We start from the raw sequence: 286,352 nt of genomic DNA, 5'->3' as shown, positions 1-286,352 counted from the left end.
CCACAGTTGCCTGAGGTGGTACTATCGGTCTGGGAGGTATCCTGATCCCTTCGGAATTTCAGCAGGGGGCCAGCCACTACGGGCCACAGGCCCTGGACACGTACAATGGCCTTTCCCCAGACAAAGAAAAATCACCAGGCCAGGTTCCTGATGTCAGTTTGCAGGAGGCACTTGGCACTGTCAAACCAGCCACAGTTGCCTGGGCGGGCACCTTCCATCTGGGAGGTATCCTGATCTGTGCGGAATTTTAGCAGGTATCCGCCCACTCGAGCCACCGGGCCCTGGAGAGGAACGATGGCCTTTCCCCAGAGAAACAAAAGTCACCAGGCCAGGTTCCTGATGTCAGTTTGCAGGAGGCACTTGGCACTGTCAAACCAGCCACAGTTGCCGGTGGGGGCAACTTGCATCAGGGAGGTATCCGGATCCGTGTGGAATTTCAGCAGGCAGCAGGCAACTGCGAGCCACCGGGCCCTGGACATGAACCATGGCCTTTCCCCTGGGAAAGAAAATCACCAGGCCAGGTTTCTGATGTCAGTTTGCAGGAAGCACTTGGCACTGTCAAACCAGCCACAGTTGCCTCTGGGGGCACCTTGCATCTTGGCGGCATCCTGGTCCGTCCAGAATTTTAGCAGGCAGACGGCCACTCCAGGACACCAGGCTCAGGATACCAACCATGGCCTTTCCCCAGAGAAACAAAAGTCACCAGGCCAGGTTCCTGATGTCAGTTTGCAGGAGGCACTTGGCACTGTCAATACTGCCGCAGTTGCCTGTGGCGGCACCTTGAATCTGGGAGCTATCCTGATCCGTGCGGAAATTCAGCAGGCAGCCGGCCACTCTGGGCCACTGGGCTCTGAACAAGAATGATGGCCTTTCCCCAGAGAAACAAAACTCACAAGGCCAGGTTCCTGATGTCAGTTGGCAGGAGGCACTTGGCACTGTCAAACCAGCCACATTTGCCTGTGGTGGCACCTTACATCTGGGAGGTATCCTGATCCGTGTGGAATTTCAGAAGGCAGCAGGCAAGTAGGGGCCACCGGGCCCTGGACATGAACCATGGCCTTTCCCCAGAGAAACAAAAGTCACCAGGCCAGGTTTCTGATGTCAGTTTGCAGGAAGCACTTGGCACTGTCAAACCAGCCACAGTTGCCTGTGGGGCACCTTGCATCTCGGCGGCATCCTGATCCATGCAGAATTTCAGCAGGCAGCCGGCCACTCCGGGCTGGCGGGCTCCGGACAAGAACCATGGCCTTTCCCCAGAGAAACAAAACTTACCAGGCCAGGTTCCTGATGTCAGTTTGCTGGAGGCACTTGGCACTGTCAAACCAGCCACAGTTGCCTATGGTTTTAGTTTCGGTCTGGGAGGTATCCTGATCCGTGCGGAATTTCAGCAGGCAGCGGGCCACTCCGGGCCGCAAGGCCCTGGACATGAATCGTGGCCTTTCCCCAGAGAAACCAAAGTGACCAGCCCAGCTTTCCGATGTCAGTTTGCAGGAGGCACATGGCACTCTCAAACCAGACACAATTACCTGTGGCGACACCTTGCATCTGGGAGGCATCCTGGTGCTTTCGGAATTTCAGCAAGCAGCCGTTCCCTGCGGTCCTACGTATCCAGGATACGAACCATGGCCTTTCCCCAGAGAAACAAAAGTCACCAGGCCAGGTTCCTGATGTCAGTTTGCAGGAGGCACATGGCACTGTCAAACCAGCCACAGCTGCCTGTGGGGGCGCCTTGCATCTGGGAGGTAGCCTTAACCCTGTGGAATTTCAGCAGACAGCCAGCCACTCCGGGCCGGCGGCCCCGGACAAGAACGATGGCCTTTCCCCAGAGAAACAAAACTTACCAGGCCAGGTTCCTGATGTCAGTTTGCAGGAGGCACTTGGCACTGTCAAACCAGCCACAGTTGCCTGTGGGGGCACTTTTCATCTGGGAGGCATTCTGATCCATGCGGAATTTCAGCAGGCAGCCGGACACTCCGGGCCACCAGGCCGTGGACAAGAACCATGGCCTTTCCCCAGAGAAACAAAAGTTACCAGGCCAGGTTCCTGATGTCAGTTTGCAGGAGGCACTTGGCACTGTCAAACCAGCCACAGTTGCCTGTGGGGCCACCTTGCATCTAGGAGGTATCCTCAACCGTGTGGAATTTCAGAAGGCAGCCGGCCACTCCGGGCCAGCGGGCCCCGGACAGGAACGATGGCCTTTCCCCAGAGAAACAAAAGTTACCAGGCCAGGTTCCTGATGTCAGTTTGCAGGAGGCACTTGGCACTGTCAAACCTGCCACAGTTTCCTGTGGTGGTACCTTGCATCAGGGCGGCATCCTAATCCGTTCAGAATTTCAGCAGGCAGCCGGCCACTCCTGGACTACGGGTCCAGGATATGAACCATGACCTTTCCCCAGAGAAACAAAACTCACCAGGCCAGGTTCCTGATGTCAGTTTGCAGGAGGCACTTGGCACTGTCAAACAAGCCACAGTTGCCTGTGGGGGCACCTTGCATCTGGGAGGTATCCTGATCCGTGCGGAATTTCAGCAGGCAGTCGGCCACTCCGGGCCAGGGGGCACTGGACATCATCTATGGCCTTTCCCCAGACAAGCGAAAGTCACCAGGTCAGGTTCCTGATGTCAGTTTGCAGGAGGCACATGGCACTGTCAAACCAGCCACAGTTGCCTGTGGGGGCGCCTTGCATCTGGGAGGTAGCCTCAACCGTGTGGAATTTCAGCAGACAGCCGGCGACTCCAGGCCGGCGGAACCCGGACAAGAACGATGGCCTTTCCCCAGAGAAACAAAACTTACCAGGCCAGGTTCCTGATGTCTGTTTGGAGGAGGCACTTGGCACTGTCAAACCAGCCACAGTTGCCTATGGGGGCACTTTTCATCCTGGAGGCATTCTGATCCATGCGGAATTTCAGGAGGCAGCCGGACACTCCGGGCCACCAGGCCGTGGACAAGAACCATGGCCTTTCCCCAGAGAAACAAAAGTCACCAGGCCAGGTTCCTGATGTCAGTTTGCAGGAGGCACTTGGCACTGTCAAACCAGCCACAGTTGCCTGTGGGTCCACCTTGCATCTGGGAGGTATCCTCAACCGTGTGGAATTTCAGAAGGCAGCCGGCCACTCCGGGCCGGCGGGCCCCGGAAAAGAATGATGGCCTTTCCCCAGAGAAACAACAGTCACCAGGCCAGGTTCCTGATGTCAGTTTGCAGGAGGCACTTGGCACTCTCAAGCCAGCCACAGTTGCCTGTGGCGGCACCTTGAATCTGGGAGGTATCCTGATCCGTGCGGAATTTCAGCAGGCAGCCGGCCACTCCGGGCCACTGGGCTCTGAACAAGAATGATGGCCTTTCCCCAGAGAAACAAAACTCACAAGGCCAGGTTCCTGATGTCAGTTTGCAGGAGGCACTTGGCACTGTCAAACCAGCCACAGTTGCCTGTGGTGGCACCTTACATCTGGGAGGTATCCTGATCCGTGTGGAATTTCAGCAGGCAGCAGGCAAGTAGGGGCCACCGGGCCCTGGACATGAGCCATGGCCTTTCCCCTGAGAAAGAAAATCACCAGGCCAGGTTTCTGATGTCAGTTTGCAGGAAGCACTTGGCACTGTCAAACCAGCCACAGTTGCCTGTGGTGGTACTTTCCATCTGGGAGGTATCTTCAACCGTGCGGAATTTCAGCAGACAGCCAGCCACTATTGGCCAGCCGTCCATGGATAGGAACGAAAGCCTTTCCCCTGAGAAACAAAAGACACCAGGCCAGGCTCCTGATGTCAGTTTGCAGGAGGCACTTGGCACTGTCAAACCAGCCACAGTTTTCTGTGGTGGTACTTTCCATCTGGGAGGTATCCTGATCCGTGCGGAATTTGAGCAGGCACCCGTCCACTCCGGGCCAACGGGCACTGGAGAAGAATGATGGCTTTTCCCCAGAGAAACAAAAGTCACCAGGCCAGGTTCCTGATGTCAGTTTGCAGGAGGCACTTGGCACTGTCAAACCAGCCACAGTTGCCTGTGGGGCCACTTTCCATCTGGGAGGTATCCTGATCCGTGCGGAATTTCAGCAGGCAGCCGGCCACTCAGGACACCCGGCCCTGTACATTAACCACGGCCTTTCCCCAGAGAAACAAAAGTCACCCGGCCAGGTTCCTGATGTCAGTTTGCAGGAGGCACATGGCACTGTCAAACCAGCCACAGTTGCCTGAGGTGGTACTATCGGTCTGGGAGGTATCCTGATCTGTTCGGAATTTCAGCAGGCAGCCAGCCACTACGGGCCACAGGCCCTGGACACGTACAATGGCCTTTCCCCAGACAAAGAAAAATCACCAGGCCAGGTTCCTGATGTCAGTTTGCAGGAGGCACTTGGCACTGTCAAACCAGCCACAGTTGCCTGGGCGGGCACCTTCCATCTGGGAGGTATCCTGATCTGTGCGGAATTTTAGCAGGTATCCGCCCACTCGAGCCACCGGGCCCTGGACACGTACAATGGCCTTTCCCCAGAGAAACAAAAGTCACCAGGCCAGGTTCCTGATGTCAGTTTGCAGGAGGCACTTGGCACTGTCAAACCAGCCACAGGTGCCTGTGGGGGCACCTTGCATCTGGGAGGTATCCTGATCCGTGCGGAATTTCAGCAGGCAGTCGGCCACTCCAGGCCAGGGGGCACTGGACATCATCTATGGCCTTTCCCCAGGGAAACAAAAGTCACCAGGCCAGGTTCCTGATGTCAGTTTGCAGGAGGCACATGGCACTGTCAAACCAGCCACAGTTGCCGGTGGGGGCAACTTGCATCAGGGAGGTATCCGGATCCGTGTGGAATTTCAGCAGGCAGCAGGCAACTGCGAGCCACCGGGCCCTGGACATGAACCATGGCCTTTCCCCTGGGAAAGAAAATCACCAGGCCAGGTTTCTGATGTCAGTTTGCAGGAAGCACTTGGCACTGTCAAACCAGCCACAGTTGCCTCTGGGGGCACCTTGCATCTTGGCGGCATCCTGGTCCGTCCAGAATTTTAGCAGGCAGACGGCCACTCCAGGACACCAGGCTCAGGATACCAACCATGGCCTTTCCCCAGCGAAACAAAAGTCACCAGGCCAGGTTCTTGATGTCAGTTGGCAGGAGGCACTTGGCACTGTCAAACCAGCCACAGTTTCCCGTGGGGCACTTTGCATCTGGGAGGTATCCTGATCCGTGTGGAATTTCAGCAGGCAGCCGGCCACTCTGGGCCACAGTTTGTAGGATATGAACGATGGCCTTTCCCCAGAGAAACAAAAGTCACCGGGCCAGGTTCCTGATGTCAGTTTGCAGGAGGCACTTGGCACTGTCAAACCAGCCACAGTTGCCTGTGGTGGCACCTTACATCTGGGAGGTATCCTGATCCGTGTGGAATTTCAGCAGGCAGCAGGCAAGTACGGGCCACCAAGCCCTGGACATGAACCATGGCCTTTCCCCGGAGAAAGAAAATCACCAGGCCAGGTTTCTGATGTCAGTTTGCAGGAAGCACTTGGCACTGTCAAACCAGCCACAGGTGCCTGTGGGGCACCTTGCATCTCGGCGGCATCCTGATCCATGCAGAATTTCAGCAGGCAGTCGGCCACTCCAGGCCAGAAGGCACTGGACATCATCTATGGCCTTTCCCCAGAGAAACAAAAGTCACCAGGCCAGGTTCCTGATGTCAGTTTGCAGGAGGCACATGGCACTGTCAAACCAGCCACAGTTGCCGGTGGGGGCAACTTGCATCTGGGAGGTATCCGGATCCGGGTGGAATTTCAGCAGGCAGCAGGAAACTGCGAGCCACCGGGCCCTGGACATGAACCATGGCCTTTCCCCTGGGAAAGAAAATCACCAGGCCAGGTTTCTGATGTCAGTTTGCAGGAAGCACTTGGCACTGTCAAACCAGCCACAGTTGCATCTGGGGGCACCTTGCATCTTGGCGGCATCCTGGTCCGTCCAGAATTTTAGCAGGCAGACGGCCACTCCAGGACACGAGGCTCAGGATACCAACCATGGCCTTTCCCCAGAGAAACAAAAGTCACCAGGCCAGGTTCTTGATGTCAGTTGGCAGGAGGCACTTGGCACTGTCAAACAAGCCACAGGTGCCTGTGGGGGCACCTTGCATCTTGGCGGCATCCTGATCCGTGCAGAAGTCCAGCAAGCAGCCGGCCACTCCGGGCCACTAGGCCCTGGACACGTACAATGGCCTTTCCCCAGAGAAATAAATGTCACCAGGCCAGGTTCCTGATGTCAGTTTGCAGGAGGCACTTGGCACTGTCAAACCAGCCACAATTGCCTCTGGGGGCACCTTGCATCTGGGAGGCATCCTGATCCGTTCGGAATTTCAGCAGGCAGCCGGCCACTCCTGGCCTACGGGTCCAGGATATGAACCATGGCCTTTCCCCAGAGAAACAAAAGTCACCAGGCCAGGTTCCTGATGTCAGTTGGCAGGAGGCACTTGGCACTGTCGAAGCAGCCACAGTTGCCTGTGGGGGCATCTTGCATCTCGGCGGCATCCTGATCCGTGAGGAATTTCAACAGGCAGCCGGCCTCTCCGGTCCTACGTATCCAGGATACGAACCATGGCCTTTCCCCAGAGAAACAAAAGTCACCAGGCCAGGTTCCTGATGTCAGTTTGCAGGAGGCACATGGCACTGTCAAACCAGCCACAGTTGCCTGTGGGGGCGCCTTGTATCTGGGAGGTAGCCTTAACCCTGTGGAATTTCAGCAGACAGCCAGCCACTCCGGGCCGGCGGCCCCGGACAAGAACGATGGCCTTTCCCCAGAGAAACAAAACTTACCAGGCCAGGTTCCTGATGTCAGTTTGCAGGAGGCACTTGGCACTGTCAAACCTGCCACAGTTTCCTGTGGTGGTACCTTGCATCAGGGCGGCATCCTAATCCGTTCAGAATTTCAGCAGGCAGCCGGCCACTCCTGGACTACGGGTCCAGGATATGAACCATGACCTTTCCCCAGAGAAACAAAACTCACCAGGCCAGGTTCCTGATGTCAGTTTGCAGGAGGCACTTGGCACTGTCAAACAAGCCACAGTTGCCTGTGGGGGCACCTTGCATCTGGGAGGTATCCTGATCCGTGCGGAATTTCAGCAGGCAGTCGGCCACTCCGGGCCAGGGGGCACTGGACATCATCTATGGCCTTTCCCCAGACAAGCGAAAGTCACCAGGTCAGGTTCCTGATGTCAGTTTGCAGGAGGCACTTGGCACTGTCAAACCAGCCACAGTTGCCTATGGGGGCACCTTTCATCCTGGAGGCATTCTGATCCATGCGGAATTTCAGGAGGCAGCCGGACACTCCGGGCCACCAGGCCGTGGACAAGAACCATGGTCTTTCCCCAGAGAAACAAAAGTTACCAGGCCAGGTTCCTGATGTCAGTTTGCAGGAGGCACTTGGCACTGTCAAACCAGCCACAGTTGTCTGTGGGTCCACCTTGCATCTGGGAGGTATCCTCAACCGTGTGGAATTTCAGAAGGCAGCCGGCCACTCCGGGCCGGCGGGCCCCGGAAAAGAATGATGGCCTTTCCCCAGAGAAACAACAGTCACCAGGCCAGGTTCCTGATGTCAGTTTGCAGGAGGCACTTGGCACTCTCAAGCCAGCCACAGTTGCCTGTGGCGGCACCTTGAATCTGGGAGGTATCCTGATCCGTGCGGAATTTCAGCAGGCAGCCGGCCACTCCGGGCCACTGGGCTCTGAACAAGAATGATGGCCTTTCCCCAGAGAAACAAAACTCACAAGGCCAGGTTCCTGATGTCAGTTTGCAGGAGGCACTTGGCACTGTCAAACCAGCCACAGTTGCCTGTGGTGGCACCTTACATCTGGGAGGTATCCTGATCCGTGTGGAATTTCAGCAGGCAGCAGGCAAGTAGGGGCCACCGGGCCCTGGACATGAGCCATGGCCTTTCCCCTGAGAAAGAAAATCACCAGGCCAGGTTTCTGATGTCAGTTTGCAGGAAGCACTTGGCACTGTCAAACCAGCCACAGTTGCCTGTGGTGGTACTTTCCATCTGGGAGGTATCTTCAACCGTGCGGAATTTCAGCAGACAGCCAGCCACTATTGGCCAGCCGTCCATGGATAGGAACGAAAGCCTTTCCCCTGAGAAACAAAAGACACCAGGCCAGGCTCCTGATGTCAGTTTGCAGGAGGCACTTGGCACTGTCAAACCAGCCACAGTTGCCTGTGGTGGTACTTTCCATCTGGGAGGTATCCTGATCCGTGCGGAATTTGAGCAGGCACCCGTCCACTCCGGGCCAACGGGCACTGGAGAAGAATGATGGCTTTTCCCCAGAGAAACAAAAGTCACCAGGCCAGGTTCCTGATGTCAGTTTGCAGGAGGCACTTGGCACTGTCAAACCAGCCACAGTTGCCTGTGGGGCCACTTTCCATCTGGGAGGTATCCTGATCCGTGCGGAATTTCAGCAGGCAGCCGGCCACTCAGGACACCCGGCCCTGTACATTAACCACGGCCTTTCCCCAGAGAAACAAAAGTCACCCGGCCAGGTTCCTGATGTCAGTTTGCAGGAGGCACTTGGCACTGTCAAACCAGCCACAGTTGCCTGAGGTGGTACTATCGGTCTGGGAGGTATCCTGATCCCTTCGGAATTTCAGCAGGGGGCCAGCCACTACGGGCCACAGGCCCTGGACACGTACAATGGCCTTTCCCCAGACAAAGAAAAATCACCAGGCCAGGTTCCTGATGTCAGTTTGCAGGAGGCACTTGGCACTGTCAAACCAGCCACAGTTGCCTGGGCGGGCACCTTCCATCTGGGAGGTATCCTGATCTGTGCGGAATTTTAGCAGGTATCCGCCCACTCGAGCCACCGGGCCCTGGAGAGGAACGATGGCCTTTCCCCAGAGAAACAAAAGTCACCAGGCCAGGTTCCTGATGTCAGTTTGCAGGAGGCACTTGGCACTGTCAAACCAGCCACAGTTGCCGGTGGGGGCAACTTGCATCAGGGAGGTATCCGGATCCGTGTGGAATTTCAGCAGGCAGCAGGCAACTGCGAGCCACCGGGCCCTGGACATGAACCATGGCCTTTCCCCTGGGAAAGAAAATCACCAGGCCAGGTTTCTGATGTCAGTTTGCAGGAAGCACTTGGCACTGTCAAACCAGCCACAGTTGCCTCTGGGGGCACCTTGCATCTTGGCGGCATCCTGGTCCGTCCAGAATTTTAGCAGGCAGACGGCCACTCCAGGACACCAGGCTCAGGATACCAACCATGGCCTTTCCCCAGAGAAACAAAAGTCACCAGGCCAGGTTCCTGATGTCAGTTTGCAGGAGGCACTTGGCACTGTCAATACTGCCGCAGTTGCCTGTGGCGGCACCTTGAATCTGGGAGCTATCCTGATCCGTGCGGAAATTCAGCAGGCAGCCGGCCACTCTGGGCCACTGGGCTCTGAACAAGAATGATGGCCTTTCCCCAGAGAAACAAAACTCACAAGGCCAGGTTCCTGATGTCAGTTGGCAGGAGGCACTTGGCACTGTCAAACCAGCCACATTTGCCTGTGGTGGCACCTTACATCTGGGAGGTATCCTGATCCGTGTGGAATTTCAGAAGGCAGCAGGCAAGTAGGGGCCACCAGGCCCTGGACATGAACCATGGCCTTTCCCCAGAGAAACAAAAGTCACCAGGCCAGGTTTCTGATGTCAGTTGGCAGGAGGCACTTGGCACTGTCAAACCAGCCACAGTTTCCCGTGGGGCACTTTGCATCTGGGAGGTATCCTGATCCGTGTGGAATTTCAGCAGGCAGCCGGCCACTCTGGGCCACAGTTTGTAGGATATGAACGATGGCCTTTCCCCAGAGAAACAAAAGTCACCGGGCCAGGTTCCTGATGTCAGTTTGCAGGAGGCACTTGGCACTGTCAAACCAGCCACAGTTGCCTGTGGTGGCACCTTACATCTGGGAGGTATCCTGATCCGTGTGGAATTTCAGCAGGCAGCAGGCAAGTACGGGCCACCAAGCCCTGGACATGAACCATGGCCTTTCCCCGGAGAAAGAAAATCACCAGGCCAGGTTTCTGATGTCAGTTTGCAGGAAGCACTTGGCACTGTCAAACCAGCCACAGGTGCCTGTGGGGCACCTTGCATCTCGGCGGCATCCTGATCCATGCAGAATTTCAGCAGGCAGTCGGCCACTCCAGGCCAGAAGGCACTGGACATCATCTATGGCCTTTCCCCAGAGAAACAAAAGTCACCAGGCCAGGTTCCTGATGTCAGTTTGCAGGAGGCACATGGCACTGTCAAACCAGCCACAGTTGCCGGTGGGGGCAACTTGCATCTGGGAGGTATCCGGATCCGGGTGGAATTTCAGCAGGCAGCAGGAAACTGCGAGCCACCGGGCCCTGGACATGAACCATGGCCTTTCCCCTGGGAAAGAAAATCACCAGGCCAGGTTTCTGATGTCAGTTTGCAGGAAGCACTTGGCACTGTCAAACCAGCCACAGTTGCATCTGGGGGCACCTTGCATCTTGGCGGCATCCTGGTCCGTCCAGAATTTTAGCAGGCAGACGGCCACTCCAGGACACGAGGCTCAGGATACCAACCATGGCCTTTCCCCAGAGAAACAAAAGTCACCAGGCCAGGTTCTTGATGTCAGTTGGCAGGAGGCACTTGGCACTGTCAAACAAGCCACAGGTGCCTGTGGGGGCACCTTGCATCTTGGCGGCATCCTGATCCGTGCAGAAGTCCAGCAAGCAGCCGGCCACTCCGGGCCACTAGGCCCTGGACACGTACAATGGCCTTTCCCCAGAGAAATAAATGTCACCAGGCCAGGTTCCTGATGTCAGTTTGCAGGAGGCACATGGCACTGTCAAACCAGCCACAGTTGCCTGTGGCGGCACCTTGAATCTGGGAGGTATCCTGATCCGTGCGGAATTTCAGCAGGCAGCCGGCCACTCCGGGCCACTGGGCTCTGAACAAGAATGATGGCCTTTCCCCAGAGAAACAAAACTCACAAGGCCAGGTTCCTGATGTCAGTTTGCAGGAGGCACTTGGCACTGTCAAACCAGCCACAGTTGCCTGTGGTGGCACCTTACATCTGGGAGGTATCCTGATCCGTGTGGAATTTCAGCAGGCAGCAGGCAAGTAGGGGCCACCGGGCCCTGGACATGAGCCATGGCCTTTCCCCTGAGAAAGAAAATCACCAGGCCAGGTTTCTGATGTCAGTTTGCAGGAAGCACTTGGCACTGTCAAACCAGCCACAGTTGCCTGTGGTGGTACTTTCCATCTGGGAGGTATCTTCAACCGTGCGGAATTTCAGCAGACAGCCAGCCACTATTGGCCAGCCGTCCATGGATAGGAACGAAAGCCTTTCCCCTGAGAAACAAAAGACACCAGGCCAGGCTCCTGATGTCAGTTTGCAGGAGGCACTTGGCACTGTCAAACCAGCCACAGTTGCCTGTGGTGGTACTTTCCATCTGGGAGGTATCCTGATCCGTGCGGAATTTGAGCAGGCACCCGTCCACTCCGGGCCAACGGGCACTGGAGAAGAATGATGGCTTTTCCCCAGAGAAACAAAAGTCACCAGGCCAGGTTCCTGATGTCAGTTTGCAGGAGGCACTTGGCACTGTCAAACCAGCCACAGTTGCCTGTGGGGCCACTTTCCATCTGGGAGGTATCCTGATCCGTGCGGAATTTCAGCAGGCAGCCGGCCACTCAGGACACCCGGCCCTGTACATTAACCACGGCCTTTCCCCAGAGAAACAAAAGTCACCCGGCCAGGTTCCTGATGTCAGTTTGCAGGAGGCACTTGGCACTGTCAAACCAGCCACAGTTGCCTGAGGTGGTACTATCGGTCTGGGAGGTATCCTGATCCCTTCGGAATTTCAGCAGGGGGCCAGCCACTACGGGCCACAGGCCCTGGACACGTACAATGGCCTTTCCCCAGACAAAGAAAAATCACCAGGCCAGGTTCCTGATGTCAGTTTGCAGGAGGCACTTGGCACTGTCAAACCAGCCACAGTTGCCTGGGCGGGCACCTTCCATCTGGGAGGTATCCTGATCTGTGCGGAATTTTAGCAGGTATCCGCCCACTCGAGCCACCGGGCCCTGGAGAGGAACGATGGCCTTTCCCCAGAGAAACAAAAGTCACCAGGCCAGGTTCCTGATGTCAGTTTGCAGGAGGCACTTGGCACTGTCAAACCAGCCACAGTTGCCGGTGGGGGCAACTTGCATCAGGGAGGTATCCGGATCCGTGTGGAATTTCAGCAGGCAGCAGGCAACTGCGAGCCACCGGGCCCTGGACATGAACCATGGCCTTTCCCCTGGGAAAGAAAATCACCAGGCCAGGTTTCTGATGTCAGTTTGCAGGAAGCACTTGGCACTGTCAAACCAGCCACAGTTGCCTCTGGGGGCACCTTGCATCTTGGCGGCATCCTGGTCCGTCCAGAATTTTAGCAGGCAGACGGCCACTCCAGGACACCAGGCTCAGGATACCAACCATGGCCTTTCCCCAGAGAAACAAAAGTCACCAGGCCAGGTTCCTGATGTCAGTTTGCAGGAGGCACTTGGCACTGTCAATACTGCCGCAGTTGCCTGTGGCGGCACCTTGAATCTGGGAGCTATCCTGATCCGTGCGGAAATTCAGCAGGCAGCCGGCCACTCTGGGCCACTGGGCTCTGAACAAGAATGATGGCCTTTCCCCAGAGAAACAAAACTCACAAGGCCAGGTTCCTGATGTCAGTTGGCAGGAGGCACTTGGCACTGTCAAACCAGCCACATTTGCCTGTGGTGGCACCTTACATCTGGGAGGTATCCTGATCCGTGTGGAATTTCAGAAGGCAGCAGGCAAGTAGGGGCCACCAGGCCCTGGACATGAACCATGGCCTTTCCCCAGAGAAACAAAAGTCACCAGGCCAGGTTTCTGATGTCAGTTGGCAGGAGGCACTTGGCACTGTCAAACCAGCCACAGTTTCCCGTGGGGCACTTTGCATCTGGGAGGTATCCTGATCCGTGTGGAATTTCAGCAGGCAGCCGGCCACTCTGGGCCACAGTTTGTAGGATATGAACGATGGCCTTTCCCCAGAGAAACAAAAGTCACCGGGCCAGGTTCCTGATGTCAGTTTGCAGGAGGCACTTGGCACTGTCAAACCAGCCACAGTTGCCTGTGGTGGCACCTTACATCTGGGAGGTATCCTGATCCGTGTGGAATTTCAGCAGGCAGCAGGCAAGTACGGGCCACCAAGCCCTGGACATGAACCATGGCCTTTCCCCGGAGAAAGAAAATCACCAGGCCAGGTTTCTGATGTCAGTTTGCAGGAAGCACTTGGCACTGTCAAACCAGCCACAGGTGCCTGTGGGGCACCTTGCATCTCGGCGGCATCCTGATCCATGCAGAATTTCAGCAGGCAGTCGGCCACTCCAGGCCAGAAGGCACTGGACATCATCTATGGCCTTTCCCCAGAGAAACAAAAGTCACCAGGCCAGGTTCCTGATGTCAGTTTGCAGGAGGCACATGGCACTGTCAAACCAGCCACAGTTGCCGGTGGGGGCAACTTGCATCTGGGAGGTATCCGGATCCGGGTGGAATTTCAGCAGGCAGCAGGAAACTGCGAGCCACCGGGCCCTGGACATGAACCATGGCCTTTCCCCTGGGAAAGAAAATCACCAGGCCAGGTTTCTGATGTCAGTTTGCAGGAAGCACTTGGCACTGTCAAACCAGCCACAGTTGCATCTGGGGGCACCTTGCATCTTGGCGGCATCCTGGTCCGTCCAGAATTTTAGCAGGCAGACGGCCACTCCAGGACACGAGGCTCAGGATACCAACCATGGCCTTTCCCCAGAGAAACAAAAGTCACCAGGCCAGGTTCTTGATGTCAGTTGGCAGGAGGCACTTGGCACTGTCAAACAAGCCACAGGTGCCTGTGGGGGCACCTTGCATCTTGGCGGCATCCTGATCCGTGCAGAAGTCCAGCAAGCAGCCGGCCACTCCGGGCCACTAGGCCCTGGACACGTACAATGGCCTTTCCCCAGAGAAATAAATGTCACCAGGCCAGGTTCCTGATGTCAGTTTGCAGGAGGCACTTGGCACTGTCAAACCAGCCACAATTGCCTCTGGGGGCACCTTGCATCTGGGAGGCATCCTGATCCGTTCGGAATTTCAGCAGGCAGCCGGCCACTCCTGGCCTACGGGTCCAGGATATGAACCATGGCCTTTCCCCAGAGAAACAAAAGTCACCAGGCCAGGTTCCTGATGTCAGTTTGCAGGAGGCACTTGGCACTGTCGAAGCAGCCACAGTTGCCTGTGGGGGCATCTTGCATCTCGGCGGCATCCTGATCCGTGAGGAATTTCAACAGGCAGCCGGCCTCTCCGGTCCTACGTATCCAGGATACGAACCATGGCCTTTCCCCAGAGAAACAAAAGTCACCAGGCCAGGTTCCTGATGTCAGTTTGCAGGAGGCACATGGCACTGTCAAACCAGCCACAGTTGCCTGTGGGGGCGCCTTGTATCTGGGAGGTAGCCTTAACCCTGTGGAATTTCAGCAGACAGCCAGCCACTCCGGGCCGGCGGCCCCGGACAAGAACGATGGCCTTTCCCCAGAGAAACAAAACTTACCAGGCCAGGTTCCTGATGTCAGTTTGCAGGAGGCACTTGGCACTGTCAAACCTGCCACAGTTTCCTGTGGTGGTACCTTGCATCAGGGCGGCATCCTAATCCGTTCAGAATTTCAGCAGGCAGCCGGCCACTCCTGGACTACGGGTCCAGGATATGAACCATGACCTTTCCCCAGAGAAACAAAACTCACCAGGCCAGGTTCCTGATGTCAGTTTGCAGGAGGCACTTGGCACTGTCAAACAAGCCACAGTTGCCTGTGGGGGCACCTTGCATCTGGGAGGTATCCTGATCCGTGCGGAATTTCAGCAGGCAGTCGGCCACTCCGGGCCAGGGGGCACTGGACATCATCTATGGCCTTTCCCCAGACAAGCGAAAGTCACCAGGTCAGGTTCCTGATGTCAGTTTGCAGGAGGCACTTGGCACTGTCAAACCAGCCACAGTTGCCTATGGGGGCACCTTTCATCCTGGAGGCATTCTGATCCATGCGGAATTTCAGGAGGCAGCCGGACACTCCGGGCCACCAGGCCGTGGACAAGAACCATGGTCTTTCCCCAGAGAAACAAAAGTTACCAGGCCAGGTTCCTGATGTCAGTTTGCAGGAGGCACTTGGCACTGTCAAACCAGCCACAGTTGTCTGTGGGTCCACCTTGCATCTGGGAGGTATCCTCAACCGTGTGGAATTTCAGAAGGCAGCCGGCCACTCCGGGCCGGCGGGCCCCGGAAAAGAATGATGGCCTTTCCCCAGAGAAACAACAGTCACCAGGCCAGGTTCCTGATGTCAGTTTGCAGGAGGCACTTGGCACTCTCAAGCCAGCCACAGTTGCCTGTGGCGGCACCTTGAATCTGGGAGGTATCCTGATCCGTGCGGAATTTCAGCAGGCAGCCGGCCACTCCGGGCCACTGGGCTCTGAACAAGAATGATGGCCTTTCCCCAGAGAAACAAAACTCACAAGGCCAGGTTCCTGATGTCAGTTTGCAGGAGGCACTTGGCACTGTCAAACCAGCCACAGTTGCCTGTGGTGGCACCTTACATCTGGGAGGTATCCTGATCCGTGTGGAATTTCAGCAGGCAGCAGGCAAGTAGGGGCCACCGGGCCCTGGACATGAGCCATGGCCTTTCCCCTGAGAAAGAAAATCACCAGGCCAGGTTTCTGATGTCAGTTTGCAGGAAGCACTTGGCACTGTCAAACCAGCCACAGTTGCCTGTGGTGGTACTTTCCATCTGGGAGGTATCTTCAACCGTGCGGAATTTCAGCAGACAGCCAGCCACTATTGGCCAGCCGTCCATGGATAGGAACGAAAGCCTTTCCCCTGAGAAACAAAAGACACCAGGCCAGGCTCCTGATGTCAGTTTGCAGGAGGCACTTGGCACTGTCAAACCAGCCACAGTTGCCTGTGGTGGTACTTTCCATCTGGGAGGTATCCTGATCCGTGCGGAATTTGAGCAGGCACCCGTCCACTCCGGGCCAACGGGCACTGGAGAAGAATGATGGCTTTTCCCCAGAGAAACAAAAGTCACCAGGCCAGGTTCCTGATGTCAGTTTGCAGGAGGCACTTGGCACTGTCAAACCAGCCACAGTTGCCTGTGGGGCCACTTTCCATCTGGGAGGTATCCTGATCCGTGCGGAATTTCAGCAGGCAGCCGGCCACTCAGGACACCCGGCCCTGTACATTAACCACGGCCTTTCCCCAGAGAAACAAAAGTCACCCGGCCAGGTTCCTGATGTCAGTTTGCAGGAGGCACTTGGCACTGTCAAACCAGCCACAGTTGCCTGAGGTGGTACTATCGGTCTGGGAGGTATCCTGATCCCTTCGGAATTTCAGCAGGGGGCCAGCCACTACGGGCCACAGGCCCTGGACACGTACAATGGCCTTTCCCCAGACAAAGAAAAATCACCAGGCCAGGTTCCTGATGTCAGTTTGCAGGAGGCACTTGGCACTGTCAAACCAGCCACAGTTGCCTGGGCGGGCACCTTCCATCTGGGAGGTATCCTGATCTGTGCGGAATTTTAGCAGGTATCCGCCCACTCGAGCCACCGGGCCCTGGAGAGGAACGATGGCCTTTCCCCAGAGAAACAAAAGTCACCAGGCCAGGTTCCTGATGTCAGTTTGCAGGAGGCACTTGGCACTGTCAAACCAGCCACAGTTGCCGGTGGGGGCAACTTGCATCAGGGAGGTATCCGGATCCGTGTGGAATTTCAGCAGGCAGCAGGCAACTGCGAGCCACCGGGCCCTGGACATGAACCATGGCCTTTCCCCTGGGAAAGAAAATCACCAGGCCAGGTTTCTGATGTCAGTTTGCAGGAAGCACTTGGCACTGTCAAACCAGCCACAGTTGCCTCTGGGGGCACCTTGCATCTTGGCGGCATCCTGGTCCGTCCAGAATTTTAGCAGGCAGACGGCCACTCCAGGACACCAGGCTCAGGATACCAACCATGGCCTTTCCCCAGAGAAACAAAAGTCACCAGGCCAGGTTCCTGATGTCAGTTTGCAGGAGGCACTTGGCACTGTCAATACTGCCGCAGTTGCCTGTGGCGGCACCTTGAATCTGGGAGCTATCCTGATCCGTGCGGAAATTCAGCAGGCAGCCGGCCACTCTGGGCCACTGGGCTCTGAACAAGAATGATGGCCTTTCCCCAGAGAAACAAAACTCACAAGGCCAGGTTCCTGATGTCAGTTGGCAGGAGGCACTTGGCACTGTCAAACCAGCCACAGTTTGCCTGTGGTGGCACCTTACATCTGGGAGGTATCCTGATCCGTGTGGAATTTCAGAAGGCAGCAGGCAAGTAGGGGCCACCAGGCCCTGGACATGAACCATGGCCTTTCCCCAGAGAAACAAAAGTCACCAGGCCAGGTTTCTGATGTCAGTTTGCAGGAAGCACTTGGCACTGTCAAACCAGCCACAGTTGCCTGTGGGGCACCTTGCATCTCGGCGGCATCCTGATCCATGCAGAATTTCAGCAGGCAGCCGGCCACTCCGGGCTGGCGGGCTCCGGACAAGAACCATGGCCTTTCCCCAGAGAAACAAAACTTACCAGGCCAGGTTCCTGATGTCAGTTTGCTGGAGGCACTTGGCACTGTCAAACCAGCCACAGTTGCCTATGGTTTTAGTTTCGGTCTGGGAGGTATCCTGATCCGTGCGGAATTTCAGCAGGCAGCGGGCCACTCCGGGCCGCAAGGCCCTGGACATGAATCGTGGCCTTTCCCCAGAGAAACCAAAGTGACCAGCCCAGCTTTCCGATGTCAGTTTGCAGGAGGCACATGGCACTCTCAAACCAGACACAATTACCTGTGGCGACACCTTGCATCTGGGAGGCATCCTGGTGCTTTCGGAATTTCAGCAAGCAGCCGGTCCCTGCGGTCCAACTGGTCCAGGATATAAACCATGGACTTTCCCCTGAGAAACAAAAGTCACCAGGCCAGGTTCCTGATGTCAGTTTGCAGGAGGCACTTGGCACTGTCAAACCAGCCACAGTTGCCTGTGGGAGCACATTGCATCTGGGCAGTATCCTGATCCGTGTGGAATTTCAGCAGGCAGCCGGACACCCAGGGACACCTGGCCCTGGACACGAACGATGGCCTTTCCCCAGAGAACCAAAAGTCACCTGGCAAGTTTGCTGATGTCAGTTGGCAGGAGGCACTTGGCACTGTCAAACAAGCCACAGTTGCCTGTGGTGGTACTTTCGCTCTGGGAGGAATCGTGATCCGTTTGGAATTTCAGCAGGCAGTCGGCCACTCCGGGCCAGGGGGCACTGGACATCATCTATGGCCTTTCCCCAGACAAGCGAAAGTCACCAGGTCAGGTTCCTGATGTCAGTTTGCAGGAGGCACATGGCACTGTCAAACCAGCCACAGTTGCCTGTGGGGGCGCCTTGCATCTGGGAGGTAGCCTCAACCATGTGGAATTTCAGCAGACAGCCGGCGACTCCGGGCCGGCGGAACCCGGACAAGAACGATGGCCTTTCCCCAGAGAAACAAAACTTACCAGGCCAGGTTCCTGATGTCTGTTTGGAGGAGGCACTTGGCACTGTCAAACCAGCCACAGTTGCCTATGGGGGCACCTTTCATCCTGGAGGCATTCTGATCCATGCGGAATTTCAGGAGGCAGCCGGACACTCCGGGCCACCATGCCGTGGACAAGAACCATGGCCTTTCCCCAGAGAAACAAAAGTCACCAGGCCAGGTTCCTGATGTCAGTTTGCAGGAGGCACTTGGCACTGTCAAACCAGCCACAGTTGTCTGTGGGGCCACCTTGCATCTGGGAGGTATCCTCAACCGTGTGGAATTTCAGAAGGCAGCCGGCCACTCCGGGCCGGCGGGCCCCGGAAAAGAATGATGGCCTTTCCCCAGAGAAACAACAGTCACCAGGCCAGGTTCCTGATGTCAGTTTGCAGGAGGCACTTGGCACTCTCAAGCCAGCCACAGTTGCCTGTGGCGGCACCTTGAATCTGGGAGGTATCCTGATCCGTGCGGAATTTCAGCAGGCAGCCGGCCACTCCGGGCCACTGGGCTCTGAACAAGAATGATGGCCTTTCCCCAGAGAAACAAAACTCACAAGGCCAGGTTCCTGATGTCAGTTTGCAGGAGGCACTTGGCACTGTCAAACCAGCCACAGTTGCCTGTGGTGGCACCTTACATCTGGGAGGTATCCTGATCCGTGTGGAATTTCAGCAGGCAGCAGGCAAGTAGGGGCCACCGGGCCCTGGACATGAGCCATGGCCTTTCCCCTGAGAAAGAAAATCACCAGGCCAGGTTTCTGATGTCAGTTTGCAGGAAGCACTTGGCACTGTCAAACCAGCCACAGTTGCCTGTGGTGGTACTTTCCATCTGGGAGGTATCTTCAACCGTGCGGAATTTCAGCAGACAGCCAGCCACTATTGGCCAGCCGTCCATGGATAGGAACGAAAGCCTTTCCCCTGAGAAACAAAAGACACCAGGCCAGGCTCCTGATGTCAGTTTGCAGGAGGCACTTGGCACTGTCAAACCAGCCACAGTTGCCTGTGGTGGTACTTTCCATCTGGGAGGTATCCTGATCCGTGCGGAATTTGAGCAGGCACCCGTCCACTCCGGGCCAACGGGCACTGGAGAAGAATGATGGCTTTTCCCCAGAGAAACAAAAGTCACCAGGCCAGGTTCCTGATGTCAGTTTGCAGGAGGCACTTGGCACTGTCAAACCAGCCACAGTTGCCTGTGGGGCCACTTTCCATCTGGGAGGTATCCTGATCCGTGCGGAATTTCAGCAGGCAGCCGGCCACTCAGGACACCCGGCCCTGTACATTAACCACGGCCTTTCCCCAGAGAAACAAAAGTCACCCGGCCAGGTTCCTGATGTCAGTTTGCAGGAGGCACTTGGCACTGTCAAACCAGCCACAGTTGCCTGAGGTGGTACTATCGGTCTGGGAGGTATCCTGATCTGTTCGGAATTTCAGCAGGGGGCCAGCCACTACGGGCCACAGGCCCTGGACACGTACAATGGCCTTTCCCCAGACAAAGAAAAATCACCAGGCCAGGTTCCTGATGTCAGTTTGCAGGAGGCACTTGGCACTGTCAAACCAGCCACAGTTGCCTGGGCGGGCACCTTCCATCTGGGAGGTATCCTGATCTGTGCGGAATTTTAGCAGGTATCCGCCCACTCGAGCCACCGGGCCCTGGACACGTACAATGGCCTTTCCCCAGAGAAACAAAAGTCACCAGGCCAGGTTCCTGATGTCAGTTTGCAGGAGGCACTTGGCACTGTCAAACCAGCCACAGGTGCCTGTGGGGGCACCTTGCATCTGGGAGGTATCCTGATCCGTGCGGAATTTCAGCAGGCAGTCGGCCACTCCAGGCCAGGGGGCACTGGACATCATCTATGGCCTTTCCCCAGGGAAACAAAAGTCACCAGGCCAGGTTCCTGATGTCAGTTTGCAGGAGGCACATGGCACTGTCAAACCAGCCACAGTTGCCGGTGGGGGCAACTTGCATCAGGGAGGTATCCGGATCCGTGTGGAATTTCAGCAGGCAGCAGGCAACTGCGAGCCACCGGGCCCTGGACATGAACCATGGCCTTTCCCCTGGGAAAGAAAATCACCAGGCCAGGTTTCTGATGTCAGTTTGCAGGAAGCACTTGGCACTGTCAAACCAGCCACAGTTGCCTCTGGGGGCACCTTGCATCTTGGCGGCATCCTGGTCCGTCCAGAATTTTAGCAGGCAGACGGCCACTCCAGGACACCAGGCTCAGGATACCAACCATGGCCTTTCCCCAGAGAAACAAAAGTCACCAGGCCAGGTTCTTGATGTCAGTTGGCAGGAGGCACTTGGCACTGTCAAACCAGCCACAGTTTCCCGTGGGGCACTTTGCATCTGGGAGGTATCCTGATCCGTGTGGAATTTCAGCAGGCAGCCGGCCACTCTGGGCCACAGTTTGTAGGATATGAACGATGGCCTTTCCCCAGAGAAACAAAAGTCACCGGGCCAGGTTCCTGATGTCAGTTTGCAGGAGGCACTTGGCACTGTCAAACCAGCCACAGTTGCCTGTGGTGGCACCTTACATCTGGGAGGTATCCTGATCCGTGTGGAATTTCAGCAGGCATCAGGCAAGTACGGGCCACCAAGCCCTGGACATGAACCATGGCCTTTCCCCGGAGAAAGAAAATCACCAGGCCAGGTTTCTGATGTCAGTTTGCAGGAAGCACTTGGCACTGTCAAACCAGCCACAGGTGCCTGTGGGGCACCTTGCATCTCGGCGGCATCCTGATCCATGCAGAATTTCAGCAGGCAGTCGGCCACTCCAGGCCAGAAGGCACTGGACATCATCTATGGCCTTTCCCCAGAGAAACAAAAGTCACCAGGCCAGGTTCCTGATGTCAGTTTGCAGGAGGCACATGGCACTGTCAAACCAGCCACAGTTGCCGGTGGGGGCAACTTGCATCTGGGAGGTATCCGGATCCGTGTGGAATTTCAGCAGGCAGCAGGAAACTGCGAGCCACCGGGCCCTGGACATGAACCATGGCCTTTCCCCTGGGAAAGAAAATCACCAGGCCAGGTTTCTGATGTCAGTTTGCAGGAAGCACTTGGCACTGTCAAACCAGCCACAGTTGCCTCTGGGGGCACCTTGCATCTTGGCGGCATCCTGGTCCGTCCAGAATTTTAGCAGGCAGACGGCCACTCCAGGACACGAGGCTCAGGATACCAACCATGGCCTTTCCCCAGAGAAACAAAAGTCACCAGGCCAGGTTCCTGATGTCAGTTGGCAGGAGGCACTTGGCACTGTCAAACAAGCCACAGGTGCCTGTGGGGGCACCTTGCATCTTGGCGGCATCCTGATCCGTGCAGAAGTCCAGCAAGCAGCCGGCCACTCCAGGCCACTAGGCCCTGGACACGTACAATGGCCTTTCCCCAGAGAAATAAATGTCACCAGGCCAGGTTCCTGATGTCAGTTTGCAGGAGGCACTTGGCACTGTCAAACCAGCCACAATTGCCTCTGGGGGCACCTTGCATCTGGGAGGCATCCTGATCCGTTCGGAATTTCAGCAGGCAGCCGGCCACTCCTGGCCTACGGGTCCAGGATATGAACCATGGCCTTTCCCCAGAGAAACAAAAGTCACCAGGCCAGGTTCCTGATGTCAGTTTGCAGGAGGCACTTGGCACTGTCGAAGCAGCCACAGTTGCCTGTGGGGGCATCTTGCATCTCGGCGGCATCCTGATCCGTGAGGAATTTCAACAGGCAGCCGGCCTCTCCGGTCCTACGTATCCAGGATACGAACCATGGCCTTTCCCCAGAGAAACAAAAGTCACCAGGCCAGGTTCCTGATGTCAGTTTGCAGGAGGCACATGGCACTGTCAAACCAGCCACAGTTGCCTGTGGGGGCGCCTTGTATCTGGGAGGTAGCCTTAACCCTGTGGAATTTCAGCAGACAGCCAGCCACTCCGGGCCGGCGGCCCCGGACAAGAACGATGGCCTTTCCCCAGAGAAACAAAACTTACCAGGCCAGGTTCCTGATGTCAGTTTGCAGGAGGCACTTGGCACTGTCAAACCTGCCACAGTTTCCTGTGGTGGTACCTTGCATCAGGGCGGCATCCTAATCCGTTCAGAATTTCAGCAGGCAGCCGGCCACTCCTGGACTACGGGTCCAGGATATGAACCATGACCTTTCCCCAGAGAAACAAAACTCACCAGGCCAGGTTCCTGATGTCAGTTTGCAGGAGGCACTTGGCACTGTCAAACAAGCCACAGTTGCCTGTGGGGGCACCTTGCATCTGGGAGGTATCCTGATCCGTGCGGAATTTCAGCAGGCAGTCGGCCACTCCGGGCCAGGGGGCACTGGACATCATCTATGGCCTTTCCCCAGACAAGCGAAAGTCACCAGGTCAGGTTCCTGATGTCAGTTTGCAGGAGGCACTTGGCACTGTCAAACCAGCCACAGTTGCCTATGGGGGCACCTTTCATCCTGGAGGCATTCTGATCCATGCGGAATTTCAGGAGGCAGCCGGACACTCCGGGCCACCAGGCCGTGGACAAGAACCATGGTCTTTCCCCAGAGAAACAAAAGTTACCAGGCCAGGTTCCTGATGTCAGTTTGCAGGAGGCACTTGGCACTGTCAAACCAGCCACAGTTGTCTGTGGGTCCACCTTGCATCTGGGAGGTATCCTCAACCGTGTGGAATTTCAGAAGGCAGCCGGCCACTCCGGGCCGGCGGGCCCCGGAAAAGAATGATGGCCTTTCCCCAGAGAAACAACAGTCACCAGGCCAGGTTCCTGATGTCAGTTTGCAGGAGGCACTTGGCACTCTCAAGCCAGCCACAGTTGCCTGTGGCGGCACCTTGAATCTGGGAGGTATCCTGATCCGTGCGGAATTTCAGCAGGCAGCCGGCCACTCCGGGCCACTGGGCTCTGAACAAGAATGATGGCCTTTCCCCAGAGAAACAAAACTCACAAGGCCAGGTTCCTGATGTCAGTTTGCAGGAGGCACTTGGCACTGTCAAACCAGCCACAGTTGCCTGTGGTGGCACCTTACATCTGGGAGGTATCCTGATCCGTGTGGAATTTCAGCAGGCAGCAGGCAAGTAGGGGCCACCGGGCCCTGGACATGAGCCATGGCCTTTCCCCTGAGAAAGAAAATCACCAGGCCAGGTTTCTGATGTCAGTTTGCAGGAAGCACTTGGCACTGTCAAACCAGCCACAGTTGCCTGTGGTGGTACTTTCCATCTGGGAGGTATCTTCAACCGTGCGGAATTTCAGCAGACAGCCAGCCACTATTGGCCAGCCGTCCATGGATAGGAACGAAAGCCTTTCCCCTGAGAAACAAAAGACACCAGGCCAGGCTCCTGATGTCAGTTTGCAGGAGGCACTTGGCACTGTCAAACCAGCCACAGTTGCCTGTGGTGGTACTTTCCATCTGGGAGGTATCCTGATCCGTGCGGAATTTGAGCAGGCACCCGTCCACTCCGGGCCAACGGGCACTGGAGAAGAATGATGGCTTTTCCCCAGAGAAACAAAAGTCACCAGGCCAGGTTCCTGATGTCAGTTTGCAGGAGGCACTTGGCACTGTCAAACCAGCCACAGTTGCCTGTGGGGCCACTTTCCATCTGGGAGGTATCCTGATCCGTGCGGAATTTCAGCAGGCAGCCGGCCACTCAGGACACCCGGCCCTGTACATTAACCACGGCCTTTCCCCAGAGAAACAAAAGTCACCCGGCCAGGTTCCTGATGTCAGTTTGCAGGAGGCACTTGGCACTGTCAAACCAGCCACAGTTGCCTGAGGTGGTACTATCGGTCTGGGAGGTATCCTGATCCCTTCGGAATTTCAGCAGGGGGCCAGCCACTACGGGCCACAGGCCCTGGACACGTACAATGGCCTTTCCCCAGACAAAGAAAAATCACCAGGCCAGGTTCCTGATGTCAGTTTGCAGGAGGCACTTGGCACTGTCAAACCAGCCACAGTTGCCTGGGCGGGCACCTTCCATCTGGGAGGTATCCTGATCTGTGCGGAATTTTAGCAGGTATCCGCCCACTCGAGCCACCGGGCCCTGGAGAGGAACGATGGCCTTTCCCCAGAGAAACAAAAGTCACCAGGCCAGGTTCCTGATGTCAGTTTGCAGGAGGCACTTGGCACTGTCAAACCAGCCACAGTTGCCGGTGGGGGCAACTTGCATCAGGGAGGTATCCGGATCCGTGTGGAATTTCAGCAGGCAGCAGGCAACTGCGAGCCACCGGGCCCTGGACATGAACCATGGCCTTTCCCCTGGGAAAGAAAATCACCAGGCCAGGTTTCTGATGTCAGTTTGCAGGAAGCACTTGGCACTGTCAAACCAGCCACAGTTGCCTCTGGGGGCACCTTGCATCTTGGCGGCATCCTGGTCCGTCCAGAATTTTAGCAGGCAGACGGCCACTCCAGGACACCAGGCTCAGGATACCAACCATGGCCTTTCCCCAGAGAAACAAAAGTCACCAGGCCAGGTTCCTGATGTCAGTTTGCAGGAGGCACTTGGCACTGTCAATACTGCCGCAGTTGCCTGTGGCGGCACCTTGAATCTGGGAGCTATCCTGATCCGTGCGGAAATTCAGCAGGCAGCCGGCCACTCTGGGCCACTGGGCTCTGAACAAGAATGATGGCCTTTCCCCAGAGAAACAAAACTCACAAGGCCAGGTTCCTGATGTCAGTTGGCAGGAGGCACTTGGCACTGTCAAACCAGCCACATTTGCCTGTGGTGGCACCTTACATCTGGGAGGTATCCTGATCCGTGTGGAATTTCAGAAGGCAGCAGGCAAGTAGGGGCCACCGGGCCCTGGACATGAACCATGGCCTTTCCCCAGAGAAACAAAAGTCACCAGGCCAGGTTTCTGATGTCAGTTTGCAGGAAGCACTTGGCACTGTCAAACCAGCCACAGTTGCCTGTGGGGCACCTTGCATCTCGGCGGCATCCTGATCCATGCAGAATTTCAGCAGGCAGCCGGCCACTCCGGGCTGGCGGGCTCCGGACAAGAACCATGGCCTTTCCCCAGAGAAACAAAACTTACCAGGCCAGGTTCCTGATGTCAGTTTGCTGGAGGCACTTGGCACTGTCAAACCAGCCACAGTTGCCTATGGTTTTAGTTTCGGTCTGGGAGGTATCCTGATCCGTGCGGAATTTCAGCAGGCAGCGGGCCACTCCGGGCCGCAAGGCCCTGGACATGAATCGTGGCCTTTCCCCAGAGAAACCAAAGTGACCAGCCCAGCTTTCCGATGTCAGTTTGCAGGAGGCACATGGCACTCTCAAACCAGACACAATTACCTGTGGCGACACCTTGCATCTGGGAGGCATCCTGGTGCTTTCGGAATTTCAGCAAGCAGCCGGTCCCTGCGGTCCAACTGGTCCAGGATATAAACCATGGACTTTCCCCTGAGAAACAAAAGTCACCAGGCCAGGTTCCTGATGTCAGTTTGCAGGAGGCACTTGGCACTGTCAAACCAGCCACAGTTGCCTGTGGGAGCACATTGCATCTGGGCAGTATCCTGATCCGTTCGGAATTTCAGCAGGCAGCCGGACACCCAGGGACACCTGGCCCTGGACACGAACGATGGCCTTTCCCCAGAGAACCAAAAGTCACCTGGCAAGTTTGCTGATGTCAGTTGGCAGGAGGCACTTGGCACTGTCAAACAAGCCACAGTTGCCTGTGGTGGTACTTTCGCTCTGGGAGGAATCGTGATCCGTTTGGAATTTCAGCAGGCAGTCGGCCACTCCGGGCCAGGGGGCACTGGACATCATCTATGGCCTTTCCCCAGACAAGCGAAAGTCACCAGGTCAGGTTCCTGATGTCAGTTTGCAGGAGGCACATGGCACTGTCAAACCAGCCACAGTTGCCGGTGGGGGCAACTTGCATCAGGGAGGTATCCGGATCCGTGTGGAATTTCAGCAGGCAGCAGGCAACTGCGAGCCACCGGGCCCTGGACATGAACCATGGCCTTTCCCCTGGGAAAGAAAATCACCAGGCCAGGTTTCTGATGTCAGTTTGCAGGAAGCACTTGGCACTGTCAAACCAGCCACAGTTGCCTCTGGGGGCACCTTGCATCTTGGCGGCATCCTGGTCCGTCCAGAATTTTAGCAGGCAGACGGCCACTCCAGGACACCAGGCTCAGGATACCAACCATGGCCTTTCCCCAGAGAAACAAAAGTCACCAGGCCAGGTTCTTGATGTCAGTTGGCAGGAGGCACTTGGCACTGTCAAACCAGCCACAGTTTCCCGTGGGGCACTTTGCATCTGGGAGGTATCCTGATCCGTGTGGAATTTCAGCAGGCAGCCGGCCACTCTGGGCCACAGTTTGTAGGATATGAACGATGGCCTTTCCCCAGAGAAACAAAAGTCACCGGGCCAGGTTCCTGATGTCAGTTTGCAGGAGGCACTTGGCACTGTCAAACCAGCCACAGTTGCCTGTGGTGGCACCTTACATCTGGGAGGTATCCTGATCCGTGTGGAATTTCAGCAGGCAGCAGGCAAGTACGGGCCACCAAGCCCTGGACATGAACCATGGCCTTTCCCCGGAGAAAGAAAATCACCAGGCCAGGTTTGTGATGTCAGTTTGCAGGAAGCACTTGGCACTGTCAAACCAGCCACAGGTGCCTGTGGGGCACCTTGCATCTCGGCGGCATCCTGATCCATGCAGAATTTCAGCAGGCAGTCGGCCACTCCAGGCCAGAAGGCACTGGACATCATCTATGGCCTTTCCCCAGAGAAACAAAAGTCACCAGGCCAGGTTCCTGATGTCAGTTTGCAGGAGGCACATGGCACTGTCAAACCAGCCACAGTTGCCGGTGGGGGCAACTTGCATCTGGGAGGTATCCGGATCCGTGTGGAATTTCAGCAGGCAGCAGGAAACTGCGAGCCACCGGGCCCTGGACATGAACCATGGCCTTTCCCCTGGGAAAGAAAATCACCAGGCCAGGTTTCTGATGTCAGTTTGCAGGAAGCACTTGGCACTGTCAAACCAGCCACAGTTGCCTCTGGGGGCACCTTGCATCTTGGCGGCATCCTGGTCCGTCCAGAATTTTAGCAGGCAGACGGCCACTCCAGGACACGAGGCTCAGGATACCAACCATGGCCTTTCCCCAGAGAAACAAAAGTCACCAGGCCAGGTTCTTGATGTCAGTTGGCAGGAGGCACTTGGCACTGTCAAACAAGCCACAGGTGCCTGTGGGGGCACCTTGCATCTTGGCGGCATCCTGATCCGTGCAGAAGTCCAGCAAGCAGCCGGCCACTCCGGGCCACTAGGCCCTGGACACGTACAATGGCCTTTCCCCAGAGAAATAAATGTCACCAGGCCAGGTTCCTGATGTCAGTTTGCAGGAGGCACTTGGCACTGTCAAACCAGCCACAATTGCCTCTGGGGGCACCTTGCATCTGGGAGGCATCCTGATCCGTTCGGAATTTCAGCAGGCAGCCGGCCACTCCTGGCCTACGGGTCCAGGATATGAACCATGGCCTTTCCCCAGAGAAACAAAAGTCACCAGGCCAGGTTCCTGATGTCAGTTTGCAGGAGGCACTTGGCACTGTCGAAGCAGCCACAGTTGCCTGTGGGGGCATCTTGCATCTCGGCGGCATCCTGATCCGTGAGGAATTTCAACAGGCAGCCGGCCTCTCCGGTCCTACGTATCCAGGATACGAACCATGGCCTTTCCCCAGAGAAACAAAAGTCACCAGGCCAGGTTCCTGATGTCAGTTTGCAGGAGGCACATGGCACTGTCAAACCAGCCACAGTTGCCTGTGGGGGCGCCTTGTATCTGGGAGGTAGCCTTAACCCTGTGGAATTTCAGCAGACAGCCAGCCACTCCGGGCCGGCGGCCCCGGACAAGAACGATGGCCTTTCCCCAGAGAAACAAAACTTACCAGGCCAGGTTCCTGATGTCAGTTTGCAGGAGGCACTTGGCACTGTCAAACCTGCCACAGTTTCCTGTGGTGGTACCTTGCATCAGGGCGGCATCCTAATCCGTTCAGAATTTCAGCAGGCAGCCGGCCACTCCTGGACTACGGGTCCAGGATATGAACCATGACCTTTCCCCAGAGAAACAAAACTCACCAGGCCAGGTTCCTGATGTCAGTTTGCAGGAGGCACTTGGCACTGTCAAACAAGCCACAGTTGCCTGTGGGGGCACCTTGCATCTGGGAGGTATCCTGATCCGTGCGGAATTTCAGCAGGCAGTCGGCCACTCCGGGCCAGGGGGCACTGGACATCATCTATGGCCTTTCCCCAGACAAGCGAAAGTCACCAGGTCAGGTTCCTGATGTCAGTTTGCAGGAGGCACTTGGCACTGTCAAACCAGCCACAGTTGCCTATGGGGGCACCTTTCATCCTGGAGGCATTCTGATCCATGCGGAATTTCAGGAGGCAGCCGGACACTCCGGGCCACCAGGCCGTGGACAAGAACCATGGTCTTTCCCCAGAGAAACAAAAGTTACCAGGCCAGGTTCCTGATGTCAGTTTGCAGGAGGCACTTGGCACTGTCAAACCAGCCACAGTTGTCTGTGGGGCCACCTTGCATCTGGGAGGTATCCTCAACCGTGTGGAATTTCAGAAGGCAGCCGGCCACTCCGGGCCGGCGGGCCCCGGAAAAGAATGATGGCCTTTCCCCAGAGAAACAACAGTCACCAGGCCAGGTTCCTGATGTCAGTTTGCAGGAGGCACTTGGCACTCTCAAGCCAGCCACAGTTGCCTGTGGCGGCACCTTGAATCTGGGAGGTATCCTGATCCGTGCGGAATTTGAGCAGGCACCCGTCCACTCCGGGCCAACGGGCACTGGAGAAGAATGATGGCTTTTCCCCAGAGAAACAAAAGTCACCAGGCCAGGTTCCTGATGTCAGTTTGCAGGAGGCACTTGGCACTGTCAAACCAGCCACAGTTGCCTGTGGGGCCACTTTCCATCTGGGAGGTATCCTGATCCGTGCGGAATTTCAGCAGGCAGCCGGCCACTCAGGACACCCGGCCCTGTACATTAACCACGGCCTTTCCCCAGAGAAACAAAAGTCACCCGGCCAGGTTCCTGATGTCAGTTTGCAGGAGGCACTTGGCACTGTCAAACCAGCCACAGTTGCCTGAGGTGGTACTATCGGTCTGGGAGGTATCCTGATCCCTTCGGAATTTCAGCAGGGGGCCAGCCACTACGGGCCACAGGCCCTGGACACGTACAATGGCCTTTCCCCAGACAAAGAAAAATCACCAGGCCAGGTTCCTGATGTCAGTTTGCAGGAGGCACTTGGCACTGTCAAACCAGCCACAGTTGCCTGGGCGGGCACCTTCCATCTGGGAGGTATCCTGATCTGTGCGGAATTTTAGCAGGTATCCGCCCACTCGAGCCACCGGGCCCTGGAGAGGAACGATGGCCTTTCCCCAGAGAAACAAAAGTCACCAGGCCAGGTTCCTGATGTCAGTTTGCAGGAGGCACTTGGCACTGTCAAACCAGCCACAGTTGCCGGTGGGGGCAACTTGCATCAGGGAGGTATCCGGATCCGTGTGGAATTTCAGCAGGCAGCAGGCAACTGCGAGCCACCGGGCCCTGGACATGAACCATGGCCTTTCCCCTGGGAAAGAAAATCACCAGGCCAGGTTTCTGATGTCAGTTTGCAGGAAGCACTTGGCACTGTCAAACCAGCCACAGTTGCCTCTGGGGGCACCTTGCATCTTGGCGGCATCCTGGTCCGTCCAGAATTTTAGCAGGCAGACGGCCACTCCAGGACACCAGGCTCAGGATACCAACCATGGCCTTTCCCCAGAGAAACAAAAGTCACCAGGCCAGGTTCCTGATGTCAGTTTGCAGGAGGCACTTGGCACTGTCAATACTGCCGCAGTTGCCTGTGGCGGCACCTTGAATCTGGGAGCTATCCTGATCCGTGCGGAAATTCAGCAGGCAGCCGGCCACTCTGGGCCACTGGGCTCTGAACAAGAATGATGGCCTTTCCCCAGAGAAACAAAACTCACAAGGCCAGGTTCCTGATGTCAGTTGGCAGGAGGCACTTGGCACTGTCAAACCAGCCACATTTGCCTGTGGTGGCACCTTACATCTGGGAGGTATCCTGATCCGTGTGGAATTTCAGAAGGCAGCAGGCAAGTAGGGGCCACCGGGCCCTGGACATGAACCATGGCCTTTCCCCAGAGAAACAAAAGTCACCAGGCCAGGTTTCTGATGTCAGTTTGCAGGAAGCACTTGGCACTGTCAAACCAGCCACAGTTGCCTGTGGGGCACCTTGCATCTCGGCGGCATCCTGATCCATGCAGAATTTCAGCAGGCAGCCGGCCACTCCGGGCTGGCGGGCTCCGGACAAGAACCATGGCCTTTCCCCAGAGAAACAAAACTTACCAGGCCAGGTTCCTGATGTCAGTTTGCTGGAGGCACTTGGCACTGTCAAACCAGCCACAGTTGCCTATGGTTTTAGTTTCAGTCTGGGAGGTATCCTGATCCGTGCGGAATTTCAGCAGGCAGCGGGCCACTCCGGGCCGCAAGGCCCTGGACATGAATCGTGGCCTTTCCCCAGAGAAACCAAAGTGACCAGCCCAGCTTTCCGATGTCAGTTTGCAGGAGGCACATGGCACTCTCAAACCAGACACAATTACCTGTGGCGACACCTTGCATCTGGGAGGCATCCTGGTGCTTTCGGAATTTCAGCAAGCAGCCGGTCCCTGCGGTCCAACTGGTCCAGGATATAAACCATGGACTTTCCCCTGAGAAACAAAAGTCACCAGGCCAGGTTCCTGATGTCAGTTTGCAGGAGGCACTTGGCACTGTCAAACCAGCCACAGTTGCCTGTGGGAGCACATTGCATCTGGGCAGTATCCTGATCCGTTCGGAATTTCAGCAGGCAGCCGGACACCCAGGGACACCTGGCCCTGGACACGAACGATGGCCTTTCCCCAGAGAACCAAAAGTCACCTGGCAAGTTTGCTGATGTCAGTTGGCAGGAGGCACTTGGCACTGTCAAACAAGCCACAGTTGCCTGTGGTGGTACTTTCGCTCTGGGAGGAATCGTGATCCGTTTGGAATTTCAGCAGGCAGTCGGCCACTCCGGGCCAGGGGGCACTGGACATCATCTATGGCCTTTCCCCAGACAAGCGAAAGTCACCAGGTCAGGTTCCTGATGTCAGTTTGCAGGAGGCACATGGCACTGTCAAACCAGCCACAGTTGCCTGTGGGGGCGCCTTGCATCTGGGAGGTAGCCTCAACCATGTGGAATTTCAGCAGACAGCCGGCGACTCCGGGCCGGCGGAACCCGGACAAGAACGATGGCCTTTCCCCAGAGAAACAAAACTTACCAGGCCAGGTTCCTGATGTCTGTTTGGAGGAGGCACTTGGCACTGTCAAACCAGCCACAGTTGCCTATGGGGGCACCTTTCATCCTGGAGGCATTCTGATCCATGCGGAATTTCAGGAGGCAGCCGGACACTCCGGGCCACCATGCCGTGGACAAGAACCATGGCCTTTCCCCAGAGAAACAAAAGTCACCAGGCCAGGTTCCTGATGTCAGTTTGCAGGAGGCACTTGGCACTGTCAAACCAGCCACAGTTGTCTGTGGGTCCACCTTGCATCTGGGAGGTATCCTCAACCGTGTGGAATTTCAGAAGGCAGCCGGCCACTCCGGGCCGGCGGGCCCCGGAAAAGAATGATGGCCTTTCCCCAGAGAAACAACAGTCACCAGGCCAGGTTCCTGATGTCAGTTTGCAGGAGGCACTTGGCACTCTCAAGCCAGCCACAGTTGCCTGTGGCGGCACCTTGAATCTGGGAGGTATCCTGATCCGTGCGGAATTTCAGCAGGCAGCCGGCCACTCCGGGCCACTGGGCTCTGAACAAGAATGATGGCCTTTCCCCAGAGAAACAAAACTCACAAGGCCAGGTTCCTGATGTCAGTTTGCAGGAGGCACTTGGCACTGTCAAACCAGCCACAGTTGCCTGTGGTGGCACCTTACATCTGGGAGGTATCCTGATCCGTGTGGAATTTCAGCAGGCAGCAGGCAAGTAGGGGCCACCGGGCCCTGGACATGAGCCATGGCCTTTCCCCTGAGAAAGAAAATCACCAGGCCAGGTTTCTGATGTCAGTTTGCAGGAAGCACTTGGCACTGTCAAACCAGCCACAGTTGCCTGTGGTGGTACTTTCCATCTGGGAGGTATCTTCAACCGTGCGGAATTTCAGCAGACAGCCAGCCACTATTGGCCAGCCGTCCATGGATAGGAACGAAAGCCTTTCCCCTGAGAAACAAAAGACACCAGGCCAGGCTCCTGATGTCAGTTTGCAGGAGGCACTTGGCACTGTCAAACCAGCCACAGTTGCCTGTGGTGGTACTTTCCATCTGGGAGGTATCCTGATCCGTGCGGAATTTGAGCAGGCACCCGTCCACTCCGGGCCAACGGGCACTGGAGAAGAATGATGGCTTTTCCCCAGAGAAACAAAAGTCACCAGGCCAGGTTCCTGATGTCAGTTTGCAGGAGGCACTTGGCACTGTCAAACCAGCCACAGTTGCCTGTGGGGCCACTTTCCATCTGGGAGGTATCCTGATCCGTGCGGAATTTCAGCAGGCAGCCGGCCACTCAGGACACCCGGCCCTGTACATTAACCACGGCCTTTCCCCAGAGAAACAAAAGTCACCCGGCCAGGTTCCTGATGTCAGTTTGCAGGAGGCACTTGGCACTGTCAAACCAGCCACAGGTGCCTGTGGGGGCACCTTGCATCTGGGAGATATCCTGATCCGTGCGGAATTTCAGCAGGCAGTCGGCCACTCCAGGCCAGGGGGCACTGGACATCATCTATGGCCTTTCCCCAGGGAAACAAAAGTCACCAGGCCAGGTTCCTGATGTCAGTTTGCAGGAGGCACATGGCACTGTCAAACCAGCCACAGTTGCCGGTGGGGGCAACTTGCATCAGGGAGGTATCCGGATCCGTGTGGAATTTCAGGAGGCAGCAGGCAACTGCGAGCCACCGGGCCCTGGACATGAACCATGGCCTTTCCCCTGGGAAAGAAAATCACCAGGCCAGGTTTCTGATGTCAGTTTGCAGGAAGCACTTGGCACTGTCAAACCAGCCACAGTTGCCTCTGGGGGCACCTTGCATCTTGGCGGCATCCTGGTCCGTCCAGAATTTTAGCAGGCAGACGGCCACTCCAGGACACCAGGCTCAGGATACCAACCATGGCCTTTCCCCAGAGAAACAAAAGTCACCAGGCCAGGTTCTTGATGTCAGTTGGCAGGAGGCACTTGGCACTGTCAAACCAGCCACAGTTTCCCGTGGGGCACCTTGCATCTGGGAGGTATCCTGATCCGTGCGGAATTTCAGCAGGCAGCCGGCCACTCTGGGCCACAGTTTGTAGGATATGAACGATGGCCTTTCCCCAGAGAAACAAAAGTCACCAGGCCAGGTTCCTGATGTCAGTTTGCAGGAGGCACTTGGCACTGTCAAACCAGCCACAGGTGCCTGTGGGGGCACCTTGCATCTCTGCGGCATCCTGATCCATGCAGAATTCCAGCAAGCAGCCGGCCACTCTGGGCCACTAGGCCTTGGACACGTACAATGGCCTTTCCCCAGAGAAATAAATGTCACCAGGCCAGGTTCCTGATGTCAGTTTGCAGGAGGCACTTGGCACTGTCAAACCTGCCGCAGTTGCCTGTGGCGGCACCTTGAATCTGGGAGCTATCCTGATCCGTGCGGAAATTCAGCAGGCAGCCGGCCACTCTGGGCCACTGGGCTCTGAACAAGAATGATGGCCTTTCCCCAGAGAAACAAAACTCACAAGGCCAGGTTCCTGATGTCAGTTGGCAGGAGGCACTTGGCACTGTCAAACCAGCCACATTTGCCTGTGGTGGCACCTTACATCTGGGAGGTATCCTGATCCGTGTGGAATTTCAGAAGGCAGCAGGCAAGTAGGGGCCACCGGGCCCTGGACATGAACCATGGCCTTTCCCCAGAGAAAGAAAATCACCAGGCCAGGTTTCTGATGTCAGTTTGCAGGAAGCACTTGGCACTGTCAAACCAGCCACAGTTGCCTGTGGGGCACCTTGCATCTCGGCGGCATCCTGATCCATGCAGAATTTCAGCAGGCAGCCGGCCACTCCGGGCCACTGGGCTCTGAACAAGAACGATGGCCTTTCCCCAGAGAAACAAAACTTACCAGGCCAGGTTCCTGATGTCAGTTTGCTGGAGGCACTTGGCACTGTCAAACCAGCCACAGTTGCCTATGGTTTTAGTTTCGGTCTGGGAGGTATCCTGATCCGTGCGGAATTTCAGCAGGCAGCGGGCCACTCCGGGCCGCAAGGCCCTGGACATGAATCGTGGCCTTTCCCCAGAGAAACCAAAGTGACCAGCCCAGCTTTCCGATGTCAGTTTGCAGGAGGCACATGGCACTCTCAAACCAGACACAATTACCTGTGGCGACACCTTGCATCTGGGAGGCATCCTGGTGCTTTCGGAATTTCAGCAAGCAGCCGGTCCCTGCGGTCCAACTGGTCCAGGATATAAACCATGGACTTTCCCCTGAGAAACAAAAGTCACCAGGCCAGGTTCCTGATGTCAGTTTGCAGGAGGCACTTGGCACTGTCAAACCAGCCACAGTTGCCTGTGGGGGCACATTGCATCTGGGCGGTATCCTGATCCGTTCGGAATTTCAGCAGGCAGCCGGACACCCAGGGACACCCGGCCCTGGACACGAACGATGGCCTTTCCCCAGAGAAACAAAAGTCACCTGGCAAGGTTGCTGATGTCAGTTGGCAGGAGGCACTTGGCACTGTCAAACCAGCCACAGGTGCCTGTGGGGGCATCTTGCATCTCGGCGGCATCCTGATCCGTGAGGAATTTCAACAGGCAGCCGGCCTCTCCGGTCCTACGTATCCAGGATACGAACCATGGCCTTTCCCCAGAGAAACAAAAGTCACCAGGCCAGGTTCCTGATGTCAGTTTGCAGGAGGCACATGGCACTGTCAAACCAGCCACAGTTGCCTGTGGGGGCGCCTTGCATCTGGGAGGTAGCCTTAACCCTGTGGAATTTCAGCAGACAGCCAGCCACTCCGGGCCGGCGGCCCCGGAGAAGAACGATGGCCTTTCCCCAGAGAAACAAAACTTACCAGGCCAGGTTCCTGATGTCAGTTTGCAGGAGGCACTTGGCACTGTCAAACCAGCCACAGTTGCCTATGGGGGCACTTTTCATCTGGGAGGCATTCTGATCCATGCGGAATTTCAGGAGGCAGCCGGACACTCCGGGCCACCAGGCCGTGGACAAGAACCATGGCCTTTCCCCAGAGAAACAAAAGTCACCAGGCCAGGTTCCTGATGTCAGTTTGCAGGAGGCACTTGGCACTGTCAAACCAGCCACAGTTGTCTGTGGGTCCACCTTGCATCTGGGAGGTATCCTCAACCGTGTGGAATTTCAGAAGGCAGCCGGCCACTCCGGGCAGGCGGGCCCCGGAAAAGAATGATGGCCTTTCCCCAGAGAAACAACAGTCACCAGGCCAGGTTCCTGATGTCAGTTTGCAGGAGGCACTTGGCACTCTCAAGCCAGCCACAGTTGCCTGTGGCGGCACCTTGAATCTGGGAGGTATCCTGATCCGTGCGGAATTTCAGCAGGCAGCCGGCCACTCCGGGCCACTGGGCTCTGAACAAGAATGATGGCCTTTCCCCAGAGAAACAAAACTCACAAGGCCAGGTTCCTGATGTCAGTTTGCAGGAGGCACTTGGCACTGTCAAACCAGCCACAGTTGCCTGTGGTGGCACCTTACATCTGGGAGGTATCCTGATCCGTGTGGAATTTCAGCAGGCAGCAGGCAAGTAGGGGCCACCGGGCCCTGGACATGAGCCATGGCCTTTCCCCTGAGAAAGAAAATCACCAGGCCAGGTTTCTGATGTCAGTTTGCAGGAAGCACTTGGCACTGTCAAACCAGCCACAGTTGCCTGTGGTGGTACTTTCCATCTGGGAGGTATCTTCAACCGTGCGGAATTTCCGCAGACAGCCAGCCACTATTGGCCAGCCGTCCATGGATAGGAACGAAAGCCTTTCCCCTGAGAAACAAAAGACACCAGGCCAGGCTCCTGATGTCAGTTTGCAGGAGGCACTTGGCACTGTCAAACCAGCCACAGTTGCCTGTGGTGGTACTTTCCATTTGGGAGGTATCTTCAACCTTGCGGAATTTCAGCAGGCAGCCAGCCACTATTGGCCACCCGTCCATGGATAGGAGCGAAAGCCTTTCCCCTGAGAAACAAAAGACACCAGGCCAGGCTCCGGATGTCAGTTTGCAGGAGGCACTTGGCACTGTCAAACCAGCCACAGTTGCCTGTGGTGGTACATTCCATCTGGGAGGTATCCTGATCCGTGCGGAATTTGAGCAGGCACCCGTCCACTCCGGGCCAACGGGCACTGGAGAAGAATGATGGCTTTTCCCCAGAGAAACAAAAGTCACCAGGCCAGGTTCCTGATGTCAGTTTGCAGGAGGCACTTGGCACTGTCAAACCAGCCACAGTTGCCTGTGGGGCCACTTTCCATCAGGGAGGTATCCTGATCCGTGCGGAATTTGAGCAGGCACCCGTCCACTCCGGGCCAACTGGCTCCGGACAAGAACGATGGCCTTTCCCCAGAGAAACAAAACTTACCAGGCCAGGTTCCTGATGTCAGTTTGCTGGAGGCACTTGGCACTGTCAAACCAGCCACAGTTGCCTATGGTTTTAGTTTCGGTCTGGGAGGTATCCTGATCCGTGCGGAATTTCAGCAGGCAGCGGGCCACTCCGGGCCGCAAGGCCCTGGACATGAATCGTGGCCTTTCCCCAGAGAAACCAAAGTGACCAGCCCAGCTTTCCGATGTCAGTTTGCAGGAGGCACATGGCACTCTCAAACCAGACACAATTACCTGTGGCGACACCTTGCATCTGGGAGGCATCCTGGTGCTTTCGGAATTTCAGCAAGCAGCCGGTCCCTGCGGTCCAACTGGTCCAGGATATAAACCATGGACTTTCCCCTGAGAAACAAAAGTCACCAGGCCAGGTTCCTGATGTCAGTTTGCAGGAGGCACTTGGCACTGTCAAACCAGCCACAGTTGCCTGTGGGAGCACATTGCATCTGGGCAGTATCCTGATCCGTTCGGAATTTCAGCAGGCAGCCGGCCACTCCTGGCCTCCGGGTACGGGACACGAACGATGGCACTTCCCATGAGAAACAAAAGTCACCAGGCCAGGTTCCTGATGTCAGTTGGCAGGAGGCGCTTGGCACTGTCAAACCAGCCACAGTTGCCTGTGGCGGCACCTTGAACCTGGGAGGTATCCTGATCCATGCGGAATTTCAGCAGGCAGCTGGCCACTCCGAGCCACCGGGCTCTGAACAAGAATAATAGCCTTTCCCCAGAGAAACAAAACTCACCAGGCCAGGTTCCTGATGTCAATTTGCAGGACGCACTTGGCACTGTCAAACCAGCCAAAGTTGCCTGTGGGGGCACCTTGCATCTGGGAGGTATCCGGATCCGTGAGGAATTTCAGCAGGCAGCAGGCATCTGCGAGCCACCGGGCCCTGGACATGAACCATGGCCTTTCCCCTGGGAAAGAAAATCACCAGGCCAGGTTTCTGATGTCAGTTTGCAGGAAGCACTTGGCACTGTCAAACCAGCCACAGTTGCCTCTGGGGGCACCTTGCATCTTGGCGGCATCCTGGTCCGTCCAGAATTTTAGCAGGCAGACGGCCACTCCAGGACACCAGGCTCATCATACCAACCATGGCCTTTCCCCAGAGAAACAAAAGTCACCAGGCCAGGTTCTTGATGTCAGTTGGCAGGAGGCACTTTGCACTGTCAAACCAGCCACAGTTTCCCGTGGGGCACCTTGCATCTGGGAGGTATCCTGATCCGTGCGGAATTTCAGCAGGCAGCCGGCCACTCTGGGCCACAGTTTGTAGGATATGAACGATGGCCTTTCCCCAGAGAAACAAAAGTCACCAGGCCAGGTTCCTGATGTCAGTTTGCAGGAGGCACTTGGCACTGTCAAACCAGCCACAGTTGCCTGTGGTGGTACTTTCCATCTGGGAGGTATCCTGATCCGTGCGGAATTTCAGCAGGCACCCGTCCACTCCGGGCCAACGGGCACTGGAGAAGAATGATGGCTTTTCCCCAGAGAAACAAAAGTCACCAGGCCAGGTTCCTGATGTCAGTTTGCAGGAGGCACTTGGCACTGTCAAACCAGCCACAGTTGCCTGTGGGGCCACTTTCCATCTGGGAGGTATCCTGATCCGTGCGGAATTTCAGCAGGCAGCCGGCCACTCAGGACACCCGGCCCTGTACATTAACCACGGCCTTTCCCCAGAGAAACAAAAGTCACCCGGCCAGGTTCCTGATGTCAGTTTGCAGGAGGCACTTGGCACTGTCAAACCAGCCACAGTTGCCTGAGGTGGTACTATCGGTCTGGGAGGTATCCTGATCCGTTCGGAATTTCAGCAGGGGGCCAGCCACTACGGGCCACAGGCCCTGGACACGTACAATGGCCTTTCCCCAGACAAAGAAAAATCACCAGGCCAGGTTCCTGATGTCAGTTTGCAGGAGGCACTTGGCACTGTCAAACCAGCCACAGTTGCCTGGGTGGGCACCTTCCATCTGGGAGGTATCCTGATCTGTGCGGAATTTTAGCAGGTATCCGCCCACTCGAGCCACCGGGCCCTGGAGAGGAACGATGGCACTTCCCATGAGAAACAAAAGTCACCAGGCCAGGTTCCTGATGTCAGTTTGCAGGAGGCACTTGGCACTGTCAAACCAGCCACAGGTGCCTGTGGTGGTACCTTGCATCTGGGAGATATCCTGATCCGTGCGGAATTTCAGCAGGCAGTCGGCCACTCCAGGCCAGGGGGCACTGGACATCATCTATGGCCTTTCCCCAGGGAAACAAAAGTCACCAGGCCAGGTTCCAGATGTCAGTTTGCAGGAGGCACATGGCACTGTCAAACCAGCCACAGTTGCCGGTGGGGGCAACTTGCATCAGGGAGGTATCCGGATCCGTGTGGAATTTCAGCAGGCAGCAGGCAACTGCGAGCCACCGGGCCCTGGACATGAACCATGGCCTTTCCCCTGGGAAAGAAAATCACCAGGCCAGGTTTCTGATGTCAGTTTGCAGGAAGCACTTGGCACTGTCAAACCAGCCACAGTTGCCTCTGGGGGCACCTTGCATCTTGGCGGCATCCTGGTCCGTCCAGAATTTTAGCAGGCCGACGGCCACTCCAGGACACCAGGCTCAGGATACCAACCATGGCCTTTCCCCAGAGAAACAAAAGTCACCAGGCCAGGTTCTTGATGTCAGTTGGCAGGAGGCACTTGGCACTGTCAAACCAGCCACAGTTTCCCGTGGGGCACCTTGCATCTGGGAGGTATCCTGATCCGTGCGGAATTTCAGCAGGCAGCCGGCCCCTCTGGGCCACAGTTTGTAGGATATGAACCATGGCCTTTCCCCAGAGAAACAAAAGTCACCAGGCCAGGTTCCTGATGTCAGTTTGCAGGAGGCACTTGGCACTGTCAAACCAGCCACAGGTGCCTGTGGGGGCACCTTGCATCTCCGCGGCATCCTGATCCATGCAGAATTCCAGCAAGCAGCCGGCCACTCTGGGCCACTAGGCCTTGGACACGTACAATGGCCTTTCCCCAGAGAAATAAATGTCACCAGGCCAGGTTCCTGATGTCAGTTTGCAGGAGGCACTTGGCACTGTCAAACCTGCCGCAGTTGCCTGTGGCGGCACCTTGAATCTGGGAGCTATCCTGATCCGTGCCGAAATTCAGCAGGCAGCCGGCCACTCTGGGCCACTGGGCTCTGAACAAGAATGATGGCCTTTCCCCAGAGAAACAAAACTCACAAGGCCAGGTTCCTGATGTCAGTTGGCAGGAGGCACTTGGCACTGTCAAACCAGCTACATTTGCCTGTGGTGGCACCTTACATCTGGGAGGTATCCTGATCCGTGTGGAATTTCAGCAGGCAGCAGGCAAGTACGGGCCACCGGGCCCTGGACATGAACCATGGCCTTTCCCCGGAGAAAGAAAATCACCAGTCCAGGTTTCTGATGTCAGTTTGCAGGAAGCACTTGGCACTGTCACACCAGCCACAGTTGCCTGTGGTGGTACTATAGGTCTGGGAGGTATCCTGATCCGTTCGGAATTTCAGCAGGGGGCCGGCCACTACGGGCCACAGGCCCTGGACACGTACAATGGCCTTTCCCCAGACAAAGAAAAATCACCAGGCCAGGTTCCTGATGTCAGTTTGCAGGAGGCACTTGGCACTGTCAAACCAGCCACAGTTGCCTGTGGGGGCACATTGCATCTGGGCAGTATCCTGATCCGTTCGGAATTTCAGCAGGCAGCCGGCCACTCCTGGCCTCCGGGTACGGGACACGAACGATGGCCTTTCCCCAGAGAAACAAAAGTCACCAGGCCAGGTTCCTGATGTCAGTTGGCAGGAGGCGCTTGGCACTGTCAAACCAGCCACAGTTGCCTGTGGCGGCACCTTGAACCTGGGAGGTATCCTGATCCATGCGGAATTTCAGCAGTCAGCTGGCCACTCCGAGCCACCGGGCTCTGAACAAGAATAATAGCCTTTCCCCAGAGAAACAAAAGTCACCAGGCCAGGTTCCTGATGTCAATTTGCAGGAGGCACTTGGCACTGTCAAACCAGCCAAAGTTGCCTGTGGGGGCACCTTGCATCTGGGAGGTATCCGGATCCGTGTGGAATTTCAGCAGGCAGCAGGCAACTGCGAGCCACCGGGCCCTGGACATGAACCATGGCCTTTCCCCTGGGAAAGAAAATCACCAGGCCAGGTTTCTGATGTCAGTTTGCAGGAAGCACTTGGCACTGTCAAACCAGCCACAGTTGCCTCTGGGGGCACCTTGCATCTTGGCGGCATCCTGGTCCGTCCAGAATTTTAGCAGGCAGACGGCCACTCCAGGACACCAGGCTCAGGATACCAACCATGGCCTTTCCCCAGAGAAACAAAAGTCACCAGGCCAGGTTCTTGATGTCAGTTGGCAGGAGGCACTTGGCACTGTCAAACCAGCCACAGTTTCCCGTGGGGCACCTTGCATCTGGGAGGTATCCTGATCCGTGCGGAATTTCAGCAGGCAGCCGGCCACTCTGGGCCACAGTTTGTAGGATATGAACGATGGCCTTTCCCCAGAGAAACAAAAGTCACCAGGCCAGGTTCCTGATGTCAGTTTGCAGGAGGCACTTGGCACTGTCAAACCAGCCACAGGTGCCTGTGGGGGCACCTTGCATCTCGGCGGCATCCTGATCCATGCAGAATTCCAGCAAGCAGCCGGACACTCTGGGCCACTAGGCCTTGGACACGTACAATGGCCTTTCCCCAGAGAAATAAATGTCACCAGGCCAGGTTCCTGATGTCAGTTTGCAGGAGGCACTTGGCACTGTCAAACCTGCCGCAGTTGCCTGTGGCGGCACCTTGAATCTGGGAGCTATCCTGATCCGTGCGGAAATTCAGCAGGCAGCCGGCCACTCCGGGCCACTGGGCTCTGATCAAGAACGATGGCCTTTCCCCAGAGAAACAAAAGTCACCAGGCCAGGTTCCTGATGTCAGTTTGCAGGAGGCACTTGGCACTGTCAAACCAGCCACAGTTGCCTGTGGGAGCACATTGCATCTGGGCAGTATCCTGCTCCGTTCGGAATTTCAGCAGGCAGCCGGACACCCAGGGACACCTGGCCCTGGACACGAACGATGGCCTTTCCCCAGAGAACCAAAAGTCACCTGGCAAGGTTGCTGATGTCAGTTGGCAGGAGGCACTTGGCACTGTCAAACCAGCCACAGTTGCCTGAGGTGGTACTATCGGTCTGGGAGGTATTCTGATCCGTTCGGAATTTCAGCAGGGGGCCAGCCACTACGGGCCACAGGCCCTGGACACGTACAATGGCCTTTCCCCAGACAAAGAAAAATCACCAGGCCAGGTTCCTGATGTCAGTTTGCAGGAGGCACTTGGCACTGTCAAACCAGCCACAGTTGCCTGGGTGGGCACCTTCCATCTGGGAGGTATCCTGATCTGTGCGGAATTTTAGCAGGTATCCGCCCACTCGAGCCACCGGGCCCTGGAGAGGAACGATGGCACTTCCCATGAGAAACAAAAGTCACCAGGCCAGGTTCCTGATGTCAGTTTGCAGGAGGCACTTGGCACTGTCAAACCAGCCACAGGTGCCTGTGGTGGTACCTTGCATCTGGGAGATATCCTGATCCGTGCGGAATTTCAGCAGGCAGTCGGCCACTCCAGGCCAGGGGGCACTGGACATCATCTATGGCCTTTCCCCAGGGAAACAAAAGTCACCAGGCCAGGTTCCAGATGTCAGTTTGCAGGAGGCACATGGCACTGTCAAACCAGCCACAGTTGCCGGTGGGGGCAACTTGCATCAGGGAGGTATCCGGATCCGTGTGGAATTTCAGCAGGCAGCAGGCAACTGCGAGCCACCGGGCCCTGGACATGAACCATGGCCTTTCCCCTGGGAAAGAAAATCACCAGGCCAGGTTTCTGATGTCAGTTTGCAGGAAGCACTTGGCACTGTCAAACCAGCCACAGTTGCCTCTGGGGGCACCTTGCATCTTGGCGGCATCCTGGTCCGTCCAGAATTTTAGCAGGCAGACGGCCACTCCAGGACACCAGGCTCAGGATACCAACCATGGCCTTTCCCCAGAGAAACAAAAGTCACCAGGCCAGGTTCTTGATGTCAGTTGGCAGGAGGCACTTGGCACTGTCAAACCAGCCACAGTTTCCCGTGGGGCACCTTGCATCTGGGAGGTATCCTGATCCGTGCGGAATTTCAGCAGGCAGCCGGCCCCTCTGGGCCACAGTTTGTAGGATATGAACCATGGCCTTTCCCCAGAGAAACAAAAGTCACCAGGCCAGGTTCCTGATGTCAGTTTGCAGGAGGCACTTGGCACTGTCAAACCAGCCACAGGTGCCTGTGGGGGCACCTTGCATCTCCGCGGCATCCTGATCCATGCAGAATTCCAGCAAGCAGCCGGCCACTCTGGGCCACTAGGCCTTGGACACGTACAATGGCCTTTCCCCAGAGAAATAAATGTCACCAGGCCAGGTTCCTGATGTCAGTTTGCAGGAGGCACTTGGCACTGTCAAACCTGCCGCAGTTGCCTGTGGCGGCACCTTACATCTGGGAGGTATCCTGATCCGTGTGGAATTTCAGCAGGCAGCAGGCAAGTACGGGCCACCGGGCCCTGGACATGAACCATGGCCTTTCCCCGGAGAAAGAAAATCACCAGTCCAGGTTTCTGATGTCAGTTTGCAGGAAGCACTTGGCACTGTCACACCAGCCACAGTTGCCTGTGGTGGTACTATCGGTCTGGGAGGTATCCTGATCCGTTCGGAATTTCAGCAGGGGGCCGGCCACTACGGGCCACAGGCCCTGGACACGTACAATGGCCTTTCCCCAGACAAAGAAAAATCACCAGGCCAGGTTCCTGATGTCAGTTTGCAGGAGGCACTTGGCACTGTCAAACCAGCCACAGTTGCCTGTGGGGGCACATTGCATCTGGGCAGTATCCTGATCCGTTCGGAATTTCAGCAGGCAGCCGGCCACTCCTGGCCTCCGGGTACGGGACACGAACGATGGCACTTCCCATGAGAAACAAAAGTCACCAGGCCAGGTTCCTGATGTCAGTTGGCAGGAGGCGCTTGGCACTGTCAAACCAGCCACAGTTGCCTGTGGCGGCACCTTGAACCTGGGAGGTATCCTGATCCATGCGGAATTTCAGCAGTCAGCTGGCCACTCCGAGCCACCGGGCTCTGAACAAGAATAATAGCCTTTCCCCAGAGAAACAAAAGTCACCAGGCCAGGTTCCTGATGTCAATTTGCAGGAGGCACTTGGCACTGTCAAACCAGCCAAAGTTGCCTGTGGGGGCACCTTGCATCTGGGAGGTATCCGGATCCGTGTGGAATTTCAGCAGGCAGCAGGCAACTGCGAGCCACCGGGCCCTGGACATGAACCATGGCCTTTCCCCTGGGAAAGAAAATCACCAGGCCAGGTTTCTGATGTCAGTTTGCAGGAAGCACTTGGCACTGTCAAACCAGCCACAGTTGCCTCTGGGGGCACCTTGCATCTTGGCGGCATCCTGGTCCGTCCAGAATTTTAGCAGGCAGACGGCCACTCCAGGACACGAGGCTCAGGATACCAACCATGGCCTTTCCCCAGAGAAACAAAAGTCACCAGGCCAGGTTCTTGATGTCAGTTGGCAGGAGGCACTTGGCACTGTCAAACCAGCCACAGTTTCCCGTGGGGCACCTTGCATCTGGGAGGTATCCTGATCCGTGCGGAATTTCAGCAGGCAGCCGGCCACTCTGGGCCACAGTTTGTAGGATATGAACGATGGCCTTTCCCCAGAGAAACAAAAGTCACCAGGCCAGGTTCCAGATGTCAGTTTGCAGGAGGCACTTGGCACTGTCAAACCAGCCACAGGTGCCTGTGGGGGCACCTTGCATCTCGGCGGCATCCTGATCCATGCAGAATTCCAGCAAGCAGCCGGACACTCTGGGCCACTAGGCCTTGGACACGTACAATGGCCTTTCCCCAGAGAAATAAATGTCACCAGGCCAGGTTCCTGATGTCAGTTTGCAGGAGGCACTTGGCACTGTCAAACCTGCCGCAGTTGCCTGTGGCGGCACCTTGAATCTGGGAGCTATCCTGATCCGTGCGGAAATTCAGCAGGCAGCCGGCCACTCCGGGCCACTGGGCTCTGATCAAGAACGATGGCCTTTCCCCAGAGAAACAAAAGTCACCAGGCCAGGTTCCTGATGTCAGTTTGCAGGAGGCACTTGGCACTGTCAAACCAGCCACAGTTGCCTGTGGGAGCACATTGCATCTGGGCAGTATCCTGATCCGTTCGGAATTTCAGCAGGCAGCCGGACACCCAGGGACACCTGGCCCTGGACACGAATGATGGCCTTTCCCCAGAGAACCAAAAGTCACCTGGCAAGGTTGCTGATGTCAGTTGGCAGGAGGCACTTGGCACTGTCAAACCAGCCACAGTTGCCTGTGGTGGTACTTTCCATCTGGGAGGTATCCTGATCCGTGCGGAATTTGAGCAGGCACCCGTCCACTCCGGGCCAACGGGCACTGGAGAAGAATGATGGCTTTTCCCCAGAGAAACAAAAGTCACCAGGCCAGGTTCCTGATGTCAGTTTGCAGGAGGCACATGGCACTGTCAAATCAGACGTAGTTGCCTGTGGGGGCACCTTTCATGTGGGAGGCATCCTGATCCATGAGGAATTTCAGCAGGCAGCCGGCCACTCCGGACTACGGGCCCTGGAGAGGAACGATGGCCTTTCCCCAGAGAAATAAAAGTCACCAGGCCAGGTTCCTGATGTCAGTTTGCAGGAGGCACTTGGCACTGTCAAACCAGCCACAGTTGCCTGTGGTGGTACTATCGGTCTGGGAGGTATCCTGATCCGTTCGGAATTTCAGCAGGGGGCCGGCCACTACGGGCCACAGGCCCTGGACACGTACAATGGCCTTTCCCCAGACAAAGAAAAATCACCAGGCCAGGTTCCTGATGTCAGTTTGCAGGAGGCACTTGGCACTGTCAAACCAGCCACAGGTGCCTGTGGGGGCACCTTGCATCTGGGAGCTATCCTGATCTGTGCGGTATTTCAGCAGGCAGCCGGCCACTCCTGGCCTCCGAGTACGGGACACGAATGATGGCACTTCCCATGAGAAACAAAAGTCACCAGGCCAGGTTCCTGATGTCAGTTGGCAGGAGGCGCTTGGCACTGTCAAACCAGCCACAGTTGCCTGTGGCGGCACCTTGAACCTGGGAGGTATCCTGATCCATGCGGAATTTCAGCAGTCAGCTGGCCACTCCGAGCCACTGGGCCCTGGACATGAACCATGGCCTTTCCCCTGAGAAAGAAAATCACCAGGCCAGGTTTCTGATGTCAGTTTGCAGGAAACACTTGGCACTGTCAAACCAGCCACAGTTGCCTCTGGGGGCACCTTGCATCTTGGCGGCATCCTGATCCATGCAGAATTTCAGCAGGCAGCCGGACACTCCGGGCCACCAGGCCGTGGACATGAACCATGGCCTTTCCCCAGAGAACCAAAAGTCACCTGGCAAGGTTGCTGATGTCAGTTGGCAGGAGGCACTTGGCACTGTCAAACCAGCCACAGTTGCCTGTGGTGGTACTTTCGCTCTGGGAGGAATCGTGATCCGTTTGGAATTTCAGCAGGCAGCCGGCCACTCCGGGCCACCAGGCTCTGGACAGGTACAATGGCCTTTCACCAGACAAAGAAAAATCACCAGGCCAGGTTCCTGATATCAGTTTGCAGGAGGCACATGGCACTGTCAAATCAGACGTAGTTGCCTATGGGGGCACCTTTCATGTGGGAGGCATCCTGATCCATGAGGAATTTCAGCAGGCAGCCGGCCACTCCGGACTACGGGCCCTGGAGAGGAACGATGGCCTTTCCCCAGAGAAATAAAAGTCACCAGGCCAGGTTCCTGATGTCAGTTTGCAGGAGGCACTTGGCACTGTCAAACCAGCCACAGTTGCCTGTGGTGGTACTATCGGTCTGGGAGGTATCCTGATCCGTTCGGAATTTCAGCAGGGGGCCGGCCACTACGGGCCACAGGCCCTGGACACGTATAATGGCCTTTCCCCAGACAAAGAAAAATCACCAGGCCAGGTTCCTGATGTCAGTTTGCAGGAGGCACTTGGCACTGTCAAACCAGCCACAGGTGCCTGTGGAGGCACCTTGCATCTGGGAGCTATCCTGATCTGTGCGGTATTTCAGCAGGCAGCCGGCCACTCCTGGCCTCCGAGTACGGGACACGAATGATGGCACTTCCCATGAGAAACAAAAGTCACCAGGCCAGGTTCCTGATGTCAGTTGGCAGGAGGCGCTTGGCACTGTCAAACCAGCCACAGTTGCCTGTGGCGGCACCTTGAACCTGGGAGGTATCCTGATCCATGCGGAATTTCAGCAGGCAGTCGGCCACTCCGAGCCACCGGGCCCTGGACATGAACCATGGCCTTTCCCCTGAGAAAGAAAATCACCAGGCCAGGTTTCTGATGTCAGTTTGCAGGAAACACTTGGCACTGTCAAACCAGCCACAGTTGCCTCTGGGGGCACCTTGCATCTTGGCGGCATCCTGGTCCGTCCAGAATTTTAGCAGGCAGACGGCCACTCCAGGACAGGAGGCTCATCATACCAACCATGGCCTTTCCCCAGAGAAACAAAAGTCACCAGGCCAGGTTCTTGATGTGAGTGGGCAGGAGGCACTTGGCACTGTCAAACCAGCCACAGTTTCCCGTGGGGCACCTTGCATCTGGGAGGTATCCTGATCCGTGCGGAATTTCAGCAGGCAGCCGGCCACTCTGGGCCACAGTTTGTAGGATATGAACGATGGCCTTTCCCCAGAGAAACAAAAGTCACCGGGCCAGGTTCCTGATGTCAGTTTGCAGGAGGCACTTGGCACTGTCAAACCAGCCACAGTTGCCTCTGGTGGCTCCTTTCATCTGGGAGTTATCCTCAACCGTGCGGAATTTCAACAGGCGGCTGGCCACTCCAGGCCACCGGGCACTGGACACGAACGATGACCTTTCCCCTGAGAAACAAAAGTCACCAGGCCAGGTTCCTGATGTCAGTTTGCAGGAGGCACTTGGCACTGTCAAACCAGCCACAGTTGCCTGTGGTGGTACTTTCCATCTGGGAGGTATCCTCAACCTTGCGGAATTTCAGCAGGCAGCCAGCCACTATTGGCCACCCGTCCATGGATAGGAACGAAAGCCTTTCCCCTGAGAAACAAAAGTCACCAGGCCAGGCTCCGGATGTCAGTTTGCAGGAGGCACTTGGCACTGTCAAACCAGCCACAGTTGCCTGTGGTGGTACATTCCATCTGGGAGGTATCCTGATCCGTGCGGAATTTGAGCAGGCACCCGTCCACTCCGGGCCAACGGGCACTGGAGAAGAATGATGGCTTTTCCCCAGAGAAACAAAAGTCACCAGGCCAGGTTCCTGATGTCAGTTTGCAGGACGCACTTGGCACTGTCAAACCAGCCACAGTTGCCTGTGGGGCCACTTTCCATCAGGGAGGCATCCTGATCCGTGCGGAATTTGAGCAGGCACCCGTCCACTCCGGGCCAACGGGCTCCGGACAAGAACGATGGCCTTTCCCCAGAGAAACAAAACTTACCAGGCCAGGTTCCTGATGTCAGTTTGCTGGAGGCACTTGGCACTGTCAAACCAGCCACAGTTGCCTATGGTTTTAGTTTCGGTCTGGGAGGTATCCTGATCCGTGCGGAATTTCAGCAGGCAGCGGGCCACTCCGGGCCGCAAGGCCCTGGACATGAATCGTGGCCTTTCCCCAGAGAAACCAAAGTGACCAGCCCAGCTTTCCGATGTCAGTTTGCAGGAGGCACATGGCACTCTCAAACCAGACACAATTACCTGTGGGGACACCTTGCATCTGGGAGGCATCCTGGTGCTTTCGGAATTTCAGCAAGCAGCCGGTCCCTGCGGTCCAACTGGTCCAGGATATAAACCATGGTCTTTCCCCTGAGAAACAAAAGTCACCAGGCCAGGTTCCTGATGTCAGTTTGCAGGAGGCACTTGGCACTGTCAAACCAGCCACAGTTGCCTGTGGGAGCACATTGCATCTGGGCAGTATCCTGATCCGTTCGGAATTTCAGCAGGCAGCCGGACACCCAGGGACACCCGGCTCTCGACACGAACGATGGCCTTTCCCCAGAGAACCAAATGTCACCTGGCAAGGTTGCTGATGTCAGTTGGCAGGAGGCACTTGGCACTGTCAAACCAGCCACAGTTGCCTGTGGGGGCACATTGCATCTGGGCAGTATCCTGATCCGTTCGGAATTTCAGCAGGCAGCCGGCCACTCCTGGCCTCCGGGTACGGGACACGAACGATGGCACTTCCCATGAGAAACAAAAGTCACCAGGCCAGGTTCCTGATGTCAGTTGGCAGGAGGCGCTTGGCACTGTCAAACCAGCCACAGTTGCCTGTGGCGGCACCTTGAACCTGGGAGGTATCCTGATCCATGCGGAATTTCAGCAGTCAGCTGGCCACTCCGAGCCACCGGGCTCTGAACAAGAATAATAGCCTTTCCCCAGAGAAACAAAAGTCACCAGGCCAGGTTCCTGATGTCAGTTTGCAGGAGGCACTTGGCACTGTCAAACCTGCCGCAGTTGCCTGTGGCGGCACCTTGAATCTGGGAGCTATCCTGATCCGTGCGGAAATTCAGCAGGCAGCCGGCCACCCCGGGCCACTGGGCTCTGAACAAGAACGATGGCCTTTCCCCAGAGAAACAAAACTCACAAGGCCAGGTTCCTGATGTCAGTTTGCAGGAGGCACTTGGCACTGTCAAACCAGCCACATTTGCCAGTGGTGGCACCTTACATCTGGGAGGTATCCTGATCCGTGTGGAATTTCAGAAGGCAGCAGGCAAGTACGGGCCACCGGGCCCTGGACATGAACCATGGCCTTTCCCCGGAGAAAGAAAATCACCAGGCCAGGTTTGTGATGTCAGTTTGCAGGAAGCACTTGGCACTGTCAAACCAGCCACAGGTGCCTGTGGGGCACCTTGCATCTCGGCGGCATCCTGATCCATGCAGAATTTCAGCAGGCAGCCGGCCACTCCGGGCTGGCGGGCTCCGGACAAGAACGATGGCCTTTCCCCAGAGAAACAAAACTTACCAGGCCAGGTTCCTGATGTCAGTTTGCTGGAGGCACTTGGCACTGTCAAACCAGCCACAGTTGCCTATGGTTTTAGTTTCGGTCTGGGAGGTATCCTGATCCGTGCGGAATTTCAGCAGGCAGCGGGCCACTCCGGGCCGCAAGGCCCTGGACATGAATCGTGGCCTTTCCCCAGAGAAACCAAAGTGACCAGCCCAGCTTTCGGATGTCAGTTTGCAGGAGGCACATGGCACTCTCAAACCAGACACAATTACCTGTGGGGACACCTTGCATCTGGGAGGCATCCTGGTGCTTTCGGAATTTCAGCAAGCAGCCGGTCCCTGCGGTCCAACTGGTCCAGGATATAAACCATGGACTTTCCCCTGAGAAACAAAAGTCACCAGGCCAGGTTCCTGATGTCAGTTTGCAGGAGGCACTTGGCACTGTCAAACCAGCCACAGTTGCCTGTGGGGGCACATTGCATCTGGGCGGTATCCTGATCCGTTCGGAATTTCAGCAGGCAGCCGGACACCCAGGGACACCTGGCCCTGGACACGAACGATGGCCTTTCCCCAGAGAAACAAAAGTCACCTGGCAAGGTTGCTGATGTCAGTTGGCAGGAGGCACTTGGCACTGTCAAACCAGCCGCAGTTTCCCGTGGGGCACCTTGCATCTCGGCGGCATCCTGATCCGTGCGGAATTTCAACAGGCAGCCGGCCTCTCCGGTCCTACGTATCCAGGATACGAACCATGGCCTTTCCCCAGAGAAACAAAACTCACCAGGCCAGGTTCCTGATGTCAGTTTGCAGGAGGCACATGGCACTGTCAAACTAGCCACAGTTGCCTGTGGGGGCGCCTTGCATCTGGGAGGTAGCCTTAACCCTGTGGAATTTCAGCAGACAGCCAGCCACTCCGGGCCGGCGGCCCCGGATAAGAACGATGGCCTTTCCCCAGAGAAACAAAAGTCACCAGGCCAGGTTCCTGATGTCAGTTTGCAGGAGGCACTTGGCACTGTCAAACCAGCCACAGTTGCCTATGGGGGCACTTTTCATCTGGGAGGCATTCTGATCCATGCAGAATTTCAGGAGGCAGCCGGACACTCCGGGCCACCAGGCCGTAGACAAGAACCATGGCCTTTCCCCAGAGAAACAAAAGTTACCAGGCCAGGTTCCTGATGTCAGTTTGCAGGAGGCACTTGGCACTGTCAAACCAGCCACAGTTGCCTGTGGGGCCGCCTTGCATCTAGGAGGTAGCCTCAACCGTGTGGAATTTCAGAAGGCAGCCGGCCACTCCGTGCCAGCGGGCCCCGGACAGGAACGATGGCCTTTCCCCAGAGAAACAAAACTTACCAGGTCAGGTTCCTGATGTCAGTTTGCAGGAGGCACTTGGCACTGTCAAACCTGCCACAGTTTCCTGTGGTGGTACCTTGCATCAGGGCGGCATCCTAATCCGTTCAGAATTTCAGCAGGCAGCCGGCCACTCCTGGACTACGGGTCCAGGATATGAACCATGACCTTTCCCCAGAGAAACAAAACTCACCAGGCCAGGTTCCTGATGTCAGTTTGCAGGAGGCACTTGGCACTGTCAAACAAGCCACAGTTGCCTGTGGGGGCACCTTGCATCTGGGAGGTATCCTGATCCGTGCGGAATTTCAGCAGGCAGTCGGCGACTCCGGGCCAGGGGGCACTGGACATCATCTATGGACTTTCCCCAGACAAGCGAAAGTCACAAGGTCAGGTTCCTGATGTCAGTTTGCAGGAGGCACATGGCACTGCCAAACCAGCCACAGTTGCCTGTGGGGGCGCCTTGCATCTGGGAGGTAGCCTCAACGGTGTGGAATTTCAGCAGACAGCCGGCGACTCCGGGCCGGCGGAACCCGGACAAGAACGATGGCCTTTCCCCAGAGAAACAAAACTTACCAGGCCAGGTTCCTGATGTCTGTTTGGAGGAGGCACTTGGCACTGTCAAACCAGCCACAGTTGCCTATGGGGGCACTTTTCATCCTGGAGGCATTCTGATCCATGCGGAATTTCAGGAGGCAGCCGGACACTCCGGGCCACCAGGCCGTGGACAAGAACCATGGCCTTTCCCCAGAGAAACAAAAGTCACCAGGCCAGGTTCCTGATGTCAGTTTGCAGGAGGCACTTGGCACTGTCAAACCAGCCACAGTTGTCTGTGGGTCCACCTTGCATCTGGGAGGTATCCTCAACCGTGTGGAATTTCAGAAGGCAGCCGGCCACTCCGGGCCGGCGGGCCCCGGAAAAGAATGATGGCCTTTCCCCAGAGAAACAACAGTCACCAGGCCAGGTTCCTGATGTCAGTTTGCAGGAGGCACTTGGCACTCTCAAGCCAGCCACAGTTGCCTGTGGCGGCACCTTGCATCTCGGCGGCATCCTGATCCGTGCGGAATTTCAGCAGGCAGCCGGCCACTCCGGGCCACTGGGCTCTGAACAAGAATGATGGCCTTTCCCCAGAGAAACAAAACTCACAAGGCCAGGTTCCTGATGTCAGTTTGCAGGAGGCACTTGGCACTGTCAAACCAGCCACAGTTGCCTGTGGTGGCACCTTACATCTGGGAGGTATCCTGATCCGTGTGGAATTTCAGCAGGCAGCAGGCAAGTAGGGGCCACCGGGCCCTGGACATGAGCCATGGCCTTTCCCCTGAGAAAGAAAATCACCAGGCCAGGTTTCTGATGTCAGTTTGCAGGAAGCACTTGGCACTGTCAAACCAGCCACAGTTGCCTGTGGTGGTACTTTCCATCTGGGAGGTATCTTCAACCGTGCGGAATTTCAGCAGACAGCCAGCCACTATTGGCCAGCCGTCCATGGATAGGAACGAAAGCCTTTCCCCTGAGAAACAAAAGACACCAGGCCAGGCTCCTGATGTCAGTTTGCAGGAGGCACTTGGCACTGTCAAACCAGCCACAGTTGCCTGTGGTGGTACTTTCCATCTGGGAGGTATCCTGATCCGTGCGGAATTTGAGCAGGCACCCGTCCACTCCGGGCCAACGGGCACTGGAGAAGAATGATGGCTTTTCCCCAGAGAAACAAAAGTCACCAGGCCAGGTTCCTGATGTCAGTTTGCAGGAGGCACTTGGCACTGTCAAACCAGCCACAGTTGCCTGTGGGGCCACTTTCCATCTGGGAGGTATCCTGATCCGTGCGGAATTTCAGCAGGCAGCCGGCCACTCAGGACACCCGGCCCTGTACATTAACCACGGCCTTTCCCCAGAGAAACAAAAGTCACCCGGCCAGGTTCCTGATGTCAGTTTGCAGGAGGCACTTGGCACTGTCAAACCAGCCACAGTTGCCTGAGGTGGTACTATCGGTCTGGGAGGTATCCTGATCCGTTCGGAATTTCAGAAGGGGGCCAGCCACTACGGGCCACAGGCCCTGGACACGTACAATGGCCTTTCCCCAGACAAAGAAAAATCACCAGGCCAGGTTCCTGATGTCAGTTTGCAGGAGGCACTTGGCACTGTCAAACCAGCCACAGTTGCCTGGGCGTGCACCTTCCATCTGGGAGGTATCCTGATCTGTGCGGAATTTTAGCAGGTATCCGCCCACTCGAGCCACCGGGCCCTGGAGAGGAACGATGGCCTTTCCCCAGAGAAACAAAAGTCACCAGGCCAGGTTCCTGATGTCAGTTTGGAGGAGGCACTTGGCACTGTCAAACCAGCCACAGGTGCCTGTGGGGGCACCTTGCATCTGGGAGATATCCTGATCCGTGCGGAATTTCAGCAGGCAGTCGGCCACTCCAGGCCAGGGGGCACTGGAAATCATCTATGGCCTTTCCCCAGGGAAACAAAAGTCACCAGGCCAGGTTCCAGATGTCAGTTTGCAGGAGGCATATGGCACTGTCAAACCAGCCACAGTTGCCGGTGGGGGCAACTTGCATCAGGGAGGTATCCGGATCCGTGTGGAATTTCAGCAGGCAGCAGGCAACTGCGAGCCACCGGGCCCTGGACATGAACCATGGCCTTTCCCCTGGGAAAGAAAATCACCAGGCCAGGTTTCTGATGTCAGTTTGCAGGAAGCACTTGGCACTGTCAAACCAGCCACAGTTGCCTCTGGGGCACCTTGCATCTTGGCGGCATCCTGGTCCGTCCAGAATTTTAGCAGGCAGACGGCCACTCAAGGACACCAGGCTCAGGATACCAACCATGGCCTTTCCCCAGAGAAACAAAAGTCACCAGGCCAGGTTCTTGATGTCAGTTGGCAGGAGGCACTTGGCACTGTCAAACCAGCCACAGTTTCCCGTGGGGCACCTTGCATCTGGGAGGTATCCTGATCCGTGCGGAATTTCAGCAGGCAGCCGGCCACTATGGGCCACAGTTTGTAGGATATGAACGATGGCCTTTCCCCAGAAAAACAAAAGTCACCAGGCCAGGTTCCTGATGTCAGTTTGCAGGAAGCACTTGGCACTGTCAAACCAGCCACAGGTGCCTGTGGGGCACCTTGCATCTCGGCGGCATCCTGATCCATGCGGAATTTCAGCAGGCAGCCGGACACTCCGGGCCACCAGGCCGTGGACATGAACGATGGCCTTTCCCCAGAGAAACAAAACTCACCAGGCCAGGTTCCTGATGTCAGTTTGCAGGAGGCACTTGGCACTGTCAAACCAGCCACAGTTGCCTCTGGGGGCTCCTTTCATCTGGGAGTTATCCTCATCCGTGCGGAATTTCAAAAGGCGGCTGGCCACTCCAGGCCACCGGGCACTGGACACGAACGATGACCTTTCCCCTGAGAAACAAAAGTCACCAGGCCAGGTTGCTGATGTCAGTTTGCAGGAGGCACTTGGCACTGTCAAACCAGCCACAGTTGCCTGTGGTGGTACTTTCCATCTGGGAGGTATCCTGATCCGTGCGGAATTTGAGCAGGCACCCGTCCACTCCGGGCCAACGGGCACTGGAGAAGAATGATGGCTTTTCCCCAGAGAAACAAAAGTCACCAGGCCAGGTTCCTGATGTCAGTTTGCAGGAGGCACTTGGCACTGTCAAACCAGCCACAGTTGCCTGTGGGGCCACTTTCCATCTGGGAGGTTCCTGATCCGTGCGGAATTTTAGCAGGCAGCCGGCCACTCAGGACACCCGGCCCTGTACATTAACCACGGCCTTTCCCCAGAGAAACAAAAGTCACCCGGCCAGGTTCCTGATGTCAGTTTGCAGAAGGCACTTGGCACTGTCAAACCAGCTACAGTTGCCTGAGGTGGTACTATCGGTCTGGGAGGTATCCTGATCCGTTCGGAATTTCAGCAGGGGGCCAGCCACTACGGGCCACAGGCCCTGGACACGTACAATGGCCTTTCCCCAGACAAAGAAAATCACCAGGCCAGGTTCCTGATGTCAGTTTGCAGGAGGCACTTGGCACTGTCAAACCAGCCACAGTTGCCTGGGTGGGCACCTTCCATCTGGGAGGTATCCTGATCTGTGCGGAATTTTAGCAGGTATCCGCCCACACGAGCCACCGGGCCCTGGAGAGGAACGATGGCCTTTCCCCAGAGAAACAAAAGTCACCAGGCCAGGTTCCTGATGTCAGTTTGCAGGAGGCACTTGGCACTGTCAAACCAGCCACAGGTGCCTGTGGGGGCACCTTGCATCTGGGAGATATCCTGATCCGTGCGGAATTTCAGCAGGCAGTCGGCCACTCCAGGCCAGGGGGCACTGGACATCATCTATGGCCTTTCCCCAGGGAAACAAAAGTCACCAGGCCAGGTTCCTGATGTCAGTTTGCAGGAGGCACATGGCACTGTCAAACCAGCCACAGTTGCCGGTGGGGGCAACTTGCATCAGGGAGGTATCCGGATCCGTGTGGAATTTCAGCAGGCAGCAGGCAACTGCGAGCCACCGGGCCATGGACATGAACCATGGCCTTTCCCCTGGGAAAGAAAATCACCAGGCCAGGTTTCTGATGTCAGTTTGCAGGAAGCACTTGGCACTGTCAAACCAGCCACAGTTGCCTCTGGGAGCACCTTGCATCTTGGCGGCATCCTTGTCCGTCCAGAATTTTAGCAGGCAGACGGCCACTCCAGGACACGAGGCTCAGGATACCAACCATGGCCTTTCCCCAGAGAAACAAAAGTCACCAGGCCAGGTTCTTGATGTCAGTTGGCAGGAGGCGCTTGGCACTGTCAAACCAGCCACAGTTTCCCGTGGGGCACCTTGCATCTGGGAGGTATCCTGATCCGTGCGGAATTTCAGCAGGCAGTCGGCCACTCCAGGCCACCAGGCCCTGGAGAGGAACGATGGCCTTTCCCCAGAGAAACAAAAGTCACCAGGCCAGGTTCCTGATGTCAGTTTGCAGGAGGCACTTGGCACTGTCAAACCAGCCACAGGTGCCTGTGGGGGCACTTTTCATCTGGGATGCATCCTGACCCATGCGGAATTTCAGCAGGCGGCCGGGCACTCCAGGCCACACGGCCGTGTACAAGAACGATGGCTTTTCCCCAGAGAAACAAAAGTCACCAGGCCAGGTTCCTGATGTCAGTTTGCAGGAGGCACTTGGCACTGTCAAAGCAGCCACATTTGCCTGTGGTGGCACCTTACATCTGGGAGGTATCCTGATCCGTGTGGAATTTCAGAAGGCAGCAGGCAAGTACGGGTCACCGGGCCCTGGACATGAACCATGGCCTTTCCCCGGAGAAAGAAAATCACCAGGCCAGGTTTCTGATGTCAGTTTGCAGGAAGCACTTGGCACTGTCAAACCAGCCACAGGTGCCTTTGGGGCACCTTGCATCTCGGCGGCATCCTGATCCATGCAGAATTTCAGGAGGCAGCCGGCCACTCCGGGCTGGCGGGCTCCGGACAAGAACGATGGCCTTTCCCCAGAGAAATAAAACTTACCAGGCCAGGTTCCTGATGTCAGTTTGCTGGAGGCACTTGGCACTGTCAAACCAGCCACAGTTGCCTATGGTTTTAGTTTCGGTCTGGGAGGTATCCTGATCCGTGCGGAATTTCAGCAGGCAGCGGGCCACTCCGGGCCGCAAGGCCCTGGACATGAATCGTGGCCTTTCCCCAGAGAAACCAAAGTGACCAGCCCAGCTTTCCGATGTCAGTTTGCAGGAGGCACATGGCACTCTCAAACCAGACACAATTACCTGTGGCGACACCTTGCATCTGGGAGGCATCCTGGTGCTTTCGGAATTTCAGCAAGCAGCCGGTCCCTGCGGTCCAACTGGTCCAGGATATAAACCATGGACTTTCCCCTGAGAAACAAAAGTCACCAGGCCAGGTTCCTGATGTCAGTTTGCAGGAGGCACATGGCACTGTCAAACCAGCCACAGTTGCCTGTGGGAGCACATTGCATCTGGGCAGTATCCTGATCCGTTCGGAATTTCAGCAGGCAGCCGGACACCCAGGGACACCTGGCCCTGGATACGAACGATGGCCTTTCCCCAGAGAACCAAAAGTCACCTGGCAAGGTTGCTGATGTCAGTTGGCAGGAGGCACTTGGCACTGTCAAACCAGCCACAGTTGCCTGTGGTGGTACTTTCGCTCTGGGAGGAATCGTGATCCGTTCGGAATTTCAGCAGGCAGCCGGCCACTCCGGGCCACCAGGCTCTGGACAGGTACAATGGCCTTTCACCAGACAAAGAAAAATCACCAGGCCAGGTTCCTGATATCAGTTTGCAGGAGGCACATGGCACTGTCAAATAAGACGTAGTTGCCTGTGGGGGCACCTTTCATGTGGGAGGCATCCTGATCCATGAGGAATTTCAGCAGGCAGTCGGCCACTCCGGACTACGGGCCCTGGAGAGGAACGATGGCCTTTCCCCAGAGAAATAAAAGTCACCAGGCCAGGTTCCTGATGTCAGTTTGCAGGAGGCACTTGGCACTGTCAAACCAGCCACAGTTGCCTGTGGTGGTACTATCGGTCTGGGAGGTATCCTGATCCGTTCGGAATTTCAGCAGGGGGCCGGCCACTACGGGCCACAGGCCCTGGACACGTACAATGGCCTTTCCCCAGACAAAGAAAAATCACCAGGCCAGGTTCCTGATGTCAGTTTGCAGGAGGCACTTGGCTCTGTCAAACCAGCCACAGGTGCCTGTGGGGGCACCTTGCATCTGGGAGCTATCCTGATCTGTGCGGTATTTCAGCAGGCAGCCGGCCACTCCTGGCCTCCGAGTACGGGACACGAACGATGGCACTTCCCATGAGAAACAAAAGTCACCAGGCCAGGTTCCTGATGTCAGTTGGCAGGAGGCGCTTGGCACTGTCAAACCAGCCAAAGTTGCCTGTGGCGGCACCTTGAACCTGGGAGGTATCCTGATCCATGCGGAATTTCAGCAGTCAGCTGGCCACTCCGAGCCACCGGGCCCTGGACATGAACCATGGCCTTTCCCCTGAGAAAGAAAATCACCAGGCCAGGTTTCTGATGTCAGTTTGCAGGAAACACTTGGCACTGTCAAACCAGCCACAGTTGCCTCTGGGGGCACCTTGCATCTTGGCGGCATCCTGGTCCGTCCAGAATTTTAGCAGGCAGACGGCCACTCCAGGACACCAGGCTCAGGAGACCAACCATGGCCTTTCCCCAGAGAAACAAAAGTCACCAGGCCAGGTTCTTGATGTCAGTTGGCAGGAGGCACTTGGCACTGTCAAACCAGCCACAGTTTCCCGTGGGGCACCTTGCATCTGGGAGGTATCCTGATCTGTGCGGAATTTCAGGAGGCAGCCGGCCACTCTGGGCCACAGTTTGTAGGATATGAACGATGGCCTTTCCCCAGAGAAACAAAAGTCACCGGGCCAGGTTCCTGATGTCAGTTTGCAGGAGGCACTTGGCACTGTCAAACCAGCCACAGTTGCCTGTGGTGGCACCTTACATCTGGGAGGTATCCTGATCCGTGTGGAATTTCAGCAGGCAGCAGGCAAGTACGGGCCACCAAGCCCTGGACATGAACCATGGCCTTTCCCCGGAGAAAGAAAATCACCAGGCCAGGTTTCTGATGTCAGTTTGCAGGAAGCACTTGGCACTGTCAAACCAGCCACAGGTGCCTGTGGGGCACCTTGCATCTCGGCGGCATCCTGATCCATGCAGAATTTCAGCAGGCAGTCGGCCACTCCAGGCCAGAAGGCACTGGACATCATCTATGGCCTTTCCCCTGGGAAACAAAAGTCACCAGGCCAGGTTCCTGATGTCAGTTTGCAGGAGGCACATGGCACTGTCAAACCAGCCACAGTTGCCGGTGGGGGTAACTTGCATCAGGGAGGTATCCGGATCCGTGTGGAATTTCAGCAGGCAGCAGGCAACTGTGAGCCACCGGGCCCTGGACATGAACCATGGCCTTTCCCCTGGGAAAGAAAATCACCAGGCCAGGTTTCTGATGTCAGTTTGCAGGAAGCACTTGGCACTGTCAAACCAGCCACAGTTGCCTCTGGGGGCACCTTGCATCTTGGCGGCATCCAGGTCCGTCCAGAATTTTAGCAGGCAGACGGCCACTCCAGGACACGAGGCTCAGGATACCAACCATGGCCTTTCCCCAGAGAAACAAAAGTCACCAGGCCAGGTTCTTGATGTCAGTTGGCAGGAGGCACTTGGCACTGTCAAACCAGCCACAGTTTCCCGTGGGGCACCTTGCATCTGGGAGGTATCCTGATCCGTGCGGAATTTCAGCAGGCAGCCGGCCACTCTGGGCCACAGTTTGTAGGATATGAACGATGGCCTTTCCCCAGAGAAACAAAAGTCACCAGGCCAGGTTCCTGATGTCAGTTTGCAGGAGGCACTTGGCACTGTCAAACCAGCCACAGGTGCCTGTGGGGGCACCTTGCATCTCGGCGGCATCCTGATCCATGCAGAATTCCAGCAAGCAGCCGGCCACTCTGGGCCACTAGGCCTTGGACACGTACAATGGCCTTCCCCCAGAGAAATAAATGTCACCAGGCCAGGTTCCTGATGTCAGTTTGCAGGAGGCACTTGGCACTGTCAAACCTGCCACAGTTGCCTGTGGCGGCACCTTGAATCTGGGAGCTATCCTGATCCGTGCGGAAATTCAGCAGGCAGCCGGCCACTCTGGGCCACTGGGCTCTGAACAAGAATGATGGCCTTTCCCCAGAGAAACAAAACTCACAAGGCCAGGTTCCTGATGTCAGTTTGCAGGAAGCACTTGGCACTGTCAAACCAGCCACAGGTGCCTGTGGGGCACCTTGCATCTCGGCGGCATTCTGATCCATGCAGAATTTCAGCAGGCAGCCGGCCACTCCGGGCTGGCGGGCTCCGGACAAGAACGATGGCCTTTCCCCAGAGAAACAAAACTTACCAGGCCAGGTTCCTGATGTCAGTTTGCTGGAGGCACTTGGCACTGTCAAACCAGCCACAGTTGCCTATGGTTTTAGTTTCGGTCTGGGAGGTATCCTGATCCGTGCGGAATTTCAGCAGGCAGCGGGCCACTCCGGGCCGCAAGGCCCTGGACATGAATCGTGGCCTTTCCCCAGAGAAACCAAAGTGACCAGCCCAGCTTTCCGATGTCAGTTTGCAGGAGGCACATGGCACTCTCAAACCAGACACAATTACCTGTGGGGACACCTTGCATCTGGGAGGCATCCTGGTGCTTTCGGAATTTCAGCAAGCAGCCGGTCCCTGCGGTCCAACTGGTCCAGGATATAAACCATGGACTTTCCCCTGAGAAACAAAAGTCACCAGGCCAGGTTCCTGATGTCAGTTTGCAGGAGGCACTTGGCACTGTCAAACCAGCCACAGTTGCCTGTGGGAGCACATTGCATCTGGGCAGTATCCTGATCCGTTCGGAATTTCAGCAGGCAGCCGGACACCCAGGGACACCTGGCCCTGGACACGAACGATGGCCTTTCCCCAGAGAACCAAAAGTCACCTGGCAAGGTTGCTGATGTCAGTTGGCAGGAGGCACTTGGCACTGTCAAACCAGCCACAGTTGCCTGTGGTGGTACTTTCGCTCTGGGAGGAATCGTGATCCGTTTGGAATTTCAGCAGGCAGCCGGCCACTCCGGGCCACCAGGCTCTGGACAGGTACAATGGCCTTTCACCAGACAAAGAAAAATCACCAGGCCAGGTTCCTGATATCAGTTTGCAGGAGGCACATGGCACTGTCAAATCAGACGTAGTTGCCTGTGGGGGCACCTTTCATGTGGGAGGCATCCTGATCCATGAGGAATTTCAGCAGGCAGCCGGCCACTCCGGACTACGGGCCCTGGAGAGGAACGATGGCCTTTCCCCAGAGAAATAAAAGTCACCAGGCCAGGTTCCTGATGTCAGTTTGCAGGAGGCACTTGGCACTGTCAAACCAGCCACAGTTGCCTGTGGTGGTACTATCGGTCTGGGAGGTATCCTGATCCGTTCGGAATTTCAGCAGGGGGCCAGCCACTACGGGCCACAGGCCCTGGACACGTACAATGGCCTTTCCCCAGACAAAGAAAAATCACCAGGCCAGGTTCCTGATGTCAGTTTGCAGGAGGCACTTGGCACTGTCAAACCAGCCACAGGTGCCTGTGGGGGCACCTTGCATCTGGGAGCTATCCTGATCTGTGCGGTATTTCAGCAGGCAGCCGGCCACTCCTGGCCTCCGAGTACGGGACACGAACGATGGCACTTCCCATGAGAAACAAAAGTCACCAGGCCAGGTTCCTGATGTCAGTTGGCAGGAGGCGCTTGGCACTGTCAAACCAGCCACAGTTGCCTGTGGCGGCACCTTGAACCTGGGAGGTATCCTGATCCATGCGGAATTTCAGCAGTCAGCTGGCCACTCCGAGCCACCGGGCCCTGGACATGAACCATGGCCTTTCCCCTGAGAAAGAAAATCACCAGGCCAGGTTTCTGATGTCAGTTTGCAGGAAACACTTGGCACTGTCAAACCAGCCACAGTTGCCTCTGGGGGCACCTTGCATCTTGGCGGCATCCTGGTCCGTCCAGAATTTTAGCAGGCAGACGGCCACTCCAGGACACCAGGCTCAGGATACCAACCATGGCCTTTCCCCAGAGAAACAAAAGTCACCAGGCCAGGTTCTTGATGTCAGTTGGCAGGAGGCACTTGGCACTGTCAAACCAGCCACAGTTGCCTGTGGTGGTACTTTCCATCTGGGAGGTATCCTCAACCTTGCGGAATTTCAGCAGGCAGCCAGCCACTATTGGCCACCCGTCCATTGATAGGAACGAAAGCCTTTCCCCTGAGAAACAAAAGACACCAGGCCAGGCTCCGGATGTCAGTTTGCAGGAGGCACCTGGCACTGTCAAACCAGCCACAGTTGCCTGTGGTGGTACATTCCATCTGGGAGGTATCCTGATCCATGCGGAATTTGAGCAGGCACCCGTCCACTCCGGGCCAACGGGCACTGGAGAAGAATGATGGCTTTTCCCCAGAGAAACAAAAGTCACCAGGCCAGGTTCCTGATGTCAGTTTGCAGGAGGCACTTGGCACTGTCAAACCAGCCACAGTTGCCTGTGGGGCCACTTTCCATCTGGGAGGCATCCTGATCCGTGCGGAATTTGAGCAGGCACCCGTCCACTCCGGGCCAACGGGCTCCGGACAAGAACGATGGCCTTTCCCCAGAGAAACAAAACTTACCAGGCCAGGTTCCTGATGTCAGTTTGCTGGAGGCACTTGGCACTGTCAAACCAGCCACAGTTGCCTATGGTTTTAGTTTCGGTCTGGGAGGTATCCTGATCCGTGCGGAATTTCAGCAGGCAGCGGGCCACTCCGGGCCGCAAGGCCCTGGACATGAATCGTGGCCTTTCCCCAGAGAAACCAAAGTGACCAGCCCAGCTTTCCGATGTCAGTTTGCAGGAGGCACATGGCACTCTCGAACCAGACACAATTACCTGTGGGGACACCTTGCATCTGGGAGGCATCCTGGTGATTTCGGAATTTCAGCAAGCAGCCGGTCCCTGCGGTCCAACTGGTCCAGGATATAAACCATGGACTTTCCCCTGAGAAACAAAAGTCACCAGGCCAGGTTCCTGATGTCAGTTTGCAGGAGGCACTTGGCACTGTCAAACCAGCCACAGTTGCCTGTGGGGGCACATTGCATCTGGGCAGTATCCTGATCCGTTCGGAATTTCAGCAGGCAGCCGGCCACTCCTGGCCTCCGGGTACGGGACACGAACGATGGCACTTCCCATGAGAAACAAAAGTCACCAGGCCAGGTTCCTGATGTCAGTTGGCAGGAGGCACTTGGCACTGTCAAACCAGCCACAGTTGCCTGTGGCGGCACCTTGAACCTGGGAGGTATCCTGATCCATGCGGAATTTCAGCAGTCAGCTGGCCACTCCGAGCCACCGGGCTCTGAACAAGAATAATAGCCTTTCCCCAGAGAAGCAAAACTCACCAGGCCAGGTTCCTGATGTCAATTTGCAGGACGCACTTGGCACTGTCAAACCAGCCAAAGTTGCCTGTGGGGGCACCTTGCATCTGGGAGGTATCCGGATCCGTGTGGAATTTCAGCAGGCAGCAGGCAACTGCGAGCCACCGGGCCCTGGACATGAACCATGGCCTTTCCCCTGGGAAAGAAAATCACCAGGCCAGGTTTCTGATGTCAGTTTGCAGGAAGCACTTGGCACTGTCAAACCAGCCACAGTTGCCTCTGGGGGCACCTTGCATCTTGGCGGCATCCTGGTCCGTCCAGAATTTTAGCAGGCAGACGGCCACTCCAGGACAGGAGGCTCATCATACCAACCATGGCCTTTCCCCAGAGAAACAAAAGTCACCAGGCCAGGTTCTTGATGTCAGTTGGCAGGAGGCACTTGGCACTGTCAAACCAGCCACAGTTTCCCGTGGGGCACCTTGCATCTGGGAGGTATCCTGATCCGTGCGGAATTTCAGCAGGCAGCCGGCCACTCTGGGCCACAGTTTGTAGGATATGAACGATGGCCTTTCCCCAGAGAAACAAAAGTCACCAGGCCAGGTTCCTGATGTCAGTTTGCAGGAGGCACTTGGCACTGTCAAACCAGCCACAGTTGCCTGTGGTGGTACTTTCCATCTGGGAGGTATCCTGATCCGTGCGGAATTTGAGCAGGCACCCGTCCACTCCGGTCCAACGGGCACTGGAGAAGAATGATGGCTTTTCCCCAGAGAAACAAAAGTCACCAGGCCAGGTTCCTGATGTCAGTTTGCAGGAGGCACTTGGCACTGTCAAACCAGCCACAGTTGCCTGTGGGGCCACTTTCCATCTGGGAGGTATCCTGATCCGTGCGGAATTTCAGCAGGCAGCCGGCCACTCAGGACACCCGGCCCTGTACATTAACCACGGCCTTTCCCCAGAGAAACAAAAGTCACCCGGCCAGGTTCCTGATGTCAGTTTGCAGGAGGCACTTGGCACTGTCAAACCAGCCACAGTTGCCTGAGGTGGTACTATCGGTCTGGGAGGTATCCTGATCCGTTCGGAATTTCAGCAGGGGGCCAGCCACTACGGGCCACAGGCCCTGGACACGTACAATGGCCTTTCCCCAGACAAAGAAAAATCACCAGGCCAGGTTCCTGATGTCAGTTTGCAGGAGGCACTTGGCACTGTCAAACCAGCCACAGTTGCCTGGGTGGGCACCTTCCATCTGGGAGGTATCCTGATCTGTGCGGAATTTCAGCAGGTATCCGCCCACTCGAGCCACCGGGCCCTGGAGAGGAACGATGGCCTTTCCCCAGACAAACAAAAGTCACCAGGCCAGGTTCCTGATGTCAGTTTGCAGGAGGCACTTGGCACTGTCAAACCAGCCACAGTTGACGGTGGGGGCAACTTGCATCAGGGAGGTATCCTGATCCGTGTGGAATTTCAGCAGGCAGCAGGCAACTGCGAGCCACCGGGCCCTGGACATGAACCATGGCCTTTCCCCTGGGAAAGAAAATCACCAGGCCAGGTTTCTGATGTCAGTTTGCAGGAAGCACTTGGCACTGTCAAACCAGCCACAGTTGCCTCTGGGGGCACCTTGCATCTTGGCGGCATCCTGGTCCGTCCAGAATTTTAGCAGGCAGACGGCCACTCCAGGACACGAGGCTCAGGATACCAACCATGGCCTTTCCCCAGAGAAACAAAAGTCACCAGGCCAGGTTCTTGATGTCAGTTGGCAGGAGGCACTTGGCACTGTCAAACCAGCCACAGTTTCCCGTGGGGCACCTTGCATCTGGGAGGTATCCTGATCCGTGCGGAATTTCAGCAGGCAGCCGGCCACTCTGGGCCACAGTTTGTAGGATATGAACGATGGCCTTTCCCCAGAGAAACAAAAGTCACCAGGCCAGGTTCCTGATGTCAGTTTGCAGGAGGCACTTGGCACTGTCAAACCAGCCACAGGTGCCTGTGGGGGCACCTTGCATCTGGGAGGTATCCTGATCCATGCAGAATTCCAGCAAGCAGCCGGCCACTCGGGGCCACTAGGCCTTGGACACGTACAATGGCCTTTCCCCAGAGAAATAAATGTCACCAGGCCAGGTTCCTGATGTCAGTTTGCAGGAGGCACTTGGCACTGTCAAACCTGCCGCAGTTGCCTGTGGCGGCACCTTGAATCTGGGAGCTATCCTGATCCGTGCGGAAATTCAGCAGGCAGCCGGCCACTCTGGGCCACTGGGCTCTGAACAAGAATGATGGCCTTTCCCCAGAGAAACAAAACACACAAGGCCAGGTTCCTGATGTCAGTTTGCAGGAGGCACTTGGCACTGTCAAACCAGCCACATTTGCCTGTGGTGGCACCTTACATCTGGGAGGTATCCTGATCCGTGTGGAATTTCAGAAGGCAGCAGGCAAGTACGGGCCACCGGGCCCTGGACATGAACCATGGCCTTTCCCCGGAGAAAGAAAATCACCAGGCCAGGTTTCTGATGTCAGTTTGCAGGAAGCACTTGGCACTGTCAAACCAGCCACAGGTGCCTGTGGGGCACCTTGCATCTCGGCGGCATCCTGATCCATGCAGAATTTCAGCAGGCAGCCGGCCACTCCGGGCTGGCGGGCTCCGGACAAGAACGATGGCCTTTCCCCAGAGAAACAAAACTTACCAGGCCAGGTTCCTGATGTCAGTTTGCTGGAGGCACTTGGCACTGTCAAACCAGCCACAGTTGCCTATGGTTTTAGTTTCGGTCTGGGAGGTATCCTGATCCGTGCGGAATTTCAGCAGGCAGCGGGCCACTCCGGGCCGCAAGGCCCTGGACATGAATCGTGGCCTTTCCCCAGAGAAACCAAAGTGACCAGCCCAGCTTTCCGATGTCAGTTTGCAGGAGGCACATGGCACTCTCAAACCAGACACAATTACCTGTGGGGACACCTTGCATCTGGGAGGCATCCTGGTGCTTTCGGAATTTCAGCAAGCAGCCGGTCCCTGCGGTCCAACTGGTCCAGGATATAAACCATGGACTTTCCCCTGAGAAACAAAAGTCACCAGGCCAGGTTCCTGATGTCAGTTTGCAGGAGGCACTTGGCACTGTCAAACCAGCCACAGTTGCCTGTGGGAGCACATTGCATCTGGGCAGTATCCTGATCCGTTCGGAATTTCAGCAGGCAGCCGGACACCCAGGGACACCTGGCCCTGGACACGAACGATGGCCTTTCCCCAGAGAACCAAATGTCACCTGGCAAGGTTGCTGATGTCAGTTGGCAGGAGGCACTTGGCACTGTCAAACCAGCCACAGTTGCCTGTGGTGGTACTTTCCATCTGGGAGGAATCGTGATCCGTTTGGAATTTCAGTAGGCAGCCGGCCACTCCGGGCCACCAGGCTCTGGACAGGTACAATGGCCTTTCACCAGACAAAGAAAAATCACCAGGCCAGGTTCCTGATATCAGTTTGCAGGAGGCACATGGCACTGTCAAATCAGACGTAGTTGCCTGTGGGGGCACCTTTCATGTGGGAGGCATCCTGATCCATGAGGAATTTCAGCAGGCAGTCGGCCACTCCGGACTACGGGCCCTGGAGAGGAACGATGGCCTTTCCCCAGAGAAATAAAAGTCACCAGGCCAGGTTCCTGATGTCAGTTTGCAGGAGGCACTTGGCACTGTCAAACCAGCCACAGTTGCCTGTGGTGGTACTATCGGTCTGGGAGGTATCCTGATCCGTTCGGAATTTCAGCAGGGGGCCGGCCACTACGGGCCACAGGCCCTGGACACGTACAATGGCCTTTCCCCAGACAAAGAAAAATCACCAGGCCAGGTTCCTGATGTCAGTTTGCAGGAGGCACTTGGCACTGTCAAACCAGCCACAGGTGCCTGTGGGGGCACCTTGCATCTGGGAGCTATCCTGATCTGTGCGGTATTTCAGCAAGCAGCCGGCCACTCCTGGCCTCCGAGTACGGGACACGAACGATGGCACTTCCCATGAGAAACAAAAGTCACCAGGCCAGGTTCCTGATGTCAGTTGGCAGGAGGCGCTTGGCACTGTCAAACCAGCCACAGTTGCCTGTGGCGGCACCTTGAACCTGGGAGGTATCCTGATCCATGCGGAATTTCAGCAGTCAGCTGGCCACTCCGAGCCACCGGGCCCTGGACATGAACCATGGCCTTTCCCCTGAGAAAGAAAATCACCAGGCCAGGTTTCTGATGTCAGTTTGCAGGAAACACTTGGCACTGTCAAACCAGCCACAGTTGCCTCTGGGGGCACCTTGCATCTGGGAGGTATCCTGATCCGTGCGGAATTTCAGCAGGCAGCCGGCCACTCTGGGCCACAGTTTGTAGGATATGAACGATGGCCTTTCCCCAGAGAAACAAAAGTCACCAGGCCAGGTTCCTGATGTCAGTTTGCAGGAGGCACTTGGCACTGTCAAACCAGCCACAGGTGCCTGTGGGGGCACCTTGCATCTCGGCGGCATCCTGATCCATGCAGAATTCCAGCAAGCAGCCGGCCACTCTGGGCCACTAGGCCTTGGACACGTACAACGGCCTTTCCCCAGAGAAATAAATGTCACCAGGCCAGGTTCCTGATGTCAGTTTGCAGGAGGCACTTGGCACTGTCAAACCTGCCGCAGTTGCCTGTGGCGGCACCTTGAATCTGGGAGCTATCCTGATCCGTGCGGAAATTCAGCAGGCAGCCGGCCACTCTGGGCCACTGGGCTCTGAACAAGAATGATGGCCTTTCCCCAGAGAAACAAAACTCACAAGGCCAGGTTCCTGATGTCAGTTTGCAGGAGGCACTTGGCACTGTCAAACCAGCCACATTTGCCTGTGGTGGCACCTTACATCTGGGAGGTATCCTGATCCGTGTGGAATTTCAGAAGGCAGCAGGCAAGTACGGGCCACCGGGCCCTGGACATGAACCATGGCCTTTCCCCGGAGAAAGAAAATCACCAGGCCAGGTTCCTGATGTCAGTTTGCTGGAGGCACTTGGCACTGTCAAACCAGCCACAGTTGCCTATGGTTTTAGTTTCGGTCTGGGAGGTATCCTGATCCGTGCGGAATTTCAGCAGGCAGCGGGCCACTCCGGGCCGCAAGGCCCTGGACATGAATCGTGGCCTTTCCCCAGAGAAACCAAAGTGACCAGCCCAGCTTTCCGATGTCAGTTTGCAGGAGGCACATGGCACTCTCAAACCAGACGCAATTACCTGTGGGGACACCTTGCATCTGGGAGGCATCCTGGTGCTTTCGGAATTTCAGCAAGCAGCCGGTCCCTGCGGTCCAACTGGTCCAGGATATAAACCATGGACTTTCCCCTGAGAAACAAAAGTCACCAGGCCAGGTTCCTGATGTCAGTTTGCAGGAGGCACTTGGCACTGTCAAACCAGCCACAGTTGCCTGTGGGAGCACATTGCATCTGGGCAGTATCCTGATCCGTTCGGAATTTCAGCAGGCAGCCGGACACCCAGGGACACCCGGCCCTGGACACGAACGATGGCCTTTCCCCAGAGAACCAAAAGTCACCTGGCAAGGTTGCTGATGTCAGTTGGCAGGAGGCACTTGGCACTGTCAAACCAGCCACAGTTGCCTGTGGTGGTACTTTCGCTCTGGGAGGAATCGTGATCCGTTTGGAATTTCAGCAGGCAGCCGGCCACTCCGGGCCACCAGGCTCTGGACAGGTACAATGGCCTTTCACCAGACAAAGAAAAATCACCAGGCCAGGTTCCTGATATCAGTTGGCAGGCGGCACATGGCACTGTCAAACCAGCTATAGTTGCCTGTGGCGGCACCTTGAACCTGGGAGGTATCATGTTCCATGCGGAATTTCAGCAGTCAGCTGGCCACTCCGAGCCACCGGGCTCTGAACAAGAATAATAGCCTTTCCCCAGAGAAACAAAACTCACCAGGCCAGGTTCCTGATGTCAATTTGCAGGACGCACTTGGCACTGTCAAACCAGCCACAGTTGCCTGTGGGGGCACCTTGCATCTGGGAGGTATCCTCAACCGTGTGGAATTTCAGCAGGCAGCAGGCAACAGCGAGCCACCGGGCTCTGGACATGAACCATGGCCTTTCCCTTGAGAAAGAAAATCACCAGGCCAGGTTCCTGATGTCAATTTGCAGGAGGCACTTGGCACTGTCAAACCAGCCACAGTTGCCTCTGGGGGCACCTTGCATCTTGGCGGCATCCTGGTCCGTCCAGAATTTTAGCAGGCAGATGGCCAGTCCAGGACACCAGGCTCAGGATACCAACCATGGCCTTTCCCCAGAGAAACAAAAGTCACCAGGCCTGGTTCTTGATGTCAGTTGGCAGGAGGCACTTGGCACTGTCAAACCAGCCACAGTTGCCTCTGGGGGCACCTTGCATCTGGGAGGTATCCTGATCCGTGCGGAATTTCAGCAGGCAGCCGGCCACTCGGGGCCACAGTTTCTAGGATATGAACGACGGCCTTTCCCCAGAGAAACAAAAGTCACCCCGCCAGGTTCCTGATGTCAGTTTGCAGGAGGCACTTGGCACTGTCAAACCAGCCACAGGTGCCTGTGGGGGCACCTTGCATCTGGGAGGCATCCTGATCCGTTCGGAATTTCAGCAGGCAGCCGGCCACTCCTGGCCTACGGGTCCAGGATATGAACCATGGCCTTTCCCCAGAGAAACAAAAGTCACCAGGCCAGGTTCCTGATGTCAGTTTGCAGGAGGCACTTGGCACTGTCGAAGCAGCCACAGGTGGCAGTGCGGGCATCTTGCATCTGGGCGGCATCCTGATCCGTGAGGAATTTCAGCAGGCAGCCGGCCACTCCGGTCCTACGTATCCAGGATATGAACCATGGCCTTTCCCCAGAGAAACAAAAGTCACCAGGTCAGGTTCCTGATGTCAGTTTGCAGGAGGCACATGGCACTGTCAAACCAGCCACAGTTGCCTGTGGGGGCGCCTTGCATCTGGGAGGTGGCCTCAACCGTGTGGAATTTCAGCAGACAGCCGGCCACTCCGGGCCGGCGGGCCCCGGACAAGAACGATGGCCTTTCCCCAGAGAAACAAAACTTACCAGGCCAGGTTCCTGATGTCTGTTTGCAGGAGGCACTTGGCACTGTCAAACCAGCCACAGTTGCCTGTGGGGGCACTTTTCATCCTGGAGGCATTCTGATCCATGCGGAATTTCAGCAGGCAGCCGGACACTCCGGGCCACCAGTCCGTGGACAAGAACCATGGCCTTTCCCCAGAGAAACAAAAGTCACCAGGTCAGGTTCCTGATGTCAGTTTGCAGGAGGCACATGGCACTGTCAAACCAGCCACAGTTGCCTGTGGGGGCACATTCCATCTGGGAGGCATCCTGATCCATGCGGAATTTCAGCAGGCAGCTGGGCACTCCAGGCCGCAAGGCCCTGGACAGGAACGATGGCCTTTCCCCAGAGAAACAAAACTTACCAGGCCAGGTTCCTGATGTCAGTTTGCAGGAGGCACTTGGCACTGTCAAAGCAGCCATAGTTGCCTATGGTTTTAGTTTCGGTCTTGGAGGTATCCTGATCCGTGCGGAATTTCAGCAGGCAGACGGCCACTCCGGGCCACCAGGCCGTGGACATGAACCATGGCCTTTCCCCAGAGAAACAAAAGTCACCTGGCCAGGTTCCTGATGTCAGTTTGCAGGAGGCACTTGGCACTGTCAAACCAGCCACAGTTGGCTGTGGGGGCACTTTCCATCTGGGAGGCATCCTGATCCATGCGGAATTTCAGCAGGCAGCCGGGCACTCCAGGCCGCAAGGCCCTGGATTTGAATAATGGTCTTTCCCCAGACAAACGAAAGTTACCAGGTCAGGTTCCTGATGTCAGTTTGCAGGAGGCACATGGCACTGTCAAACCAGCCACAGTTGCCTGTGGGGGCGCCTTGCATCTGGGAGGTAGCCTCAACCGTGTGGAATTTCAGCAGACAGCCGGCGACTCCGGGCCGGCGGGCCCCGGACCAGAACGATGGCCTTTCCCCAGAGAAACAAAACTTACCAGGCCAGGTTCCTGATGTCAGTTTGCAGGAGGCACTTGGCACTGTCAAACCAGCCACAGTTGCCTATGGTTTTAGTTTCGGTCTGGGAGGTATCCTGATCCGTGCGGAATTTCAGCAGGCAGCCGGCCATTCCGGGACAAAGGGCCCGGAAAAGAATGATGGCCTTTCCCCAGAGAAACAAAAGTCACCAGGCCAGGTTCCTGATGTCAGTTTGCAGGAGGCACTTGGCACTGTCAAACCAGCCACAGTTGCCTATGGGGGCACCTTTCATCCTGGAGGCATTCTAATCCATGCGGAATTTCAGGAGGCAGCCGGACACTCCGGGCCACCAGGCCGTGGACATGAAACATGGCCTTTCCCCATAGAAACAAAAGTCACCAGGCCAGGTTCCTGATGTCTGTTTGCAGGAGGCACTTGGCACTGTCAAACCAGCCACAGTTGCCTGTGGGGCCATCTTGCATCTGGGAGGTATCCTCAACCGTGTGGAATTTCAGCAGGCAGCCGGCCACTCCGGCCCGGCGGGCCCCGGACAGGAACGATGGCCTTTCCCCAGAGAAACAAAAGTCACCAGGCCAGGTTCCTGATGTCAGTTTGCAGGAGGCACTTGGCACTGTCAAACCTGCCACAGTTGCCTGTGGTGGTACGTTGCATCTGGGCGGCATCCTAAACAGTTCGGAATTTCAGCAGGCAGCCGGCCACTCCGGGCCAGGGGGCACTGGACATCATCTATGGCCTTTCCCCAGAGAAACAAAAGTCACCAGGCCAGGTTCCTGATGTCAGTTTGCAGGAGGCACTTGGCACTGTCAAACCAGCCACCGTTGCCTCTGGGTGCACTTTCCATATGGGAGGTATCCTGATCCGTGAGGAATTTCAGCAGGCAGCCGGCCTCTCCGGTCCTACGTGTCCAGGATATGAACCATGGCCTTTCCCCAGAGAAACAAATGTCACCTGGCCAGGTTCTTGATGTCAGTTTGCAGGAGGCACTTGGCACTGTCAAACCAGCCACAGTTGCCTGTGGGGGCACTTTCCATCTGGGAGGTATCCTGATCCGTGCGGAATTTCAGCAGGCAGCCGGACACTCCGGGCCACCAGGCCGTGGACATGAACCATGGCCTTTCCCCAGAGAAACAAAAGTCACCAGGCCAGGTTCCTGATGTCAGTTTGCAGGAGGCACTTGGCACTGTCAAACCAGCCACAGTTGCCTGTGGTGGCACCTTACATCTGGGAGGTATCCTGATTTGTGCGGAATTTCAGCAGGCAGTCGGCCACTCCGGGCCAGGGGGCACTGGACATCATCTATGGCCTTTCCCCAGAGAAACAAAAGTCACCCCGCCAGGTTCCTGATGTCAGTTTGCAGGAGGCACTTGGCACTGTCAAACCAGCCACAGTTGGCTGTGGGGGCACTTTCCATCTGGGAGGCATCCTGATCCATGCGGAATTTCAGCAGGCAGCCGGGCACTCCAGGCCGCAAGGCCCTGGATTTGAATAATGGTCTTTCCCCAGACAAACGAAAGTTACCAGGTCAGGTTCCTGATGTCAGTTTGCAGGAGGCACATGGCACTGTCAAACCAGCCACAGTTGCCTGTGGGGGCGCCTTGCATCTGGGAGGTAGCCTCAACCGTGTGGAATTTCAGCAGACAGCCGGCGACTCCGGGCCGGCGGGCCCCGGACCAGAACGATGGCCTTTCCCCAGAGAAACAAAACTTACCAGGCCAGGTTCCTGATGTCAGTTTGCAGGAGGCACTTGGCACTGTCAAACCAGCCACAGTTGCCTATGGTTTTAGTTTCAGTCTGGGAGGTATCCTGATCCGTGCGGAATTTCAGCAGGCAGCCGGCCATTCCGGGACAAAGGGCCCGGAAAAGAATGATGGCCTTTCCCCAGAGAAACAAAAGTCACCCGGCCAGGTTCCTGATGTCAGTTTGCAGGAGGCACTTGGCACTGTCAAACCAGCCACAGTTGCCTATGGGGGCACCTTTCATTCTGGAGGCATTCTAATCCATGCGGAATTTCAGCAGGCAGCCGGGCACTCCAGGCCGCAAGGCCCTGGATATGAATAACGGTCTTTCCCCAGACAATCGAAAGTCACCAGGTCAGGTTCCTGATGTCAGTTTGCAGGAGGCACATGGCACTGTCAAACCAGCCACAGTTGCCTGTGGGGGCGCCTTACATCTGGGAGGTAGCCTCAACCGTGTGGAATTTCAGCGGACAGCCGGCCACTCCGGGCCGGCGGGCCCCGTAGAAGAACGATGGCCTTTCCCCAGAGAAACAAAACTTACCAGGCCAGGTTCCTGATGTCAGTTTGCAGGAGGCACTTGGCACTGTCAAACCAGCCGCAGTTGCCTATGGTTTTAGTTTCGGTCTGGGAGGTATCCTGATCCGTGCGGAATTTCAGCAGGCTGCCGGCCATTCCGGGCTAGAGGGCCCGGAAAAGAATGATGGCCTTTCCCCCCGAGAAACAAAAGTCACCAGGCCAGGTTCCTGATGTCAGTTTGCAGGAGGCACTTGGCACTGTCAAACCAGGCACAGTTGCCTGTGGGGGCACCTTTCATCCTGGAGGCATTCTGATCCGTGCGGAATTTCAGGAGGCAGCCGGACACTCCGGGCCACCAGGCCGTGGACAAGAACCATGGCCTTTCCCCAGAGAAACAAAAGTTACCAGGCCAGGTTCCTGATGTCTGTTTGCAGGAGGCACTTGGCACTGTCAAACCAGCCACAGTTGCCTGTGGGGCCATCTTGCATCTGGGAGGTATCCTCAACCGTGTGGAATTTCAGCAGGCAGCCGGCCACTCCGGCCCGGCGGGCCCCGGACAGGAACGATGGCCTTTCCCCAGAGAAACAAAAGTCACCAGGCCAGGTTCCTGATGTCAGTTTGCAGGAGGCACTTGGCACTGTCAAACCAGCCACCGTTGCCTGTGGGGGCACTTTCCATATTTGAGGTATCCTGATCCGTGAGGAATTTCAGCAGGCAGCCGGCCTCTCCGGTCCTACGTGTCCAGGATATGAACCATGGCCTTTCCCCAGAGAAACAAATGTCACCTGGCCAGGTTCTTGATGTCAGTTTGCAGGAGGCACTTGGCACTGTCAAACCTGCCACAGTTGCCTGTAGCGCCACTTTCCATCTGGGAGGTATCCTGATCCGTGCGGAATTTCAGCAGGCAGCCGGCCTCTCCGGGACACCCGGCCCTGTACATTAACCATGGCCTTTCCCCAGAGAAACAAAACTGACCAGGCCAGGTTCCTGATTTCAGTTTGCAGGAGGCACTTGGCACTGTCGAACCAGCCACAGATGCCTGTGGGGGCACCTTGCATCTCGGCGGCATCCTGATCCGTGAGGAATTTCAGCAGGCAGCCGGCCTCTCTGGTCCTACGTGTCCAGGATATGAACCATGGCCTTTCCCCAGAGAAACAAAAGTCACCTGGCCAGGTTCCTGATGTCAGTTTGCAGGAGGCACTTGGCACTGTCAAACCAGCCACAGTTGCCTGTGGGGGCACTTTCCATCTGGGAGGCATCCTGATCCTTGCGGAATTTCAGCAGGCAGCCAGGCACTCCACGCCGCAAGGCCCTGGACAAGAATCATCGTCTTTCCCCAGAGAAACGAAAGTCACCAGGCCAGGTTCCTGATGTCAGTTTGCAGGAGGCACTTGGCACTGTCAAACCAGCCACCGTTGCCTCTGGGGGCACTTTCCATATGGGAGGTATTCTGATCCGTTCGGAATTTCAGCAGGCAGCCGGCCTCTCCGGTCCTACGTGTCCAGGATATGAACCATGGCCTTTCCCCAGAGAAACAAATGTCTCCTGGCCAGGTTCTTGATGTCAGTTTGCAGGAGGCACTTGGCACTGTCAAACCAGCCACAGTTGCCTGTGGGGGCACTTTCCATCTGGGAGGTATCCTGATCCGTGCGGAATTTCAGCAGGCAGTCGGCCACTCCGGGCCAGGGGGCACTGGACATCATCTATGGCCTTTCCCCAGAGAAACAAAAGTCACCAGGCCAGGTTCCTGATGTCAGTTTGCAGGAGGCACTTGACACTGTCAAACCAGCCACAGTTGCCTGTGGGGGCACTTTCCATCTGGGAGGCATCCTGATCCTTGCGGAATTTCAGCAGGCTGCCAGGCACTCTAGGCAGCAAGGCCCTGGACAAGAATCATCGTCTTTCCCCAGAGAAACGAAAGTCACCAGGCCAGGTTCCTGATGTCAGTTTGCAGGAGGCACATGGCACTGTCAAACCAGCCACAGTTGCCTGTGGGGGCACTTTCCATCTGGGAGGCATCCTGATCCTTGCGGAATTTCAGCAGGCAGCCAGGCACTCCAGGCCGCAAGGCCCTGGACAAGAATCATCGTCTTTCCCCAGAGAAACGAAAGTCACCAGGCCAGGTTCCTGATGTCAGTTTGCAGGAGGCACTTGGCACTGTCAAACCAGCCACCGTTGCCTCTGGGGGCACTTTCCATCTGGGAGGCATTCTGATCCGTTCGGAATTTCAGCAGGCAGCCGGCCTCTCCGGTCCTACGTGTCCAGGATATGAACCATGGCCTTTCCCCAGAGAAACAAATGTCTCCTGGCCAGGTTCTTGATGTCAGTTTGCAGGAGGCACTTGGCACTGTCAAACCAGCCACAGTTGCCTGTGGGGGCACTTTCCATCTGGGAGGTATCCTGATCCGTGCGGAATTTCAGCAGGCAGTCGGCCACTCCGGGCCAGGGGGCACTGGACATCATCTATGGCCTTTCCCCAGAGAAACAAAAGTCACCAGGCCAGGTTCCTGATGTCAGTTTGCAGGAGGCACTTGACACTGTCAAACCAGCCACAGTTGCCTGTGGGGGCACTTTCCATCTGGGAGGCATCCTGATCCTTGCGGAATTTCAGCAGGCTGCCAGGCACTCTAGGCCGCAAGGCCCTGGACAAGAATCATCGTCTTTCCCCAGAGAAACGAAAGTCACCAGGCCAGGTTCCTGATGTCAGTTTGCAGGAGGCACATGGCACTGTCAAACCAGCCACAGTTGCCTGTGGCACCGCCTTGCATCTGGGAGGTAGCCTCAACCGTGTGGAATTTCAGCAGGCAGCCGGCCACTCCGGGCCGGCGGGCCCCGGACAAGAACGATGGCCTTTCCCCAGAGAAACAAAACCTACCAGGCCAGGTTCCTGATGTCTGTTTGCAGGAGGCACTTGGCACTGTCAAACCAGCCACACGTACCTCTATGAGCACCTTGCATCTGGGAGTTATCCTGATCCGTGCGGAATTTCAGCAGGCAGTCGGCCACTCCAGGCCACCAGGCCCTGGAGAGGAACGATGGCCTTTCCACAGAGAAACAAAAGTCACTAGGCCAGGTTCCTGATGTCAGTTGGCAGGAGGCACTTGGCACTGTCAAACCAGCCACAGGTGCCTGTGGGGGCACTTTTCATCTGGGAGGCATCCTGATCCATGCGGAATTTCCGCAGGCGGCCGGCCACTCCGGGCCACCAGGCCCTGGACATGAACCACGGCTTTTCCCCAGAGAAACAAAAGTCACCAGGCCAGGTTCCTGATGTCAGTTTGCAGGAGGCACTTGGCACTGTCAAGCCTGCCACAGTTGCCTGTGGTGGTACCTTGCATCTGGGCGGCATCCTAATCCGTTCGGAATTTCAGCAGGCGGCCGGCCCCTCCGGGACTACGGGTCCAGGATATGAACCACGGCTTTTCCCCAGAGAAACAAAAGTCACCAGGCCAGGTTCCTGATGTCAGTTTGCAGGAGGCACTTGGCACTGTCAAGCCTGCCACAGTTGCCTGTGGTGGTACCTTACATCTGGGCGGCATCCTAATCCGTTCGGAATTTCAGCAGGCAGCCGGCCCCTCCGGGACTACGGGTCCAGGATATGAACCATGACCTTTCCCCAGAGAAACAAAAGTCACCAGGCCAGGTTCCTGATGTCAGTTTGCAGGAGGCACTTGTCACTGTCAAACCAGCCACAGTTGCCTATGGTTTTAGTTTCGGTCTGGGAGTTATCCTGATCCGTGCGGAATTTCAGCAGGCTGCCGGCCATTCCGGGCCAGAGGGCCCGGAAAAGAATGATGGCCTTTCCCCCCGAGAAACAAAAGTCACCAGGCCAGATTCCAGATGTCAGTTTGCAGGAGGCACTTGGCACTGTCAAACCAGCCACAGTTGCCTCTGGGGGGACTTTTCATCCTGGAGACATTCTGATCCGTGCGGAATTTCAGGAGGCAGCCGGACACTCCGGGCCACCAGGCCGTGGACAAGAACCATGGCCTTTCCCCAGAGAAACAAAAGTTACCAGGCCAGGTTCCTGATGTCTGTTTGCAGGAGGCACTTGGCACTGTCAAACCAGCCACAGGTGCCTGTGGGGCCATCTTGCATCTGGGAGGTATCCTCAACCGTGTGGAATTTCAGCAGGCAGCCGGCCACTCCGGCCCGGCGGGCCCCGGACAGGAACGATGGCCTTTCCCCAGAGAAACAAAAGTCACCAGGCCAGGTTCCTGATGTCAGTTTGCAGGAGGCACTTGGCACTGTCAAACCTGCCACAGTTGCCTGTGGTGGTACCTTGCATCTGGGCGGCATCCTAAACTGTTCGGAATTTCAGCAGGCAGCCGGCCACTCCGGGCCAGGGGGCACTGGACATCATCTATGGCCTTTCCCCAGAGAAACAAAAGTCACCAGGCCAGGTTCCTGATGTCAGTTTGCAGGAGGCACTTGGCACTGTCAAACCAGCCACCGTTGCCTCTGGGGGCACTTTCCATATGGGAGGTATTCTGATCCGTGAGGAATTTCAGCAGGCAGCCGGCCTCTCCGGTCCTACGTGTCCAGGATATGAACCATGGCCTTTCCCCAGAGAAACAAATGTATCCTGGCCAGGTTCTTCATGTCAGTTTGCAGGAGGCACTTGGCACTGTCAAACCAGCCACAGTTGCCAGTGGGGCCGCCTTGCATCTGGGAGGTAGCCTCAACCGTGTGGAATTTCAGCAGGCAGCCGGCCACTCCGGGCCGGCGGGCCCCGGACAAGAACGATGGCCTTTCCCCAGAGAAACAAAACCTACCAGGCCAGGTTCCTGATGTCTGTTTGCAGGAGGCACTTGGCAATGTCAAACCAGCCACACGTACCTCTATGAGCACCTTGCATCTGGGAGTTATCCTGATCCGTGCGGAATTTCAGCAGGCAGTCGGCCACTCCAGGCCACCAGGCCCTGGAGAGGAACGATGGCCTTTCCCCAGAGAAACAAAAGTCACCAGGCCAGGTTCCTGATGTCAGTTGGCAGGAGGCACTTGGCACTGTCAAACCAGCCACAGGTGCCTGTGGGGGCACTTTTCATCTGGGAGGCATCCTGATCCATGCGGAATTTCAGCAGGCAGCCGGCCACTCCGGGCCACCAGGCCCTGGACATGAACCACGGCTTTTCACCAGAGAAACAAAAGTCACCAGGCCAGGTTCCTGATGTCAGTTTGCAGGAGGCACTTGGCACTGTCAAACCAGCCACAGTTGCCTGTGGGTGCACTTTCCATCTGGGAGGCATCCTGATCCATGCGGAATTTCAGCAGGCAGCCGGGCACTCCAGGCCGCAAGGCCCTGGATATGAATAACGGTCTTTCCCCAGACAATCGAAAGTCACCAGGTCAGGTTCCTGATGTCAGTTTGCAGGAGGCACATGGCACTGTCAAACCAGCCACAGTTGCCTGTGGGGGCGCCTTACATCTGGGAGGTAGCCTCAACCGTGTGGAATTTCAGCGGACAGCCGGCCACTCCGGGCCGGCGGGCCCCGGAGAAGAACGATGGCTTTTCCCCACAGAAACAAAACTTACCAGGCCAGGTTCCTGATGTCAGTTTGCAGGAGGCACTTGGCACTGTCAAACCAGCCACAGTTGCCTATGGTTTTAGTTTCGGTCTGGGAGGTATCCTGATCCGTGCGGAATTTCAGCAGGCTGCCGGCCATTCCGGGCCAGAGGGCCCGGAAAAGAATGATGGCCTTTCCCCCCGATAAACAAAAGTCACCAGGCCAGGTTCCTGATGTCAGTTTGCAGGAGGCACTTGGCACTGTCAAACCAGCCACAGTTGCCTGTGGGGGCACCTTTCATCCTGGAGGCATTGTGATCCGTGCGGAATTTCAGGAGGCAGCCGGACACTCCGGGCCACCAGGCCGTGGACAAGAACCATGGCCTTTCCCCAGAGAAACAAAAGTTACCAGGCCAGGTTCCTGATGTCTGTTTGCAGGAGGCACTTGGCACTGTCAAACCAGCCACAGGTGCCTGTGGGGCCATCTTGCATCTGGGAGGTATCCTCAACCGTGTGGAATTTCAGCAGGCAGCCGGCCACTCCGGCCCGGCGGGCCCCGGACAGGAACGATGGCCTTTCCCCAGAGAAACAAAAGTCACCAGGCCAGGTTCCTGATGTCAGTTTGCAGGAGGCACTTGGCACTGTCAAACCTGCCACAGTTGCCTGTGGTGGTACCTTGCATCTGGGCGGCATCCTAAACTGTTCGGAATTTCAGCAGGCAGCCGGCCACTCCGGGCCAGGGGGCACTGGACATCATCTATGGCCTTTCCCCAGAGAAACAAAAGTCACCAGGCCAGGTTCCTGATGTCAGTTTGCAGGAGGCACTTGGCACTGTCAAACCAGACACCGTTGCCTCTGGGGGCACTTTCCATCTGGGAGGTATCCTGATCCGTGCGGAATTTCAGCAGGCAGCCGGCCACTCTGGGCCAGGGGGCACTGGACATCATCTATGGCCTTTCCCCAGAGAAACAAAAGTCACCAGGCCAGGTTCCTGATGTCAGTTTGCAGGAGGCACTTGGCACTGTCAAACCAGCCACCGTTGCCTGTGGGGGCACTTTCCATATTTGAGGTATCCTGATCCGTGAGGAATTTCAGCAGGCAGCCGGCCTCTCCGGTCCTACGTGTCCAGGATATGAACCATGGCCTTTCCCCAGAGAAACAAATGTCACCTGGCCAGGTTCTTGATGTCAGTTTGCAGGAGGCACTTGGCACTGTCAAACCTGCCACAGTTGCCTGTAGCGCCACTTTCCATCTGGGAGGGATCCTGATCCGTGCGGAATTTCAGCAGGCAGCCGGCCTCTCCGGGACACCCGGCCCTGTACATTAACCATGGCCTTTCCCCAGAGAAACAAAACTGACCAGGCCAGGTTCCTGATGTCAGTTTGCAGGAGGCACTTGGCACTGTCGAACCAGCCACAGATGCCAGTGGGGGCACCTTGCATCTCGGCGGCATCCTGATCCGTGAGGAATTTCAGCAGGCAGCCGGCCTCTCTGGTCCTACGTGTCCAGGATATGAACCATGGCCTTTCCCCAGAGAAACAAAAGTCACCTGGCCAGGTTCCTGATGTCAGTTTGCAGGAGGCACTTGGCACTGTCAAACCAGCCACAGTTGCCTGTGGGGGCACTTTCCATCTGGGAGGCATCCTGATCCTTGCGGAATTTCAGCAGGCAGCCAGGCACTCCAGGCCGCAAGGCCCTGGACAAGAATCATCGTCTTTCCCCAGAGAAACGAAAGTCACCAGGCCAGGTTCCTGATGTCAGTTTGCAGGAGGCACATGGCACTGTCAAACCAGCCACAGTAGCCTGTGGGTGCATTTTCCATCTGGGAGGCATCCTGATCGATGCGGAATTTCAGCAGGCAGCCGGGCACTCCAGGCCGCAAGGCCCTGGATATGAATAACGGTCTTTCCCCAGAAAAAACGAAAGTCACCAGGTCAGGTTCCTGATGTCTGTTTGCAGGAGGCACTTGGCACTGTCAAACCAGCCACAGTTGCCTGTGGGGCCATCTTGCATCTGGGAGGTATCCTCAACCGTGTGGAATTTCAGCAGGCAGCCGGCCACTCCGGCCCGGCGGGCCCCGGACAGGAACGATGGCCTTTCCCCAGAGAAACAAAAGTCACCAGGCCAGGTTCCTGATGTCAGTTTGCAGGAGGCACTTGGCACTGTCAAACCTGCCACAGTTGCCTGTGGTGGTACCTTGCATCTGGGCGACATCCTAAACAGTTCGGAATTTCAGCAGGCAGCCGGCCACTCCGGGCCAGGGGGCACTGGACATCATCTATGGCCTTTCCCCAGAGAAACAAAAGTCACCAGGCCAGGTTCCTGATGTCAGTTTGCAGGAGGCACTTGGCACTGTCAAACCAGCCACCGTTGCCTCTGGGGGCACTTTCCATATGGGAGGTATTCTGATCCGTGAGGAATTTCAGCAGGCAGCCGGCCTCTCCGGTCCTACGTGTCCAGGATATGAACCATGGCCTTTCCCCAGAGAAACAAATGTCTCCTGGCCAGGTTCTTGATGTCAGTTTGCAGGAGGCACTTGGCACTGTCAAACCAGCCACAGTTGCCTGTGGGGGCACTTTCCATCTGGGAGGTATCCTGATCCGTGCGGAATTTCAGCAGGCAGTCGGCCACTCCGGGCCAGGGGGCACTGGACATCATCTATGGCCTTTCCCCAGAGAAACAAAAGTCACCAGGCCAGGTTCCTGATGTCAGTTTGCAGGAGGCACTTGACACTGTCAAACCAGCCACAGTTGCCTGTGGGGGCACTTTCCATCTGGGAGGCATCCTGATCCTTGCGGAATTTCAGCAGGCAGCCAGGCACTCTAGGCCGCAAGGCCCTGGACAAGAATCATCGTCTTTCCCCAGAGAAACGAAAGTCACCAGGCCAGGTTCCTGATGTCAGTTTGCAGGAGGCACATGGCACTGTCAAACCAGCCACAGTTGCCTGTGGCGCCGCCTTGCATCTGGGAGGTAGCCTCAACCGTGTGGAATTTCAGCAGGCAGTCGGCCACTCCGGGCCGGCGGGCCCCGGACAAGAACGATGGCCTTTCCCCAGAGAAACAAAACCTACCAGGCCAGGTTCCTGATGTCTGTTTGCAGGAGGCACTTGGCACTGTCAAACCAGCCACACGTACCTCTATGAGGACCTTGCATCTGGGAGTTATCCTGATCCGTGCGGAATTTCAGCAGGCAGCCGGCCACTCCGGGCCACCAGGCTCTGGACAGGTACAATGGCCTTTCACCAGACAAAGAAAAATCACCAGGCCAGGTTCCTGATATCAGTTTGCAGGAGGCACATGGCACTGTCAAATCAGACGTAGTTGCCTGTGGGGGCACCTTTCATGTGGGAGGCATCCTGATCCATGAGGAATTTCAGCAGGCAGCCGGCCACTCCGGACTACGGGCCCTGGAGAGGAACGATGGCCTTTCCCCAGAGAAATAAAAGTCACCAGGCCAGGTTCCTGATGTCAGTTTGCAGGAGGCACTTGACACTGTCAAACCAGCCACAGTTGCCTGTGGGGGCACTTTCCATCTGGGAGGCATCCTGATCCTTGCGGAATTTCAGCAGGCTGCCAGGCACTCTAGGCCGCAAGGCCCTGGACAAGAATCATCGTCTTTCCCCAGAGAAACGAAAGTCACCAGGCCAGGTTCCTGATGTCAGTTTGCAGGAGGCACATGGCACTGTCAAACCAGCCACAGTTGCCTGTGGGGCCGCCTTGCATCTGGGAGGTAGCCTCAACCGTGTGGAATTTCAGCAGGCAGCCGGCCACTCCGGGCCGGCGGGCCCCGGACAAGAACGATGGCCTTTCCCCAGAGAAACAAAACCTACCAGGCCAGGTTCCTGATGTCTGTTTGCAGGAGGCACTTGGCACTGTCAAACCAGCCACACGTACCTCTATGAGCACCTTGCATCTGGGAGTTATCCTGATCCGTGCGGAATTTCAGCCGGCAGTCGGCCACTCCAGGCCACCAGGCCCTGGAGAGGAACGATGGCCTTTCCCCAGAGAAACAAAAGTCACCAGGCCAGGTTCCTGATGTCAGTTGGCAGGAGGCACTTGGCACTGTCAAACCAGCCACAGGTGCCTGTGGGGCACCTTGCATCTCGGCGGCAGCCTGATCCGTGAGGAATTTCAGCAGGCAGCCGGCCACTCCGGTCCTACGAGTCCAGGATATGAGCCATGGCCTTTCCCCAGAGAAACGAAAGTCACCGGGTCAGGTTCCTGATGTCAGTTTGCAGGAGGCACATGGCACTGTCAAACAGCCACAGTTGCCTCTGGGGGCACCTAGCATCTGGGAGGTATCCTCAACTGTGAGGAATTTCCGCAGGCAGCCGGCCACTCCGGGACGGCGTGCCCCGGAGAAGAACGATGGCCTTTCCCCAGAGAAACAAAACTTACCAGGCCAGGTTCCTGATGTCAGTTTGCAGGAGGCACTTGGCACTGTCAAAGCAGCCATAGTTGCCTATGGTTTTAGTTTCGGTCTTGGAGGTATCCTGATCCGTGCGGAATTTCAGCAGGCAGACGGCCACTCCGGGCCACCAGGCCGTGGACATGAACCATGGCCTTTCCCCAGAGAAACAAAAGTCACCTGGCCAGGTTCCTGATGTCAGTTTGCAGGAGGCACTTGGCACTGTCAAACCAGCCACAGTTGCCTGTGGGGGCACTTTCCATCTGGGAGGCATCCTGATCCATGCGGAATTTCAGCAGGCAGCCGGGCACTCCAGGCCGCAAGGCCCTGGATTTGAATAATGGTCTTTCCCCAGACAAACGAAAGTTACCAGGTCAGGTTCCTGATGTCAGTTTGCAGGAGGCACATGGCACTGTCAAACCAGCCACAGTTGCCTGTGGGGGCGCCTTGCATCTGGGAGGTAGCCTCAACCGTGTGGAATTTCAGCAGACAGCCGGCGACTCCGGGCCGGCGGGCCCCGGACCAGAACGATGGCCTTTCCCCAGAGAAACAAAACTTACCAGGCCAGGTTCCTGATGTCAGTTTGCAGGAGGCACTTGGCACTGTCAAACCAGCCACAGTTGCCTATGGTTTTAGTTTCAGTCTGGGAGGTATCCTGATCCGTGCGGAATTTCAGCAGGCAGCCGGCCATTCCGGGACAAAGGGCCCGGAAAAGAATGATGGCCTTTCCCCAGAGAAACAAAAGTCACCCGGCCAGGTTCCTGATGTCAGTTTGCAGGAGGCACTTGGCACTGTCAAACCAGCCACAGTTGCCTATGGGGGCACCTTTCATTCTGGAGGCATTCTAATCCATGCGGAATTTCAGCAGGCAGCCGGGCACTCCAGGCCGCAAGGCCCTGGATATGAATAACGGTCTTTCCCCAGACAATCGAAAGTCACCAGGTCAGGTTCCTGATGTCAGTTTGCAGGAGGCACATGGCACTGTCAAACCAGCCACAGTTGCCTGTGGGGGCGCCTTACATCTGGGAGGTAGCCTCAACCGTGTGGAATTTCAGCGGACAGCCGGCCACTCCGGGCCGGCGGGCCCCGGAGAAGAACGATGGCCTTTCCCCAGAGAAACAAAACTTACCAGGCCAGGTTCCTGATGTCAGTTTGCAGGAGGCACTTGGCACTGTCAAACCAGCCACAGTTGCCTATGGTTTTAGTTTCGGTCTGGGAGGTATCCTGATCCGTGCGGAATTTCAGCAGGCTGCCGGCCATTCCGGGCTAGAGGGCCCGGAAAAGAATGATGGCCTTTCCCCCCGAGAAACAAAAGTCACCAGGCCAGGTTCCTGATGTCAGTTTGCAGGAGGCACTTGGCACTGTCAAACCAGGCACAGTTGCCTGTGGGGGCACCTTTCATCCTGGAGGCATTCTGATCCGTGCGGAATTTCAGGAGGCAGCCGGACACTCCGGGCCACCAGGCCGTGGACAAGAACCATGGCCTTTCCCCAGAGAAACAAAAGTTACCAGGCCAGGTTCCTGATGTCTGTTTGCAGGAGGCACTTGGCACTGTCAAACCAGCCACAGTTGCCTGTGGGGCCATCTTGCATCTGGGAGGTATCCTCAACCGTGTGGAATTTCAGCAGGCAGCCGGCCACTCCGGCCCGGCGGGCCCCGGACAGGAACGATGGCCTTTCCCCAGAGAAACAAAAGTCACCAGGCCAGGTTCCTGATGTCAGTTTGCAGGAGGCACTTGGCACTGTCAAACCAGCCACCGTTGCCTGTGGGGGCACTTTCCATATTTGAGGTATCCTGATCCGTGAGGAATTTCAGCAGGCAGCCGGCCTCTCCGGTCCTACGTGTCCAGGATATGAACCATGGCCTTTCCCCAGAGAAACAAATGTCACCTGGCCAGGTTCTTGATGTCAGTTTGCAGGAGGCACTTGGCACTGTCAAACCTGCCACAGTTGCCTGTAGCGCCACTTTCCATCTGGGAGGTATCCTGATCCGTGCGGAATTTCAGCAGGCAGCCGGCCTCTCCGGGACACCCGGCCCTGTACATTAACCATGGCCTTTCCCCAGAGAAACAAAACTGACCAGGCCAGGTTCCTGATTTCAGTTTGCAGGAGGCACTTGGCACTGTCGAACCAGCCACAGATGCCTGTGGGGGCACCTTGCATCTCGGCGGCATCCTGATCCGTGAGGAATTTCAGCAGGCAGCCGGCCTCTCTGGTCCTACGTGTCCAGGATATGAACCATGGCCTTTCCCCAGAGAAACAAAAGTCACCAGGCCAGGTTCCTGATGTCAGTTTGCAGGAGGCACTTGGCACTGTCAAACCAGCCACAGTTGCCTGTGGGGGCACTTTCCATCTGGGAGGCATCCTGATCCTTGCGGAATTTCAGCAGGCAGCCAGGCACTCCACGCCGCAAGGCCCTGGACAAGAATCATCGTCTTTCCCCAGAGAAACGAAAGTCACCAGGCCAGGTTCCTGATGTCAGTTTGCAGGAGGCACTTGGCACTGTCAAACCAGCCACCGTTGCCTCTGGGGGCACTTTCCATATGGGAGGTATTCTGATCCGTTCGGAATTTCAGCAGGCAGCCGGCCTCTCCGGTCCTACGTGTCCAGGATATGAACCATGGCCTTTCCCCAGAGAAACAAATGTCTCCTGGCCAGGTTCTTGATGTCTGTTTGCAAGAGGCACTTGGCACTGTCAAACCAGCCACAGTTGCCTGTGGGGGCACTTTCCATCTGGGAGGTATCCTGATCCGTGCGGAATTTCAGCAGGCAGTCGGCCACTCCGGGCCAGGGGGCACTGGACATCATCTATGGCCTTTCCCCAGAGAAACAAAAGTCACCAGGCCAGGTTCCTGATGTCAGTTTGCAGGAGGCACTTGACACTGTCAAACCAGCCACAGTTGCCTGTGGGGGCACTTTCCATCTGGGAGGCATCCTGATCCTTGCGGAATTTCAGCAGGCTGCCAGGCACTCTAGGCCGCAAGGCCCTGGACAAGAATCATCGTCTTTCCCCAGAGAAACGAAAGTCACCAGGCCAGGTTCCTGATGTCAGTTTGCAGGAGGCACATGGCACTGTCAAACCAGCCACAGTTGCCTGTGGGGGCACTTTCCATCTGGGAGGCATCCTGATCCTTGCGGAATTTCAGCAGGCAGCCAGGCACTCCAGGCCGCAAGGCCCTGGACAAGAATCATCGTCTTTCCCCAGAGAAACGAAAGTCACCAGGCCAGGTTCCTGATGTCAGTTTGCAGGAGGCACTTGGCACTGTCAAACCAGCCACCGTTGCCTCTGGGGGCACTTTCCATATGGGAGGTATTCTGATCCGTTCGGAATTTCAGCAGGCAGCCGGCCTCTCCGGTCCTACGTGTCCAGGATATGAACCATGGCCTTTCCCCAGAGAAACAAATGTCTCCTGGCCAGGTTCTTGATGTCAGTTTGCAGGAGGCACTTGGCACTGTCAAACCAGCCACAGTTGCCTGTGGGGGCACTTTCCATCTGGGAGGTATCCTGATCCGTGCGGAATTTCAGCAGGCAGTCGGCCACTCCGGGCCAGGGGGCACTGGACATCATCTATGGCCTTTCCCCAGAGAAACAAAAGTCACCAGGCCAGGTTCCTGATGTCAGTTTGCAGGAGGCACTTGACACTGTCAAACCAGCCACAGTTGCCTGTGGGGGCACTTTCCATCTGGGAGGCATCCTGATCCTTGCGGAATTTCAGCAGGCTGCCAGGCACTCTAGGCCGCAAGGCCCTGGACAAGAATCATCGTCTTTCCCCAGAGAAACGAAAGTCACCAGGCCAGGTTCCTGATGTCAGTTTGCAGGAGGCACATGGCACTGTCAAACCAGCCACAGTTGCCTGTGGCACCGCCTTGCATCTGGGAGGTAGCCTCAACCGTGTGGAATTTCAGCAGGCAGCCGGCCACTCCGGGCCGGCGGGCCCCGGACAAGAACGATGGCCTTTCCCCAGAGAAACAAAACCTACCAGGCCAGGTTCCTGATGTCTGTTTGCAGGAGGCACTTGGCACTGTCAAACCAGCCACACGTACCTCTATGAGCACCTTGCATCTGGGAGTTATCCTGATCCGTGCGGAATTTCAGCAGGCAGTCGGCCACTCCAGGCCACCAGGCCCTGGAGAGGAACGATGGCCTTTCCCCAGAGAAACAAAAGTCACCAGGCCAGGTTCCTGATGTCAGTTGGCAGGAGGCACTTGGCACTGTCAAACCAGCCACAGGTGCCTGTGGGGGCACTTTTCATCTGGGAGGCATCCTGATCCATGCGGAATTTCCGCAGGCGGCCGGCCACTCCGGGCCACCAGGCCCTGGACATGAACCACGGCTTTTCCCCAGAGAAACAAAAGTCACCAGGCCAGGTTCCTGATGTCAGTTTGCAGGAGGCACTTGGCACTGTCAAGCCTGCCACAGTTGCCTGTGGTGGTACCTTGCATCTGGGCGGCATCCTAATCCGTTCGGAATTTCAGCAGGCGGCCGGCCCCTCCGGGACTACGGGTCCAGGATATGAACCACGGCTTTTCCCCAGAGAAACAAAAGTCACCAGGCCAGGTTCCTGATGTCAGTTTGCAGGAGGCACTTGGCACTGTCAAGCCTGCCACAGTTGCCTGTGGTGGTACCTTACATCTGGGCGGCATCCTAATCCGTTCGGAATTTCAGCAGGCAGCCGGCCCCTCCGGGACTACGGGTCCAGGATATGAACCATGACCTTTCCCCAGAGAAACAAAAGTCACCAGGCCAGGTTCCTGATGTCAGTTTGCAGGAGGCACTTGGCACTGTCAAACCAGCCACAGTTGCCTATGGTTTTAGTTTCGGTCTGGGAGGTATCCTGATCCGTGCGGAATTTCAGCAGGCTGCCGGCCATTCCGGGCCAGAGGGCCCGGAAAAGAATGATGGCCTTTCCCCCCGAGAAACAAAAGTCACCAGGCCAGGTTCCTGATGTCAGTTTGCAGGAGGCACTTGGCACTGTCAAACCAGCCACAGTTGCCTCTGGGGGCACTTTTCATCCTGGAGGCATTCTGATCCGTGCGGAATTTCAGGAGGCAGCCGGACACTCCGGGCCACCAGGCCGTGGACAAGAACCATGGCCTTTCCCCAGAGAAACAAAAGTTACCAGGCCAGGTTCCTGATGTCTGTTTGCAGGAGGCACTTGGCACTGTCAAACCAGCCACAGGTGCCTGTGGGGCCATCTTGCATCTGGGAGGTATCCTCAACCGTGTGGAATTTCAGCAGGCAGCCGGCGACTCCGGCCCGGCGGGCCCCGGACAGGAACGATGGCCTTTCCCCAGAGAAACAAAAGTCACCAGGCCAGGTTCCTGATGTCAGTTTGCAGGAGGCACTTGGCACTGTCAAACCTGCCACAGTTGCCTGTGGTGGTACCTTGCATCTGGGCGGCATCCTAAACTGTTCGGAATTTCAGCAGGCAGCCGGCCACTCCGGGCCAGGGGGCACTGGACATCATCTATGGCCTTTCCCCAGAGAAACAAAAGTCACCAGGCCAGGTTCCTGATGTCAGTTTGCAGGAGGCACTTGGCACTGTCAAACCAGCCACCATTGCCTCTGGGGGCACTTTCCATATGGGAGGTATTCTGATCCGTGAGGAATTTCAGCAGGCAGCCGGCCTCTCCGGTCCTACGTGTCCAGGATATGAACCATGGCCTTTCCCCAGAGAAACAAATGTATCCTGGCCAGGTTCTTCATGTCAGTTTGCAGGAGGCACTTGGCACTGTCAAACCAGCCACAGTTGCCTGTGGCGCCACTTTCCATCTGGGAGGCATCCTGATCCTTGCGGAATTTCAGCAGGGAGCCGGGCACTCCAGGCCGCAAGGCCCTGGACAAGAATCATCGTCTTTCCCCAGAGAAACGAAAGTCACCAGGCCAGGTTCCTGATGTCAGTTTGCAGGAGGCACATGGCACTGTCAAACCAGCCACAGTTGCCAGTGGGGCCGCCTTGCATCTGGGAGGTAGCCTCAACCGTGTGGAATTTCAGCAGGCAGCCGGCCACTCCGGGCCGGCGGGCCCCGGACAAGAACGATGGCCTTTCCCCAGAGAAACAAAACCTACCAGGCCAGGTTCCTGATGTCAGTTGGCAGGAGGCACTTGGCACTGTCAAACCAGCCACACGTACCTCTATGAGCACCTTGCATCTGGGAGTTATCCTGATCCGTGCGGAATTTCAGCAGGCAGTCGGCCACTCCAGGCCACCAGGCCCTGGAGAGGAACGATGGCCTTTCCGCAGAGAAACAAAAGTCACCAGGCCAGGTTCCTGATGTCAGTTGGCAGGAGGCACTTGGCACTGTCAAACCAGCCACAGGTGCCTGTGGGGGCACTTTTCATCTGGGAGGCATCCTGATCCATGCGGAATTTCAGCAGGCAGCCGGCCACTCCGGGCCACCAGGCCCTGGACATGAACCACGGCTTTTCCCCAGAGAAACAAAAGTCACCAGGCCAGGTTCCTGATGTCAGTTTGCAGGAGGCACTTGGCACTGTCAAACCAGCCACAGTTGCCTGTGGGTGCACTTTCCATCTGGGAGGCATCCTGATCCATGCGGAATTTCAGCAGGCAGCCGGGCACTCCAGGCCGCAAGGCCCTGGATATGAATAACGGTCTTTCCCCAGACAATCGAAAGTCACCAGGTCAGGTTCCTGATGTCAGTTTGCAGGAGGCACATGGCACTGTCAAACCAGCCACAGTTGCCTGTGGGGGCGCCTTACATCTGGGAGGTAGCCTCAACCGTGTGGAATTTCAGCGGACAGCCGGCCACTCCGGGCCGGCGGGCCCCGGAGAAGAACGATGGCTTTTCCCCAGAGAAACAAAACTTACCAGGCCAGGTTCCTGATGTCAGTTTGCAGGAGGCACTTGGCACTGTCAAACCAGCCACAGTTGCCTATGGTTTTAGTTTTGGTCTGGGAGGTATCCTGATCCGTGCGGAATTTCAGCAGGCTGCCGGCCATTCCGGGCCAGAGGGCCCGGAAAAGAATGATGGCCTTTCCCCCCGAGAAACAAAAGTCACCAGGCCAGGTTCCTGATGTCAGTTTGCAGGAGGCACTTGGCACTGTCAAACCAGCCACAGTTGCCTGTGGGGGCACCTTTCATCCTGGAGGCATTCTGATCCGTGCGGAATTTCAGGAGGCAGCCGGACACTCCGGGCCACCAGGCCGTGGACAAGAACCATGGCCTTTCCCCAGAGAAACAAAAGTTACCAGGCCAGGTTCCTGATGTCTGTTTGCAGGAGGCACTTGGCACTGTCAAACCAGCCACAGGTGCCTGCGGGGCCATCTTGCATCTGGGAGGTATCCTCAACCGTGTGGAATTTCAGCAGGCAGCCGGCCACTCCGGCCCGGCGGGCCCCGGACAGGAACGATGGCCTTTCCCCAGAGAAACAAAAGTCACCAGGCCAGGTTCCTGATGTCAGTTTGCAGGAGGCACTTGGCACTGTCAAACCTGCCACCGTTGCCTGTGGTGGTACCTTGCATCTGGGCGGCATCCTAAACTGTTCGGAATTTCAGCAGGCAGCCGGCCACTCCGGGCCAGGGGGCACTGGACATCATCTATGGCCTTTCCCCAGAGAAACAAAAGTCACCAGGCCAGGTTCCTGATGTCAGTTTGCAGGAGGCACTTGGCACTGTCAAACCAGACACCGTTGCCTCTGGGGGCACTTTCCATATGGGAGGTATTCTCAACCGTGAGGAATTTCAGCAGGGAGCCGGCCTCTCTGGTCCTACGTGTCCAGGATATGAACCATGGCCTTTCCCCAGAGAAACAAATGTATCCTGGCCAGGTTCTTCATGTCAGTTTGCAGGAGGCACTTGGCACTGTCAAACCAGCCACAGTTGCCTGTGGCGCCACTTTCCATCTGGGAGGTATCCTGATCCGTGCGGAATTTCAGCAGGCAGCCGGCCACTCTGGGCCAGGGGGCACTGGACATCATCTATGGCCTTTCCCCAGAGAAACAAAAGTCACCAGGCCAGGTTCCTGATGTCAGTTTGCAGGAGGCACTTGGCACTGTCAAACCAGCCACCGTTGCCTGTGGGGACACTTTCCATATTTGAGGTATCCTGATCCGTGAGGAATTTCAGCAGGCAGCCGGCCTCTCCGGTCCTACGTGTCCAGGATATGAACCATGGCCTTTCCCCAGAGAAACAAATGTCACCTGGCCAGGTTCTTGATGTCAGTTTGCAGGAGGCACTTGGCACTGTCAAACCTGCCACAGTTGCCTGTAGCGCCACTTTCCATCTGGGAGGGATCCTGATCCGTGCGGAATTTCAGCAGGCAGCCGGCCTCTCCGGGACACCCGGCCCTGTACATTAACCATGGCCTTTCCCCAGAGAAACAAAACTGACCAGGCCAGGTTCCTGATTTCAGTTTGCAGGAGGCACTTGGCACTATCGAACCAGCCACAGATGCCTGTGGGGGCACCTTGCATCTCGGCGGCATCCTGATCCGTGAGGAATTTCAGCAGGCAGCCGGCCTCTCTGGTCCTACGTGTCCAGGATATGAACCATGGCCTTTCCCCAGAGAAACAAAAGTCACCTGGCCAGGTTCCTGATGTCAGTTTGCAGGAGGCACTTGGCACTGTCAAACCAGCCACAGTTGCCTGTGGGGGCACTTTCCATCTGGGAGGCATCCTGATCCTTGCGGAATTTCAGCAGGCAGCCAGGCACTCCAGGCCGCAAGGCCCTGGACAAGAATCATCGTCTTTCCCCAGAGAAACGAAAGTCACCAGGCCAGGTTCCTGATGTCAGTTTGCAGGAGGCACATGGCACTGTCAAACCAGCCACAGTAGCCTGTGGGTGCATTTTCCATCTGGGAGGCATCCTGATCGATGCGGAATTTCAGCAGGCAGCCGGGCACTCCAGGCCGCAAGGCCCTGGATATGAATAACGGTCTTTCCCCAGAAAAAACGAAAGTCACCAGGTCAGGTTCCTGATGTCTGTTTGCAGGAGGCACTTGGCACTGTCAAACCAGCCACAGTTGCCTGTGGGGCCATCTTGCATCTGGGAGGTATCCTCAACCGTGTGGAATTTCAGCAGGCAGCCGGCCACTCCGGCCCGGCGGGCCCCGGACAGGAACGATGGCCTTTCCCCAGAGAAACAAAAGTCACCAGGCCAGGTTCCTGATGTCAGTTTGCAGGAGGCACTTGGCACTGTCAAACCTGCCACAGTTGCCTGTGGTGGTACCTTGCATCTGGGCGACATCCTAAACAGTTCGGAATTTCAGCAGGCAGCCGGCCACTCCGGGCCAGGGGGCACTGGACATCATCTATGGCCTTTCCCCAGAGAAACAAAAGTCACCAGGCCAGGTTCCTGATGTCAGTTTGCAGGAGGCACTTGGCACTGTCAAACCAGCCACCGTTGCCTCTGGGGGCACTTTCCATATGGGAGGTATTCTGATCCGTGAGGAATTTCAGCAGGCAGCCGGCCTCTCCGGTCCTACGTGTCCAGGATATGAACCATGGCCTTTCCCCAGAGAAACAAATGTCTCCTGGCCAGGTTCTTGATGTCAGTTTGCAGGAGGCACTTGGCACTGTCAAACCAGCCACAGTTGCCTGTGGGGGCACTTTCCATCTGGGAGGTATCCTGATCCGTGCGGAATTTCAGCAGGCAGTCGGCCACTCCGGGCCAGGGGGCACTGGACATCATCTATGGCCTTTCCCCAGAGAAACAAAAGTCACCAGGCCAGGTTCCTGATGTCAGTTTGCAGGAGGCACTTGACACTGTCAAACCAGCCACAGTTGCCTGTGGGGGCACTTTCCATCTGGGAGGCATCCTGATCCTTGCGGAATTTCAGCAGGCAGCCAGGCACTCTAGGCCGCAAGGCCCTGGACAAGAATCATCGTCTTTCCCCAGAGAAACGAAAGTCACCAGGCCAGGTTCCTGATGTCAGTTTGCAGGAGGCACATGGCACTGTCAAACCAGCCACAGTTGCCTGTGGGGGCGCCTTGCATCTGGGAGGTAGCCTCAACCGTGTGGAATTTCAGCAGGCAGCCGGCCACTCCGGGCCGTCGGGCCCCGGACAAGAACGATGGCCTTTCCCCAGAGAAACAAAACCTACCAGGCCAGGTTCCTGATGTCTGTTTGCAGGAGGCACTTGGCACTGTCAAACCAGCCACACGTACCTCTATGAGCACCTTGCATCTGGGAGTTATCCTGATCCGTGCGGAATTTCAGCAGGCAGTCGGCCACTCCAGGCCACCAGGCCCTGGAGAGGAACGATGGCCTTTCCCCAGAGAAACAAAAGTCACTAGGCCAGGTTCCTGATGTCAGTTGGCAGGAGGCACTTGGCACTGTCAAACCAGCCACAGGTGCCTGTGGGGGCACTTTTCATCTGGGAGGCATCCTGATCCATGCGGAATTTCAGCAGGCGGCCGGCCACTCCGGGTCACCAGGCCCTGGACATGAACCACGGCTTTTCCCCAGAGAAACAAAAGTCACCAGGCCAGGTTCCTGATGTCAGTTTGCAGGAGGCACTTGGCACTGTCAAGCCTGCCACAGTTGCCTGTGGTGGTACCTTGCATCTGGGCGGCATCCTAATCCGTTCGGAATTTCAGCAGGCGGCCGGCCCCTCCGGGACTACGGGTCCAGGATATGAACCACGGCTTTTCCCCAGAGAAACAAAAGTCGCCAGGCCAGGTTCCTGATGTCATTTTGCAGGAGGCACTTGGCACTGTCAAGCCTGCCACAGTTGCCTGTGGTGGTACCTTACATCTGGGCGGCATCCTAATCCGTTCGGAATTTCAGCAGGCAGCCGGCCCCTCCGGGACTACGGGTCCAGGATATGAACCATGACCTTTCCCCAGAGAAACAAAAGTCACCAGGCCAGGTTCCTGATGTCAGTTTGCAGGAGGCACTTGGCACTGTCAAACCAGCCACAGTTGCCTATGGTTTTAGTTTCGGTCTGGGAGGTATCCTGATCCGTGCGGAATTTCAGCAGGCTGCCGGCCATTCCGGGCCAGAGGGCCCGGAAAAGAATGATGGCCTTTCCACCCGAGAAACAAAAGTCACCAGGCCAGGTTCCTGATGTCAGTTTGCAGGAGGCACTTGGCACTGTCAAACCAGGCACAGTTGCCTCTGGGGGCACCTTTCATCCTGGAGGCATTCTGATCCGTGCGGAATTTCAGGAGGCAGCCGGACACTCCGGGCCACCAGGCCGTGGAGAAGAACCATGGCCTTTCCCCAGAGAAACAAAAGTTACCAGGCCAGGTTCCTGATGTCTGTTTGCAGGAGGCACTTGGCACTGTCAAACCAGCCACAGGTGCCTGTGGCGCCACTTTCCATCTGGGAGGTATCCTGATCCGTGCGGAATTTCAGCAGGCAGTCGGCCACTCCGGGCCAGGGGGCACTGGACATCATCTATGGCCTTTCCCCAGAGAAACAAAAGTCACCAGGCCAGGTTCCTGATGTCAGTTTGCAGGAGGCACTTGGCACTGTCAAACCAGCCACCGTTGCCTGTGGGGGCACTTTCCATATTTGAGGTATCCTGATCCGTGAGGAATTTCAGCAGGCAGCCGGCCTCTCCGGTCCTACGTGTCCAGGATATGAACCATGGCCTTTCCCCAGAGAAACAAATGTCACCTGGCCAGGTTCTTGATGTCAGTTTGCAGGAGGCACTTGGCACTGTCAAACCTGCCACAGTTGCCTGTAGCGCCACTTTCCATCTGGGAGGTATCCTGATCCGTGCGAAATTTCAGCAGGCATCCGGCCTCTCCGGGACACCCGGCCCTGTACATTAACCATGGCCTTTCCCCAGAGAAACAAAACTGACCAGGCCAGGTTCCTGATGTCAGTTTGCAGGAGGCACTTGGCACTGTCGAACCAGCCACAGATGCCTGTGGGGGCACCTTGCATCTCGGCGGCATCCTGATCCGTGCGGAAACTCAGCAGGCAGCCGGCCTCTCTGGTCCTACGTGTCCAGGATATGAACCATGGCCTTTCCCCAGAGAAACAAAAGTCACCTGGCCAGGTTCCTGATGTCAGTTTGCAGGAGGCACTTGGCACTGTCAAACCAGCCACAGTTGCCTGTGGGGGCACTTTCCATCTGGGAGGCATCCTGATCCTTGCGGAATTTCAGCAGGCAGCCAGGCACTCCAGGCCGCAAGGCCCTGGACAAGAATCATCGTCTTTCCCCAGAGAAACGAAAGTCACCAGGCCAGGTTCCTGATGTCAGTTTGCAGGAGGCACTTGGCACTGTCAAACCAGCCACAGTTGCCTGTGGGGCCGCGTTGCATCTGGGAGGTAGCCTCAACCGTGTGGAATTTCAGCAGGCAGCCGGCCACTCCGGGCCGGCGGGCCCCGGACAAGAACGATGGCCTTTCCCCAGAGAAACAAAACCTACCAGGCCAGGTTCCTGATGTCTGTTTGCAGGAGGCACTTGGCAATGTCAAACCAGCCACACGTACCTCTATGAGCACCTTGCATCTGGGAGTTATCCTGATCCGTGCGGAATTTCAGCAGGCAGTCGGCCACTCCAGGCCACCAGGCCCTGGAGAGGAACGATGGCCTTTCCCCAGAGAAACAAAAGTCACCAGGCCAGGTTCCTGATGTCAGTTGGCAGGAGGCACTTGGCACTGTCAAACCAGCCAGAGGTGCCTGTGGGGGCACTTTTCATCTGGGCGGCATCCTGATCCATGCGGAATTTCAGCAGGCAGCCGGCCACTCCGGGCCACCAGGCCCTGGACATGAACCACGGCTTTTCCCCAGAGAAACAAAAGTCACCAGGCCAGGTTCCTGATGTCAGTTTGCAGGAGGCACTTGGCACTGTCAAGCCTGCCACAGTTGCCTGTGGTGGTACCTTGCATCTGGGCGGCATCCTAATCCGTTCGGAATTTCAGCAGGCGGCCGGCCCCTCCGGGACTACGGGTCCAGGATATGAACCACGGCTTTTCCCCAGAGAAACAAAAGTCACCAGGCCAGGTTCCTGATGTCAGTTGGCAGGAGGCACTTGGCACTGTCAAACCAGCCACAGGTGCCTGTGGGGCACCTTGCATCTCGGCGGCAGCCTGATCCGTGAGGAATTTCAGCAGGCCGCCGGCCACTCCGGTCCTACGAGTCCAGGATATGAGCCATGGCCTTTCCCCAGAGAAACGAAAGTCACCGGGTCAGGTTCCTGATGTCAGTTTGCAGGAGGCACATGGCACTGTCAAACAGCCACAGTTGCCTCTGGGGGCACCTAGCATCTGGGAGGTATCCTCAACTGTGAGGAATTTCCGCAGGCAGCCGGCCACTCCGGGACGGCGTGCCCCGGAGAAGAACGATGGCCTTTCCCCAGAGAAACAAAACTTACCAGGCCAGGTTCCTGATGTCAGTTTGCAGGAGGCACTTGGCACTGTCAAAGCAGCCATAGTTGCCTATGGTTTTAGTTTCGGTCTTGGAGGTATCCTGATCCGTGCGGAATTTCAGCAGGCAGACGGCCACTCCGGGCCACCAGGCCGTGGACAAGAACCATGGCCTTTCCCCAGAGAAACAAAAGTCACCTGGCCAGGTTCCTGATGTCAGTTTGCAGGAGGCACTTGGCACTGTCAAACCAGCCACAGTTGGCTGTGGGGGCACTTTCCATCTGGGAGGCATCCTGATCCATGCGGAATTTCAGCAGGCAGCCGGGCACTCCAGGCCGCAAGGCCCTGGATTTGAATAATGGTCTTTCCCCAGACAAACGAAAGTTACCAGGTCAGGTTCCTGATGTCAGTTTGCAGGAGGCACATGGCACTGTCAAACCAGCCACAGTTGCCTGTGGGGGCGCCTTGCATCTGGGAGGTAGCCTCAACCGTGTGGAATTTCAGCAGACAGCCGGCGACTCCGGGCCGGCGGGCCCCGGACCAGAACGATGGCCTTTCCCCAGAGAAACAAAACTTACCAGGCCAGGTTCCTGATGTCAGTTTGCAGGAGGCACTTGGCACTGTCAAACCAGCCACAGTTGCCTATGGTTTTAGTTTCAGTCTGGGAGGTATCCTGATCCGTGCGGAATTTCAGCAGGCAGCCGGCCATTCCGGGACAAAGGGCCCGGAAAAGAATGATGGCCTTTCCCCAGAGAAACAAAAGTCACCCGGCCAGGTTCCTGATGTCAGTTTGCAGGAGGCACTTGGCACTGTCAAACCAGGCACAGTTGCCTGTGGGGGCACCTTTCATCCTGGAGGCATTCTGATCCGTGCGGAATTTCAGGAGGCAGCCGGACACTCCGGGCCACCAGGCCGTGGACAAGAACCATGGCCTTTCCCCAGAGAAACAAAAGTTACCAGGCCAGGTTCCTGATGTCTGTTTGCAGGAGGCACTTGGCACTGTCAAACCAGCCACAGTTGCCTGTGGGGCCATCTTGCATCTGGGAGGTATCCTCAACCGTGTGGAATTTCAGCAGGCAGCCGGCCACTCCGGCCCGGCGGGCCCCGGACAGGAACGATGGCCTTTCCCCAGAGAAACAAAAGTCACCAGGCCAGGTTCCTGATGTCAGTTTGCAGGAGGCACTTGGCACTGTCAAACCAGCCACCGTTGCCTGTGGGGGCACTTTCCATATTTGAGGTATCCTGATCCGTGAGGAATTTCAGCAGGCAGCCGGCCTCTCCGGTCCTACGTGTCCAGGATATGAACCATGGCCTTTCCCCAGAGAAACAAATGTCACCTGGCCAGGTTCTTGATGTCAGTTTGCAGGAGGCACTTGGCACTGTCAAACCTGCCACAGTTGCCTGTAGCGCCACTTTCCATCTGGGAGGTATCCTGATCCGTGCGGAATTTCAGCAGGCAGCCGGCCTCTCCGGGACACCCGGCCCTGTACATTAACCATGGCCTTTCCCCAGAGAAACAAAACTGACCAGGCCAGGTTCCTGATTTCAGTTTGCAGGAGGCACTTGGCACTGTCGAACCAGCCACAGATGCCTGTGGGGGCACCTTGCATCTCGGCGGCATCCTGATCCGTGAGGAATTTCAGCAGGCAGCCGGCCTCTCTGGTCCTACGTGTCCAGGATATGAACCATGGACTTTCCCCAGAGAAACAAAAGTCACCAGGCCAGGTTCCTGATGTCAGTTTGCAGGAGGCACTTGGCACTGTCAAACCAGCCACAGTTGCCTGTGGGGGCACTTTCCATCTGGGAGGCATCCTGATCCTTGCGGAATTTCAGCAGGCAGCCAGGCACTCCACGCCGCAAGGCCCTGGACAAGAATCATCGTCTTTCCCCAGAGAAACGAAAGTCACCAGGCCAGGTTCCTGATGTCAGTTTGCAGGAGGCACTTGGCACTGTCAAACCAGCCACCGTTGCCTCTGGGGGCACTTTCCATATGGGAGGTAGTCTGATCCGTTCGGAATTTCAGCAGGCAGCCGGCCTCTCCGGTCCTACGTGTCCAGGATATGAACCATGGCCTTTCCCCAGAGAAACAAATGTCTCCTGGCCAGGTTCTTGATGTCAGTTTGCAAGAGGCACTTGGCACTGTCAAACCAGCCACAGTTGCCTGTGGGGGCACTTTCCATCTGGGAGGTATCCTGATCCGTGCGGAATTTCAGCAGGCAGTCGGCCACTCCGGGCCAGGGGGCACTGGACATCATCTATGGCCTTTCCCCAGAGAAACAAAAGTCACCAGGCCAGGTTCCTGATGTCAGTTTGCAGGAGGCACTTGACACTGTCAAACCAGCCACAGTTGCCTGTGGGGGCACTTTCCATCTGGGAGGCATCCTGATCCTTGCGGAATTTCAGCAGGCTGCCAGGCACTCTAGGCCGCAAGGCCCTGGACAAGAATCATCGTCTTTCCCCAGAGAAACGAAAGTCACCAGGCCAGGTTCCTGATGTCAGTTTGCAGGAGGCACATGGCACTGTCAAACCAGCCACAGTTGCCTGTGGGGGCACTTTCCATCTGGGAGGCATCCTGATCCTTGCGGAATTTCAGCAGGCAGCCAGGCACTCCAGGCCGCAAGGCCCTGGACAAGAATCATCGTCTTTCCCCAGAGAAACGAAAGTCACCAGGCCAGGTTCCTGATGTCAGTTTGCAGGAGGCACTTGGCACTGTCAAACCAGCCACAGTTGCCTGTGGGGCCGCGTTGCATCTGGGAGGTAGCCTCAACCGTGTGGAATTTCAGCAGGCAGCCGGCCACTCCGGGCCGGCGGGCCCCGGACAAGAACGATGGCCTTTCCCCAGAGAAACAAAACCTACCAGGCCAGGTTCCTGATGTCTGTTTGCAGGAGGCACTTGGCAATGTCAAACCAGCCACACGTACCTCTATGAGCACCTTGCATCTGGGAGTTATCCTGATCCGTGCGGAATTTCAGCAGGCAGTCGGCCACTCCAGGCCACCAGGCCCTGGAGAGGAACGATGGCCTTTCCCCAGAGAAACAAAAGTCACCAGGCCAGGTTCCTGATGTCAGTTGGCAGGAGGCACTTGGCACTGTCAAACCAGCCAGAGGTGCCTGTGGGGGCACTTTTCATCTGGGCGGCATCCTGATCCATGCGGAATTTCAGCAGGCAGCCGGCCACTCCGGGCCACCAGGCCCTGGACATGAACCACGGCTTTTCCCCAGAGAAACAAAAGTCACCAGGCCAGGTTCCTGATGTCAGTTTGCAGGAGGCACTTGGCACTGTCAAGCCTGCCACAGTTGCCTGTGGTGGTACCTTGCATCTGGGCGGCATCCTAATCCGTTCGGAATTTCAGCAGGCGGCCGGCCCCTCCGGGACTACGGGTCCAGGATATGAACCACGGCTTTTCCCCAGAGAAACAAAAGTCACCAGGCCAGGTTCCTGATGTCAGTTGGCAGGAGGCACTTGGCACTGTCAAACCAGCCACAGGTGCCTGTGGGGCACCTTGCATCTCGGCGGCAGCCTGATCCGTGAGGAATTTCAGCAGGCCGCCGGCCACTCCGGTCCTACGAGTCCAGGATATGAGCCATGGCCTTTCCCCAGAGAAACGAAAGTCACCGGGTCAGGTTCCTGATGTCAGTTTGCAGGAGGCACATGGCACTGTCAAACAGCCACAGTTGCCTCTGGGGGCACCTAGCATCTGGGAGGTATCCTCAACTGTGAGGAATTTCCGCAGGCAGCCGGCCACTCCGGGACGGCGTGCCCCGGAGAAGAACGATGGCCTTTCCCCAGAGAAACAAAACTTACCAGGCCAGGTTCCTGATGTCAGTTTGCAGGAGGCACTTGGCACTGTCAAAGCAGCCATAGTTGCCTATGGTTTTAGTTTCGGTCTTGGAGGTATCCTGATCCGTGCGGAATTTCAGCAGGCAGACGGCCACTCCGGGCCACCAGGCCGTGGACAAGAACCATGGCCTTTCCCCAGAGAAACAAAAGTCACCTGGCCAGGTTCCTGATGTCAGTTTGCAGGAGGCACTTGGCACTGTCAAACCAGCCACAGTTGGCTGTGGGGGCACTTTCCATCTGGGAGGCATCCTGATCCATGCGGAATTTCAGCAGGCAGCCGGGCACTCCAGGCCGCAAGGCCCTGGATTTGAATAATGGTCTTTCCCCAGACAAACGAAAGTTACCAGGTCAGGTTCCTGATGTCAGTTTGCAGGAGGCACATGGCACTGTCAAACCAGCCACAGTTGCCTGTGGGGGCGCCTTGCATCTGGGAGGTAGCCTCAACCGTGTGGAATTTCAGCAGACAGCCGGCGACTCCGGGCCGGCGGGCCCCGGACCAGAACGATGGCCTTTCCCCAGAGAAACAAAACTTACCAGGCCAGGTTCCTGATGTCAGTTTGCAGGAGGCACTTGGCACTGTCAAACCAGCCACAGTTGCCTATGGTTTTAGTTTCAGTCTGGGAGGTATCCTGATCCGTGCGGAATTTCAGCAGGCAGCCGGCCATTCCGGGACAAAGGGCCCGGAAAAGAATGATGGCCTTTCCCCAGAGAAACAAAAGTCACCCGGCCAGGTTCCTGATGTCAGTTTGCAGGAGGCACTTGGCACTGTCAAACCAGGCACAGTTGCCTGTGGGGGCACCTTTCATCCTGGAGGCATTCTGATCCGTGCGGAATTTCAGGAGGCAGCCGGACACTCCGGGCCACCAGGCCGTGGACAAGAACCATGGCCTTTCCCCAGAGAAACAAAAGTTACCAGGCCAGGTTCCTGATGTCTGTTTGCAGGAGGCACTTGGCACTGTCAAACCAGCCACAGTTGCCTGTGGGGCCATCTTGCATCTGGGAGGTATCCTCAACCGTGTGGAATTTCAGCAGGCAGCCGGCCACTCCGGCCCGGCGGGCCCCGGACAGGAACGATGGCCTTTCCCCAGAGAAACAAAAGTCACCAGGCCAGGTTCCTGATGTCAGTTTGCAGGAGGCACTTGGCACTGTCAAACCAGCCACCGTTGCCTGTGGGGGCACTTTCCATATTTGAGGTATCCTGATCCGTGAGGAATTTCAGCAGGCAGCCGGCCTCTCCGGTCCTACGTGTCCAGGATATGAACCATGGCCTTTCCCCAGAGAAACAAATGTCACCTGGCCAGGTTCTTGATGTCAGTTTGCAGGAGGCACTTGGCACTGTCAAACCTGCCACAGTTGCCTGTAGCGCCACTTTCCATCTGGGAGGTATCCTGATCCGTGCGGAATTTCAGCAGGCAGCCGGCCTCTCCGGGACACCCGGCCCTGTACATTAACCATGGCCTTTCCCCAGAGAAACAAAACTGACCAGGCCAGGTTCCTGATTTCAGTTTGCAGGAGGCACTTGGCACTGTCGAACCAGCCACAGATGCCTGTGGGGGCACCTTGCATCTCGGCGGCATCCTGATCCGTGAGGAATTTCAGCAGGCAGCCGGCCTCTCTGGTCCTACGTGTCCAGGATATGAACCATGGACTTTCCCCAGAGAAACAAAAGTCACCAGGCCAGGTTCCTGATGTCAGTTTGCAGGAGGCACTTGGCACTGTCAAACCAGCCACAGTTGCCTGTGGGGGCACTTTCCATCTGGGAGGCATCCTGATCCTTGCGGAATTTCAGCAGGCAGCCAGGCACTCCACGCCGCAAGGCCCTGGACAAGAATCATCGTCTTTCCCCAGAGAAACGAAAGTCACCAGGCCAGGTTCCTGATGTCAGTTTGCAGGAGGCACTTGGCACTGTCAAACCAGCCACCGTTGCCTCTGGGGGCACTTTCCATATGGGAGGTAGTCTGATCCGTTCGGAATTTCAGCAGGCAGCCGGCCTCTCCGGTCCTACGTGTCCAGGATATGAACCATGGCCTTTCCCCAGAGAAACAAATGTCTCCTGGCCAGGTTCTTGATGTCAGTTTGCAAGAGGCACTTGGCACTGTCAAACCAGCCACAGTTGCCTGTGGGGGCACTTTCCATCTGGGAGGTATCCTGATCCGTGCGGAATTTCAGCAGGCAGTCGGCCACTCCGGGCCAGGGGGCACTGGACATCATCTATGGCCTTTCCCCAGAGAAACAAAAGTCACCAGGCCAGGTTCCTGATGTCAGTTTGCAGGAGGCACTTGACACTGTCAAACCAGCCACAGTTGCCTGTGGGGGCACTTTCCATCTGGGAGGCATCCTGATCCTTGCGGAATTTCAGCAGGCTGCCAGGCACTCTAGGCCGCAAGGCCCTGGACAAGAATCATCGTCTTTCCCCAGAGAAACGAAAGTCACCAGGCCAGGTTCCTGATGTCAGTTTGCAGGAGGCACATGGCACTGTCAAACCAGCCACAGTTGCCTGTGGGGGCACTTTCCATCTGGGAGGCATCCTGATCCTTGCGGAATTTCAGCAGGCAGCCAGGCACTCCAGGCCGCAAGGCCCTGGACAAGAATCATCGTCTTTCCCCAGAGAAACGAAAGTCACCAGGCCAGGTTCCTGATGTCAGTTTGCAGGAGGCACTTGGCACTGTCAAACCAGCCACCGTTGCCTCTGGGGGCACTTTCCATATGGGAGGTATTCTGATCCGTTCGGAATTTCAGCAGGCAGCCGGCCTCTCCGGTCCTACGTGTCCAGGATATGAACCATGGCCTTTCCCCAGAGAAACAAATGTCTCCTGGCCAGGTTCTTGATGTCAGTTTGCAGGAGGCACTTGGCACTGTCAAACCAGCCACAGTTGCCTGTGGGGGCACTTTCCATCTGGGAGGTATCCTGATCCGTGCGGAATTTCAGCAGGCAGTCGGCCACTCCGGGCCAGGGGGCACTGGACATCATCTATGGCCTTTCCCCAGAGAAACAAAAGTCACCAGGCCAGGTTCCTGATGTCAGTTTGCAGGAGGCACTTGACACTGTCAAACCAGCCACAGTTGCCTGTGGGGGCACTTTCCATCTGGGAGGCATCCTGATCCTTGCGGAATTTCAGCAGGCTGCCAGGCACTCTAGGCCGCAAGGCCCTGGACAAGAATCATCGTCTTTCCCCAGAGAAACGAAAGTCACCAGGCCAGGTTCCTGATGTCAGTTTGCAGGAGGCACATGGCACTGTCAAACCAGCCACAGTTGCCTGTGGCACCGCCTTGCATCTGGGAGGTAGCCTCAACCGTGTGGAATTTCAGCAGGCAGCCGGCCACTCCGGGCCGGCGGGCCCCGGACAAGAACGATGGCCTTTCCCCAGAGAAACAAAACCTACCAGGCCAGGTTCCTGATGTCTGTTTGCAGGAGGCACTTGGCACTGTCAAACCAGCCACACGTACCTCTATGAGCACCTTGCATCTGGGAGTTATCCTGATCCGTGCGGAATTTCAGCAGGCAGTCGGCCACTCCAGGCCACCAGGCCCTGGAGAGGAACGATGGCCTTTCCCCAGAGAAACAAAAGTCACTAGGCCAGGTTCCTGATGTCAGTTGGCAGGAGGCACTTGGCACTGTCAAACCAGCCACAGGTGCCTGTGGGGGCACTTTTCATCTGGGAGGCATCCTGATCCATGCGGAATTTCCGCAGGCGGCCGGCCACTCCGGGCCACCAGGCCCTGGACATGAACCACGGCTTTTCCCCAGAGAAACAAAAGTCACCAGGCCAGGTTCCTGATGTCAGTTTGCAGGAGGCACTTGGCACTGTCAAGCCTGCCACAGTTGCCTGTGGTGGTACCTTGCATCTGGGCGGCATCCTAATCCGTTCGGAATTTCAGCAGGCGGCCGGCCCCTCCGGGACTACGGGTCCAGGATATGAACCACGGCTTTTCCCCAGAGAAACAAAAGTCACCAGGCCAGGTTCCTGATGTCAGTTTGCAGGAGGCACTTGGCACTGTCAAGCCTGCCACAGTTGCCTGTGGTGGTACCTTACATCTGGGCGGCATCCTAATCCGTTCGGAATTTCAGCAGGCAGCCGGCCCCTCCGGGACTACGGGTCCAGGATATGAACCATGACCTTTCCCCAGAGAAACAAAAGTCACCAGGCCAGGTTCCTGATGTCAGTTTGCAGGAGGCACTTGGCACTGTCAAACCAGCCACAGTTGCCTATGGTTTTAGTTTCGGTCTGGGAGGTATCCTGATCCGTGCGGAATTTCAGCAGGCAGCCGGCCATTCCGGGCCAGAGGGCCCGGAAAAGAATGATGGCCTTTCCCCCCGAGAAACAAAAGTCACCAGGCCAGGTTCCTGATGTCAGTTTGCAGGAGGCACTTGGCACTGTCAAACCAGCCACAGTTGCCTCTGGGGGCACTTTTCATCCTGGAGGCATTCTGATCCGTGCGGAATTTCAGGAGGCAGCCGGACACTCCGGGCCACCAGGCCGTGGACAAGAACCATGGCCTTTCCCCAGAGAAACAAAAGTTACCAGGCCAGGTTCCTGATGTCTGTTTGCAGGAGGCACTTGGCACTGTCAAACCAGCCACAGGTGCCTGTGGGGCCATCTTGCATCTGGGAGGTATCCTCAACCGTGTGGAATTTCAGCAGGCAGCCGGCGACTCCGGCCCGGCGGGCCCCGGACAGGAACGATGGCCTTTCCCCAGAGAAACAAAAGTCACCAGGCCAGGTTCCTGATGTCAGTTTGCAGGAGGCACTTGGCACTGTCAAACCTGCCACAGTTGCCTGTGGTGGTACCTTGCATCTGGGCGGCATCCTAAACTGTTCGGAATTTCAGCAGGCAGCCGGCCACTCCGGGCCAGGGGGCACTGGACATCATCTATGGCCTTTCCCCAGAGAAACAAAAGTCACCAGGCCAGGTTCCTGATGTCAGTTTGCAGGAGGCACTTGGCACTGTCAAACCAGCCACCATTGCCTCTGGGGGCACTTTCCATATGGGAGGTATTCTGATCCGTGAGGAATTTCAGCAGGCAGCCGGCCTCTCCGGTCCTACGTGTCCAGGATATGAACCATGGCCTTTCCCCAGAGAAACAAATGTATCCTGGCCAGGTTCTTCATGTCAGTTTGCAGGAGGCACTTGGCACTGTCAAACCAGCCACAGTTGCCTGTGGCGCCACTTTCCATCTGGGAGGCATCCTGATCCTTGCGGAATTTCAGCAGGCAGCCGGGCACTCCAGGCCGCAAGGCCCTGGACAAGAATCATCGTCTTTCCCCAGAGAAACGAAAGTCACCAGGCCAGGTTCCTGATGTCAGTTTGCAGGAGGCACATGGCACTGTCAAACCAGCCACAGTTGCCAGTGGGGCCGCCTTGCATCTGGGAGGTAGCCTCAACCGTGTGGAATTTCAGCAGGCAGCCGGCCACTCCGGGCCGGCGGGCCCCGGACAAGAACGATGGCCTTTCCCCAGAGAAACAAAACCTACCAGGCCAGGTTCCTGATGTCTGTTTGCAGGAGGCACTTGGCACTGTCAAACCAGCCACACGTACCTCTATGAGCACCTTGCATCTGGGAGTTATCCTGATCCGTGCGGAATTTCAGCAGGCAGTCGGCCACTCCAGGCCACCAGGCCCTGGAGAGGAACGATGGCCTTTCCCCAGAGAAACAAAAGTCACCAGGCCAGGTTCCTGATGTCAGTTGGCAGGAGGCACTTGGCACTGTCAAACCAGCCACAGGTGCCTGTGGGGGCACTTTTCATCTGGGAGGCATCCTGATCCATGCGGAATTTCAGCAGGCAGCCGGCCACTCCGGGCCACCAGGCCCTGGACATGAACCACGGCTTTTCCCCAGAGAAACAAAAGTCACCAGGCCAGGTTCCTGATGTCAGTTTGCAGGAGGCACTTGGCACTGTCAAACCAGCCACAGTTGCCTATGGTTTTAGTTTTGGTCTGGGAGGTATCCTGATCCGTGCGGAATTTCAGCAGGCTGCCGGCCATTCCGGGCCAGAGGGCCCGGAAAAGAATGATGGCCTTTCCCCCCGAGAAACAAAAGTCACCAGGCCAGGTTCCTGATGTCAGTTTGCAGGAGGCACTTGGCAGTGTCAAACCAGCCACAGTTGCCTGTGGGGGCACCTTTCATCCTGGAGGCATTCTGATCCGTGCGGAATTTCAGGAGGCAGCCGGACACTCCGGGCCACCAGGCCGTGGACAAGAACCATGGCCTTTCCCCAGAGAAACAAAAGTTACCAGGCCAGGTTCCTGATGTCTGTTTGCAGGAGGCACTTGGCACTGTCAAACCAGCCACAGGTGCCTGTGGGGCCATCTTGCATCTGGGAGGTATCCTCAACCGTGTGGAATTTCAGCAGGCAGCCGGCCACTCCGGACCGGCGGGCCCCGGACAGGAACGATGGCCTTTCCCCAGAGAAACAAAAGTCACCAGGCCAGGTTCCTGATGTCAGTTTGCAGGAGGCACTTGGCACTGTCAAACCTGCCACAGTTGCCTGTGGTGGTACCTTGCATCTGGGCGGCATCCTAAACTGTTCGGAATTTCAGCAGTCAGCCGGCCACTCCGGGCCAGGGGGCACTGGACATCATCTATGGCCTTTCCCCAGAGAAACAAAAGTCACCAGGCCAGGTTCCTGATGTCAGTTTGCAGGAGGCACTTGGCACTGTCAAACCAGACACCGTTGCCTCTGGGGGCACTTTCCATATGGGAGGTATTCTCAACCGTGAGGAATTTCAGCAGGGAGCCGGCCTCTCTGGTCCTACGTGTCCAGGATATGAACCATGGCCTTTCCCCAGAGAAACAAATGTATCCTGGCCAGGTTCTTCATGTCAGTTTGCAGGAGGCACTTGGCACTGTCAAACCAGCCACAGTTGCATGTGGCGCCACTTTCCATCTGGGAGGTATCCTGATCCGTGCGGAATTTCAGCAGGCAGCCGGCCACTCTGGGCCAGGGGGCACTGGACATCATCTATGGCCTTTCCCCAGAGAAACAAAAGTCACCAGGCCAGGTTCCTGATGTCAGTTTGCAGGAGGCACTTGGCACTGTCAAACCAGCCACCGTTGCCTGTGGGGGCACTTTCCATATTTGAGGTATCCTGATCCGTGAGGAATTTCAGCAGGCAGCCGGCCTCTCCGGTCCTACGTGTCCAGGATATGAACCATGGCCTATCCCCAGAGAAACAAATGTCACCTGGCCAGGTTCTTGATGTCAGTTTGCAGGAGGCACTTGGCACTGTCAAACCTGCCACAGTTGCCTGTAGCGCCACTTTCCATCTGGGAGGGATCCTGATCCGTGCGGAATTTCAGCAGGCAGCCGGCCTCTCCGGGACACCCGGCCCTGTACATTAACCATGGCCTTTCCCCAGAGAAACAAAACTGACCAGGCCAGGTTCCTGATTTCAGTTTGCAGGAGGCACTTGGCACTGTCGAACCAGCCAGAGATGCCTGTGGGGGCACCTTGCATCTCGGCGGCATCCTGATCCGTGAGGAATTTCAGCAGGCAGCCGGCCTCTCTGGTCCTACGTGTCCAGGATATGAACCATGGCCTTTCCCCAGAGAAACAAAAGTCACCTGGCCAGGTTCCTGATGTCAGTTTGCAGGAGGCACTTGGCACTGTCAAACCAGCCACAGTTGCCTGTGGGGGCACTTTCCATCTGGGAGGCATCCTGATCCTTGCGGAATTTCAGCAGGCAGCCAGGCACTCCAGGCCGCAAGGCCCTGGACAAGAATCATCGTCTTTCCCCAGAGAAACGAAAGTCACCAGGCCAGGTTCCTGATGTCATTTTGCAGGAGGCACATGGCACTGTCAAACCAGCCACAGTAGCCTGTGGGTGCATTTTCCATCTGGGAGGCATCCTGATCGATGCGGAATTTCAGCAGGCAGCCGGCCACTCCAGGCCGCAAGGCCCTGGATATGAATAACGGTCTTTCCCCAGAAAAAACGAAAGTCACCAGGTCAGGTTCCTGATGTCTGTTTGCAGGAGGCACTTGGCACTGTCAAACCAGCCACAGTTGCCTGTGGGGCCATCTTGCATCTGGGAGGTATCCTCAACCGTGTGGAATTTCAGCAGGCAGCCGGCCACTCCGGCCCGGCGGGCCCCGGACAGGAACGATGGCCTTTCCCCAGAGAAACAAAAGTCACCAGGCCAGGTTCCTGATGTCAGTTTGCAGGAGGCGCTTGGCACTGTCAAACCTGCCACAGTTGCCTGTGGTGGTACCTTGCATCTGGGCGACATCCTAAACAGTTCGGAATTTCAGCAGGCAGCCGGCCACTCCGGGCCAGGGGGCACTGGACATCATCTATGGCCTTTCCCCAGAGAAACAAAAGTCACCAGGCCAGGTTCCTGATGTCAGTTTGCAGGAGGCACTTGGCACTGTCAAACCAGCCACCGTTGCCTCTGGGGGCACTTTCCATATGGGAGGTATTCTGATCCGTGAGGAATTTCAGCAGGCAGCCGGCCTCTCCGGTCCTACGTGTCCAGGATATGAACCATGGCCTTTCCCCAGAGAAACAAATGTCTCCTGGCCAGGTTCTTGATGTCAGTTTGCAGGAGGCACTTGGCACTGTCAAACCAGCCACAGTTGCCTGTGGGGGCACTTTCCATCTGGGAGGTATCCTGATCCGTGCGGAATTTCAGCAGGCAGTCGGCCACTCCGGGCCAGGGGGCACTGGACATCATCTATGGCCTTTCCCCAGAGAAACAAAAGTCACCAGGCCAGGTTCCTGATGTCAGTTTGCAGGAGGCACTTGACACTGTCAAACCAGCCACAGTTGCCTGTGGGGGCACTTTCCATCTGGGAGGCATCCTGATCCTTGCGGAATTTCAGCAGGCAGCCAGGCACTCTAGGCCGCAAGGCCCTGGACAAGAATCATCGTCTTTCCCCAGAGAAACGAAAGTCACCAGGCCAGGTTCCTGATGTCAGTTTGCAGGAGGCACATGGCACTGTCAAACCAGCCACAGTTGCCTGTGGGGGCGCCTTGCATCTGGGAGGTAGCCTCAACCGTGTGGAATTTCAGCAGGCAGCCGGCCACTCCGGGCCGGCGGGCCCCGGACAAGAACGATGGCCTTTCCCCAGAGAAACAAAACCTACCAGGCCAGGTTCCTGATGTCTGTTTGCAGGAGGCACTTGGCACTGTCAAACCAGCCACACGTACCTCTATGAGCACCTTGCATCTGGGAGTTATCCTGATCCGTGCGGAATTTCAGCAGGCAGTCGGCCACTCCAGGCCACCAGGCCCTGGAGAGGAACGATGGCCTTTCCCCAGAGAAACAAAAGTCACTAGGCCAGGTTCCTGATGTCAGTTTGCAGGAGGCACTTGGCACTGTCAAACCAGCCACAGGTGCCTGTGGGGGCACTTTTCATCTGGGAGGCATCCTGATCCATGCGGAATTTCAGCAGGCGGCCGGCCACTCCGGGCCACCAGGCCCTGGACATGAACCACGGCTTTTCCCCAGAGAAACAAAAGTCACCAGGCCAGGTTCCTGATGTCAGATTGCAGGAGGCACTTGGCACTGTCAAGCCTGCCACAGTTGCCTGTGGTGGTACCTTGCATCTGGGCGGCATCCTAATCCGTTCGGAATTTCAGCAGGCGGCCGGCCCCTCCGGGACTACGGGTCCAGGATATGAACCACGGCTTTTCCCCAGAGAAACAAAAGTCGCCAGGCCAGGTTCCTGATGTCAGTTTGCAGGAGGCACTTGGCACTGTCAAGCCTGCCACAGTTGCCTGTGGTGGTACCTTACATCTGGGCGGCATCCTAATCCCTTCGGAATTTCAGCAGGCAGCCGGCCCCTCCGGGACTACGGGTCCAGGATATGAACCATGACCTTTCCCCAGAGAAACAAAAGTCACCAGGCCAGGTTCCTGATGTCAGTTTGCAGGAGGCACTTGGCACTGTCAAACCAGCCACAGTTGCCTATGGTTTTAGTTTCGGTCTGGGAGGTATCCTGATCCGTGCGGAATTTCAGCAGGCTGCCGGCCATTCCGGGCCAGAGGGCCCGGAAAAGAATGATGGCCTTTCCACCCGAGAAACAAAAGTCACCAGGCCAGGTTCCTGATGTCAGTTTGCAGGAGGCACTTGGCACTGTCAAACCAGGCACAGTTGCCTCTGGGGGCACCTTTCATCCTGGAGGCATTCTGATCCGTGCGGAATTTCAGGAGGCAGCCGGACACTCCGGGCCACCAGGCCGTGGACAAGAACCATGGCCTTTCCCCAGAGAAACAAAAGTTACCAGGCCAGGTTCCTGATGTCTGTTTGCAGGAGGCACTTGGCACTGTCAAACCAGCCACAGGTGCCTGTGGCGCCACTTTCCATCTGGGAGGTATCCTGATCCGTGCGGAATTTCAGCAGGCAGTCGGCCACTCCGGGCCAGGGGGCACTGGACATCATCTATGGCCTTTCCCCAGAGAAACAAAAGTCACCAGGCCAGGTTCCTGATGTCAGTTTGCAGGAGGCACTTGGCACTGTCAAACCAGCCACCGTTGCCTGTGGGGGCACTTTCCATATTTGAGGTATCCTGATCCGTGAGGAATTTCAGCAGGCAGCCGGCCTCTCCGGTCCTACGTGTCCAGGATATGAACCATGGCCTTTCCCCAGAGAAACAAATGTCACCTGGCCAGGTTCTTGATGTCAGTTTGCAGGAGGCACTTGGCACTGTCAAACCTGCCACAGTTGCCTGTAGCGCCACTTTCCATCTGGGAGGTATCCTGATCCGTGCGAAATTTCAGCAGGCATCCGGCCTCTCCGGGACACCCGGCCCTGTACATTAACCATGGCCTTTCCCCAGAGAAACAAAACTGACCAGGCCAGGTTCCTGATGTCAGTTTGCAGGAGGCACTTGGCACTGTCGAACCAGCCACAGATGCCTGTGGGGGCACCTTGCATCTCGGCGGCATCCTGATCCGTGCGGAAACTCAGCAGGCAGCCGGCCTCTCTGGTCCTACGTGTCCAGGATATGAACCATGGCCTTTCCCCAGAGAAACAAAAGTCACCAGGCCAGGTTCCTGATGTCAGTTTGCAGGAGGCACTTGGCACTGTCAAACCAGCCACAGTTGCCTGTGGGGGCACTTTCCATCTGGGAGGCATCCTGATCCTTGCGGAATTTCACCAGGCAGCCAGGCACTCCAGGCCGCAAGGCCCTGGACAAGAATCATCGTCTTTCCCCAGAGAAACGAAAGTCACCAGGCCAGGTTCCTGATGTCAGTTTGCAGGAGGCACTTGGCACTGTCAAACCAGCCACAGTTGCCTGTGGGGCCGCCTTGCATCTGGGAGGTAGCCTCAACCGTGTGGAATTTCAGCAGGCAGCCGGCCACTCCGGGCCGGCGGGCCCCGGACAAGAACGATGGCCTTTCCCCAGAGAAACAAAACCTACCAGGCCAGGTTCCTGATGTCTGTTTGCAGGAGGCACTTGGCAATGTCAAACCAGCCACACGTACCTCTATGAGCACCTTGCATCTGGGAGTTATCCTGATCCGTGCGGAATTTCAGCAGGCAGTCGGCCACTCCAGGCCACCAGGCCCTGGAGAGGAACGATGGCCTTTCCCCAGAGAAACAAAAGTCACCAGGCCAGGTTCCTGATGTCAGTTGGCAGGAGGCACTTGGCACTGTCAAACCAGCCACAGGTGCCTGTGGGGGCACTTTTCATCTGGGAGGCATCCTGATCCATGCGGAATTTCAGCAGGCAGCCGGCCACTCCGGGCCACCAGGCCCTGGACATGAACCACGGCTTTTCCCCAGAGAAACAAAAGTCACCAGGCCAGGTTCCTGATGTCAGTTTGCAGGAGGCACTTGGCACTGTCAAGCCTGCCACAGTTGCCTGTGGTGGTACCTTGCATCTGGGCGGCATCCTAATCCGTTCGGAATTTCAGCAGGCGGCCGGCCCCTCCGGGACTACGGGTCCAGGATATGAACCACGGCTTTTCCCCAAAGAAACAAAAGTCACCAGGCCAGGTTCCTGATGTCAGTTTGCAGGAGGCACTTGGCACTGTCAAACCAGCCACAGTTGCCTATGGTTTTAGTTTCGGTCTGGCAGGTATCCTGATCCGTGCGGAATTTCAGCAGGCTGCCGGCCATTCCGGGCCAGAGTGCCCGGAAAAGAATGATGGCCTTTCCCCCCGAGAAACAAAAGTCACCAGGCCAGGTTCCTGATGTCAGTTTGCAGGAGGCACTTGGCACTGTCAAACCAGCCACAGTTGCCTCTGGGGGCACCTTTCATCCTGGAGGCATTCTGATCCGTGCGGAATTTCAGGAGGCAGCCGGACAATCCGGGCCACTAGGCCGTGGACAAGAACCATGGCCTTTCCCCAGAGAAACAAAAGTCACCAGGCCAGGTTCCTGATGTCTGTTTGCAGGAGGCACTTGGCACTGTCAAACCAGCCACAGTTGCCTGTGGTGGTACCTTGCATCTGGGCGGCATCCTAAACAGTTCGGAATTTCAGCAGGCAGCCGGCCACTCCGGGCCAGGGGGCACTGGACATCATCTATGGCCTTTCCCCAGAGAAACAAAAGTCACCAGGCCAGGTTCCTGATGTCAGTTTGCAGGAGGCACTTGGCACTGTCAAACCAGCCACCGTTGCCTGTGGGGGCACTTTCCATATTTGAGGTATCCTGATCCGTGAGGAATTTCAGCAGGCAGCCGGCCTCTCCGGTCCTACGTGTCCAGGATATGAACCATGGCCTTTCCCCAGAGAAACAAATGTCACCTGGCCAGGTTCTTGATGTCAGTTGGCAGGAGGCACTTGGCACTGTCAAACCTGCCACAGTTGCCTGTAGCGCCACTTTCCATCTGGGAGGTATCCTGATCCGTGCGGAATTTCAGCAGGCAGCCGGCCTCTCCGGGACACCCGGCCCTGTACATTAACCATGGCCTTTCCCCAGAGAAACAAAACTCACCAGGCCAGGTTCCTGATGTCAGTTTGCAGGAGGCACTTGGCACTGTCGAACCAGCCACAGATGCCTGTGGGGGCACCTTGCATCTCGGCGGCATCCTGATCCGTGAGGAATTTCAGCAGGCAGCCGGCCTCTCTGGTCCTACGTGTCCAGGATATGAACCATGGCCTTTCCCCAGAGAAACAAAAGTCACCTGGCCAGGTTCCTGATGTCAGTTTGCAGGAGGCACTTGGCACTGTCAAACCAGCCACAGTTGCCTCTGGGGGCACTTTTCATCTGGGAGGCATTCTGAACCGTGAGGAATTTCAGGAGGCAGCCGGACACTCCGGGCCACCAGGCCGTGGACAAGAACCATGGCCTTTCCCCAGAGAAACAAAACTGACCAGGCCAGGTTCCTGATGTCAGTTTGCAGGAGGCACTTGGCACTGTCAAACCAGCCACAGTTGCCTCTGGGGGCACTTTTCATCTGGGAGGCATTCTGAATCGTGAGGAATTTCAGCAGGCAGCCGGACACTCCGGGCCACCAGGCCGTGGACAAGAACCATGGCCTTTCCCCAGAGAAACAAAAGTCACCTGGCCAGGTTCCTGATGTCAGTTTGCAGGAGGCACTTGGCACTGTCAAACCAGCCACAGTTGGCTGTGGGGGCACTTTCCATCTGGGAGGCATCCTGATCCATGCGGAATTTCAGCAGGCAGCCGGGCACTCCAGGCCGCAAGGCCCTGGATTTGAATAATGGTCTTTCCCCAGACAAACGAAAGTTACCAGGTCAGGTTCCTGATGTCAGTTTGCAGGAGGCACATGGCACTGTCAAACCAGCCACAGTTGCCTGTGGGGGCGCCTTGCATCTGGGAGGTAGCCTCAACCGTGTGGAATTTCAGCAGACAGCCGGCGACTCCGGGCCGGCGGGCCCCGGACCAGAACGATGGCCTTTCCCCAGAGAAACAAAACTTACCAGGCCAGGCTCCTGATGTCAGTTTGCAGGAGGCACTTGGCACTGTCAAACCAGCCACAGTTGCCTATGGTTTTTGTTTCGGTCTGGGAGGTATCCTCAACCGTGCGGAATTTCAGCAGGCAGCCGGCCATTCCGGGACAAAGGGCCCGGAAAAGAATGATGGCCTTTCCCCAGAGAAACAAAAGTCACCCGGCCAGGTTCCTGATGTCAGTTTGCAGGAGGCACTTGGCACTGTCAAACCAGCCACAGTTGCCTATGGGGGCACCTTTCATTCTGGAGGCATTCTAATCCATGCGGAATTTCAGGAGGCAGCCGGACACTCCGGGCCACCAGGCCGAGGACATGAACCATGGCCTTTCCCCATAGAAACAAAAGTCACCAGGCCAGGTTCCTGATGTCAGTTTGCAGGAGGCACTTGGCACTGTCAAACCAGCCACAGTTGCCTGTGGGGGCACCTTGCATCTGGGAGGTATCCTGATTTGTGCGGAATTTCAGCAGGCAGTCGGCCACTCCGGGCCAGGGGGCACTGGACATCATCTATGGCCTTTCCCCAGAGAAACAAAAGTCACCCCGCCAGGTTCCTGATGTCAGTTTGCAGGAGGCACTTGGCACTGTCAAACCAGCCACAGTTGCCTGTGGGTGCACTTTCCATCTGGGAGGCATCCTGATCCATGCGGAAATTCAGCAGGCAGCCGGGCACTCCAGGCCGCAAGGCCCTGGATATGAATAACGGTCTTTCCCCAGACAATCGAAAGTCACCAGGTCAGGTTCCTGATGTCAGTTTGCAGGAGGCACATGGCACTGTCAAACCAGCCACAGTTGCCTGTGGGGGCGCCTTACATCTGGGAGGTAGCCTCAACCGTGTGGAATTTCAGCGGACAGCCGGCCACTCCGGGCCGGCGGGCCCCGGAGAAGAACGATGGCCTTTCCCCAGAGAAACAAAACTTACCAGGCCAGGTTCCTGATGTCTGTTTGCAGGAGGCACTTGGCACTGTCAAACCAGCCACAGTTGCCTGTGGGGCCATCTTGCATCTGGGAGGTATCCTCAACCGTGTGGAATTTCAGCAGGCAGCCGGCCACTCCGGCCCGGCGGGCCCCGGACAGGAACGATGGCCTTTCCCCAGAGAAACAAAAGTCACCAGGCCAGGTTCCTGATGTCAGTTTGCAGGAGGCACTTGGCACTGTCAAACCTGCCACAGTTGCCTGTGGTGGTACCTTGCATCTGGGCGGCATCCTAAACTGTTCGGAATTTCAGCAGGCAGCCGGCCACTCCGGGCCAGGGGGCACTGGACATCATCTATGGCCTTTCCCCAGAGAAACAAAAGTCACCAGGCCAGGTTCCTGATGTCAGTTTGCAGGAGGCACTTGGCACTGTCAAACCAGCCACCGTTGCCTCTGGGGGCACTTTCCATATGGGAGGTATTCTGATCCGTGAGGAATTTCAGCAGGCAGCCGGCCTCTCTGGTCCTACGTGTCCAGGATATGAACCATGGCCTTTCCCCAGAGAAACAAATGTCTCCTGGCCAGGTTCTTGATGTCAGTTTGCAGGAGGCACTTGGCACTGTCAAACCAGCCACAGTTGCCTGTGGCGCCACTTTCCATCTGGGAGGTATCCTGATCCGTGCGGAATTTCAGCAGGCAGTCGGCCACTCTGGGCCAGGGGGCACTGGACATCATCTATGGCCTTTCCCCAGAGAAACAAAAGTCACCAGGCCAGGTTCCTGATGTCAGTTTGCAGGAGGCACTTGGCACTGTCAAACCAGCCACAGTTGCCTGTGGGGGCACTTTCCATCTGGGAGGCATCCTGATCCTTGCGGAATTTCAGCAGGCAGCCAGGCACTCCAGGCCGCAAGGCCCTGGACAAGAATCATCGTCTTTCCCCAGAGAAACGAAAGTCACCAGGCCAGGTTCCTGATGTCAGTTTGCAGGAGGCACTTGGCACTGTCAAACCAGCCACAGTTGCCTGTGGGGCCGCCTTGCATCTGGGAGGTAGCCTCAACCGTGTGGAATTTCAGCAGGCAGCCGGCCACTCCGGGCCGGCGGGCCCCGGACAAGAACGATGGCCTTTCCCCAGAGAAACAAAACCTACCAGGCCAGGTTCCTGATGTCTGTTTGCAGGAGGCACTTGGCAATGTCAAACCAGCCACACGTACCTCTATGAGCACCTTGCATCTGGGAGTTATCCTGATCCGTGCGGAATTTCAGCAGGCAGTCGGCCACTCCAGGCCACCAGGCCCTGGAGAGGAACGATGGCCTTTCCCCAGAGAAACAAAAGTCACCAGGCCAGGTTCCTGATGTCAGTTGGCAGGAGGCACTTGGCACTGTCAAACCAGCCACAGGTGCCTGTGGGGGCACTTTTCATCTGGGAGGCATCCTGATCCATGCGGAATTTCAGCAGGCAGCCGGCCACTCCGGGCCACCAGGCCCTGGACATGAACCACGGCTTTTCCCCAGAGAAACAAAAGTCACCAGGCCAGGTTCCTGATGTCAGTTTGCAGGAGGCACTTGGCACTGTCAAGCCTGCCACAGTTGCCTGTGGTGGTACCTTGCATCTGGGCGGCATCCTAATCCGTTCGGAATTTCAGCAGGCGGCCGGCCCCTCCGGGACTACGGGTCCAGGATATGAACCACGGCTTTTCCCCAAAGAAACAAAAGTCACCAGGCCAGGTTCCTGATGTCAGTTTGCAGGAGGCACTTGGCACTGTCAAACCAGCCACAGTTGCCTATGGTTTTAGTTTCGGTCTGGCAGGTATCCTGATCCGTGCGGAATTTCAGCAGGCTGCCGGCCATTCCGGGCCAGAGTGCCCGGAAAAGAATGATGGCCTTTCCCCCCGAGAAACAAAAGTCACCAGGCCAGGTTCCTGATGTCAGTTTGCAGGAGGCACTTGGCACTGTCAAACCAGCCACAGTTGCCTCTGGGGGCACCTTTCATCCTGGAGGCATTCTGATCCGTGCGGAATTTCAGGAGGCAGCCGGACAATCCGGGCCACTAGGCCGTGGACAAGAACCATGGCCTTTCCCCAGAGAAACAAAAGTCACCAGGCCAGGTTCCTGATGTCTGTTTGCAGGAGGCACTTGGCACTGTCAAACCAGCCACAGTTGCCTGTGGTGGTACCTTGCATCTGGGCGGCATCCTAAACAGTTCGGAATTTCAGCAGGCAGCCGGCCACTCCGGGCCAGGGGGCACTGGACATCATCTATGGCCTTTCCCCAGAGAAACAAAAGTCACCAGGCCAGGTTCCTGATGTCAGTTTGCAGGAGGCACTTGGCACTGTCAAACCAGCCACCGTTGCCTGTGGGGGCACTTTCCATATTTGAGGTATCCTGATCCGTGAGGAATTTCAGCAGGCAGCCGGCCTCTCCGGTCCTACGTGTCCAGGATATGAACCATGGCCTTTCCCCAGAGAAACAAATGTCACCTGGCCAGGTTCTTGATGTCAGTTGGCAGGAGGCACTTGGCACTGTCAAACCTGCCACAGTTGCCTGTAGCGCCACTTTCCATCTGGGAGGTATCCTGATCCGTGCGGAATTTCAGCAGGCAGCCGGCCTCTCCGGGACACCCGGCCCTGTACATTAACCATGGCCTTTCCCCAGAGAAACAAAACTCACCAGGCCAGGTTCCTGATGTCAGTTTGCAGGAGGCACTTGGCACTGTCGAACCAGCCACAGATGCCTGTGGGGGCACCTTGCATCTCGGCGGCATCCTGATCCGTGAGGAATTTCAGCAGGCAGCCGGCCTCTCTGGTCCTACGTGTCCAGGATATGAACCATGGCCTTTCCCCAGAGAAACAAAAGTCACCTGGCCAGGTTCCTGATGTCAGTTTGCAGGAGGCACTTGGCACTGTCAAACCAGCCACAGTTGCCTCTGGGGGCACTTTTCATCTGGGAGGCATTCTGAACCGTGAGGAATTTCAGGAGGCAGCCGGACACTCCGGGCCACCAGGCCGTGGACAAGAACCATGGCCTTTCCCCAGAGAAACAAAACTGACCAGGCCAGGTTCCTGATGTCAGTTTGCAGGAGGCACTTGGCACTGTCAAACCAGCCACAGTTGCCTCTGGGGGCACTTTTCATCTGGGAGGCATTCTGAATCGTGAGGAATTTCAGCAGGCAGCCGGACACTCCGGGCCACCAGGCCGTGGACAAGAACCATGGCCTTTCCCCAGAGAAACAAAAGTCACCTGGCCAGGTTCCTGATGTCAGTTTGCAGGAGGCACTTGGCACTGTCAAACCAGCCACAGTTGGCTGTGGGGGCACTTTCCATCTGGGAGGCATCCTGATCCATGCGGAATTTCAGCAGGCAGCCGGGCACTCCAGGCCGCAAGGCCCTGGATTTGAATAATGGTCTTTCCCCAGACAAACGAAAGTTACCAGGTCAGGTTCCTGATGTCAGTTTGCAGGAGGCACATGGCACTGTCAAACCAGCCACAGTTGCCTGTGGGGGCGCCTTGCATCTGGGAGGTAGCCTCAACCGTGTGGAATTTCAGCAGACAGCCGGCGACTCCGGGCCGGCGGGCCCCGGACCAGAACGATGGCCTTTCCCCAGAGAAACAAAACTTACCAGGCCAGGCTCCTGATGTCAGTTTGCAGGAGGCACTTGGCACTGTCAAACCAGCCACAGTTGCCTATGGTTTTTGTTTCGGTCTGGGAGGTATCCTGATCCGTGCGGAATTTCAGCAGGCAGCCGGCCATTCCGGGACAAAGGGCCCGGAAAAGAATGATGGCCTTTCCCCAGAGAAACAAAAGTCACCCGGCCAGGTTCCTGATGTCAGTTTGCAGGAGGCACTTGGCACTGTCAAACCAGCCACAGTTGCCTATGGGGGCACCTTTCATTCTGGAGGCATTCTAATCCATGCGGAATTTCAGGAGGCAGCCGGACACTCCGGGCCACCAGGCCGAGGACATGAACCATGGCCTTTCCCCATAGAAACAAAAGTCACCAGGCCAGGTTCCTGATGTCAGTTTGCAGGAGGCACTTGGCACTGTCAAACCAGCCACAGTTGCCTGTGGGGGCACCTTGCATCTGGGAGGTATCCTGATTTGTGCGGAATTTCAGCAGGCAGTCGGCCACTCCGGGCCAGGGGGCACTGGACATCATCTATGGCCTTTCCCCAGAGAAACAAAAGTCACCCCGCCAGGTTCCTGATGTCAGTTTGCAGGAGGCACTTGGCACTGTCAAACCAGCCACAGTTGCCTGTGGGTGCACTTTCCATCTGGGAGGCATCCTGATCCATGCGGAAATTCAGCAGGCAGCCGGGCACTCCAGGCCGCAAGGCCCTGGATATGAATAACGGTCTTTCCCCAGACAATCGAAAGTCACCAGGTCAGGTTCCTGATGTCAGTTTGCAGGAGGCACATGGCACTGTCAAACCAGCCACAGTTGCCTGTGGGGGCGCCTTACATCTGGGAGGTAGCCTCAACCGTGTGGAATTTCAGCGGACAGCCGGCCACTCCGGGCCGGCGGGCCCCGGAGAAGAACGATGGCCTTTCCCCAGAGAAACAAAACTTACCAGGCCAGGTTCCTGATGTCTGTTTGCAGGAGGCACTTGGCACTGTCAAACCAGCCACAGTTGCCTGTGGGGCCATCTTGCATCTGGGAGGTATCCTCAACCGTGTGGAATTTCAGCAGGCAGCCGGCCACTCCGGCCCGGCGGGCCCCGGACAGGAACGATGGCCTTTCCCCAGAGAAACAAAAGTCACCAGGCCAGGTTCCTGATGTCAGTTTGCAGGAGGCACTTGGCACTGTCAAACCTGCCACAGTTGCCTGTGGTGGTACCTTGCATCTGGGCGGCATCCTAAACTGTTCGGAATTTCAGCAGGCAGCCGGCCACTCCGGGCCAGGGGGCACTGGACATCATCTATGGCCTTTCCCCAGAGAAACAAAAGTCACCAGGCCAGGTTCCTGATGTCAGTTTGCAGGAGGCACTTGGCACTGTCAAACCAGCCACCGTTGCCTCTGGGGGCACTTTCCATATGGGAGGTATTCTGATCCGTGAGGAATTTCAGCAGGCAGCCGGCCTCTCTGGTCCTACGTGTCCAGGATATGAACCATGGCCTTTCCCCAGAGAAACAAATGTCTCCTGGCCAGGTTCTTGATGTCAGTTTGCAGGAGGCACTTGGCACTGTCAAACCAGCCACAGTTGCCTGTGGCGCCACTTTCCATCTGGGAGGTATCCTGATCCGTGCGGAATTTCAGCAGGCAGTCGGCCACTCTGGGCCAGGGGGCACTGGACATCATCTATGGCCTTTCCCCAGAGAAACAAAAGTCACCAGGCCAGGTTCCTGATGTCAGTTTGCAGGAGGCACTTGGCACTGTCAAACCAGCCACCGTTGCCTGTGGGGGCACTTTCCATATTTGAGGTATCCTGATCCGTGAGGAATTTCAGCAGGCAGCCGGCCTCTCCGGTCCTACGTGTCCAGGATATGAACCATGGCCTTTCCCCAGAGAAACAAATGTCACCTAGCCAGGTTCTTGATGTCAGTTTGCAGGAGGCACTTGGCACTGTCGAACCAGCCAGAGATGCCTGTGGGGGCACCTTGCATCTCGGCGGCATCCTGATCCGTGAGGAATTTCAGCAGGCAGCCGGCCTCTCTGGTCCTACGTGTCCAGGATATGAACCATGGCCTTTCCCCAGAGAAACAAAAGTCACCTGGCCAGGTTCCTGATGTCAGTTTGCAGGAGGCACTTGGCACTGTCAAACCAGCCACAGTTGCCTGTGGGGGCACTTTCCATCTGGGAGGCATCCTGATCCTTGCGGAATTTCAGCAGGCAGCCAGGCACTCCAGGCCGCAAGGCCCTGGACAAGAATCATCGTCTTTCCCCAGAGAAACGAAAGTCACCAGGCCAGGTTCCTGATGTCAGTTTGCAGGAGGCACATGGCACTGTCAAACCAGCCACAGTTGCCTGTGGGTGCATTTTCCATCTGGGAGGCATCCTGATCGATGCGGAATTTCAGCAGACAGCCGGGCACTCCAGGCCGCAAGGCCCTGGATATGAATAACGGTCTTTCCCCAGAAAAAACGAAAGTCACCAGGTCAGGTTCCTGATGTCTGTTTGCAGGAGGCACTTGGCACTGTCAAACCAGCCACAGTTGCCTGTGGGGCCATCTTGCATCTGGGAGGTATCCTCAACCGTGTGGAATTTCAGCAGGCAGCCGGCCACTCCGGCCCGGCGGGCCCCGGACAGGAACGATGGCCTTTCCCCAGAGAAACAAAAGTCACCAGGCCAGGTTCCTGATGTCAGTTTGCAGGAGGCACTTGGCACTGTCAAACCTGCCACAGTTGCCTGTGGGGGTACCTTGCATCTGGGCGACATCCTAAACAGTTCGGAATTTCAGCAGGCAGTCGACCACTCCGGGCCAGGGGGCACTGGACATCATCTATGGCCTTTCCCCAGAGAAACAAAAGTCACCAGGCCAGGTTCCTGATGTCAGTTTGCAGGAGGCACTTGGCACTGTCAAACCAGCCACCGTTGCCTCTGGGGGCACTTTCCATATGGGAGGTATCCTGATCCGTGAGGAATTTCAGCAGGCAGCCGGCCTCTCCGGTCCTACGTGTCCAGGATATGAACCATGGCCTTTCCCCAGAGAAACAAATGTCACCTGGCCAGGTTCTTGATGTCAGTTTGCAGGAGGCACTTGGCATTGTCAAACCTGCCACAGTTGCCTGTAGCGCCACTTTCCATCTGGGAGGTATCCTGATCCGTGCGAAATTTCAGCAGGCATCCGGCCTCTCCGGGACACCCGGCCCTGTACATTAACCATGGCCTTTCCCCAGAGAAACAAAACTGACCAGGCCAGGTTCCTGATGTCAGTTTGCAGGAGGCACTTGGCACTGTCGAACCAGCCACAGATGCCTGTGGGGGCACCTTGCATCTCGGCGGCATCCTGATCCGTGAGGAATTTCAGCAGGCAGCCGGCCTCTCTGGTCCTACGTGTCCAGGATATGAACCATGGCCTTTCCCCAGAGAAACAAAAGTCACCAGGCCAGGTTCCTGATGTCAGTTTGCAGGAGGCACTTGACACTGTCAAACCAGCCACAGTTGCCTGTGGGGGCACTTTCCATCTGGGAGGCATCCTGATCCTTGCGGAATTTCAGCAGGCAGCCAGGCACTCCAGGCCGCAAGGCCCTGGACAAGAATCATCGTCTTTCCCCAGAGAAACGAAAGTCACCAGGCCAGGTTCCTGATGTCAGTTTGCAGGAGGCACATGGCACTGTCAAACCAGCCACAGTTGCCTGTGGCGCCGCCTTGCATCTGGGAGGTAGCCTCAACCGTGTGGAATTTCAGCAGGCAGCCGGCCACTCCGGGCCGGCGGGCCCCGGACAAGAACGATGGCCTTTCCCCAGAGAAACAAAACCTACCAGGCCAGGTTCCTGATGTCTGTTTGCAGGAGGCACTTGGCAATGTCAAACCAGCCACACGTACCTCTATGAGCACCTTGCATCTGGGAGTTATCCTGATCCGTGCGGAATTTCAGCAGGCAGTCGGCCACTCCAGGCCACCAGGCCCTGGAGAGGAACGATGGCCTTTCCCCAGAGAAACAAAAGTCACCAGGCCAGGTTCCTGATGTCAGTTGGCAGGAGGCACTTGGCACTGTCAAACCAGCCACAGGTGCCTGTGGGTGCACTTTTCATCTGGGAGGCATCCTGATCCATGCGGAATTTCAGCAGGCGGCCGGCCACTCCGGGCCACCAGGCCCTGGACATGAACCACGGCTTTTCCCCAGAGAAACAAAAGTCACCAGGCCAGGTTCCTGATGTCAGTTTGCAGGAGGCACTTGGCACTGTCAAGCCTGCCACAGTTGCCTGTGGTGGTACCTTGCATCTGGGCGGCATCCTAATCCGTTCGGAATTTCAGCAGGCGGCCGGACACTCCGGGACTACGGGTCCAGGATATGAACCACGGCTTTTCCCCAGAGAAACAAAAGTCACCAGGCCAGGTTCCTGATGTCAGTTTGCAGGAGGCACTTGGCACTGTCAAGCCTGCCACAGTTGCCTGTGGTGGTACCTTACATCTGGGCGGCATCCTAATCCGTTCGGAATTTCAGCAGGCAGCCGGCCCCTCCGGGACTACGGGTCCAGGATATGAACCACGGCTTTTCCCCAGAGAAACAAAAGTCACCAGGCCAGGTTCCTGATGTCAGTTTGCAGGAGGCACTTGGCACTGTCAAACCAGCCACAGTTGCCTATGGTTTTAGTTTCGGTCTGGGAGGTATCCTGATCCGTGCGGAATTTCAGCAGGCTGCCGGCCATTCCGGGCCAGAGGGCCCGGAAAAGAATGATGGCCTTTCCCCCCGAGAAACAAAAGTCACCAGGCCAGGTTCCTGATGTCAGTTTGCAGGAGGCACTTGGCACTGTCAAACCAGCCACAGTTGCCTCTGGGGGCACCTTTCATCCTGGAGGCATTCTGATCCGTGCGGAATTTCAGGAGGCAGCCGGACACTCCGGGCCACCAGGCCGTGGACAAGAACCATGGCCTTTCCCCAGAGAAACAAAAGTTACCAGGCCAGGTTCCTGATGTCTGTTTGCAGGAGGCACTTGGCACTGTCAAACCAGCCACAGGTGCCTGTGGGGCCATCTTGCATCTGGGAGGTATCCTCAACCGTGTGGAATTTCAGCAGGCAGCCGGCCACTCCGTCCCGGCGGGCCCCGGACAGGAACGATGGCCTTTCCCCAGAGAAACAAAAGTCACCAGGCCAGGTTCCTGATGTCAGTTTGCAGGAGGCACTTGGCACTGTCAAACCTGCCACAGTTGCCTGTGGTGGTACCTTGCATCTGGGCGGCATCCTAAACAGTTCGGAATTTCAGCAGGCAGCCGGCCACTCCGGGCCAGGGGGCACTGGACATCATCTATGGCCTTTCCCCAGAGAAACAAAAGTCACCAGGCCAGGTTCCTGATGTCAGTTTGCAGGAGGCACTTGGCACTGTCAAACCAGCCACCGTTGCCTCTGGGGGCACTTTCCATATGGGAGGTATTCTGATCCGTGAGGAATTTCAGCAGGCAGCCGGCCTCTCCGGTCCTACGTGTCCAGGATATGAACCATGGCCTTTCCCCAGAGAAACAAATGTATCCTGGCCAGGTTCTTCATGTCAGTTTGCAGGAGGCACTTGGCACTGTCAAACCAGCCACAGTTGCCTGTGGCGCCACTTTCCATCTGGGAGGTATACTGATCCGTGCGGAATTTCAGCAGGCAGTCGGCCACTCTGGGCCAGGGGGCACTGGACATCATCTATGGCCTTTCCCCAGAGAAACAAAAGTCACCAGGCCAGGTTCCTGATGTCAGTTTGCAGGAGGCACTTGGCACTGTCAAACCAGCCACCGTTGCCTGTGGGGGCACTTTCCATATTTGAGGTATCCTGATCCGTGAGGAATTTCAGCAGGCAGCCGGCCTCTCCGGTCCTACGTGTCCAGGATATGAACCATGGCCTTTCCCCAGAGAAACAAATGTCACCTGGCCAGGTTCTTGATGTCAGTTTGCAGGAGGCACTTGGCACTGTCAAACCTGCCACAGTTGCCTGTAGCACCACTTTCCATCTGGGAGGTATCCTGATCCGTGCGGAATTTCAGCAGGCAGCCGGCCTCTCCGGGACACCCGGCCCTGTACATTAACCATGGCCTTTCCCCAGAGAAACAAAACTGACCAGGCCAGGTTCCTGATGTCAGTTTGCAGGAGGCACTTGGCACTGTCGAACCAGCCACAGATGCCTGTGGGGGCACCTTGCATCTCGGCGGCATCCTGATCCGTGAGGAATTTCAGCAGGCAGCCGGCCTCTCTGGTCCTACGTGTCCAGGATATGAACCATGGCCTTTCCCCAGAGAAACAAAAGTCACCTGGCCAGGTTCCTGATGTCAGTTTGCAGGAGGCACTTGGCACTGTCAAACCAGCCACAGTTGCCTCTGGGGGCACTTTTCATCTGGGAGGCATTCTGAACCGTGAGGAATTTCAGGAGGCAGCCGGACACTCCGGGCCACCAGGCCGTGGACAAGAACCATGGCCTTTCCCCAGAGAAACAAAACTGACCAGGCCAGGTTCCTGATGTCAGTTTGCAGGAGGCACTTGGCACTGTCAAACCAGCCACAGTTGCCTCTGGGGGCACTTTTCATCTGGGAGGCATTCTGAACCGTGAGGAATTTCAGGAGGCAGCCGGACACTCCGGGCCACCAGGCCGTGGACAAGAACCATGGCCTTTCCCCAGAGAAACAAAAGTCACAAGGCCAGGTTCCTGATGTCAGTTTGCAGGAGGCAGTTGGCACTGTCAAACCAGCCACAGTTGCCTGTGGCGCCACTTTCCATCTGGCAGCTATCCTGATCCGTGCGGAAATTCAGCAGGCAGTCGGGCACTCCGGGCAAGGGGGCATTGGACATCATCTATGGCCTTTCCCCAGAGAAACAAAACTCACCAGGCCAGGTTCCTGATGTCAGTTTGCAGGAGGCACTTGGCACTGTCGAACCAGCCACAGGTGCCTGTGGGGCACCTTGCATCTCGGCGGCAGCCTGATCCGTGAGGAATTTCAGCAGGCAGCCGGCCACTCCGGTCCTACGAGTCCAGGATATGAACCATGGCCTTTCCCCAGAGAAACGAATGTCACCAGGTCAGGTTACTGATGTCAGTTTGCAGGAGGCACATGGCACTGTCAAACAGCCACAGTTGCCTGTGGGGGCACCTAGCATCTGGGAGGTATCCTCAACTGTGAGGAATTTCAGCAGGCAGCCGGCCACTCCGGGACGGCGTGCCCCGGAGAAGAACGATGGCCTTTCCCAAGAGAAACAAAACTTACCAGGCCAGGTTCCTGATGTCAGTTTGCAGGAGGCACTTGGCACTGTCAAAGCAGCCATAGTTGCCTATGGTTTTAGTTTCGGTCTTGGAGGTATCCTGATCCGTGCGGAATTTCAGCAGGCAGACGGCTACTCCGGGCCACCAGGCCGTGGACATGAACCATGGCCTTTCCCCAGAGAAACAAAAGTCACCAGGCCAGGTTCCTGATGTCAGTTTGCAGGAGGCACTTGGCACTGTCAAACCAGCCACAGTTGGCTGTGGGGGCACTTTCCATCTGGGAGGCATCCTGATCCATGCGGAATTTCAGCAGGCAGCCGGGCACTCCAGGCCGCAAGGCCCTGGATTTGAATAATGGTCTTTATTCCCCAGAGAAACAAATGTCTCCTGGCCAGGTTCTTGATGTCAGTTTGCAGGAGGCACTTGGCACTGTCAAACCAGCCACAGTTGCCTGTGGCGCCACTTTCCATCTGGGAGGTATCCTGATCCGTGCGGAATTTCAACAGGCAGCCGGACACTCCGGGCCACCAGGCCGTGGACATGAACCATGGCCTTTCCCCAGAGAAACAAAAGTCACCAGGCCAGGTTCCTGATGTCAGTTTGCAGGAGGCACTTGGCACTGTCAAACCAGCCACAGTTGCCTGTGGTGGCACCTTGCATCTGGGAGGTATCCTGATTTGTGCGGAATTTCAGCAGGCAGTTGGCCACTCCGGGCCAGGGGGCACTGGACATCATCTATGGCCTTTCCCCAGAGAAACAAAAGACACAAGGCCAGGTTCCTGATGTCAGTTTGCAGGAGGCACTTGGCACTGTCAAACCAGCCACAGTTGCCTGTGGGTGCATTTTCCATCTGGGAGGCATCCTGATCCATGCGGAATTTCAGCAGGCAGCCGGCCACTCCAGGCCTCAAGGCCCTGGATATGAATAACGGTCTTTCCCCAGAAAAAACAAAAGTCACCAGGCCAGGTTCCTGATGTCAGTTTGCAGGAGGCACTTGGCACTGTCAAACCTGCCACAGTTGCCTGTGGTGGTACCTTGCATCTGGGCGGCATCCTAAACTGTTCGGAATTTCAGCAGGCAGCCGGCCACTCCGGGCCAGGGGGCACTGGACATCATCTATGGCCTTTCCCCAGAGAAACAAAAGTCACCAGGCCAGGTTCCTGATGTCAGTTTTCAGGAGGCACTTGGCACTGTCAAACCAGCCACCGTTGCCTCTGGGGGCACTTTCCATATGGGAGGTATTCTGATCCGTGAGGAATTTCAGCAGGCAGCCGGCCTCTCCGGTCCTACGTGTCCAGGATATGAACCATGGCCTTTCCCCAGAGAAACAAATGTCTCCTGGCCAGGTTCTTGATGTCAGTTTGCAGGAGGCACTTGGCACTGTCAAACCAGCCACAGTTGCCTGTGGCGCCACTTTCCATCTGGGAGGTATCCTGATCCGTGAGGAATTTCAGCAGGCAGTCGGCCACTCCGGGCCAGGGGGCACTGGACATCATCTATGGCCTTTCCCCAGAGAAACAAAAGTCACCAGGCCAGGTTCCTGATGTCAGTTTGCAGGAGGCACTTGGCACTGTCAAACCAGCCACCGTTGCCTGTGGAGGCACTTTCCATATTTGAGGTATCCTGATCCGTGAGGAATTTCAGCAGGCAGCCGGCCTCTCCGGTCCTACGTGTCCAGGATATGAACCATGGCCTTTCCCCAGAGAAACAAATGTCACCTGGCCAGGTTCTTGATGTCAGTTTGCAGGAGGCACTTGGCACTGTCAAACCTGCCACAGTCGCCTGTAGCGCCACTTTCCATCTGGGAGGTATCCTGATCCGTGCGGAATTTCAGCAGGCAGCCGGCCTCTCCGGGACACCCGGCCCTGTACATTAACCATGGCCTTTCCCCAGAGAAACAAAACTGACCAGGCCAGGTTCCTGATGTCAGTTTGCAGGAGGCACTTGGCACTGTCAAACCAGCCACAGATGCCTGTGGGGGCACCTTGCATCTCGGCGGTATCCTGATCCGTGAGGAATTCCAGCAGGCAGCCGGCCTCTCTGGTCCTACGTGTCCAGGATATGAACCATGGCCTTTCCCCAGAGAAACAAAAGTCACCAGGCCAGGTTCCTGATGTCAGTTTGCAGGAGGCACTTGACACTGTCAAACCAGCCACAGTTGCCTGTGGGGGCACTTTCCATCTGGGAGGCATCCTGATCCTTGCGGAATTTCAGCAGGCAGCCAGGCACTCCAGGCCGCAAGGCCCTGGACAAGAATCATCGTCTTTCCCCAGAGAAACGAAAGTCACCAGGCCAGGTTCCTGATGTCAGTTTGCAGGAGGCACATGGCACTGTCAAACCAGCCACAGTTGCCTGTGGGGCCGCCTTGCATCTGGGAGGTAGCCTCAACCGTGTGGAATTTCAGCAGGCAGCCGGCCACTCCGGGCCGGCGGGCCCCGGACAAGAACGATGGCCTTTCCCCAGAGAAACAAAACCTACCAGGCCAGGTTCCTGATGTCTGTTTGCAGGAGGCACTTGGCACTGTCAAACCAGCCACACGTACCTCTATGAGCACCTTGCATCTGGGAGTTATCCTGATCCGTGCGGAATTTCAGCAGGCAGTCGGCCACTCCAGGCCACCAGGCCCTGGAGAGGAACGATGGCCTTTCCCCAGAGAAACAAAAGTCACCAGGCCAGGTTCCTGATGTCAGTTGGCAGGAGGCACTTGGCACTGTCAAACCAGCCACAGGTGCCTGTGGGGGCACTTTTCATCTGGGAGGCATCCTGATCCATGCGGAATTTCAGCAGGCGGCCGGCCACTCCGGGCCACCAGGCCCTGGACATGAATCATGGCTTTTCCCCAGAGAAACAAAAGTCACCAGGCCAGGTTCCTGATGTCAGTTTGCAGGAGGCACTTGGCACTGTCAAGCCTGCCACAGTTGCCTGTGGTGGTACCTTGCATCTGGGCGGCATCCTAATCCGTTCGGAATTTCAGCAGGCAGCCGGCCCCTCCGGGACTACGGGTCCAGGATATGAACCATGACCTTTCCCCAGAGAAACAAAAGTCACCAGGCCAGGTTCCTGATGTCAGTTTGCAGGAGGCACTTGGCACTGTCAAACCAGCCACAGTTGCCTCTGGGGGCACTTTTCATCTGGGAGGCATTCTGAACCGTGAGGAATTTCAGGAGGCAGCCGGACACTCCGGGCCACCAGGCCGTGGACAAGAACCATGGCCTTTCCCCAGAGAAACAAAACTGACCAGGCCAGGTTCCTGATGTCAGTTTGCAGGAGGCACTTGGCACTGTCAAACCAGCCACAGTTGCCTGTGGGGGCACTTTTCATCTGGGAGGCATTCTGAACCGTGAGGAATTTCAGGAGGCAGCCGGACACTCCGGGCCACCAGGCCGTGGACAAGAACCATGGCCTTTCCCCAGAGAAACAAAACTCACCAGGCCAGGTTCCTGATGTCAGTTTGCAGGAGGCACTTGGCACTGTCAAACCAGCCACAGTTGCCTCTGGGGGCACTTTTCATCTGGGAGGCATTCTGAACCGTGAGGAATTTCAGGAGGCAGCCGGACACTCCGGGCCACCAGGCCGTGGACAAGAACCATGGCCTTTCCCCAGAGAAACAAAAGTCACAAGGCCAGGTTCCTGATGTCAGTTTGCAGGAGGCACTTGGCACTGTCAAACCAGCCACAGTTGCCTGTGGGGGCTCCTTTCATCTGGCAGCTATCCTGATCCGTGCGGAAATTCAGCAGGCAGTCGGGCACTCCGGGCAAGGGGGCACTGGACATCATCTATGGCCTTTCCCCAGAGAAACAAAACTCACCAGGCCAGGTTCCTGATGTCAGTTTGCAGGAGGCACTTGGCACTGTCGAACCGGCCACAGGTGCCTGTGGGGCACCTTGCATCTCGGCGGCAGCCTGATCCGTGAGGAATTTCAGCAGGCAGCCGGCCACTCCGGTCCTACGAGTCCAGGATATGAACCATGGCCTTTCCCCAGAGAAACGAAAGTTACCAGGTCAGGTTCCTGATGTCAGTTTGCAGGAGGCACATGGCACTGTCAAACAGCCACAGTTGCCTCTGGGGGCACCTAGCATCTGGGAGGTATCCTCAACTGTGAGGAATTTCAGCAGGCAGCCGGCCACTCCGGGACGGCGTGCCCCGGAGAAGAACGATGGCCTTTCCCAAGAGAAACAAAACTTACCAGGCCAGGTTCCTGATGTCAGTTTGCAGGAGGCACTTGGCACTGTCAAAGCAGCCATAGTTGCCTATGGTTTTAGTTTCGGTCTTGGAGGTATCCTGATCCGTGCGGAATTTCAGCAGGCAGACGGCTACTCCGGGCCACCAGGCCGTGGACATGAACCATGGCCTTTCCCCAGAGAAACAAAAGTCACCTGGCCAGGTTCCTGATGTCAGTTTGCAGGAGGCACTTGGCACTGTCAAACCAGCCACAGTTGCCTCTGGGGGCACTTTTCATCTGGGAGGCATTCTGAACCGTGAGGAATTTCAGGAGGCAGCCGGACACTCCGGGCCACCAGGCCGTGGACAAGAACCATGGCCTTTCCCCAGAGAAACAAAACTGACCAGGCCAGGTTCCTGATGTCAGTTTGCAGGAGGCACTTGGCACTGTCAAACCAGCCACAGTTGCCTCTGGGGGCACTTTTCATCTGGGAGGCATTCTGAACCGTGAGGAATTTCAGGAGGCAGCCGGACACTCCGGGCCACCAGGCCGTGGACAAGAACCATGGCCTTTCCCCAGAGAAACAAAACTCACCAGGCCAGGTTCCTGATGTCAGTTTGCAGGAGGCACTTGGCACTGTCAAACCAGCCACAGTTGCCTCTGGGGGCACTTTTCATCTGGGAGGCATTCTGAACCGTGAGGAATTTCAGGAGGCAGCCGGACACTCCGGGCCACCAGGCCGTGGACAAGAACCATGGCCTTTCCCCAGAGAAACAAAAGTCACAAGGCCAGGTTCCTGATGTCAGTTTGCAGGAGGCACTTGGCACTGTCAAACCAGCCACAGTTGCCTGTGGGGGCTCCTTTCATCTGGCAGCTATCCTGATCCGTGCGGAAATTCAGCAGGCAGTCGGGCACTCCGGGCAAGGGGGCACTGGACATCATCTATGGCCTTTCCCCAGAGAAACAAAACTCACCAGGCCAGGTTCCTGATGTCAGTTTGCAGGAGGCACTTGGCACTGTCGAACCAGCCACAGGTGCCTGTGGGGCACCTTGCATCTCGGCGGCAGCCTGATCCGTGAGGAATTTCAGCAGGCAGCCGGCCACTCCGGTCCTACGAGTCCAGGATATGAACCATGGCCTTTCCCCAGAGAAACGAAAGTTACCAGGTCAGGTTCCTGATGTCAGTTTGCAGGAGGCACATGGCACTGTCAAACAGCCACAGTTGCCTCTGGGGGCACCTAGCATCTGGGAGGTATCCTCAACTGTGAGGAATTTCAGCAGGCAGCCGGCCACTCCGGGACGGCGTGCCCCGGAGAAGAACGATGGCCTTTCCCAAGAGAAACAAAACTTACCAGGCCAGGTTCCTGATGTCAGTTTGCAGGAGGCACTTGGCACTGTCAAAGCAGCCATAGTTGCCTATGGTTTTAGTTTCGGTCTTGGAGGTATCCTGATCCGTGCGGAATTTCAGCAGGCAGACGGCTACTCCGGGCCACCAGGCCGTGGACATGAACCATGGCCTTTCCCCAGAGAAACAAAAGTCACCTGGCCAGGTTCCTGATGTCAGTTTGCAGGAGGCACTTGGCACTGTCAAACCAGCCACAGTTGGCTGTGGGGGCACTTTCCATCTGGGAGGCATCCTGATCCATGCGGAATTTCAGCAGGCAGCCGGGCAATCCAGGCCGCAAGGCCCTGGATTTGAATAATGGTCTTTCCCCAGACAAACGAAAGTTACCAGGTCAGGTTCCTGATGTCAGTTTGCAGGAGGCACTTGGCACTGTCAAACCAGCCACAGTTGCCTGTGGGGGCGCCTTACATCTGGGAGGTAGCCTCAACTGTGTGGAATTTCAGCGGACAGCCGTCCACTCCGGGCCGGCGGGCCCCGGACAAGAACGATGGCCTTTCCCCAGAGAAACAAAACTTACCAGGCCAGGTTCCTGATGTCAGTTTGCAGGAGGCACTTGGCACTGTCAAACCAGCCACAGTTGCCTGTGGGGCCATCTTGCATCTGGGAGGTATCCTCAACCGTGTGGAATTTCAGCAGGCAGCCGGCCACTCCGGCCCGGCGGGCCCCGGACAGGAACGATGGCCTTTCCCCAGAGAAACAAAAGTCACCAGGCCAGGTTCCTGATGTCAGTTTGCAGGAGGCACTTGGCACTGTCAAACCTGCCACAGTTGCCTGTGGTGGTACCTTGCATCTGGGCGGCATCCTAAACAGTTCGGAATTTCAGCAGGCAGCCGGCCACTCCGGGCCAGGGGGCACTGGACATCATCTATGGCCTTTCCCCAGAGAAACAAAAGTCACCAGGCCAGGTTCCTGATGTCAGTTTGCAGGAGGCACTTGGCACTGTCAAACCAGCCACCGTTGCCTGTGGGGGCACTTTCCATATGGGAGGTATTCTGATCCGTGAGGAATTTCAGCAGGCAGCCGGCCTCTCCGGTCCTACGTGTCCAGGATATGAACCATGGCCTTTCCCCAGAGAAACAAATGTCTCCTGGCCAGGTTCTTGATGTCAGTTTGCAGGAGGCACTTGGCACTGTCAAACCAGCCACAGTTGCCTGTGGCGCCACTTTCCATCTGGGAGGTATCCTGATCCGTGCGGAATTTCAGCAGGCAGCAGGACACTCCGGGCCACCAGGCCGTGGACATGAACCATGGCCTTTCCCCAGAGAAACAAAAGTCACCAGGCCAGGTTCCTGATGTCAGTTTGCAGGAGGCACTTGGCACTGTCAAACCAGCCACAGTTGCCTGTGGTGGCACCTTGCATCTGGTAGGTATCCTGATTTGTGCGGAATTTCAGCAGGCAGTCGGCCACTCCGGGCCAGGGGGCACTGGACATCATCTATGGCCTTTCCCCAGAGAAACAAAAGTCACAAGGCCAGGTTCCTGATGTCAGTTTGCAGGAGGCACTTGGCACTGTCAAACCAGCCACAGTTGCCTGTGGGTGCATTTTCCATCTGGGAGGCATCCTGATCCATGCGGAATTTCAGCAGGCAGCCGGCCACTCCAGGCCTCAAGGCCCTGGATATGAATAACGGTGTTTCCCCAGAAAAAACGAAAGTCACCAGGTCAGGTTCCTGATGTCTGTTTGCAGGAGGCACTTGGCACTGTCAAACCAGCCACAGTTGCCTGTGGGGCCATCTTGCATCTGGGAGGTATCCTCAACCGTGCGGAATTTCAGCAGGCAGCCGGCCACTCCGGCCCGGCGGGCCCCGGAGAGGAACGATGGCCTTTCGCCAGAGAAACAAAAGTCACCAGGCCAGGTTCCTGATGTCAGTTTGCAGGAGGCACTTGGCACTGTCAAACCTGCCACAGTTGCCTGTGGTGGTACCTTGCATCTGGGCGGCATCCTAAACAGTTCGGAATTTCAGCAGGCAGCCGGCCACTCCGGGCCAGGGGGCACTGGACATCATCTATGGCCTTTCCCCAGAGAAACAAAAGTCACCAGGCCAGGTTCCTGATGTCAGTTTGCAGGAGGCACTTGGCACTGTCAAACCAGCCACCGTTGCCTCTGGGGGCACTTTCCATATGGGAGGTATTCTGATCCGTGAGGAATTTCAGCAGGCAGCCGGCCTCTCCGGTCCTACGTGTCCAGGATATGAACCATGGCCTTTCCCCAGAGAAACAAATGTCTCCTGGCCAGGTTCTTGATGTCAGTTTGCAGGAGGCACTTGGCACTGTCAAACCAGCCACAGTTGCCTGTGGCGCCACTTTCCATCTGGGAGGTATCCTGATCCGTGCGGAATTTCAGCAGGCAGTCGGCCACTCCGGGCCAGGGGGCACTGGACATCATCTATGGCCTTTCCCCAGAGAAACAAAAGTCACCAGGCCAGGTTCCTGATGTCAGTTTGCAGGAGGCACATGGCACTGTCAAAGCAGCCACATATGCCTGTGGGGGCACCTTGCATCTCGGCGGCATCCTGATCCGTGAGGAATTTCAGCAGGCAGCCGGCCTCTCTGGTCCTACGTGTCCAGGATATGAACCATGGCCTTTCCCCAGAGAAACAAAAGTCACCAGGCCAGGTTCCTGATGTCAGTTTGCAGGAGGCACTTGACACTGTCAAAACAGCCACAGTTGCCTGTGGGGGCACTTTCCATCTGGGAGGCATCCTGATCCTTGCGGAATTTCAGCAGGCAGCCAGGCACTCCAGGCCGCAAGGCCCTGGACATGAATCATCGTCTTTCCCCAGAGAAACGAAAGTCACCAGGCCAGGTTCCTGATGTCAGTTTGCAGGAGGCACATGGCACTGTCAAACCAGCCACAGTTGCCTGTGGGGCCGCCTTGCATCTGGGAGGTAGCCTCAACCGTGTGGAATTTCAGCAGGCAGCCGGCCACTCCGGCCCGGCGGGCCCCGGACAAGAACGATGGCCTTTCCCCAGAGAAACAAAACCTACCAGGCCAGGTTCCTGATGTCTGTTTGCAGGAGGCACTTGGCACTGTCAAACCAGCCACACGTACCTCTATGAGCACCTTGCACCTGGGAGTTATCCTGATCCGTGCGGAATTTCAGCAGGCAGTCGGCCACTCCAGGCCACCAGGCCCTGGAGAGGAACGATGGCCTTTCCCCAGAGAAACAAAAGTCACCAGGCCAGGTTCCTGATGTCAGTTGGCAGGAGGCACTTGGCACTGTCAAACCAGCCACAGGTGCCTGTGGGGGCACTTTTCATCTGGGAGGCATCCTGATCCATGCGGAATTTCAGCAGGCGGCCGGCCACTCCGGGCCACCAGGCCCTGGACATGAACCATGGCTTTTCCCCAGAGAAACAAAAGTCACCAGGCCAGGTTCCTGATGTCAGTTTGCAGGAGGCACTTGGCACTGTCAAGCCTGCCACAGTTGCCTGTGGTGGTACCTTGCATCTGGGCGGCATCCTAATCCGTTCGGAATTTCAGCAGGCAGCCGGCCCCTCCGGGACGACGGGTCCAGGATATGAACCATGACCTTTCCCCAGAGAAACAAAAGTCACCAGGCCAGGTTCCTGATGTCAGTTTGCAGGAGGCACTTGGCACTGTCAAACCAGCCACAGTTGCCTGTGGGGGCACCTTGCATCTGGGAGGTATCCGGATTTGTGCGGAATTCAGCAGGCAGTCGGCCACTCCGGGCCAGGGGGCACTGGACATCATCTATGGCCTTTCCCCAGAGAAACAAAAGTCACCCCGCCAGGTTCCTGATGTCAGTTTGCAGGAGGCACTTGGCACTGTCAAACAAGCCACAGTTGCCTGTGGGTGCACTTTCCATCTGGGAGGCATCCTGATCCATGCGGAATTTCAGCAGGCAGCCGGGCACTCCAGGCCGCAAGGCCCTGGATATGAATAACGGTCTTTCCCCAGACAAACGAAAGTCACCAGGTCAGGTTCCTGATGTCAGTTTGCAGGAGGCACATGGCACTGTCAAACCAGCCACAGTTGCCTGTGGGGGCGCCTTACATCTGGGAGGTAGCCTCAACCGTGTGGAATTTCAGCGGACAGCCGGCCACTCCGGGCCGGCGGGCCCCGGACAAGAACGATGGCCTTTCCCCAGAGAAACAAAACTTACCAGGCCAGGTTCCTGATGTCAGTTTGCAGGAGGCACTTGGCACTGTCAAACCAGCCACAGTTGCCTCTGGGGGCACCTTTCATCCTGGAGGCATTCTGATCCGTGCGGAATTTCAGGAGGCAGCCGGACACTCCGGGCCACCAGGCCGTGGACAAGAACCATGGCCTTTCCCCAGAGAAATGAAAGTTACCAGGCCAGGTTCCTGATGTCTGTTTGCAGGAGGCACTTGGCACTGTCAAACCAGCCACAGTTGCCTGTGGGGCCATCTTGCATCTGGGAGGTATCCTCAACCGTGTGGAATTTCAGCAGGCAGCCGGCCACTCCGGCCCGGCGGGCCCCGGACAGGAACGATGGCCTTTCCCCAGAGAAACAAAAGTCACCAGGCCAGGTTCCTGATGTCAGTTTGCAGGAGGCACTTGGCACTGTCAAACCTGCCACAGTTGCCTGTGGTGGTACCTTGCATCTGGGCGGCATCCTAAACAGTTCGGAATTTCAGCAGGCAGCCGGCCACTCCGGGCCAGGGGGCACTGGACATCATCTATGGCCTTTCCCCAGAGAAACAAAAGTCACCAGGCCAGGTTCCTGATGTCAGTTTGCAGGAGGCACTTGGCACTGTCAAACCAGCCACCGTTGCCTCTGGGGGCACTTTCCATATGGGAGGTATTCTGATCCGTGAGGAATTTCAGCAGGCAGCCGGCCTCTCCGGTCCTACGTGTCCAGGATATGAACCATGGCCTTTCCCCAGAGAAACAAATGTCTCCTGGCCAGGTTCTTGATGTCAGTTTGCAGGAGGCACTTGGCACTGTCAAACCAGCCACAGTTGCCTGTGGCGCCACTTTCCATCTGGGAGGTATCCTGATCCGTGCGGAATTTCAGCAGGCAGCCGGACACTCCGGGCCACCAGGCCGTGGACATGAACCATGGCCTTTCCCCAGAGAAACAAAAGTCACCAGGCCAGGTTCCTGATGTCAGTTTGCAGGAGGCACTTGGCACTGTCAAACCAGCCACAGTTGCCTGTGGTGGCACCTTGCATCTGGGAGGTATCCTGATTTGTGCGGAATTTCAGCAGGCAGTCGGCCACTCCGGGCCAGGGGGCACTGGACATCATCTATGGCCTTTCCTCAGAGAAACAAAAGTCACAAGGCCAGGTTCCTGATGTCAGTTTGCAGGAGGCACTTGGCACTGTCAAACCAGCCACAGTTGCCTGTGGGTGCATTTTCCATCTGGGAGGCATCCTGATCCATGCGGAATTTCAGCAGGCAGCCGGGCACTCCAGGCCGCAAGGCCCTGGATATGAATAACGGTCTTTCCCCAGAAAAAACGAAAGTCACCAGGTCAGGTTCCTGATGTCTGTTTGCAGGAGGCACTTGGCACTGTCAAACCAGCCACAGTTGCCTGTGGGGCCATCTTGCATCTGGGAGGTATCCTCAACCGTGCGGAATTTCAGCAGGCAGCCGGCCACTCCGGCCCGGCGGGCCCCGGACAGGAACGATGGCCTTTCCCCAGAGAAACAAAAGTCACCAGGCCAGGTTCCTGATGTCAGTTTGCAGGAGGCACTTGGCACTGTCAAACCTGCCACAGTTGCCTGTGGTGGTACCTTGCATCTGGGCGGCATCCTAAACAGTTCGGAATTTCAGCAGGCAGCCGGCCACTCCGGGCCAGGGGGCACTGGACATCATCTATGGCCTTTCCCCAGAGAAACAAAAGTCACCAGGCCAGGTTCCTGATGTCAGTTTGCAGGAGGCACTTGGCACTGTCAAACCAGCCACCGTTGCCTCTGGGGGCACTTTCCATATGGGAGGTATTCTGATCCGTGAGGAATTTCAGCAGGCAGCCGGCCTCTCCGGTCCTACGTGTCCAGGATATGAACCATGGCCTTTCCCCAGAGAAACAAATGTCTCCTGGCCAGGTTCTTGATGTCAGTTTGCAGGAGGCACTTGGCACTGTCAAACCAGCCACAGTTGCCTGTGGCGCCACTTTCCATCTGGGAGGTATCCTGATCCGTGCGGAATTTCAGCAGGCAGTCGGCCACTCCGGGCCAGGGGGCACTGGACATCATCTATGGCCTTTCCCCAGAGAAACAAAAGTCACCAGGCCAGGTTCCTGATGTCAGTTTGCAGGAGGCACTTGGCACTGTCAAACCAGCCACCGTTGCCTGTGGGGGCACTTTCCATATTTGAGGTATCCTGATCCGTGAGGAATTTCAGCAGGCAGCCGGTCTCTCCGGTCCTACGTGTCCAGGATATGAACCATGGCCTTTCCCCAGAGAAACAAATGTCACCTGGCCAGGTTCCTGATGTCAGTTTGCAGGAGGCACTTGGCACTGTCAAACCAGCCACAGTTGCCTGTAGCGCCACTTTCCATCTGGGAGGTATCCTGATCCGTGCGGAATTTCAGCAGGCATCCGGCCTCTCCGGGACACCCGGCCCTGTACATTAACCATGGCCTTTCCCCAGAGAAACAAAACTGACCAGGCCAGGTTCCTGATGTCAGTTTGCAGGAGGCACTTGGCACTGTCGAACCAGCCACAGATGCCTGTGGGGGCACCTTGCATCTCGGCGGCATCCTGATCCGTGAGGAATTTCAGCAGGCAGCCGGCCTCTCTGGTCCTACGTGTCCAGGATATGAACCATGGCCTTTCCCCAGAGAAACAAAAGTCACCAGGCCAGGTTCCTGATGTCAGTTTGCAGGAGGCACTTGACACTGTCAAACCAGCCACAGTTGGCTGTGGGGGCACTTTCCATCTGGGAGGCATCCTGATCCTTGCGGAATTTCAGCAGGCAGCCAGGCACTCCAGGCCGCAAGGCCCTGGACAAGAATCATCGTCTTTCCCCAGAGAAACGAAAGTCACCAGGCCAGGTTCCTGATGTCAGTTTGCAGGAGGCACATGGCACTGTCAAACCAGCCACAGTTGCCTGTGGGGCCGCCTTGCATCTGGGAGGCAGCCTCAACCGTGTGGAATTTCAGCAGGCAGCCGGCCACTCCGGGCCGGCGGGCCCCGGACAAGAACGATGGCCTTTCCCCAGAGAAACAAAAACTACCAGGCCAGGTTCCTGATGTCTGTTTGCAGGAGGCACTTGGCACTGTCAAACCAGCCACACGTACCTCTATGAGCACCTTGCATCTGGGAGTTATCCTGATCCGTGCGGAATTTCAGCCGGCAGTCGGCCACTCCAGGCCACCAGGCCCTGGAGAGGAACGATGGCCTTTCCCCAGAGAAACAAAAGTCACCAGGCCAGGTTCCTCATGTCAGTTGGCAGGAGGCACTTGGCACTGTCAAACCAGCCACAGGTGCCTGTGGGGCACCTTGCATCTCGGCGGCAGCCTGATCCGTGAGGAATTTCAGCAGGCAGCCGGCCACTCCGGTCCTACGAGTCCAGGATATGAGCCATGGCCTTTCCCCAGAGAAACGAAAGTCACCGGGTCAGGTTCCTGATGTCAGTTTGCAGGAGGCACATGGCACTGTCAAACAGCCACAGTTGCCTCTGGGGGCACCTAGCATCTGGGAGGTATCCTCAACTGTGAGGAATTTCAGCCGGCAGCCGGCCACTCCGGGACGGCGTGCCCCGGAGAAGAACGATGGCCTTTCCCCAGAGAAACAAAACTTACCAGGCCAGGTTCCTGATGTCAGTTTGCAGGAGGCACTTGGCACTGTCAAAGCAGCCATAGTTGCCTATGGTTTTAGTTTCGGTCTTGGAGGTATCCTGATCCGTGCGGAATTTCAGCAGGCAGACGGCCACTCCGGGCCACCAGGCCGTGGACATGAACCATGGCCTTTCCCCATAGAAACAAAAGTCACCAGGCCAGGTTCCTGATGTCAGTTTGCAGGAGGCACTTGGCACTGTCAAACCAGCCACAGTTGCCTGTGGGGGCGCCTTTCATCTGGGAGTTATCCTGATCCGTGCGGAATTTCAGCAGGTAGTCGGCCACTCAGGGCCAGCGGGCCCTGGAGAGGAACGATGGCCTTTCCCCAGAGAAACAAAAGTCACCTGGCCAGGTTCCTGATGTCAGTTGGCAGGAGGCACATGGCACTGTCAAACCAGCCACACGTGCCTGTATGGGCACCTTGCATCTGGGAGGTATCCTCATCTGTGCGGAATTTCAGCAGGCTGCCGGCCACTCCAGGCCACCGGGCACTGGGGACGAACCATGGCCTTACCCCAGAGAAACAAAAGTCACCAGGCCAGGTTCCTGATGTCAGTTTGCAGGAGGCACTTGGCACTGTCAAACCAGCCACAGTTGCCTGTGGTGGTACCTTTCATCTGGGCGGTATCCTGATCCGTGCGGAATTTCAGCAGACAGTCGGCCATTCCGGGCCAGCGGGCCCTGGAGAGGAACGATGGCCTTTCCCCTGAGAAACAAAAGTCACCTGGCCAGGTTCCTGATGTCAGTTTGCAGGAGGCACTTGGCACTGTCAAACCAGCCACAGGTGCCTGTGGGGGCATTTTTCATCTTGGAGGCATCCTGATCTGTGCAGAATTTCATAAGGCAGTCGGCCACTCCAGGACACCAGGCTCAGGAGATGAACCATGGCCTTTCGCCAGAGAAACAAAAGTCACCAGGCCAGGTTCCTGATGTCAATTTCTAGGAGGTACTTGGCACTGTCAAAAAAGCCACAGTTGCCTCTGGGGGCACCTTGCATCTGGGAGGTATCCTGATCCGTGCGGAATTTCAGCAGGCAGCCGGCCACTCCGGGCCAGCGGGCCCCGGAAAAGAATGATGGCCTTTCCCCAGAGAAACAAAAGTCACCAGGCTAGGTTCCTGATGTCTGTTCGCAGGAGGCACTTGGCACTGTCAAACCAGCCACAGTTGCCTATGGTTTTAGTTTCGGTCTGGGATGTATCCTGATCCGTGCGGAATTTCAGCAGGCTGCAGGCCACTCCGGGCCAGCGGGCCCCGGAAAAGAATGATGGCCTTTCCCCAGAGAAACAAAAGTCACCAGGCCAGGTTCCTGATTTCAGTTGGCAGGGGGCACTTGGCACTGTCAAACCAGCCACAGTTGCCTGTGGGGGCACTTTCATCTGGGAGGCATCCTGATCCATGCTGAATTTCAGGAGGGAGCCGGACACTCTGGGCCACCAGGCCGTGGACATGAACCATGGCCTTTCCCCAGAGAAACAAGAGTTATCAGGCCAGGTTCCTGATGTCAGTTTGCAGGAGGCACTTGGCACTGTCAAACCAGCCACAGGTGCCTATGGGGGCACCATGCATCTGGGAGGTATCCTGATCCGTGCGGAATTTCAGCAGGCAGCCGGCCACTCCGGGCCAACGGGCACTGGAGAAGAATGATGGCCTTTCCCCAGAGAAACAAAAGTCACCAGGCCAGGTTCCTGATGTCAATTTGTAGGAGGTACTTGGCACTGTCAAACCAGCCACAGTTGCCTGTGGTGGTACTTTCGTTCTGGGAGGAATCCTGATCCCTGCGGAATTTCAGCAGGCAGCCGGCCACTCTGGGCCACCAGGCTCTGGACACGTGCAATGGCCTTTCCCCAGAGAAACAAAAGTCACCAGGCCAGGTTTCTGATGTCAGTTTGCAGGAGGCACTTGGCACTGTCAAACCAGCCACAGTTGCCTATGGTGGTACCTTTCATCTGGGCGGCATCCTGGTCCGTTCGGAATTTCAGCAGGCAGCCGGCCACTCCAGGACACCAGGCTCAGGATATGAACCATGGCCTTTCCCCAGAGAAACGAAAGTCACCGGGTCAGGTTCCTGATGTCAGTTTGCAGGAGGCACATGGCACTGTCAAACAGCCACAGTTGCCTCTGGGGGCACCTAGCATCTGGGAGGTATCCTCAACTGTGAGGAATTTCAGCCGGCAGCCGGCCACTCCGGGACGGCGTGCCCCGGAGAAGAACGATGGCCTTTCCCCAGAGAAACAAAACTTACCAGGCCAGGTTCCTGATGTCAGTTTGCAGGAGGCACTTGGCACTGTCAAAGCAGCCATAGTTGCCTATGGTTTTAGTTTCGGTCTTGGAGGTATCCTGATCCGTGCGGAATTTCAGCAGGCAGACGGCCACTCCGGGCCACCAGGCCGTGGACATGAACCATGGCCTTTCCCCATAGAAACAAAAGTCACCAGGCCAGGTTCCTGATGTCAGTTTGCAGGAGGCACTTGGCACTGTCAAACCAGCCACAGTTGCCTGTGGGGGCGCCTTTCATCTGGGAGTTATCCTGATCCGTGCGGAATTTCAGCAGGTAGTCGGCCACTCAGGGCCAGCGGGCCCTGGAGAGGAACGATGGCCTTTCCCCAGAGAAACAAAAGTCACCTGGCCAGGTTCCTGATGTCAGTTGGCAGGAGGCACATGGCACTGTCAAACCAGCCACACGTGCCTGTATGGGCACCTTGCATCTGGGAGGTATCCTCATCTGTGCGGAATTTCAGCAGGCTGCCGGCCACTCCAGGCCACCGGGCACTGGGGACGAACCATGGCCTTACCCCAGAGAAACAAAAGTCACCAGGCCAGGTTCCTGATGTCAGTTTGCAGGAGGCACTTGGCACTGTCAAACCAGCCACAGTTGCCTGTGGTGGTACCTTTCATCTGGGCGGTATCCTGATCCGTGCGGAATTTCAGCAGACAGTCGGCCATTCCGGGCCAGCGGGCCCTGGAGAGGAACGATGGCCTTTCCCCTGAGAAACAAAAGTCACCTGGCCAGGTTCCTGATGTCAGTTTGCAGGAGGCACTTGGCACTGTCAAACCAGCCACAGGTGCCTGTGGGGGCATTTTTCATCTTGGAGGCATCCTGATCTGTGCAGAATTTCATAAGGCAGTCGGCCACTCCAGGACACCAGGCTCAGGAGATGAACCATGGCCTTTCGCCAGAGAAACAAAAGTCACCAGGCCAGGTTCCTGATGTCAATTTCTAGGAGGTACTTGGCACTGTCAAAAAAGCCACAGTTGCCTCTGGGGGCACCTTGCATCTGGGAGGTATCCTGATCCGTGCGGAATTTCAGCAGGCAGCCGGCCACTCCGGGCCAGCGGGCCCCGGAAAAGAATGATGACCTTTCCCCAGAGAAACAAAAGTCACCAGGCTAGGTTCCTGATGTCTGTTCGCAGGAGGCACTTGGCACTGTCAAACCAGCCACAGTTGCCTATGGTTTTAGTTTCGGTCTGGGATGTATCCTGATCCGTGCGGAATTTCAGCAGGCTGCAGGCCACTCCGGGCCAGCGGGCCCCGGAAAAGAATGATGGCCTTTCCCCAGAGAAACAAAAGTCACCAGGCCAGGTTCCTGATTTCAGTTGGCAGGGGGCACTTGGCACTGTCAAACCAGCCACAGTTGCCTGTGGGGGCACTTTCATCTGGGAGGCATCCTGATCCATGCTGAATTTCAGGAGGGAGCCGGACACTCTGGGCCACCAGGCCCTGGACATGAACCATGGCCTTTCCCCAGAGAAACAAGAGTTATCAGGCCAGGTTCCTGATGTCAGTTTGCAGGAGGCACTTGGCACTGTCAAACCAGCCACAGGTGCCTATGGGGGCACCATGCATCTGGGAGGTATCCTGATCCGTGCGGAATTTCAGCAGGCAGCCGGCCACTCCGGGCCAACGGGCACTGGAGAAGAATGATGGCCTTTCCCCAGAGAAACAAAAGTCACCAGGCCAGGTTCCTGATGTCAATTTGTAGGAGGTACTTGGCACTGTCAAACCAGCCACAGTTGCCTGTGGTGGTACTTTCGTTCTGGGAGGAATCCTGATCCCTGCGGAATTTCAGCAGGCAGCCGGCCACTCTGGGCCACCAGGCTCTGGACACGTACAATGGCCTTTCCCCAGAGAAACAAAAGTCACCAGGCCAGGTTTCTGATGTCAGTTTGCAGGAGGCACTTGGCACTGTCAAACCAGCCACAGTTGCCTATGGTGGTACCTTTCATCTGGGCGGCATCCTGGTCCGTTCGGAATTTCAGCAGGCAGCCGGCCACTCCAGGACACCAGGCTCAGGATATGAACCATGGCCTTTCCCCAGAGAAACAAAAGTCACCAGGCCAGGTTTCTGATGTCAGTTTGCAGGAGGCACTTGGCACTGTCAAACCAGGCACAGGTGCCTGTGGGGGCATTTTTCATGTGGGAGGCATCCTGATCCATGCGGAATTTCAGCAGGCAGCCGGCCACTCCGGGCCACCAGGCCCTGGACAAGAATGATGGCCTTTCCCCAGAGAAACAAAAGTCACCAGGCCAGGTTCCTGATGTCAGTTTGCAGGAGGCACTTGGCACTGTCAAACCAGAGGCAGTTGCCTATGGGGGCAATTTTCATCTGGGAGGCATCCTGATCCATGCGGAATTTCAGCAGGCAGCCGGCCACTCCGAGCCCCCAGGCCCTGGACATGAACCATGGCCTTTCCCCAGAGAAACAAAAGTTACCAGGCCAGGTTCCTGATGTCAGTTTGCAGGAGGCACTTGGCACTGTCAAACCAGGCACAGGTGCCTATGGGGGCAACTTGCATCTGGGAGGTATCCTGATCCGTGCGGAATTTCAGCAGGCAGCCGGCCACTCCGGGCCAACGGGCACTGGAGAAGAATGATGGCCTTTCCCCAGAGAAACAAAAGTCACCAGGCCAGGTTCCTGATGTCAGTTTGCAGGAGGCACTTGGCACTGTCAAACAAGCCACAGTTTCCTGTGGGGGCTCCTTTCATCTGGGAGGTATCCTGATCCCTTCGGAATTTCAGCAGGCGGCCGGCCACTACGGGCTACAGGCCCTGGACACGTACAATGGCCTTTCCCCAGAGAAACAAAAGTCACCTGGCCAGGTTCCTGATGTCAGTTTGCAGGAGGCACATGGCACTGTCAAACCAGCCACAGGTGCCTGTGGGAGCACTTTTCATGTGGGAGGCATTCTGATCCATGCAGAATTTCAGCAGGCGGCCGGCCACCCCGGGCCACCAGGTCCTGGACATGAACCATGGCTTTTCCCCAGAGAAACAAAAGTCACCAGGCCAGGTTCCTGATGTCTGTTGGCAGGAGGCACTTGGCACTGTCAAACCAACCACAGTTACCTGTGGGGACACCTTTCATCTGGGAGGTATCCTCAACCGTGAGGAATTTCAGCAGGCAGCCGGCCACTCCGGGCTTCCAGACCCTGGACATGAACCATGGCCTTTCCCCAGAGAAACAAAAGTCACCAGGCCAGGTTCCTGATGTCAGTTTGCAGGAGGCACTTGGCAGTGTCAAACCAGCCACAGTTGCCTGTGGTGGCACCTTCCATCTCAGCGGCATCCTGACCCATGCAGAATATCGGCAGGCAGCCGGCCACTGCGGGCCCCCAGGCCATGGACATGAACCATGGCCTTTCCCCAGAGAAACAAAAGTCACCAGGCCAGGTTCCTGATGTCAGTTTGCAGGAGGCACTTGGCACTGTCAAACCAGCCACAGTTGCCTGTGGGGACACCTTTCATCTGGGAGGTATTCTCAACCGTGCGGAATTTCAGCAGGCAGCCGGCCTCTCCAGGCCGCGGGGCACTGGACACGAATGATGGCCTTTACCCAGAGAAATAAAAGTCACCAGGCCAGGTCGCAGCTGTCTGTTTGCAGGAGGCACTTGGCACTGTCAAACCAGCCACATTTGCCTTGGGTGGTACTTTCGGTCTGGGAGGCATCCTGATCCGTGCGGAATTTCAGCAGGCAGCCGGCCACTCCGGGCCACCGTACCCTGGAAAAGAATGATGGCCTTTACACACAGAAACAAAAGTCACCAGGCCAGGTTCCTGATGTCAGTTTGCAGGAGGCACTTGGCACTGTCAAACCAGACGCAGTTGCCTGTGGGGGCATTTTTCATCTGGGAGGCATCCTGATCCATGCGGAATTTCAGCAGGCAGCCGGCCACTCCGAGCCCCCAGGCCCTGGACATGAACCATGGCCTTTCCCCAGAGAAACAAAAGTCACCAGGCCAGGTTCCTGATGTCAGTTTGCAGGAGGCACTTGGCACTGTCAAACCTGACGCAGTTTCCTCTGGGGGCATTTTTCATCTGGGAGGCATCCTGATCCATGTGGAATTTCAGCAGGCAGCCGGCCACTCCGGGCTACCAGGCCCTGGACATGAACCATGGCCTTTCCCCAGAGAAACAAAAGTCAGCAGGCCAGGTTCCTGATGTCAGTTTGCAGGAGGCACTTGGCAGTGTCAAACCAGCCACAGTTGCCTGTGGTGGCACCTTCCATCTCGGCGGCATCCTGATCCATGCAGAATTTCAGCAGGCAGCCGGCCACTCCGGGCCCCCAGGCCATGGACATGAACCATGGACTTTCCCCAGAGAAACAAAAGTCACCAGGCCAGGTTCCTGATGTCAGTTTGCAGGAGGCACTTGGCACTGTCAAACCAACCACAGTTACCTGTGGGGACACCTTTCATCTGGGAGGTATCCTCAACCGTGAGGAATTTCAGCAGGCAGCCGGCCACTCCAGGCCGCGGGGCACTGGACACGAATGATGGCCTTTACCCAGAGAAATAAAAGTCACCAGGCCAGGTTCCTGATGTCAGTTTGCAGGAGGCACTTGGCACTGTCAAACCAGCCACAGTTGCCTGTGGGGGCACCTTGCATCTGGGAGGCATCCTGATCCATGTGGAATTTCAGCAGGCAGCCTGCCACTCGAGCCACCGGGCCCTGGAGAGGAACGATGGCCTTTCCCCAGAGAAACAGAACTCAGCAGGCCAGGTCGCTGATGTCTGTTTGCAGGAGGCACTTGGCACTGTCAAACCAGCCACATTTGCCTTGGGTGGTACTTTCGGTCTGGGAGGCATCCTGATCCGTGCGGAATTTCAGCAGGCAGCCGGCCACTCCGGGCCACCGTACCCTGGAAAAGAATGATGGCCTTTACACACAGAAACAAAAGTCACCAGGCCAGGTTCCTGATGTCAGTTTGCAGGAGGCACTTGGCACTGTCAAACCAGACGCAGTTGCCTGTGGGGGCATTTTTCATCTGGGAGGCATCCTGATCCATGCGGAATTTCAGCAGGCAGCCGGCCACTCCGAGCCCCCAGGCCCTGGACATGAACCATGGCCTTTCCCCAGAGAAACAAAAGTCACCAGGCCAGGTTCCTGATGTCAGTTTGCAGGAGGCACTTGGCACTGTCAAACCTGACGCGGTTTCCTCTGGGGGCATTTTTCATCTGGGAGGTATCCTGATCCATGTGGAATTTCAGCAGGCAGCCGGCCACTCCGGGCTACCAGGCCCTGGACATGAACCATGGCCTTTCCCCAGAGAAACAAAAGTCAGCAGGCCAGGTTGCTGATGTCAGTTTGCAGGAGGCACTTGGCACTGTCAAACCAGCCACAGTTGCCTGTGGTGGCACCTTCCATCTCGGCGGCATCCTGATCCATGCAGAATTTCAGCCGGCAGCCTGCCACTCTGGGGCCCCCAGGCCATGGACATGAACCATGGACTTTCCCCAGAGAAACAAAAGTCACCAGGCCAGGTTCCTGATGTCAGTTTGCAGGAGGCACTTGGCACTGTCAAACCAGCCACAGTTGCCTGTGGGGGCACCTTTCATCTGGGAGGTATCCTCAACCGTGTGGAATTTCAGCATGCAGCCGGCCACTCTGGGCCGGCAGGCCCCGGACAAGGACGATGGCCTTTCCCCAGAGAAACAAAACTTACCAGGCCAGGTTCCTGATGTCAGTTTGCAGGAGGCACTTGGCACTCTCAAACCTGCCACAGTTGCCTATGGTTTTAGTTTCGCTCTGGGAGGTATCCTGATCCGTGCGGAATTTCAGCAGGCTGCTGGCCATTCCGGGCCAGCGGGCCCCGGAAAAGAATGATGGCCTTTCCCCAGAGAAACAAAAGTCACCAGGCCAGGTTCCTGATGTCAGTTTGCAGGAGGCACTTGGCACTGTCAAACCAGCCACAGTTGCCTCTGGTGGTACCTTTCATCTGGGCGGCATCCTAATCCGTTCGGTATTTCAGCAGGCAGCCGGACACCCAGGGACACCCGGCCCTGGACACGAACGATGGCCTTTCCCCAGAGAAACAAAAGTCACCAGGCCAGGTTCCTGATGTCAGTTTGCAGGAGGCACTTGGCACTGTCAAACTAGCCACAGTTGCCTGTGGGGGCACCTTTCCATCTGGGAGTTTTTCTGATCCGTGCGGAATTTCAGCAGACAGTCGGCCATTCCGGGCCACCGGGCCCTGGAGAGGAACGATGGCCTTTCCCCAGAGAAACAAAAGTCACCTGGCCAGGTTCCTGATGTCAGTTTGCAGGAGGCACTTGGAACTGTCAAACCAGGCACAGGTGCCTATGGGGGCACCTTGCATCTGGGAGGTATCCTGATCCGTGCGGAATTTCAGCAGGCAGCCGGCCACTCCGGGCCAACGGGCACTGGAGAAGAATGATGGCCTTTCCCCAGAGAAACAAAAGTCACCAGGCCAGGTTCCTGATGTCAGTTTGCAGGAGGCACTTGGCACTGTCAAACCAGCCACAGTTGCCTGTGGGGGCTCCTTTCATCTGGGAGGTATCCTGATCCCTTCGGAATTTCAGCAGGCGGCCGGCCACTACGGGCTACAGGCCCTGGACACGTACAATGGCCTTTCCCCAGAGAAACAAAAGTCACCTGGCCAGGTTCCTGATGTCAGTTTGCAGGAGGCACTTGGCACTGTCAAACCAGCCACAGGTGCCTGTGGGAGCACTTTTCATGTGGGAGGCATCCTGATCCATGCAGAATTTCAGCAGGCGGCCGGCCACCCCGGGCCACCAGGTCCTGGACATGAACCATGGCTTTTCCCCAGAGAAACAAAAGTCACCAGGCCAGGTTCCTGATGTCAGTTTGCAGGAGGCACTTGGCACTGTCAAACCTGACGCAGTTTCCTCTGGGGGCATTTTTCATCTGGGAGGTATCCTGATCCATGTGGAATTTCAGCAGGCAGCCGGCCACTCCGGGCTACCAGGCCCTGGACATGAACCATGGCCTTTCCCCAGAGAAACAAAAGTCACCAGGCCAGGTTCCTGATGTCAGTTTGCAGGAGGCACTTGGCACTGTCAAACCAGCCACAGTTGCCTGTGGTGGCACCTTCCATCTCGGCGGTATCCTGATCCATGCAGAATTTCAGCCGGCAGCCTGCCACTCTGGGGCCCCCAGGCCATGGACATGAACCATGGACTTTCCCCAGAGAAACAAAAGTCACCAGGCCAGGTTCCTGATGTCAGTTTGCAGGAGGCACTTGGCACTGTCAAACCAGCCACAGTTACCTGTGGGGACACCTTTCATCTGGGAGGTATTCTCAACCGTGCGGAATTTCAGCAGGCAGCCGGCCTCTCCAGGCCGCGGGGCACTGGACACGAATGATGGCCTTTACCCAGAGAAATAAAAGTCACCAGGCCAGGTTCCAGCTGTCTGTTTGCAGGAGGCACTTGGCACTGTCAAACCAGCCACATTTGCCTTGGGTGGTACTTTCGGTCTGGGAGGCATCCTGATCCGTGCGGAATTTCAGCAGGCAGCCGGCCACTCCGGGCCACCGTACCCTGGAAAAGAATGATGGCCTTTACACACAGAAACAAAAGTCACCAGGCCAGGTTGCTGATGTCAGTTTGCAGGAGGCACTTGGCACTGTCAAACCAGACGCAGTTGCCTGTGGGGGCATTTTTCATCTGGGAGGCATCCTGATCCATGCGGAATTTCAGCAGGCAGCCGGCCACTCCGAGCCCCCAGGCCCTGGACATGAACCATGGCCTTTCCCCAGAGAAACAAAAGTCACCAGGCCAGGTTCCTGATGTCAGTTTGCAGGAGGCACTTGGCACTGTCAAACCTGACGCAGTTTCCTCTGGGGGCATTTTTCATCTGGGAGGCATCCTGATCCATGTGGAATTTCAGCAGGCAGCCGGCCACTCCGGGCTACCAGGCCCTGGACATGAACCATGGCCTTTCCGCAGAGAAACAAAAGTCAGCAGGCCAGGTTCCTGATGTCAGTTTGCAGGAGGCACTTGGCAGTGTCAAACCAGCCACAGTTGCCTGTGGTGGCACCTTCCATCTCGGCGGCATCCTGATCCATGCAGAATTTCAGCAGGCAGCCGGCCACTCCGGGCCCCCAGGCCATGGACATCAACCATGGACTTTCCCCAGAGAAACAAAAGTCACCAGGCCAGGTTCCTGATGTCAGTTTGCAGGAGGCACTTGGCACTGTCAAACCAACCACAGTTACCTGTGGGGACACCTTTCATCTGGGAGGTATCCTCAACGATGCGGAATTTCAGCAGGCAGCCGGCCACTCCAGGCCGCGGGGCACTGGACACGAATGATGGCCTTTACCCAGAGAAATAAAAGTCACCAGGCCAGGTTCCTGATGTCAGTTTGCAGGAGGCACTTGGCACTGTCAAACCAGCCACAGTTGCCTGTGGGGGCACCTTTCATCTGGGAGGCATCCTGATCCATGTGGAATTTCAGCAGGCAGCCTGCCACTCGAGCCACCGGGCCCTGGAGAGGAACGATGGCCTTTCCCCAGAGAAACAGAACTCAGCAGGCCAGGTCGCTGATGTCTGTTTGCAGGAGGCACTTGGCACTGTCAAACCAGCCACATTTGCCTTGGGTGGTATTTTCGGTCTGGGAGGCATCCTGATCCGTGCGGAATTTCAGCAGGCAGCCGGCCACTCCGGGCCACCGTACCCTGGAAAAGAATGATGGCCTTTACACACAGAAACAAAAGTCACCAGGCCAGGTTCCTGATGTCAGTTTGCAGGAGGCACTTGGCACTGTCAAACCTGACGCAGTTGCCTGTGGTGGCACCTTCCATCTCGGCGGTATCCTGATCCATGCAGAATTTCAGCCGGCAGCCTGCCACTCTGGGGCCCCCAGGCCATGGACATGAACCATGGACTTTCCCCAGAGAAACAAAAGTCACCAGGCCAGGTTCCTGATGTCAGTTTGCAGGAGGCACTTGGCACTGTCAAACCAGCCACAGTTACTTGTGGGGGCACCTTTCATCTGGGAGGTATCCTCAACCGTGTGGAATTTCAGCATGCAGCCGGCCACTCTGGGCCGGCAGGCCCCGGACAAGGACGATGGCCTTTCCCCAGAGAAACAAAACTTACCAGGCCAGGTTCCTGATGTCAGTTTGCAGGAGGCACTTGGCACTCTCAAACCTGCCACAGTTGCCTATGGTTTTAGTTTCGCTCTGGGAGGTATCCTGATCCGTGCGGAATTTCAGCAGGCTGCTGGCCATTCCGGGCCAGCGGGCCCCGGAAAAGAATGATGGCCTTTCCCCAGAGAAACAAAAGTCACCAGGCCAGGTTCCTGATGTCAGTTTGCAGGAGGCACTTGGCACTGTCAAACCAGCCACAGTTGCCTCTGGTGGTACCTTTCATCTGGGCGGCATCCTAATCCGTTCGGTATTTCAGCAGGCAGCCGGACACCCAGGGACACCCGGCCCTGGACACGAACGATGGCCTTTCCCCAGAGAAACAAAAGTCACCAGGCCAGGTTCCTGATGTCAGTTTGCAGGAGGCACTTGGCACTGTCAAACCAGCCACAGTTGCCTGTGGGGGCACCTTTCCATCTGGGAGTTTTTCTGATCCGTGCGGAATTTCAGCAGACAGTCGGCCATTCCGGGCCACCGGGCCCTGGAGAGGAACGATGGCCTTTCCCCAGAGAAACAAAAGTCACCTGGCCAGGTTCCTGATGTCAGTTTGCAGGAGGCACTTGGCACTGTCAAACCAGGCACAGGTGCCTATGGGGGCACCTTGCATCTGGGAGGTATCCTGATCCGTGCGGAATTTCAGCAGGCAGCCGGCCACTCCGGGCCAACGGGCACTGGAGAAGAATGATGGCCTTTCCCCAGAGAAACAAAAGTCACCAGGCCAGGTTCCTGATGTCAGTTTGCAGGAGGCACTTGGCACTGTCAAACCAGCCACAGTTGCCTGTGGGGGCTCCTTTCATCTGGGAGGTATCCTGATCCCTTCGGAATTTCAGCAGGCGGCCGGCCACTACGGGCTACAGGCCCTGGACACGTACAATGGCCTTTCCCCAGAGAAACAAAAGTCACCTGGCCAGGTTCCTGATGTCAGTTTGCAGGAGGCACTTGGCACTGTCAAACCAGCCACAGGTGCCTGTGGGAGCACTTTTCATGTGGGAGGCATCCTGATCCATGCAGAATTTCAGCAGGCGGCCGGCCACCCCGGGCCACCAGGTCCTGGACATGAACCATGGCTTTTCCCCAGAGAAACAAAAGTCACCAGGCCAGGTTCCTGATGTCTGTTGGCAGGAGGCACTTGGCACTGTCAAACCTGACGCAGTTTCCTCTGGGGGCATTTTTCATTTGGGAGGCAACCTGATCCATGTGGAATTACTGCAGGCAGCCGGCCACTCCCGGCTACCAGACCCTGGACATGAACCATGGCCTTTCCCCAGAGAAACAAAAGTCACCAGGCCAGGTTGCTGATGTCAGTTTGCAGGAGGCACTTGGCAGTGTCAAACCAGCCACAGTTGCCTGTGGTGGCACCTTCCATCTCAGCGGCATCCTGACCCATGCAGAATATCGGCAGGCAGCCGGCCACTGCGGGCCCCCAGGCCATGGACATGAACCATGGACTTTCCCCAGAGAAACAAAAGTCACCAGGCCAGGTTCCTGATGTCAGTTTGCAGGAGGCACTTGGCACTGTCAAACCAGCCACAGTTACCTGTGGGGACACCTTTCATCTGGGAGGTATTCTCAACCGTGCGGAATTTCAGCAGGCAGCCGGCCTCTCCAGGCCGCGGGGCACTGGACACGAATGATGGCCTTTACCCAGAGAAATAAAAGTCACCAGGCCAGGTTCCAGCTGTCTGTTTGCAGGAGGCACTTGGCACTGTCAAACCAGCCACATTTGCCTTGGGTGGTACTTTCGGTCTGGGAGGCATCCTCATCCGTGCGGAATTTCAGCAGGCAGCCGGCCACTCCGGGCCACCATACCCTGGAAAAGAATGATGGCCTTTACACACAGAAACAAAAGTCACCAGGCCAGGTTGCTGATGTCAGTTTGCAGGAGGCACTTGGCACTGTCAAACCAGACGCAGTTGCCTGTGGGGGCATTTTTCATCTGGGAGGCATCCTGATCCATGCGGAATTTCAGCAGGCAGCCGGCCACTCCGAGCCCCCAGGCCCTGGACATGAACCATGGCCTTTCCCCAGAGAAACAAAAGTCACCAGGCCAGGTTCCTGATGTCAGTTTGCAGGAGGCACTTGGCACTGTCAAACCTGACGCAGTTTCCTCTGGGGGCATTTTTCATCTGGGAGGCATCCTGATCCATGTGGAATTTCAGCAGGCAGCCGGCCACTCCGGGCTACCAGGCCCTGGACATGAACCATGGCCTTTCCGCAGAGAAACAAAAGTCAGCAGGCCAGGTTCCTGATGTCAGTTTGCAGGAGGCACTTGGCAGTGTCAAACCAGCCACAGTTGCCTGTGGTGGCACCTTCCATCTCGGCGGCATCCTGATCCATGCAGAATTTCAGCAGGCAGCCGGCCACTCCGGGCCCCCAGGCCATGGACATCAACCATGGACTTTCCCCAGAGAAACAAAAGTCACCAGGCCAGGTTCCTGATGTCAGTTTGCAGGAGGCACTTGGCACTGTCAAACCAACCACAGTTACCTGTGGGGACACCTTTCATCTGGGAGGTATCCTCAACGATGCGGAATTTCAGCAGGCAGCCGGCCACTCCAGGCCGCGGGGCACTGGACACGAATGATGGCCTTTACCCAGAGAAATAAAAGTCACCAGGCCAGGTTCCTGATGTCAGTTTGCAGGAGGCACTTGGCACTGTCAAACCAGCCACAGTTGCCTGTGGGGGCACCTTGCATCTGGGAGGCATCCTGATCCATGTGGAATTTCAGCAGGCAGCCTGCCACTCGAGCCACCGGGCCCTGGAGAGGAACGATGGCCTTTCCCCAGAGAAACAGAACTCAGCAGGCCAGGTCGCTGATGTCTGTTTGCAGGAGGCACTTGGCACTGTCAAACCAGCCACATTTGCCTTGGGTGGTATTTTCGGTCTGGGAGGCATCCTGATCCGTGCGGAATTTCAGCAGGCAGCCGGCCACTCCGGGCCACCGTACCCTGGAAAAGAATGATGGCCTTTACACACAGAAACAAAAGTCACCAGGCCAGGTTCCTGATGTCAGTTTGCAGGAGGCACTTGGCACTGTCAAACCTGACGCAGTTGCCTGTGGTGGCACCTTCCATCTCGGCGGTATCCTGATCCATGCAGAATTTCAGCCGGCAGCCTGCCACTCTGGGGCCCCCAGGCCATGGACATGAACCATGGACTTTCCCCAGAGAAACAAAAGTCACCAGGCCAGGTTCCTGATGTCAGTTTGCAGGAGGCACTTGGCACTGTCAAACCAGCCACAGTTACTTGTGGGGGCACCTTTCATCTGGGAGGTATCCTCAACCGTGTGGAATTTCAGCATGCAGCCGGCCACTCTGGGCCGGCAGGCCCCGGACAAGGACGATGGCCTTTCCCCAGAGAAACAAAACTTACCAGGCCAGGTTCCTGATGTCAGTTTGCAGGAGGCACTTGGCACTCTCAAACCTGCCACAGTTGCCTATGGTTTTAGTTTCGCTCTGGGAGGTATCCTGATCCGTGCGGAATTTCAGCAGGCTGCTGGCCATTCCGGGCCAGCGGGCCCCGGAAAAGAATGATGGCCTTTCCCCAGAGAAACAAAAGTCACCAGGCCAGGTTCCTGATGTCAGTTTGCAGGAGGCACTTGGCACTGTCAAACCAGCCACAGTTGCCTCTGGTGGTACCTTTCATCTGGGCGGCATCCTAATCCGTTCGGTATTTCAGCAGGCAGCCGGACACCCAGGGACACCCGGCCCTGGACACGAACGATGGCCTTTCCCCAGAGAAACAAAAGTCACCAGGCCAGGTTCCTGATGTCAGTTTGCAGGAGGCACTTGGCACTGTCAAACCAGCCACAGTTGCCTGTGGGGGCACCTTTCCATCTGGGAGTTTTTCTGATCCGTGCGGAATTTCAGCAGACAGTCGGCCATTCCGGGCCACCGGGCCCTGGAGAGGAACGATGGCCTTTCCCCAGAGAAACAAAAGTCACCTGGCCAGGTTCCTGATGTCAGTTTGCAGGAGGCACTTGGCACTGTCAAACCAGGCACAGGTGCCTATGGGGGCACCTTGCATCTGGGAGGTATCCTGATCCGTGCGGAATTTCAGCAGGCAGCCGGCCACTCCGGGCCAACGGGCACTGGAGAAGAATGATGGCCTTTCCCCAGAGAAACAAAAGTCACCAGGCCAGGTTCCTGATGTCAGTTTGCAGGAGGCACTTGGCACTGTCAAACCAGCCACAGGTGCCTGTGGGAGCACTTTTCATGTGGGAGGCATCCTGATCCATGCAGAATTTCAGCAGGCGGCCGGCCACCCCGGGCCACCAGGTCCTGGACATGAACCATGGCTTTTCCCCAGAGAAACAAAAGTCACCAGGCCAGGTTCCTGATGTCTGTTGGCAGGAGGCACTTGGCACTGTCAAACCTGACGCAGTTTCCTCTGGGGGCATTTTTCATTTGGGAGGCAACCTGATCCATGTGGAATTACTGCAGGCAGCCGGCCACTCCCGGCTACCAGACCCTGGACATGAACCATGGCCTTTCCCCAGAGAAACAAAAGTCACCAGGCCAGGTTGCTGATGTCAGTTTGCAGGAGGCACTTGGCAGTGTCAAACCAGCCACAGTTGCCTGTGGTGGCACCTTCCATCTCAGCGGCATCCTGACCCATGCAGAATATCGGCAGGCAGCCGGCCACTGCGGGCCCCCAGGCCATGGACATGAACCATGGACTTTCCCCAGAGAAACAAAAGTCACCAGGCCAGGTTCCTGATGTCAGTTTGCAGGAGGCACTTGGCACTGTCAAACCAGCCACAGTTACCTGTGGGGACACCTTTCATCTGGGAGGTATTCTCAACCGTGCGGAATTTCAGCAGGCAGCCGGCCTCTCCAGGCCGCGGGGCACTGGACACGAATGATGGCCTTTACCCAGAGAAATAAAAGTCACCAGGCCAGGTTCCAGCTGTCTGTTTGCAGGAGGCACTTGGCACTGTCAAACCAGCCACATTTGCCTTGGGTGGTACTTTCGGTCTGGGAGGCATCCTCATCCGTGCGGAATTTCAGCAGGCAGCCGGCCACTCCGGGCCACCGTACCCTGGAAAAGAATTATGGCCTTTACACACAGAAACAAAAGTCACCAGGCCAGGTTGCTGATGTCAGTTTGCAGGAGGCACTTGGCACTGTCAAACCAGACGCAGTTGCCTGTGGGGGCATTTTTCATCTGGGAGGCATCCTGATCCATGCGGAATTTCAGCAGGCAGCCGGCCACTCCGAGCCCCCAGGCCCTGGACATGAACCATGGCCTTTCCCCAGAGAAACAAAAGTCACCAGGCCAGGTTCCTGATGTCAGTTTGCAGGAGGCACTTGGCACTGTCAAACCTGACGCAGTTTCCTCTGGGGGCATTTTTCATCTGGGAGGCATCCTGATCCATGTGGAATTTCAGCAGGCAGCCGGCCACTCCGGGCTACCAGGCCCTGGACATGAACCATGGCCTTTCCGCAGAGAAACAAAAGTCAGCAGGCCAGGTTCCTGATGTCAGTTTGCAGGAGGCACTTGGCAGTGTCAAACCAGCCACAGTTGCCTGTGGTGGCACCTTCCATCTCGGCGGCATCCTGATCCATGCAGAATTTCAGCAGGCAGCCGGCCACCCCGGGCCCCCAGGCCATGGACATGAACCATGGACTTTCCCCAGAGAAACAAAAGTCACCAGGCCAGGTTCCTGATGTCAGTTTGCAGGAGGCACTTGGCACTGTCAAACCAACCACAGTTACCTGTGGGGACACCTTTCATCTGGGAGGTATCCTCAACCGTGAGGAATTTCAGCAGGCAGCCGGCCACTCCAGGCCGCGGGGCACTGGACACGAATGATGGCCTTTACCCAGAGAAATAAAAGTCACCAGGCCAGGTTCCTGATGTCAGTTTGCAGGAGGCACTTGGCACTGTCAAACCAGCCACAGTTGCCTGTGGGGGCACCTTGCATCTGGGAGGCATCCTGATCCATGTGGAATTTCAGCAGGCAGCCTGCCACTCGAGCCACCGGGCCCTGGAGAGGAACGATGGCCTTTCCCCAGAGAAACAGAACTCAGCAGGCCAGGTCGCTGATGTCTGTTTGCAGGAGGCACTTGGCACTGTCAAACCAGCCACATTTGCCTTGGGTGGTACTTTCGGTCTGGGAGGCATCCTGATCCGTGCGGAATTTCAGCAGGCAGCCGGCCACTCCGGGCCACCGTACCCTGGAAAAGAATGATGGCCTTTACACACAGAAACAAAAGTCACCAGGCCAGGTTCCTGATGTCAGTTTGCAGGAGGCACTTGGCACTGTCAAACCTGACGCAGTTTCCTCTGGGGGCATTTTTCATCTGGGAGGTATCCTGATCCATGTGGAATTTCAGCAGGCAGCCGGCCACTCCGGGCTACCAGGCCCTGGACATGAACCATGGCCTTTCCCCAGAGAAACAAAAGTCACCAGGCCAGGTTGCTGATGTCAGTTTGCAGGAGGCACTTGGCACTGTCAAACCAGCCACAGTTGCCTGTGGTGGCACCTTCCATCTCGGCGGCATCCTGATCCATGCAGAATTTCAGCCGGCAGCCTGCCACTCTGGGGCCCCCAGGCCATGGACATGAACCATGGACTTTCCCCAGAGAAACAAAAGTCACCAGGCCAGGTTCCTGATGTCAGTTTGCAGGAGGCACTTGGCACTGTCAAACCAGCCACAGTTACTTGTGGGGGCACCTTTCATCTGGGAGGTATCCTCAACCGTGTGGAATTTCAGCATGCAGCCGGCCACTCTGGGCCGGCAGGCCCCGGACAAGGACGATGGCCTTTCCCCAGAGAAACAAAACTTACCAGGCCAGGTTCCTGATGTCAGTTTGCAGGAGGCACTTGGCACTCTCAAACCTGCCACAGTTGCCTATGGTTTTAGTTTCGCTCTGGGAGGCATCCTGATCCGTGCGGAATTTCAGCAGGCTGCTGGCCATTCCGGGCCAGCGGGCCCCGGAAAAGAATGATGGCCTTTCCCCAGAGAAACAAAAGTCACCAGGCCAGGTTCCTGATGTCAGTTTGCAGGAGGCACTTGGCAGTGTCAAACCAGCCACAGTTGCCTGTGGTGGCACCTTCCATCTCGGCGGCATCCTGATCCATGCAGAATTTCAGCAGGCAGCCGGCCACTCCGGGCCCCCAGGCCATGGACATCAACCATGGACTTTCCCCAGAGAAACAAAAGTCACCAGGCCAGGTTCCTGATGTCAGTTTGCAGGAGGCACTTGGCACTGTCAAACCAACCACAGTTACCTGTGGGGACACCTTTCATCTGGGAGGTATCCTCAACCGTGAGGAATTTCAGCAGGCAGCCGGCCACTCCAGGCCGCGGGGCACTGGACACGAATGATGGCCTTTACCCAGAGAAATAAAAGTCACCAGGCCAGGTTCCTGATGTCAGTTTGCAGGAGGCACTTGGCACTGTCAAACCAGCCACAGTTGCCTGTGGGGGCACCTTGCATCTGGGAGGCATCCTGATCCATGTGGAATTTCAGCAGGCAGCCTGCCACTCGAGCCACCGGGCCCTGGAGAGGAACGATGGCCTTTCCCCAGAGAAACAGAACTCAGCAGGCCAGGTCGCTGATGTCTGTTTGCAGGAGGCACTTGGCAATGTCAAACCAGCCACATTTGCCTTGGGTGGTATTTTCGGTCTGGGAGGCATCCTGATCCGTGCGGAATTTCAGCAGGCAGCCGGCCACTCCGGGCCACCGTACCCTGGAAAAGAATGATGGCCTTTACACACAGAAACAAAAGTCACCAGGCCAGGTTCCTGATGTCAGTTTGCAGGAGGCACTTGGCACTGTCAAACCTGACGCAGTTTCCTCTGGGGGCATTTTTCATCTGGGAGGTATCCTGATCCATGTGGAATTTCAGCAGGCAGCCGGCCACTCCGGGCTACCAGGCCCTGGACATGAACCATGGCCTTTCCCCAGAGAAACAAAAGTCAGCAGGCCAGGTTGCTGATGTCAGTTTGCAGGAGGCACTTGGCACTGTCAAACCAGCCACAGTTGCCTGTGGTGGCACCTTCCATCTCGGCGGCATCCTGATCCATGCAGAATTTCAGCCGGCAGCCTGCCACTCTGGGGCCCCCAGGCCATGGACATGAACCATGGACTTTCCCCAGAGAAACAAAAGTCACCAGGCCAGGTTCCTGATGTCAGTTTGCAGGAGGCACTTGGCACTGTCAAACCAGCCACAGTTACTTGTGGGGGCACCTTTCATCTGGGAGGTATCCTGATCCATGCGGAATTTCAGCATGCAGCCGGCCACTCTGGGCCGGCAGGCCCCGGACAAGGACGATGGCCTTTCCCCAGAGAAACAAAACTTACCAGGCCAGGTTCCTGATGTCAGTTTGCAGGAGGCACTTGGCACTGTCAAACCAGCCACAGTTGCCTCTGGTGGTACCTTTCATCTGGGCGGCATCCTAATCCGTTCGGTATTTCAGCAGGCAGCCGGACACCCAGGGACACACGGCCCTGGACACGAACGATGGCCTTTCCCCAGAGAAACAAAAGTCACCAGGCCAGGTTCCTGATGTCAGTTTGCAGGAGGCACTTGGCACTGTCAAACCAGCCACAGTTGCCTGTGGGGGCACCTTTCCATCTGGGAGTTTTTCTGATCCGTGCGGAATTTCAGCAGACAGTCGGCCATTCCGGGCCACCGGGCCCTGGAGAGGAACGATGGCCTTTCCCCAGAGAAACAAAAGTCACCTGGCCAGGTTCCTGATGTCAGTTTGCAGGAGGCACTTGGCACTGTCAAACCAGCCACACGTGCCTGTATGGGCACCTTGCATCTGGGAGGTATCCTCATCTGTGCGGAATTTCAGCAGGCTGCCGGCCACTCCAGGCCACCGGGCACTGGGGATGAACCATGGCCTTACCCCAGAGAAACAAAAGTCACCAGGCCAGGTTCCTGATGTCAGTTTGCAGGAGGCACTTGGCACTGTCAAACCAGCCAAAGTTGCCTTGATGGTACCTTTCATCTGGGCGGTATCCTGATCCGTGCGGAATTTCAGCAGACAGTCGGCCATTCCGGGCCAGCGGGCCCTGGAGAGGAACGATGGCCTTTCCCCAGAGAAACAAAAGTCACCTGGCCAGGTTCCTGATGTCAGTTTGCAGGAGGCACTTGGCACTGTCAAACCAGCCACAGGTGCCTGTGGGGGCACTTTTCATCTGGGAGGCATCCTGATCCGTGCAGAATTTCAGCAGGCAGTCGGCCACTCCAGGACACCACGCTCAGGAGATGAACCATGGCCTTTCCCCAGAGAAACAAAAGTCACCAGGCCAGGTTCCTGATGTCAATTTCTAGGAGGTACTTGGCACTGTCAAAAAAGCCACAGTTGCCTCTGGGGGCACCTTGCATCTGGGAGGTATCCTGATCCGTGCGGAATTTCAGCAGGCAGCCGGCCACTCCGGGCCAGCGGGCCCCGGAAATGAATGATGGCCTTTCCCCAGAGAAACAAAAGTCACCAGGCTAGGTTCCTGATGTCTGTTCGCAGGAGGCACTTGGCACTGTCAAACCAGCCACAGTTGCCTATGGTTTTAGTTTCGGTCTGGGATGTATCCTGATCCGTGCGGAATTTCAGCAGGCTGCAGGCCACTCCGGGCCAGCGGGCCCCGGAAAAGAATGATGGCCTTTCCCCAGAGAAACAAAAGTCACCAGGCCAGGTTCCTGATGTCAGTTTGCAGGAGGCACTTGGCACTGTCAAACCAGCCACAGTTGCCTGTGGGGGCTCCTTTCATCTGGGAGGTATCCTGATCCCTTCGGAATTTCAGCAGGCGGCCGGCCACTACGGGCTACAGGCCCTGGACACGTACAATGGCCTTTCCCCAGAGAAACAAAAGTCACCTGGCCAGGTTCCTGATGTCAGTTTGCAGGAGGCACTTGGCACTGTCAAACCAGCCACAGGTGCCTGTGGGAGCACTTTTCATGTGGGAGGCATCCTGATCCATGCAGAATTTCAGCAGGCGGCCGGCCACCCCGGGCCACCAGGTCCTGGACATGAACCATGGCTTTTCCCCAGAGAAACAAAAGTCACCAGGCCAGGTTCCTGATGTCTGTTGGCAGGAGGCACTTGGCACTGTCAAACCTGACGCAGTTTCCTCTGGGGGCATTTTTCATTTGGGAGGCAACCTGATCCATGTGGAATTACTGCAGGCAGCCGGCCACTCCCGGCTACCAGACCCTGGACATGAACCATGGCCTTTCCCCAGAGAAACAAAAGTCACCAGGCCAGGTTCCTGATGTCAGTTTGCAGGAGGCACTTGGCAGTGTCAAACCAGCCACAGTTGCCTGTGGTGGCACCTTCCATCTCAGCGGCATCCTGACCCATGCAGAATATCGGCAGGCAGCCGGCCACTGCGGGCCCCCAGGCCATGGACATGAACCATGGACTTTCCCCAGAGAAACAAAAGTCACCAGGCCAGGTTCCTGATGTCAGTTTGCAGGAGGCACTTGGCACTGTCAAACCAGCCACAGTTACCTGTGGGGACACCTTTCATCTGGGAGGTATTCTCAACCGTGCGGAATTTCAGCAGGCAGCCGGCCTCTCCAGGCCGCGGGGCACTGGACACGAATGATGGCCTTTACCCAGAGAAATAAAAGTCACTAGGCCAGGTTCCAGCTGTCTGTTTGCAGGAGGCACTTGGCACTGTCAAACCAGCCACATTTGCCTTGGGTGGTACTTTCGGTCTGGGAGGCATCCTGATCCGTGCGGAATTTCAGCAGGCAGCCGGCCACTCCGGGCCACCGTACCCTGGAAAAGAATTATGGCCTTTACACACAGAAACAAAAGTCACCAGGCCAGGTTGCTGATGTCAGTTTGCAGGAGGCACTTGGCACTGTCAAACCAGACGCAGTTGCCTGTGGGGGCATTTTTCATCTGGGAGGCATCCTGATCCATGCGGAATTTCAGCAGGCAGCCGGCCACTCCGAGCCCCCAGGCCCTGGACATGAACCATGGCCTTTCCCCAGAGAAACAAAAGTCACCAGGCCAGGTTCCTGATGTCAGTTTGCAGGAGGCACTTGGCACTGTCAAACCTGACGCAGTTTCCTCTGGGGGCATTTTTCATCTGGGAGGCATCCTGATCCATGTGGAATTTCAGCAGGCAGCCGGCCACTCCGGGCTACCAGGCCCTGGACATGAACCATGGCCTTTCCGCAGAGAAACAAAAGTCAGCAGGCCAGGTTCCTGATGTCAGTTTGCAGGAGGCACTTGGCAGTGTCAAACCAGCCACAGTTGCCTGTGGTGGCACCTTCCATCTCGGCGGCATCCTGATCCATGCAGAATTTCAGCAGGCAGCCGGCCACCCCGGGCCCCCAGGCCATGGACATGAACCATGGACTTTCCCCAGAGAAACAAAAGTCACCAGGCCAGGTTCCTGATGTCAGTTTGCAGGAGGCACTTGGCACTGTCAAACCAACCACAGTTACCTGTGGGGACACCTTTCATCTGGGAGGTATCCTCAACCGTGAGGAATTTCAGCAGGCAGCCGGCCACTCCAGGCCGCGGGGCACTGGACACGAATGATGGCCTTTACCCAGAGAAATAAAAGTCACCAGGCCAGGTTCCTGATGTCAGTTTGCAGGAGGCACTTGGCACTGTCAAACCAGCCACAGTTGCCTGTGGGGGCACCTTGCATCTGGGAGGCATCCTGATCCATGTGGAATTTCAGCAGGCAGCCTGCCACTCGAGCCACCGGGCCCTGGAGAGGAACGATGGCCTTTCCCCAGAGAAACAGAACTCAGCAGGCCAGGTCGCTGATGTCTGTTTGCAGGAGGCACTTGGCACTGTCAAACCAGCCACATTTGCCTTGGGTGGTACTTTCGGTCTGGGAGGCATCCTGATCCGTGCGGAATTTCAGCAGGCAGCCGGCCACTCCGGGCCACCGTACCCTGGAAAAGAATGATGGCCTTTACACACAGAAACAAAAGTCACCAGGCCAGGTTCCTGATGTCAGTTTGCAGGAGGCACTTGGCACTGTCAAACCTGACGCAGTTTCCTCTGGGGGCATTTTTCATCTGGGAGGTATCCTGATCCATGTGGAATTTCAGCAGGCAGCCGGCCACTCCGGGCTACCAGGCCCTGGACATGAACCATGGCCTTTCCCCAGAGAAACAAAAGTCAGCAGGCCAGGTTGCTGATGTCAGTTTGCAGGAGGCACTTGGCACTGTCAAACCAGCCACAGTTGCCTGTGGTGGCACCTTCCATCTCGGCGGCATCCTGATCCATGCAGAATTTCAGCCGGCAGCCTGCCACTCTGGGGCCCCCAGGCCATGGACATGAACCATGGACTTTCCCCAGAGAAACAAAAGTCACCAGGCCAGGTTCCTGATGTCAGTTTGCAGGAGGCACTTGGCACTGTCAAACCAGCCACAGTTACTTGTGGGGGCACCTTTCATCTGGGAGGTATCCTCAACCGTGTGGAATTTCAGCATGCAGCCGGCCACTCTGGGCCGGCAGGCCCCGGACAAGGACGATGGCCTTTCCCCAGAGAAACAAAACTTACCAGGCCAGGTTCCTGATGTCAGTTTGCAGGAGGCACTTGGCACTGTCAAACCAGCCACAGTTGCCTCTGGTGGTACCTTTCATCTGGGCGGCATCCTAATCCGTTCGGTATTTCAGCAGGCAGCCGGACACCCAGGGACACACGGCCCTGGACACGAACGATGGCCTTTCCCCAGAGAAACAAAAGTCACCAGGCCAGGTTCCTGATGTCAGTTTGCAGGAGGCACTTGGCACTGTCAAACCAGCCACAGTTGCCTGTGGGGGCACCTTTCCATCTGGGAGTTTTTCTGATCCGTGCGGAATTTCAGCAGACAGTCGGCCATTCCGGGCCACCGGGCCCTGGAGAGGAACGATGGCCTTTCCCCAGAGAAACAAAAGTCACCTGGCCAGGTTCCTGATGTCAGTTTGCAGGAGGCACTTGGCACTGTCAAACCAGCCACACGTGCCTGTATGGGCACCTTGCATCTGGGAGGTATCCTCATCTGTGCGGAATTTCAGCAGGCTGCCGGCCACTCCAGGCCACCGGGCACTGGGGATGAACCATGGCCTTACCCCAGAGAAACAAAAGTCACCAGGCCAGGTTCCTGATGTCAGTTTGCAGGAGGCACTTGGCACTGTCAAACCAGCCAAAGTTGCCTTGATGGTACCTTTCATCTGGGCGGTATCCTGATCCGTGCGGAATTTCAGCAGACAGTCGGCCATTCCGGGCCAGCGGGCCCTGGAGAGGAACGATGGCCTTTCCCCAGAGAAACAAAAGTCACCAGGCCAGGTTCCTGATGTCAGTTTGCAGGAGGCACTTGGCACTGTCAAACCAGCCACAGGTGCCTGTGGGGGCACTTTTCATCTGGGAGGCATCCTGATCCGTGCAGAATTTCAGCAGGCAGTCGGCCACTCCAGGACACCACGCTCAGGAGATGAACCATGGCCTTTCCCCAGAGAAACAAAAGTCACCAGGCCAGGTTCCTGATGTCAATTTCTAGGAGGTACTTGGCACTGTCAAAAAAGCCACAGTTGCCTCTGGGGGCACCTTGCATCTGGGAGGTATCCTGATCCGTGCGGAATTTCAGCAGGCAGCCGGCCACTCCGGGCCAGCGGGCCCCGGAAATGAATGATGGCCTTTCCCCAGAGAAACAAAAGTCACCAGGCTAGGTTCCTGATGTCTGTTCGCAGGAGGCACTTGGCACTGTCAAACCAGCCACAGTTGCCTATGGTTTTAGTTTCGGTCTGGGATGTATCCTGATCCGTGCGGAATTTCAGCAGGCTGCAGGCCACTCCGGGCCAGCGGGCCCCGGAAAAGAATGATGGCCTTTCCCCAGAGAAACAAAAGTCACCAGGCCAGGTTCCTGATGTCAGTTTGCAGGAGGCACTTGGCACTGTCAAACCAGCCACAGTTGCCTGTGGGGGCTCCTTTCATCTGGGAGGTATCCTGATCCCTTCGGAATTTCAGCAGGCGGCCGGCCACTACGGGCTACAGGCCCTGGACACGTACAATGGCCTTTCCCCAGAGAAACAAAAGTCACCTGGCCAGGTTCCTGATGTCAGTTTGCAGGAGGCACTTGGCACTGTCAAACCAGCCACAGGTGCCTGTGGGAGCACTTTTCATGTGGGAGGCATCCTGATCCATGCAGAATTTCAGCAGGCGGCCGGCCACCCCGGGCCACCAGGTCCTGGACATGAACCATGGCTTTTCCCCAGAGAAACAAAAGTCACCAGGCCAGGTTCCTGATGTCTGTTGGCAGGAGGCACTTGGCACTGTCAAACCTGACGCAGTTTCCTCTGGGGGCATTTTTCATTTGGGAGGCAACCTGATCCATGTGGAATTACTGCAGGCAGCCGGCCACTCCCGGCTACCAGACCCTGGACATGAACCATGGCCTTTCCCCAGAGAAACAAAAGTCACCAGGCCAGGTTCCTGATGTCAGTTTGCAGGAGGCACTTGGCAGTGTCAAACCAGCCACAGTTGCCTGTGGTGGCACCTTCCATCTCAGCGGCATCCTGACCCATGCAGAATATCGGCAGGCAGCCGGCCACTGCGGGCCCCCAGGCCATGGACATGAACCATGGACTTTCCCCAGAGAAACAAAAGTCACCAGGCCAGGTTCCTGATGTCAGTTTGCAGGAGGCACTTGGCACTGTCAAACCAGCCACAGTTACCTGTGGGGACACCTTTCATCTGGGAGGTATTCTCAACCGTGCGGAATTTCAGCAGGCAGCCGGCCTCTCCAGGCCGCGGGGCACTGGACACGAATGATGGCCTTTACCCAGAGAAATAAAAGTCACCAGGCCAGGTTCCAGCTGTCTGTTTGCAGGAGGCACTTGGCACTGTCAAACCAGCCACATTTGCCTTGGGTGGTACTTTCGGTCTGGGAGGCATCCTGATCCGTGCGGAATTTCAGCAGGCAGCCGGCCACTCCGGGCCACCGTACCCTGGAAAAGAATGATGGCCTTTACACACAGAAACAAAAGTCACCAGGCCAGGTTGCTGATGTCAGTTTGCAGGAGGCACTTGGCACTGTCAAACCAGACGCAGTTGCCTGTGGGGGCATTTTTCATCTGGGAGGCATCCTGATCCATGCGGAATTTCAGCAGGCAGCCGGCCACTCCGAGCCCCCAGGCCCTGGACATGAACCATGGCCTTTCCCCAGAGAAACAAAAGTCACCAGGCCAGGTTCCTGATGTCAGTTTGCAGGAGGCACTTGGCACTGTCAAACCTGACGCAGTTTCCTCTGGGGGCATTTTTCATCTGGGAGGCATCCTGATCCATGTGGAATTTCAGCAGGCAGCCGGCCACTCCGGGCTACCAGGCCCTGGACATGAACCATGGCCTTTCCGCAGAGAAACAAAAGTCAGCAGGCCAGGTTCCTGATGTCAGTTTGCAGGAGGCACTTGGCAGTGTCAAACCAGCCACAGTTGCCTGTGGTGGCACCTTCCATCTCGGCGGCATCCTGATCCATGCAGAATTTCAGCAGGCAGCCGGCCACCCCGGGCCCCCAGGCCATGGACATGAACCATGGACTTTCCCCAGAGAAACAAAAGTCACCAGGCCAGGTTCCTGATGTCAGTTTGCAGGAGGCACTTGGCACTGTCAAACCAACCACAGTTACCTGTGGGGACACCTTTCATCTGGGAGGTATCCTCAACCGTGAGGAATTTCAGCAGGCAGCCGGCCACTCCAGGCCGCGGGGCACTGGACACGAATGATGGCCTTTACCCAGAGAAATAAAAGTCACCAGGCCAGGTTCCTGATGTCAGTTTGCAGGAGGCACTTGGCACTGTCAAACCAGCCACAGTTGCCTGTGGGGGCACCTTGCATCTGGGAGGCATCCTGATCCATGTGGAATTTCAGCAGGCAGCCTGCCACTCGAGCCACCGGGCCCTGGAGAGGAACGATGGCCTTTCCCCAGAGAAACAGAACTCAGCAGGCCAGGTCGCTGATGTCTGTTTGCAGGAGGCACTTGGCACTGTCAAACCAGCCACATTTGCCTTGGGTGGTACTTTCGGTCTGGGAGGCATCCTGATCCGTGCGGAATTTCAGCAGGCAGCCGGCCACTCCGGGCCACCGTACCCTGGAAAAGAATGATGGCCTTTACACACAGAAACAAAAGTCACCAGGCCAGGTTCCTGATGTCAGTTTGCAGGAGGCACTTGGCACTGTCAAACCTGACGCAGTTTCCTCTGGGGGCATTTTTCATCTGGGAGGTATCCTGATCCATGTGGAATTTCAGCAGGCAGCCGGCCACTCCGGGCTACCAGGCCCTGGACATGAACCATGGCCTTTCCCCAGAGAAACAAAAGTCACCAGGCCAGGTTGCTGATGTCAGTTTGCAGGAGGCACTTGGCACTGTCAAACCAGCCACAGTTGCCTGTGGTGGCACCTTCCATCTCGGCGGCATCCTGATCCATGCAGAATTTCAGCCGGCAGCCTGCCACTCTGGGGCCCCCAGGCCATGGACATGAACCATGGACTTTCCCCAGAGAAACAAAAGTCACCAGGCCAGGTTCCTGATGTCAGTTTGCAGGAGGCACTTGGCACTGTCAAACCAGCCACAGTTACTTGTTGGGGCACCTTTCATCTGGGAGGTATCCTCAACCGTGTGGAATTTCAGCATGCAGCCGGCCACTCTGGGCCGGCAGGCCCCGGACAAGGACGATGGCCTTTCCCCAGAGAAACAAAACTTACCAGGCCAGGTTCCTGATGTCAGTTTGCAGGAGGCACTTGGCACTCTCAAACCTGCCACAGTTGCCTATGGTTTTAGTTTCGCTCTGGGAGGCATCCTGATCCGTGCGGAATTTCAGCAGGCTGCTGGCCATTCCGGGCCAGCGGGCCCCGGAAAAGAATGATGGCCTTTCCCCAGAGAAACAAAAGTCACCAGGCCAGGTTCCTGATGTCAGTTTGCAGGAGGCACTTGGCACTGTCAAACCAGCCACAGTTGCCTCTGGTGGTACCTTTCATCTGGGCGGCATCCTAATCCGTTCGGTATTTCAGCAGGCAGCCGGACACCCAGGGACACCCGGCCCTGGACACGAACGATGGCCTTTCCCCAGAGAAACAAAAGTCACCAGGCCAGGTTCCTGATGTCAGTTTGCAGGAGGCACTTGGCACTGTCAAACCAGCCACAGTTGCCTGTGGGGGCACCTTGCATCTGGGAGGCATCCTGATCCATGTGGAATTTCAGCAGGCAGCCTGCCACTCGAGCCACCGGGCCCTGGAGAGGAACGATGGCCTTTCCCCAGAGAAACAGAACTCAGCAGGCCAGGTCGCTGATGTCTGTTTGCAGGAGGCACTTGGCACTGTCAAACCAGCCACATTTGCCTTGGGTGGTATTTTCGGTCTGGGAGGCATCCTGATCCGTGCGGAATTTCAGCAGGCAGCCGGCCACTCCGGGCCACCGTACCCTGGAAAAGAATGATGGCCTTTACACACAGAAACAAAAGTCACCAGGCCAGGTTCCTGATGTCAGTTTGCAGGAGGCACTTGGCACTGTCAAACCTGACGCAGTTTCCTCTGGGGGCATTTTTCATCTGGGAGGTATCCTGATCCATGTGGAATTTCAGCAGGCAGCCGGCCACTCCGGGCTACCAGGCCCTGGACATGAACCATGGCCTTTCCCCAGAGAAACAAAAGTCAGCAGGCCAGGTTGCTGATGTCAGTTTGCAGGAGGCACTTGGCACTGTCAAACCAGCCACAGTTGCCTGTGGTGGCACCTTCCATCTCGGCGGCATCCTGATCCATGCAGAATTTCAGCCGGCAGCCTGCCACTCTGGGGCCCCCAGGCCATGGACATGAACCATGGACTTTCCCCAGAGAAACAAAAGTCACCAGGCCAGGTTCCTGATGTCAGTTTGCAGGAGGCACTTGGCACTGTCAAACCAGCCACAGTTACTTGTGGGGGCACCTTTCATCTGGGAGGTATCCTCAACCGTGTGGAATTTCAGCAGGCAGCCGGCCACTCTGGGCCGGCAGGCCCCGGACAAGGACGATGGCCTTTCCCCAGAGAAACAAAACTTACCAGGCCAGGTTCCTGATGTCAGTTTGCAGGAGGCACTTGGCACTCTCAAACCTGCCACAGTTGCCTATGGTTTTAGTTTCGCTCTGGGAGGTATCCTGATCCGTACGGAATTTCAGCAGGCTGCTGGCCATTCCGGGCCAGCGGGCCCCGGAAAAGAATGATGGCCTTTCCCCAGAGAAACAAAAGTCACCAGGCCAGGTTCCTGATGTCAGTTTGCAGGAGGCACTTGGCACTGTCAAACCAGCCACAGTTGCCTCTGGTGGTACCTTTCATCTGGGCGGCATCCTAATCCGTTCGGTATTTCAGCAGGCAGCCGGACACCCAGGGACACACGGCCCTGGACACGAACGATGGCCTTTCCCCAGAGAAACAAAAGTCACCAGGCCAGGTTCCTGATGTCAGTTTGCAGGAGGCACTTGGCACTGTCAAACCAGCCACAGTTGCCTGTGGGGGCACCTTTCCATCTGGGAGTTTTTCTGATCCGTGCGGAATTTCAGCAGACAGTCGGCCATTCCGGGCCACCGGGCCCTGGAGAGGAACGATGGCCTTTCCCCAGAGAAACAAAAGTCACCTGGCCAGGTTCCTGATGTCAGTTTGCAGGAGGCACTTGGCACTGTCAAACCAGCCACACGTGCCTGTATGGGCACCTTGCATCTGGGAGGTATCCTCATCTGTGCGGAATTTCAGCAGGCTGCCGGCCACTCCAGGCCACCGGGCACTGGGGATGAACCATGGCCTTACCCCAGAGAAACAAAAGTCACCAGGCCAGGTTCCTGATGTCAGTTTGCAGGAGGCACTTGGCACTGTCAAACCAGCCAAAGTTGCCTGTGGTGGTACCTTTCATCTGGGCGGTATCCTGATCCGTGCGGAATTTCAGCAGACAGTCGGCCATTCCGGGCCAGCGGGCCCTGGAGAGGAACGATGGCCTTTCCCCAGAGAAACAAAAGTCACCTGGCCAGGTTCCTGATGTCAGTTTGCAGGAGGCACTTGGCACTGTCAAACCAGCCACAGGTGCCTGTGGGGGCACTTTTCATCTGGGAGGCATCCAGATCCGTGCAGAATTTCAGCAGGCAGTCGGCCACTCCAGGACACCAGGCTCAGGAGATGAACCATGGCCTTTCGCCAGAGAAACAAAAGTCACCAGGCCAGGTTCCTGATGTCAATTTCTAGGAGGTACTTGGCACTGTCAAAAAAGCCACAGTTGCCTCTGGGGGCACCTTGCATCTGGGAGGTATCCTGATCCGTGCGGAATTTCAGCAGGCAGCCGGCCACTCCGGGCCAGCGGGCCCCGGAAATGAATGATGGCCTTTCCCCAGAGAAACAAAAGTCACCAGGCTAGGTTCCTGATGTCTGTTCGCAGGAGGCACTTGGCACTGTCAAACCAGCCACAGTTGCCTATGGTTTTAGTTTCGGTCTGGGATGTATCCTGATCCGTGCGGAATTTCAGCAGGCTGCAGGCCACTCCGGGCCAGCGGGCCCCGGAAAAGAATGATGGCCTTTCCCCAGAGAAACAAAAGTCACCAGGCCAGGTTCCTGATGTCAGTTTGCAGGAGGCACTTGGCACTGTCAAACCAGCCACAGTTGCCTGTGGGGGCTCCTTTCATCTGAGAGGTATCCTGATCCCTTCGGAATTTCAGCAGGCGGCCGGCCACTACGGGCTACAGGCCCTGGACACGTACAATGGCCTTTCCCCAGAGAAACAAAAGTCACCTGGCCAGGTTCCTGATGTCAGTTTGCAGGAGGCACTTGGCACTGTCAAACCAGCCACAGGTGCCTGTGGGAGCACTTTTCATGTGGGAGGCATCCTGATCCATGCAGAATTTCAGCAGGCGGCCGGCCACCCCGGGCCACCAGGTCCTGGACATGAACCATGGCTTTTCCCCAGAGAAACAAAAGTCACCAGGCCAGGTTCCTGATGTCTGTTGGCAGGAGGCACTTGGCACTGTCAAACCTGACGCAGTTTCCTCTGGGGGCATTTTTCATTTGGGAGGCAACCTGATCCATGTGGAATTACTGCAGGCAGCCGGCCACTCCCGGCTACCAGACCCTGGACATGAACCATGGCCTTTCCCCAGAGAAACAAAAGTCACCAGGCCAGGTTCCTGATGTCAGTTTGCAGGAGGCACTTGGCAGTGTCAAACCAGCCACAGTTGCCTGTGGTGGCACCTTCCATCTCAGCGGCATCCTGACCCATGCAGAATATCGGCAGGCAGCCGGCCACTGCGGGCCCCCAGGCCATGGACATGAACCATGGACTTTCCCCAGAGAAACAAAAGTCACCAGGCCAGGTTCCTGATGTCAGTTTGCAGGAGGCACTTGGCACTGTCAAACCAGCCACAGTTACCTGTGGGGACACCTTTCATCTGGGAGGTATTCTCAACCGTGCGGAATTTCAGCAGGCAGCCGGCCTCTCCAGGCCGCGGGGCACTGGACACGAATGATGGCCTTTACCCAGAGAAATAAAAGTCACCAGGCCAGGTCTCAGCTGTCTGTTTGCAGGAGGCACTTGGCACTGTCAAACCAGCCACATTTGCCTTGGGTTGTACTTTCGGTCTGGGAGGCATCCTCATCCGTGCGGAATTTCAGCAGGCAGCCGGCCACTCCGGGCCACCGTACCCTGGAAAAGAATTATGGCCTTTACACACAGAAACAAAAGTCACCAGGCCAGGTTGCTGATGTCAGTTTGCAGGAGGCACTTGGCACTGTCAAACCAGACGCAGTTGCCTGTGGGGGCATTTTTCATCTGGGAGGCATCCTGATCCATGCGGAATTTCAGCAGGCAGCCGGCCACTCCGAGCCCCCAGGCCCTGGACATGAACCATGGCCTTTCCCCAGAGAAACAAAAGTCACCAGGCCAGGTTCCTGATGTCAGTTTGCAGGAGGCACTTGGCACTGTCAAACCTGACGCAGTTTCCTCTGGGGGCATTTTTCATCTGGGAGGCATCCTGATCCATGTGGAATTTCAGCAGGCAGCCGGCCACTCCGGGCTACCAGGCCCTGGACATGAACCATGGCCTTTCCGCAGAGAAACAAAAGTCAGCAGGCCAGGTTCCTGATGTCAGTTTGCAGGAGGCACTTGGCAGTGTCAAACCAGCCACAGTTGCCTGTGGTGGCACCTTCCATCTCGGCGGCATCCTGATCCATGCAGAATTTCAGCAGGCAGCCGGCCACTCCGGGCCCCCAGGCCATGGACATGAACCATGGACTTTCCCCAGAGAAACAAAAGTCACCAGGCCAGGTTCCTGATGTCAGTTTGCAGGAGGCACTTGGCACTGTCAAACCAACCACAGTTACCTGTGGGGACACCTTTCATCTGGGAGGTATCCTCAACCGTGAGGAATTTCAGCAGGCAGCCGGCCACTCCAGGCCGCGGGGCACTGGACACGAATGATGGCCTTTACCCAGAGAAATAAAAGTCACCAGGCCAGGTTCCTGATGTCAGTTTGCAGGAGGCACTTGGCACTGTCAAACCAGCCACAGTTGCCTGTGGGGGCACCTTGCATCTGGGAGGCATCCTGATCCATGTGGAATTTCAGCAGGCAGCCTGCCACTCGAACCACCGGGCCCTGGAGAGGAACGATGGCCTTTCCCCAGAGAAACAGAACTCAGCAGGCCAGGTCGCTGATGTCTGTTTGCAGGAGGCCCTTGGCACTGTCAAACCAGCCACATTTGCCTTGGGTGGTACTTTCGGTCTGGGAGGCATCCTGATCCGTGCGGAATTTCAGCAGGCAGCCGGCCACTCCGGGCCACCGTACCCTGGAAAAGAATGATGGCCTTTACACACAGAAACAAAAGTCACCAGGCCAGGTTCCTGATGTCAGTTTGCAGGAGGCACTTGGCACTGTCAAACCTGACGCAGTTTCCTCTGGGGGCATTTTTCATCTGGGAGGTATCCTGATCCATGTGGAATTTCAGCAGGCAGCCGGCCACTCCGGGCTACCAGGCCCTGGACATGAACCATGGCCTTTCCCCAGAGAAACAAAAGTCAGCAGGCCAGGTTGCTGATGTCAGTTTGCAGGAGGCACTTGGCACTGTCAAACCAGCCACAGTTGCCTGTGGTGGCACCTTCCATCTCGGCGGCATCCTGATCCATGCAGAATTTCAGCCGGCAGCCTGCCACTCTGGGGCCCCCAGGCCATGGACATGAACCATGGACTTTCCCCAGAGAAACAAAAGTCACCAGGCCAGGTTCCTGATGTCAGTTTGCAGGAGGCACTTGGCACTGTCAAACCAGCCACAGTTACTTGTGGGGGCACCTTTCATCTGGGAGGTATCCTCAACCGTGTGGAATTTCAGCATGCAGCCGGCCACTCTGGGCCGGCAGGCCCCGGACAAGGACGATGGCCTTTCCCCAGAGAAACAAAACTTACCAGGCCAGGTTCCTGATGTCAGTTTGCAGGAGGCACTTGGCACTCTCAAACCTGCCACAGTTGCCTATGGTTTTAGTTTCGCTCTGGGAGGCATCCTGATCCGTGCGGAATTTCAGCAGGCTGCTGGCCATTCCGGGCCAGCGGGCCCCGGAAAAGAATGATGGCCTTTCCCCAGAGAAACAAAAGTCACCAGGCCAGGTTCCTGATGTCAGTTTGCAGGAGGCACTTGGCACTGTCAAACCAGCCACAGTTGCCTCTGGTGGTACCTTTCATCTGGGCGGCATCCTAATCCGTTCGGTATTTCAGCAGGCAGCCGGACACCCAGGGACACCCGGCCCTGGACACGAACGATGGCCTTTCCCCAGAGAAACAAAAGTCACCAGGCCAGGTTCCTGATGTCAGTTTGCAGGAGGCACTTGGCACTGTCAAACCAGCCACAGTTGCCTGTGGGGGCACCTTTCCATCTGGGAGTTTTTCTGATCCGTGCGGAATTTCAGCAGACAGTCGGCCATTCCGGGCCACCGGGCCCTGGAGAGGAACGATGGCCTTTCCCCAGAGAAACAAAAGTCGCCTGGCCAGGTTCCTGATGTCAGTTTGCAGGAGGCACTTGGCACTGTCAAACCAGCCACACGTGCCTGTATGGGCACCTTGCATCTGGGAGGTATCCTCATCTGTGCGGAATTTCAGCAGGCTGCCGGCCACTCCAGGCCACCGGGCACTGGGGATGAACCATGGCCTTACCCCAGAGAAACAAAAGTCACCAGGCCAGGTTCCTGATGTCAGTTTGCAGGAGGCACTTGGCACTGTCAAACCAGCCAAAGTTGCCTGTGGTGGTACCTTTCATCTGGGCGGTATCCTGATCCGTGCGGAATTTCAGCAGACAGTCGGCCATTCCGGGCCAGCGGGCCCTGGAGAGGAACGATGGCCTTTCCCCAGAGAAACAAAAGTCACCTGGCCAGGTTCCTGATGTCAGTTTGCAGGAGGCACTTGGCACTGTCAAACCAGCCACAGGTGCCTGGGGGGGCACTTTTCATCTGGGAGGCATCCTGATCCGTGCAGAATTTCAGCAGGCAGTCGGCCACTCCAGGACACCAGGCTCAGGAGATGAACCATGGCCTTTCGCCAGAGAAACAAAAGTCACCAGGCCAGGTTCCTGATGTAAATTTCTAGGAGGTACTTGGCACTGTCAAAAAAGCCACAGTTGCCTCTGGGGGCACCTTGCATCTGGGAGGTATCCTGATCCGTGCGGAATTTCAGCAGGCAGCCGGCCACTCCGGGCCAGCGGGCCCCGGAAATGAATGATGGCCTTTCCCCAGAGAAACAAAAGTCACCAGGCTAGGTTCCTGATGTCTGTTCGCAGGAGGCACTTGGCACTGTCAAACCAGCCACAGTTGCCTATGGTTTTAGTTTCGGTCTGGGATGTATCCTGATCCGTGCGGAATTTCAGCAGGCTGCAGGCCACTCCGGGCCAGCGGGCCCCGGAAAAGAATGATGGCCTTTCCCCAGAGAAACAAAAGTCACCAGGCCAGGTTCCTGATGTCAGTTGGCAGGAGGCACTTGGCACTGTCAAACCAGCCACAGTTGCCTGTGGGGGCACATTTCATCTGGGAGGCATCCTGATCCATGCTGAATTTCAGGAGGGAGCCGGACACTCTGGGCCACCAGGCCGTGGACATGAACCATGGCCTTTCCCCAGAGAAACAAAAGTTATCAGGCCAGGTTCCTGATGTCAGTTTGCAGGAGGCACTTGGCACTGTCAAACCAGGCACAGGTGCCTATGGGGGCACCATGCATCTGGGAGGTATCCTGATCCGTGCGGAATTTCAGCAGGCAGCCGGCCACTCCGGGCCAACGGGCACTGGAGAAGAATGATGGCCTTTCCCCAGAGAAACAAAAGTCACCAGGCCAGGTTCCTGATGTCAATTTGTAGGAGGTACTTGGCACTGTCAAACCAGCCACAGTTGCCTGTGGTGGTACTTTCGTTCTGGGAGGAATCCTGATCCCTGCGGAATTTCAGCAGGCAGCCGGCCACTCCGGGCCACCAGGCTCTGGACACGTACAATGGCCTTTCCCCAGAGAAACAAAAGTCACCAGGCCAGGTTTCTGATGTCAGTTTGCAGGAGGCACTTGGCACTGTCAAACCAGCCGCAGTTGCCTATGGTGGTACCTTTCATCTGGGCGGCATCCTGGTCCGTTCGGAATTTCAGCAGGCAGCCGGCCACTCCAGGACACCAGGCTCAGGATATGAACCATGGCCTTTCCCCAGAGAAACAAAAGTCACCAGGCCAGGTTTCTGATGTCAGTTTGCAGGAGGCACTTGGCACTGTCAAACAAGCCACAGGTGCCTGTGGGGGCATTTTTCATGTGGGAGGCATCCTGATCCATGCGGAATTTCAGCAGGCAGCCGGCCACTCCGGGCCACCAGGCCCTGGACAAGAATGATGGCCTTTCCCCAGAGAAACAAAAGTCACCAGGCCAGGTTCCTGATGTCAGTTTGCAGGAGGCACTTGGCACTGTCAAACCAGAGGCAGTTGCCTATGGGGGCAATTTTCATCTGGGAGGCATCCTGATCCATGCGGAATTTCAGCAGGCAGCCGGCCACTCCGAGCCCCCAGGCCCTGGACATGAACCATGGCCTTTCCCCAGAGAAACAAAAGTTACCAGGCCAGGTTCCTGATGTCAGTTTGCAGGAGGCACTTGGCACTGTCAAACCAGGCACAGGTGCCTATGGGGGCAACTTGCATCTGGGAGGTATCCTGATCCGTGCGGAATTTCAGCAGGCAGCCGGCCACTCCGGGCCAACGGTCACTGGAGAAGAATGATGGCCTTTCCCCAGAGAAACAAAAGTCACCAGGCCAGGTTCCTGATGTCAGTTTGCAGGAGGCACTTGGCACTGTCAAACCAGCCACAGTTGCCTGTGGGAGCTCCTTTCATCTGGGAGGTATCCTGATCCCTTCGGAATTTCAGCAGGCGGCCGGCCACTACGGGCTACAGGCCCTGGACACGTACAATGGCCTTTCCCCAGAGAAACAAAAGTCACCTGGCCAGGTTCCTGATGTCAGTTTGCAGGAGGCACTTGGCACTGTCAAACCAGCCACAGGTGCCTGTGGGAGCACTTTTCATGTGGGAGGCATCCTGATCCATGCAGAATTTCAGCAGGCGGCCGGCCACCCCGGGCCACCAGGTTCTGGACATGAACCATGGCTTTTCCCCAGAGAAACAAAAGTCACCAGGCCAGGTTCCTGATGTCTGTTGGCAGGAGGCACTTGGCACTGTCAAACCTGACGCAGTTTCCTCTGGGGGCATTTTTCATTTGGGAGGCATCCTGATCCATGTGGAATTACTGCAGGCAGCCGGCCACTCCGGGCTACCAGACCCTGGACATGAACCATGGCCTTTCCCCAGAGAAACAAAAGTCACCAGGCCAGGTTCCTGATGTCAGTTTGCAGGAGGCACTTGGCAGTGTCAAACCAGCCACAGTTGCCTGTGGTGGCACCTTCCATCTCAGTGGCATCCTGACCCATGCAGAATATCGGCAGGCAGCCAGCCACTGCGGGCCCCCAGGCCATGGACATGAACCATGGCCTTTCCCCAGAGAAACAAAAGTCACCAGGCCAGGTTCCTGATGTCAGTTTGCAGGAGGCACTTGGCACTGTCAAACCAGCCACAGTTGCCTGTGGGGACACCTTTCATCTGGGAGGTATTCTCAACCGTGCGGAATTTCAGCAGGCAGCCGGCCTCTCCAGGCCAGCGGGCACTGGACACGAATGATGGCCTTTACCCAGAGAAATAAAAGTCACCAGGCCAGGTCGCAGCTGTCTGTTTGCAGGAGGCACTTGGCACTGTCAAACCAGCCACATTTGCCTTGGGTGGTACTTTCGGTCTGGGAGGCATCCTGATCCGTGCGGAATTTCAGCAGGCAGCCGGCCACTCCGGGCCACCGTACCCTGGAAAAGAATTATGGCCTTTACACACAGAAACAAAAGTCACCAGGCCAGGTTGCTGATGTCAGTTTGCAGGAGGCACTTGGCACTGTCAAACCAGACGCAGTTGCCTGTGGGGGCATTTTTCATCTGGGAGGCATCCTGATCCATGCGGAATTTCAGCAGGCAGCCGGCCACTCCGAGCCCCCAGGCCCTGGACATGAACCATGGCCTTTCCCCAGAGAAACAAAAGTCACCAGGCCAGGTTCCTGATGTCAGTTTGCAGGAGGCACTTGGCACTGTCAAACCTGACGCAGTTTCCTCTGGGGGCATTTTTCATCTGGGAGGCATCCTGATCCATGTGGAATTTCAGCAGGCAGCCGGCCACTCCGGGCTACCAGGCCCTGGACATGAACCATGGCCTTTCCCTAGAGAAACAAAAGTCAGCAGGCCAGGTTCCTGATGTCAGTTTGCAGGAGGCACTTGGCAGTGTCAAACCAGCCACAGTTGCCTGTGGTGGCACCTTCCCTCTCCGCGGCATCCTGATCCATGCAGAATTTCAGCAGGCAGCCGGCCACTCCGGGCCCCCAGGCCATGGACATGAACCATGGACTTTCCCCAGAGAAACAAAAGTCACCAGGCCAGGTTCCTGATGTCAGTTTGCAGGAGGCACTTGGCACTGTCAAACCAACCACAGTTACCTGTGGGGACACCTTTCATCTGGGAGGTATCCTCAACCGTGAGGAATTTCAGCAGGCAGCCGGCCACTCCAGGCCGCGGGGCACTGGACACGAATGATGGCCTTTACCCAGAGAAATAAAAGTCACCAGGCCAGGTTCCTGATGTCAGTTTGCAGGAGGCACTTGGCACTGTCAAACCAGCCACAGTTGCCTGTGGGGGCACCTTGCATCTGGGAGGCATCCTGATCCATGTGGAATTTCAGCAGGCAGCCTGCCACTCGAGCCACCGGGCCCTGGAGAGGAACGATGGCCTTTCCCCAGAGAAACAGAACTCAGCAGGCCAGGTCGCTGATGTCTGTTTGCAGGAGGCACTTGGCACTGTCAAACCAGCCACATTTGCCTTGGGTGGTACTTTCGGTCTGGGAGGCATCCTGATCCGTGCGGAATTTCAGCAGGCAGCCGGCCACTCCGGGCCACCGTACCCTGGAAAAGAATTATGGCCTTTACACACAGAAACAAAAGTCACCAGGCCAGGTTGCTGATGTCAGTTTGCAGGAGGCACTTGGCACTGTCAAACCAGACGCAGTTGCCTGTGGGGGCATTTTTCATCTGGGAGGCATCCTGATCCATGTGGAATTTCAGCAGGCAGCCTGCCACTCGAGCCACCGGGCCCTGGAGAGGAACGATGGCCTTTCCCCAGAGAAACAGAACTCAGCAGGCCAGGTCGCTGATGTCTGTTTGCAGGAGGCACTTGGCACTGTCAAACCAGCCACATTTGCCTTGGGTGGTACTTTCGGTCTGGGAGGCATCCTCATCCGTGCGGAATTTCAGCAGGCAGCCGGCCACTCCGGGCCACCGTACCCTGGAAAAGAATTATGGCCTTTACACACAGAAACAAAAGTCACCAGGCCAGGTTCCTGATGTCAGTTTGCAGGAGTCACTTGGCACTGTCAAACCAGACGCAGTTGCCTGTGGTGGTACCTTTCATCTGGGCGGCATCCTAATCCGTTCGGTATTTCAGCAGGCAGCCGGACACCCAGGGACACCCGGCCCTGGACACGAACGATGGCCTTTCGCCAGAGAAACAAAAGTCACCAGGCCAGGTTCCTGATGTAAATTTCTAGGAGGTACTTGGCACTGTCAAAAAAGCCACAGTTGCCTCTGGGGGCACCTTGCATCTGGGAGGTATCCTGATCCGTGCGGAATTTCAGCAGGCAGCCGGCCACTCCGGGCCAGCGGGCCCCGGAAATGAATGATGGCCTTTCCCCAGAGAAACAAAAGTCACCAGGCTAGGTTCCTGATGTCTGTTCGCAGGAGGCACTTGGCACTGTCAAACCAGCCACAGTTGCCTATGGTTTTAGTTTCGGTCTGGGATGTATCCTGATCCGTGCGGAATTTCAGCAGGCTGCAGGCCACTCCGGGCCAGCGGGCCCCGGAAAAGAATGATGGCCTTTCCCCAGAGAAACAAAAGTCACCAGGCCAGGTTCCTGATGTCAGTTTGCAGGAGGCACTTGGCACTGTCAAACCAGCCACCGTTGCCTGTGGGGGCACATTTCATCTGGGAGGCATCCTGATCCATGCTGAATTTCAGGAGGGAGCCGGACACTCTGGGCCACCAGGCCGTGGACATGAACCATGGCCTTTCCCCAGAGAAACAAAAGTTATCAGGCCAGGTTCCTGATGTCAGTTTGCAGGAGGCACTTGGCACTGTCAAACCAGGCACAGGTGCCTATGGGGGCACCATGCATCTGGGAGGTATCCTGATCCGTGCGGAATTTCAGCAGGCAGCCGGCCACTCCGGGCCAACGGGCACTGGAGAAGAATGATGGCCTTTCCCCAGAGAAACAAAAGTCACCAGGCCAGGTTCCTGATGTCAATTTGTAGGAGGTACTTGGCACTGTCAAACCAGCCACAGTTGCCTGTGGTGGTACTTTCGTTCTGGGAGGAATCCTGATCCCTGCGGAATTTCAGCAGGCAGCCGGCCACTCCGGGCCACCAGGCTCTGGACACGTACAATGGCCTTTCCCCAGAGAAACAAAAGTCACCAGGCCAGGTTTCTGATGTCAGTTTGCAGGAGGCACTTGGCACTGTCAAACCAGCCGCAGTTGCCTATGGTGGTACCTTTCATCTGGGCGGCATCCTGGTCCGTTCGGAATTTCAGCAGGCAGCCGGCCACTCCAGGACACCAGGCTCAGGATATGAACCATGGCCTTTCCCCAGAGAAACAAAAGTCACCAGGCCAGGTTTCTGATGTCAGTTTGCAGGAGGCACTTGGCACTGTCAAACAAGCCACAGGTGCCTGTGGGGGCATTTTTCATGTGGGAGGCATCCTGATCCATGCGGAATTTCAGCAGGCAGCCGGCCACTCCGGGCCACCAGGCCCTGGACAAGAATGATGGCCTTTCCCCAGAGAAACAAAAGTCACCAGGCCAGGTTCCTGATGTCAGTTTGCAGGAGGCACTTGGCACTGTCAAACCAGCCACAGTTGCCTGTGGGAGCTCCTTTCATCTGGGAGGTATCCTGATCCCTTCGGAATTTCAGCAGGCGGCCGGCCACTACGGGCTACAGGCCCTGGACACGTACAATGGCCTTTCCCCAGAGAAACAAAAGTCACCTGGCCAGGTTCCTGATGTCAGTTTGCAGGAGGCACTTGGCACTGTCAAACCAGCCACAGGTGCCTGTGGGAGCACTTTTCATGTGGGAGGCATCCTGATCCATGCAGAATTTCAGCAGGCGGCCGGCCACCCCGGGCCACCAGGTTCTGGACATGAACCATGGCTTTTCCCCAGAGAAACAAAAGTCACCAGGCCAGGTTCCTGATGTCTGTTGGCAGGAGGCACTTGGCACTGTCAAACCTGACGCAGTTTCCTCTGGGGGCATTTTTCATTTGGGAGGCATCCTGATCCATGTGGAATTACTGCAGGCAGCCGGCCACTCCGGGCTACCAGACCCTGGACATGAACCATGGCCTTTCCCCAGAGAAACAAAAGTCACCAGGCCAGGTTCCTGATGTCAGTTTGCAGGAGGCACTTGGCAGTGTCAAACCAGCCACAGTTGCCTGTGGTGGCACCTTCCATCTCAGTGGCATCCTGACCCATGCAGAATATCGGCAGGCAGCCAGCCACTGCGGGCCCCCAGGCCATGGACATGAACCATGGCCTTTCCCCAGAGAAACAAAAGTCACCAGGCCAGGTTCCTGATGTCAGTTTGCAGGAGGCACTTGGCACTGTCAAACCAGCCACAGTTGCCTGTGGGGACACCTTTCATCTGGGAGGTATTCTCAACCGTGCGGAATTTCAGCAGGCAGCCGGCCTCTCCAGGCCAGCGGGCACTGGACACGAATGATGGCCTTTACCCAGAGAAATAAAAGTCACCAGGCCAGGTCGCAGCTGTCTGTTTGCAGGAGGCACTTGGCACTGTCAAACCAGCCACATTTGCCTTGGGTGGTACTTTCGGTCTGGGAGGCATCCTGATCCGTGCGGAATTTCAGCAGGCAGCCGGCCACTCCGGGCCACCGTACCCTGGAAAAGAATTATGGCCTTTACACACAGAAACAAAAGTCACCAGGCCAGGTTGCTGATGTCAGTTTGCAGGAGGCACTTGGCACTGTCAAACCAGACGCAGTTGCCTGTGGGGGCATTTTTCATCTGGGAGGCATCCTGATCCATGCGGAATTTCAGCAGGCAGCCGGCCACTCCGAGCCCCCAGGCCCTGGACATGAACCATGGCCTTTCCCCAGAGAAACAAAAGTCACCAGGCCAGGTTCCTGATGTCAGTTTGCAGGAGGCACTTGGCACTGTCAAACCTGACGCAGTTTCCTCTGGGGGCATTTTTCATCTGGGAGGCATCCTGATCCATGTGGAATTTCAGCAGGCAGCCGGCCACTCCGGGCTACCAGGCCCTGGACATGAACCATGGCCTTTCCCTAGAGAAACAAAAGTCAGCAGGCCAGGTTCCTGATGTCAGTTTGCAGGAGGCACTTGGCAGTGTCAAACCAGCCACAGTTGCCTGTGGTGGCACCTTCCCTCTCCGCGGCATCCTGATCCATGCAGAATTTCAGCAGGCAGCCGGCCACTCCGGGCCCCCAGGCCATGGACATGAACCATGGACTTTCCCCAGAGAAACAAAAGTCACCAGGCCAGGTTCCTGATGTCAGTTTGCAGGAGGCACTTGGCACTGTCAAACCAACCACAGTTACCTGTGGGGACACCTTTCATCTGGGAGGTATCCTCAACCGTGAGGAATTTCAGCAGGCAGCCGGCCACTCCAGGCCGCGGGGCACTGGACACGAATGATGGCCTTTACCCAGAGAAATAAAAGTCACCAGGCCAGGTTCCTGATGTCAGTTTGCAGGAGGCACTTGGCACTGTCAAACCAGCCACAGTTGCCTGTGGGGGCACCTTGCATCTGGGAGGCATCCTGATCCATGTGGAATTTCAGCAGGCAGCCTGCCACTCGAGCCACCGGGCCCTGGAGAGGAACGATGGCCTTTCCCCAGAGAAACAGAACTCAGCAGGCCAGGTCGCTGATGTCTGTTTGCAGGAGGCACTTGGCACTGTCAAACCAGCCACATTTGCCTTGGGTGGTACTTTCGGTCTGGGAGGCATCCTGATCCGTGCGGAATTTCAGCAGGCAGCCGGCCACTCCGGGCCACCGTACCCTGGAAAAGAATTATGGCCTTTACACACAGAAACAAAAGTCACCAGGCCAGGTTGCTGATGTCAGTTTGCAGGAGGCACTTGGCACTGTCAAACCAGACGCAGTTGCCTGTGGGGGCATTTTTCATCTGGGAGGCATCCTGATCCATGTGGAATTTCAGCAGGCAGCCTGCCACTCGAGCCACCGGGCCCTGGAGAGGAACGATGGCCTTTCCCCAGAGAAACAGAACTCAGCAGGCCAGGTCGCTGATGTCTGTTTGCAGGAGGCACTTGGCACTGTCAAACCAGCCACATTTGCCTTGGGTGGTACTTTCGGTCTGGGAGGCATCCTCATCCGTGCGGAATTTCAGCAGGCAGCCGGCCACTCCGGGCCACCGTACCCTGGAAAAGAATTATGGCCTTTACACACAGAAACAAAAGTCACCAGGCCAGGTTCCTGATGTCAGTTTGCAGGAGTCACTTGGCACTGTCAAACCAGACGCAGTTGCCTGTGGTGGTACCTTTCATCTGGGCGGCATCCTAATCCGTTCGGTATTTCAGCAGGCAGCCGGACACCCAGGGACACCCGGCCCTGGACACGAACGATGGCCTTTCCCCAGAGAAACAAAAGTCACCAGGCCAGGTTCCTGATGTCAGTTTGCAGGAGGCACTTGGCACTGTCAAACCAGCCACAGTTGCCTGTGGGGGCACCTTTCCATCTGGGAGTTTTTCTGATCCGTGCGGAATTTCAGCAGACAGTCGGCCATTCCGGGCCACCGGGCCCTGGAGAGGAACGATGGCCTTTCCCCAGAGAAACAAAAGTCACCTGGCCAGGTTCCTGATGTCAGTTTGCAGGAGGCACTTGGCACTGTCAAACCAGGCACAGGTGCCTATGGGGGCACCTTGCATCTGGGAGGTATCCTGATCCGTGCGGAATTTCAGCAGGCAGCCGGCCACTCCGGGCCAACGGGCACTGGAGAAGAATGATGGCCTTTCCCCAGAGAAACAAAAGTCACCAGGCCAGGTTCCTGATGTCAGTTTGCAGGAGGCACTTGGCACTGTCAAACCAGCCACAGTTGCCTGTGGGGGCTCCTTTCATCTGGGAGGTATCCTGATCCCTTCGGAATTTCAGCAGGCGGCCGGCCACTACGGGCTACAGGCCCTGGACACGTACAATGGCCTTTCCCCAGAGAAACAAAAGTCACCTGGCCAGGTTCCTGATGTCAGTTTGCAGGAGGCACTTGGCACTGTCAAACCAGCCACAGGTGCCTGTGGGAGCACTTTTCATCTGGGAGGCATCCTGATCCATGCAGAATTTCAGCAGGCGGCCGGCCACCCCGGGCCACCAGGTCCTGGACATGAACCATGGCTTTTCCCCAGAGAAACAAAAGTCACCAGGCCAGGTTCCTGATGTCAGTTTGCAGGAGGCACTTGGCACTGTCAAACCTGACGCAGTTTCCTCTGGGGGCATTTTTCATCTTGGAAGTATCCTGATCCATGTGGAATTTCAGCAGGCAGCCGGCCACTCCGGGCTACCAGGCCCTGGATATGAACCATGGCCTTTCCCCAGAGAAACAAAAGTCAGCAGGCCAGGTTGCTGATGTCAGTTTGCAGGAGGCACTTGGCACTGTCAAACCAGCCACAGTTGCCTGTGGTGGCACCTTCCATCTCGGCGGCATCCTGATCCATGCAGAATTTCAGCCGGCAGCCTGCCACTCTGGGGCCCCCAGGCCATGGACATGAACCATGGACTTTCCCCAGAGAAACAAAAGTCACCAGGCCAGGTTCCTGATGTCAGTTTGCAGGAGGCACTTGGCACTGTCAAACCAGCCACAGTTACTTGTGGGGGCACCTTTCATCTGGGAGGTATCCTCAACCGTGTGGAATTTCAGCATGCAGCCGGCCACTCTGGGCCGGCAGGCCCCGGACAAGGACGATGGCCTTTCCCCAGAGAAACAAAACTTACCAGGCCAGGTTCCTGATGTCAGTTTGCAGGAGGCACTTGGCACTCTCAAACCTGCCACAGTTGCCTATGGTTTTAGTTTCGCTCTGGGAGGTATCCTGATCCGTGCGGAATTTCAGCAGGCTGCTGGCCATTCCGGGCCAGCGGGCCCCGGAAAAGAATGATGGCCTTTCCCCAGAGAAACAAAAGTCACCAGGCCAGCTTCCTGATGTCAGTTTGCAGGAGGCACTTGGCACTGTCAAACCAGCCACAGTTGCCTCTGGTGGTACCTTTCATCTGGGAGGCATCCTAATCCGTTCGGTATTTCAGCAGGCAGCCGGACACCCAGGGACACCCGGCCCTGGACACGAACGATGGCCTTTCCCCAGAGAAACAAAAGTCACCAGGCCAGGTTCCTGATGTCAGTTTGCAGGAGGCACTTGGCACTGTCAAACCAGCCACAGTTGCCTGTGGGGGCACCTTTCCATCTGGGAGTTTTTCTGATCCGTGCGGAATTTCAGCAGACAGTCGGCCATTCCGGGCCACCGGGCCCTGGAGAGGAACGATGGCCTTTCCCCAGAGAAACAAAAGTCACCTGGCCAGGTTCCTGATGTCAGTTTGCAGGAGGCACTTGGCACTGTCAAACCAGGCACAGGTGCCTATGGGGGCACCTTGCATCTGGGAGGTATCCTGATCCGTGCGGAATTTCAGCAGGCAGCCGGCCACTCCGGGCCAAAGGGCACTGGAGAAGAATGATGGCCTTTCCCCAGAGAAACAAAAGTCACCAGGCCAGGTTCCTGATGTCAGTTTGCAGGAGGCACTTGGCACTGTCAAACCAGCCACAGTTGCCTGTGGGGGCTCCTTTCATCTGGGAGGTATCCTGATCCCTTCGGAATTTCAGCAGGCGGCCGGCCACTACGGGCTACAGGCCCTGGACACGTACAATGGCCTTTCCCCAGAGAAACAAAAGTCACCTGGCCAGGTTCCTGATGTCAGTTTGCAGGAGGCACTTGGCACTGTCAAACCAGCCACAGGTGCCTGTGGGAGCACTTTTCATGTGGGAGGCATCCTGATCCATGCAGAATTTCAGCAGGCGGCCGGCCACCCCGGGCCACCAGGTCCTGGACATGAACCATGGCTTTTCCCCAGAGAAACAAAAGTCACCAGGCCAGGTTCCTGATGTCTGTTGGCAGGAGGCACTTGGCACTGTCAAACCTGACGCAGTTTCCTCTGGGGGCATTTTTCATTTGGGAGGCAACCTGATCCATGTGGAATTACTGCAGGCAGCCGGCCACTCCCGGCTACCAGACCCTGGACATGAACCATGGCCTTTCCCCAGAGAAACAAAAGTCACCAGGCCAGGTTCCTGATGTCAGTTTGCAGGAGGCACTTGGCAGTGTCAAACCAGCCACAGTTGCCTGTGGTGGCACCTTCCATCTCAGCGGCATCCTGACCCATGCAGAATATCGGCAGGCAGCCGGCCACTGCGGGCCCCCAGGCCATGGACATGAACCATGGACTTTCCCCTGAGAAACAAAAGTCACCAGGCCAGGTTCCTGATGTCAGTTTGCAGGAGGCACTTGGCACTGTCAAACCAGCCACAGTTGCCTGTGGGGGCTCCTTTCATCTGGGAGGTATCCTGATCCCTTCGGAATTTCAGCAGGCGGCCGGCCACTACGGGCTACAGGCCCTGGACACGTACAATGGCCTTTCCCCAGAGAAACAAAAGTCACCTGGCCAGGTTCCTGATGTCAGTTTGCAGGAGGCACTTGGCACTGTCAAACCAGCCACAGGTGCCTGTGGGAGCACTTTTCATGTGGGAGGCATCCTGATCCATGCAGAATTTCAGCAGGCGGCCGGCCACCCCGGGCCACCAGGTCCTGGACATGAACCATGGCTTTTCCCCAGAGAAACAAAAGTCACCAGGCCAGGTTCCTGATGTCTGTTGGCAGGAGGCACTTGGCACTGTCAAACCTGACGCAGTTTCCTCTGGGGGCATTTTTCATTTGGGAGGCATCCTGATCCATGTGGAATTAATGCAGGCAGCCGGCCACTCCGGGCTACCAGACCCTGGACATGAACCATGGCCTTTCCCCAGAGAAACAAAAGTCACCAGGCCAGGTTCCTGATGTCAGTTTGCAGGAGGCACTTGGCAGTGTCAAACCAGCCACAGTTGCCTGTGGTGGCACCTTCCATCTCAGCGGCATCCTGACCCATGCAGAATATCGGCAGGCAGCCGGCCACTGCGGGCCCCCAGGCCATGGACATGAACCATGGCCTTTCCCCAGAGAAACAAAAGTCACCAGGCCAGGTTCCTGATGTCAGTTTGCAGGAGGCACTTGGCACTGTCAAACCAGCCACAGTTGCCTGTGGGGACACCTTTCATCTGGGAGGTATTCTCAACCGTGCGGAATTTCAGCAGGCAGCCGGCCTCTCCAGGCTAGCGGGCACTGGACACGAATGATGGCCTTTACCCAGAGAAATAAAAGTCACCAGGCCAGGTCGCAGCTGTCTGTTTGCAGGAGGCACTTGGCACTGTCAAACCAGCCACATTTGCCTTGGGTGGTACTTTCGGTCTGGGAGGCATCCTGATCCGTGCGGAATTTCAGCAGGCAGCCGGCCACTCCGGGCCACCGTACCCTGGAAAAGAATTATGGCCTTTACACACAGAAACAAAAGTCACCAGGCCAGGTTGCTGATGTCAGTTTGCAGGAGGCACTTGGCACTGTCAAACCAGACGCAGTTGCCTGTGGGGGCATTTTTCATCTGGGAGGCATCCTGATCCATGCGGAATTTCAGCAGGCAGCCGGCCACTCCGAGCCCCCAGGCCCTGGACATGAACCATGGCCTTTCCCCAGAGAAACAAAAGTCACCAGGCCAGGTTCCTGATGTCAGTTTGCAGGAGGCACTTGGCACTGTCAAACCTGACGCAGTTTCCTCTGGGGGTATTTTTCATCTGGGAGGCATCCTGATCCATGTGGAATTTCAGCAGGCAGCCGGCCACTCCGGGCTACCAGGCCCTGGACATGAACCATGGCCTTTCCCCAGAGAAACAAAAGTCAGCAGGCCAGGTTCCTGATGTCAGTTTGCAGGAGGCACTTGGCACTGTCAAACCAACCACAGTTACCTGTGGGGACACCTTTCATCTGGGAGGTATCCTCAACCGTGAGGAATTTCAGCAGGCAGCCGGCCACTCCAGGCCGCGGGGCACTGGACACGAATGATGGCCTTTACCCAGAGAAATAAAAGTCACCAGGCCAGGTTCCTGATGTCAGTTTGCAGGAGGCACTTGGCACTGTCAAACCAGCCACAGTTGCCTGTGGGGGCACCTTGCATCTGGGAGGCATCCTGATCCATGTGGAATTTCAGCAGGCAGCCTGCCACTCGAGCCACCGGGCCCTGGAGAGGAACGATGGCCTTTCCCCAGAGAAACAGAACTCAGCAGGCCAGGTCGCTGATGTCTGTTTGCAGGAGGCACTTGGCACTGTCAAGCCAGCCACATTTGCCTTGGGTGGTACTTTCGGTCTGGGAGGCATCCTGATCCGTGCGGAATTTCAGCAGGCAGCCGGCCACTCCGGGCCACCGTACCCTGGAAAAGAATGATGGCCTTTACACACAGAAACAAAAGTCACCAGGCCAGGTTCCTGATGTCAGTTTGCAGGAGGCACTTGGCACTGTCAAACCTGACGCAGTTTCCTCTGGGGGCATTTTTCATCTGGGAGGCATCCTGATCCATGTGGAATTTCAGCAGGCAGCCGGCCACTCCGGGCTACCAGGCCCTGGACATGAACCACGGCCTTTCCCCAGAGAAACAAAAGTCAGCAGGCCAGGTTGCTGATGTCAGTTTGCAGGAGGCACTTGGCACTGTCAAACCTGCCACAGTTGCCTCTGGTGGTACCTTTCATCTGGGCGGCATCCTAATCCGTTCGGAATTTCAGCATGCAGCCGGACACCCAGGGACACCCGGCCCTGGACAAGAACGATGGCCTTTCCCCAGAGAAACAAAAGTCACCAGGCCAGGTTCCTGATGTCAATTTGTAGGAGGTACTTGGCACTGTCAAACCAGCCACAGTTGCCTGTGGTGGTACTTTCGTTCTGGGAGGAATCCTGATCCCTGCGGAATTTCAGCAGGCAGCCGGCCACTCCGGGCCACCAGGCTCTGGACACGTGCAATGGCCTTTCCCCAGAGAAACAAAAGTCACCAGGCCAGGTTTCTGATGTCAGTTTGCAGGAGGCACTTGGCACTGTCAAACCAGCCGCAGTTGCCTATGGTGGTACCTTTCATCTGGGCGGCATCCTGGTCCGTTCGGAGTTTCAGCAGGCAGCCGGCCACTCCAGGACACCAGGCTCAGGATATGAACCATGGCCTTTCCCCAGAGAAACAAAAGTCACCAGGCCAGGTTCCAGATATCAGTTGGCAGGAGGCACTTGGCACTGTCAAACAAGCCACAGGTGCCTGTGGGGGCATTTTTCATGTGGGAGGCATCCTGATCCATGTGGAATTTCAGCAGGCAGCCGGCCACTCCGGGCCACCAGGCCCTGGACAAGAATGATGGCCTTTCCCCAGAGAAACAAAAGTCACCAGGCCAGGTTGCTGATGTCAGTTTGCAGGAGGCACTTGGCACTGTCAAACCAGCCACAGTTGCCTGTGGGGGCACCTTGCATCTGGGAGGTATCCTGATCCGTGCGGAATTTCAGCAGGCAGCTGGCCACCCCGGGCCACTCTGGGCCCCGGACAAGAATGATGGCCTTTCCCCAGAGAAACAAAAGTCACCAGGCCAGGTTCCTGATGTCAGCTTGCAGGAGGCACTTGGCAGTGTCAAACCAGCCACAGTTACCTGTGGGGGCACCTTTCATCTGGGAGGTGTCCTCAACCGTGAGGAATTTCAGCAGGCAGCCGGCCACTCCAGGCCGCGGGGCACTGGACACGAATGATGGCCTTATCCCAGAGAAACAAAAGTCACCAGGCCAGGTTCCTGATGTCAGTTTGCAGGAGGCACTTGGCACTGTCAAACCAGCCACAGTTGCCTGTGGGGGCACCTTTCATCTGGGAGGCATCCTGATCCATGCGGAATTTCAGCAGGCAGCCTGCCACTCGAGCCACCGGGCCCTGGAGAGGAACGATGGCCTTTCCCCAGAGAAACAGAACTCAGCAGGCCAGGTCGCTGATGTCTGTTTGCAGGAGGCACTTGGCACTGTCAAACCAGCCACATTTGCCTTGGGTGGTACTTTCGGTCTGGGAGGCATCCTGATCCATGCGGAATTTCAGCAGGCAGGCGGCCACTCCGGGCCACCGTACCCTGGAAAAGAATTATGGCCTTTCCACAGAGAAACAAAAGTCACCAGGCCAGGTTCCTGATGTCAGTTTGCAGGTGGCACTTGGCACTGTAAAGCCAGACGCAGTTGCCTGTTGGGGCATTTTTCATGTGGGAGGCATCCTGATCCATTTGGAATTTCAGCAGGCAGCCGGCCACTCCGAGCCCCCAGGCCCTGGACATGAACCATGGCCTTTCCCCAGAGAAACAAAAGTCACCAGGCCAGGTTCCTGATGTCAGTTTGCAGGAGGCACTTGGCACTGTCAAACCTGACGCAGTTTCCTCTGGGGGCATTTTTCATTTGGGAGGCATCCTGATCCATGTGGAATTACTGCACCAGCCGGCCACTCCGGGCTACCAGACCCTGGACATGAACCATGGCCTTTCCCCAGAGAAACAAAAGTCACCAGGCCAGGTTCCTGATGTCAGTTTGCAGGAGGCACTTGGCAGTGTCAAACCAGCCACAGTTGCCTGTGGTGGCACCTTCCATCTCAGCGGCATCCTGATCCATGCAGAATTTCAGCAGGCAGCCGGCCACTGCGGGCCCCCAGGCCATGGACATGAACCATGGCCTTTCCCCAGAGAAACAAAAGTCACCAGGCCAGGTTCCTGATGTCAGTTTGCAGGAGGCACTTGGCACTGTCAAACCAGCCACAGTTGCCTGTGGTGGCACCTTCCATCTCAGCGGCAGCCTGATCCATGCAGAATTTCAGCAGGCAGCCGGCCACTGCGGGCCCCCAGGCCATGGACATGAACCATGGCCTTTCCCCAGAGAAACAAAAGTCACCAGGCCAGGTTGCTGATGTCAGTTTGCAGGAGGCACTTGGCACTGTCAAACCAGACGCAGTTGCCTGTGGGGGCATTTTTCATCTGGGAGGCATCCTGATCCATGTGGAATTTCAGCAGGCAGCCTGCCACTCGAGCCACCGGGCCCTGGAGAGGAACGATGGCCTTTCCCCAGAGAAACAGAACTCAGCAGGCCAGGTCGCTGATGTCTGTTTGCAGGAGGCACTTGGCACTGTCAAACCAGCCACATTTGCCTTGGGTGGTACTTTCGGTCTGGGAGGCATCCTCATCCGTGCGGAATTTCAGCAGGCAGCCGGCCACTCCGGGCCACCGTACCCTGGAAAAGAATTATGGCCTTTACACACAGAAACAAAAGTCACCAGGCCAGGTTCCTGATGTCAGTTTGCAGGAGTCACTTGGCACTGTCAAACCAGACGCAGTTGCCTGTGGGGGCATTTTTCATCTGGGAGGCATCCTGATCCATGCGGAATTTCAGCAGGCAGCCGGCCACTCTGAGCCCCCAGGCCCTGGACATGAAACATGGCCTTTCCCCAGAGAAACAAAAGTCACCAGGCCAGGTTCCTGATGTCAGTTTGCAGGAGGCACTTGGCACTGTCAAACCTGACGCAGTTTCCTCTGGGGGCATTTTTCATCTGGGAGGCATCCTGATCCATGTGGAATTTCAGCAGGCAGCCGGCCACTCCGGGCTACCAGGCCCTGGACATGAACTACGGCCTTTCCCCAGAGAAACAAAAGTCAGCAGGCCAGGTTGCTGATGTCAGTTTGCAGGAGGCACTTGGCACTGTCAAACCAGCCAGAGTTGCCTGTGGTGGCACCTTCCATCTCGGCGGCATCCTGATCCATGCAGAATTTCAGCCGGCAGCCTGCCACTCTGGGGCCACTCCAGGCCATGGACATGAACCATGGACTTTCCCCAGAGAAACAAAAGTCACCAGGCCAGGTTCCTGATGTCAGTTTGCAGGAGGCACTTGGCACTGTCAAACCAGCCACAGTTACTTGTGGGGGCACCTTTCATCTGGGAGGTATCCTCAACCGTGAGGAATTTCAGCAGGCAGCCGGCCACTCCAGGCCGCGGGGCACTGGATACGAATGATGGCCTTTACCCAGAGAAATAAAAGTCACCAGGCCAGGTTCCTGATGTCAGTTTGGAGGAGGCACTTGGCACTGTCAAACCAGCCACAGTTGCCTTGGGTGGTACTTTCGGTCTGGGAGGCATCCTGATCCGTGCGGAATTTCAGCAGGCAGTCGGCCACTCCGTCCACCGGTACCCGGAAAAGAATGTTGGCCTTTCCCCAGAGAAACAAAAGTCACCAGGCCAGGTTCCTGATGTCAGTTTGCAGGAGTCACATGGCACTGTCAAACCAGACGCAGTTGCCTGTGGGGGCACTTTTCAACTGGGATGTATCCTCATCCGTGCGGATTTTCAGCAGGCAGCCGGCCACTCCTGGCCACAAGGCCCTGGACATGAACCATGGCCTTTCCCCAGAGAAACAAAAGTCACCAGGCCAGGTTCCTGATGTCAGTTTGCAGGAGGCACTTGGCACTGTCAAACCAGCCACAGTTGCCTGTGGGGGCATTTTTCATCTGGGAGGCATCCTCAACCGTGTGGAATTTCAGCAGGCAGCCGGCCACTCCGGCCACACTGGGCCCCGGACAAGAATGATGGCCTTTCCCCAGAGAAACAAAAGTCACCAGGCCAGGTTCCTGATGTCAGTTTGCAGGAGGCACTTGGCACTGTCAAACCAGCCACAGTTGCCTCTGGTGGTACTTTCGGTCTGGGAGGTATCCTGATCCATTTGGAATTTCAGAAGGCAGCCGGCCACTCCGGGCCACCAAGCCCTGGACATGAACCATGGCCTTTCCCCAGAGAAACAAAAGTCACCAGGCCAGGTTCCTGATGTCAGTTTGCCGGTGGCACTTGGCACTGTCAAACCAGACGCAGTTGCCTGAGGGGGCACCTTGCAACTGGGATGTATCCTCATCCGTGCGGAATATCAGCAGGCAGTCGGCCACTCCTGGCCACAAGGCCCTGGACACGAACCATGGCCTTTCCCCAGAGAAACAAAAGTCACCAGGCCAGGTTCCTGATGTCAGTTTGCAGGTGGCATTTGGCACTGTCAAACCAGCCACACGTGCCTGTATGGGCACCTTGCATCTGGGAGGTATCCTCATCTGTGCGGAATATCAGCAGGCTGCCGGCCACTCCAGGCCACCGGGCACTGGGGATGAACCATGGCCTTACCCCATAGAAACAAAAGTCACCAGGCCAGGTTCCTGATGTCAGTTTGCAGGAGGCACTTGGCACTGTCAAACCAGCCAAAGTTGCCTGTGGTGGTACCTTTCATCTGGGCGGTATCCTGATCCGTGCGGAATTTCAGCAGACAGTCGGCCATTCCGGGCCAGCGGGCCCTGGAGAGGAACGATGGCCTTTCCCCAGAGAAACAAAAGTCACCTGGCCAGGTTCCTGATGTCAGTTTGCAGGAGGCACTTGGCACTGTCAAACAAGCCACAGGTGCCTGTGGGGGCACTTTTCATCTGGGCGGCATCCTGGTCCGTGCAGAATTTCAGCAGGCAGTCGGCCACTCCAGGACACCAGGCTCAGGAGATGAACCATGGCCTTTCGCCAGAGAAACAAAAGTCACCAGGCTAGGTTCCTGATGTCTGTTCGCAGGAGGCACTTGGCACTGTCAAACCAGCCACAGTTGCCTATGGTTTTAGTTTCGGTCTGGGATGTATCCTGATCCGTGCGGAATTTCAGCAGGCTGCAGGCCACTCCGGGCCAGCGGGCCCCGGAAAAGAATGATGGCCTTTCCCCAGAGAAACAAAAGTCACCAGGCCAGGTTCCTGATGTCAGTTGGCAGGAGGCACTTGGCACTGTCAAACCAGCCACAGTTGCCTGTGGGGGCACATTTCATCTGGGAGGCATCCTGATCCATGCTGAATTTCAGGAGGGAGCCAGACACTCTGGGCCACCAGGCCGGGGACATGAACCATGGCCTTTCCCCAGAGAAACAAAAGTTATCAGGCCAGGTTCCTGATGTCAGTTTGCAGGAGGCACTTGGCACTGTCAAACCAGGCACAGGTGCCTATGGGGGCACTATGCATCTGGGAGGTATCCTGATCCGTGCGGAATTTCAGCAGGCAGCCGGCCAATCCCGGCCAACGGGCACTGGAGAAGAATGATGGCCTTTCCACAGAGAAACAAAAGTCACCAGGCCAGGTTCCTGATGTCAATTTGTAGGAGGTACTTGGCACTGTCAAACCAGCCACAGTTGCCTGTGGTGGTACTTTCGTTCTGGGAGGAATCCTGATCCCTGAGGAATTTCAGCAGGCAGCCGGCCACTCCGGGCCACCAGGCTCTGGACACGTACAATGGCCTTTCCCCAGAGAAACAAAAGTCACCAGGCCAGGTTTCTGATGTCAGTTGGCAGGAGGCACTTGGCACTGTCAAACCAGCCGCAGTTGCCTCTGGGGGTACCTTTCATCTGGGCGGCATCCTAGTCCGTTCGGAATTTCAGCAGGCAGCCGGCCACTCCAGGACACCAGGCTCAGGATATGAACCATGGCCTTTCCCCAGAGAAACAAAAGTCACCAGGCCAGGTTCCAGATGTCAGTTGGCAGGAGGCACTTGGCACTGTCAAACAAGCCACAGGTGCCTGTGGGGGCATTTTTCATGTGGGAGGCATCCTGATCCATGCGGAATTTCAGCAGGCAGCCGGCCACTCCGGGCCACCAGGCCCTGGACAAGAATGATGGCCTTTCCCCAGAGAAACCAAAGTCACCAGGCCAGGTTCCTGATGTCAGTTTGCAGGAGGCACTTGGCACTGTCAAACCAGACGCAGTTGCCTATGGGGGCAATTTTCATCTGGGAGGCATCCTGATCCATGCGGAATTTCAGCAGGCAGCCGGCCACTCCGAGCCCCCAGGCCCTGGACATGAACCATGGCCTTTCCCCTGAGAAACAAAAGTTACCAGGCCAGGTTCCTGATGTCAGTTTGCAGGAGGCACTTGGCACTGTCAAACCAGGCACAGGTGCCTATGGGGGCAACTTGCATCTGGGAGGTATCCTGATCCGTGCGGAATTTCAGCAGGCAGACGGCCACTCCGGGCTACCAGGCCCTGGACATGAACCATGGCCTTTCCCCAGAGAAACAAAAGTCACCTGGCCAGGTTCCTGATGTCTGTTGGCAGGAGGCACTTGGCACTGTCAAACCAGCCACAGGTGCCTTTGGGTGCACTTTTCATCTGGGAGGCATCCTGATCCATGCGGAATTTCAGCAGGCGGCCGGCCACTCCGGGCCACCAGGCCCTGGACATGAACCACGGCTTTTCCCCAGAGAAACAAAAGTCACCAGTCCAGGTTCCTGATGTCAGTTTGCAGGAGGCACTTGGCACTGTCAAACCTGCCACAGTTGCCTGTGGTGGTACCTTTCATCTGGGCGGCATCCTAATCCGTTCGGAATTTCAGCAGGCAGCCGGACACCCAGGGACACCCGGCCCTGGACAAGAACCATGGCCTTTCCCCAGAGAAACAAAAGTCACCAGGCCAGGTTCCTGATGTCAATTTGTGGGAGGTGCTTGGCACTGTCAAACCAGCCACAGTTGCCTGTGGTGGTACTTTCGTTCTGGGAGGAATCCTGATCCGTTCGGAATTTCAGCAGGCAGCCGGCCACTCCGGGCCACCAGGCTCTGGACACGTGCAATGGCCTTTCCCCAGAGAAACAAAAGTCACCAGGCCAGGTTTCTGATGTCAGTTTGCAGGAGGCACTTGGCACTGTCAAACCAGCCGCAGTTGCCCATGGTGGTACCTTTCATCTGGGCGGCATCCTGGTCCGTTCGGAATTTCAGCAGGCAGCCGGCCACTCCAGGACACCAGGCTCAGGATATGAACCATGGCCTTTCCCCAGAGAAACAAAAGTCACCAGGCCAGGTTCCTGATGTCAGTTGGCAGGAGGCACTTGGCACTGTCAAACAAGCCACAGGTGCCTGTGGGGGCATTTTTCATGTGGGAGGCATCCTGATCCATGTGGAATTTCAGCAGGCAGCCGGCCACTCCGGGCCACCAGGCCCTGGACAAGAATGATGGCCTTTCCCCAGAGAAACAAAAGTCACCAGGCCAGGTTTCTGATGTCAGTTTGCAGGAGGCACTTGGTATTGTCAAACCAGCCACAGTTGCCTGTGGGGGCACCTTGCATCTGGGAAGTATCCTGATCCCTGCGGAATTTCAGCAGGCAGCTGGCCACCCCAGGCCACTCTGGGCCCCGGACAAGAATGATGGCCTTTCCCCAGAGAAACAAAAGTCACCAGGCCAGGTTCCTGATGTCAGCTTGCAGGAGGCACTTGGCACTGTCAAACCAGCCACAGTTGCCTGTGGGGGCACCTTTCATCTGGGAGGTGTCCTCAACCGTGAGGAATTTCAGCAGGCAGCCGGCCACTGCGGGCCCCCAGGCCATGGACATGAACCATGGCCTTTCCCCAGAGAAACAAAAGTCACCAGGCCTGGTTCCTGATGTCAGTTTGCAGGAGGCACTTGGCACTGTCAAACCAGCCACAGTTGCCTGTGGGGGCACCTTTCATCTGGGAGGCATCCTGATCCATGCGGAATTTCAGCAGGCAGCCGGCCACTCGAGCCACCGGGCCCTGGAGAGGAACGATGGCCTTTCCCCAGAGAAACAGAACTCAGCAGGCCAGGTCGCTGATGTCTGTTTGCAGGAGGCACTTGGCACTGTCAAACCAGCCACATTTGCCTTGGGTGGTACTTTCGGTCTGGGAGGCATCCTGATCCGTGCGGAATTTCAGCAGGCAGGCGGCCACTCCGGGCCACCGTACCCTGGAAAAGAATTATGGCCTTTCCACAGAGAAACAAAAGTCACCAGGCCAGGTTCCTGATGTCAGTTTGCAGGTGGCACTTGGCACTGTAAAGCCAGACGCAGTTGCCTGTTGGGGCATTTTTCATGTGGGAGGCATCCTGATCCATTTGGAATTTCAGCAGGCAGCCGGCCACTCCGAGCCCCCAGGCCCTGGACATGAACCATGGCCTTTCCCCAGAGAAACAAAAGTCAGCAGGCCAGGTTCCTGATGTCAGTTTGCAGGAGGCACTTGGCACTGTCAAACCTGACGCAGTTTCCTCTGGGGGCATTTTTCATTTGGGAGGCAACCTGATCCATGTGGAATTACTGCACCAGCCGGCCACTCCGGGCTACCAGACCCTGGACATGAACCATGGCCTTTCCCCAGAGAAACAAAAGTCACCAGGCCAGGTTCCTGATGTCAGTTTGCAGGAGGCACTTGGCAGTGTCAAACCAGCCACAGTTGCCTGTGGTGGCACCTTCCATCTCAGCGGCATCCTGATCCATGCAGAATTTCAGCAGGCAGCCGGCCACTGCGGGCCCCCAGGCCATGGACATGAACCATGGCCTTTCCCCAGAGAAAAAAAAGTCACCAGGCCAGGTTCCTGATGTCAGTTTGCAGGAGGCACTTGGCACTGTCAAACCAGCCACAGTTGCCTGTGGTGGCACCTTCCATCTCAGCGGCAGCCTGATCCATGCAGAATTTCAGCAGGCAGCCGGCCACTGCGGGCCCCCAGGCCATGGACATGAACCATGGCCTTTCCCCAGAGAAACAAAAGTCACCAGGCCAGGTTCCTGATGTCAGTTTGCAGGAGGCACTTGGCACTGTCAAACCAGCCACATTTGCCTTGGGTGGTACTTTCGGTCTGGGAGGCATCCTGATCCGTGCGGAATTTCAGCAGGCAGCCGGCCACTCCGGGCCACCGTACCCTGGAAAAGAATTATGGCCTTTACACACAGAAACAAAAGTCACCAGGCCAGGTTGCTGATGTCAGTTTGCAGGAGGCACTTGGCACTGTCAAACCAGACGCAGTTCCCTGTGGGGGCATTTTTCATCTGGGAGGCATCCTGATCCATGCGGAATTTCAGCAGGCAGCCGGCCACTCCGAGCCCCCAGGCCCTGGACATGAACCATGGCCTTTCCCCAGAGAAACAAAAGTCACCAGGCCAGGTTCCTGATGTCAGTTTGCAGGAGGCACTTGGCACTGTCAAACCTGATGCAGTTTCCTCTGGGGGCATTTTTCATCTGGGAGGCATCCTGATCCATGTGGAATTTCAGCAGGCAGCCGGCCACTCCGGGCTACGAGGCCCTGGACATGAACCATGGCCTTTCCCCAGAGAAACAAAAGTCAGCAGGCCAGGTTCCTGATGTCAGTTTGCAGGAGGCACTTGGCACTGTCAAACCAGCCACAGTTGCCTGTGGGGGCACCTTCCATCTCGGCGGCATCCTGATCCATGCAGAATTTCAGCAGGCAGCCGGCCACTCCAGGCCGCGGGGCACTGGACATGAATGATGGCCTTTACCCAGAGAAATAAAAGTCACCAGGCCAGGTTCCTGATGTCAGTTTGCAGGAGGCACTTGGCACTGTCAAACCAGCCACAGTTGCCTGTGGGGGCACCTTTCATCTGGGAGGCATCCTGATCCATGTGGAATTTCAGCAGGCAGCCTGCCACTCGAGCCACCGGGCCCTGGAGAGGAACGATGGCCTTTCCCCAGAGAAACAGAACTCAGCAGGCCAGGTCGCTGATGTCTGTTTGCAGGAGGCACTTGGCACTGTCAAACCAGCCACATTTGCCTTGGGTGGTACTTTCGGTCTGGGAGGCATCCTCATCCGTGCGGAATTTCAGCAGGCAGCCGGCCACTCCGGGCCACCGTACCCTGGAAAAGAATGATGGCCTTTACACACAGAAACAAAAGTCACCAGGCCAGGTTCCTGATGTCAGTTTGCAGGAGGCACTTGGCACTGTCAAACCAGACGCAGTTGCCTGTGGGGGCATTTTTCATCTGGGAGGCATCCTGATCCATGCGGAATTTCAGCAGGCAGTCGGCCACTCCGAGCCCCCAGGCCCTGGACATGAACCATGGCCTTTCCCCAGAGAAACAAAAGTCACCAGGCCAGGTTCCTGATGTCAGTTTGCAGGAGGCACTTGGCACTGTCAAACCTGACGCAGTTTCCTCTGGGGGCATTTTTCATCTGGGAGGCATCCTGATCCATGTGGAATTTCAGCAGGCAGCCGGCCACTCCGGGCTACCAGGCCCTGGACATGAACCACGGCCTTTCCCCAGAGAAACAAAAGTCAGCAGGCCAGGTTGCTGATGTCAGTTTGCAGGAGGCACTTGGCACTGTCAAACCTGCCACAGTTGCCTGTGGTGGTACCTTTCATCTGGGCGGCATCCTAATCCGTTCGGAATTTCAGCAGGCAGCCGGACACCCAGGGACACCCGGCCCTGGACAAGAACGATGGCCTTTCCCCAGAGAAACAAAAGTCACCAGGCCAGGTTCCTGATGTCAATTTGTAGGAGGTACTTGGCACTGTCAAACCAGCCACAGTTGCCTGTGGTGGTACTTTCGTTCTGGGAGGAATCCTGATCCCTGCGGAATTTCAGCAGGCAGCCGGCCACTCCGGGCCACCAGGCTCTGGACACGTGCAATGGCCTTTCCCCAGAGAAACAAAAGTCACCAGGCCAGGTTTCTGATGTCAGTTTGCAGGAGGCACTTGGCACTGTCAAACCAGCCGCAGTTGCCTATGGTGGTACCTTTCATCTGGGCGGCATCCTGGTCCGTTCGGAATTTCAGCAGGCAGCCGGCCACTCCAGGACACCAGGCTCAGGATATGAACCATGGCCTTTCCCCAGAGAAACAAAAGTCACCAGGCCAGGTTCCAGATATCAGTTGGCAGGAGGCACTTGGCACTGTCAAACAAGCCACAGGTGCCTGTGGGGGCATTTTTCATGTGGGAGGCATCCTGATCCATGTGGAATTTCAGCAGGCAGCCGGCCACTCCGGGCCACCAGGCCCTGGACAAGAATGATGGCCTTTCCCCAGAGAAACAAAAGTCACCAGGCCAGGTTGCTGATGTCAGTTTGCAGGAGGCACTTGGCATTGTCAAACCAGCCACAGTTGCCTGTGGGTGCACCTTGCATCTGGGAGGTATCCTGATCCGTGCGGAATTTCAGCAGGCAGCTGGCCACCCCAGGCCACTCTGGGCCCCGGACAAGAATGATGGCCTTTCCCCAGAGAAACAAAAGTCACCAGGCCAGGTTCCTGATGTCAGCTTGCAGGAGGCACTTGGCAGTGTCAAACCAGCCACAGTTACCTGTGGGGGCACCTTTCATCTGGGAGGTGTCCTCAACCGTGAGGAATTTCAGCAGGCAGCCGGCCACTCCAGGCCGCGGGGCACTGGACACGAATGATGGCCTTATCCCAGAGAAACAAAAGTCACCAGGCCAGGTTCCTGATGTCAGTTTGCAGGAGGCACTTGGCACTGTCAAACCAGCCACAGTTGCCTGTGGGGGCACCTTTCATCTGGGAGGCATCCTGATCCATGCGGAATTTCAGCAGGCAGCCTGCCACTCGAGCCACCGGGCCCTGGAGAGGAACGATGGCCTTTCCCCAGAGAAACAGAACTCAGCAGGCCAGGTCGCTGATGTCTGTTTGCAGGAGGCACTTGGCACTGTCAAACCAGCCACATTTGCCTTGGGTGGTACTTTCGGTCTGGGAGGCATCCTGATCCATGCGGAATTTCAGCAGGCAGGCGGCCACTCCGGGCCACCGTACCCTGGAAAAGAATTATGGCCTTTCCACAGAGAAACAAAAGTCACCAGGCCAGGTTCCTGATGTCAGTTTGCAGGTGGCACTTGGCACTGTAAAGCCAGACGCAGTTGCCTGTTGGGGCATTTTTCATGTGGGAGGCATCCTGATCCATTTGGAATTTCAGCAGGCAGCCGGCCACTCCGAGCCCCCAGGCCCTGGACATGAACCATGGCCTTTCCCCAGAGAAACAAAAGTCAGCAGGCCAGGTTCCTGATGTCAGTTTGCAGGAGGCACTTGGCACTGTCAAACCTGACGCAGTTTCCTCTGGGGGCATTTTTCATTTGGGAGGCAACCTGATCCATGTGGAATTACTGCACCAGCCGGCCACTCCGGGCTACCAGACCCTGGACACGAACCATGGCCTTTCCCCAGAGAAACAAAAGTCACCAGGCCAGGTTCCTGATGTCAGTTTGCAGGAGGCACTTGGCAGTGTCAAACCAGCCACAGTTGCCTGTGGTGGCACCTTCCATCTCAGCGGCATCCTGATCCATGCAGAATTTCAGCAGGCAGCCGGCCACTGCGGGCCCCCAGGCCATGGACATGAACCATGGCCTTTCCCCAGAGAAACAAAAGTCACCAGGCCAGGTTCCTGATGTCAGTTTGCAGGAGGCACTTGGCACTGTCAAACCAGCCACAGTTGCCTGTGGTGGCACCTTCCATCTCAGCGGCAGCCTGATCCATGCAGAATTTCAGCAGGCAGCCGGCCACTGCGGGCCCCCAGGCCATGGACATGAACCATGGCCTTTCCCCAGAGAAACAAAAGTCACCAGGCCAGGTTCCTGATGTCAGTTTGCAGGAGGCACTTGGCACTGTCAAACCAGCCACATTTGCCTTGGGTGGTACTTTCGGTCTGGGAGGCATCCTGATCCGTGCGGAATTTCAGCAGGCAGCCGGCCACTCCGGGCCACCGTACCCTGGAAAAGAATTATGGCCTTTACACACAGAAACAAAAGTCACCAGGCCAGGTTGCTGATGTCAGTTTGCAGGAGGCACTTGGCACTGTCAAACCAGACGCAGTTGCCTGTGGGGGCATTTTTCATCTGGGACGCATCCTGATCCATGTGGAATTTCAGCAGGCAGCCTGCCACTCGAGCCACCGGGCCCTGGAGAGGAACGATGGCCTTTCCCCAGAGAAACAGAACTCAGCAGGCCAGGTCGCTGATGTCAGTTTGCAGGAGGCACTTGGCACTGTCAAACCAGCCACATTTGCCTTGGGTGGTACTTTCGGTCTGGGAGGCATCCTGATCCGTGCGGAATTTCAGCAGGCAGCCGGCCACTCCGGGCCACCGTACCCTGGAAAAGAATTATGGCCTTTACACACAGAAACAAAAGTCACCAGGCCAGGTTGCTGATGTCAGTTTGCAGGAGGCACTTGGCACTGTCAAACCAGACGCAGTTGCCTGTGGGGGCATTTTTCATCTGGGACGCATCCTGATCCATGTGGAATTTCAGCAGGCAGCCTGCCACTCGAGCCACCGGGCCCTGGAGAGGAACGATGGCCTTTCCCCAGAGAAACAGAACTCAGCAGGCCAGGTCGCTGATGTCTGTTTGCAGGAGGCACTTGGCACTGTCAAACCAGCCACATTTGCCTTGGGTGGTACTTTCGGTCTGGGAGGCATCCTCATCCGTGCGGAATTTCAGCAGGCAGCCGGCCACTCCGGGCCACCGTACCCTGGAAAAGAATGATGGCCTTTACACACAGAAACAAAAGTCACCAGGCCAGGTTCCTGATGTCAGTTTGCAGGAGTCACTTGGCACTGTCAAACCAGCCACAGGTGCCTGTGGGGGCATTTTTCATCTGGGAGGCATCCTGATCCATGCGGAATTTCAGCAGGCAGCCGGCCACTCTGAGCCCCCAGGCCCTGGACATGAAACATGGCCTTTCCCCAGAGAAACAAAAGTCACCAGGCCAGGTTCCTGATGTCAGTTTGCAGGAGGCACTTGGCACTGTCAAACCTGACGCAGTTTCCTCTGGGGGCATTTTTCATCTGGGAGGCATCCTGATCCATGTGGAATTTCAGCAGGCAGCCGGCCACTCCGGGCTACCAGGCCCTGGACATGAACCACGGCCTTTCCCCAGAGAAACAAAAGTCAGCAGGCCAGGTTGCTGATGTCAGTTTGCAGGAGGCACTTGGCACTGTCAAACCAGCCACAGTTGCCTGTGGTGGCACCTTCCATCTCGGCGGCATCCTGATCCATGCAGAATTTCAGCCGGCAGCCTGCCACTCTGGGGCCACTCCAGGCCATGGACATGAACCATGGACTTTCCCCAGAGAAACAAAAGTCACCAGGCCAGGTTCCTGATGTCAGTTTGCAGGAGGCACTTGGCACTGTCAAACCAGCCACAGTTACTTGTGGGGGCACCTTTCATCTGGGAGGTATCCTCAACCGTGAGGAATTTCAGCAGGCAGTCGGCCACTCCAGGCCGCGGGGCACTGGATACGAATGATGGCCTTTACCCAGAGAAATAAAAGTCACCAGGCCAGGTTCCTGATGTCAGTTTGCAGGAGGCACTTGGCACTGTCAAACCAGCCACAGTTGCCTTGGGTGGTACTTTCGGTCTGGGAGGCATCCTGATCCGTGCGGAATTTCAGCAGGCAGTCGGCCACTCCGTCCACCGGTACCCGGAAAAGAATGTTGGCCTTTCCCCAGAGAAACAAAAGTCACCAGGCCAGGTTCCTGATGTCAGTTTGCAGGAGTCACATGGCACTGTCAAACCAGACGCAGTTGCCTCTGGGGGCACTTTTCAACTGGGATGTATCCTCATCCGTGCGGATTTTCAGCAGGCAGCCGGCCACTCCTGGCCACAAGGCCCTGGACATGAACCATGGCCTTTCCCCAGAGAAACAAAAGTCACCAGGCCAGGTTCCTGATGTCAGTTTGCAGGAGGCACTTGGCACTGTCAAACCAGACGCAGTTGCCTGTGGGGGCATTTTTCATCTGGGAGGCATCCTCAACCGTGTGGAATTTCAGCAGGCAGCCGGCCACTCCGGCCACACTGGGCCCCGGACAAGAATGATGGCCTTTCCCCAGAGAAACAAAAGTCACCAGGCCAGGTTCCTGATGTCAGTTTGCAGGAGGCACTTGGCACTGTCAAACCAGCCACAGTTGCCTCTGGTGGTACTTTCGGTCTGGGAGGTATCCTGATCCATTTGGAATTTCAGAAGGCAGCCGGCCACTCCGGGCCACCAAGCCCTGGACATGAACCATGGCCTTTCCCCAGAGAAACAAAAGTCACCAGGCCAGGTTCCTGATGTCAGTTTGCCGGTGGCACTTGGCACTGTCAAACCAGACGCAGTTGCCTGAGGGGGCACCTTGCAACTGGGATGTATCCTCATCCGTGCGGAATATCAGCAGGCAGTCGGCCACTCCTGGCCACAAGGCCCTGGACACGAACCATGGCCTTTCCCCAGAGAAACAAAAGTCACCAGGCCAGGTTCCTGATGTCAGTTTGCAGGTGGCACTTGGCACTGTCAAACCAGACGCAGTTGCCTGAGGGGGCACCTTGCAACTGGGATGTATACTCATCCGTGCAGAATATCAGCAGGCAGTCGGCCACTCCTGGCCACAAGGCCCTGGACACGAACCATGGCATTTCCCCAGAGAAACAAAAGTCAGCAGGCCAGGTTGCTGATGTCAGTTTGCAGGAGGCACTTGGCAGTGTCAAACCAGACGCAGTTGCCTGTGGGGGCACCTTGCATCTGGGAGGTATACTGATCCGTGAGGAATTTCAGCAGGCAGCCTGCCACTCCGGGCCACCGGGACCCGGACAAGAATAATGGCCTTTCACCAGACAAACAAAAGTCACCAGGCCAGGTTCCTGATGTCAGTTTGCAGGTGGCACTTGGCACTGTCAAACCAGCCACAGTTGCCTGTGGGGGCACCTTGCAACTGGGATGTATCCTCATCCGTGCGGAATTTCAGCAGGCAGCCGGCCACTCCTGGCCACAAGGCCCTGGACATGAACCGTGGCCTTTCCCCAGAGAAACAAAAAACACCAGGCCAGGTTCCTGATGTCAGTTTGCAGGAGGCACTTGGCACTGTCAAACCAGACGCAGTTGCCTGTGGGGGCATTTTTCATCTGGGAGGCATCCTCAACCGTGTGGAATTTCAGCAGGCAGCCGGCCACTCCGGCCACTCTGGGCCCCGGACAAGAATGATGGCCTTTCCCCAGAGAAACAAAAGTCAGCAGGCCAGGTTGCTGATGTCAGTTTGCAGGAGGCACTTGGCACTGTCAAACCAGACGCAGTTGCCTGTGGGGGCATTTTTCATCTGGGAGGCATCCTGATACATGTGGAATTTCAACAGGCAGCCTGCCACTCGAGCCACCGGGCCCTGGAGAGGAACGATGGCCTTTCCCCAGAGAAACAGAACTCAGCAGGCCAGGTCGCTGATGTCTGTTTGCAGGAGGCACTTGGCACTGTCAAACCAGCCACATTTGCCTTGGGTGGTACTTTCGGTCTGGGAGGCATCCTGATCCGTGCGGAATTTCAGCAGGCAGCCGGCCACTCCGGGCCACCGTACCCTGGAAAAGAATGATGGCCTTTACACACAGAAACAAAAGTCACCAGGCCAGGTTCCTGATGTCAGTTTGCAGGAGTCACTTGGCACTGTCAAACCAGACGCAGTTGCCTGTGGTGGCATTTTTCATCTGGGAGGCATCCTGATCCATGCGGAATTTCAGCAGGCAGCCGGCCACTCCGAGCCCCCAGGCCCTGGACATGAAACATGGCCTTTCCCCAGAGAAACAAAAGTCACCAGGCCAGGTTCCTGATGTCAGTTTGCAGGAGGCACTTGGCACTGTCAAACCTGACGCAGTTTCCTCTGGGGGCATTTTTCATCTGGGAGGCATCCTGATCCATGTGGAATTTCAGCAGGCAGCCTGCCACTCCGGGCTACCAGGCCCTGGACATGAACCACGGCCTTTCCCCAGAGAAACAAAAGTCAGCAGGCCAGGTTGCTGATGTCAGTTTGCAGGAGGCACTTGGCACTGTCAAACCAGCCACAGTTGCCTGTGGTGGCACCTTCCATCTCGGCGGCATCCTGATCCATGCAGAATTTCAGCAGGCAGCCTGCCACTCTGGGGCCCCCAGGCCATGGACATGAACCATGGACTTTCCCCAGAGAAACAAAAGTCACCAGGCCAGGTTCCTGATGTCAGTTTGCAGGAGGCACTTGGCACTGTCAAACCAGCCACAGTTACTTGTGGGGGCACCTTTCATCTGGGAGGTATCCTCAACCGTGAGGAATTTCAGCAGGCAGCCGGCCCCTCCAGGCCGCGGGGCACTGGATACGAATGATGGCCTTTACCCAGAGAAATAAAAGTCACCAGGCCAGGTTCCTGATGTCAGTTTGCAGGTGGCACTTGGCACTGTCAAACCAGCCACAGTTGCCTTGGGTGGTACTTTCGGTCTGGGAGGCATCCTGATCCGTGCGGAATTTCAGCAGGCAGTCGGCCACTCCGTCCACCGGTACCCGGAAAAGAATGTTGGCCTTTCCCCAGAGAAACAAAAGTCACCAGGCCAGGTTCCTGATGTCAGTTTGCAGGAGTCACATGGCACTGTCAAACCAGACGCAGTTGCCTGTGGGGGCACTTTTCAACTGGGATGTATCCTCATCCGTGCGGATTTTCAGCAGGCAGCCGGCCACTCCTGGCCACAAGGCCCTGGACATGAACCATGGCCTTTCCCCAGAGAAACAAAAGTCACCAGGCCAGGTTCCTGATGTCAGTTTGCAGGAGGCACTTGGCACTGTCAAACCAGCCACAGTTACTTGTGGGGGCATTTTTCATCTGGGAGGCATCCTCAACCGTGTGGAATTTCAGCAGGCAGCCGGCCACTCCGGCCACACTGGGCCCCGGACAAGAATGATGGCCTTTCCCCAGAGAAACAAAAGTCACCAGGCCAGGTTCCTGATGTCAGTTTTCAGGAGGCACTTGGCACTGTCAAACCAGCCACAGTTGCCTCTGGTGGTACTTTCGGTCTGGGAGGTATCCTGATCCATTTGGAATTTCAGAAGGCAGCCGGCCACTCCGGGCCACCAAGCCCTGGACATGAACCATGGCCTTTCCCCAGAGAAACAAAAGTCACCAGGCCAGGTTCCTGATGTCAGTTTGCAGGTGGCACTTGGCACTGTCAAACCAGACGCAGTTGCCTGAGGGGGCACCTTGCAACTGGGATGTATCCTCATCCGTGCGGAATATCAGCAGGCAGTCGGCCACTCCTGGCCACAAGGCCCTGGACACGAACCATGGCCTTTCCCCAGAGAAACAAAAGTCACCAGGCCAGGTTCCTGATGTCAGTTTGCAGGAGGCACTTGGCACTATCAAACCAGACGCAGTTGCCTGAGGGGGCACCTTGCAACTGGGATGTATACTCATCCGTGCAGAATATCAGCAGGCAGTCGGCCACTCCTGGCCACAAGGCCCTGGACACGAACCATGGCATTTCCCCAGAGAAACAAAAGTCACCAGGCCAGGTTCCTGATGTCAGTTTGCAGGAGGCACTTGGCAGTGTCAAACCAGACGCAGTTGCCTGTGGGGGCACCTTGCATCTGGGAGGTATACTGATCCGTGAGGAATTTCAGCAGGCAGCCTGCCACTCCGGGCCACCGGGACCCGGACAAGAATAATGGCCTTTCCCCAGACAAACAAAAGTCACCAGTCCAGGTTCCTGATGTCAGTTTGCAGGTGGCACTTGGCACTGTCAAACCAGCCACAGTTGCCTGTGGGGGCACCTTGCAACTGGGATGTATCCTCATCCGTGCGGAATTTCAGCAGGCAGCTGGCCACTCCGGGCCACAAGGCCCTGGACATGAACCATGGCCTTTCCCCAGAGAAACAAAAGTCACCAGGCCAGGTTCCTGATGTCAGTTTGCAGGAGGCACTTGGCAGTGTCAAACCAGACGCAGTTGCCTGTGGGGGCATTTTACATCTGGGAGGCATCCTCAACCGTGTGGAATTTCAGCAGGCAGCCGGCCACTCCGGCCACTCTGGGCCCCGGACAAGAATGATGGCCTTTCCCCAGAGAAACAAAAGTCACCAGGCCAGGTTCCTGATGTCAGTTTGCAGGAGGCACTTGGCACTGTCAAACCAGCCACAGTTGCCTCTGGTGGTTCTTTCGGTCTGGGATGTATCCTGATCCATTTGGAATTTCAGCAGGCAGCCGGCCACTCCGGGCCACCAAGCCCTGGACATGAACCATGGCCTTTCCCCAGAGAAACAAAAGTCACCAGTCCAGGTTCCTGATGTCAGTTTGCAGGAGGCACTTGGCACTGTCAAACCAGCCACAGGTGCCTGTGGGGGCACCTTGCATCTGGGAGGTATCCTGATCCTTTTGTAATTTCAGCAGGCAGCCTGCCAGTCCGGGCCACTGGGACCCGGACAAGAATAATGGCCTTTCCCCAGACAAACAAAAGTCACCAGGCCAGGTTCCTGATGTCAGTTTGCAGGTGGCACTTGGCACTGTCAAACCAGACGCAGTTGCCTGTGGGGGCACCTTGCAACTGGGATGTATCCTCATCCGTGCGGAATTTCAGCAGGCAGCCGGCCACTCCTGGCCACAAGGCCCTGGACATGAACCGTGGCCTTTCCCCAGAGAAACAAAAAACACCAGGCCAGGTTCCTGATGTCAGTTTGCAGGAGGCACTTGGCACTGTCAAACCAGACGCAGTTGCCTGTGGGGGCATTTTTCATCTGGGAGGCATCCTCAACCGTGTGGAATTTCAGCAGGCAGCCGGCCACTCCGGCCACTCTGGGCCCCGGACAAGAATGATGGCCTTTCCCCAGAGAAACAAAAGTCACCAGGCCAGGTTCCTGATGTCAGTTTGCAGGTGGCACTTGGCACTGTCAAACCAGACGCAGTTGCCTGTGGGGACACCTTGCAACTGGGATGTATCCTCATCCGTGCGGAATTTCAGCAGGCAGCCGGCCACTCCTGGCCACAAGGCCCTGGACATGAACCATGGCCTTTCCCCAGAGAAACAAAAGTCACCAGGCCAGGTTCCTGATGTCAGTTTGCAGGAGGCACTTGGCACTGTCAAACCAGCCACAGTTGCCTCTGGGGTCATTTTTCATCTGGGAGGCATCATGATCCTTTTGGAATTTCAGCAGGCAGCCGGACACTCCGGGCCACCGTACCCCGGACAAGAATGATGGCCTTTCCCCAGAGAAACAAAAGTCACCAGGCCAGGTTCCTGATGTCAGTTTGCAGGTGGCACTTGGCACTGTCAAACCAGCCACAGTTGCCTTGGGTGGTACTTTCGGTCTGGGAGGCATCCTGATCCGTGCGGAATTTCAGCAGGCAGTCGGCCACTCCGTCCACCGGTACCCGGAAAAGAATGTTGGCCTTTCCCCAGAGAAACAAAAGTCACCAGGCCAGGTTCCTGATGTCAGTTTGCAGGAGTCACATGGCACTGTCAAACCAGACGCAGTTGCCTGTGGGGGCACTTTTCAACTGGGATGTATCCTCATCCGTGCGGATTTTCAGCAGGCAGCCGGCCACTCCTGGCCACAAGGCCCTGGACATGAACCATGGCCTTTCCCCAGAGAAACAAAAGTCACCAGGCCAGGTTCCTGATGTCAGTTTGCAGGAGGCACTTGGCACTGTCAAACCAGCCACAGTTACTTGTGGGGGCATTTTTCATCTGGGAGGCATCCTCAACCGTGTGGAATTTCAGCAGGCAGCCGGCCACTCCGGCCACACTGGGCCCCGGACAAGAATGATGGCCTTTCCCCAGAGAAACAAAAGTCACCAGGCCAGGTTCCTGATGTCAGTTTGCAGGAGGCACTTGGCACTGTCAAACCAGCCACAGTTGCCTCTGGTGGTACTTTCGGTCTGGGAGGTATCCTGATCCATTTGGAATTTCAGAAGGCAGCCGGCCACTCCGGGCCACCAAGCCCTGGACATGAACCATGGCCTTTCCCCAGAGAAACAAAAGTCACCAGGCCAGGTTCCTGATGTCAGTTTGCAGGTGGCACTTGGCACTGTCAAACCAGACGCAGTTGCCTGAGGGGGCACCTTGCAACTGGGATGTATCCTCATCCGTGCGGAATATCAGCAGGCAGTCGGCCACTCCTGGCCACAAGGCCCTGGACACGAACCATGGCCTTTCCCCAGAGAAACAAAAGTCACCAGGCCAGGTTCCTGATGTCAGTTTGCAGGAGGCACTTGGCACTATCAAACCAGACGCAGTTGCCTGAGGGGGCACCTTGCAACTGGGATGTATACTCATCCGTGCAGAATATCAGCAGGCAGTCGGCCACTCCTGGCCACAAGGCCCTGGACACGAACCATGGCATTTCCCCAGAGAAACAAAAGTCACCAGGCCAGGTTCCTGATGTCAGTTTGCAGGAGGCACTTGGCAGTGTCAAACCAGACGCAGTTGCCTGTGGGGGCACCTTGCATCTGGGAGGTATACTGATCCGTGAGGAATTTCAGCAGGCAGCCTGCCACTCCGGGCCACCGGGACCCGGACAAGAATAATGGCCTTTCCCCAGACAAACAAAAGTCACCAGTCCAGGTTCCTGATGTCAGTTTGCAGGTGGCACTTGGCACTGTCAAACCAGCCACAGTTGCCTGTGGGGGCACCTTGCAACTGGGATGTATCCTCATCCGTGCGGAATTTCAGCAGGCAGCTGGCCACTCCGGGCCACAAGGCCCTGGACATGAACCATGGCCTTTCCCCAGAGAAACAAAAGTCACCAGGCCAGGTTCCTGATGTCAGTTTGCAGGAGGCACTTGGCAGTGTCAAACCAGACGCAGTTGCCTGTGGGGGCATTTTACATCTGGGAGGCATCCTCAACCGTGTGGAATTTCAGCAGGCAGCCGGCCACTCCGGCCACTCTGGGCCCCGGACAAGAATGATGGCCTTTCCCCAGAGAAACAAAAGTCACCAGGCCAGGTTCCTGATGTCAGTTTGCAGGAGGCACTTGGCACTGTCAAACCAGCCACAGTTGCCTCTGGTGGTTCTTTCGGTCTGGGAGGTATCCTGATCCATTTGGAATTTCAGCAGGCAGCCGGCCACTCCGGGCCACCAAGCCCTGGACATGAACCATGGCCTTTCCCCAGAGAAACAAAAGTCACCAGTCCAGGTTCCTGATGTCAGTTTGCAGGAGGCACTTGGCACTGTCAAACCAGCCACAGGTGCCTGTGGGGGCACCTTGCATCTGGGAGGTATCCTGATCCTTTTGTAATTTCAGCAGGCAGCCTGCCAGTCCGGGCCACCGGGACCCGGACAAGAATAATGGCCTTTCCCCAGACAAACAAAAGTCACCAGGCCAGGTTCCTGATGTCAGTTTGCAGGTGGCACTTGGCACTGTCAAACCAGACGCAGTTGCCTGTGGGGGCACCTTGCAACTGGGATGTATCCTCATCCGTGCGGAATTTCAGCAGGCAGCCGGCCACTCCTGGCCACAAGGCCCTGGACATGAACCGTGGCCTTTCCCCAGAGAAACAAAAAACACCAGGCCAGGTTCCTGATGTCAGTTTGCAGGAGGCACTTGGCACTGTCAAACCAGACGCAGTTGCCTGTGGGGGCATTTTTCATCTGGGAGGCATCCTCAACCGTGTGGAATTTCAGCAGGCAGCCGGCCACTCCGGCCACTCTGGGCCCCGGACAAGAATGATGGCCTTTCCCCAGAGAAACAAAAGTCACCAGGCCAGGTTCCTGATGTCAGTTTGCAGGTGGCACTTGGCACTGTCAAACCAGACGCAGTTGCCTGTGGGGGCACCTTGCAACTGGGATGTATCCTCATCCGTGCGGAATTTCAGCAGGCAGCCGGCCACTCCTGGCCACAAGGCCCTGGACATGAACCATGGCCTTTCCCCAGAGAAACAAAAGTCACCAGGCCAGGTTCCTGATGTCAGTTTGCAGGAGGCACTTGGCACTGTCAAACCAGCCACAGTTGCCTCTGGGGTCATTTTTCATCTGGGAGGCATCATGATCCTTTTGGAATTTCAGCAGGCAGCCGGACACTCCGGGCCACCGTACCCCGGACAAGAATGATGGCCTTTCCCCAGAGAAACAAAAGTCACCAGGCCAGGTTCCTGATGTCAGTTTGCAGGTGGCACTTGGCACTGTCAAACCAGCCGCAGTTGCCTCTGGTGGTACCTTTCACCTGGGCGGCATCCTGGTCCGTGCAGAATTTCAGCAGGCAGCCGGCCACTCCAGGACACCAGGCTCAGGATATGAACCATGGCCTTTCCCCAGAGAAACAAAAGTCACCAGGCCAGGTTCCTGATGTCAGTTGGCAGGAGGCACTTGGCACTGTCAAACCAGCCACAGTTGCCTGTGGGGGCATTTTTCATGTGGGAGGCATCCTGATCCATGCGGAATTTCAGCAGTCAGTCGGCCACTCCGGGCTACCAGGCCCTGGACAAGAATGATGGCCTTTCCCCAGACAAACAAAAGTCACCAGGCCAGGTTCCTGATGTCAGTTTGCAGGGGGCACTTGGCACTGTCAAACCAGCCACAGTTGCCTGTGGGGGCACCTTGCATCTGGGAGGCATCCTGGTCCATGCGGAATTTCAGCAGGCAGCCGGCCACTCCGGGCCCCCAGGACCTGGACATGAACCATGGCCGTTCCCCAGAGAAAGAAAAGTCACCAGGCCAGGTTGCTGATGTCAGTTTGCAGGAGGCACTTGGCACTGTCAAACCAGCCACAGTTGCCTGTGGGGGCACCTGTCATCTGGGAGGTATCCTCAACCGTGCGGAATTTCAGCAGGCAGCCGGCCACCCCAGGCCACTCTGGGCCCCGGACAAGAATGATGGCCTTTCCCCAGAGAAACAAAAGTCACCAGGCCAGGTTCCTGATGTCAGTTTGCAGGAGGCACTTGGCTCTGTCAAACCAGACGCAGTTGCCTGTTGGGGCATTTTTCATGTGGGAGGCATCCTGATCCATGCGGAATTTCAGCAGGCAGCCGGCCACTCCGAGCCCCCAGGCCCTGGACATGAACCATGGCCTTTCCCCAGAGAAACAGAACTCAGCAGGCCAGGTCGCAGATGTCTGTTTGCAGGAGGCACTTGGCACTGTCAAACCAGCCACATTTGCCTTGGGTGGTACTTTCGGTCTGGGAGGCATCCTGATCCGTGCGGAATTTCAGCAGGCAGCCAGCCACTCCGGGCCACCGTACCCTGGAAAAGAATGGTGGCCTTTCCACAGAGAAACAAAAGTCACCAGGCCAGGTTCCTGATGTCAGTTGGCAGGAGGCACTTGGCTCTGTCAAACCAGACGCAGTTGCCTGTTGGGGCATTTTTCATGTGGGAGGCATCCTGATCCATGCGGAATTTCAGCAGGCAGCCGGCCACTCCGAGCCCCCAGGCCCTGGACATGAACCATGGCCTTTCCCCAGAGAAACAAAAGTCACCAGGCCAGGTTCCTGATGTCAGTTTGCAGGAGGCACTTGGCACTGTCAAACCTGACGCAGTTTCCTCTGGGGGCATTTTTCATCTGGGAGGCATCCTGATCCATGTGGAATTTCAGCAGGCAGCCGGCCTCTCCGAGCCCCCAGGCCCTGGACATGAACCATGGCCTTTCCCCAGAGAAACAAAAGTCACCAGGCCAGGTTCCTGATGTCAGTTTGCAGGAGGCACTTGGCACTGTCAAACCAGCCACAGTTGCCTGTGGTGGCACCTTCCATCTCGGCGGCATCCGGATCCATGCAGAATTTCAGCAGGCAGCCGGCCACTCCGGGCCCCCAGGCCATGGACATGAACCATGGCCTTTACCCAGAGAAACAAAAGTCAGCAGGCCAGGTTCCTGATGTCAGTTTGCAGGAGGCACTTGGCACTGTCAAACCAACCACAGTTACCTGTGGGGACACCTTTCATCTGGGAGGTATCCTCAACCGTGAGGAATTTCAGCAGGCAGCCGGCCACTCCAGGCCGCGGGGCACTGGACACGAATGAGGGCCTTTACCCAGAGAAATAAAAGTCACCAGGCCAGGTTCCTGATGTCAGTTTGCAGGAGGCACTTGGCACTGTCAAACCAGCCACAGTTGCCTGTGGGGGCACCTTTCATCTGGGAGGCATCCTGATCCATGTGGAATTTCAGCAGGCAGCCTGCCACTCGAGCCACCGGGCCCTGGACAGGAACGATGGCCTTTCCCCAGAGAAACAGAACTCAGCAGGCCAGGTCGCTGATGTCTGTTTGCAGGAGGCACTTGGCACTGTCAAACCAGCCACATTTGCCTTGGGTGGTATTTTCGGTCTGGGAGGCATCCTGATCCGTGCGGAATTTCAGCAGGCAGCCGGCCACTCCGGGCCACCGTACCCTGGAAAAGAATGATGGCCTTTACACACAGAAACAAAAGTCACCAGGCCAGGTTCCTGATGTCAGTTTGCAGGAGGCACTTGGCACTGTCAAACCAGACGCAGTTGCCTGTGGGGGCATTTTTCATCTGGGAGGCATCCTGATCCATGCGGAATTTCAGCAGGCAGCCGGCCACTCCGGGCCACCAGGCCATGGACATGAACCATGGCTTTTCCCCAGAGAAACAAAAGTCACCAGGCCAGGTTCCTGATGTCAGTTTGCAGGAGGCACTTGGCAGTGTCAAACCAGCCACAGTTACCTGTGGGGGCACCTTTCATCTGGGAGGTGTCCTCAACCGTGAGGAATTTCAGCAGGCAGCCGGCCACTCCAGGCCGCGGGGCACTGGACACGAATGATGGGCTTTACCCAGAGAGATAAAAGTCACCAGGCCAGGTTCCTGATGTCAGTTTGCAGGAGGCACTTGGCACTGTCAAACCAGCCACAGTTTCCTGTGGGGGCACCTTTCATCTGGGAGGCGTCCTGATCCGTTTGGAATTTCAGCAGGCAGCCGGCCACTCCGGGCTACCAGGACCTGGACATGAACCATGGCCTTTCCCCTGAGAAACAAAAGTCAGCAGGCCAGGTTCCTGATGTCAGTTTGCAGGAGGCACTTGGCAGTGTCAAACCAGCCACAGTTGCCTGTGGTGGAACCTTCCATCTCAGCGGCATCCTGATCCATGCAGAATTTCAGCAGGCAGCCGGCCACTCCGGGCCCCCAGGCCATGGACATGAACCATGGACTTTCCCCAGAGAAACAAAAGTCACCAGGCCAGGTTCCTGATGTCAGTTTGCAGGAGGCACTTGGCAGTGTCAAACCAGCCACAGTTACCTGTGGGGGCACCTTTCATCTGGGAGTTATCCTCAACGATGCGGAATTTCAGCAGGCAGCCGGCCACTCCAGGCCGCGGGGCACTGGAGAAGAATGATGGCCTTTCCCCAGAGAAACAAAAGTCACCAGGCCAGGTTCCTGATGTCAGTTTGCAGGAGGCACTTGGCACTGTCAAACCAGCCACAGTTGCCTGTGGGGGCACCTTGCATCTGGGAGTTATCCTGATCCGTGCGGAATTTCAGCAGAGAGTCGGCCATTCCCGGCCGCCGGGCCCTGGAGGGGAACGATGGCCTTTCCCCAGAGAAACAAAAGTCACCTGGCCAGGTTCCTGATGTCAGTTTGCAGGAGGCACTTGGCACTGTCAAACCAGCCACACGTACCTGTATGGGCACCTTGCTTCTGGGAGGTATCCTCATCTGTGCGGAATTTCAGCAGGCAGCCGGCCACTCCAGGCCACCGGGCACTGGTCACGAACCATGGCCTTACCCCAGAGAAACAAAACTCACCAGGCCAGGTTCCTGAGGTCAGTTTGCAGGAGGCACTTGGCACTGTCAAACCAGCCAAAGTTGCCTGTGGTGGTACCTTTCATCTGGGCGGTATCCTGATCCGTGCGGAATTTCAGCAGACAGTCGGCCATTCCGGGCCAGCGGGCCCTGGAGAGGAACGATGGCCTTTCCCCTGAGAAACAAAAGTCACCTGGCCAGGTTCCTGATGTCAGTTTGCAGGAGGCACTTGGCACTGTCAAACCAGCCACAGGTGCCTGTGGGGGCTCTTTTCATCTGGGAGGCATCCTGATCCGTGCAGAATTTCAGCAGTCAGTCGGCCACTCCAGGACACCAGGCTCAGGATATGAACCATGACCTTTCGCCAGAGAAACAAAAGTCACCAGGCCAGGTTCCTGATGTCAATTTCTAGGAGGTACTTGGCACTGTCAAACCAGCCACAGTTGCCTGTGGGGGCTCCTTTCATCTGGGAGTTATCCTGATCCGTGCGGAATTTCAGCAGGCAGTCGGCCACTCCGGGCCAGCGGGCCCAGGAGAGGAACGATGGCCTTTCCCCAGAGAAACAAAAGTCACCAGGCCAGGTTCCTGATGTCAGTTTGCAGGAGGCACTTGGCACTGTCAAACCAGCCACAGTTTCCTGTGGGGGCATTTTTCATCTGGGAGGCATCCTCAACCGTGTGGAATTTCAGCAGGCAGCCGGCCACTCCGGCCACACTGGGCCCCGGACAAGAATGATGGCCTTTCCCCAGAGAAACAAAAGTCACCAGGCCAGGTTCCTGATGTCAGTTTGCAGGAGGCACTTGGCACTGTCAAACCAGCCACAGTTGCCTCTGGTGGTACTTTCGGTCTGGGAGGTATCCTGATCCATTTGGAATTTCAGAAGGCAGCCGGCCACTCCGGGCCACCAAGCCCTGGACATGAACCATGGCCTTTCCCCAGAGAAACAAAAGTCACCAGGCCAGGTTCCTGATGTCAGTTTGCAGGTGGCACTTGGCACTGTCAAACCAGACGCAGTTGCCTGAGGGGGCACCTTGCAACTGGGATGTATCCTCATCCGTGCGGAATATCAGCAGGCAGTCGGCCACTCCTGGCCACAAGGCCCTGGACACGAACCATGGCCTTTCCCCAGAGAAACAAAAGTCACCAGGCCAGGTTCCTGATGTCAGTTTGCAGGAGGCACTTGGCACTATCAAACCAGACGCAGTTGCCTGAGGGGGCACCTTGCAACTGGGATGTATACTCATCCGTGCAGAATATCAGCAGGCAGTCGGCCACTCCTGGCCACAAGGCCCTGGACACGAACCATGGCATTTCCCCAGAGAAACAAAAGTCACCAGGCCAGGTTCCTGATGTCAGTTTGCAGGAGGCACTTGGCAGTGTCAAACCAGACGCAGTTGCCTGTGGGGGCACCTTGCATCTGGGAGGTATACTGATCCGTGAGGAATTTCAGCAGGCAGCCTGCCACTCCGGGCCACCGGGACCCGGACAAGAATAATGGCCTTTCCCCAGACAAACAAAAGTCACCAGTCCAGGTTCCTGATGTCAGTTTGCAGGTGGCACTTGGCACTGTCAAACCAGCCACAGTTGCCTGTGGGGGCACCTTGCAACTGGGATGTATCCTCATCCGTGCGGAATTTCAGCAGGCAGCTGGCCACTCCGGGCCACAAGGCCCTGGACATGAACCATGGCCTTTCCCCAGAGAAACAAAAGTCACCAGGCCAGGTTCCTGATGTCAGTTTGCAGGAGGCACTTGGCAGTGTCAAACCAGACGCAGTTGCCTGTGGGGGCATTTTACATCTGGGAGGCATCCTCAACCGTGTGGAATTTCAGCAGGCAGCCGGCCACTCCGGCCACTCTGGGCCCCGGACAAGAATGATGGCCTTTCCCCAGAGAAACAAAAGTCACCAGGCCAGGTTCCTGATGTCAGTTTGCAGGAGGCACTTGGCACTGTCAAACCAGCCACAGTTGCCTCTGGTGGTACTTTCGGTCTGGGAGGTATCCTGATCCATTTGGAATTTCAGCAGGCAGCCGGCCACTCCGGGCCACCAAGCCCTGGACATGAACCATGGCCTTTCCCCAGAGAAACAAAAGTCACCAGTCCAGGTTCCTGATGTCAGTTTGCAGGAGGCACTTGGCACTGTCAAACCAGCCACAGGTGCCTGTGGGGGCACCTTGCATCTGGGAGGTATCCTGATCCTTTTGTAATTTCAGCAGGCAGCCTGCCAGTCCGGGCCACCGGGACCCGGACAAGAATAATGGCCTTTCCCCAGACAAACAAAAGTCACCAGGCCAGGTTCCTGATGTCAGTTTGCAGGTGGCACTTGGCACTGTCAAACCAGACGCAGTTGCCTGTGGGGGCACCTTGCAACTGGGATGTATCCTCATCCGTGCGGAATTTCAGCAGGCAGCCGGCCACTCCTGGCCACAAGGCCCTGGACATGAACCGTGGCCTTTCCCCAGAGAAACAAAAAACACCAGGCCAGGTTCCTGATGTCAGTTTGCAGGAGGCACTTGGCACTGTCAAACCAGACGCAGTTGCCTGTGGGGGCATTTTTCATCTGGGAGGCATCCTCAACCGTGTGGAATTTCAGCAGGCAGCCGGCCACTCCGGCCACTCTGGGCCCCGGACAAGAATGATCGCCTTTCCCCAGAGAAACAAAAGTCACCAGGCCAGGTTCCTGATGTCAGTTTGCAGGTGGCACTTGGCACTGTCAAACCAGACGCAGTTGCCTGTGGGGGCACCTTGCAACTGGGATGTATCCTCATCCGTGCGGAATTTCAGCAGGCAGCCGGCCACTCCTGGCCACAAGGCCCTGGACATGAACCATGGCCTTTCCCCAGAGAAACAAAAGTCACCAGGCCAGGTTCCTGATGTCAGTTTGCAGGAGGCACTTGGCACTGTCAAACCAGCCACAGTTGCCTCTGGGGCCATTTTTCATCTGGGAGGCATCATGATCCTTTTGGAATTTCAGCAGGCAGCCGGACACTCCGGGCCACCGTACCCCGGACAAGAATGATGGCCTTTCCCCAGAGAAACAAAAGTCACCAGGCCAGGTTCCTGATGTCAGTTTGCAGGTGGCACTTGGCACTGTCAAACCAGCCGCAGTTGCCTCTGGTGGTACCTTTCACCTGGGCGGCATCCTGGTCCGTGCAGAATTTCAGCAGGCAGCCGGCCACTCCAGGACACCAGGCTCAGGATATGAACCATGGCCTTTCCCCAGAGAAACAAAAGTCACCAGGCCAGGTTCCTGATGTCAGTTGGCAGGAGGCACTTGGCACTGTCAAACCAGCCACAGTTGCCTGTGGGGGCATTTTTCATGTGGGAGGCATCCTGATCCATGCGGAATTTCAGCAGTCAGTCGGCCACTCCGGGCTACCAGGCCCTGGACAAGAATGATGGCCTTTCCCCAGAGAAACAAAAGTCACCAGGCCAGGTTCCTGATGTCAGTTTGCAGGGGGCACTTGGCACTGTCAAACCAGCCACAGTTGCCTGTGGGGGCACCTTGCATCTGGGAGGCATCCTGGTCCATGCGGAATTTCAGCAGGCAGCCGGCCACTCCGGGCCCCCAGGACCTGGACATGAACCTATGGCCGTTCCCCAGAGAAAGAAAAGTCACCAGGCCAGGTTCCTGATGTCAGTTTGCAGGAGGCACTTGGCACTGTCAAACCAGCCACAGTTGCCTGTGGGGGCACCTGTCATCTGGGAGGTATCCTCAACCGTGCGGAATTTCAGCAGGCAGCCGGCCACCCCAGGCCACTCTGGGCCCCGGACAAGAATGATGGCCTTTCCCCAGAGAAACAAAAGTCACCAGGCCAGGTTCCTGATGTCAGTTTGCAGGAGGCACTTGGCTCTGTCAAACCAGACGCAGTTGCCTGTTGGGGCATTTTTCATGTGGGAGGCATCCTGATCCATGCGGAATTTCAGCAGGCAGCCGGCCACTCCGAGCCCCCAGGCCCTGGACATGAACCATGGCCTTTCCCCAGAGAAACAGAACTCAGCAGGCCAGGTCGCAGATGTCTGTTTGCAGGAGGCACTTGGCACTGTCAAACCAGCCACATTTGCCTTGGGTGGTACTTTCGGTCTGGGAGGCATCCTGATCCGTGCGGAATTTCAGCAGGCAGCCAGCCACTCCGGGCCACCGTACCCTGGAAAAGAATGGTGGCCTTTCCACAGAGAAACAAAAGTCACCAGGCCAGGTTCCTGATGTCAGTTGGCAGGAGGCACTTGGCTCTGTCAAACCAGACGCAGTTGCCTGTTGGGGCATTTTTCATGTGGGAGGCATCCTGATCCATGCGGAATTTCAGCAGGCAGCCGGCCACTCCGAGCCCCCAGGCCCTGGACATGAACCATGGCCTTTCCCCAGAGAAACAAAAGTCACCAGGCCAGGTTCCTGATGTCAGTTTGCAGGAGGCACTTGGCACTGTCAAACCTGACGCAGTTTCCTCTGGGGGCATTTTTCATCTGGGAGGCATCCTGATCCATGTGGAATTTCAGCAGGCAGCCGGCCACTCCGAGCCCCCAGGCCCTGGACATGAACCATGGCCTTTCCCCAGAGAAACAAAAGTCACCAGGCCAGGTTCCTGATGTCAGTTTGCAGGAGGCACTTGGCACTGTCAAACCAGCCACAGTTGCCTGTGGTGGCACCTTCCATCTCGGCGGCATCCGGATCCATGCAGAATTTCAGCAGGCAGCCGGCCACTCCGGGCCCCCAGGCCATGGACATGAACCATGGCCTTTACCCAGAGAAACAAAAGTCAGCAGGCCAGGTTCCTGATGTCAGTTTGCAGGAGGCACTTGGCACTGTCAAACCAACCACAGTTACCTGTGGTGGCACCTTTCATCTGGGAGGTATCCTCAACCGTGAGGAATTTCAGCAGGCAGCCGGCCACTCCAGGCCGCGGGGCACTGGACACGAATGAGGGCCTTTACCCAGAGAAATAAAAGTCACCAGGCCAGGTTCCTGATGTCAGTTTGCAGGAGGCACTTGGCACTGTCAAACCAGCCACAGTTGCCTGTGGGGGCACCTTTCATCTGGGAGGCATCCTGATCCATGTGGAATTTCAGCAGGCAGCCTGCCACTCGAGCCACCGGGCCCTGGAGAGGAACGATGGCCTTTCCCCAGAGAAACAGAACTCAGCAGGCCAGGTCGCTGATGTCTGTTTGCAGGAGGCACTTGGCACTGTCAAACCAGCCACATTTGCCTTGGGTGGTATTTTCGGTCTGGGAGGCATCCTGATCCGTGCGGAATTTCAGCAGGCAGCCGGCCACTCCGGGCCACCGTACCCTGGAAAAGAATGATGGCCTTTACACACAGAAACAAAAGTCACCAGGCCAGGTTCCTGATGTCAGTTTGCAGGAGGCACTTGGCACTGTCAAACCAGACGCAGTTGCCTGTGGGGGCATTTTTCATCTGGGAGGCATCCTGATCCATGCGGAATTTCAGCAGGCAGCCGGCCACTCCGGGCCACCAGGCCATGGACATGAACCATGGCTTTTCCCCAGAGAAACAAAAGTCACCAGGCCAGGTTCCTGATGTCAGTTTGCAGGAGGCACTTGGCAGTGTCAAACCAGCCACAGTTACCTGTGGGGGCACCTTTCATCTGGGAGGTGTCCTCAACCGTGAGGAATTTCAGCAGGCAGCCGGCCACTCCAGGCCGCGGGGCACTGGACACGAATGATGGGCTTTACCCAGAGAGATAAAAGTCACCAGGCCAGGTTCCTGATGTCAGTTTGCAGGAGGCACTTGGCACTGTCAAACCAGCCACAGTTTCCTGTGGGGGCACCTTTCATCTGGGAGGCGTCCTGATCCGTTTGGAATTTCAGCAGGCAGCCGGCCACTCCGGGCTACCAGGACCTGGACATGAAGCATGGCCTTTCCCCTGAGAAACAAAAGTCAGCAGGCCAGGTTCCTGATGTCAGTTTGCAGGAGGCACTTGGCAGTGTCAAACCAGCCACAGTTGCCTGTGGTGGAACCTTCCATCTCAGCGGCATCCTGATCCATGCAGAATTTCAGCAGGCAGCCGGCCACTCCGGGCCCCCAGGCCATGGACATGAACCATGGACTTTCCCCAGAGAAACAAAAGTCACCAGGCCAGGTTCCTGATGTCAGTTTGCAGGAGGCACTTGGCAGTGTCAAACCAGCCACAGTTACCTGTGGGGGCACCTTTCATCTGGGAGTTATCCTCAACGATGCGGAATTTCAGCAGGCAGCCGGCCACTCCAGGCCGCGGGGCACTGGAGAAGAATGATGGCCTTTCCCCAGAGAAACAAAAGTCACCTGGCCAGGTTCCTGATGTCAGTTTGCAGGAGGCACTTGGCACTGTCAAACCAGCCACACGTACCTGTATGGGCACCTTGCTTCTGGGAGGTATCCTCATCTGTGCGGAATTTCAGCAGGCAGCCGGCCACTCCAGGCCACCGGGCACTGGTCACGAACCATGGCCTTACCCCAGAGAAACAAAACTCACCAGGCCAGGTTCCTGAGGTCAGTTTGCAGGAGGCACTTGGCACTGTCAAACCAGCCAAAGTTGCCTGTGGTGGTACCTTTCATCTGGGCGGTATCCTGATCCGTGCGGAATTTCAGCAGACAGTCGGCCATTCCGGGCCAGCGGGCCCTGGAGAGGAACGATGGCCTTTCCCCTGAGAAACAAAAGTCACCTGGCCAGGTTCCTGATGTCAGTTTGCAGGAGGCACTTGGCACTGTCAAACCAGCCACAGGTGCCTGTGGGGGCTCTTTTCATCTGGGAGGCATCCTGATCCGTGCAGAATTTCAGCAGTCAGTCGGCCACTCCAGGACACCAGGCTCAGGATATGAACCATGACCTTTCGCCAGAGAAACAAAAGTCACCAGGCCAGGTTCCTGATGTCAATTTCTAGGAGGTACTTGGCACTGTCAAACCAGCCACAGTTGCCTGTGGGGGCTCCTTTCATCTGGGAGTTATCCTGATCCGTGCGGAATTTCAGCAGGCAGTCGGCCACTCCGGGCCAGCGGGCCCAGGAGAGGAACGATGGCCTTTCCCCAGAGAAACAAAAGTCACCAGGCCAGGTTCCTGATGTCAGTTTGCAGGAGGCACTTGGCACTGTCAAACCAGCCACAGTTTCCTGTGGGGGCATTTTTCATCTGGGAGGCATCCTCAACCGTGTGGAATTTCAGCAGGCAGCCGGCCACTCCGGCCACACTGGGCCCCGGACAAGAATGATGGCCTTTCCCCAGAGAAACAAAAGTCACCAGGCCAGGTTCCTGATGTCAGTTTGCAGGAGGCACTTGGCACTGTCAAACCAGCCACAGTTGCCTCTGGTGGTACTTTCGGTCTGGGAGGTATCCTGATCCATTTGGAATTTCAGAAGGCAGCCGGCCACTCCGGGCCACCAAGCCCTGGACATGAACCATGGCCTTTCCCCAGAGAAACAAAAGTCACCAGGCCAGGTTCCTGATGTCAGTTTGCAGGTGGCACTTGGCACTGTCAAACCAGACGCAGTTGCCTGAGGGGGCACCTTGCAACTGGGATGTATCCTCATCCGTGCGGAATATCAGCAGGCAGTCGGCCACTCCTGGCCACAAGGCCCTGGACACGAACCATGGCCTTTCCCCAGAGAAACAAAAGTCACCAGGCCAGGTTCCTGATGTCAGTTTGCAGGAGGCACTTGGCACTATCAAACCAGACGCAGTTGCCTGAGGGGGCACCTTGCAACTGGGATGTATACTCATCCGTGCAGAATATCAGCAGGCAGTCGGCCACTCCTGGCCACAAGGCCCTGGACACGAACCATGGCATTTCCCCAGAGAAACAAAAGTCACCAGGCCAGGTTCCTGATGTCAGTTTGCAGGAGGCACTTGGCAGTGTCAAACCAGACGCAGTTGCCTGTGGGGGCACCTTGCATCTGGGAGGTATACTGATCCGTGAGGAATTTCAGCAGGCAGCCTGCCACTCCGGGCCACCGGGACCCGGACAAGAATAATGGCCTTTCCCCAGACAAACAAAAGTCACCAGTCCAGGTTCCTGATGTCAGTTTGCAGGTGGCACTTGGCACTGTCAAACCAGCCACAGTTGCCTGTGGGGGCACCTTGCAACTGGGATGTATCCTCATCCGTGCGGAATTTCAGCAGGCAGCTGGCCACTCCGGGCCACAAGGCCCTGGACATGAACCATGGCCTTTCCCCAGAGAAACAAAAGTCACCAGGCCAGGTTCCTGATGTCAGTTTGCAGGAGGCACTTGGCAGTGTCAAACCAGACGCAGTTGCCTGTGGGGGCATTTTACATCTGGGAGGCATCCTCAACCGTGTGGAATTTCAGCAGGCAGCCGGCCACTCCGGCCACTCTGGGCCCCGGACAAGAATGATGGCCTTTCCCCAGAGAAACAAAAGTCACCAGGCCAGGTTCCTGATGTCAGTTTGCAGGAGGCACTTGGCACTGTCAAACCAGCCACAGTTGCCTCTGGTGGTACTTTCGGTCTGGGAGGTATCCTGATCCATTTGGAATTTCAGCAGGCAGCCGGCCACTCCGGGCCACCAAGCCCTGGACATGAACCATGGCCTTTCCCCAGAGAAACAAAAGTCACCAGTCCAGGTTCCTGATGTCAGTTTGCAGGAGGCACTTGGCACTGTCAAACCAGCCACAGGTGCCTGTGGGGGCACCTTGCATCTGGGAGGTATCCTGATCCTTTTGTAATTTCAGCAGGCAGCCTGCCAGTCCGGGCCACCGGGACCCGGACAAGAATAATGGCCTTTCCCCAGACAAACAAAAGTCACCAGGCCAGGTTCCTGATGTCAGTTTGCAGGTGGCACTTGGCACTGTCAAACCAGACGCAGTTGCCTGTGGGGGCACCTTGCAACTGGGATGTATCCTCATCCGTGCGGAATTTCAGCAGGCAGCCGGCCACTCCTGGCCACAAGGCCCTGGACATGAACCGTGGCCTTTCCCCAGAGAAACAAAAAACACCAGGCCAGGTTCCTGATGTCAGTTTGCAGGAGGCACTTGGCACTGTCAAACCAGACGCAGTTGCCTGTGGGGGCATTTTTCATCTGGGAGGCATCCTCAACCGTGTGGAATTTCAGCAGGCAGCCGGCCACTCCGGCCACTCTGGGCCCCGGACAAGAATGATCGCCTTTCCCCAGAGAAACAAAAGTCACCAGGCCAGGTTCCTGATGTCAGTTTGCAGGTGGCACTTGGCACTGTCAAACCAGACGCAGTTGCCTGTGGGGGCACCTTGCAACTGGGATGTATCCTCATCCGTGCGGAATTTCAGCAGGCAGCCGGCCACTCCTGGCCACAAGGCCCTGGACATGAACCATGGCCTTTCCCCAGAGAAACAAAAGTCACCAGGCCAGGTTCCTGATGTCAGTTTGCAGGAGGCACTTGGCACTGTCAAACCAGCCACAGTTGCCTCTGGGGCCATTTTTCATCTGGGAGGCATCATGATCCTTTTGGAATTTCAGCAGGCAGCCGGACACTCCGGGCCACCGTACCCCGGACAAGAATGATGGCCTTTCCCCAGAGAAACAAAAGTCACCAGGCCAGGTTCCTGATGTCAGTTTGCAGGTGGCACTTGGCACTGTCAAACCAGCCGCAGTTGCCTCTGGTGGTACCTTTCACCTGGGCGGCATCCTGGTCCGTGCAGAATTTCAGCAGGCAGCCGGCCACTCCAGGACACCAGGCTCAGGATATGAACCATGGCCTTTCCCCAGAGAAACAAAAGTCACCAGGCCAGGTTCCTGATGTCAGTTGGCAGGAGGCACTTGGCACTGTCAAACCAGCCACAGTTGCCTGTGGGGGCATTTTTCATGTGGGAGGCATCCTGATCCATGCGGAATTTCAGCAGTCAGTCGGCCACTCCGGGCTACCAGGCCCTGGACAAGAATGATGGCCTTTCCCCAGAGAAACAAAAGTCACCAGGCCAGGTTCCTGATGTCAGTTTGCAGGGGGCACTTGGCACTGTCAAACCAGCCACAGTTGCCTGTGGGGGCACCTTGCATCTGGGAGGCATCCTGGTCCATGCGGAATTTCAGCAGGCAGCCGGCCACTCCGGGCCCCCAGGACCTGGACATGAACCTATGGCCGTTCCCCAGAGAAAGAAAAGTCACCAGGCCAGGTTCCTGATGTCAGTTTGCAGGAGGCACTTGGCACTGTCAAACCAGCCACAGTTGCCTGTGGGGGCACCTGTCATCTGGGAGGTATCCTCAACCGTGCGGAATTTCAGCAGGCAGCCGGCCACCCCAGGCCACTCTGGGCCCCGGACAAGAATGATGGCCTTTCCCCAGAGAAACAAAAGTCACCAGGCCAGGTTCCTGATGTCAGTTTGCAGGAGGCACTTGGCTCTGTCAAACCAGACGCAGTTGCCTGTTGGGGCATTTTTCATGTGGGAGGCATCCTGATCCATGCGGAATTTCAGCAGGCAGCCGGCCACTCCGAGCCCCCAGGCCCTGGACATGAACCATGGCCTTTCCCCAGAGAAACAGAACTCAGCAGGCCAGGTCGCAGATGTCTGTTTGCAGGAGGCACTTGGCACTGTCAAACCAGCCACATTTGCCTTGGGTGGTACTTTCGGTCTGGGAGGCATCCTGATCCGTGCGGAATTTCAGCAGGCAGCCAGCCACTCCGGGCCACCGTACCCTGGAAAAGAATGGTGGCCTTTCCACAGAGAAACAAAAGTCACCAGGCCAGGTTCCTGATGTCAGTTGGCAGGAGGCACTTGGCTCTGTCAAACCAGACGCAGTTGCCTGTTGGGGCATTTTTCATGTGGGAGGCATCCTGATCCATGCGGAATTTCAGCAGGCAGCCGGCCACTCCGAGCCCCCAGGCCCTGGACATGAACCATGGCCTTTCCCCAGAGAAACAAAAGTCACCAGGCCAGGTTCCTGATGTCAGTTTGCAGGAGGCACTTGGCACTGTCAAACCTGACGCAGTTTCCTCTGGGGGCATTTTTCATCTGGGAGGCATCCTGATCCATGTGGAATTTCAGCAGGCAGCCGGCCACTCCGAGCCCCCAGGCCCTGGACATGAACCATGGCCTTTCCCCAGAGAAACAAAAGTCACCAGGCCAGGTTCCTGATGTCAGTTTGCAGGAGGCACTTGGCACTGTCAAACCAGCCACAGTTGCCTGTGGTGGCACCTTCCATCTCGGCGGCATCCGGATCCATGCAGAATTTCAGCAGGCAGCCGGCCACTCCGGGCCCCCAGGCCATGGACATGAACCATGGCCTTTACCCAGAGAAACAAAAGTCAGCAGGCCAGGTTCCTGATGTCAGTTTGCAGGAGGCACTTGGCACTGTCAAACCAACCACAGTTACCTGTGGTGGCACCTTTCATCTGGGAGGTATCCTCAACCGTGAGGAATTTCAGCAGGCAGCCGGCCACTCCAGGCCGCGGGGCACTGGACACGAATGAGGGCCTTTACCCAGAGAAATAAAAGTCACCAGGCCAGGTTCCTGATGTCAGTTTGCAGGAGGCACTTGGCACTGTCAAACCAGCCACAGTTGCCTGTGGGGGCACCTTTCATCTGGGAGGCATCCTGATCCATGTGGAATTTCAGCAGGCAGCCTGCCACTCGAGCCACCGGGCCCTGGAGAGGAACGATGGCCTTTCCCCAGAGAAACAGAACTCAGCAGGCCAGGTCGCTGATGTCTGTTTGCAGGAGGCACTTGGCACTGTCAAACCAGCCACATTTGCCTTGGGTGGTATTTTCGGTCTGGGAGGCATCCTGATCCGTGCGGAATTTCAGCAGGCAGCCGGCCACTCCGGGCCACCGTACCCTGGAAAAGAATGATGGCCTTTACACACAGAAACAAAAGTCACCAGGCCAGGTTCCTGATGTCAGTTTGCAGGAGGCACTTGGCACTGTCAAACCAGACGCAGTTGCCTGTGGGGGCATTTTTCATCTGGGAGGCATCCTGATCCATGCGGAATTTCAGCAGGCAGCCGGCCACTCCGGGCCACCAGGCCATGGACATGAACCATGGCTTTTCCCCAGAGAAACAAAAGTCACCAGGCCAGGTTCCTGATGTCAGTTTGCAGGAGGCACTTGGCAGTGTCAAACCAGCCACAGTTACCTGTGGGGGCACCTTTCATCTGGGAGGTGTCCTCAACCGTGAGGAATTTCAGCAGGCAGCCGGCCACTCCAGGCCGCGGGGCACTGGACACGAATGATGGGCTTTACCCAGAGAGATAAAAGTCACCAGGCCAGGTTCCTGATGTCAGTTTGCAGGAGGCACTTGGCACTGTCAAACCAGCCACAGTTTCCTGTGGGGGCACCTTTCATCTGGGAGGCGTCCTGATCCGTTTGGAATTTCAGCAGGCAGCCGGCCACTCCGGGCTACCAGGACCTGGACATGAAGCATGGCCTTTCCCCTGAGAAACAAAAGTCAGCAGGCCAGGTTCCTGATGTCAGTTTGCAGGAGGCACTTGGCAGTGTCAAACCAGCCACAGTTGCCTGTGGTGGAACCTTCCATCTCAGCGGCATCCTGATCCATGCAGAATTTCAGCAGGCAGCCGGCCACTCCGGGCCCCCAGGCCATGGACATGAACCATGGACTTTCCCCAGAGAAACAAAAGTCACCAGGCCAGGTTCCTGATGTCAGTTTGCAGGAGGCACTTGGCAGTGTCAAACCAGCCACAGTTACCTGTGGGGGCACCTTTCATCTGGGAGTTATCCTCAACGATGCGGAATTTCAGCAGGCAGCCGGCCACTCCAGGCCGCGGGGCACTGGAGAAGAATGATGGCCTTTCCCCAGAGAAACAAAAGTCACCAGGCCAGGTTCCTGATGTCAGTTTGCAGGAGGCACTTGGCACTGTCAAACCAGCCACAGTTGCCTGTGGGGGCACCTTGCATCTGGGAGTTATCCTGATCCGTGCGGAATTTCAGCAGACAGTCGGCCATTCCCGGCCGCCGGGCCCTGGAGGGGAACGATGGCCTTTCCCCAGAGAAACAAAAGTCACCTGGCCAGGTTCCTGATGTCAGTTTGCAGGAGGCACTTGGCACTGTCAAACCAGCCACACGTACCTGTATGGGCACCTTGATTCTGGGAGGTATCCTCATCTGTGCGGAATTTCAGCAGGCAGCCGGCCACTCCAGGCCACCGGGCACTGGTCACGAACCATGGCCTTACCCCAGAGAAACAAAACTCACCAGGCCAGGTTCCTGATGTCAGTTTGCAGGAGGCACTTGGCACTGTCAAACCAGCCAAAGTTGCCTGTGGTGGTACCTTTCATCTGGGCGGTATCCTGATCCGTGCGGAATTTCAGCAGACAGTCGGCCATTCCGGGCCAGCGGGCCCTGGAGAGGAACGATGGCCTTTCCCCTGAGAAACAAAAGTCACCTGGCCAGGTTCCTGATGTCAGTTTGCAGGAGGCACTTGGCACTGTCAAACCAGCCACAGGTGCCTGTGGGGGCTCTTTTCATCTGGGAGGCATCGTGATCCGTGCAGAATTTCAGCAGTCAGTCGGCCACTCCAGGACACCAGGCTCAGGATATGAACCATGACCTTTCGCCAGAGAAACAAAAGTCACCAGGCCAGGTTCCTGATGTCAATTTCTAGGAGGTACTTGGCACTGTCAAACCAGCCACAGTTGCCTGTGGGGGCTCCTTTCATCTGGGAGTTATCCTGATCCGTGCGGAATTTCAGCAGGCAGTCGGCCACTCCGGGCCAGCGGGCCCAGGAGAGGAACGATGGCCTTTCCCCAGAGAAACAAAAGTCACCAGGCCAGGTTCCTGATGTCAGTTTGCAGGAGGCACTTGGCACTGTCAAACCAGCCAGGGGTGCCTGTGGGAGCACTTTTCATGTGGGAGGCATCCTGATCCATGCGGAATTTCAGCAGGCGGCCGGCCACTCCGGACCACCAGGTCCTGGACATGAACCATGGCTTTTCCAAGGAGAAACAAAAGTCACCAGGCCAGGTTCCTGATGTCAGTTTGCAGGAGGCACTTGGCACTGTCAAACCAGCCACACGTGCCTGTGGGGGCAGCTTGCATCTGGGAGCTATCCTGATCCGTGCGGAATTTCAGCAGGCAGTCGGCCACTCCGGGCCAGGGGGCACTGGACATCATCTATGGCCTTTCCCCAGAGAAACAAAAGTCACCAGGCCAGGATCCTGATGTCAGTTTGCAGGAGGCACTTGGCACTGTCAAACCAGCCACAGTTGTCTGTGGGGGCACTTTCCATTTGGGAGGCATCCTGACCCATGCGGAATTTCAGCAGGCAGCCGGCCACTTCCCGCCGCAAGGCCCTGGACATGAACGATGGCCTTTCCCCAGAGAAATAAAACTTACCAGGCCAGGTTCCTGATGTCAGTTGGCAGGAGGCACTTGGCACTGTCAAACCAGCCACAGTTGCCTATGGTGTTAGTTTCGGTCTGGGATGTATCCTGATCCGTGCGGAATTTCAGCAGGCTGCAGGCCACTCCGGGCCAGCGGGCCCCGGAAAAGAATGATGGCCTTTCCCCAGAGAAACAAAAGTCACCAGGCCAGGTTCCTGATGTCAGTTTGCAGGAGGCACTTGGCACTGTCAAACCAGCCACAGGTGCCTCTGGGGGCAATTTTCATCTGGGAGGCATCCTGATCCATGCGGAATTTCAGGAGGGAGCCGGACACTCTGGGCCACCAGGCCGTGGACATGAACCATGGCCTTTCCCCAGAAAAACAAAAGTTACCAGGCCAGGTTCCTGATGTCAGTTTGCAGGAGGCACTTGGCACTGTCAAACCAGGCACAGGTGCCTATGGGGGCACCTTGCATCTGGGAGGTATCCTGATCCGTGCGGAATTTCAGCAGGCAGCCGGCCACTCTGGGCCAACGGGCACTGGAGAAGAATGTCGGCCTTTCCCCAGAGAAACAAAAGTCACCAGGCCAGGTTCCTGATGTCAGTTTGCAGGAGGTGCTTGGCACTGTCAAAGCAGCCACAGTTGGCTGTGGCGGCACCTTGAACCAGGGAGGTATCCTGATCCGTGCGGAATTTCAGCAGGCAGCCGGCCACTCCAGGCCACCGGGCTCTGAAGAAGAATAATAGCTTTACCCCAGAGAAACAAAAGTCACCAGGCCAGGTTCCCGATGTCAATTTGTAGGAGGTACTTGGCACTGTCAAACCAGCCACAGGTGCCTGTGGGGGCACCTTGCATCTGTGAGGTATCCTCATCCGTGTGGAATTTCAGCAGCCAGCAGGCAACTGCGGGCCACCGGGCACTGGACATGAACGATGGCCTTTCCCCTGAGAAAGAAAATCACCAGGCCAGGTTTCTGATGTCAGTTTGCAGGAGGCACTTGGCACTGTCAAACCAGCCACAGGTGCCTGTGGGGGCACCTGTCATCTGGGAGGTATCCTCAACCGTGTGGAATTTCAGCACGCAGCCTGACACTCTGGGCCGGCGGGCCCCGGACAAGAACGATGGCCTTTCCCCAGAGAAACAAAACTTACCAGGCCAGGTTCCAGATGTCAGTTTGCAGGAGGCACTTGGCACTGTCAAACCTGCCACAGTTGCCTATGGTTTTAGTTTCGCTCTGGGAGGTATCCTGATACGTGCGGAATTTCAGCAGGCTGCTGGCCATTCCGGGCCAGCGGGCCCCGGAAAACAAGGATGTCCTTACCCCAGAGAAACAAAAGTCACCAGGCCAGGTTCCTGATGTCAGTTTGCAGGAGGCACTTGGCACTGTCAAACCAGCCACAGTTGCCAGAGGTGGCACCTTGCATCTGGGAGGTATCCTGATCTGTGCGGAATTTCAACAGACAGTCTGCCACTCCGGGCCACCGGGCCCTGGAGAGGAACCATGGCCTTTCCCCAGAGAAACAAAGGTCACCAGGCCAGGTTCCTGATGTCAGTTTGCAGGAGGCACTTGGCACTGTCAAACCAGCCACACTAACCTGTATGGGCACCTTGCGTCTGGGAGGTATCCTCATCTGTGCGGAATTTCAGCAGGCTGCTGGCCACTCCAGGCCACCGGGCACTGGGCACGAACCATGGCCTTACCCCAGAGAAACAAAACTCACCAGGCCAGGTTCCTGATTTCAGTTTGCAGGAGGCACTTGGCACTGTCAAACCAGCCACAGTTGCCTATGGTTTTAGTTTCGGTCTGGGATGTATCCTGATCCGTGCGGAATTTCAGCAGGCAGACGGCCACTCCGGGCCAACGGGCACTGGAGAAGAATGATGGCCTTTCCCCAGAGAAACAAAAGTCACCAGGCCAGGTTCCTGATGTCAGTTTGCAGGAGGCACTTGGCACTGTCAAACCTGCCACAGTTGCCTGTGGTGGTACCTTTCATCTGGGCGGCATCCTGACCCATGCGGAATTTCAGCAGGCAGCTGGCCACTCCGGGCCACAAGGCCCTGGACATGAATGATGGCCTTTCCCCAGAGAAACAAAAGTCACCAGGCCAGGTTCCTGATGTCAGTTTGCAGGAGGCACTTGGCACTGTCAAACCAGCCACAGTTGCCTGTGGGGACACTTTCCATCTGGGAGGCATCCTGACCCATGCGGAATTTCAGCAGGCATCCGGCCACTTCACGCCGCAAGGCCCTGGACATGAACGATGGCCTTTCCCCAGAGAAATAAAACTTACCAGGCCAGGTTCCGGATGTTAGTTTGCAGGAGGCACTTGGCACTGTCAAACCAGCCACAGTTGCCTATGGTTTTAGTTTTGGTCTGGGATGTATCCTGATCCGTGCGGAATTTCAGCAGGCTGCAGGCCACTCCGGGCCAGCGGGCCCCGGAAAAGAATGATGGCCTTTCCCCAGAGAAACAAAAGTCACCAGGCCAGGTTCCTGAGGTCAGTTTGCAGGAGGCACTTGGCACTGTCAAACCAGCCACAGGTGCCTCTGGGGGCAATTTTCATCTGGGAGGCATCCTGATCCATGCTGAATTTCAGGAGGGAGCCGGACACTCTGGGCCACCAGGCCGTGGACATGAACCATGGCCTTTCGCCAGAGAAACAAAAGTTACCAGGCCAGGTTCCTGATGTCAGTTTGCAGGAGGCACTTGGCGATGTCAAACCAGGCACAGTTGCCTGTGGTGGTACCTTGCATCTGGGAGTTATCCTGATCCGTGCGGAATTTCAGCAGACAGTCGGCCATTCCGGGCCAGCGGGCCCTGGAGAGGAACGATGGCCTTTCCCCTGAGAAACAAAAGTCACCTGGCCAGGTTCCTGATGTCAGTTTGCAGGAGGCACTTGGCACTGTCAAACCAGCCACACGTACCTGTATGGGCACCTTGCATCTGGGAGGTATCCTCATCTGTGCGGAATTTCAGCAGGCAGCCGGCCACTCCAGGCCACCGGGCACTGGGCACGAACCATGGCCTTACCCCAGAGAAACAAAACTCACCAGGCCAGGTTCCTGAGGTCAGTTTGCAGGAGGCACTTGGCACTGTCAAACCAGCCAAAGTTGCCTGTGGTGGTACCTTTCATCTGGGCGGTATCCTGATCCGTGCGGAATTTCAGCAGACAGTCGGCCATTCCGGGCCAGCGGGCCCTGGAGAGGAACGATGGCCTTTCCCCAGAGAAACAAAAGTCACCTGGCCAGGTTCCTGATGTCAGTTTGTAGGAGGCACTTGGCACTGTCAAACCAGCCACAGGTGCCTGTGGGGGCTCTTTTCATCTGGGAGGCATTCTGATCCGTGCAGAATTTCAGCAGTCAGTCGGCCACTCCAGGACACCAGGCTCAGGATATGAACCATGACCTTTCGCCAGAGAAACAAAAGTCACCAGGCCAGGTTCCTGATGTCAATTTCTAGGAGGTACTTGGCACTGTCAAACCAGCCACAGTTGCCTGTGGGGGCTCCTTTCATCTGGGAGCTATCCTGATCCGTGCGGAATTTCAGCAGGCAGTCGGCCACTCCGGGCCCGCGGGTCTACGATATGAACCATGACCTTTCCCCAGAGAAACAAAAGTCACCAGGCCAGGTTCCTGATGTCAGTTTGCAGGAGGCACTTGGCACTGTCAAACCAGCCACAGTTGCCTGTGGGGGCAGCTTGCATCTGGGAGCTATCCTGATCCGTGCGGAATTTCAGCAGGCAGTCGGCCACTCCGGGCCAGGGGGCACTGGACATCATCTATGGCCTTTCCCCAGAGAAACAAAAGTCACCAGGCCAGGATCCTGATGTCAGTTTGCAGGAGGCACTTGGCACTGTCAAACCAGCCACAGTTGTCTGTGGGGGCACTTTCCATCTGGGAGGCATCCTGACCCATGCGGAATTTCAGCAGGCAGCCGGCCACTTCCCGCCGCAAGGCCCTGGACATGAACCATGGCCTTTCCCAGGAGAAATAAAATTTACCAGGCCAGGTTCCTGATGTCAGTTGGCAGGAGGCACTTGGCACTGTCAAACCAGCCACAGTTGCCTATGGTTTTAGTTTCGGTCTGGGATGTATCCTGATCCGTGCGGAATTTCAGCAGGCTGCAGGCCACTCCGGGCCAGCGGGCCCCGGAAAAGAATGATGGCCTTTCCCCAGAGAAACAAAAGTCACCAGGCCAGGTTCCTGATGTCAGTTTGCAGGAGGCACTTGGCACTGTCAAACCAGCCACAGGTGCCTCTGGGGGCAATTTTCATCTGGGAGGCATCCTGATCCATGCTGAATTTCAGGAGGGAGCCGGACACTCTGGGCCACCAGGCCGTGGACATGAACCATGGCCTTTCGCCAGAGAAACAAAAGTTACCAGGCCAGGTTCCTGATGTCAGTTTGCAGGAGGCGCTTGGCACTGTCAAAGCAGCCACAGTTGGCTGTGGCGGCACCTTGGACCGGGGAGGTATCCTGATCCGTGCGGAATTTCAGCAGGCAGCCGGCCACTCCGAGCCACCTGGCTCTGAAGAAGAATAATAGCTTTACCCCAGAGAAACAAAAGTCACCAGGCCAGGTTCCCGATGTCAATTTGTAGGAGGTACTTGGCACTGTCAAACCAGCCACAGGTGCCTGTGGGGGCACCTTGCATCTGGGAGGTATCCTCAACCGTGTGGAATTTCAGCACGCAGCCTGCCACTCTGGGCCGGCGGGCCCCGGACAAGAACGATGGCCTTTCCCCAGAGAAACAAAACTTGCCAGGCCAGGTTCCAGATGTCAGTTGGCAGGAGGCACTTGGCACTGTCAAACCTGCCACAGTTGCCTATGGTTTTAGTTTCGCTCTGGGAGGTATCCTGATACGTGCGGAATTTCAGCAGGCTGCTGGCCATTCCGGGCCAGCGGGCCCCGGAAAACAATGATGTCCTTTCCCCAGAGAAACAAAAGTCACCAGGCCAGGTTCCTGATGTCAGTTGGCAGGAGGCACTTGGCACTGTCAAAACAGCCACAGTTGCCTCTGGTGGTACATTTCATCTGGGCGGCATCCTAATCCGTTCGGAATTTCAGCAGGCAGCCGGACACCCAGGGACACCCGGCCCTGGACACGAACGATGGCCTTTCCCCAGAGAAACAAAAGTCACCAGGCCAGGTTCCTGATGTCAGTTTGCAGGAGGCACTTGGCACTGTCAAACCAGCCACAGTTGCCTGAGGGGGCACCTTTCATCTGGGAGGTAGCCTCATCCGAGCGGAATTTCAACAGACAGTCTGCCACTCCGGGCCACCGGGCCCTGGAGAGGAACCATGGCCTTTCCCCAGAGAAACAAAGGTCACCAGGCCAGGTTCCTGATGTCAGTTTGCAGGAGGCACTTGGCACTGTCAAACCAGCCACACTAACCTGTATGGGCACCTTGCGTCTGGGAGGTATCCTCATCTGTGCGGAATTTCAGCAGGCTGCTGGCCACTCCAGGCCACCGGGCACTGGGCACGAACCATGGCCTTACCCCAGAGAAACAAAACTCACCAGGCCAGGTTCCTGATGTCAGTTTGCAGGAGGCACTTGGCACTGTCAAACTTGCCACAGTTGCCTGTGGTGGTACCTTTCATCTGGGCGGTATCCTGATCCGTGAGGAATTTCAGCAGACAGTCGGCCATTCCGGGCCAGCGGGCCCTGGAGGGGAACGATGGCCTTTCCCCTGAGAAACAAAAGTCACCAGGCCAGGTTCCTGATGTCAGTTTGCAGGAGGCACTTGGCACTGTCAAACCTGCCACAGTTGCCTGTGGTGGTACCTTTCATCTGGGCGGCATCCTGACCCATGCGGAATTTCAGCAGGCAGCCGGCCACTCCGGGACTACGGGTCCAGGATATGAACCATGACCTTTCCCCAGAGAAACAAAAGTCACCAGGCCAGGTTCCTGATGTCAGTTTGCAGGAGGCACTTGGCACTGTCAAACCAGCCACAATTGTCTGTGGGGACCCTTTCCATCTGGGAGGCATCCTGACCCATGCGGAATTTCAGCAGGCAGCCGGCCACTTCATGCCGCAAGGCCCTGGACATGAACGATGGCCTTTCCCCAGAGAAATAAAACTTACCAGGCCAGGTTCCTGATGTCAGTTGGCAGGAGGCACTTGGCACTGTCAAACCAGCCACAGTTGCCTATGGTTTTAGTTTCGGTCTGGGATGTATCCTGATCCGTGCGGAATTTCAGCAGGCTGCAGGCCACTCCGGGCCAGCGGGCCCCGGAAAAGAATGATGGCCTTTCCCCAGAGAAACAAAAGTCACCAGGCCAGGTTCCTGATGTCAGTTTGCAGGAGGCACTTGGCACTGACAAACCAGCCACAGGTGCCTCTGGGGGCAATTTTCATCTGGGAGGCATCCTGATCCATGCTGAATTTCAGGAGGGAGCCGGACACTCTGGGCCACCAGGCCGTGGACATGAACCATGGCCTTTCCCCAGAGAAACAAAAGTCACCAGGCCAGGTTCCTGATGTCAGTTTGCAGGAGGCACTTGGCACTGTCAAACCAGCCACAGTTGCCTGTGGTGGTACCTTGCATCTGGGAGTTATCCTCATCCGTGCGGAATTTCAGCAGACAGTCGGCCATTCCCGGCCACCGGGCCCTGGAGAGGAACGATGGCCTTTCCCCAGAGAAACAAAAGTCACCTGGCCAGGTTCCTGATGTCAGTTTGCAGGAGGCACTTGGCACTGTCAAACCAGCCACACGTACCTGTATGGGCACCTTGCATCTGGGAGGTATCCTGATCCGTGCGGAATTTCAGCAGACAGTCGGCCATTCCCGGCCACCGGGCACTGGGCACGAACCATGGCCTTACCCCAGAGAAACAAAAGTCACCAGGCCAGGTTCCTGAGGTCAGTTTGCAGGAGGCACTTGGCACTGTCAAACCAGCCAAAGTTGCCTGTGGTGGTACCTTTCATCTGGGCGGTATCCTGATCCGTGCGGAATTTCAGCAGACAGTCGGCCATTCCGGGCCAGCGGGCCCTGGAGGGGAACGATGGCCTTTCCCCAGAGAAACAAAAGTCACCTGGCCAGGTTCCTGATGTCAGTTTGCAGGAGGCACTTGGCACTGTCAAACCTGCCACAGTTGCCTGTGGTGGTACCTTTCATCTGGGCGGCATCCTGACCCATGCGGAATTTCAGCAGGTAGCCGGCCACTCCGGGACTACGGGTCCAGGATATGAACCATGACCTTTCCCCAGAGAAACAAAAGTCACCAGGCCAGGTTCCTGATGTCAGTTTGCAGGAGGCACTTGGCACTGTCAAAGCAGCCACAATTGTCTGTGGGGACACTTTCCATCTGGGAGGCATCCTGACCCATGCGGAATTTCAGCAGGCAGCCGGCCACTTCACGCCGCAAGGCCCTGGACATGAACGATGGCCTTTCCCCAGAGAAATAAAACTTACCAGGCCAGGTTCCTGATGTCAGTTGGCAGGAGGCACTTGGCACTGTCAAACCAGCCACAGTTGCCTATGGTTTTAGTTTCGGTCTGGGATGTATCCTGATCCGTGCGGAATTTCAGCAGGCTGCAGGCCACTCCGGGCCAGCGGGCCCCGGAAAAGAATTATGGCCTTTCCCCAGAGAAACAAAAGTCACCAGGCCAGGTTCCTGATGTCAGTTTGCAGGAGGCACTTGGCACTGTCAAACCAGCCACAGGTGCCTCTGGGGGCAATTTTCATCTGGGAGGCATCCTGATCCATGCTGAATTTCAGGAGGGAGCCGGACACTCTGGGCCACCAGGCCGTGGACATGAACCATGGCCTTTCGCCAGAGAAACAAAAGTTACCAGGCCAGGTTCCTGATGTCAGTTGGCAGGAGGCACTTGGCACTGTCAAACCAGCCACAGTTGCCTATGGTTTTAGTTTCGGTCTGGGCGGTATCCTGATCCGTGAGGAATTTCAGCAGACAGTCGGCCATTCCGGGCCAGCGGGCCCTGGAGGGGAACGATGGCCTTTCCCCTGAGAAACAAAAGTCACCAGGCCAGGTTCCTGATGTCAGTTTGCAGGAGGCACTTGGCACTGTCAAACCTGCCACAGTTGCCTGTGGTGGTACCTTTCATCTGGGCGGCATCCTGACCCATGCGGAATTTCAGCAGGCAGCCGGCCACTCCGGGACTACGGGTCCAGGATATGAACCATGACCTTTCCCCAGAGAAACAAAAGTCACCAGGCCAGGTTCCTGATGTCAGTTTGCAGGAGGCACTTGGCACTGTCAAACCAGCCACAATTGTCTGTGGGGACCCTTTCCATCTGGGAGGCATCCTGACCCATGCGGAATTTCAGCAGGCAGCCGGCCACTTCATGCCGCAAGGCCCTGGACATGAACGATGGCCTTTCCCCAGAGAAATAAAACTTACCAGGCCAGGTTCCTGATGTCAGTTGGCAGGAGGCACTTGGCACTGTCAAACCAGCCACAGTTGCCTATGGTTTTAGTTTCGGTCTGGGATGTATCCTGATCCGTGCGGAATTTCAGCAGGCTGCAGGCCACTCCGGGCCAGCGGGCCCCGGAAAAGAATGATGGCCTTTCCCCAGAGAAACAAAAGTCACCAGGCCAGGTTCCTGATGTCAGTTTGCAGGAGGCACTTGGCACTGACAAACCAGCCACAGGTGCCTCTGGGGGCAATTTTCATCTGGGAGGCATCCTGATCCATGCTGAATTTCAGGAGGGAGCCGGACACTCTGGGCCACCAGGCCGTGGACACGAACGATGGCCTTTCCCCAGAGAAACAAAAGTCACCAGGCCAGGTTCCTGATGTCAGTTTGCAGGAGGCACTTGGCACTGTCAAACCAGCCACAGTTGCCTGAGGGGGCACCTTTCATCTGGGAGGTAGCCTCATCCGAGCGGAATTTCAACAGACAGTCTGCCACTCCGGGCCACCGGGCCCTGGAGAGGAACCATGGCCTTTCCCCAGAGAAACAAAGGTCACCAGGCCAGGTTCCTGATGTCAGTTTGCAGGAGGCACTTGGCACTGTCAAACCAGCCACACTAACCTGTATGGGCACCTTGCGTCTGGGAGGTATCCTCATCTGTGCGGAATTTCAGCAGGCTGCTGGCCACTCCAGGCCACCGGGCACTGGGCACGAACCATGGCCTTACCCCAGAGAAACAAAACTCACCAGGCCAGGTTCCTGATGTCAGTTTGCAGGAGGCACTTGGCACTGTCAAACTTGCCACAGTTGCCTGTGGTGGTACCTTTCATCTGGGCGGTATCCTGATCCGTGAGGAATTTCAGCAGACAGTCGGCCATTCCGGGCCAGCGGGCCCTGGAGGGGAACGATGGCCTTTCCCCTGAGAAACAAAAGTCACCAGGCCAGGTTCCTGATGTCAGTTTGCAGGAGGCACTTGGCACTGTCAAACCTGCCACAGTTGCCTGTGGTGGTACCTTTCATCTGGGCGGCATCCTGACCCATGCGGAATTTCAGCAGGCAGCCGGCCACTCCGGGACTACGGGTCCAGGATATGAACCATGACCTTTCCCCAGAGAAACAAAAGTCACCAGGCCAGGTTCCTGATGTCAGTTTGCAGGAGGCACTTGGCACTGTCAAACCAGCCACAATTGTCTGTGGGGACCCTTTCCATCTGGGAGGCATCCTGACCCATGCGGAATTTCAGCAGGCAGCCGGCCACTTCATGCCGCAAGGCCCTGGACATGAACGATGGCCTTTCCCCAGAGAAATAAAACTTACCAGGCCAGGTTCCTGATGTCAGTTGGCAGGAGGCACTTGGCACTGTCAAACCAGCCACAGTTGCCTATGGTTTTAGTTTCGGTCTGGGATGTATCCTGATCCGTGCGGAATTTCAGCAGGCTGCAGGCCACTCCGGGCCAGCGGGCCCCGGAAAAGAATGATGGCCTTTCCCCAGAGAAACAAAAGTCACCAGGCCAGGTTCCTGATGTCAGTTTGCAGGAGGCACTTGGCACTGACAAACCAGCCACAGGTGCCTCTGGGGGCAATTTTCATCTGGGAGGCATCCTGATCCATGCTGAATTTCAGGAGGGAGCCGGACACTCTGGGCCACCAGGCCGTGGACACGAACGATGGCCTTTCCCCAGAGAAACAAAAGTCACCAGGCCAGGTTCCTGATGTCAGTTTGCAGGAGGCACTTGGCACTGTCAAACCAGCCACAGTTGCCTGAGGGGGCACCTTTCATCTGGGAGGTAGCCTCATCCGAGCGGAATTTCAACAGACAGTCTGCCACTCCGGGCCACCGGGCCCTGGAGAGGAACCATGGCCTTTCCCCAGAGAAACAAAGGTCACCAGGCCAGGTTCCTGATGTCAGTTTGCAGGAGGCACTTGGCACTGTCAAACCAGCCACACTAACCTGTATGGGCACCTTGCGTCTGGGAGGTATCCTCATCTGTGCGGAATTTCAGCAGGCTGCTGGCCACTCCAGGCCACCGGGCACTGGGCACGAACCATGGCCTTACCCCAGAGAAACAAAACTCACCAGGCCAGGTTCCTGATGTCAGTTTGCAGGAGGCACTTGGCACTGTCAAACTTGCCACAGTTGCCTGTGGTGGTACCTTTCATCTGGGCGGTATCCTGATCCGTGAGGAATTTCAGCAGACAGTCGGCCATTCCGGGCCAGCGGGCCCTGGAGGGGAACGATGGCCTTTCCCCTGAGAAACAAAAGTCACCAGGCCAGGTTCCTGATGTCAGTTTGCAGGAGGCACTTGGCACTGTCAAACCTGCCACAGTTGCCTGTGGTGGTACCTTTCATCTGGGCGGCATCCTGACCCATGCGGAATTTCAGCAGGCAGCCGGCCACTCCGGGACTACGGGTCCAGGATATGAACCATGACCTTTCCCCAGAGAAACAAAAGTCACCAGGCCAGGTTCCTGATGTCAGTTTGCAGGAGGCACTTGGCACTGTCAAACCAGCCACAATTGTCTGTGGGGACCCTTTCCATCTGGGAGGCATCCTGACCCATGCGGAATTTCAGCAGGCAGCCGGCCACTTCATGCCGCAAGGCCCTGGACATGAACGATGGCCTTTCCCCAGAGAAATAAAACTTACCAGGCCAGGTTCCTGATGTCAGTTGGCAGGAGGCACTTGGCACTGTCAAACCAGCCACAGTTGCCTATGGTTTTAGTTTCGGTCTGGGATGTATCCTGATCCGTGCGGAATTTCAGCAGGCTGCAGGCCACTCCGGGCCAGCGGGCCCCGGAAAAGAATGATGGCCTTTCCCCAGAGAAACAAAAGTCACCAGGCCAGGTTCCTGATGTCAGTTTGCAGGAGGCACTTGGCACTGTCAAACCAGCCACAGGTGCCTCTGGGGGCAATTTTCATCTGGGAGGCATCCTGATCCATGCTGAATTTCAGGAGGGAGCCGGACACTCTGGGCCACCAGGCCGTGGACATGAACCATGGCCTTTCCCCAGAGAAACAAAAGTCACCAGGCCAGGTTCCTGATGTCAGTTTGCAGGAGGCACTTGGCACTGTCAAACCAGCCACAGTTGCCTGTGGTGGTACCTTGCATCTGGGAGTTATCCTCATCCGTGCGGAATTTCAGCAGACAGTCGGCCATTCCCGGCCACCGGGCCCTGGAGAGGAACGATGGCCTTTCCCCAGAGAAACAAAAGTCACCTGGCCAGGTTCCTGATGTCAGTTTGCAGAAGGCACTTGGCACTGTCAAACCAGCCACACGTACCTGTATGGGCACCTTGCATCTGGGAGGTATCCTGATCCGTGCGGAATTTCAGCAGACAGTCGGCCATTCCCGGCCACCGGGCACTGGGCACGAACCATGGCCTTACCCCAGAGAAACAAAACTCACCAGGCCAGGTTCCTGAGGTCAGTTTGCAGGAGGCACTTGGCACTGTCAAACCAGCCAAAGTTGCCTGTGGTGGTACCTTTCATCTGGGCGGTATCCTGATCCGTGCGGAATTTCAGCAGACAGTCGGCCATTCCGGGCCAGCGGGCCCTGGAGGGGAACGATGGCCTTTCCCCAGAGAAACAAAAGTCACCTGGCCAGGTTCCTGATGTCAGTTTGCAGGAGGCACTTGGCACTGTCAAACCTGCCACAGTTGCCTGTGGTGGTACCTTTCATCTGGGCGGCATCCTGACCCATGCGGAATTTCAGCAGGCAGCCGGCCACTCCGGGACTACGGGTCCAGGATATGAACCATGACCTTTCCCCAGAGAAACAAAAGTCACCAGGCCAGGTTCCTGATGTCAGTTTGCAGGAGGCACTTGGCACTGTCAAAGCAGCCACAATTGTCTGTGGGGACACTTTCCATCTGGGAGGCATCCTGACCCATGCGGAATTTCAGCAGGCAGCCGGCCACTTCACGCCGCAAGGCCCTGGACATGAACGATGGCCTTTCCCCAGAGAAATAAAACTTACCAGGCCAGGTTCCTGATGTCAGTTGGCAGGAGGCACTTGGCACTGTCAAACCAGCCACAGTTGCCTATGGTTTTAGTTTCGGTCTGGGATGTATCCTGATCCGTGCGGAATTTCAGCAGGCTGCAGGCCACTCCGGGCCAGCGGGCCCCGGAAAAGAATTATGGCCTTTCCCCAGAGAAACAAAAGTCACCAGGCCAGGTTCCTGATGTCAGTTTGCAGGAGGCACTTGGCACTGTCAAACCAGTCACAGGTGCCTCTGGGGGCAATTTTCATCTGGGAGGCATCCTGATCCATGCTGAATTTCAGGAGGGAGCCGGACACTCTGGGCCACCAGGCCGTGGACATGAACCATGGCCTTTCGCCAGAGAAACAAAAGTTACCAGGCCAGGTTCCTGATGTCAGTTGGCAGGAGGCACTTGGCACTGTCAAACCAGCCACAGTTGCCTATGGTTTTAGTTTCGGTCTGGGATGTATCCTGATCCGTGCGGAATTTCAGCAGGCAGACGGCCACTCCGGGCCAACGGGCACTGGAGAAGAATGATGGCCTTTCCCCAGAGAAACAAAAGTCACCAGGCCAGGTTCCTGATGTCAGTTTGCAGGAGGCACTTGGCACTGTCAAACCTGCCACAGTTGCCTGTGGTGGTACCTTTCATCTGGGCGGCATCCTGACCCATGCGGAATTTCAGCAGGCAGCTGGCCACTCCGGGCCACAAGGCCCTGGACATGAATGATGGCCTTTCCCCAGAGAAACAAAAGTCACCAGGCCAGGTTCCTGATGTCAGTTTGCAGGAGGCACTTGGCACTGTCAAACCAGCCACAATTGTCTGTGGGGACACTTTCCATCTGGGAGGCATCCTGACCCATGCGGAATTTCAGCAGGCAGCCGGCCACTTCAAGCCGCAAGGCCCTGGACATGAACGATGGCCTTTCCCCAGACAAATAAAACTTACCAGGCCAGGTTCCGGATGTTAGTTTGCAGGAGGCACTTGGCACTGTCAAACCAGCCACAGTTGCCTATGGTTTTAGTTTCGGTCTGGGATGTATCCTGATCCGTGCGGAATTTCAGCAGGCTGCAGGCCACTCCGGGCCAGCGGGCCCCGGAAAAGAACGATGGCCTTTCCCCAGAGAAACAAAAGTCACCAGGCCAGGTTCCTGATGTCAGTTGGCAGCAGGCACTTGGCACTGTCAAACCAGCCACAGGTGCCTCTGGGGGCAATTTTCATCTGGGAGGCATCCTGATCCATGCTGAATTTCAGGAGGGAGCCGGACACTCTGGGCCACCAGGCCGTGGACATGAACCATGGCCTTTCGCCAGAGAAACAAAAGTTACCAGGCCAGGTTCCTGATGTCAGTTTGCAGGAGGCACTTGGCGATGTCAAACCAGGCACAGTTGCCTGTGGTGGTACCTTGCATCTGGGAGTTATCCTGATCCGTGCGGAATTTCAGCAGACAGTCGGCCATTCCGGGCCAGCGGGCCCTGGAGAGGAACGATGGCCTTTCCCCTGAGAAACAAAAGTCACCTGGCCAGGTTCCTGATGTCAGTTTGCAGGAGGCACTTGGCACTGTCAAACCAGCCACACGTACCTGTATGGGCACCTTGCATCTGGGAGGTATCCTCATCTGTGCGGAATTTCAGCAGGCAGCCGGCCACTCCAGGCCACCGGGCACTGGGCACGAACCATGGCCTTACCCCAGAGAAACAAAACTCACCAGGCCAGGTTCCTGAGGTCAGTTTGCAGGAGGCACTTGGCACTGTCAAACCAGCCAAAGTTGCCTGTGGTGGTACCTTTCATCTGGGCGGTATCCTGATCCGTGCGGAATTTCAGCAGACAGTCGGCCATTCCGGGCCAGCGGGCCCTGGAGAGGAACGATGGCCTTTCCCCAGAGAAACAAAAGTCACCTGGCCAGGTTCCTGATGTCAGTTTGTAGGAGGCACTTGGCACTGTCAAACCAGCCACAGGTGCCTGTGGGGGCTCTTTTCATCTGGGAGGCATTCTGATCCGTGCAGAATTTCAGCAGTCAGTCGGCCACTCCAGGACACCAGGCTCAGGATATGAACCATGACCTTTCGCCAGAGAAACAAAAGTCACCAGGCCAGGTTCCTGATGTCAATTTCTAGGAGGTACTTGGCACTGTCAAACCAGCCACAGTTGCCTGTGGGGGCTCCTTTCATCTGGGAGTTATCCTGATCCGTGCGGAATTTCAGCAGGCAGTCGGCCACTCCGGGCCCGCGGGCCCTGGAGAGGAACGATGGCCTTTCCCCAGAGAAACAAAAGTCACCAGGCCAGGTTCCTGATGTCAGTTTGCAGGAGGCACTTGGCACTGTCAAACCAGCCACAGGTGCCTGTGGGAGCACTTTTCATGTGGGAGGCATCCTGATCCATGCGGAATTTCAGCAGGCGGCCGGCCAGTCCGGACCACCAGGTCCTGGACATGAACCATGGCTTTTCCAAAGAGAAACAAAACTGACCAGGCCAGGTTCCTGATGTCAGTTTGCAGGAGGCACTTGGCACTGTCAAACCTGCCACAGTTGCCTGTGGTGGTACCTTTCATCTGGGCGGCATCCTAATCCGTTCGGAATTTCAGCTGGCAGCCGGCCACTCCGGGACTACGGGTCTAGGATATGAACCATGACCTTTCCCCAGAGAAACAAAAGTCACCAGGCCAGGTTCCTGATGTCAGTTTGCAGGAGGCACTTGGCACTGTCAAACCAGCCACAGTTGCCTGTGGGGGCAGCTTGCATCTGGGAGCTATCCTGATCCGTGCGGAATTTCAGCAGGCAGTCGGCCACTCCGGGCCAGGGGGCACTGGACATCATCTATGGCCTTTCCCCAGAGAAACAAAAGTCACCAGGCCAGGATCCTGATGTCAGTTTGCAGGAGGCACTTGGCACTGTCAAACCAGCCACAGTTGTCTGTGGGGGCACTTTCGATCTGGGAGGCATCCTGACCCATGCGGAATTTCAGCAGGCAGCCGGCCACTTCCCGCCGCAAGGCCCTGGACATGAACCATGGCCTTTCCCAGGAGAAATAAAATTTACCAGGCCAGGTTCCTGATGTCAGTTGGCAGGAGGCACTTGGCACTGTCAAACCAGCCACAGTTGCCTATGGTTTTAGTTTCGGTCTGGGATGTATCCTGATCCGTGCGGAATTTCAGCAGGCTGCAGGCCACACCGGGCCAGCGGGCCCCGGAAAAGAATGATGGCCTTTCCCCAGAGAAACAAAAGTCACCAGGCCAGGTTCCTGATGTCAGTTTGCAGGAGGCACTTGGCACTGTCAAACCAGCCACAGGTGCCTCTGGGGGCAATTTTCATCTGGGAGGCATCCTGATCCATGCTGAATTTCAGGAGGGAGCCGGACACTCTGGGCCACCAGGCCGTGGACATGAACCATGGCCTTTTGCCAGAGAAACAAAAGTTACCAGGCCAGGTTCCTGATGTCAGTTTGCAGGAGGCACTTGGCACTGTCAAACCAGGCACAGGTGCCTATGGGGGCACCTTGCATCTGGGAGGTATCCTGATCCGAGCGGAATTTCAGCAGGCAGCCGGCCACTCTGGGCCAACCGGCACTGGACACGAATGATGGCCTTTCCCCAGAGAAACAAAAGTCACCAGGCCAGGTTCCTGATGTCAGTTTGCAGGAGGCGCTTGGCACTGTCAAAGCAGCCACAGTTGGCTGTGGCGGCACCTTGGACCGGGGAGGTATCCTGATCCGTGCGGAATTTCAGCAGGCAGCCGGCCACTCCGAGCCACCTGGCTCTGAAGAAGAATAATAGCTTTACCCCAGAGAAACAAAAGTCACCAGGCCAGGTTCCCGATGTCAATTTGTAGGAGGTACTTGGCACTGTCAAACCAGCCACAGGTGCCTGTGGGGGCACCTTGCATCTGGGAGGTATCCTCAACCGTGTGGAATTTCAGCACGCAGCCTGCCACTCTGGGCCGGCGGGCCCCGGACAAGAACGATGGCCTTTCCCCAGAGAAACAAAACTTGCCAGGCCAGGTTCCAGATGTCAGTTTGCAGGAGGCACTTGGCACTGTCAAACCTGCCACAGTTGCCTATGGTTTTAGTTTCGCTCTGGGAGGTATCCTGATACGTGCGGAATTTCAGCAGGCTGCTGGCCATTCCGGGCCAGCGGGCCCCGGAAAACAATGATGTCCTTTCCCCAGAGAAACAAAAGTCACCAGGCCAGGTTCCTGATGTCAGTTGGCAGGAGGCACTTGGCACTGTCAAAACAGCCACAGTTGCCTCTGGTGGTACATTTCATCTGGGCGGCATCCTAATCCGTTCGGAATTTCAGGAGGCAGCCGGACACCCAGGGACACCCGGCCCTGGACACGAACGATGGCCTTTCCCCAGAGAAACAAAAGTCACCAGGCCAGGTTCCTGATGTCAGTTTGCAGGAGGCACTTGGCAGTGTCAAACCAGCCACAGTTGCCTGAGGGGGCACCTTTCATCTGGGAGGTAGCCTCATCCGAGCGGAATTTCAACAGACAGTCTGCCACTCCGGGCCACCGGGCCCTGGAGAGGAACCATGGCCTTTCCCCAGAGAAACAAAAGTCACCAGGCCAGGTTCCTGATGTCAGTTTGCAGGAGGCACTTGGCACTGTCAAACCAGCCACACTAACCTGTATGGGCACCTTGCGTCTGGGAGGTATCCTCATCTGTGCGGAATTTCAGCAGGCTGCTGGCCACTCCAGGCCACCGGGCACTGGGCACGAACCATGGCCTTACCCCAGAGAAACAAAACTCACCAGGCCAGGTTCCTGATGTCAGTTTGCAGGAGGCACTTGGCACTGTCAAACCTGCCACAGTTGCCTGTGGTGGTACCTTTCTTCTGGGCGGTATCCTGATCCGTGAGGAATTTCAGCAGACAGTCGGCCATTCCGGGCCAGCGGGCCCTGGAGGGGAACGATGGCCTTTCCCCTGAGAAACAAAAGTCACCAGGCCAGGTTCCTGATGTCAGTTTGCAGGAGGCACTTGGCACTGTCAAACCTGCCACAGTTGCCTGTGGTGGTACCTTTCATCTGGGCGGCATCCTGACCCATGCGGAATTTCAGCAGGCAGCCGGCCACTCCGGGACTACGGGTCCAGGATATGAACCATGACCTTTCCCCAGAGAAACAAAAGTCACCAGGCCAGGTTCCTGATGTCAGTTTGCAGGAGGCACTTGGCACTGTCAAACCAGCCACAATTGTCTGTGGGGACCCTTTCCATCTGGGAGGCATCCTGACCCATGCGGAATTTCAGCAGGCAGCCGGCCACTTCATGCCGCAAGGCCCTGGACATGAACGATGGCCTTTCCCCAGAGAAATAAAACTTACCAGGCCAGGTTCCTGATGTCAGTTGGCAGGAGGCACTTGGCACTGTCAAACCAGCCACAGTTGCCTATGGTTTTAGTTTCGGTCTGGGATGTATCCTGATCCGTGCGGAATTTCAGCAGGCTGCAGGCCACTCCGGGCCAGCGGGCCCCGGAAAAGAATGATGGCCTTTCCCCAGAGAAACAAAACTCACCAGGCCAGGTTCCTGATGTCAGTTTGCAGGAGGCACTTGGCACTGACAAACCAGCCACAGGTGCCTCTGGGGGCAATTTTCATCTGGGAGGCATCCTGATCCATGCTGAATTTCAGGAGGGAGCCGGACACTCTGGGCCACCAGGCCGTGGACATGAACCATGGCCTTTCCCCAGAGAAACAAAAGTCACCAGGCCAGGTTCCTGATGTCAGTTTGCAGGAGGCACTTGGCACTGTCAAACCAGCCACAGTTGCCTGTGGTGGTACCTTGCATCTGGGAGTTATCCTCATCCGTGCGGAATTTCAGCAGACAGTCGGCCATTCCGGGCCACCGGGCCCTGGAGAGGAACGATGGCCTTTCCCCAGAGAAACAAAAGTCACCTGGCCAGGTTCCTGATGTCAGTTTGCAGAAGGCACTTGGCACTGTCAAACCAGCCACACGTACCTGTATGGGCACCTTGCATCTGGGAGGTATCCTGATCCGTGCGGAATTTCAGCAGACAGTCGGCCATTCCCGGCCACCGGGCACTGGGCACGAACCATGGCCTTACCCCAGAGAAACAAAACTCACCAGGCCAGGTTCCTGAGGTCAGTTTGCAGGAGGCACTTGGCACTGTCAAACCAGCCAAAGTTGCCTGTGGTGGTACCTTTCATCTGGGCGGTATCCTGATCCGTGCGGAATTTCAGCAGACAGACGGCCATTCCGGGCCAGCGGGCCCTGGAGAGGAACTATGGCCTTTCCCCAGAGAAACAAAAGTCACCTGGCCAGGTTCCTGATGTCAGTTTGCAGGAGGCACTTGGCACTGTCAAACCAGCCACAGGTGCCTGTGGGGGCTCTTTTCATCTGGGAGGCATCCTGATCCGTGCAGAATTTCAGCAGTCAGTCGGCCACTCCAGGACACCAGGCTCAGGATATGAACCATGACCTTTCGCCAGAGAAACAAAAGTCACCAGGCCAGGTTCCTGATGTCAATTTCTAGGAGGTACTTGGCACTGTCAAACCAGCCACAGTTGCCTGTGGGGGCTCATTTCATCTGGGAGTTATCCTGATCCGTGTGGAATTTCAGCAGGAAGTCGGCCACTCCGGGCCAGCTGGCCCTGGAGAGGAACGATGGCCTTTCCCCAGAGAAACAAAAGTCACCAGGCCAGGTTCCTGATGTCAGTTTGCAGGAGGCACTTGGCACTGTCAAACCTGCCACAGTTGCCTGTGGTGGTACCTTTCATCTGGGCGGCATCCTAATCCGTTCGGAATTTCAGCAGGCAGTCGGCCACTCCGGGACTACGGGTCCAGGATATGAACCATGACCTTTCCCCAGAGAAACAAAAGTCACCAGGCCAGGTTCCTGATGTCAGTTTGCAGGAGGCACTTGGCACTGTCAAACCAGCCACAGTTGCCTGTGGGGGCAGCTTGCATCTGGGAGCTATCCTGATCCGTGCGGAATTTCAGCAGGCAGCCGGCCACTTCCCGCCGCAAGGCCCTGGACATGAACGATGGCCTTTCCCCAGAGAAATAAAACTTACCAGGCCAGGTTCCTGATGTCAGTTGGCAGGAGGCACTTGGCACTGTCAAACCAGCCACAGTTGCCTATGGTTTTAGTTTCGGTCTGGGATGTATCCTGATCCGTGCGGAATTTCAGCAGGCTGCAGGCCACTCCGGGCCAGCGGGCCCCGGAAAAGAATGGTGGCCTTTCCCCAGAGAAACAAAAGTCACCAGGCCAGGTTCCTGATGTCAGTTGGCAGCAGGCACTTGGCACTGTCAAACCAGCCACAGGTGCCTCTGGGGGCAATTTTCATCTGGGAGGCATCCTGATCCATGCTGAATTTCAGGAGGGAGCCGGACACTCTGGGCCACCAGGCCGTTTACACGAAGCATGGCCTTTCGCCAGAGAAACAAAAGTTACCAGGCCAGGTTCCTGATGTCAGTTTGCAGGAGGCACTTGGCACTGTCAAACCAGCCACAGGTGCCTATGGGGGCACCTTGCATCTGGGAGGTATCCTGATCCGTGCGGAATTTCAGCAGGCAGCCGGCCACTCTGGGCCAACGGGCACTGGAGAAGAATGAAGGCCTTTCCCCAGAGAAACAAAAGTCACCAGGCCAGGTTCCTGATGTCAGTTTGCAGGAGGCGCTTGGCACTGTCAAAGCAGCCACAGTTGGCTGTGGCGGCACCTTGAACCGGGGAGGTATCCTGATCCGTGCGGAATTTCAGCAGGCAGCCGGCCACTCCGAGCCACCGGGCTCTGAAGAAGAATAATAGCTTTACCCCAGAGAAACAAAAGTCACCAGGCCTGGTTCCCGATGTCAATTTGTAGGAGGTACTTGGCACAGTCAAACCAGCCACAGGTGCCTGTGGGGGCACCTTTCATGTGGCAGGCCTCCTGATCCCTGCGGAATTTCAGCAGGCAGCCGGCTACTCCGGACTACGGGCCCTGGAGAGGAACGATGGCCTATCCCCAGAGAAACAAAAGTCACCAAGCAAGGTTCCTGATGTCAGTTTGCAGGAGGCACTTGGCACTGTCAAACCAGATGCAGTTGCCTGTGGTGGTAGTATCGATCTGGGAGGTATCCTGATCCGTGCGGAATTTCAGCAGGCAGCCGGGCACTCCAGGCCGCAAGGCCCTGGACATGAATCATAGTCTTTCCCCAGAGAAACGAAAGTCACCAGGCCAGGTTCCTGATGTCAGTTTGCAGGAGGCAAATGGCACTGTCAAACCTGCCACAGTTGCCTGTGGTGGTACCTTTCATCTGGGCGGCATCCTGACCCATGCGGAATTTCAGCAGGCAGCCGGCCACTCCGGGACTACGGGTCCAGGATATGAACCATGACCTTTCCCCAGAGAAACAAAAGTCACCAGGCCAGGTTCCTGATGTCAGTTTGCAGGAGGCACTTGGCACTGTCAAACCAGCCACAATTGTCTGTGGGGACCCTTTCCATCTGGGAGGCATCCTGACCCATGCGGAATTTCCGCAGGCAGCCGGCCACTTCATGCCGCAAGGCCCTGGACATGAACGATGGCCTTTCCCCAGAGAAATAAAACTTACCAGGCCAGGTTCCTGATGTCAGTTGGCAGGAGGCACTTGGCACTGTCAAACCAGCCACAGTTGCCTATGGTTTTAGTTTCGGTCTGGGATGTATCCTGATCCGTGCGGAATTTCAGCAGGCTGCAGGCCACTCCGGGCCAGCGGGCCCCGGAAAAGAATGATGGCCTTTCCCCAGAGAAACAAAAGTCACCAGGCCAGGTTCCTGATGTCAGTTTGCAGGAGGCACTTGGCACTGACAAACCAGCCACAGGTGCCTCTGGGGGCAATTTTCATCTGGGAGGCATCCTGATCCATGCTGAATTTCAGGAGGGAGCCGGACACTCTGGGCCACCAGGCCGTGGACATGAACCATGGCCTTTCCCCAGAGAAACAAAAGTCACCAGGCCAGGTTCCTGATGTCAGTTTGCAGGAGGCACTTGGCACTGTCAAACCAGCCACAGTTGCCTGTGGTGGTACCTTGCATCTGGGAGTTATCCTCATCCGTGCGGAATTTCAGCAGACAGTCGGCCATTCCCGGCCACCGGGCCCTGGAGAGGAACGATGGCCTTTCCCCAGAGAAACAAAAGTCACCTGGCCAGGTTCCTGATGTCAGTTTGCAGAAGGCACTTGGCACTGTCAAACCAGCCACACGTACCTGTATGGGCACCTTGCATCTGGGAGGTATCCTGATCCGTGCGGAATTTCAGCAGACAGTCGGCCATTCCCGGCCACCGGGCACTGGGCACGAACCATGGCCTTACCCCAGAGAAACAAAACTCACCAGGCCAGGTTCCTGAGGTCAGTTTGCAGGAGGCACTTGGCACTGTCAAACCAGCCAAAGTTGCCTGTGGTGGTACCTTTCATCTGGGCGGTATCCTGATCCGTGCGGAATTTCAGCAGACAGTCGGCCATTCCGGGCCAGCGGGCCCTGGAGGGGAACGATGGCCTTTCCCCAGAGAAACAAAAGTCACCTGGCCAGGTTCCTGATGTCAGTTTGCAGGAGGCACTTGGCACTGTCAAACCTGCCACAGTTGCCTGTGGTGGTACCTTTCATCTGGGCGGCATCCTGACCCATGCGGAATTTCAGCAGGTAGCCGGCCACTCCGGGACTACGGGTCCAGGATATGAACCATGACCTTTCCCCAGAGAAACAAAAGTCACCAGGCCAGGTTCCTGATGTCAGTTTGCAGGAGGCACTTGGCACTGTCAAACCAGCCACAATTGTCTGTGGGGACACTTTCCATCTGGGAGGCATCCTGACCCATGCGGAATTTCAGCAGGCAGCCGGCCACTTCACGCCGCAAGGCCCTGGACATGAACGATGGCCTTTCCCCAGAGAAATAAAACTTACCAGGCCAGGTTCCTGATGTCAGTTGGCAGGAGGCACTTGGCACTGTCAAACCAGCCACAGTTGCCTATGGTTTTAGTTTCGGTCTGGGATGTATCCTGATCCGTGCGGAATTTCAGCAGGCTGCAGGCCACTCCGGGCCAGCGGGCCCCGGAAAAGAATTATGGCCTTTCCCCAGAGAAACAAAAGTCACCAGGCCAGGTTCCTGATGTCAGTTTGCAGGAGGCACTTGGCACTGTCAAACCAGCCACAGGTGCCTCTGGGGGCAATTTTCATCTGGGAGGCATCCTGATCCATGCTGAATTTCAGGAGGGAGCCGGACACTCTGGGCCACCAGGCCGTGGACATGAACCATGGCCTTTCGCCAGAGAAACAAAAGTTACCAGGCCAGGTTCCTGATGTCAGTTTGCAGGAGGCACTTGGCGATGTCAAACCAGGCACAGTTGCCTGTGGTGGTACCTTGCATCTGGGAGTTATCCTGATCCGTGCGGAATTTCAGCAGACAGTCGGCCATTCCGGGCCAGCGGGCCCTGGAGAGGAACGATGGCCTTTCCCCTGAGAAACAAAAGTCACCTGGCCAGGTTCCTGATGTCAGTTTGCAGGAGGCACTTGGCACTGTCAAACCAGCCACACGTACCTGTATGGGCACCTTGCATCTGGGAGGTATCCTCATCTGTGCGGAATTTCAGCAGGCAGCCGGCCACTCCAGGCCACCGGGCACTGGGCACGAACCATGGCCTTACCCCAGAGAAACAAAACTCACCAGGCCAGGTTCCTGAGGTCAGTTTGCAGGAGGCACTTGGCACTGTCAAACCAGCCAAAGTTGCCTGTGGTGGTACCTTTCATCTGGGCGGTATCCTGATCCGTGCGGAATTTCAGCAGACAGTCGGCCATTCCGGGCCAGCGGGCCCTGGAGAGGAACGATGGCCTTTCCCCAGAGAAACAAAAGTCACCTGGCCAGGTTCCTGATGTCAGTTTGTAGGAGGCACTTGGCACTGTCAAACCAGCCACAGGTGCCTGTGGGGGCTCTTTTCATCTGGGAGGCATTCTGATCCGTGCAGAATTTCAGCAGTCAGTCGGCCACTCCAGGACACCAGGCTCAGGATATGAACCATGACCTTTCGCCAGAGAAACAAAAGTCACCAGGCCAGGTTCCTGATGTCAATTTCTAGGAGGTACTTGGCACTGTCAAACCAGCCACAGTTGCCTGTGGGGGCTCCTTTCATCTGGGAGTTATCCTGATCCGTTTGGAATTTCAGCAGGCAGTCGGCCACTCCGGGCCCGCGGGCCCTGGAGAGGAACGATGGCCTTTCCCCAGAGAAACAAAAGTCACCAGGCCAGGTTCCTGATGTCCGTTTGCAGGAGGCACTTGGCACTGTCAAACCAGCCACAGGTGCCTGTGGGAGCACTTTTCATGTGGGAGGCATCCTGATCCATGCGGAATTTCAGCAGGCGGCCGGCCAGTCCGGACCACCAGGTCCTGGACATGAACCATGGCTTTTCCAAAGAGAAACAAAAGTCACCAGGCCAGGTTCCTGATGTCAGTTTGCAGGAGGCACTTGGCACTGTCAAACCTGCCACAGTTGCCTGTGGTGGTACCTTTCATCTGGGCGGCATCCTAATCCGTTCGGAATTTCAGCTGGCAGCCGGCCACTCCGGGACTACGGGTCTAGGATATGAACCATGACCTTTCCCCAGAGAAACAAAAGTCACCAGGCCAGGTTCCTGATGTCAGTTTGCAGGAGGCACTTGGCACTGTCAAACCAGCCACAGTTGCCTGTGGGGGCAGCTTGCATCTGGGACCTATCCTGATCCGTGCGGAATTTCAGCAGGCAGTCGGCCACTCCGGGCCAGGGGGCACTGGACATCATCTATGGCCTTTCCCCAGAGAAACAAAAGTCACCAGGCCAGGATCCTGATGTCAGTTTGCAGGAGGCACTTGGCACTGTCAAACCAGCCACAGTTGTCTGTGGGGGCACTTTCGATCTGGGAGGCATCCTGACCCATGCGGAATTTCAGCAGGCAGCCGGCCACTTCCCGCCGCAAGGCCCTGGACATGAACCATGGCCTTTCCCAGGAGAAATAAAATTTACCAGGCCAGGTTCCTGATGTCAGTTTGCAGGAGGCACTTGGCACTGTCAAACCAGCCACAGGTGCCTCTGGGGGCAATTTTCATCTGGGAGGCATCCTGATCCATGCTGAATTTCAGGAGGGAGCCGGACACTCTGGGCCACCAGGCCGTGGACATGAACCATGGCCTTTCGCCAGAGAAACAAAAGTTACCAGGCCAGGTTCCTGATGTCAGTTTGCAGGAGGCACTTGGCACTGTCAAACCAGGCACAGGTGCCTATGGGGGCACCTTGCATCTGGGAGGTATCCTGATCCGAGCGGAATTTCAGCAGGCAGCCGGCCACTCTGGGCCAACGGGCACTGGACACGAATGATGGCCTTTCCCCAGAGAAACAAAAGTCACCAGGCCAGGTTCCTGATGTCAGTTTGCAGGAGGCGCTTGGCACTGTCAAAGCAGCCACAGTTGGCTGTGGCGGCACCTTGGACCGGGGAGGTATCCTGATCCGTGCGGAATTTCAGCAGGCAGCCGGCCACTCCGAGCCACCTGGCTCTGAAGAAGAATAATAGCTTTACCCCAGAGAAACAAAAGTCACCAGGCCAGGTTCCCAATGTCAATTTGTAGGAGGTACTTGGCACTGTCAAACCAGCCACAGGTGCCTGTGGGGGCACCTTGCATCTGGGAGGTATCCTCAACCGTGTGGAATTTCAGCACGCAGCCTGCCACTCTGGGCCGGCGGGCCCCGGACAAGAACGATGGCCTTTCCCCAGAGAAACAAAACTTGCCAGGCCAGGTTCCAGATGTCAGTTTGCAGGAGGCACTTGGCACTGTCAAACCTGCCACAGTTGCCTATGGTTTTAGTTTCGCTCTGGGAGGTATCCTGATACGTGCGGAATTTCAGCAGGCTGCTGGCCATTCCGGGCCAGCGGGCCCCGGAAAACAATGATGTCCTTTCCCCAGAGAAACAAAAGTCACCAGGCCAGGTTCCTGATGTCAGTTGGCAGGAGGCACTTGGCACTGTCAAAACAGCCACAGTTGCCTCTGGTGGTACATTTCATCTGGGCGGCATCCTAATCCGTTCGGAATTTCAGCAGGCAGCCGGACACCCAGGGACACCCGGCCCTGGACACGAACGATGCCCTTTCCCCAGAGAAACAAAAGTCACCAGGCCAGGTTCCTGATGTCAGTTTGCAGGAGGCACTTGGCACTGTCAAACCAGCCACAGTTGCCTGAGGGGGCACCTTTCATCTGGGAGGTAGCCTCATCCGAGCGGAATTTCAACAGACAGTCTGCCACTCCGGGCCACCGGGCCCTGGAGAGGAACCATGGCCTTTCCCCAGAGAAACAAAAGTCACCAGGCCAGGTTCCTGATGTCAGTTTGCAGGAGGCACTTGGCACTGTCAAACCAGCCACACTAACCTGTATGGGCACCTTGCGTCTGGGAGGTATCCTCATCTGTGCGGAATTTCAGCAGGCTGCTGGCCACTCCAGGCCACCGGGCACTGGGCACGAACCATGGCCTTACCCCAGAGAAACAAAACTCACCAGGCCAGGTTCCTGATGTCAGTTTGCAGGAGGCACTTGGCACTGTCAAACCTGCCACAGTTGCCTGTGGTGGTACCTTTCATCTGGGCGGTATCCTGATCCGTGAGGAATTTCAGCAGACAGTCGGCCATTCCGGGCCAGCGGGCCCTGGAGGGGAACGATGGCCTTTCCCCTGAGAAACAAAAGTCACCAGGCCAGGTTCCTGATGTCAGTTTGCAGGAGGCACTTGGCACTGTCAAACCTGCCACAGTTGCCTGTGGTGGTACCTTTCATCTGGGCGGCATCCTGACCCATGCGGAATTTCAGCAGGCAGCCGGCCACTCCGGGACTACGGGTCCAGGATATGAACCATGACCTTTCCCCAGAGAAACAAAAGTCACCAGGCCAGGTTCCTGATGTCAGTTTGCAGGAGGCACTTGGCACTGTCAAACCAGCCACAATTGTCTGTGGGGACCCTTTCCATCTGGGAGGCATCCTGACCCATGCGGAATTTCAGCAGGCAGCCGGCCACTTCATGCCGCAAGGCCCTGGACATGAACGATGGCCTTTCCCCAGAGAAATAAAACTTACCAGGCCAGGTTCCTGATGTCAGTTGGCAGGAGGCACTTGGCACTGTCAAACCAGCCACAGTTGCCTATGGTTTTAGTTTCGGTCTGGGATGTATCCTGATCTGTGCGGAATTTCAACAGGCTGCAGGCCACTCCGGGCCAGCGGGCCCCGGAAAAGAATGATGGCCTTTCCCCAGAGAAACAAAAGTCACCAGGCCAGGTTCCTGATGTCAGTTTGCAGGAGGCACTTGGCACTGACAAACCAGCCACAGGTGCCTCTGGGGGCAATTTTCATCTGGGAGGCATCCTGATCCATGCTGAATTTCAGGAGGGAGCCGGACACTCTGGGCCACCAGGCCGTGGACATGAACCATGGCCTTTCCCCAGAGAAACAAAAGTCACCAGGCCAGGTTCCTGATGTCAGTTTGCAGGAGGCACTTGGCACTGTCAAACCAGCCACAGTTGCCTGTGGTGGTACCTTGCATCTGGGAGTTATCCTCATCCGTGCGGAATTTCAGCAGACAGTCGGCCATTCCCGGCCACCGGGCCCTGGAGAGGAACGATGGCCTTTCCCCAGAGAAACAAAAGTCACCTGGCCAGGTTCCTGATGTCAGTTTGCAGAAGGCACTTGGCACTGTCAAACCAGCCACACGTACCTGTATGGGCACCTTGCATCTGGGAGGTATCCTGATCCGTGCGGAATTTCAGCAGACATTCGGCCATTCCCGGCCACCGGGCACTGGGCACGAACCATGGCCTTACCCCAGAGAAACAAAACTCACCAGGCCAGGTTCCTGAGGTCAGTTTGCAGGAGGCACTTGGCACTGTCAAACCAGCCAAAGTTGCCTGTGGTGGTACCTTTCATCTGGGCGGTATCCTGATCCGTGCGGAATTTCAGCAGACAGACGGCCATTCCGGGCCAGCGGGCCCTGGAGAGGAACTATGGCCTTTCCCCAGAGAAACAAAAGTCACCTGGCCAGGTTCCTGATGTCAGTTTGCAGGAGGCACTTGGCACTGTCAAACCAGCCACAGGTGCCTGTGGGGGCTCTTTTCATCTGGGAGGCATCCTGATCCGTGCAGAATTTCAGCAGTCAGTCGGCCACTCCAGGACACCAGGCTCAGGATATGAACCATGACCTTTCGCCAGAGAAACAAAAGTCACCAGGCCAGGTTCCTGATGTCAATTTCTAGGAGGTACTTGGCACTGTCAAACCAGCCACAGTTGCCTGTGGGGGCTCATTTCATCTGGGAGTTATCCTGATCCGTGTGGAATTTCAGCAGGAAGTCGGCCACTCCGGGCCAGCTGGCCCTGGAGAGGAACGATGGCCTTTCCCCAGAGAAACAAAAGTCACCAGGCCAGGTTCCTGATGTCAGTTTGCAGGAGGCACTTGGCACTGTCAAACCTGCCACAGTTGCCTGTGGTGGTACCTTTCATCTGGGCGGCATCCTAATCCGTTCGGAATTTCAGCAGGCAGCCGGCCACTCCGGGACTACGGGTCCAGGATATGAACCATGACCTTTCCCCAGAGAAACAAAAGTCACCAGGCCAGGTTCCTGATGTCAGTTTGCAGGAGGCACTTGGCACTGTCAAACCAGCCACAGTTGCCTGTGGGGGCAGCTTGCATCTGGGAGGTATCCTGATCCGTGCGGAATTTCAGCAGGCAGCCGGCCACTTCCCGCCGCAAGGCCCTGGACATGAACGATGGCCTTTCCCCAGAGAAATAAAACTTACCAGGCCAGGTTCCTGATGTCAGTTGGCAGGAGGCACTTGGCACTGTCAAACCAGCCACAGTTGCCTATGGTTTTAGTTTCGGTCTGGGATGTATCCTGATCCGTGCGGAATTTCAGCAGGCTGCAGGCCACTCCGGGCCAGCGGGCCCCGGAAAAGAATGGTGGCCTTTCCCCAGAGAAACAAAAGTCACCAGGCCAGGTTCCTGATGTCAGTTGGCAGCAGGCACTTGGCACTGTCAAACCAGCCACAGGTGCCTCTGGGGGCAATTTTCATCTGGGAGGCATCCTGATCCATGCTGAATTTCAGGAGGGAGCCGGACACTCTGGGCCACCAGGCCGTTTACACGAAGCATGGCCTTTCGCCAGAGAAACAAAAGTTACCAGGCCAGGTTCCTGATGTCAGTTTGCAGGAGGCACTTGGCACTGTCAAACCAGCCACAGGTGCCTATGGGGGCACCTTGCATCAGGGAGGTATCCTGATCCGTGCGGAATTTCAGCAGGCAGCCGGCCACTCTGGGCCAACGGGCACTGGAGAAGAATGAAGGCCTTTCCCCAGAGAAACAAAAGTCACCAGGCCAGGTTCCTGATGTCAGTTTGCAGGAGGCGCTTGGCACTGTCAAAGCAGCCACAGTTGGCTGTGGCGGCACCTTGAACCGGGGAGGTATCCTGATCCGTGCGGAATTTCAGCAGGCAGCCGGCCACTCCGAGCCACCGGGCTCTGAAGAAGAATAATAGCTTTACCCCAGAGAAACAAAAGTCACCAGGCCTGGTTCCCGATGTCAATTTGTAGGAGGTACTTGGCACAGTCAAACCAGCCACAGGTGCCTGTGGGGGCACCTTTCATGTGGCAGGCCTCCTGATCCCTGCGGAATTTCAGCAGGCAGCCGGCTACTCCGGACTACGGGCCCTGGAGAGGAACGATGGCCTATCCCCAGAGAAACAAAAGTCACCAAGCAAGGTTCCTGATGTCAGTTTGCAGGAGGCACTTGGCACTGTCAAACCTGCCACAGTTGCCTATGGTTTTAGTTTCGCTCTGGGAGGTATCCTGATCCATGCGGAATTTCAGCAGGCTGCAGGCCATTCCGGGCCAGCGGGCCCCGGAAAACAATGATGGCCTTTCCCCAGAGAAACAAAAGTCACCAGGCCAGGTTCCTGATGTCAGTTTGCAGGAGGCACTTGGCACTGTCAAACCAGCTACAGTTGCCTGTGGGGGCACCTTTCCATCTGGGAATTTTCCTGATCCGTGCGGAATTTCACAAGACAGTCGGCCATTCCGGGCCACCGGGCCCTGGAGAGGAACGATGGCCTTTCCCCAGAGAAACAAAAGTCACCTGGCCAGGTTCCTGATGTCAGTTTGCAGGAGGCACTTGGCACTGTCAAACCAGCCACACGTGCCTGTATGGGCACCTTGCATCTGGGAGGTATCCTCATCTGTGCGGAATTTCAGCAGGCTGCCGGCCACTCCAGGCCACCGGGCACTGGGCACGAACCATGGCCTTTCCCCAGAGAAACAAAAGTCACCCCGCCAGGTTCCTGATGTCAGTTTGCAGGAGGCACTTGGCACTGTCAAACCAGCCACAGGTGCCTGTGGGGGCACTTTTCATCTGGGAGGCATCCTAATCCGTTCGGAATTTCAGCAGGCAGCCGGCCACTCCGGGACTACGGGTCCAGGATATGAAGCATGACCGTTCCCCAGAGAAACAAAAGTCACCAGGCCAGGTTATGATGTCAGCTTGCAGGAGGCACATGGTATTGTCAAACCAGCCGCAGTTGCCTGTGGGGGCTCCTTTCACCTGGGAGGTATCCTCATCCGTGCGGAATTTCAGCAGGCAGCCGGCCACTCCGGGACAACGGACACTGGAGAAGAACCATGGCCTTTCCCCAGAGAAACAAAAGTCACCAGGCCAGGTTCCTGATGTCAGTCTGCAGGAGGCACTTGGCACTGTCAAACCAGCCACAGTTGCCTGTGGGGGCACCTTGCATCTGGGAGTTATCCTGATCCGTGCGGAATTTCAGCAGGCAGTCGGCCACTCCGGGCCAGCGGGCCCTGGAGAGGAACGATGGCCTTTCCCCAGAGAAACAAAAGTCACCAGGCCAGGTTCCTGATGTCAGTTGGCAGGAGGCACTTGGCACTGTCAAACCAGCCACAGGTTCCTGTGGGGGCAATTTTCATGTGGGAGACATCCTGATCTATGCTGAATTTCAGGAGGCGGCCGGCCACTCCGGGCCACCAGGCCCTGGACATGAACCACGGCTTTTACCCAGAGAAACAAAAGTCACCAGGCCAGGTTCCTGATGTCAGTTTGCAGGAGGCACTTGGTACTGTCAAACCTGCCACAGTTGCCTGTAGTGGTACCTTTCATCTGGGCGGCATCCTAATCCGTTCGGAATTTAAGCAGGCAGCCGGACACCCAGGGACACCCGGCCCTGGACACGAACGATGGCCTTTCACCAGAGAAACAAAAGTCACCAGACCAGGTTCCTGATGTCAGTTTGCAGGAGGCACTTGGCATTGTCAAACCAGCCACAGTTGCCTGTGGGGGCACCTTGCATCTGGGAGCTATCCTGATCCGTGCGGAATTTCAGCAGGCAGCCGGCCACTCCGGGACAACGGACACTGGAGAAGAACCATGGCCTTTCCCCAGAGAAACAAAAGTCACCAGGCCAGGTTCCTGATGTCAGTCTGCAGGAGGCACTTGGCACTGTCAAACCAGCCACAGTTGCCTGTGGGGGCACCTTGCATCTGGGAGTTATCCTGATCCGTGCGGAATTTCAGCAGGCAGTCGGCCACTCCGGGCCAGCGGGCCCTGGAGAGGAACGATGGCCTTTCCCCAGAGAAACAAAAGTCACCAGGCCAGGTTCCTGATGTCAGTTGGCAGGAGGCACTTGGCACTGTCAAACCAGCCACAGGTGCCTGTGGGGGCACTTTTCATGTGGGAGACATCCTGATCTATGCTGAATTTCAGGAGGCGGCCGGCCACTCCGGGCCACCAGGCCCTGGACATGAACCACGGCTTTTACCCAGAGAAACAAAAGTCACCAGGCCAGGTTCCTGATGTCAGTTTGCAGAAGGCACTTGGTACTGTCAAACCTGCCACAGTTGCCTGTAGTGGTACCTTTCATCTGGGCGGCATCCTAATCCGTTCGGAATTTCAGCAGGCAGCCGGACACCCAGGGACACCCGGCCCTGGACACGAACGATGGCCTTTCCCCAGAGAAACAAAACTTACCAGGCCAGGTTCCTGATGTCAGTTTGCAGGAGGCACATGGCATTGTCAAACCAGCTACAGTTGCCTGTGGTGGTACTTTCGTTCTGGGAGGAATCCTGATCCGTGCGGAATTTCAGCAGGCAGCCGGCCACTCTGCGCCACCAGGCTCTGGACACGTACAATGGCCTTTCCCCAGAGAAAGAAAAATCACCAGGCCAGGTTCCTGATGTCTGTTTGCAGGAGGCACTTGGCACTGTCAAACCAGACGTAGTTGCCTGTGGGGGCACCTTTCATGTGGGAGGCATCCTGATCCATGAGGAATTTCAGCAGGCAGCCGGCTACTCCGGACTACGGGCCCTGGAGTGGAATGATGGCCTATCCCCAGAGAAACAAAACTTACCAGGCCAGGTTCCTGATGTCAGTTTGCAGGAGGCACTTGGCACTGTCAAACCAGCCACAGTTGCCTATGGTTTTAGTTTCGCTCTGGGAGGTATCCTGATCCATGCGGAATTTCAGCAGGCTGCTGGCCATTCCGGGCCAGCGGGCCCCGGAAAAGAATTATGGCCTTTCCCCAGAGAAACAAAAGTCACCAGGCCAGGTTCCTGATGTCAGTTTGCAGGAGGCACTTGGCACTGTCAAACCAGCCACAGGTGCCTGTGGGGGCACTTTTCATCTGGGAGGCATCCTGATCCATGCGGAATTTCAGCAGGCGGCCGGCCACTCCTGGCCACCAGGTCCTGGACATGAACCATGGCTTTTCCCCAGAGAAACAAAAGTCACCAGGCCAGGTTCCTGATGTCAGTTTGCAGGAGGCACTTGGCACTGTCAAACCTGCCACAGTTGCCTGTGGTGGTACCTTTCATCTGGGCGGCATCCTAATCCGTTCGGAATTTCAGCAGGCAGCCGGACACCCAGGGACACCCGGCCCTGGACACGAACGATGGCCTTTCCCCAGAGAAACAAAAGTCACCAGGCCAGGTTCCTGATGTCAGTTTGCAGGAGGCACTTTGCATTGTCAAACCAGCCACAGTTGCCTGTGGGGGCGCCTTTCATCTGGGAGCTATCCTGATCCGTGCGGAATTTCAGCAGGCAGCCGGCCACTCCGGGACAACGGACACTGGAGAAGAATGATGGCCTTTCCCAAGAGAAACAAAAGTCACCAGGCCAGGTTCCTGATGTCAGTTTGCAGGAGGCACTTGGCACTGTCAACCCTGCCACAGTTGCCTATGGGGGCTCCTTTCATCTGGGAGTTATCCTGATCTGTGCGGAATTTCAGCAGGCAGTCGGCCACTCCGGGCCAGGGGGCACTGGACATCATCTATGGCCTTTCCCCAGAGAAACAAAAGTCACCAGGCCAGGTTCCTGATGTCAGTTTGCAGGTGGCACTTGGCACTGTCAAACCAGCCACAGTTGCCTCTGGGGGCTCCTTTCATCTGGGAGTTATCCTGATCCGTGCGGAATTTCAGCAGGCAGCCGGCCACTCCGGGCCAGCGGGCCCAGGAGAGTAATGATGGCCTTTCCCCAAAGAAACAAAAGTCACCTGGCCAGGTTCCTGATGTCAGTTTGCAGGAGGCACTTGGCACTGTCAAACCAGCCACAGGTGCCTCTGGGGGCATTTTTCATCTGGGAGGCATCCTGATCCATGCGGAATTTCAGCAGGCGGCCGGCCACTCCGGGCCACCAGGCCCTGGACATGAACCACGGCTTTTCCCCAGAGAAACAAAAGTCACCAGGCCAGGTTCCTGATGTCAGTTTGCAGGAGGCACTTGGCACTGTCAAACCTGCCACAGTTGCCTGTGGTGGTACCTTTCATCTGGGCGGCATCCTAATCCGTTTGGAAATTCAGCAGGCAGCCGAACACCCAGGGACACCCGGCCCTGGACATGAACGATGGCCTTTCCCCAGAGAAACAAAAGTCACCAGGCCAGGTTCCTGATGTCAGTTTGCAGGAGGCACTTGGCATTGTCAAACCAGCCACAGTTGCCTGTGGGGGCACCTTGCATCTGGGAGCTATCCTGATCCGTGCGGAATTTCAGCAGGCAGCCGGCCACTCCGGGACAACGGACACTGGAGAAGAACCATGGCCTTTCCCCAGAGAAACAAAAGTCACCAGGCCAGGTTCCTGATGTCAGTCTGCAGGAGGCACTTGGCACTGTCAAACCAGCCACAGTTGCCTGTGGGGGCACCTTGCATCTGGGAGTTATCCTGATCCGTGCGGAATTTCAGCAGGCAGTCGGCCACTCCGGGCCAGCGGGCCCTGGAGAGGAACGATGGCCTTTCCCCAGAGAAACAAAAGTCACCAGGCCAGGTTCCTGATGTCAGTTGGCAGGAGGCACTTGGCACTGTCAAACCAGCCACACGTGCCTGTGGGGGCAATTTTCATGTGGGAGACATCCTGATCTATGCTGAATTTCAGGAGGCGGCCGGCCACTCCGGGCCACCAGGCCCTGGACATGAACCACGGCTTTTACCCAGAGAAACAAAAGTCACCAGGCCAGGTTCCTGATGTCAGTTTGCAGGAGGCACTTGGTACTGTCAAACCTGCCACAGTTGCCTGTAGTGGTACCTTTCATCTGGGCGGCATCCTAATCCGTTCGGAATTTCAGCAGGCAGCCGGACACCCAGGGACACCCGGACCTGGACACGAACGATGGCCTTTCCCCAGAGAAACAAAACTTACCAGGCCAGGTTCCTGATGTCAGTTTGCAGGAGGCACATGGCATTGTCAAACCAGCCACAGTTGCCTGTGGTGGTACTTTCGTTCTGGGAGGAATCCTGATCCGTGCGGAATTTCAGCAGGCAGCCGGCCACTCTGCGCCACCAGGCTCTGGACACGTACAATGGCCTTTCCCCAGAGAAAGAAAAATCACCAGGCCAGGTTCCTGATGTCTGTTTGCAGGAGGCACTTGGCACTGTCAAACCAGACGTAGTTGCCTGTGGGGGCACCTTTCATGTGGGAGGCATCCTGATCCATGAGGAATTTCAGCAGGCAGCCGGCTACTCCGGACTACGGGCCCTGGAGTGGAATGATGGCCTATCCCCAGAGAAACAAAACTTACCAGGCCAGGTTCCTGATGTCAGTTTGCAGGAGGCACTTGGCACTGTCAAACCAGCCACAGTTGCCTATGGTTTTAGTTTCGCTCTGGGAGGTATCCTGATCCATGCGGAATTTCAGCAGGCTGCTGGCCATTCCGGGCCAGCGGGCCCCGGAAAACAATGATGGCCTTTCCCCAGAGAAACAAAAATCACCAGGCCCGGTTGCTGATGTCAGTTTGCAGGAGGCACTTGGCACTGTCAAACCAGCCACAGGTGCCTGTGGGGGCACTTTTCATCTGGGAGGCATCCTGATCCATGCGGAATTTCAGCAGGCGGCCGGCCACTCCTGGCCACCAGGTCCTGGACATGAACCATGGCTTTTCCCCAGAGAAACAAAAGTCACCAGGCCAGGTTCCTGATGTCAGTTTGCAGGAGGCACTTGGCACTGTCAAACCTGCCACAGTTGCCTGTGGTGGTACCTTTTATCTGGGCGGCATCCTAATCCGTTCGGAATTTCAGCAGGCAGCCGGACACCCAGGGACACCCGGCCCTGGACACGAACGATGGCCTTTCCCCAGAGAAACAAAAGTCACCAGGCCAGGTTCCTGATGTCAGTTTGCAGGAGGCACTTGGCATTGTCAAACCAGCCACAGTTGCCTGTGGGGGCGCCTTTCATCTGGGAGCTATCCTGATCCGTGCGGAATTTCAGCAGGCAGCCGGCCACTCCGGGACAACGGACACTGGAGAAGAATGATGGCCTTTCCCAAGAGAAACAAAAGTCACCAGGCCAGGTTCCTGATGTCAGTTGGCAGGAGGCACTTGGCACTGTCAAACCAGCCACAGGTGCCTGTGGGGGCACTTTTCATGTGGGAGGCATCCTGATCCATGCTGAATTTCAGCAGGCGGCCGGCCACTCTGGGCCACCAGGTCCTGGACATGAACCATGGCTTTTCCCCAGAGAAACAAAAGTCACCAGGCCAGGTTCCAGATGTCAGTTGGCAGGAGGCACTTGGCACTGTCAAACCAGCCACAGGTGCCTGTGGGGGCAGTTTTCATCTGGGAGGCATCCTGATCCATGCGGAATTTCAGCAGGCAGCCTGCCACTCCGGGCCACCAGGCCCTGGACAGGAACCACGGCTTTTCCCCAGAGAAACAAAAGTCACCAGGCCAGGTTCCTGATGTCAGTTGGCAGGAGGCATTTGGCACTGTCAAACCTGCCACAGTTGCCTGTAGTGGTACCTTTCATCTGGGCGGCATCCTAATCCGTTCGGAATTTCAGCAGGCAGCCGGACACCCAGGGACACCCGGCCCTGGACACGAACGATGGCCTTTCCCCAGAGAAACAAAACTTACCAGGCCAGGTTCCTGATGTCAGTTTGCAGGAGGCACATGGCATTGTCAAACCAGCCACAGTTGCCTGTGGTGGTACTTTCGTTCTGGGAGGAATCCTGATCCGTGCGGAATTTCAGCAGGCAGCCGGCCACTCTGCGCCACCAGGCTCTGGACAAGTACAATGGCCTTTCCCCAGAGAAAGAAAAATCACCAGGCCAGGGTCCTGATGTCTGTTTGCAGGAGGCACTTGGCACTGTCAAACCAGACGTAGTTGCCTGTGGGGGCACCTTTCATGTGGGAGGCATCCTGATCCATGAGGAATTTCAGCAGGCAGCCGGCTACTCCGGACTACGGGCCCTGGAGTGGAATGATGGCCTATCCCCAGAGAAACAAAACTTACCAGGACAGGTTCCTGATGTCAGTTTGCAGGAGGCACTTGGCACTGTCAAACCAGCCACAGTTGCCTATGGTTTTAGTTTCGCTCTGGGAGGTATCCTGATCCATGCGGAATTTCAGCAGGCAGCCGGACACCCAGGGACACCCGGCCCTGGACACGAACGATGGCCTTTCCCCAGAGAAACAAAAGTCACCAGGCCAGGTTCCTGATGTCAGTTTGCAGGAGGCACTTGGCATTGTCAAACCAGCCACAGTTGCCTGTGGGGGCGCCTTTCATCTGGGAGCTATCCTGATCCGTGCGGAATTTCAGCAGGCAGCCGGCCACTCCGGGACAACGGACACTGGAGAAGAATGATGGCCTTTCCCAAGAGAAACAAAAGTCACCAGGCCAGGTTCCTGATGTCAGTTTGCAGGAGGCACTTGGCACTGTCAAACCCTGCCACAGTTGCCTGTGGGGGCTCCTCTCATCTGGGAGTTATCCTGATCTGTGCGGAATTTCAGCAGGCAGTCGGCCACTCCGGGCCAGGGGGCACTGGACATAATCTATGGCCTTTCCCCAGAGAAACAAAAGTCACCAGGCCAGGTTCCTGATGTCAGTTTGCAGGTGGCACTTGGCACTGTCAAACCAGCCACAGTTGCCTCTGGGGGCTCCTTTCATCTGTGAGTTATCCTGATCCGTGTGGAATTTCAGCAGGCAGTCGGCCACTCCGGGCCAGCGGGCCCTGGAGAGGAACGATGGCCTTTCCCCTGAGAAACAAAAGTCACCAGGCCAGGTTCCTGATGTCAGTTGGCAGGAGGCACTTGGCACTGTCAAACCAGCCACAGGTGCCTGTGGAGGCACTTTTCATGTGGGAGGCATTCTGATCCATGCTGAATTTCAGCAGGCGGCCGGCCACTCTGGGCCACCAGGTCCTGGACATGAACCATGGCTTTTCCCCAGAGAAACAAAAGTCACCAGGCCAGGTTCCAGATGTCAGTTGGCAGGAGGCACTTGGCACTGTCAAACCAGCCACAGGTGCCTGTGGGGGCAGTTTTCATCTGGGAGGCATCCTGATCCATGCGGAATTTCAGCAGGCGGCCTGCCACTCCGGGCCACCAGGCCCTGGACAGGAACCACGGCTTTTCCCCAGAGAAACAAAAGTCACCCGGCCAGGTTCCTGATGTCAGTTGGCAGGAGGCACTTGGCACTGTCAAACCAGACGTAGTTGCCTGTGGGGGCACCTTTCATGTGGCAGGCATCCTGATCCATGAGGAATTTCAGAAGGCAGCCGGCCCCACCGGGACTACGGGCCCTGGAGAGGAACGATGGCCTATCCCCAGAGAAACAAAAGTCACCAGGCAAGGTTCCTGATGTCAGTTTGCAGGAGGCACTTGGCACTGTCAAACCAGACGCAGTTGCCTGTGGTGGTAGTATCGGTCTGGGAGGTATCCTGATCCCTTCGGAATTTCAGCAGGCAGCCGGGCACTCCAGGCCGCAAGGCCCTGGACATGAATCATGGTCTTTCCCCAGAGAAACGAAAGTCACCAGGCCAGGTTCCTGATGTCAGTTTGCAGGAGGCACATGGCACTGTCAAACCAGCCACCATTGCCTGTGGGGGCACCTTTCAACTGGGAGGTATCCTCAACCGTGTGGAATTTCAGCACGCAGCTGGCCACTCCGGGCCGGCGGGCCCCGGACAAGAACGATGGCCTTTCCCCAGAGAAACAAAAGTCACCAGGCCAGGTTCCTGATGTCAATTTGCAGGAGGCACTTGGCACTGTCAAACCAGCCACAGTTGCCTGTGGTGGTACCTTTCATCTGGGAGGCATCCTAATCCGTTCGGAATTTCAGCAGGCAGTCGGCCATTCCGGGCCACCGGGCCCTGGAGAGGAACGATGGCCTTTCCCCAGAGAAACAAAAGTCACCTGGCCAGGTTCCTGATGTCAGTTTGCAGGAGGCACTTGGCACTGTCAAACCAGCCACACGTGCCTGTATGGGCACCTTGCATCTGGGAGGTATCCTCATCTGTGCGGAATTTCAGCAGGCTGCCGGCCACTCCAGGCCACCGGGCACTGGGCAAGAACCATGGCCTTACCCCAGAGAAACAAAAGTCACCAGGCCAGGTTCCTGATGTCAGTTTGCAGGAGGCACTTGGCACTGTCAAACCAGCCAAAGTTGCCTGTGGTGGTACCTTTCATCTGGGCGGTATCCTGATCCGTGCGGAATTTCAGCAGACAGTCGGCCATTCCGGGCCAGCGGGCCCTGGAGAGGAACGATGGCCTTTCCCCTGAGAAACAAAAGTCACCAGGCCAGGTTCCTGATGTCAGTTTGCAGGAGGCACTTGGCACTGTCAAACCAGCCACAGGTGCCTGTGGGGGCACTTTTCATCTGGGAGGCATCCTGATCCGTGCAGAATTTCAGCAGGCAGTCGGCCACTCCAGGACACCAGGCTCAGGATATGAACCATGGCCTTTCCCCAGACAAACAAAAGTCACCAGGCCAGGTTCCTGATGTCAATTTCTAGGAGGTACTTGGCACTGTCAAACCAGCCACAGTTGCCTCTGGGGGCACCTTGCATCTTGGAGGTATCCTGATCCGTGCGGAATTTCAGCAGGCAGCCGGCCACTCCGGGCCTGCTGGCCCTGGAGAGGAACGATGGCCTTTTGCCAGAGAAACAAAAGTCACCAGGCCAGGTTCCTGATGTGAGTTGGCAGGAGGCACTTGGCACTGTCAAACCAGCCACAGGTGCCTGTGGGGGCACTTTTCATCTGGGAGGCATCCTGATCCATGCTGAATTTCAGCAGGCGGCCGGCCACTCTGGGCCACCAGGTCCTGGACATGAACCATGGCTTTTCCCCCGAGAAACAAAAGTCACTAGGCCAGGTTCCTGATGTCAGTTTGCAGGAGGCACTTGGCACTGTCAAACCAGACGCAGTTGCCTCTGGTGGTACCTTTCATCTGGGCGGCATCCTAATCCGTGCGGAATTTCAGCAGGCAGCCGGCCACTCCGGGACAACGGATACTGGAGAAGAATGATGGCCTATCCCCAGAGAAACAAAAGTCACCAGGCCAGGTTCCTGATGTCAGTTTGCAGGAGGCACTTGGCACTGTCAAACCAGCCATAGTTGCCTGTGGGGGCTCCTTTCATCTGGGAGTTATCCAGATCTGTGCGGAATTTCAGCAGGCAGTCGGCCGCTCCGGGCCAGGGGGCACTGGACATCATCTATGGCCTTTCCCCAGAGAAACAAAAGTCACCAGGCCAGGTTCCTGATGTCAGTTTGCAGGAGGCACTTGGCACTGTCAAACCAGCCACAGTTGTCTGTGGGGGCACTTTCCATCTGGGAGGCATCCTGACCCATGCGGAATTTCAGCAGGCGGCCGGGCACTCCAGGCCGCAAGGCCCCGGACAAGAATGATGGCCTTTCCCCAGAGAAACAAAAGTCACCAGGCCAGGTTCCTGATGTCAGCTTGCAGGAGGCACTTGGCACTGTCAAACCAGCCACAGTTACCTGTGGGGGCACCTTTCATCTGGGAGGTATCCTCAACCGTGAGGAATTTCAGCAGGCAGCCGGCCACTCCAGGCAGCGGGGCACTGGACACGAATGATGGCCTTTCCCCAGAGAAACAAAACTCACCAGGCCAGGTTCCTGATGTCAGTTTGCAGGAGGCACTTGGCACTGTCAAACCAGCCACAGGTGCCTGTGGGGGCACATTTCATCTGGGAGGCATCCTGATCCATGCTGAATTTCAGCAGGCGGCCGGCCACTCCGGGCCACAAGGTCCTGGACATGAACCATGGCTTTTCCCCTGAGAAACAAAAGTCACCAGGCCAGGTTGCTGATGTCAGTTGGCAGGAGGCACTTGGCACTGTCAAACCAGCCACAGGTGCCTGTGGGGGCACCTTGCATCTGGGAGGCATCCTGATCCATGCGGAATTTCAGCCGGCGGCCGGCCACTGCGGGCCACCAGGCCCTGGACATGAACCACGGCTTTTCCCCAGAGAAACAAAAGTCACCAGGCCAGGTTCCTGATGTCAGTTTGCAGGAGGCACTTGGCACTGTCAAACCTGCCACAGTTGCCTGTAGTGGTACCTTTCATCTGGGCGGCATCCTAATCCGTTCGGAATTTCAGCAGGCAGCCGGACACCCAGGGACACCTGGCCCTGGACACGAACGATGGCCTTTCCCCAGAGAAACAAAAGTCACCAGGCCAGGTTCCTGATGTCAGTTTGCAGGAGGCACTAGGTATTGTCATACCAGCCACAGTTGCCTGTGGTGGTACTTTCGTTCTGGGAGGAATCCTGATCCCTGCGGAATTTCAGCAGGCAGCCGGCCACTCCGCGCCACCAGGCTCTGGACACGTACAATGGCCTTTCCCCTGAGAAACAAAAATCACCAGGCCAGGTTCCTGATGTCTGTTTGCAGGAGGCACTTGGCACTGTCAAACCAGACGCAGTTGCCTGTGGTGGTAGTATCGGTCTGGAAGGCATCCTGATCCGGGCGGAATTTCAGCAGGCAGCCGGGCACTCCAGGCCGCAAGGCCCTGGACATGAATCATGGTCTTTCCCCAGAGAAACGAAAGTCACCAGGCCAGGTTCCGGATGTCAGTTGGCAGGAGGCACATGGCACTGTCAAACCAGCCACAGTTGCCTGTGGGGGCACATTGCAACTGGGAGGTATCCTCAACCGTGTGGAATTTCAGCATGCAGCCGGCCACTCTGGGCCGGCAGGCCCCGGACAAGGACGATGGCCTATCCCCAGAGAAACAAAAGTCACCAGGCCAGGTTCCTGATGTCAGTTTGCAGGAGGCACTTGGCACTGTCAAACCTGACGCAGTTTCCTCTGGGGGCATTTTTCATCTGGGAGGCATCCTGATCCGTGTGGAATTTCAGCAGGCAGCCGGCCACTCCGGGCCAGCGGGCCCTGGAGAGGAACGATGGACTTTCCCCTGAGAAACAAATGTCACCAGGCCAGGTTCCTGATGTCAGTTGGCAGGAGGCACTTGGCACTGTCAAACAAGCCGTAGGTGCCTGTGGGGGCATTTTTCATGTGGGAGGCATCCTGATCCATGCGGAATTTCAGCAGCCAGCCGGCCACTCCAGGCCGCGGGGCACTGGACACGAATGATGGCCTTTCCCCAGAGAAATAAAAGTCACCAGGCCAGGTTCCTGATGTCAGTTTGCAGGAGGCACTTGGCACTGTCAAACCAGCCACAGTTGCCTGTGGGGGCACCTTTCATCTGGGAGGCATCCTGATCCATGTGGAATTTCAGCAGGCAGCCGGCCACTCCGGGCCACCGTACCCTGGAAAAGAATGATGGCCTTTACACACAGAAACAAAAGTCACCAGGCCAGGTTCCTGATGTCAGTTTGCAGGAGGCACTTGGCACTGTCAAACCAGACGCAGTTGCCTGTGGGGGCATTTTTCATCTGGGAGGCATCCTGATCCATGCGGAATTTCAGCAGGCAGCCGGCCACTCCGAGCCCCCAGGCCCTGGACATGAAACATGGCCTTTCCCCAGAGAAACAAAAGTCACCAGGCCAGGTTCCTGATGTCAGTTTGCAGGAGGCACTTGGCACTGTCAAACCTGACGCAGTTTCCTCTGGGGGCATTTTTCATCTGGGAGGCATCCTGATCCATATGGAATTTCAGCAGGCAGCCGGCCACTCCGGGCTACCAGGCCCTGGACATGAAGCATGGCCTTTCCCCTGAGAAACAAAAGTCAGCAGGCCAGGTTCCTGATGTCAGTTTGCAGGAGGCACTTGGCACTGTCAAACCAGCCACAGTTGCCTGTGGTGGCACCTTCCATCTCGGCGGCATCCTGATCCATGCAGAATTTCAGCCGGCAGCCTGCCACTCTGGGGCCCCCAGGCCATGGACATGAACCATGGCCTTTCCCCAGAGAAACAAAAGTCACCAGGCCAGGTTCCTGATGTCAGTTTGCAGGAGGCACTTGGCACTGTCAAACCAGCCACAGTTACTTGTGGGGGCACCTTTCATCTGGGAGGTATCCTCAACCGTGAGGAATTTCAGCAGGCAGCCGGCCACTCCAGGCCGCGGGGCACTGGACACGAATGATGGCCTTTCCCCAGAGAAATAAAAGTCACCAGGCCAGGTTCCTGATGTCAGTTTGCAGGAGGCACTTGGCACTGTCAAACCAGCCACAGTTGCCTTGGGTGGTACTTTCGGTCTGGGAGGCATCCTGATCCGTGCGGAATTTCAGCAGGCAGTCGGCCACTCCGTCCACCGGTACCCTGAAAAGAATGTTGGCCTTTCCCCAGAGAAACAAAAGTCACCAGGCCAGGTTCCTGATGTCAGTTTGCAGGTGGCACTTGGCACTGTCAAACCAGACGCAGTTGCCTGTGGGGGCACCTTGCAACTGGGATGTATCCTCATCCGTGCGGAATTTCAGCAGGCAGCCGGCCACTCCGGGCCACAAGGCCCTGGACATGAACCATGGCCTTTCCCCAGAGAAACAAAAGTCACCAGGCCAGGTTCCTGATGTCAGTTTGCAGGAGGCACTTGGCACTGTCAAACCAGACGCAGTTGCCTGTGGGGGCATTTTTCATCTGGGAGGCATCCTGATCCATGTGGAATTTCAGCAGGCAGCCGGACACTCCGGCCACTCTGGGCCCCGGACAAGAATGATGGCCTTTCCCCAGAGAAACAAAAGTCACCAGGCCAGGATCCTGATGTCAGTTTGCAGGAGGCACTTGGCACTGTCAAACCAGCCACAGTTGCCTCTGGTGGTACTTTCGGTCTGGGAGGTATCCTGATCCATTTGGAATTTCAGCAGGCAGCCGGCCACTCCGGGCCACCAAGCCCTGGACATGAACCATGGCCTTTCCCCAGAGAAACAAAAGTCACCAGTCCAGGTTCCTGATGTCAGTTTGCAGGAGGCACTTGGCACTGTCAAACCAGCCGCAGTTGCCTGTGGGGGCACCTTGCATCTGGGAGGTATCCTGATCCTTTTGGAATTTCAGCAGGCAGCCTGCCAGTCCGGGCCACCGGGACCCGGACAAGAATAATGGCCTTTCCCCAGACAAACAAAAGTCACCAGGCCAGGTTCCTGATGTCAGTTTGCAGGTGGCACTTGGCACTGTCAAACCAGCCACAGTTGCCTTGGGTGGTACTTTCGGTCTGGGAGGCATCCTGATCCGTGCGGAATTTCAGCAGGCAGCCGGCCACTCCGGGCCACCAGGCCCTGGACATGAACCATGCCTTTTCCCCAGAGAAACAAAAGTCACCAGGCCAGGTTCCTGATGTCAGTTTGCAGGAGGCACTTGGCACTGTCAAACCAGCCACAGTTACTTGTGGGGGCACCTTTCATCTGGGAGGTATCCTCAACCGTGAGGAATTTCAGCAGGCAGCCGGCCACTCCAGGCCGCGGGGCACTGGACACGAATGATGGCCTTTCCCCAGAGAAATAAAAGTCACCAGGCCAGGTTCCTGATGTCAGTTTGCAGGAGGCACTTGGCACTGTCAAACCAGCCACAGTTGCCTGTGGTGGTACTTTCGATCTGGGAGGTATCCTGATCCGTTTGGAATTTCAGCAGGCAGCCTCTCACTCGAGCCACCGGGCCCTGGACATGAACCATGGCCTTTCCCCAGAGAAAGAGAACTCAGCAGGCCAGGTCGCTGATGTCTGTTTGCAGGAGGCACTTGGCACTGTCAAACCAGCCACAGTTGCCTTGGGTGGTACTTTCGGTCTGGGAGGCATCCTGAACCTTTTGGAATTTCAGCAGGCAGCCGGCCACTCCGGGCCACCGTACTCCGGAAAATAATCATGGCCTTTCCCCAGAGAAACAAAAGTCACCAGGCCAGGTTCCTGATGTCAGTTTGCAGGAGGCACTTGGCACTGTCAAACCTGACGCAGTTGCCTCTGGTGGTACCTTTCATCTGGGCGGCATCCTGGTCCGTTCGGAATTTCAGCAGGCAGCCGGCCACTCCAGGACACCAGGCTCAGGAGAGGAACGATGGCCTTTCCCCAGAGAAACAGAACTCAGCAGGCCAGGTCGCTGATGTCTGTTTGCAGGAGGCACTTGGCACTGTCAAACCAGCCACATTTGCCTTGGGTGGTACTTTCGGTCTGGGAGGCATCCTGATCCGTGCGGAATTTCAGCAGGCAGCCCGCCACTCCGGGCCACCGTACCCCGGAAAAGAATCATGGCCTTTACACACAGAAACAAAAGTCACCAGGCCAGGTTCCTGATGTCAGTTTGCAGGAGTCACTTGGCACTGTCAAACCAGACGCAGTTGCCTGTGGGGGCATTTTTCATCTGGGAGGCATCCTGATCCATGCGGAATTTCAGCAGGCAGCCGGCCACTCCGAGCCCCCAGGCCCTGGACATGAACCATGGCCTTTCCCCAGAGAAACAAAAGTCACCAGGCCAGGTTCCTGATGTCAGTTTGCAGGAGGGACTTGGCACTGTCAAACCTGACGCAGTTGCCTGTGGGGGCATTTTTCATCTGGGAGGCGTCCTGATCCGTGTGGAATTTCAGCAGGCAGCCGGCCACTCCGGGCTACCAGGCCCTGGACATGAACCATGGCCTTTCCGCAGAGAAACAAAAGTCAGCAGGCCAGGTTCCTGATGTCAGTTTGCAGGAGGCACTTGGCAGTGTCAAACCAGCCACAGTTGCCTGTGGTGGCACCTTCCATCTCGGCGGCATCCTGATCCATGCAGAATTTCAGCAGGCAGCCGGCCACTCCGGGCCCCCAGGCCATGGACATGAACCATGGACTTTCCCCAGAGAAACAAAAGTCACCAGGCCAGGTTCCTGATGTCAGTTTGCAGGAGGCACAAGGTATTGTCATACCAGCCACAGTTGCCTGTGGTGGTACTTTCGTTCTGGGAGGAATCCTGATCCCTGCGGAATTTCAGCAGGCAGCCGGCCACTCCGCGCCACCAGGCTCTGGACACGTACAATGGCCTTTCCCCTGAGAAACAAAAATCACCAGGCCAGGTTCCTGATGTCTGTTTGCAGGAGGCACTTGGCACTGTCAAACCAGACGCAGTTGCCTGTGGTGGTAGTATCGGTCTGGAAGGCATCCTGATCCGGGCGGAATTTCAGCAGGCAGCCGGGCACTCCAGGCCGCAAGGCCCTGGACATGAATCATGGTCTTTGCCCAGAGAAACGAAAGTCACCAGGCCAGGTTCCTGATGTCAGTTTGCAGGAGGCACATGGCACTGTCAAACCAGCCATAGTTGCCTGTGGGGGCACCTTGCAACTGGGAGGTATCCTCAACCGTGTGGAATTTCAGCATGCAGCCGGCCACTCTGGGCCGGCAGGCCCCGGACAAGGACGATGGCCTATCCCCAGAGAAACAAAAGTCACCAGGCCAGGTTCCTGATGTCAGTTTGCAGGAGGCACTTGGCACTGTCAAACCTGACGCAGTTTCCTCTGGGGGCATTTTTCATCTGGGAGGCATCCTGATCCGTGTGGAATTTCAGCAGGCAGCCGGCCACTCCGGGCCAGCGGGCCCTGGAGAGGAACGATGGCCTTTCCCCTGAGAAACAAATGTCACCAGGCCAGGTTCCTGATGTCAGTTGGCAGGAGGCACTTGGCACTGTCAAACAAGCCGTAGGTGCCTGTGGGGGCATTTTTCATGTGGGAGGCATCCTGATCCATGCGGAATTTCAGCAGCCAGCCGGCCACTCCAGGCCGCGGGGCACTGGACACGAATGATGGCCTTTACCCAGAGAAATAAAAGTCACCAGGCCAGGTTCCTGATGTCAGTTTGCAGGAGGCACTTGGCACTGTCAAACCAGCCACAGTTGCCTGTGGGGGCACCTTTCATCTGGGAGGCATCCTGATCCATGTGGAATTTCAGCAGGCAGCCTGCCACTCGAGCCACTGGGCCCTGGAGAGGAACGATGGCCTTTCCCCAGGGAAACAGAACTCAGCAGGCCAGGTCGCTGATGTGTGTTTGCAGGAGGCACTTGGCACTGTCAAACCAGCCACATTTGCCTTGGGTGGTACTTTCGGTCTGGGAGTCATCCTGATCCGTGCGGAATTTCAGCAGGCAGCCGGCCACTCCGGGCCACCGTACCCTGGAAAAGAATGATGGCCTTTACACACAGAAACAAAAGTCACCAGGCCAGGTTCCTGATGTCAGTTTGCAGGAGGCACTTGGCACTGTCAAACCAGACGCAGTTGCCTGTGGGGGCATTTTTCATCTGGGAGGCATCCTGATCCATGCGGAATTTCAGCAGGCAGCCGGCCACTCCGAGCCCCCAGGCCCTGGACATGAAACATGGCCTTTCCCCAGAGAAACAAAAGTCACCAGGCCAGGTTCCTGATGTCAGTTTGCAGGAGGCACTTGGCACTGTCAAACCTGACGCAGTTTCCTCTGGGGGCATTTTTCATCTGGGAGGCATCCTGATCCATATGGAATTTCAGCAGGCAGCCGGCCACTCCGGGCTACCAGGCCCTGGACATGAAGCATGGCCTTTCCTCTGAGAAACAAAAGTCAGCAGGCCAGGTTCCTGATGTCAGTTTGCAGGAGGCACTTGGCACTGTCAAACCAGCCACAGTTGCCTCTGGGGGCACCTTCCATCTCGGCGGCATCCTGATCCATGCAGAATTTCAGCCGGCAGCCTGCCACTCTGGGGCCCCCAGGCCATGGACATGAACCATGGACTTTCCCCAGAGAAACAAAAGTCACCAGGCCAGGTTCCTGATGTCAGTTTGCAGGAGGCACTTGGCACTGTCAAACCAGCCACAGTTACTTGTGGGGGCACCTTTCATCTGGGAGGTATCCTCAACCGTGAGGAATTTCAGCAGGCAGCCGGCCACTCCAGGCCGCGGGGCACTGGACACGAATGATGGCCTTTCCCCAGAGAAATAAAAGTCACCAGGCCAGGTTCCTGATGTCAGTTTGCAGGAGGCACTTGGCACTGTCAAACCAGCCACAGTTGCCTTGGGTGGTACTTTCGGTCTGGGAGGCATCCTGATCCGTGCGGAATTTCAGCAGGCAGTCGGCCACTCCGTCCACCGGTACCCTGAAAAGAATGTTGGCCTTTCCCCAGAGAAACAAAAGTCACCAGGCCAGGTTCCTGATGTCAGTTTGCAGGTGGCACTTGGCACTGTCAAACCAGACCCAGTTGCCTGTGGGGGCACCTTGCAACTGGGATGTATCCTCATCCGTGCGGAATTTCAGCAGGCAGCCGGCCACTCCGGGCCACAAGGCCCTGGACATGAACCATGGCCTTTCCCCAGAGAAACAAAAGTCACCAGGCCAGGTTCCTGATGTCAGTTTGCAGGAGGCACTTGGCACTGTCAAACCAGACGCAGTTGCCTGTGGGGGCATTTTTCATCTGGGAGGCATCCTGATCCATGTGGAATTTCAGCAGGCAGCCGGACACTCCGGCCACTCTGGGCCCCGGACAAGAATGATGGCCTTTCCCCAGAGAAACAAAAGTCACCAGGCCAGGTTCCTGATGTCAGTTTGCAGGAGGCACTTGGCACTGTCAAACCAGCCACAGTTGCCTCTGGTGGTACTTTCGGTCTGGGAGGTATCCTGATCCATTTGGAATTTCAGCAGGCAGCCGGCCACTCCGGGCCACCAAGCCCTGGACATGAACCATGGCCTTTCCCCAGAGAAACAAAAGTCACCAGTCCAGGTTCCTGATGTCAGTTTGCAGGAGGCACTTGGCACTGTCAAACCAGCCGCAGTTGCCTGTGGGGGCACCTTGCATCTGGGAGGTATCCTGATCCTTTTGGAATTTCAGCAGGCAGCCTGCCAGTCCGGGCCACCGGGACCCGGACAAGAATAATGGCCTTTCCCCAGACAAACAAAAGTCACCAGGCCAGGTTCCTGATGTCAGTTTGCAGGTGGCACTTGGCACTGTCAAACCAGCCACAGTTGCCTTGGGTGGTACTTTCGGTCTGGGAGGCATCCTGATCCGTGCGGAATTTCAGCAGGCAGCCGGCCACTCCGGGCCACCAGGCCCTGGACATGAACCATGGCTTTTCCCCAGAGAAACAAAAGTCACCAGGCCAGGTTCCTGATGTCAGTTTGCAGGAGGCACTTGGCACTGTCAAACCAGCCACAGTTACTTGTGGGGGCACCTTTCATCTGGGAGGTATCCTCAACCGTGAGGAATTTCAGCAGGCAGCCGGCCACTCCAGGCCGCGGGGCACTGGACACGAATGATGGCCTTTCCCCAGAGAAATAAAAGTCACCAGGCCAGGTTCCTGATGTCAGTTTGCAGGAGGCACTTGGCACTGTCAAACCAGCCACAGTTGCCTGTGGTGGTACTTTCGATCTGGGAGGTATCCTGATCCGTTTGGAATTTCAGCAGGCAGCCTCTCACTCGAGCCACCGGGCCCTGGACATGAACCATGGCCTTTCCCCAGAGAAACAGAACTCAGCAGGCCAGGTCGCTGATGTCTGTTTGCAGGAGGCACTTGGCACTGTCAAACCAGCCACAGGTGCCTTGGGTGGTACTTTCGGTCTGGGAGGCATCCTGATCCTTTTGGAATTTCAGCAGGCAGCCGGCCACTCCGGGCCACCGTACTCCGGAAAAGAATCATGGCCTTTCCCCAGAGAAACAAAAGTCACCAGGCCAGGTTCCTGATGTCAGTTTGCAGGAGGCACTTGGCACTGTCAAACCTGACGCAGTTGCCTCTGGTGGTACCTTTCATCTGGGCGGCATCCTGGTCCGTTCGGAATTTCAGCAGGCAGCCGGCCACTCCAGGACACCAGGCTCAGGAGAGGAACGATGGCCTTTCCCCAGAGAAACAGAACTCAGCAGGCCAGGTCGCTGATGTCTGTTTGCAGGAGGCACTTGGCACTGTCAAACCAGCCACATTTGCCTTGGGTGGTACTTTCGGTCTGGGAGGCATCCTGATCCGGGCGGAATTTCAGCAGGCAGCCCGCCACTCCGGGCCACCGTACCCCGGAAAAGAATCATGGCCTTTACACACAGAAACAAAAGTCACCAGGCCAGGTTCCTGATGTCAGTTTGCAGGAGTCACTTGGCACTGTCAAACCAGACGCAGTTGCCTGTGGGGGCATTTTTCATCTGGGAGGCATCCTGATCCATGCGGAATTTCAGCAGGCAGCCGGCCACTCCGAGCCCCCAGGCCCTGGACATGAACCATGGCCTTTCCCCAGAGAAACAAAAGTCACCAGGCCAGGTTCCTGATGTCAGTTTGCAGGAGGGACTTGGCACTGTCAAACCTGACGCAGTTGCCTGTGGGGGCATTTTTCATCTGGGAGGCGTCCTGATCCGTGTGGAATTTCAGCAGGCAGCCGGCCACTCCGGGCTACCAGGCCCTGGACATGAACCATGGCCTTTCCCCTGAGAAACAAAAGTCAGCAGGCCAGGTTCCTGATGTCAGTTTGCAGGAGGCACTTGGCAGTGTCAAACCAACCACAGTTGCCTGTGGTGGCACCTTCCATCTCGGCGGCATCCTGATCCATGCAGAATTTCAGCAGGCAGCCGGCCACTCCGGGCCCCCAGGCCATGGACATGAACCATGGACTTTCCCCAGAGAAACAAAAGTCACCAGGCCAGGTTCCTGATGTCAGTTTGCAGGAGGCACAAGGTATTGTCATACCAGCCACAGTTGCCTGTGGTGGTACTTTCGTTCTGGGAGGAATCCTGATCCCTGCGGAATTTCAGCAGGCAGCCGGCCACTCCGCGCCACCAGGCTCTGGACACGTACAATGGCCTTTCCCCTGAGAAACAAAAAACACCAGGCCAGGTTCCTGATGTCTGTTTGCAGGAGGCACTTGGCACTGTCAAACCAGACGCAGTTGCCTGTGGTGGTAGTATCGGTCTGGAAGGCATCCTGATCCGGGCGGAATTTCAGCAGGCAGCCGGGCACTCCAGGCCGCAAGGCCCTGGACATGAATCATGGTCTTTCCCCAGAGAAACGAAAGTCACCAGGCCAGGTTCCTGATGTCAGTTTGCAGGAGGCACATGGCACTGTCAAACCAGCCACAGTTGCCTGTGGGGGCACCTTGCAACTGGGAGGTATCCTCAACCGTGTGGAATTTCAGCATGCAGCCGGCCACTCTGGGCCGGCAGGCCCCGGACAAGGACGATGGCCTATCCCCAGAGAAACAAAAGTCACCAGGCCAGGTTCCTGATGTCAGTTTGCAGGAGGCACTTGGCACTGTCAAACCTGACGCAGTTTCCTCTGGGGGCATTTTTCATCTGGGAGGCATCCTGATCCGTGTGGAATTTCAGCAGGCAGCCGGCCACTCCGGGCCAGCGGGCCCTGGAGAGGAACGATGGCCTTTCCCCTGAGAAACAAATGTCACCAGGCCAGGTTCCTGATGTCAGTTGGCAGGAGGCACTTGGCACTGTCAAACAAACCGTAGGTGCCTGTGGGGGCATTTTTCATGTGGGAGGCATCCTGATCCATGCGGAATTTCAGCAGCCAGCCGGCCACTCCAGGCCGCGGGGCACTGGACACGAATGATGGCCTTTACACACAGAAACAAAAGTCACCAGGCCAGGTTCCTGATGTCAGTTTGCAGGAGGCACTTGGCACTGTCAAACCAGCCACAGTTGCCTGTGGGGGCACCTTTCATCTGGGAGGCATCCTGATCCATGTGGAATTTCAGCAGGCAGCCTGCCACTCGAGCCACTGGGCCCTGGAGAGGAACGACGGCCTTTCCCCAGGGAAACAGAACTCAGCAGGCCAGGTCGCTGATGTGTGTTTGCAGGAGGCACTTGGCACTGTCAAACCAGCCACATTTGCCTTGGGTGGTACTTTCGGTCTGGGAGTCATCCTGATCCGTGCGGAATTTCAGCAGGCAGCAGGCCACTCCGGGCCACCGGGCCCTGGAAAAGAATGATGGCCTTTACACACGGAAACAAAAGTCACCAGGCCAGGTTCCTGATGTCAGTTTGCAGGAGGCACTTGGCACTGTCAAACCAGACGCAGTTGCCTGTGGGGGCATTTTTCATCTGGGAGGCATCCTGATCCATGCGGAATTTCAGCAGGCAGCCGGCCACTCCGAGCCCCCAGGCCCTGGACATGAAACATGGCCTTTCCCCAGAGAAACAAAAGTCACCAGGCCAGGTTCCTGATGTCAGTTTGCAGGAGGCACTTGGCACTGTCAAACCTGACGCAGTTTCCTCTGGGGGCATTTTTCATCTGGGAGGCATCCTGATCCATATGGAATTTCAGCAGGCAGCCGGCCACTCCGGGCTACCAGGCCCTGGACATGAAGCATGGCCTTTCCCCTGAGAAACAAAAGTCAGCAGGCCAGGTTCCTGATGTCAGTTTGCAGGAGGCACTTGGCACTGTCAAACCAGCCACAGTTGCCTCTGGGGGCACCTTCCATCTCGGCGGCATCCTGATCCATGCAGAATTTCAGCCGGCAGCCTGCCACTCTGGGGCCCCCAGGCCATGGACATGAACCATGGACTTTCCCCAGAGAAACAAAAGTCACCAGGCCAGGTTCCTGATGTCAGTTTGCAGGAGGCACTTGGCACTGTCAAACCAGCCACAGTTACTTGTGGGGGCACCTTTCATCTGGGAGGTATCCTCAACCGTGAGGAATTTCAGCAGGCAGCCGGCCACTCCAGGCCGCGGGGCACTGGACACGAATGATGGCCTTTCCCCAGAGAAATAAAAGTCACCAGGCCAGGTTCCTGATGTCAGTTTGCAGGAGGCACTTGGCACTGTCAAACCAGCCACAGTTGCCTTGGGTGGTACTTTCGGTCTGGGAGTCATCCTGATCCGTGCGGAATTTCAGCAGGCAGCAGGCCACTCCGGGCCACCGTACCCTGGAAAAGAATGATGGCCTTTACACACAGAAACAAAAGTCACCAGGCCAGGTTCCTGATGTCAGTTTGCAGGTGGCACTTGGCACTGTCAAACCAGACGCAGTTGCCTGTGGGGGCATTTTTCATCTGGGAGGCATCCTGATCCATGCGGAATTTCAGCAGGCAGCCGGCCACTCCGAGCCCCCAGGCCCTGGACATGAAACATGGCCTTTCCCCAGAGAAACAAAAGTCACCAGGCCAGGTTCCTGATGTCAGTTTGCAGGAGGCACTTGGCACTGTCAAACCTGACGCAGTTTCCTCTGGGGGCATTTTTCATCTGGGAGGCATCCTGATCCATATGGAATTTCAGCAGGCAGCCGGCCACTCCGGGCTACCAGGCCCTGGACATGAAGCATGGCCTTTCCCCTGAGAAACAAAAGTCAGCAGGCCAGGTTCCTGATGTCAGTTTGCAGGAGGCACTTGGCACTGTCAAACCAGCCACAGTTGCCTCTGGGGGCACCTTCCATCTCGGCGGCATCCTGATCCATGCAGAATTTCAGCCGGCAGCCTGCCACTCTGGGGCCCCCAGGCCATGGACATGAACCATGGCCTTTCCCCAGAGAAACAAAAGTCACCAGGCCAGGTTCCTGATGTCAGTTTGCAGGAGGCACTTGGCACTGTCAAACCAGCCACAGTTACTTGTGGGGGCACCTTTCATCTGGGAGGTATCCTCAACCGTGAGGAATTTCAGCAGGCAGCCGGCCACTCCAGGCCGCGGGGCACTGGACACGAATGATGGCCTTTCCCCAGAGAAATAAAAGTCACCAGGCCAGGTTCCTGATGTCAGTTTGCAGGAGGCACTTGGCACTGTCAAACCAGCCACAGTTGCCTTGGGTGGTACTTTCGGTCTGGGAGGCATCCTGATCCGTGCGGAATTTCAGCAGGCAGTCGGCCACTCCGTCCACCGGTACCCTGAAAAGAATGTTGGCCTTTCCCCAGAGAAACAAAAGTCACCAGGCCAGGTTCCTGATGTCAGTTTGCAGGTGGCACTTGGCACTGTCAAACCAGACGCAGTTGCCTGTGGGGGCACCTTGCAACTGGGATGTATCCTCATCCGTGCGGAATTTCAGCAGGCAGCCGGCCACTCCGGGCCACAAGGCCCTGGACATGAACCATGGCCTTTCCCCAGAGAAACAAAAGTCACCAGGCCAGGTTCCTGATGTCAGTTTGCAGGAGGCACTTGGCACTGTCAAACCAGACGCAGTTGCCTGTGGGGGCATTTTTCATCTGGGAGGCATCCTGATCCATGTGGAATTTCAGCAGGCAGCCGGCCACTCCGGCCACTCTGGGCCCCGGACAAGAATGATGGCCTTTCCCCAGAGAAACAAAAGTCACCAGGCCAGGTTCCTGATGTCAGTTTGCAGGAGGCACTTGGCACTGTCAAACCAGCCACAGTTGCCTCTGGTGGTACTTTCGGTCTGGGAGGTATCCTGATCCATTTGGAATTTCAGCAGGCAGCCGGCCACTCCGGGCCACCAAGCCCTGGACATGAACCATGGCCTTTCCCCAGAGAAACAAAAGTCACCAGTCCAGGTTCCTGATGTCAGTTTGCAGGAGGCACTTGGCACTGTCAAACCAGCCGCAGTTGCCTGTGGGGGCACCTTGCATCTGGGAGGTATCCTGATCCTTTTGGAATTTCAGCAGGCAGCCTGCCAGTCCGGGCCACCGGGACCCGGAAAAGAATAATGGCCTTTCCCCAGACAAACAAAAGTCACCAGGCCAGGTTCCTGATGTCAGTTTGCAGGAGGCACTTGGCACTGTCAAACCTGACGCAGTTGCCTCTGGTGGTACCTTTCATCTGGGCGGCATCCTGGTCCGTTCGGAATTTCAGCAGGCAGCCGGCCACTCCAGGACACCAGGCTCAGGAGAGGAACGATGGCCTTTCCCCAGAGAAACAGAACTCAGCAGGCCAGGTCGCTGATGTCTGTTTGCAGGAGGCACTTGGCACTGTCAAACCAGCCACATTTGCCTTGGGTGGTACTTTCGGTCTGGGAGGCATCCTGATCCGTGCGGAATTTCAGCAGGCAGCCCGCCACTCCGGGCCACCGTACCCCGGAAAAGAATCATGGCCTTTACACACAGAAACAAAAGTCACCAGGCCAGGTTCCTGATGTCAGTTTGCAGGAGTCACTTGGCACTGTCAAACCAGACGCAGTTGCCTGTGGGGGCATTTTTCATCTGGGAGGCATCCTGATCCATGCGGAATTTCAGCAGGCAGCCGGCCACTCCGAGCCCCCAGGCCCTGGACATGAACCATGGCCTTTCCCCAGAGAAACAAAAGTCACCAGGCCAGGTTCCTGATGTCAGTTTGCAGGAGGCACTTGGCAGTGTCAAACCAGCCACAGTTACCTGTGGGGGCACCTTTCATCTGGGAGGTATCCTCAACCGTGAGGAATTTCAGCAGGCAGCCGGCCACTCCAGGCCGCGGGGCACTGGACACGAATGATGGCCTTTACCCAGAGAAATAAAAGTCACCAGGCCAGGTTCCTGATGTCAGTTTGCAGGAGGCACTTGGCACTGTCAAACCAGCCACAGTTGCCTGTGGGGGCACCTTTCATCTGGGAGGCCTCCTGATCCATGTGGAATTTCAGCAGGCAGCCTGCCACTCGAGCCACCGGGCCCTGGAGAGGAACCATGGCCTTTCCCCAGAGAAACAGAACTCAGCAGGCCAGGTCGCTGATGTCTGTTTGCAGGAGGCACTTGGCACTGTCAAACCAGCCACAGTTGCCTTGGGTGGTACTTTCGGTCTGGGAGGCATCCTGATCCTTTTGGAATTTCAGCAGGCAGCCGGCCACTCCGGGCCACCGTACCCCGGAAAAGAATCATGGCCTTTCCCCAGAGAAACAAAAGTCACCAGGCCAGGTTCCTGATGTCAGTTTGCAGGAGGCACTTGGCACTGTCAAACCAGACGCAGTTGCCTCTGGTGGTACCTTTCATCAGGGCGGCATCCTGGTCCGTCCAGAATTTCAGCAGGCTGCCGGCCACTCCGAGCCCCCAGGCCCTGGACATGAACCATGGCCTTTCCCCAGAGAAACAAAAGTCACCAGGCCAGGTTCCTGATGTCAGTTTGCAGGAGGCACTTGGCACTGTCAAACCTGACGCAGTTTCCTCTGGGGGCATTTTTCATCTGGGAGGCATCCTGATCCGTGTGGAATTTCAGCAGGCAGCTGGCCACTCCGGGCCAGCGGGCCCTGGAGAGGAACGATGGCCTTTCCCCTGAGAAACAAAAGTCACCAGGCCAGGTTCCTGATGTCAGTTTGCAGGAGGCACTTGGCAGTGTCAAACCAGCCACAGTTGCCTGTGGTGGCACCTTCCATCTCGGCGGCATCCTGATCCATGCAGAATTTCAGCAGGCAGCCGGCCACTCCGGGCCCCCAGGCCATGGACATGAACCATGGACTTTCCCCAGAGAAACAAAAGTCACCAGGCCAGGTTCCTGATGTCAGTTTGCAGGAGGCACTTGGCAGTGTCAAACCAGCCACAGTTACCTGTGGGGGCACCTTTCATCTGGGATGTATCCTCAACCGTGAGGAATTTCAGCAGGCAGCCGGCCACTCCAGGCCGCGGGGCACTGGACACGAACCATGGCCTTTACCCAGAGAAATAAAAGTCACCAGGCCAGGTTCCTGATGTCAGTTTGCAGGAGGCACTTGGCACTGTCAAACCAGCCACAGTTGCCTGTGGGGGCACCTTTCATCTGGGAGGCCTCCTGATCCATGTGGAATTTCAGCAGGCAGCCTGCCACTCGTGCCACCGGGCCCTGGAGAGGAACGATGGCCTTTCCCCAGAGCAACAGAACTTAGCAGGCCAGGTCGCTGATGTCTGTTTGCAGGAGGCACTTGGCACTGTCAAACCAGCCACAGTTGCCTTGGGTGGTACTTTCGGTCTGGGAGGCATCCTGATCCTTTTGGAATTTCAGCAGGCAGCCGGCCACTCCGTCCACCGGTACCCGGAAAAGAATGTTGGCCTTTCCCCAGAGAAATAAAAAGTCACCAGGCCAGGTTCCTGATGTCAGTTTGCAGGTGGCACTTGGCACTGTCAAACCAGACGCAGTTGCCTGTGGGGGCACCTTGCAACTGGGATGTATCCTCATCCGTGCGGAATTTCAGCAGGCAGCCGGCCACTCCTGGCCACAAGGCCCTGGACATGAACCATGGCCTTTCCCCAGAGAAACAAAAAACACCAGGCCAGGTTCCTGATGTCAGTTTGCAGGAGGCACTTGGCACTGTCAAACCAGACGCAGTTGCCTGTGGGGGCACCTTGCAACTGGGATGTATCCTCATCCGTGCGGAATTTCAGCAGGCAGCCGGCCACTCCTGGCCACAAGGCCCTGGACATGAACCATGGCCTTTCCCCAGAGAAACAAAAGTCACCAGGCCAGGTTCCTGATGTCAGTTTGCAGGAGGCACTTGGCACTGTCAAACCAGCCACAGGTGCCTGTGGGGGCACTTTTCATCTGGGAGGCATCCTGATCCGTGCAGAATTTCAGCAGGCAGTCGTCCATTCCGGGCCACCGGGCCCTGGAGAGGAACGATGGCCTTTCCCCAGAGAAACAAAAGTCACCTGGCCAGGTTCCTGATGTCAGTTTGCAGGAGGCACTTGGCACTGTCAAACCAGCCACACGTGCCTGTATGGGCACCTTGCATCTGGGAGGTATCCTCATCTGTGCGGAATTTCAGCAGGCTGCCGGCCACTCCAGGCCACCGGGCACTGGGCAAGAACCATGGCCTTACCCCAGAGAAACAAAAGTCACCAGGCCAGGTTCCTGATGTCAGTTTGCAGGAGGCACTTGGCACTGTCAAACCAGCCAAAGTTGCCTGTGGTGGTACCTTTCATCTGGGCGGTATCCTGATCCGTGCGGAATTTCAGCAGACAGTCGGCCATTCCGGGCCAGCGGGCCCTGGAGAGGAACGATGGCCTTTCCCCTGAGAAACAAAAGTCACCAGGCCAGGTTCCTGATGTCAGTTTGCAGGAGGCACTTGGCACTGTCAAACCAGCCACAGGTGCCTGTGGGGGCACTTTTCATCTGGGAGGCATCCTGATCCGTGCAGAATTTCAGCAGGCAGTCGGCCACTCCAGGACACCAGGCTCAGGATATGAACCATGGCCTTTCCCCAGAGAAACAAAAGTCACCAGGCCAGGTTCCTGATGTCAATTTCTAGGAGGTACTTGGCACTG

This window comes from Passer domesticus, chromosome 1 (genome assembly GCF_036417665.1).
Source record: "Passer domesticus isolate bPasDom1 chromosome 1, bPasDom1.hap1, whole genome shotgun sequence".
Lineage (NCBI taxonomy): Eukaryota > Metazoa > Chordata > Aves > Passeriformes > Passeridae > Passer > Passer domesticus.
The sequence above is the reverse complement of the archived record's forward strand: the minus strand, read 5'-3'. Positions refer to the sequence as shown.